This window comes from Pygocentrus nattereri, chromosome 5 (genome assembly GCF_015220715.1).
Source record: "Pygocentrus nattereri isolate fPygNat1 chromosome 5, fPygNat1.pri, whole genome shotgun sequence".
In the NCBI taxonomy this organism is placed as follows: Eukaryota; Metazoa; Chordata; class Actinopteri; order Characiformes; family Serrasalmidae; genus Pygocentrus; species Pygocentrus nattereri.
In genome coordinates this window covers 30,156,036-30,428,419 of record NC_051215.1, presented here as the reverse complement: position 1 = coordinate 30,428,419, position 272,384 = coordinate 30,156,036, and the positions used below count along the sequence as shown (strand labels likewise).

General features: G+C 39.5%; 3 protein-coding genes across 4 annotated transcripts; 1 reads left to right on the top strand and 2 right to left on the bottom strand.

Moving 5' to 3' along the window:
* Positions 1-28,884: 28,884 nt before the first annotated feature.
* On the bottom strand, positions 28,885-89,137 carry epas1b (endothelial PAS domain protein 1b). The gene is made up of 16 exons (XM_017690592.2): positions 88,818-89,137; positions 65,266-65,456; positions 57,358-57,503; positions 55,963-56,047; positions 52,234-52,346; positions 50,789-50,991; positions 42,955-43,061; positions 37,833-37,980; positions 36,714-36,922; positions 36,314-36,489; positions 36,083-36,196; positions 34,978-35,447; positions 34,756-34,858; positions 34,327-34,432; positions 33,290-33,439; positions 28,885-33,059 (listed from the first exon to the last, which is right to left on the bottom strand). Exons 1-16 carry the CDS (start codon positions 88,841-88,843, stop codon positions 32,908-32,910), a joined length of 2,499 nt encoding a protein of 832 aa, XP_017546081.1. The 5' UTR covers positions 88,844-89,137; the 3' UTR covers positions 28,885-32,907.
* A 2,499-nt stretch (positions 89,138-91,636) lies between these two features.
* prkceb (protein kinase C, epsilon b) lies at positions 91,637-240,393 on the bottom strand. Of its 2 annotated transcripts, none has more exons than XM_017690593.2 (15): positions 240,046-240,393; positions 197,356-197,419; positions 159,278-159,440; positions 153,731-153,765; positions 152,946-153,034; positions 152,399-152,528; positions 152,109-152,251; positions 149,756-149,849; positions 149,274-149,488; positions 146,688-146,861; positions 123,817-123,971; positions 112,678-112,816; positions 107,334-107,522; positions 102,043-102,189; positions 91,637-96,905 (listed from the first exon to the last, which is right to left on the bottom strand). In XM_017690593.2, exons 1-15 carry the CDS (start codon positions 240,391-240,393, stop codon positions 96,759-96,761), a joined length of 2,232 nt encoding a protein of 743 aa, XP_017546082.1. In that variant the 3' UTR covers positions 91,637-96,758. The 2 variants fall into 2 exon arrangements, with proteins under 2 accessions (XP_017546082.1, XP_017546083.1); XM_017690594.2 differs by having other exon boundaries at positions 96,759-96,905; positions 159,278-159,437.
* Positions 240,394-245,799: 5,406 nt separating this feature from the next.
* socs5b (suppressor of cytokine signaling 5b) lies at positions 245,800-265,593 on the top strand. The gene is made up of 2 exons (XM_017690598.2): positions 245,800-246,093; positions 259,195-265,593. The coding sequence occupies exon 2, from the start codon at positions 259,212-259,214 to the stop codon at positions 260,889-260,891; it is 1,680 nt and encodes a 559-aa protein (XP_017546087.1). The 5' UTR covers positions 245,800-246,093; positions 259,195-259,211; the 3' UTR covers positions 260,892-265,593.
* Positions 265,594-272,384: the final 6,791 nt, after the last annotated feature.

The window sequence follows — 272,384 nt, the reverse complement described above, 5'->3', positions numbered from 1 at the left end:
AGAGCTGGGGGGCATTCCGGAAACATGGGAAAAAGGGATTGTGCACAGTGATGAGCTTGGAAAAATCTAAAAAGGTCTGTTCTAGGAAGCCTAAATGTAGAGACTACTGAAGAGAAACTACGAAATGTTTCATCAAAGAGATCCTTAAAGGTGGTAATACCTCTCCTCTCCCAGCTTATAAATCCAGGGTTGCAGGCTTAAATAAATGACTTTTACATATTGGACTTAAAACAGACGCCTCAGTAAAATGAAACATTCTGCGAAACTGAGTCCAGATCTTTAGCGTAGACACAACTAACAGGTTAGAGGAGAAATGAGAGGAATAATGGGAAGAGAGGAATAAACCAAGGCGCGAATAGAAGACGAGTGACAGGAAAGGGATTCCATAATACACCATGCAGCCTCTGGGTTTTTAAACCAAAATGCCATTTTTTGTATGTTGGCTACAAAGTAGTAATGCATAAAATTAGGGAGGGCCAAGCCTCCAGAAGAACGGGGACACTGAAGAATTCCTTTCCTGATACGGTACGGGGGACACGACCACCCCCATTTAAACCCAGTGACAGCCTTATCTATAGAAGCAAAAAAGGATTTGGGGAGAAAAATAGGAAGACATTGAAATAAAAAAAGAGAATTTAGGAAGGACATTCATCTTAATACACTGTACCCTACCCGCTAAAGAGATGGGAAGGCTACTCCACCTCTGCAGGTCACTGCATATTTTAGTAAGTAGAGGGGAGAAATTAGCGTCCTGAATAAGTGATATTTTACGAGTAATATTAACACCTAGATATTTAAATCCGTCAGGTGCCAGCCTAAAGGGGATTTCCGTTTGTGTAATTGTACAGGCAGCAGCATTAATTGAGTAAAACGCGCTTTTGGAGAAATTTAGCTTATAGCCTGAATATAAACCAAATTCTACTAAAATGGAATGGCAGACAGGGGGTGAGTTATTTATATAAAGAGATCATCCGCATAGAGGGAAATTGGCAATTGGTTCTATGGCAATAGCAAAAAGTAAGGGCGATAAGGGACATCCTTGGCGTGTACCTCTATGTAAAGAAAAGCAATCAGAATATACAGAGTTTGTATGGACACAAGCTAATGGTGCAGTATAGAGCGGCTTAATCCAGGAAATCAATATATTTCCAAACCCAAATTTATTAAGAACAAAAAATAAATAGTCCCATTCTATACGGTCAAAGGCCTTCTCTGCGTCTAGCGAAACAACAGCTTCTGGAATTTGCGAATTATCTGATGTATATATTTAGAAGTTTACGAATGTTAGGATCAAGAACCGGGAGTGCTAGTTTGTCTATAAATGAGTGCATAGCAATAGTATCAGTCGGGCCATCCAAGGTATATAATGAAGAGTAGTCATTTTTAAAAGCCTTGTTGATGTCTTTAGGATAAGCCAATAAATTTCCATGAGTGTCCCTAACTTGGTGTATTAGTCTGGACGCAGCCTGTCTCCTTAACTGATGCGCTAGTAGATGCCCACTTTTTTCACCATATTCATTAAAAAAACCTTGAGAACGTAAAATAAAGGCTTCAGCATATTTTGTGGAAAACAAATTGAATTCTGCTTGTAGGTCAAGCCGTTTTTTAATTAATTCTGGAGTTGGACAAGAAGAAATCTGACTGTCTAAAGATAATATAGAACTAGAGAGCTCGTCGCGTGGGTCAACACTGCCATTTTCATCAATAAAGCAGGACAACGATGATGCCATTTTTGAGGTTACTGTTGACGTCAGTTTTGATCGATCTAGTGTGGGGTTCATAACACTATTAATGTCACCTCCGAGTACTAATTTGTGCGAATTTCGATCAGGAATGATGCACAGCAACCTATCCATAAAATCAACATCATCCCATTTTGGTGCATATATATTAACTAACACCACTGGAGTTTGAAAAAGTGAGCCTACTACAATAATATATCTACCATACTGGTCAGATATGATATTGGAAGGCGTGCAATGTATTCCTTTATTAATCAATATTGCTACTCCCCTAGATCTACTACTATAGTTATAGTGAAATACTTGGTTAAGCCAGGGCTTACGCAGTTTGGTATGCTCAAATCTGGAGAGGTGGGTTTCTTGGAGAAATACTATATCTGCCTTCATGGATCTAATATGATTAAAAACCTTTATAGCTTTAATTCGAGACTGCAGGCCCCTGATATTCCAGGAAATAAATCTAACCGGATTTATTTATACTGGATGCTATTGTTTAACTGAGAAGAAGAGACAAATAGATGATGCAGTAGAGAGCACAGGTGTATAATGCAGACAAAGGCTGAAAGCATAGCGACCTGGAGAAGGAAGAGAAAGTGACTTTGGGGAGGGAACACAAAAAAAAAAAAAAGAAAGAAAACCATCCACAGCACCACACAAACACAACAACACACCCCAACCCAAAGAGGGAACTACAGCCCTCTGAACAATCAAACCCACAGTGAAAGTACTTCCAGTGAACACCATTCAAACACACTAGCCTAAAACATGTCCAGCACATGTACTTATTAAATGCGCCATGACCCCCGCAAACGCTACCACATTCCTATACAATGTGAAAGTGTACCCAGCAACAACAGAAAATGACTGGGGAAAAAATTTTAAAAATAAAATAAAATCCAGTACCCACATGTTTACTGACTGCACAAACTAAGTATTTATGTGCGTTAACCTTTATATTTGTGCATTTTCTATTGCTCCCTTGATACCAAGTTATCAGCTAGGCAGAGCCTGTATACTATATACATAGAATATGTAAGAAGAAACCACAACAAGTGGAGATTATAACTTAGAAGGATCTGTATGTGCATAATCAATCTGAAAATAACGGTAATTGCAAAAACTTAAGAAGTGTACGTTAATCATATCTACACTGCAGCTTGTGCATTGAGAGAACTTTTATCACAGTCAAGTGTAAGTGAACTCTTACTGGTTAACAGAGCATAAAATCTGGAAAGTAAATTGAGTCACTGGTGTTAAGCAACATAAAGTTACTTTACTCCTCAAGACATCCGAGTGGCTCAGCGATTATAGTGATTTTTCAGAATGTGGCGCTGTGCCGCCTTTCAAAAAACTTGAAACCATGTTTGGAAACAACACGTAGTCGGGCCGGGAAGAGCAAACTGAACCGGACCCCTTCTTTATATGGCTCTCAAATTGGAGCGACGGGAGCGGTTCTCCAGGTCATCTAGCTTGTCGAGCAGTGCGGAGTTTTCCGTAGTGCGAGAGCTGCATTGATTTTCCAGTTGATTTTCCTATCGCTGTGATCTGAAGTAGAGGCTTCCAGGGCTTTGAGGCTCCCCGAATGAGATTCGAGCGTTTGCTTGATTGAGTCCAGAGTGTCAGCAGTGGGCTGTAGAGCACTGGACAGAGCCACCGTCCTCTCTAAAGGGGAACGAACTTTCCAAGTTTTCGAGCAACCAAGAACCAAAGCGGAGCGTCAGCCGAGTCGGCCATGATGTTAGCTGCCGGGGAGCTAGGCCTCTCTGAGGGTGCCGCTGTGTCGTGGGAGGGGCTGCCCGCTGCGTGGGCTCGAGAGCCGGTAGAGTCCTTAGCATGTCGCCCCGAGCTAGCTCCCGCATTCAGCGACTGCTCCAGAGGTGACTGTGAGCGAGTCACGGTGGGTGCAGTTTTGAGCACTTCTGCTTCTCTCTCTCAAATTGCGCGACATCAGACTAACCCGGGTCCAGGTAAGAAAGGCGTCAGGGAGTTTTCAACAAGGTAGTAACTCTGTTGTCGCAAAAGCAACCAGTATATTAGTGTGTAGCTACGGGAGCTGCTAACGCGCGTCTATTCGGAACGCATTCCTAACCGGAAGGTCTTTTTGAAATTTTAATGCATATATATATATATATATATATATATATATATATATATATATATATATATATATTATGCATAGGTTGGAAAGCTCATGTGGTTCGATCAACACAGAATTGTATCAAATTATTATTTTCTTTGCATGGCTTTACCAGATTTTCAGCCATTTTACATAGTTGTAGTTTTGTCTACTATAATTAACACTAGCAGGACTGAGATTTCAGGATCCTCAGGACAGCACCCCTTCTTTTTGCCAGCCATTTATTAATTAAATAACTGAACTGGTCGAAGAGACTGAACTTGACTTTCCTACCTGCATTTTCATTGACTAGTGGAACTCTACTAGTGGAGCTCTGACTGGCCAGTAAAATTTGACCTCCTAAAAAGTTTCCTTCTTGTGCTCTTACATGTGGATTTTTTACTTATGCAATCTGATTGGCTAGTGCAGGAGTGCTCAGTTATGGTCCTGGAGGTCTGCAACCCTGGAGAGCTCAGATCCAACATACCTGGCTCTAACATTCAGATGTTCCTGAAGGCTTTTATTACGTGTATCAGGTGTGTCTTATATGGGGTTGTAGCTAAACCCTGCAGTGTTTTCGAACATCAGTACAAAATACCCCCTGGTATTTGGGCGATTCCATTGTTGGTTGTGGGGTGTCTCATGTTGGCTGGCTGCTAACTCACTGCCATAGCGGCGCTGATGCTAGCTTCAGTGGCAGCAAAATGTTCAGTTCTTTTTTTGGAAAGGCTCTTTTCTAGTTTGGTAATGCAGCCTGCCACACATCTATTTGAGATCTTATCCATCTCTTCTTTTGCCTTTGGTTTGAGAAATGAGTAACAGTTTGCTCTTTCCACCAGTCCCTTGGCAAATTGGACAAGTTTTCAGATCTACACATGGCATATTGTAAAGTTTTTCATAGGGTAGGCCTATACTGGGCATAGTTACAGTTGCTAGACTATGAAGTGAACCAAATTGCTACAGCGCCACCCTGGGGCAGACTAAAGCTGCATCTACTTAGTTAAGAAAGCTCACTCTTTCACGGGTGAAGCAGCAAAACAGTGAACTTTCCCAAGGTGAACTTTCCTAGTGAGTGGCCAAGACACCTTCCTTCTCCAGTTTGACTAGCTAATGGAATTTTCCTTTCTGCACTCTTATTGGCTAAAGTTCTCTTAAGAGATTTGATTGGCTGGTGGAATTTTCCCTCCTGTGCCTTTATTGACAAGCCAGATTTTCCTTCCTGGCTCAGTTTAGGAGCTCTCTGCCTGCCAGTTCCTGGCTTCAGTCAGACAGTGTAAGAAATGTAATGACGGTGGGACAGAGAACATGCAGAAACAAAAGCTGTGTGCCACGTTTGCCATTGCCTGCGCAAGTAAATATTTCTAGTGTCTTGATTGTCTGATTGTCAAACTGTTCATAAACTAATACACCAGTATCAGTAGCCTATTTAGGGCCAAGATGTATGTGTATATAGGTACATGTATACACTCTTCTTCTTCTTTCGGCTGCTCCCTTTAGGGGTCGCCACAGCGGATCATCTGCCTCCATCTTGCCCTATCCATTACCTCCTCTACTTTCACACCAACCATCTCCAACATTCTTTGCCCAATATATCCACTATTCCTCCTCAACACATGTCCAAACCATCTCAACCTGGCCTCTCTGGCTTTATCTCCAAACTGCTCCACCTTCACTGTCCCTCTGATCTGCTCATTTCTAATCTTGTCCATCCTTGTCACTCCCAACGAAAATCTCAGCATCTTCATCTCCTCCCCCTCCATCTCAGCCTCCTGTCTTTTAGACAGAGCCACAGTCTCCAAACCATACATCATAGCAGGACGCACTACTGTCTTGTAAACCTTCCCTTTCACTCTTGCTGCTATCCTTCTGTCACACATCAGCCCTGACATCCGTCTCCACCCACTCCATCCTGCCTGCACCCTCTTCTTCACCTCTTTTCTACACTGTCCATTGCTCAGGATGGTTGACCCAAGATATTTGAAGTCATCCACCTTTACGACCTCTACTCCTTGCATCTTCACGGTACATGTATACACATATTGTGATAAATATCACTATGTATTATCGCCATTGTACTAACATCATAATTAAGAACAGAAGCAGAGCGTCCAGAAGGAACAATAGTCTACTAAAATCTGTTGCTTAATTAGTTTTCATTTTTAAGGACCTAGATTTTGTAGACTTTGATGAAATAAGCTCAGTAGCATTACTGGTTGCTTTAGAAATGTAAAGTACAAGTCTATTAATCTATGAAATTCAATATTTCAGTTAGCTTTCTATTTTGCCCCAATCAAGACAAGCAAAACATTGTTATTCATTTCAGCTTTAGGTGATAAACTATCTGTAGATAATTTGACAGGCTTTAAATGGAACGCTTATGGTGTTCCCTTCTCACTTGCCTGTACTTCTGTGTTTTGCTCACAGGTATGTTACACAGCCTGTGTTTTGATGTGCTTGACACTCAACATTGTCCCTGAACAGAGATACAGAGAGATAGATTTCACAGGTCTACTCAGATGTGGAATAAGTGCTGATCACATTGTTAGATGTGACATCAAGAACGGCTTCCCTGAAGGCACAAATGAAGGATTCTTTCACATGAGGAAATATAGCTGTTAAACAAATTTTCCAGTTTAATTATTAAGAAAATATTGGTATAACAAATTATGCTTCATGTGGTGCAGTCAATGGTGTTAAAACCACAAGCCTTAGAATATTTTTCCATTTTTCCATCATAGATGGAACTGACAGAGAGTTGTTACTATGATGTAGTTGTTTAGAGCACTGAACACAATAAACCTCCTTTTTCAAAGTAAGAAAATGTGTAGGTGTATGATGAAAAACACTGTTAGTCCACTGTAAGCAAAATATAGGCCTGGGAAAAGCCATACAATTTGAATAGAGTGTTCCTATTGAAGTCATCTGTTTTTTGGTCTTAGGAAGGAATATCTCTTATTGTGTATGATTGTTACTTTTGCAACATTTTTACCATAGTTTTCCCATTTATAAATCTGGCGTGCTTCCTCGCTTTAATTGAAAGGTAATGTGAACCATTTAGGAAGGAAGATCACAGGTAAATAAGAGGGTTTTCTGAGTGAAAGGAACATTACAGTTAAATTTTTTAATGAACTAAAATGTGTAACCACTGCTGCTCTGTGTTGGAAACCTACACTCTTTCCATTAATGTGCTGTGGGGTTTAAGCAGCCAGTACATCATGTCAGAAGATACACTACAGCAGTCTAACTGGGCCATGTTCTAACAAGGAGGTGCTAGTGGAAAGCTCCACCACACTCCAAGTTAAACGCACCACCAGCTGTGGGGCAGCTGCTGTCTAAGAACCTTAGTGCTCGTCCAAAGCCTGCCCTCAGTGGCCATCCTGGCTATACTGACTGCAGGACTCATCACAAAAATACTTTTTTAAACTAGTTTTTGGCCTTGAATTTCATACATGCTGTTAAGTCACTGTGACTAGGCCTGATGTAGCTTCCCACTTTGAGAAATTCAGGACTTTCTGCTTTGTGCTGTAAATGACAAAGGCTGTAAAAATGTCTTTGGGGACAGTATTAGCTGGTACACGTTTGGAGTACAGCAAAGTATCATGTGGATATGTTAAAAAAAAAAAAGGCTGTGTTATACACTTCATCAGTTGATCTTTTTGTTGGATATTGGAGTATAGTAGTAACCAAACATAACAACATCAAATTAGACCATTTTAAACACTGCATTGCCTAGAAAAACAATGCAAGGAGTAGTCGGATGATGTATGTGTGAAGATGAAATGTACAGAGCCCTAATGATGACATCCTGTATAAATAAAAAGTAATGTGTGGCCACGCCTTATTAACATGTTGGAACGAGATCCTAAGGCATGGGAATGAGATGATTAAGTTGTGGGCATGACTCGGTAAGGCATGGGAACAAGATCACGGCTTACTAAGTCATGGCCATGATTTAATCATTTCATTCCAACACCTTACTAAGTCGTGGCCACGCATTATTTTTATTTAGACAGGATATCACCTGTGGAACTCTGTAGAAATGTCTACGTACTCACACACTGCAGTGGTGCATTGGCTATTCTGAAAGAAGGAGGCATTTTTTATTAAAACAATATTTTGTTAGGCAGACAAGCTTAAAGGGAGCTGACACAATTTTTCCAAATTTGCCCTTACATGCTGTCACTCCAGGTGTCATGGATAGTGTAGGGCCTGGTTCACTGCTGGACTTGTCAGCCAGACAGGTGATGAACAGTGATTTGAGTGGGAGTTTGGCTGCTTCCAACAAGAATCCGATATAAGATGTCTTTTATCACGTCCCCCATTTCCAGCATTGTGTTTTTGTATATGTGTTTTTTTTAAGTAACTGTCTTTGATTTATTTCACGTATTTTTATATTTTTTATATTTTCTATAATAAAGTATAGAAACTCTATCTACTTCAACAAATGGAAAGCATTTAGAGTGAGACACAACATTTTACAACAGTTTTACAACAGACAACAGGGCCCAAAACTAGACTGTCTGTTCGGAAACCGAAACCTTGGCAACCCTAGACACATCACTTGGAAAAAGATGGATATAAGGAGACATGGATTTAATCAAGAATCTATCTAAACCTTTTTTGGACAACTGGCAAATCAACGTGGTCTATGAAGATCTCAGAGAAAGATTTGCCAACAGCTCAGCAAAATATGTATAATTGCGAAAGTCAGAATCAAAAGGATAAGAAATCAAAGTGGTTGTTTGACAGAAAATCAGGATGTCAAAGAATTTTCAGTTTAGGTCAAATTCCAAAACCTTTCCCAGGACAATCATTAAAGCCTCTCTTTGAGCACATCGGTTTTGGATGTGGGATGCCAAAAACACACAATTTCTTCCTTTTAAAGAGCAAAAATCCTTCACAAGAACCCAAAGAATACAGCAGGGCCTGACTGAGCAGAATTGGATGCTGACCAGAGAAGGATGGGTAACATTTTATTCATCAAATCCTTTTTCATCTTATCATCTCATCATTTTTTTCCTCACTGCTGTTGTTCTGAGCTTATTCATTAGAGATGGGAGCCAGTATTTCTATTAAGCTGCTTTGTGACAGTGCCCAGTATAAAAAGCACAGTGCACATAGAAATGAGTTGGACACATAATGATGTGTGTCTTCCCTTACAGCAAAGTCACACATATGTCACAAGTGAAATGTGTGAAAATATGTGGTGATACATTTTTTTCACATGGGTTTTTCAGCTGAGTGAGAGAAACATGCTTTTCTACCACCTTTAAACTGGAGATCATGTACTTATCAATGACTGCCACTAGATGCTGCTCAAACTCACTCTGGTTAACACTCTGCACACAAAAACGCAGAATCCTGACTTTGTGGGTTTTTGGATTACCAGACTAAGCAAAAGCCGACATGTACACTAAAGGATTTGTCTTTAGCTGACCAGAAAGATCAGCAGCTGCCCAGATTTCACACTGAAGTACATATAAAAGGAAAGAAAATAAACCATCAAAATTGCGCTGTCATTATCTGGAAATGGATTATACTGAGATTGGCACTGAAGCTGTTAGTAATCATGGGAAAGGAGGCCTTTCATATCCTGACATGATGAGTGTGGTCACTACTGTCTGTCTGGCTTGGACTTTTATACCATGAACCATGAGTGTGGTAAGAAATAACTACATTAATATAAGGAAATAAATAACTAACAGGGATTAAAGGGAAATTGAAAATACATTGTCTGGCTATTTTTACTTGAGAGGCTGCGGTGAGCTGCAGCTTTTTAATAGGAGAACACATAGTTGAGGCCTGGTTGATACAGCATATTCCCAATGCCTCAATCTTTGTGCAACTACAGCATCTTTCCTGCTCCAAATCTCTACACTATTTGCCTCTACTATTTAGAGATTAATCCAAGTTTTGTTCTAAAATAAGTGCCAACTTATCATGACAGGTGTTCAGTCATACACCCCAGAATAGCTCAGTTATCTCTAATGAGTGCAGCTGTTTATTAGTTTATTAATTAGCTAATTTAGACAATATTAATAAAGAAGTAGAGCAAAACATCAATAGTAATACAATATGAAAATATGAGACTTATGTCAAAAATATTGTTGTCTCCTGTAGTTTTCCTGCAGTACTGTCTTATAGTACACACATAAAAAGATGGTGCTTCAAGGGTTCTTTAGTAAAGAAAATGGTTCTACATATAACCTTGTACACTCAAAGATCCCTTTACATGATTAAAGAGTTCTTTACATCATGAAAAGGGTCTTCAGATTAATGGAAAATGTGCATGAATGCACTATAGGTGGTTATATATAGAACCTTTCTGAAGGGTTCTTCTATTGTTACAAGCTTGACATTGAGAACCCTTTTGGGTGCTTTATAGAACCACTTTCAAAAAGGTTCTATATAAAGCCATCTACAGAACATTCTCAGTCTGAAGAACCCTTTCAGTGTTTCTACATATATAGAACCATTTTGTTTACTAAAGAACCCTTAAAGCCCCATCGTTTATAAAAGTGTACTCTATAGCACCAGTTTTTACCAGAACCTTGTACATGTTGCAACCTTTTCACAGCTGTAACTGGCCTGGTGTGGTGCTGTTCTATGACGATACAGATAAGCCCATTTGGATGACTATGAACTGTGATTGGTTGGCACACTGATTAAATTTCAGCAATGTTTGATAACATCTAGCATTTTTTAGCCATAAAGCAGCTTTAATAAACTGATAAAAGTATTGCACTTCTGTCTTCTGTAATTAACTATAGCAATGTCCTAATTTACTGTCTGTAACAGCGGTTCTCTATCCTGATTCTGGAGCCCTCCATATGGTAGAGCAGGGATTTCCAATGCAAGTCATGGTGACCTCTTGGCTCGTATACATGGTGAGTCAAAAGACACAGGACACAGTTTTATCTCATTTAATTATTTATGCTGTCAAAAGCCTCCATGATGCGGTGCTGAGGGTCGTGTTTGAGAGATAAAAGTCAATAAAAATAAATAAATATATATATATATAAAATGGTTTCCTGTGACTTTTGACTCACCCTGTATTTCTGTGTTTTTTTTCCCACACTACACATCTGACCCAGACCACAAGGAGCTTGTTAATTAGGCAATGAGTTGAATCTGATGTGCTTGACTAGACAAAGCCCAAAACGTTATACACAACACACCCAATGACTTGTTCATCAGTGTGAATCAGCTCATCAGGTGTATCAGATTTGCTGGGAATAGGGGAAAGAGAAACTGCAGAGCAGTGGTTGTGCAGGACCAGAATTGTGAAGCAGTGATGTATAGTAATACATTTCATTTCAAATATCATCCCAAATGCTTTCCATTTAGTGTGACTCTAATATGAACCACATTTACTTATATTAAGTAACTTTAAAATCTCAGGCTTATTACATACTAAGGTCAAGTTTATATATATTGTGCTTTTTACAACAAGTGTTGTCACAAAGCAGATTTACAGAAAATCCGGGTCCGAGCCCCCATGAGTTTCGCCAGTGGTTACAGTGGCAAGGACAAACTCCCTAGGAGCAAGAGGAAGAAACATTGACTTAAAAGGGGAACCCATCCTCCTCTGGATGACAGTGGATAGGAAACAGCATTAATATAAAATATTATACTACAAATAGGGAAAACAGGCGGAGCAATGGTTAATTAGAATAGTTTTAGATTATGAGGCAGCAGCAGGATCAGGAGGGTCAGATCATGATGGTGAGGTTTGCATAATGTGTAGTGTATAGTGCATGAAGCTCCAAGGTGGTCAAACCAGTCCAGAAGGTTGGCGAGCAGTGGGCACCTGATCAAGGCAGAAGAAGCAACAGAAGCAGCAGCATCAGACGCACAGGATGGGGAGTTATTCAACTAGGCAAAGAAAAGGAAAACGCACAGAGTCAGTTCTGTAAAGAGTGGCTGATTTTTCAGGAACTACGATGGAATCAATGCAAAGTAGTTGAGCTGTGCTTAGGTCATAGAAGGTTGTAATAAAATTTTGGGCCTGCCTGCAGACCCTGGCCTTTTAAGGGGTTATTCATTATTAAAGGCCAATCCCATTTGTTCTTTTCACCCCTAGTTGAAATCTTCCTTCACGGAATGGGACAACCCTCAAAAACAAAAAACAAACAAACAACAAAAATAAAAAACACCACTTCATTAACTTCCCGTCTTCAGTGATAGCAGAGAAGGGAAAGGTTCAGCTTCTCACTGCTGGGCTTTAGTTACATTTAGGGCATCACATGCTTTCAAAGAGGAGGTATAATCAGGCATCAGTACTGCTGGACTATTTAAGGTGGACTGGAGAAAGTTAGCTAGCTAGCTACCAAGGTATAAGCATGCTATTAGTGATTTTATATGCTTGGTATGAAGAAAACAACCATAGTACATTGAAATGGCATGAAACTAAGATAATACTATGGTTATTGTCATTTTTTAATGGAGAAAATCTCTGGTTGCTCGCACAGCCATCTTTTTTTTCCATAACACTCCGTTTGAAGTGTCCCTCTGAAAAAGCTCCATTTGGAGGGCCATGTAGCACTAACACTTCACCCTACCCCTCCATCTCAACAAAAATTAGAACACCCTAACCCTCGACGTGAATGCCCAAGACAGAGGACTAAGTGGTAGAGGTAAGGGTTGAAATGGGATTGGGCCTAAGTAAGTGATCTATAAGACTTACTAAAATAACTATGGATGGTTGACATTAATGTACATTCACTAATAGGAACATGCAAGCATTCAATATGAATGTGGTACTTATCTTACTTCTATCAAAATATTACATAAAATTACAGTAATCAGCAAAAATACAATCTCTGATATGTCACTGTGTATTTTTAGTGAGTATGCACAAATGTTAGAAACAAAGGTTTTGTACAGGTACATTTTTCATTCCTCAAGGTACAAATAATGGAAACGTACCCTTAAAGGTACAACAGTGGTTTTAAGGTCCAGTTGTGAAGCTTAAATAAGTTTTTCCAGGTGAAAATGTCGTATTTGTACCTTTTAGAAACAAATGTTTTCAAACAGAACACTAAGATAAAAAGCCTGGAATTGAGAAGGGGTGTGGAGTCAGTACAACTTAAAAAATATAATTTCAGTGGATTGTGGTACCATTATGTATCCTGACTAAAGGTGCTGAGATGTACCCTTGAAGGTCCCACTCCAGGGATAACAGGGGTACTGTCCCCTCTTTTTTCAGAGAGTGTATGGTTTCCTGGAGAGCACATGGCGTACACCTGCATGTAAAGCAGATTAGACCTCTGTGTTTTACTGTGAATACAAAGAAAAATCTGAAATTAAAAGAACTTTTTCCTCAGTTTAACTGCTTTGGGCAAAACACAGCTTGCACATGTGCTTGAAAAGAGTAATAGATGGTAACCATTTTCTCACACATTTAGACAAAATGCTGCTGCTTACTTTATCTCCGACTATTCATTTCAAGTAATCTGTGGCCTTTAAAAAAGCCAGATTTGCACTATTTGCACCCAGATTTCCTCCCTCTTAGCAGTGTGTTTCTGTTTGTGTAGTAATAGAGCATAACCTCATGCTGTCCGTCACCTATATTTGGCCTCTTCCTGACGAAGGCCTGAGTGCTGGCGAGGGGAGGCAGAGGGAGTAGGTGGGGGTTATATAATTTCTTTGTGTTGCTTCCAGGGAGAACAATTAGTGGATACACAATTATGCCTTGAATGTATTTTGTTAATCTTTGCGTCCAGAATACAGGCCTGAGAGGGGAAGAGTGATAGCAAACTGAAAGCACTGACTAAACTCTCCCAATAAAACAGCTCCAAAAATAACAGTGAATCAACACTTGATTGAAGTCTTCAATGAGTTGATAAATGTTTCATTATTAGAGGCACTTTCATGTAAAAAAAAATTGGTGCTTTATTATGGTAAAAGATTTGTTGCTTGTAATAAAAGACTTGAAAATAATCCAGTTTTAGCTTATTTTGATGTTCAGCTTCTAAAATGAAAGGCTGGATCTAGAGATGGCATATTGTCACCTATACTGAAACCTCATAGGCCAATGCAGACACATTCTTTAAAACCACCCAGACTTTAAAACGATCTATTTTAATTGAAGCATTTCAGAAGGCCATCTAAAAGTACCATGTTCAAAAGCTACCGACCTATAGGTAAAAATACACAGCCAGCAACACAAGTTATACAAAACCGCTTTTTAAAATAAGTTTTTCTGTGAAAGAGCAGGGTGGCATGGTGGCCATCGCTGACCTGTGTCCTATCTGTGTGAAGTTTGCATGTTCTCCCCATGTCTGTGTGGGTTTCATCTGGGTACTCAGTGGTCAAGACATGCAGTCAGGCTGATTAGACACGCTGAATTGTCTCTAGGTGCAAATGTTTATGTCTGTATGTCAATGGACTTGCAACCTGTCCAGGGTGTTTCCTACCTTCCACCCAATGACAGGGATAGGCTCCTGTAACCCAGGAGGATAAGCAGAGTAGAAAATGTGTGTGAAAGAACAGAAATATAACTTATAGAGAATATGTGTGCAAAATTTTAATATGAAAAAGCAATAATTAGAGAAGAACCAAATGCTAATATCCAGTATTTTTAGTCTAGATGTTTGCTGATACATTTATCAACATTCATCAAATGCAAAAACTGGGACTAGATCCACCGTTACAGGAAAAAAATGAAGTAAAATTCTCATTAACCATCACACGCACAGAGAGATCAAATTATTCACATATGTTTACTCGGTACTTCTGATGTGTTAAACTCATTTCAAAGTCTAGATGATTTTACAGACAGTAATGTTGGATTTGTGTCTTTATTGGCTGTAAAGGTTTCAGGTTTTCACACGTCACATGGAATATCTTGACCTTTTTTTAAGGGGCAAAGCAAGGAAGACAATTTTAAGTATTTTCTGAAGTAAAATGGACTATTAAGATCTACTGGAGCTGTTATAGAAAGATGCTGTAAGGACTGTGGTCACAAAATAGAAATGATATGATGGAGCTGTCTAAACAAAATCTCATCATACTGCAAATTAACTCAAATTTGAGTTTTTAACTCATTACTCAGTAGTGCAGCAAATATGCTGTTTCGTGTTAAAAGGTATTTTTCTCGACCACTGAAATGCAGAAGTTAAACTGGTCTTTCAGCCTGGATAAACTTTCACCTTTCAGCCTTTCACAAAATGAAACTAGAATATCACCATTATCCAACCACTTGGTCTCTATTCATGATTTATAGCTGAACAAACAAGTTTGTTTGTGGAATTTTAGTGGCTGGTGGATAATATATCTGTATTATACTAGTCATAACAGTTCTTTGACAATAGAGATGCATTGCTTTTGAGAAGCATTACATCATTTTGGCTAATCGTATACAGTATATTGATATGAATGTTGTGACAAGTTCTGTCAAGAAAATGTGGTGACCCATGAGATCTGAGTATAAAGTTTTAAGGAAGCTCTATTCCTACTGAAACCCTTGCATAAATGTTATAAAATGAATACATTTTAGTCCTGCATCAGCTAAATGTTCTTCTATTCAGAAGTGCAAAAATTCATCATCAAATATCTGTTTAAAGATGTATTATCAAACCTGACACATCATTTTATTTTGAGCAAAATAATCTGCTGATACCAATATGATTGCAATATCATCTGATATCTTCAGTCCTAGGAATAATTTGTTTGCCGAATCCAATATCAAAAACATATACATATAGATAGAGAGAAACGTTTTAATTTTCACAGTTGCGATCCTGTGAGTGTTATTAGCGCAGACATGTTGCTTGTGCTATTTTGTGCCAGGCTGTGGGGCAGTTGGTGTGGTTGTTGTAGTCACCATATATGGACATTGTATGGTGAGAGATGACTTGTCCCACTGTCTCCACTGTTTAGACACTGTTGAGCAGTGGGTCTCGCCTGCTGCTATATTCAATAAAAGAACATAGACTTCCACACTGGTGTCAGAAAAGGGATCAACCCCTATCAAACTGGAGGAGAATGGCAAACTTAATGATCAAGGACAGCGTGACGAAGCTCGACAGTGGAGCCCAGTGAGAGGAGGCCTGACAGCAAGGCCAGCGTTGCAAAGCTGGATGCCAGTGCTGGTGCGGTAAGGTACCAACAACAGGACTGGGCAAGGAAGCTCAATGGTGAGGAGAGCATAGCAGAGGGCCAGAGGTGGTACGGTGAGGTATGATGGCAGCATGTTGGTCAAAGTTGAGCATCAGAGCTCAAGCAATTTTGTAGCCATCTATAGTGTAGCAGGTGGCAGAAAAAGTGCAGAGCAGTTGATGGAGCATTATTGCTTTTGCCACTGTGGTAGGCAAAGCAGAGAACGGTCAAAGAAGAGCCGCTGCTGGCATCCTGAGCAGTATGAGTAAACTTTCTGCTTAGACTTGAAGCTATGTGACTGTCATAGTCAGTAATGTTAGAAAGGGTGCTTGTGACAGGATGTTAACATTAATTAAAAGCCTCATGCTCCAGCAGCAAACTGCCCCCAGATTACATTGTTAAATCACGATTGGATTACTGACGGTCCGCTCACTCCGAACTGGGGAAATTCTCAGCGGACACACAGGATCTCATTGAGAACGAGGACAGGCCAGCCTACACATGCTGGTGTTATCCAGGACACTGAGCACTCTAGGACGGACAGTGAGGCCCCTGTGGAGGCGGGTGGAGAAGAGAGGACACAAGGGGAGCCCACATGCCCTCTGAGCTGTGGCGAAGGTGGACATGATGGGTTACATGCGGCTTCATGCTGAGTTCAGGCATTCACACTGTCAGGTGTTAAACAGCCCATTAACCACAGACAGCAATGAGTGTCCTCTGTGCTCGATTAGCTTTCAGAATATCGTCACATTGACGTCCCATCAGTGTGTGCCCCTTACATCAGCTCACTTCACCAACTAGCCAAAATTTACTGGGTTGGCAAAAGATTAGGTACTCTCTCCTCTCCCTTGGCTAGGAATATAGAGAGACTCCAAATTACCTATTTTATACATCTGAGGCAGTGGTTACAACTACTCTACAGACACATTATACTTTTCTCAAGAACTCATGCATAATTGACGCTAGTGGTGTAGTGGAATTTCAAGTAATGTCATTTCCTTTTATATGTCTGCTAGGACAGATCTAAGATAATTTTCTCAGGAACAGTGCAAATTATACACTAAATTGTTAAGAGTGGACATCAGCTTCCAGAGAAGTCCTGACAAAATTCAATAACATACTGTAATATATATACAGTATCTCACAAAAGTGAGTACACCCCTCACATTTCTGCAAATATTTTATTATATATTTTCATGGGACAACACTATAGAAATGAAACTTGTATGTAACTTAAAGTAGTCAGTATACAGTATATCTATAGCAGTGTAGATTTACTGTCCTCTGAAAATAACTCAACACACAGCCATTAATATCTAAATAGCTGGCAACACAAGTGAGCACAGCTCACAGTGAACATGTCCAAATTGTGCTCAAAGTGAATATTTTATGTGACCACCATTATTACTAACACTGTCTTAACCCTCTTGGGCATGGAGTTCATCAGAGCTGCATAGGGTGCCACTGGAATCCTCTTCAACTCCTCCATGATGAAATCAGAGCTGGTGAAAGTTAGATACCCTGCACTCCTCCTCCTTCTGCTTGAGGATGTCCCACAGGTGCTCAATTGTGTTTAGGTCAGGAGACATACTTGACCAGTCCATCACCTTTACCTTTAGCAAGGCAGTTGTCATCTTGGAGGTGTGTTTGGAGTCGTTATCATGTTGGAAAACCGCCATGCAGTTTCCGAAGGGAGGGGATCATGCTCTGCTTCAGAATGTCACAGAACATGTTGGATTTCATGTTTCCCTCAATGAACCGCAGCTCCCAAATGCCGGCAGCACTCATGCAGCCCCAGAACATGATGCTACCACCACCATGCTTGACTGTAGGCAAGAGACAGTTGTCTTGGTACTCCACACCAGGGCGCCATCACACATGCTGGACACCATCTGAGCCAAACAAGTTTATCTTGGTCTTGTCAGACCACAGGTCATGGTTCCAGTAATCCATATTATTGGATTGCTTGTCTTCAGCAAACTGTTTGCGGGCTTTCATGTGCATTAGCTTCAAAAGAGGCTTCCTTCCGGGACGACGGCCATGGAGACCGAGTTGATGCATTGTGCGGCATGTGGTCTGAGCATCTATTTTTTTGAAGCCGACCTCTGGATATGATGCTGAACACGTGGATTCAACTTCTTTGGTCGACCCTGGCAAGGCCTGTTCCAAGTGGAACCTGTCCTGGAAAAGCGCTGTATGAGCTTGGCCACCATGCTGTTGCTCAGTTTCAGGGTGTTAGCAATCTTCTTATACTCTAGGCCGTCTTTGTGGAGAGCAACAATTCTATTTCTCACATCCTCAGAGAGCTCTTTGCCATGAGGTGCCATGTTGAATATCAAGTGGCCAGATTGAGCGAATTGCACCCAAAATGAGTCACATGACACCAGGGAGGGACAACGACACAATTGGGCACAATTTGGACATGTTCACTGTGAGGTGTGCTCACTTGTGTTGCCAGCTATTTAGACATTAATGTGTAATTACATGCAACGTAAAGAGGATGATGATTGCGAATGAGCTTAAAGAGTAGTGAAAGAAAACACAGTCAAAACCTGATGCAGGAAGTTTCTTCTGAGGATGGAGGTGAATCTACTATTGTCATCATATCTTTATCAGTATGATGTTGCTTTTGCATTTGAGACCTAACCATTGAGTCAACCCTTCTTTGCAAGTCTGTGCAAAGTGACATTAATTAGTAAACACATCATTTTGACATAATTTTGAAGAACTCCAGCAAAATCCCAACACTGACTTTTAAATGACTTTTTCAGGCTTTACAGGTCGACTTATAGCAGTACACACACGCTCTATTTAAGCATGTTTTTCTGGCTCAGCATGTGTTTCAATTTTAATAATGATCCATTAGATCAACCAACAGGTTTTTTAAAAACATATAGAACAGTAGGTTTCAACCTGTGGGCTCATGCCCCCAGTGGGCTGTGGCAGTAGTGCAGTGTTTCTAAACGCAAAAATTTGTTACAATACATGAGAACTGAAAACAAATAGCTGCATACATGCTTTTTGCTCAGCTTTTTTAAAATTAAACTTTGAAATTCAACAATTTATAGCATCACTTGGAAACTAACAACAGTAAATATGAATCTAAATCTTTTGAACTGTGCGAACTCCTCAGCCTCATTCAGCACACAGTAGCTGACAAATCAGCCTTGTCATTAGCTGAGTCAGAAAAAACACTCGTTAAATCTGCAGAAGCTTTTGAGGTTGTTTATGTGGACTGCAAGTTATAGAAGTTTGGGAACCCCTGATGCAAAGAAAGCACTCAATTCTATGTATTCTGGTTTTGTTGATATTCAATAATAATTTAGTTTCTGGTTACCTCAGATGAGGCAACATGTTCGTCTGATCTGGACAACAGTTTCTCAGTCCACCTTATGTAGAGACTGAGACAAGACCGAGTCCAAACAAGAATGAACAGTGAGTTTTCCTCAGAACTCATTAGTCAGCTGAATGAATGCGAGCAGGGCTGCTAATGAGAGTGGTCATAATAGGGCTTCCAATAAATCAGCCTTTTCTGACGAGGATGAGTTGGCCAATAGACATATGACTTATTAACCTATCAGTACAAAAACTCTCAATCAGTTCATGCTTTAGAAATAAAGGATTTAAACATAGTTCATGTTTTGAGGGGTTTGTTTGTGGTTCTTTGTCTGTGGTTCAGAACTTTTTAAAGCATGAAAATAATGCTAATAATGAACTGAAAATGCAGCAAAATATGTTTCATTTGAACATGTTATTTTCTGTTATTTCCCTTACAGTGGTGATACATAACTATTAGTCCTAGACCTTCAGTTAGGGCCATACATGTCAAAACTCAAAAAAACAAGGAAAACAAGGGAAAAAAACATTTCTATGATAATGCTGGTTTCTGCTAGCACCCCATAGGACTATAACAGAATGTTAGTGCTAAGCTAAATATGCTGGATATACAAACATTTTTGGTCATTCTTGATTAAACTATTGGATATACATGTCTTAAGCCCTATTTGAGCTGGATTAGTTTTATCAGAGGAGGTCCGCTAATGTAATTTGTACGTGATTTGACTGGTCAATTTGTACAGGATAAGAGATCTGTGTAACTTTCCCAATTTAGCCCAAATAGCCCAGATCAAAACATCACTGTGCAGATATTTATTATGCATCAGGTATTATGCATCAGGAGCCAAGCTTTCGAATTACTACTGTACATGTTGTGCAGCTAAATGGAATCTAGACTAGCATAAGACTAGTAAAGTGGGTTTATTCTGTTCACAAAACAAGTCCCAACAAGACATAAAATGCCCTGCTCTGCAAAAGGTTTGTCTGAGCTATTTCATTCCCGTTCTCCTTGTAATTTGGCCACTACCAAAAATGTTGTGGACTTTAGTAATCTACTGAGGGAGTTCTGAGTTTGGTAAATCAAAGTACTTCTTACTTGGCAGACTTTGCAGATTTGTACTTGATTAAAATCACAGATCTTGTCAGTAATCACTCAAATTGTAGCACTAATCCAGCTTGAATAGTATAGGACATTTCCTAGGACATTTCAGTACGTAAGAGCTGCTCCATTTCGTACATCTGAAAAAATGCCATAAATGTAGCCAGTGGCTTCCAGAAGGCCCATAGTGACACTTTTCTCAAAACATGATTCACTGGGATTCATTAGGACTTCTTTGAAGGCACTGAGGGTCCCCCAAAAGGAATAATACTACACCCCACACAGCTTATATCATTGTTGTGATGTTAGTACTAAAAACTTTCTTGTGTTTGAACAACTTTTAGACCAAAATACTTTTGCATTTCACTACTGTCAGAACAAAACCTTGTATCTCCAAAATGATAACTTTGCAGAAGGAAAAACATGCTTACTTTTAATGTAAGTCAGTGGAACCAGATGTTTTTCAAAGTAACTTTGGGCCATTTCTTTTGGTCCATTCATCATTAACTTCACCCATAATGTAAAGGATAACAAGCATTTTCAAATTATGTCAAAAAACTTAAAAATGGTGCACTGACAAAAATTTACATTTACATTTATGGCATTTAGCAGACACTCTTATCCAGAGCGACTTACAAAAGTGCTTGTCATTACTTCAGAATATCTCATGTTAATAAAGGTCGACATAATTTTAAAGAGCTTTGCTCTAAATTGCTACCTGAAGTTATCTATGCATTGAGACCTAAAACAAATACAACAAGTAGAAAAAATACCTACAACTCAACACAGAGTCTACACAACACTAAACCTGAACAGAGGTGAACAAAAAGAGGTGAAGATCTTTAATAGACAGTGTTAGTGATTAGATAAGTGTAGTGTAAAGAGATGGGTCTTCAGACGTCGTTTAAAGACAGCAAGTGATTCTGCTGTTCGGACACTTAGGGGAAGTTCATTCCACCACCTTGGTGCCAGGACAGAGAACAGTCTGGAGGCATGTTTTCCTTGTGATCTGCAAGATGGTGGGTCAAGTCGAGCCGTACTTGAAGCACGAAGGTCTCTGGGTACGGATCTAGCTTTCACCATTGATCTCAAGTAGGAAGGAGCTGGACCATTTTTGGCTTTGAATGCCAACATCAGGGTTTTATATCACTTTCAACAGGGTGTTGGAAACATTCCTCAGAGATTCTGGTTGGTTGTTTGAGTTACTGTTGCCTTTCCATCATCTCGAACCAGTCTGCCCATTCTCCTCTGACCTCTCACATCAACAAGGCATTTTTGTCCACACAACTGCCTCTCACTGGATATTTTCTCTTTTTTGGACCATTCTCTGTAAACCCTAGAGATGGTTGTGTATGAAAATCCCAGTAGATCAGCAGTTTCTGAAATACTCGTCTGGCACCAACAACCATGCCATGTTCAAAGTCACTTAAATCACCTTTCTTCCCCATTCTGATGCTCGGTCTGCACTTCAGCAAGTTGTCTTGACCACCTCTACAAGCCTAAATGCATTGAGTTGTGGCCGTGTGATTGGCTGATTAGATATTTGTGTTAACAAGCAATTGAACCTAACAATTATTGTACCTAATAAAGTGGCCAGTGAGTGTATATTTGAAAACACCATGATTGTGTTTTTGCCTCTGTTTAGAAGTCAGTTTTTAAGGATGTAACAAAGCAACTTATAAGTTACTGCAATCTTTGTAAATGCTGGCATAAGAGAATCTGAGCTTGTGATCATTATAGTACACATACAGAATCAAATAAGCATAATGCAAAATGAATTGGTATGGAAATCAATTAAATATAACAGAAACTTTGTACGTCAGGGAAAGCTTATATGAGGAGGGCAACAAATCTGTATAGTACAAGTTTATAGTGATGGCACGTTGTAGTTATAGCTATAGTTTGAGTGAAAACTATGCTTTGTCTGCTTTTCCTCAAACGGTTTGAGTAAACATATGAGGGCTTACACTGAAGACTTGAAAGTACACTTAAAATATGGCCCTACAGAGAATGAGTGCAACAATACGTTATACAAGTTTGACAGAACTACTATAAACATCTAATTTGTTCAGTTAATGCTCACTTTAATGGGGGCCATAAGTACACAGCTGTGCACTGTGATTGTGAGAAGATATTTTGTTTGAATATTGAAGTGAAGAAGGCAATATAATAAAGTTAAATGAAGAAACAGGCCTTTAGTATAATGGTAGAACTGTTCATCTATAACTAAACCTTAGCAAAGCACGTGATCTCAAAAGAATATAAACCACTTCACTGCTATGGTGGCAATGGTCAAAACTCAAACTGAACCATGAGCCCTTCGAGTACAGCTTGGCTTGATCCACCATCCTTCAAGATGCGTGGGATACAAGCATCAAGACTCTTCTCTGTGCTGGCTTCCAGATGGTGGAACGAACTCCCACTGGCTGTCCGAACTGCAGAGTCTCTCGTGGTCTTCAAACGCAGACTGAAGACACATCTCTTTATACAGCACTTAAAATAGCACTGAGTTAAGTAAGTAATTGGAATGTATTGTACTGCACTTATTGAAATGTGTTGTATTGCACTTATTGAAATGTATTGTACTGCACTGCACTGTGTTTAACTCCTTTTTCTCTTGGTATCAACATGGACTGTTTCTAGCAGTATCTGAGCCTACTGGTATCTAGCAAAGATACTATCTCTAGATAGACAAAGCACTTTTTGTAAGTCACTCTGGATAAGAACATCTGCTAAATGCTGTAAATGTAAATGCTTAGGGTCTGTATGTGGGCCCACTCACAGTTCCTGACTCTCAGAACTACATGACTTACACCCCATTTTCAATATGGCTGTTGAACATTAGCTCTTAAAATGAACAAGTGAATAATAAGCAAGCAAGCTAAATTTATTTATATAGCGCTTTTTACAACAGGTGTTGTCACAAAGCAGCTTTACAGAACAATCAGTATTACAGAGAGAAGAGAAAAGAAGAAAGAAAATCCGGGTCCGAGCCCCCATGAGCAAGCCAGCGGCGACGGTGGCAAGGAAAAACTCCCTAAAAGAGGAAGAAACCTTTAGAGGAACCAAGACTCAGAAGGGGAATCCATCCTCCTATGGTCGACACCGGATAGCAAACATTATTAGTATGAAGTATTATAGTAAAGTGGGAAAAGAAAGATCTGAGGTGAGGACTGCACAGCACTGTACAGCAAGAAGCTCAGTGGTGGTCAAACCGGTCCAGAAGGCTGGTGAGCAGCAGCACCAATCAAGGCAGAAGAGGCAACAGCATCAGACGCACAGGATGGGCAGCTGATCAGCTCGGCAGAGAAAGGAAAGAAAAACACAGTCAGCTCTGTAAAGAGTGGCTGACCACAGATTACAGTAAAACAGAGCAGAAGAGACTCCAGCAGGTCTAGACCTGACAGGGAAGACTAGTCACCAAATGCTTGACTGTAGTAAGTTTTTAGCCTAGACTTAAAGATTGAGGCTGCAGCTGAAAGAGTTAAAGATTCACACCTAAAAGAACACAGTTGTACCCAAGGAGACTAAATGTTGAACCTGTTCATATGAATCAGCATCAATAATTACATAACTTACATAGTAGTTTACAGCACATCCTGAAGAACAATTTCAATAACTGTAAGATAAGCCTCAGATTCAGAGGGTTAATCTTAGAGTCAAAACTATATGGAGTGGACACCTATACATAGATAAACCAGACAAACCAAATGGCCTTCAGACTGCGAACAAAGAATCTGTTCTGTTTATCTGTTGCTATTATCAGTTTCTTCCATAGTCACAGAGACTAGCGCTGCTTTTTTAATGAATAATAAACATTTTGGCAGGCCGACTGGCCGAACAATATGGGGCTTGTGCAGGGTCTATTAAAGCAATTATCCACTAGGCCAGTGCAGCAATTGCAGTCTCTTTTTATCCCTGCGCTTCATTCACTGTAATCTTTCGTTATGGTCAGAATAGCAGTAAAGCTAGGCGGACAGCAAAGATGAGAGGACATTGGGACGGTGCTCTAAAAAAATCCAAACTAATTATATTAAATTACAAATGAACTGAGGGAGTTCAGGCTGCTCATGGCGCTTGTTATCAGCGTCCAAGAGGCTTGCAAGCAGCTTTTACGCAGCCATAGTTTGTCCTATTATAGTCCAATTAGATAAGACAGACAGCTTAGTGAATGCACTGTCTTGGTGGAAAGGTTGTTGGGTGCACTAAGCCAAATTTTGCTCTCCGACATGTCGAGTCAAGAGAATGCCTGAGTTTTGGGCTAGAGGAATCATTATAAAGAGTTTTGTTCCCACAAGACAGGTTCCACTTCACTGCTCCATTATCTATTTAGCTCCTGACTCAGTGTTTCAGAGCACATACTCATTTCCTTGCTTCTGCAGACGTTCACTCCGGGCATAATGAATGTTATGACACTGCTGTTGAACTGTGCACCATATTTGAAGAGTGCTCGCATGCATGTGTATGAGTGGTAAATATTGTCTTTGTTCTTTTGTGCGATAGAACTGATGGCCACTGTTTTGGAGACTCGAACTAAAAGGAAGTCGGCAGCTCTGAATTGGCAGTTCCTTCCATTTTCCCCCCGCTCGCTTTGTTTTCTCCCTTCACTGTACAGATCCGAAATCTCTGAATCAGCCGATCCAAAAATGAAGATCTTTGTAGTTGGGGAAAGAATGGGAAGTCTGCCTCTTTCGTTTGCAGTCTGCTTCTGCGACTATGGGAAGGAAGAGGCTCACAAAGCCTGTAGGAGGGGTTGTTATGGTTAAGATGTGCGCTTTTTGCCCCGGAGCAGTCCAACGTTTGGGCTTGTAGCAGCGCTCCAAACAGTGGCATCACTGAAGCGGCCAGCTAAGAAAATACCCAGGGGAAAACTTGCAGGAAGAGAAGTCTCTCGACATTAAACTGTTTTGCTTATTTTCAATAATTCCTCTTGCAACGTTGTCCTTTTCAGCTTGTGTTTAGATCCAGGATAAATAAGAATTAGGCAGAGGCTTGTTCTCACTGGTCCAAGTTTGGACTTTCTCCCAAAGCAAACCCTGGGATCAGAGGAAGAGAGAGAGAGAGAGAGAGAGAGAGAGAGAGAGAGAGAGAGAGAGAGAGTGGCAGAGACAGATAGAGAGAGAGACAAAGAGGCAGACAGAAAGAGAAGAGAGACAAGACAGAGAGGGAAAGTTTTTCATGGCTCTGGTATTATCAGAACTGGTCAAATATCTCAGGCCTTGAAGCTGAGAAAACCTGCAATTTCCTTTTGGGATCAATAAAGGTTTATCTATCTATCTATGTAGGAACAATAGGCTATTTTAGCATTTCTATTTCTCCAGTATCAACAGATTTCATATTAAGAAATATCAGAGAACTGTGAACCTACTGCTCATTATTAATGCCAACATTTTGTCAGCCAGCCTTGGTGTAAATGCCTCAGATTGGCTGTTTGATGTGTCATTCCATGTCATTTGACTCAACATCTCTGCCGCAGTACCTGTGTAAAGAAAAAGGAAGCTGCTGGAGGTGGTCTCCATCCCCGTCTGTGTGTGTGTGAGCACGTGTGGGTACAAGAGACAGAGGGGAAATGCGTCACGCTTCAAACAAAAAGCAAATTGGGACAATAACAAAAAGGGAGAGAAGTGGTTTGGCTAGGCCAAAGTCCAACGGACATCACAGTTATTGGTGACCTTACAGACAACATAAGAAGGGGCATGTTTGAGTGCACATTCATTCCAGGTTCGCTGGGGACATAGACGCACTGACCTTTGGTATAGACAGGCAGTCGTCACCATGTTTATAATAACTTTGTCCAAACACCTAATTCTCATGCTCATATTTTCCACACAGACACCTAGTCGGTGTGGTCAGAGTGAGTGAGGCTGCTGGACAGTGTGTGGAACAGCAGGCTGCCCATGACATGGCTGGAGTAAATGAAGAGGGACATGGAGGAGTTCACCTGAGGAATGTTCCTTCAATTAATTAATTGGCTTCGGCTCTTCAGAAAGCTCTGCAGCAGCAGCCGTCACTGGGGAATGTTAAATAAGACGACCAGGGCCCTCTCATCTCTGAGATTCCTGCTAGGGGATGGTGCTCCTTCACCGAAGAAGAAGTTATTCAGTGAATTTAACCAGTTTAAACAGAAAACAAAAAGGTTCTGAATGCAGTATTTAAATATTTAAATATGACTCTTTTGGCTTGGCCAAAAATCTAATGGACATCGGTTATACTACGTGTAGTAGATTAGATGACGCATGTTTGGGATAGACTTGCCTCGTCTGGGTGTTTCCATGAGTACTTTTGGCTGTACATTTATTTATTTATTTATTTTTAAATGGACCTCACACAAAATGAATTTTACATTTTAATATGAATTGCATTTGTCTTCACCACAACATAAGGGCAACACTGTTAGCTCTCGTGTTTTTGGGTGCCGTTGGCCTCTTATGTTAGCTGTGGCAGACAACCTCCAAAATATTTGAATTCAACATGAATAATAGATGATTTAAAATGAAAAGTTGTCCAGTATCGACATGCAGAAGATACTAAATATGAAATAATGTTATTTATTTTGCTCTTCTGTGAATTCAGAGACACCTAGATTAGGCTTCCTATGTTTTTGTCCAATTTCAACAGTCACTGCAGTGCAAGACCCGCACCACATCATACCACTAACATGCCAATGTCGCTGCTGTGCTGAGAACGGTTCACCATCCTAATGATATATGCTCAGTCATCGCTAAAACCGTGGTGACGCCTGCATTTTGTCTGTACTTTTACTCATTTTCATAGGTAACAATATATCGTCATACAGTAGGTCTGTTGAGACAAGCGTGATGATTGGTTTGATTTACTTTGATGGCCTGCAATTTCCACAGTACTAGTAAGTAGCTATAAGCTTCCAATACATGTTAGCTACATTAGCCTTATAGCTTCAGCTCAAAACTAGAGAAACAATCTTCAGACAACAAACATGTTTTGGCTGATCAACTACATTTAGGGGAAGGGGAAAATGTGTATATTTAATTTACATTCTGTACTAAACTGTCCCTTTAACCTCTTGAAAGGTCCAACTCACCCAGTTTAACCAGCTATCTAATTATCAAGCCCTTGATACTGTGCAGTGTTGAGTCAAAGGCTTATTGACGTACTGTGTATGTTGGAAACATGGATGAAAGGCACATTGGCTCAATCTAGTGGCAATTCACAGTGGAATATTGGCTGCACTTAGAAGTCAGCAGGATCTTCCAGTCCATTTACAGTGCCAGCTGTACACATCCTGTCATTTTTCTTTCATCAAAGACTTTTTTTGTTTCCAAGAGTTATGGTGATGAACATATTCAGGTAGTAACAGAAAACAAACACACCTTTAAACACAATATATTGGCAGAGGTTGATGTTATAACCATACTTCATATGAAAGTAGAAGTACTGTTAGCTAATAAGTCAAATAAAAATAAATAAAAAATATTAAACAACATAGAAGCTCGAAAGTAAAGCTCAAAACTACTTAACTAGAGTACTGGGTGACTTACAGAACTGCAGTGGACATCCTATTATATATACCTGTTATATTATTATATGTTTGTTGATTAACATTATGATATATATATATATAGCTGCTGTCAGAGCAAAACCTCATATCTCCAGAATGGTAACTTTACAGGAGAAGAAAAAAACCTAATTTACTTTTAATGTAAGTCAATGGAACTAGACATATTTCCATGTCATTTTGGGCCATTTCTTTTCGTCTCTTCATCATGAAATTTACACACAATGTAAAGGCCAACAGGTGTTTCCAAATATTTGGAATATATATGTGTGTGTGTGTGTGGCTGCTGTTGAAACAAAGCCTCATATCTCTGTTTAATATATATATATATATATATATATATATATATAGTCAGTCTGATCTGAGTGAATGAGAATCCACCACCCAAATCCCAAATAGCTGCTCTGTAAGGGTCTATGGGGGACCTGACCATTGAAGAACAGGGTAAAAGGGGGCTACAGTCTGTAATTGTAGAACTACAATGTACACCTATACAGTAAGTGGAGCTGATAGTAAATCAACCAAATGGGTGTCCAGTGTTTTACACACAACCATATCAGCAGAGGAGCTAAAGTTTATTTGGCTCTATTATTTCTTATTTAGGTTCTTATTTAGTTCAAAATAAAATAACAAACCTCAAAATTCAGAGAAGTGTAACCAATCACAAAGCAGTACAGATGCTGTCACTAGCGTTAATGAAGTTAGAATATTAGTTATAATCCTTTATAGTTAATGAAATTACACACAAACATTTGTAACTAAATGTTAATGAAGAAAGCATGAAAAGTGGATTACTTTTTCCAGAAATACACAGGAGAACTACTTTACCATCTGAACTATTATTAATCCTTTTATCTGAATATCTCACGTAGCTGAGTAAATGTAACCGGTTACCACCCATCTCTGAATATCGGCCACTGATGAACAGAATAAAAGAAGAAAGGCAGACAGCGAGTGAAGATCAATATGCTTTAATAAGATATCAGTGCAGAGATACAACTTCTTATTGGGTAAAATTTCCCATACAGTATTGTCAACAATAATAATATATCATAATAATGTCAATTTTAATATAGCATATGAAAATACAGGATTGAGTAACCTATCCAAAACTTTAATTGGATAAAGGCAGACTGTCCAAAGGAACTGACTTAATCAAAGGTTTGCTGATATTGTCTTTAAAGTTGAAACAGGTCAGGTATGTTAATACAGATGACAAAGGTTAAAATGTAATGTACAGGTTATTTTTGCCCTTCGTGCCTCAGAGTATCTAGAGTTACTGGTGAGTAGCCTCCGTAGTTGAATGACTGGACTTACCGCTGCTCTCTTCACATGCAAATACACGACTCTCAAATCAACTTGGGGCTCAAAAGTATCGGAAAGGTTTGTTTTACTGTTACACTTTGGCCACACTTGGATTTACAGATCACCTAATGCTATGTAGAATGAAGTGTTTCTGATTCTGATTATTTCTTTCGGAACTGCTTTGTGTTACAGCAGACTATACATGATCAGGTGAGTAGTCACACCTTAAACTCTCGAGGTACCACTAATGTCTAATATCTGCTGAAACACTGATGCTGGTGTTTTTCAGCCCTTCTGCTCTATTCTCTCCTAATTCTGTTGGAGCACTTCATAAATAGGAAAGAGATCGAGCAAGAAATTTGAAGACAAATCTGCTTCAGTGGGCAGACTGAGCAGCTCTCTCTCTACCACTCACTATAGGGAAATTATTTCTCTCTCCATCTATCTCCCATTGGCCTGATACTGTGTCTTTTCAGCAAATACACTGTATCAGATAGGAAGGAAGAATCTTTAAAGGGCCCATATAATGGAAAACCAAATTTTTCCTTGCAGTTTTTAAATACATGAATTATGAAAACATCAAAACATGTCACTGCCCAGTCCATACAGTCCATATATGAAAACTAAGCTAAAAACAGCTGGTTTTAAAATAATTGATTTTGTAATGTGACAAATAAAAACAGTGCGTTTACATATATCATCATATTCGGCCTACAACCCCACCCTTTCACACTGCAACTATAAAATGTATGTATTTTTGACATGTTACTGAGTGTTTGTTTCATCTAAACAGGAACACTTGAAATGAAGTGTGACCAGATAAATGTAGGATGTGGGCCCTTTAAAAGAACACTCCAGCATTTTTCAACCTAATCTCGATTGAACCATCGATTACTGCAGACAACACCTTCCTTTAACTGAGTAAATGAACAGAAAAACCCATTAACTTGAAGCTCAACTCAGCACCTGCCCATTGGCTTCTAATATAAGTGAGTTTCATGTTAACAGATTTTCTGCTCTTTTACTAAATACAGGGAAAATTGTTTATGGTAACTGATTATTAGCTAAAGACGGAACAGATGGACAGTATATTTTATAAGGATGTTAGGATTTGCAGCCTTCAGGTAAAAAGGTTATTTACCACTGCCACTCAGCCAGTATCAATCTGGCAACCCTCCACTGGTAATCAGCACCTTCGCATCACTTCTTTCAGCGTGCAGCTGACTCATGTTACCAGCTGCAGCCTTCCGTAATGTTCCTTTTGAACAAATTACAATCCATAAATGGCAGATAATGGCAGAATTACCTGAGCAAAAAGGGACCACTTTCCATTAAGTTGGTTTTGCTCACCCTTGTGTGCCCACACTGTCTGACAAGCGCATTTCAGATACTTAAGCCATCACAAAGCAGCACATCTCCAGTTCAATGTCAGGCTGGGACTGGACTGTGCATAAAAAAGCCAAACTTCACCCTTTCAGATCCTGACTGCATCTCAGCCATTTCATCTCCATGGGGTTAGCATCAGACAAGTAAAGGATTAGCAACAAGGATACAGTTGCATTAGTTAGTGTGTGTGTGTGTGTGTGTGTGTGTGTGTGTGTGTGTGTGTGTGTGTGTGTGTGTGTGTGTGTGAAGAGCAGATTAGATAGCCGACAACTACATCTGTGCATATGAAGGGCATGGCTTGGTTACATTAGTGATGAATTTACCATTTAGACATTAAATGGAATTCCACTGATGTTTTAATATTTCTCTATAATTCAGTGGGTGTGATGCAAACAGTTATTCAGATTGGTTTGATGTGAAATGGCTAATCATAAAGAGACTTACCAATTCAGTTCTCTTCATGGTGGGAACCAGGCGTTGCCTTGTCTACAACGCAATTATAGCTAATTTATTTACTAGTTTACTATTTCCTAGAGGGTTTTTAATGTATTGTTAATAATAAATACAACCAGAAGGTTGCCAGTTCAATACCCTGAGCTGACAGCATGTTACTGGGGTGCCCTTGAGAAAGGCACCTAACCCCCTGCACCCAGGGCGCTGTGGATAGGGCTGCCCAACTCTCCGGGCAAGTATGCTCACTGCCCCCTAGTGTGTGTGTTCACTAGTGTGTATGTGGGGTTTCACTGCAAAGATGGGTTAAATTTCCCAGTTGTAGGACTAATAAGGGTCACTTAATTTTAATCTTAATGTGAATGTGCCAGATTTAGCCAAATGGCTAATTGTCATCTGCTGTCCCTGAGCATGTTAATATTAATAATAGGGAAATGGTGCTTTCAGGAACTCTTTTGCCTTAAAATCCTGTGCATATATGGTACCACTCTGTATTTTAAAATATGTTTTAGGCCAAAAACTTCACAAAACATGCATAAAAAAATTAAAGTTTAAAACGCTTTAGACGTCTGGTTTCTATCACCACCACTGTGAACAATTCTGACTCAGCAAGTTTCTCTAGAATGGAGGATTTAACATCAAACCACCCTAAATTACTTATTTCACATTGTAACCATTTAATTACAAAGACATTTTAGAAACTAGTGGAATTCCCCTTTAAGTCATCAGTGATTCAACTTTATAGACAATCTCAGTTGGTATACTAAGTATAGAAATACTGTTAAAACTGGATACATTGAAAGCAGTTTCTTTGAACACAATCTTTTAATAAATGATAAAAGTGATTATTTTGATTATAATATTTTACTCTCAAAAATAACTAATTTGCTACATCTCAATAGCAGAACCATTTTTATTCTACATATCTTTTTTTCTCTTATTAGAGCAAGAATAAAACTGTACTGGCCTGCCAACAAAATATAATATGCCTTTGCATATTACAGGGGGAAAAAATGCCACTAGAAGGGAACGAACAGATACCAGCACTACAGACCACTTAAAATCAGCACTCCGATCCACATCTACTAAGTAGATAAGACAAAGTACCCAGGTATTTGAGCGCTACAACTCTAACTTTATAGAGAAATTTATAGTAGAAACTTTAGAGCCTCTTAGAGCCTCGTGTTTACAGCTACAATGACAAAAAAATATATATATAGAGTGGTCACCACACAAAAGACAATGGCTAGAGAAAGAGAGAGAGAAAGAAAGAGAGAGTGAGAGAAAGAAAGAGAAAGAAACTGACGAAAAGAGGAGACAGGTGCAACACTGGTGCAAACGGAAAAGAGAAGGCACTAAAACATGCATACATATGACAGGTAAAAGGCTTAAGGTGTCAGAGGTAGGAAATTTAGAGGAGAACAAAAAACAAAAGCGGGAGAACAAATAACATTCTTACAGTAGATCATCTTTCCTCAAGACAGTAGACTGCTGCTTTTAATGCCTGACAGGCAGACGAGAGAGAAACACGCTGAAAACGAGCTTACAAGTAAAGAAGAAACAGATATGCCAATGACAGTACAACTCTGCAACAGAACATCAACTAATACAAAAAAATTCAACTCATTATGAAAGAGCTTTTTGTTACTAAAAATAATATATTATACTGTATATATAGCACTGTGTATAATTTATAAAGATGAAGACCATACAAATAGAATCAAAGCTACGTTGTTGTTGTATACGGTGGGGTATAGTGTGTACATTAGCCAATGGGTATACTGTAGAGTGAGTGATATAGCTGGGTTAATGGCACTGTAGGGGGGAGGTGGCAAATCTAGGTGGCCTGATCCAAAGCCCGCAGTAGGTCACTACCCTGCAGCAGGTGCAGGTTGCCTTGCAGAGGGACGTTGACCTCACAGTCGTAACGCGTCAGCTCGGGCAGACAGTACGTCTCAAAGGAGGGCCCGAGGAGACGGCTCGCTACACCTGCCAACGCAAGCACAAACCAAATCATTATTTACCCTACACGCATATGAGCCCTTCACTTATCCATAATTGATGTCATCCTGCATAAAAATAGTCATTATACACAGTTGGGTCCACACAAGCAGTCCAATTCGTACTTCTTCCAACTGATTATTCCTAAAACAGCAGATACTCTTTTTCTATGCTACTGAATCAGAAACACTCGACTGAGTTCAACAGTATGAGCTCACCTTCCATTTTTGTGTTGGGTAGCATGTTGTATTCTCTGTAGTTGCAGCATTGTTCTGGATAGAGCTTTTCTGCCAGTCCTATTTGATTACGTGGATACAGGGTTTTCCTGTGCTGGTGGTCCATGCCAGCTAGTGGGACCATGCCTTTATCTGCATAGGAAAGATATAATGCATTTTAAATTGATTTAGTAACAAAATCAAAACAGAAATGTAGACATTTTCCACTGTACAAAATAAGAGGACACAGGCAACAAACTCTATGAAAAAGTTATGGACTACCATACTGTGATACCAAAGTGGTCAATGTTTAGTAGTCAAGTTGGCAAATTCTCTCTTTCAAGTCTAACCCATTAAAAGGCTTATTATTAAATGATTAAACTTGGCTTATTCAGTAACTACTACGAATTACTTAATGACTTATCTGACATACTCAATAACTACTATGAAACTATTCTGTAGATCTTCACCATTCTAACAAAGCCATATGACATGATTCTAAACTTTACAGAAGGTGGAACAAAGTTAATGTAAAGAGATGTTATTCCAGATGACTTTGGACAAGTTCTATTGGCCCAATCATTATGAAATTGTGTGAAAATAAAAAAAATGAAAATAGACGTATATGGTTTTCATATGACAGTGGTGGAATTACATAGATACAGGAGTTCTGGATCCTTGCCAGGAGTAATATGAGCTGTGTGCTTGGTGGAGGTAATAACCCTGGCTGCTGAGTTTTGGATGCACTGAAGGCGATTGATTAGTTTAACTAGAAGGCCATTAAAAAATTTACTTTTAATGTAAGTCAATGGGAACAGACATTTTTCCAAGCAATTTTGAGTCATTCCTGTAAAGAACATTATGTAAATGGCAATGGGTCCGTTCAAATTATGTCAAAAACTGAAAAATGACTTTAAAAAAATGGACATACCAGGTTTTGTTCTGACAGCAGCAATATGCTGCTTCAACATTATTCACTGCTGTGTTGTGGGCTGGCGTCTTTGTAAGTATTTCTCATAGTCATATGAAGGTCTTTTTACCTGATAAGGCACTGGTGCTGTGAGACTTTCTGTCCAAGACCGCACAGCTTTCATTCCTCATCCTCTTCCATATCATCTCTGGTGGCTTAGCAGCAGACGCTTCGCCCTGCAGAATACACAAATAATCCATACTGACTTAAACAGGCCACTAGAACAATATTCTCCAAACCAATTGCAGAGACTCCCAGGTGCTCCATGTTCTTGATATATACAAGATATACATGCAGCATTGCAGAGTTGTATACATAATTATATATTAAGATACGTTTCTAAAGTAACTTATAAGTTCTTGTCAAATTTGGGGGCGTATTTTGCTAAACTCTGTTAGAATACCATCCAAAATAAAACCACACAACTGTGTGAGGTCTATGATGGTTAGAAACTGGCTCAAAGCAAATTTACAGGGTCAAGGCATCTAAAAGCACTCACCATGGTCATCTGTGAGAATGAGCGCTTCATGCTGTTTGCTATTGCGAGCCGAGCTGGGCTCAAGTCTCTGTAGGCCTCACTGGGCCCAAATTTCTCCACAGACCTGCCAAACAACACAGTCATTACTTTCACTAACTGCAAAGATAGCATCACTGCAAACACAATTCTGACACACGGCCAAGAGAAATATGTTCAGAATCAGCCCAAAGAGCTCTGCTTCACCTTTGCTTGTGAAGGGGCATCCGACTCACTGGCACAGCCTGGCAGGACCGGTTTGAAGCCAAAGAGTCTATCAAGCTAGCCTTGGCGTTTGGATAATTTAATGGAGGGTCAGGCGGCCATTGCAGATTCTGACGCCCACCCATAGAAGAAAGAGGTGTACTCGCTGGGTCGTGGTAGGGAGGGAGTTGTATGGGGTTGCCGTACGCTATGGCTGGCCAGGGGTCCACAGAGCCACCACTGGGCCTTTGTTTTTTCTCTGCAGAGCGTAGGTTAGGCTGGAAGCGGCCTGGTGTAGGAGGGTTTAGGGGCTGGAAGAGACTGGCAATGTTGCTGAAACTCTGCTGAAAGGCCACCAGACCAGCAGCCTCTGATGGAGTGTCCTCCGGGCAGATGGGGTTCAGCTGGAAGTCTTCACCATCCATTGGGATGTAAGGGGCCAGCGTCTCCAGATCCAGATCACTTAGGTCAGTCTGAAAGACACAGAAGAGGTCAGAGTTCAGCTGGGAATGTACAAACAGATGAGACAACATTTAATATTCATACTTATCACTCTTATACTTAATTATTCACTATTATGTAGAGAAACAAGTGGAGATAAATGACATTAATGACACTATAGACCTCAAAGGGTGAGCCTTCAAACAGTAGCCAAAAATAAATGACTTGACCCTTAAATGCAGGGGTGATTCTCCAGTCTTCTCTTACACACAGTGGGGTCCAACAGTGTGAGTTTTTATTATAAAATAAATAATCAGCATAATAATTTGATTAAAAAGGATCATTAAAATATTTACATTTAAATTCTAAGACTTTGTTGTTTATTTCCAGGTTTAAAAAATAAAATCCCAGGTTTTCAATGGGGTATCAGACTTTTGGACCATGTTGTACTTCAGGTCATTAATTATATTATATCTACCCCAAATTGATCTACAAACTGCCATTCTCATGCAAAACTGTCGAGGAAAACTGGAAAAGGAAATGAGGTCACAGGCTGTTAGCACCCGACATATCCCTTTAAGCACAGGGTTATAAAAGGTGTGAAAAAATCTAATGATCAAGTCAACATGTTATAACTCCTAAATCTAACAGGATTATATGTTCCTACCTCTTGGCTGCAGGAGTTCTTTGTCTCCTGTGTGTCCAGAGCAAACAGTTTCTCAGTGAGCTCCACCTTCAGGTCATTGTCCACTGAGCTGTAGTAATCTCCTGGGCTGCTTGGCTGTGGAACATGATAAAACCACTAAGAATCAGAATGAAAAGGGTTGATTTATCAAGCTTAACACTCTAATAATCTAGATAATTGAAGAGCCCATTTAAAGGCTTGTGGGAGGCTTACTGTGGAGCAGCTGCTCAGGCTGGGAGTGGCGCTGCTGGGAGGTGGAGCCTGAGGTACAGAGTAGGTGGTGGCCATGTTTGGCCTGTCTCTGGCAAAGCTTGGTTTGTGGCCCTCATCAACTAAGTGAGCGGCAGACACTTCTTTGCACACTGGGTAATCTTCATATGGAGGACGACCTGCAATGTAAAAGACTTTGATATCACTGTAATGTGGACGAAGCCTCCACTCAAATAATACCTGCATTGTGGTGGTCCTTCATCAATTACCACTTAAAACATTCCAAAAGGCTTAAAAATGGAATAAAACATCTAAAACATATTTCATTGTTTATATTAAACTGCAGTGGTTCCAGTCTTGTACTGCAGGATGTCCTGCATGGACAAGCTCATCCTGGCCTTACCAAAGTCAAGGGCAATAACGGTATCTCCAGGTGTGGGTGCCAGGTGGGTTAGATCCTCAGGCTCCTCTTTGAGTGTGGTGAAGAGAGCTCCGCCGGTGTCCTTGGCCCTGGCAGATCCAGCCTGGATGAAGAAACTGCTCATGTGGTGAGTCTTGAAACAAGGCTTGTTCTGGTCTATGGAGAAGACCATGGACTTCTCCTCAATGTCACTGTGAAATGAGAAAGGGAGGCAAGAAGAATGAAAACATCCTCTGTGATAGTTTTTCGCAACCTCTCAAACTGGACCTGTGGTCCACACTTTCATTCCTTACCCTCATAACTACTGAATTTATCTTAGAATATTTTAGTCTCATAGTACTTACAGAATGACTCATACCACTTACTGGATGATCAGACACACAAGTGAATATTACGTTTGTTTAAAGGGCCCATATTCTGTCACTCTTGTAGTTTGTTTTATTTGCTGAGGTCCATTTATGAGGTTTATGTGGTCATAATTTATTTTTACTCAATCATTTACAGACCTCTCTTAATCCCTCAGAATTAGATGTCTTTGTTACTGTGCCCATATATATATATATATATATATATATATATATATATATATATATATATATATATATATATATATATATATATATATATATATATATGTATGTATATATATGTATATATATGATTTATATACGTAAATGAGTTTGTTCTGATTGGCCATCCTGTACTAAAAAAGTCCAGGCTGAAACACTCTTTAGAACTTCACTGTGAATGGGTGGGGCTTAAGTGATGTTGGCTGAATAGATGGACACAGGTAAATGTGCTTATTTTTGTGACATCACAAAAACACTATTTTCAACAGCCTGTTTTTGAAGCTTAGTACCCAGATATGGCCTGTATAAACTGAAGAGTGAACAGTACATTTTGAAAGAATGCTTACACACTGCAATAAACTTTTTTTTAAAAAAGGGAGGAAAATTAGCCATTTTGAGATATTTAAATTAAAATGTTAAAGGGCCCTTTAAGGGGTTGAAGTTTAAATGACTTTCAAGTTGACTACCACAGCAGCTAGGTAAGAATATAAAGAGAAGTAGGTGCTTTTACAGGATTTGGCCTTCTACCCACCTCAGCACATAATTGACGCACACAATGCACTGTGGCTGCGAGTTGCGGCTGTTGTAGATGACCGTGCCCTGCGTCTCCATCCAAACGTAACCCCCATGCTTGGCCAACATCCGATACTGACCACTCACTGCCTGCCCTTTTGTGCATACTGCAAAGAGGAAGAGACAAAGAGATGAGAGAGTGGAGAAAAAAGAAGAGTTCAGCAGACATTCGCAATAATAGTAATGTGCTAATAAACGTTTCTCAACTGAATATTAAAATACTCTCATAACTTACATCTAAGTTTTATAGCAGTTTTAAAGGATCCATATTCCATTTTGAGTATTTGTTTTTGCCCTGACACCTGCTTACGACATTTGTGGTGTTTTATTCACCAAAGACAAGACCTCTTTATCCCTTAAAATTAAATAGCGTGTTTGAGACTTTTATGACTTTTATTTGTAAGCAAGCTCTGTTGTGATTGAGCCTCGTTCAAAAAGCAGTCCAAGCTGAACCACTCCTTCAGCATGAATAGCCAGAACTAAATTGCTATAGGCTGAATAGGCAGATATATGTAAATAAGATATTGTGACATCACAAAAACAACAAATCCAAAACCGGCTGTTTTTGCAGCTTCATTTCCACAAATAGTCTGGGGAGTTATTGGGATACATTTGGAAATCTACCAAATTACGTTAAAGAATTTTATTTTAAAAAGTGAGGACAATATGTTGTTTCATATGAGCCCTTTAATAAGTGAATACTAAGGCTATAGTTTAATGGCCTAACTATTAAAATGCCTTGTTGCATGTACACATATTGCAGTCTAAAACAAGTCACCCCCTCTGGTGAGGCAGTAGCAGAGCTGACTCACACACAGGCAGGCCAACATACAGACTGACAGGAAAGTAGGGCTGAGAGCGAGACAGCCGCAGAGCCACAGATCAGTACGAAGCGTCTGATAGAAGTTTTGACAGGCTGTCTCTGTGGCTCTTCTGGCCTGAACTTGGTCCAAGTCTGGCGTGGGAAAGCAGTGGGCCTGGGGTTGCAGGGTTCACTCCGGGCAGGATTAACCCAGACCAGTGCATGTGCTTCTCTGCAGCCCAGTCACGTTGGCCCAACCACTCAGCTGTCTGTGTCCACACAGCCGGAAAGCTAGCCGCATAGAGGGCCCTTTCTCTAAGGAGTCTGTGTCCTTGGTCCTGCCTCCATGACACGATGTACGACATGTTACCGAGCGTGTGTGTTTGTCTGTGTGTTCTCCGATAAGCGCAATAAGCTTAAAGCTAGCGGCATTGATGCATGGGCACAGTTCGTGGTCCAATGCCGAAGGGGCGACTAAATGAGTTGTTTATTCATAAGGTTTCATCCAGTGTACAAGACACATATGCATGCACAAAAGGCAAGCCTTTCTCTCCTTCCTTTTCAACAAATCCAATCCAGATCAACACTTGCTTTGCTGGTCTCTCTTCCTCTCCTCAACACACAATGAAAGGGCCCTAATTGCACGTTAACGTCACCGTGGATAGAAGCCACCCCACCTCCAGCATCTGATTAGGGGCAATCTGGGACACCTGGCCGAAACGAGGGAGCGCCAGCCATGGTCAACTCGATGCTCTTATCTCTCCTGTCACAAGTCACCCATAATGGGATTCAAGACATCCTAATGCCCGCTGCAGTCGCCCCTAATAGAGCCAATCCAATAAGGCTCTTTTGAATCACGCTCATAACTCATACGCGCATGCGAAATGCAATTTGACTGCCTCCAGGGCCTGCTGGCCTCAGCGCCTGTCCCCACCCGCACTGCGCGGACAAGTCAGGGTCTGTAAACCTCACCAGATATTGAGTTTCACCTCTACATGTTTGGATAAAGTGAGATAAACAAATTATAGTGAGAGGGTGTTGATGGGAAGACACTGAGGAGCTGTAATGCCCAAATGTGCCTTTTTTCAGATAGGACGACCTAGTCGAAGACTGTAGAAGAACACAAACACATTAAAAGCATATAGCATACAAAACGGCACAGGAAAATAAATTCTGTAATTTCTGAACATACATAAATGCACTGGGCCTCCAAGTGGCCAGCCCTCTAAGCCTTGGGCCCATTATCAGGAGAGCGCGAGTTTGATGCCTGGTGTTGCTACAGCCATCTATGGCCAGGAGTCCAAGAGCGCACAACTGGCCTCGCTCTCTCCAGGTAGGTAGAACGGCCCTCCTTCTCCCCACAACATTCAACATGATTCTAGTCAGTGCAGGTATCTGTTAGCTGGTGGTTAGAGATCTCCTTGCATGATTAGTAGTCCAAAAACACTGCATCAGTGGTAGTTTGAAAACATATCGTGGCTGGATTCACATGACTCGGAGAAAGAAACAACAAGAATATAAAAAAAAGTACTAGTAAAACATTTTAACATGCAAAAATAATCTGAAGTATGAAGTTGAATTTATTACTAATGTACAGAAGAACTTTTACTTAATGTATAAAAATGAAACTAAAAGTAAAGTACAAGCAAGCCAGTTAAAATGAATCTTATCATAGAGAGAGAGATAGAGAGACTATCCCATTCTATCAGCAGTGCTTTTCTATGAAGATTGTACAAGCTGTGTGTGCACAGTTTAAGCTCTGTGTCAATAATGTGCACATCCACAGTAGCTGAAGTCAGTAGTCTCTGTTCTGACCTGTTAAGTTTAGATTTGTTGTGAATGACATGAATATCACCTTATGAATTTGAAAAATGTACAGACTGTAAAGTGAAAAAAACTTTTCAAACATATGTATATATTTTCCTTTTGAAGTAAGTGCAGTAACTAAAAGATAAATCTCCAGTACAGACACTTGAAAACAATGTGCAATAGCAGTGTTATTATTGGACCATCTTAGGGCAGAGTGTGAATGCTTCCACAACACTTTAGCATGACAAATAGGCAAGCTGAAAGATCAAGGTCAAAGAGAAAAGGGACAGAGATGGAAAGAAGAATGAGAGGTAGAAGGAGAGAGGCGTGGAAAAGAGAGCAGCTGAAAGAAAAGAGAGTCGCCGGGGTGTTTGTTTTAGGCAGACGGGTGTACAGTGCTGTCCAAAAGTCCACCGCATTGTGATGTGGGCTTATCGCAGCTTTGTGGTGAGGGTTAATTAAGCAAAGCACAATAGATGGGGATTCAGGGTCATTGTGAAAGCAAAAGAGAAAAGAGGTCAGTGGCTGCATGCGCTTGTGTGTTATGAGAGGGGCAGTGAAAGAATACGTGCAGCTGAATGGGTGTGTACGTATACGTGTGTGTTTCAGTCTGCATTCATGTCTGCATCCGTGGCTGTCTGTCTGGGCATTTGCCTGTATGTCTGTGTGCTGGGATGAGTACGGAAAACTAGATGCATGTAAATCTTGGACTTTTATACTTAATGCATTGGTTACTTTGAGGCACAAGTGCTTTTAATGCAGACTGCAGTACATGAAAAGATAGCATTTTAATATGAGGATGCCTGTGAGCAAATCATGTAAGAGACATGCTTCAAAAAGAGCAGCATATTATGGCATTCCTGAGAATGTCCCCATTTACTGTTAATGTATAGCCATTTGTGGAAAAACACTATCCAGGTCATCTGGACTCTAAACTGATTTGATGACATTATAAACCTCATATCCCTGCTGGAAATTTTTGGTTCTAAATACGTTCTGAGAATATTTCACAAATGTTCTAGTAAAATTTTGAGTGGAAAGTGTTTTTTTTGTCCCAGAATGGGTCTTCTGAGAATGTTTCCTAAAAACATCATCACGTAACATAATCTGTGGCCCTGACAACCTCCTTAAAACATCCTCCAAATGTTGCGTTAACACATTGTCTTGGTTAACATGTAACTTTATAGGAACATTATTTGAAATGCTCCTTAAACATCCTCAAAATGTTCTTTGAACTTTATATTAAAAGGTTTTATTTAAACATTACTGGAACTTGTAGCCAAAGTTAATGGTAGCCAGTTATGGCAACTTTCCCTACTAGCTGGCAAGTCAAACCCAAGACCTGCAACATTTTTTTGATTTTGTATTAATATCAGCCCTTTTTACAATGTGCTGTACTACAACCCCCAGCATGCAATGTGCAATGTACAATGTGCTCCCCTCCCCCAACAACAATCTATGACACAACAGTTACACTACAATTCTACACCAGTCAAATCACCAAACACAATAGTTGTGTTTAGGCTGGAGTTCAACCAATATAAACACTAAATATAAACTGTTTATATTGCTTGAACTGCGTGTGTATATATATATATATATATATATATATATATATATATATATATATATATATATATATATATATATATATATATATATATATTTAGCTTACTACAGGTGCTGATAATGTTCTGTTGATGGTTTGGCATGTCTTGAGTAAACAATGGCCAGTTTGGGTTATAGCAAAATGTTAGGAACCTATTAATGGTTGAGTTTGACACCCAGTTCTAAACACTACACACATTTTAAATTAGCTGAAGAATGAAAACATACTGTATTGCATGTCATTATAATAGATAATATTATTATGCATTTATAGATTATCATCTATGATTCTAAAATCAATACATCAGCATCACCTTCAGATTTATTGGCACATTGGGACACATGCCTACAGATTAAAGAGATGATCACGGCTCCACGCAGGGCACACCTGAATGGCAGCGCTGCTGTAAATGTGTGTTGGTCTGTGATCCTCCACCCAGAGATGAGTGTTCGGCCTTGTTCTGTTTGACAGGGCTGAAACCGTAAACCTTGGGAACACGGCTGGCAGCACCTGAGCTGACCTGTTCTGCAGCGCTTTCTCAGAAGCAGGTCGCCAAACTCTGTTTTCTAATCACATCACGCACTGTCTCACTTTACCCCCGGCTCCTCCTCTCTCACACACACAGCCTTTCAGCTCTGCTCACGTGGGTACAGTGTGTGTTTTGTAAAACTGTCATGTGATTTTGCAGGCTAGCGAATTATTTGTTTTTGCCCAGAAATTCTGCTCTGGGCCTGCGTGAGCGAGATAGACAGAGTCAGAGAATCAGAGAGAAAGAGAGAGTGAGAGAGAGACAGAGAGACAGAGAAAGGCTCTCAGTCAGCATGACACTTTTGTACCGAGGAAAACAGAGGAGGAGCTTACAGTTCTGGTGGCTTTTGGTGACGCTTTCCGAGTCGAGAGCGTGGTAGAACTCGTACACGGAGCGACCAAGGAGATCTTCAGGACTGTAGCCCATCAACTCAGTCACTCTGAAAGGAGGAACAAACAAACACATGAGCACTTGCTTAATACCTTGTCAGGGTCAAGAATGAGCAGGATGTGAAAAATGATTTAATGTCAAAGGGGAATTCCTTTCAGTTCCCTAAAGAACGTTCTTCAGAACCCATAGATGGTTCTTTAAAGAATAATTTATGAGATTTGAGCAAAGATCCTTGTTGAAGTCTAAAGAATCTCCACATAAAGTTAATGTTCTACACTCACTGGCCACTTTATTAGGTACATTAGGTGCTAGTAAAAGATTGGACCCCTTTTGCCTTCAGAAGTGCCTTAATTCTTCATCGCATACTTTCAAAAAGGTGTTGGAAACATTCCTCAGAGATTTTGGTAGGTTATTTGAGTTACTGTTGCATTTCTATCATCTCTTATATCATCTATCATATCATCTGCCCATTCTCCTCTGACCTCTCACATCAACAAGGCATTTTCGTCCACACAACTGCCGCTCACTGGATATTTTCTCTTTTTTGGACCATTCTCTGTAAACCCTAGGGATGGTTGTGCATGAAAATCCCAGTAGATCAGGAGTTTCTGAAATACTCAGATCAGCCCATCTGGCACCAACAACCATGCCATGTTCAAAGTCACTTAAATCACCTTTCTTCCCCGTTCTGATGCTCGGTCTGCACTTCAGCAAGTTGTCTTGACCACCTCTACGTGCCTAAATGCATTGAGTTGCAGCCATGTGATTGGCTGATTAGCTATTTGTGTTAACAAGCAGTTGAACAGTACCTGTACCTAATAAAGTGGCCAGTGAGTATTTATCAATCAAAGGTTCTCCCTAGAACCAAGCCAAAAATCTTTTGGTGTATTCAGCACTGTGCAAAAGTCAAAGACCACCATGCATTTATTATATTTCCAAACAAAGTGACCACTAAGTAAAAGGTCATTTTCAAATTTCAAGCTATATGCTTTAAATTTCAATTTTCAGGAGATTTTAGGATCAGGATGATATTATATATACATAATGATACATGATATATTATATCTATTCACTTAAAAAAAAGAAAGTCAAAGGAAAATGAGAGATAAAAATGGGAATTTGAAAAAAATGTAGAGAATATGGAAATTCTAACATGCAAGGCCTGGTAGACCACTAAAACTGCCCCCGTAGAAGAACAGAATTTGCTGTTGTTGGAACAAAATCTCCAAAAAAAAAAAAAAAAACTCAACCTGTAATGGAAGTAAATTAAGAAAGGGAACTGCCTTTTTCATGATGTCAAAATGGTTTTGTCCCAATGTGGTTTTGTCCCAAAAAATGGAGATGTGGAGAAAAAATGGAGAAAAATGGTTTTGTCCCAATAGCAGCTTTTGTCTTTGTGACATCTGAAAAAAGTTATTTCGGTCTATCCTTCCACTGTGAGAAGAAAACTCAACACTAAGTCTGAACAATGAACTATCCACTTCAATGTCCAGACCTCAGTTTCACTGAATGTGTTTGGATTAATTGGATCAGGAGAAACACAAAATGCAACCAACTTCTAAGACTGAACTTTGGAGGTGTGGAAAAGTATCCTTGTACATTTCTTTGAAAAACTCAAAGTAAGGCCCCTGAAAAGAATGGAAGCTGTAATAAAGAGTAAAGAGTTGACACATTAATTTCATGACACTACAAAACTTTGCACTTATAGGCCTTTTCTCCTGCAAATTAAATAAATGGATGGTGGTCTTTGGTTTTGTTCAATACTGTATATATGCTCCATATGTATTTTGCATATGTCCCTGTACATAATAACCATGTAGGTTAGCCCAGTCTCTCTGTTTTTTCTACAAAATTTTCCCCAAAAATGTATAAAAACATGCACAAACACATGCCTGCGATTTGAAAATGCAAGTCTTCTTCATTCGTTCTCTTTGAACTTGCTGAGATAAGTCAATTTAATCATGATCTATTTCATATGGTCTGGTCAGGAGAGGATAAGAACTTAATGACCTTGATTTTCAGAGGATTTTCGGCGGGTTTGTGTGGTTCTGAGAAAGATTAATGCCACTTTCCCGTCGCGAGGTCAGTGCACTAAGACAGATAACACTCTCCATTTCCAGTCTTACCTCCTCTTCTTCACTTCAGCTGATTGCAGTAAATGAGAGAAGTCTTCATTTAACTCTGACAGTGCTGGAATCAACTACTGATCATGATTTGATGGACACTGCCAGACTGGATGAAATCTGAATGATTAGCTGGACAGCACACCAGCAGTGAAATGTGTTTACTAACTGATGATAATCCCATATGAAATCAGTTGTACTGCTCTTTTCAGCGTTGAGAAAATCTAACTAAGCATGTTTACGAGCTTCTGAACCACAGCTTGTTTGTTCTCTTGTAACACAAGGTACTAAAGGTCGATACTGGAGTGAAAATCCAGAGACAAACAGAGACAAAGAGAGAAGCTGAGACAGAAAGAGAAACAAAAAGAGAGAGAGAGGAAAATAGAGACAGAGAGTGAGAAAGAGAGAGAGGGAGAGGGTGAGAGAGGGAGACAGAAAGTGAGAGACAGAAACAGATACAGAAAGTCAAAGTGAGAAACAAAGACAGGAAAAAGAAACAGAGAGAGAGACAAAGACAGAAAGAGAAAAACAGAAATAGAGAGAGAGAGACAGACAGAAAGTCAGAGACAGAAAGAGAGAGAACATATACAAAGAGAAATGAGTAGCTACGAGATATATTCTGTTTACCTGCTAGGAATTTATTATTATTATTGTTGTTGTTGTTGTTGTTGTTGTTGTTGTTGTTCTGATAGGGAGAGAAGGAAATATAGAGATACAAGGAGAAAGAGAGAGCGGACTAGAGAGAGAAACAGAAAAAGAGAGAATGAGAGAGGGAGAAGAAGAATGTGAAAAGGGTGAGAGAGAAACAGAAGAGAAGAAAGAGACAGAGAGAGAAAAAAAGAGTCTAAAACTCTCTCATAATAAAGTGCTCTATATTCTCCAGCTACGTGTCAAATCACTGATGATTAAGGACAGTGACTGCCACCCACAGCATCAGGGACACACACTGAGGGGGTCTGACTGAGTGGGATTAAAAGACGCCGACACCTGGGTTAAAGCAGATTTTAATACATAAAGGAAATAACTCTAGCTGAGTGGATGGTAAGAGCGAATGACGAACACTTAACGTGGTCACCTAGTCAAAAACACTGCAGCCTTAAAGTTAAGTTCTCCAAGTTCTCTAAGCCAATTTTCTGACCAATTTCCACAGAATTGTGCTGCAGTTCTGGGAACATAATAATGATAATATTGACCGTTGGACAGCGATGTGGAAAAGCGAAATAACCAAGCTCCTCTCATACACAACCCAGACACAGATCCCTTTAAACGGTGTGGAACTTTTCAGCAAGTTAACGCACAAATAAAAGTCTCTAATTCTGTTTGCTTATTCCTGATGTCCTTTGTCCTCAGTCCTGCTCTCTAAAGCTCAGTCTTTCATCCTGTCAGTCAGGAGCGCGACTGCCCTGCTGCATGATTCATTGCATGACAGACTGCATTAAGAACTACTAAACTACAAAGCTCCACTATTATTTACTAATTTATTATTTACTATTGATGACTGGAGAAGGTGTCAAAGTTTTGTTAATTATTTACTGGCGTTTAAAGAGGCTCTTAGGTTCACTTATAAAGAGAGAAACTTTTGATTTAAAATCAATTGATTCCTTAATCATCCTGCCTGCTATATATGGAGAGATTTTGATTTCCCACAGTAACTGCTATGCATGCATGTTCACACTGGGCACAGTAACATGCATCAGGAAGTGGAGCTGGAAGTTCCTGTGTTTTCTGTTACTATATGAAACAAACGTGATGCTGCTTTTATTGTTGGATGCACTGTAATAGCTGTGTGTAAATGGCTTATTGCTGATTTATTTCATCAGAGCATTAATAAATGGAGGCTGAACTGTGACCTATGTTTCTTTTCAGTGTTTGCTTGTTCAAAATGGCAGACTGTAACAAAAAAAATAAATAAATAAATAAAAATTAATAAAACAAATCTGAAGCTTTGTCAGACCGTGTTCTTAAGAGGCCCACGTCATCATATCACTATGCCATATATTTTTCTCACTTTCTTGAAATAAAAGTGCTTTTAATTTTAAAATGTACTGGTCACTAGTAATTTCATACAGTCCGTATACAGAAGCTGCAAGAGGAGACTGTTCGGAATTGACTGTTTCTGCGATGTCACAAAAAAGAACACGTAAATATATTTGCCTGTGCAGCCTCGTCCATTCACAATGAAGTTATAAGGATTTTTTTGGCCTGGGCTGCTTTTTGAAGGAGATACAAAACCAAAAATGGCCAATCAGAACAAAACTAATTTACATACATCAGTCTTAAATGCTGTTATAAAATAATGTTTAACTGTAAGGGATAAAGAGAGGTTGGACAATGGTCATGTTAAATATTATTATAACTGTTTTTGATACAAAAACCCACATAAAAGTTCTTAATGGACTTTAGGGTAATAATAAAATAGAAGAATATGGCCTTTAAAAGTAAATGAGAGCAATGAGAAACCATAATATTAAGAGGGAGGGACACTAAGCAAAATGCTCACATGTCATCTGAATAAAATCTTACATCAGCAATTGCTGTCTTTCATTTTACACTTCATTGGGCAAGAACTGTGTTGATGTACTGTGCTTTATTCTTGACCAACCAATTGACACCTTTGAGTTGTGTAATTTCTCTATGAATTTCAGTGTACAGTGTAGAAACAGCTTCTTTATTTGGGTCCTGTTTTTTTCCTGCCAAATTAAATTGTTAGGACATAAACAAAGTCATTCAGTGTGGGTTGATCTGAAATGCTTCATTCTAGAGAACTTTAGAAACCTGTTACACAAACAAATTGTTCACACTGGTGGTGATAGGAACCAGACGTATGAAGAGTTTAATACCTCTAAAAGCTTCATTTCAAAAGATTATTACATGAAAAAATTTCATTTATCACAACAAATTTTCACATAAAAACTCAGGAGACACGTGTAGGTTCACTGGTGGTTTTGCATTATAAATAAAATCACTATATTTGCATTGCAAATATTGTGACCCCTGTTCCTATCACAACCACTGTAAAGAAATCAGAGCTTGTCCCTTTCTATACAATGCACCATTTCACAACAAACCACTCTGAATGACTTTACATCTCAACCATTTCATTAGTAATTTATTGAAAACTCTGGAGTTCCCCTTTAACGTTTGGGCTTATTGTTCAGTTTTTAATCTTAAAGGAATCCTCTGGCATTTGTCAAGATAAACTCTTATGTGCTGCATCTGTAGTGTAATTTATATTTCCACGATAACAATTGTGATCATTTTTCTCAAACCCAGCAGAAGAACAGAAAATGTTATACTTGAACCACATTTACAGTAGAAGCCGACAGACAGGTGCATACAGTCAGTGGGTACTGACCATAGAGATGAGGCTGAAAAGCAGGTTTATAATTCAGTAAATAATATGCAGTGGCCCATAAAACTCAGGCTGCTCGCATGATAACCCTTTAATGCTTAGCCATGTTGTCACGAATGTATTGCATAAGCATATAATCACATTAGATCTCTGAGCCTCGAGGACTCAGCATTTTTCTGCAGGAGGAACAGGCTTGGCACTGCTGTGTGATGTTGACGCTTCTGTGCACATGGAGCGGTGAGAAACACGGCAGCAGCCTCTCTGAACAGCGTGATTGGAGAAACAAGCTGCTTTTTGTGAGGGAAGTGGAGAGAAAATGTTGTGGTGTAACTGACAGTGGGGTTGAAAGCTTTGAAAGTTACAAGCTATTTCCACTTCATTATCCCCAGTCTGACGCAGACAGAGCTACAGTCCTGCTGTGTTTGTGCATGTGTGTGTGTGTGTGTGTGTGTGTGTGTGTGTTGGGGTGTTAATGTGACTTGTGGTCTGGGTTTATTGTTTGATGTGAGTAATTATAAATAGAATTTATGATAGTTTAAGTCTTCTGTGCATGTCTGTGTGCACACTGTATACATGTTTGCATGTGTATTTACAAATTCGGATTGCGCCCTCAATGTACAGTGGAAGTCTGAGGGGAGACTGTGTGAGGAAAGCAAGTGAACTCTGAGAGCTTGGGTGGTTTCTATTTACAGCTAGAAGTCTGGACCCCTGGTAGGACAGAAGGATAGACCTGAGGGTCAGGGATGAGACAGGGTGGTCATCAGGGCTGCCAAAACTTCTTTACGCGGAACAGAAGGTTGAGAGGGGACTTTATAGGGCATTAGTTTGGAAAGATGAGAATGTTCAGGCATGGTCCTCCCCCAAACTTCAGCTGTTTCATAGCTCCATTATGTACTCCCTTTATACCGATCAAAGCTACACTTTCTCTGTCATTTCCTTAGCAGTGCATCCTTGACAGCGTGCTCACATTAAGGCACTCATGTTTTAGAATAGCAAAGCATAGTACAGCTTTCTATCAAATAGCAAAACTTTCCCATTTTATACTTCTGTTTAAACATAATATCTGTGTTTCTGAATAGCTGGGTTTTTTTTTTCTCCATTTTTCCTGGATGAAATGGAATGAGTACCCCAAAGGCGATTTCATTATTGGAACGCTGGCAACCCGAACAGTTGAGCACTCCAGTATGCGGGTGAGCAAACCCCCAATATATATGCAAGTGTGGATGTATTAAAGCTGGATGATATGCACAAAAGACATACTGCAATATTTACTTCAGTAAAGGATGAATATTACATTTTTTGACATCCCTACTGTCAAAAATTGAGCAATTAAACTTGAAGTACAGTACATAAATGCTGAAATCAACTTGAGTGTTGCTAAGGGTCGTAGCATGAATGTATCTTTTCATTTCTGCTTAGCATGTCTGGCCATACACCCTCAAAATCCTATACATTTTATCCTATACATTTTTAAAGGGCCTGTTAAAGGGCACCGTATTGTACATTTTTTGTATTTTATTCTTCACCCTGTTGTCCACGTGTGTTTATTTTAGGTTTATTTTAGCAAAACAAGCATGAAATTGTGTTTAATTTCAAGCATGAAATTGTGTTTAATTTCAAATCTTTATTCACACAACAGGGAAAGGGAAATTATGGTTCCATGATGGGGCCTTTCATACCACTTTGTGGAAATGGTCGTCAATCCAGATCTGCACTCATCGTCAGTCTACCAGCTTTAACACCAAAGTGGCCAAATTATGGACCCACCACCTTTCTTGGTTGTAATTGTTTTCCACTTTTTGTTCCACTTAAATTCTTATTGTCACCTGTTTTTAGATACTGTTGTCCAATTCAAATAGGTTACCTACTGATTAGAGCTATTTAAAGTCAAATTATACTCCATAAAAAGGCTTGCTTTGGTTGGCGGTTGGCAGAGAGAGAGAGAATACTGTAACCAACTAAGAGCTAGACTAAACTATTGATGATAATAAAATGAAAAAAAAATGACATCAATACAATAAATGAACTGCCAATATTGACTATTACCCAGCTGTACCTCACAGTAACCACAAAAAAGTGATGCCCTCAATTTACTCGATTCAAGTGCGCACATAATTCCCACATATAATGTATTTTTGGAAATATGTCATAAAAATATTGCATTAACATCATTTTGCATTTCAGTGTACTTACATTTGGTTCTGATAAAATAGATTTTATTTATGTGGAAATTATCACATTTAAATTCATCATAAAAAAATTGATGCATTACTGTTTTGACTGCATGTGTGTACATCTTACCTGTCATCGCAGTAGGTGAACTTCATGTCCATACTGTGTCGGCTGAGGAAGGTTTTGCAGTCGAGTGGTGTGTCAATGTTGGAGGGGTGAGGGATGGGTTCACACATCATCACCACACAGGTGAGGGGTGGCTCTTTAAAGCCACATAGCACACGTGGTGGGCAGCTGTTATACACCTTCAGATGGCCCGTACAGTGCAGGACCTGAGGGGACAAAGACTGAGTCAGACAAGCAGCTCACTCCAAGCTTGACATGTGACATATACTACTATCATAGGTTGAGGTTCCAGTGGGAACTTTTCAAATTCCAGTTTTTAATGAGATACAAGTCAAAACAAGTTTCTAGCTAGTGTTATCTGCCATTAATTGTTAGCATCTGTCATACAGTGCTTGTCTTTGCTGCTGCAGTATTAAACTAGCTCATAGCTAAAGTTAGTTATGGAGTCCACATCATGAAAAACAGAATTTTTCCTCACTTTTTAAAATGTAAAAGTTGGTCACAGTGTTAAACACGGTTAAAGCTTTAAAATGCTCACTCCTCAGTCCATATCCATACTGCAAAAAACAGCTCATTCTGAATTCACTGTTTTTGTGATGTCTTGAAAATAAAAGGACATAAATTCGCCAATTCAGCCTACAGCAGGTAAGCCCCGCCCATTCACAATGAAGTTATATGGAGTGTTTCAACCCAGACTGCTTTGTTGAAAGAGGGACAATACTGGGAGGACAGTCATACCAGAGCTCATTTACATATATCAGTCTTAGGCACAGTAACAAATACAGCCTGTTTAATACTAAGGGACAAAGAGAAGTTGGAAAATTATCAGGTAAAAAATCATTATGACTCACATAATGATTTGCATAAAAAGTAGCAGATCTCAGGGGAAAAAAGAAAAAATATACAGAATGATATGAACCTCCTCCAACAAACTTCTGAATACAAACTTATAACCTGGATTCTTACTGTCTAAATTACAAAAACATTTAGGGACACATGGGGACCTGTTTTAAATACTTTAAAAGAGACCAAAATCCGTTACACTGTCCAGACATCCGAGCCCATAATAACTCTCTTCTTTCGTCCCGTATTCCTGGAATATTTAATTGTCTGTAATTGTCTGACAGTTCTCTTTCCTCTCTTTTTTTTCTAGGAAAAAGTTAAGGGATAGGGGGAAAATGTTCTGTGTTTCATTATTTTATGCCCCCCCCACCTTTCTCTTTTCTTTGTACAAAGAGAAACACTTTGAACTTGTACAATTTAAATGGGTGAAGTAAAGAGAAAGTGGTGATGTAATATTTTATTGATGCCGACTGACTGAAACATGTCAATCACGCATATATAAAGCGCTATTTTTTCAGTATATTTAAAGTTTGGATATTTGCAAATCATCGAAGATGAGATATTCCAAATCAGTTCAGGATCACTACAGCAGAAACACCACATACCTTCCAGCTGGCTGATTTGAGGTTGACGGTGCGCCCTCGATTCGTCACTGTGCATTTCATTCTCATGAAGAAGTCTCTTTCTGTGCTCAGCTCTTTGCCTTTCTTGCCAACACCTGCACAAAAAAAAAACACAACCAACATTTCATTTAATTTCACTGAGCTACTTTATATGCTAGGAACTGTCCAAGCTAAATAACTACTAAATGATTAAAAAAATGCTGTTTAATGTTTAGTTTAAGGTGCTGCATTCTGTAGTTGCATGCAGTATGTGTAAACATTCCTAGAGCAACAGCGAAGTTGGGAATGAAATACAAATTTGTACTCAGGAAATACAAATTTATAGTCAGGAAAGTGCTGTAAGTGCTCTTCCTCCTGAGCGTAAAGTTTGTCTTTTACCTTTTCCTCTAGAGTAAGGAATGTTAAAACATCAGCTGTATGAGAGATGACATCACTCGCAACGGTTTGGGCTACTTAAAATCATTCTGTGTTCTTAAACACAGCAGTAGGGACACAAACTCCATCCACCTCCAGTCCAGGGTGAAGGTTCAACTGCTGGGCTCCACTGGTCCTTAAGTGGCATGCAGATTAGTAACATAGTGCTACTGGGATGGTTTGGGGTTGGTGGTGGTTAGCCAGGCCTGCACGAGGGCACACACACATCACCAATGCCAGCATAAACAGCTACCCAGCTCCAATCTATCAACAGCTTAAGGAAGAAGGGCAGCCGGCTGGACGCTGCAGGGTCGCACTGTGGCTGGCCCGGCGAAGCACCCTAAATAGCAACAGAGAGACCCGACCATACTAAAACACAGGAGACAGAACACGGGAGCCTCAGAGAGAGGGACAGGAGAAAGCAGAGAGGGGCAGCAGAGGTCAAAAATGGGGGGCGAAGGGATGAAAGAGTGGGGTCAAACAGACAGGGTGGCCTATTATTTCAAACAGCCAGGCTGTTTTCTCTTGACATAACAGATCTACTCCTTTGAAGCTATATATTTTCACTGCTTTAGCTCATCAGACATGCATGGATAGAAAACCCTACACCAACCCACCAAAGCTCCTTTGATCCATTTCTAAAACACAGGTAATTCAAACAGTCATTGTGAGTTGCCAGTTTGTTAGGCAGAGATTGTACGATTGGCCAGCTGTACCTATAATATACAGTGGCATCCATATGTTTTTGCTTTTCTAAGTGAAAATGAGTACAGATCCTCTACAGAGAACACACTTCTGCATATTTTAATACACAATTACTGTTCATTTGCTCAATTTAACATATTGGACAAAAATACAAGAAAATATGGGCTGTGCAAAAGTTGTTCCACACTTAATATTTTATGTTTTTTTCAATATGTTAAAGCTGCACTGTATATGTTTTATCTGTTACAATTGAAAGGAGTCTCTTTACTGAAATATATGGTGTATGCACTGCTGAATCACCTGTAAATGCCTGAAATAGTCATTTAAAAGTCAGAGGTGTCAAGTCAGACTTTGCGGGATTTTTTCAGACACGTCATATGTCTTTGTCAGAACAAAACCTTGCATCACCATTTTTGTTTAATTTCAGTGTTTGACATCATTTGAAAATACCTATTCTCCTTTATACTATGTGTGATGTTCACAATGAATGGACCAACAGAAATGACCCAAAATGATCTGGAACCAAGTCTGGTTCCATTCACTTGCACTATAAATAGAGTAAATTTTTTTCACCTCCTGTAAAGTTGTCATTTTGGAGATAAAAGCTTTCATCAATATACTGTTGATAACAATGGTACATAATTAAGTTGCACTCTCAGAAGACACGTCCTTCACCAAGTTCTGACTGAGCTCTCTAATACTCATTCATCAGATTCATCCACTCAGGGAAGGATGCTATAAAATGTTCTTCCATAGCCACAAAACGTATACAGTGTACCTTTCAGAAATTGTGCACTAAAAGTTGCAGGGAAATGCCATTTCTAAGTTTCTTATACAGAAAGTCTTATTTTCACAAGACTGAATTTGACTGCGGGTGCTCAAAATTTTGTATACATGGATATAGGTGCAATCCATCAATGCACAAGGACCTCTGCAGGACAATATCTGGGTGGTGGACCATTCTCAGCATGGTCGATCTATGGTAGCATTTGATGTGCACGTGTCACTGCTATAGTGCACTGATTAAACACTTCCAGCCAACAGTGCTCCTGTAGCTAGAAACTATGTTGACTCTTTGCTCTTAATAACATTGGATAGATTGCTTATCAGTTCCAATGGACATGCAATAGCACTAAAAGATTTCAAATAACTCCACTAACTTTGGCTAATATGGGCAAATCCTCCACAGATACCAGAGACTTCTGAGTTTTGTAGGTGCCATTGTGTCCCAGAACGATTATTTTTCCTCCCTCTATCATTAATTTGATACTACTCAGTATCAACTTCAGTCTTTCCATGTCTTAGGCATGGTCTTTGTCAGTGCGATGATGCTGCATCTTCACCATTAGCTTGAGTCCAGTTTTCCATTTTTCCATGTCTGGCAGATTAGAAGTACTCCTGCTGCATGCAGTGACTATGATCTTGGAGCTCTCTAATGTCCCTGCACTATGCAACTCGACTGACATTCAAGGAGCTCACTGGCAAACAAGTCAGCCTGCACTGCTTTATTCATGCCTGCTTTTGGCAACATGATTAATGAAAAATGTGTATTTTTTAATTCTGCTTTGCCAGTTTTCCATTCTTACATTCATGCATACTTTGGTCCTGTTGTAATAGAACCCTCACCTGCTATATAATATCATAGAATTCTTCAAATGTGCAAAGTCTGTTAGCATCCTTTTAACAAATCCTCAATTCTCATACCAAGAACTCTATCTATAGGACTTTATGTGGTCAAGGAGCCATTAACAGGCAGAACAGTCTGTGCATCATGTCTAGAGGAGAAGGCACCTTGATTCCTTTGCATCTCAAGAGAGTATGGCCAAGTGTAGTTTTGGCCTCTTGTCTACATGAAAACATTGTACTGAAGATGGAACATTGGGAAAACGCTGTTAAGATCGAAAACTTTTCAAATCTTTAAGCCAAATGCCTCCTTTTGAAAACACTTGTGTATGGTCAGTGTTGTTTTCTCAGATCTTGAGCATACTTCAAGACTGTCTGATACACCTGATGACCAGCATGTATCTGTGTAGTCAATCAGTTTCGTAAACAGATTACATGTTTACTTAATTTAGCTTAACTTCATCATTACACTGTCATTCCACACATACCCCTTGTTTTTATTTCTCTGCAACAAAGCATGCCATCTCTACTCCATGCTATATATCCCGCATACAGATCATCCTCTTTCGTTCTCTTGTGGACAGAAACTTGTTAGAAAACACTTTTGGTGTTGACGCGATTTGGTATTTAAGAAATATCCAGAAAGGCCTACACTTGGATGAGATCTGAATAAGACTGAATAAGCAAGGCTCACCTTTGTACTGCAGAAGCAATGGTTCAGCCAAAAATCTAATTTACAAAGTCTTCCCTTTGTTAGAAAAGCAGTACATCACCAAAATTTGTTTGGCTTCCTCCTTTTGCTTTGTACTGGAGCTACAAAGGTAAAGTAGCTAATAAGTAATGAAAGCTTATAGCACAGATCGAATTCCGGTACCGGTGCGCCATAGAATGTCTGCACTGGTGAGAGCTCCAGGTAAACTTGATCATCACAAACTCATGATGTACTATTATGTATAAACTGGGACATACCGGTTTTGAGGGTGAGGTTCTCTCGGATTTCGTCGTGGTCACAGGGATGAGTGAAGTCAAAAATACTGTGTCCTATCAGTTCAACCTAAAAGGAAATTAATAAACAATAGAATCATATAATGCAATTCATCCTGACAAGCCTTACAGTCTAATCACCTACTAAGTTGCAAAAATCTAAATGTAACTGTCAGATACTGAGCATGTATGTGCATACTGAAGAGAATGCATCCTCCCTGTCATGTTGAACTAGCAGTGTAGAAACCAGTGGATTTGTGTGTGTGTGTGTGTGTGTGTGTGTGTGTGTGTGTGTGTGTGTGTGTGTGTGTGTGTGTGTGTGTGTGTGTGTCAAAGAGGAGCTCCAGATATTCTGTATGAACAGCACTAGTTCAACAGATGAGTTCTAGAGTAAAGCTGTTTGTTTGATAGAATACACATGAAAACCCTGAATTTTTTTAGATGGGTCTTGTTGCAGGTTGTGAAGACCAGCTAGTAAGAAATATGTCCCAGTGTGAGGTCAACAACCAACAACTAACTAACTAGCCTTCTTCACTGTAGTTACCATAACCAGAGAGAAAAATGTGAACGCAACACACAACTGCTGATCTTGTATTTAACTGCCTAGCTAGTTAGTACAACAGCTGGCAGAATAGCAAGGCTAATTAACCAGATTTCTACATTTACAGAACTAAGAGTAGGCGCCTAAGGCTAATGGTTAAAGACAGGAATATGCTTTTTTCCACAATACTGAACACTTCACTATTGCTTACTACAATTACTACTACTCACCTAACTTGCTATAGCTAGGCTATACTCTATGCAAGGAACAAGCACAGCTCAGCTAAAGTCCCATAATCTGCAAAAAGAGTTGAGGAGGGTGATGCTGTACTTACATATTAGAGTGAAAAAATGGTTTAATACCTTAAAATCCCAGACTTATTACACAGTAAGGCTTATTATTCATTAACTTCAGTGTAAACTAATGGAGCTTTTCTTAGGTTTTAGAAGTGAAATAAAACTGGCCCATGGCTTGGTAAGAACTTAAGGCTTTGACAATGGAAATTTGAGATGTAAAGAGCGCTTTGGTGGAACTTTTATTTGGTAGAAAAAAGGTACATGCAGGCACATGTCATTTGTAACATTTTCATTGTCATAGTAGGATTTTTTTTGAGCAGTCAGAAATCTGGGAGGCCTGGCTTCCAAGTACGAAGGCCTAGGCCCCTCCTGCCCCCCTCACTTATAACACTTTTATGGTGTAAACACCCAGACACATTGAGCCACTGATACATCTTAATAACCCATATTTATTAACAAAGACAAAAAGCCCTAATTAGCCATTTTTAATCTATTGCATCTGTGTGTGTGTACATGTGTGTGTGTGTGTGTGTGCATGCTAACCTGTGTAAGACCCATGAATTTGTTGATATTCTCCGATAGGAAGATCATGTCTCCGTCTGATGTTACCACAGAGACAAAGCCTTCCAGTGACTTCAGGTAAAGACTGTCCATCTGTCTGTCTGCTTCTCTTTCACTGACACTGCAGGCTGAAAAGCAAGACACACATACACAAGATGTTAAGTGTTAAGAATAGTGTGTGGGCGAATATGTGTGTGTGTGTGTGTGTGTGTGTGTGTGTGGCTATGTGCACACTCATTCATCTTGTTTTGGTTCTTAAGGCCATGGCTCACAGCCAAAACAAACCAGAGCAACTTCATCCTGCTACTCTGAACCCACCCCAGAAAACAGTGACCTCCCCATTGTCACTTCCCCTGGGTCTGTCCACCCACAGAAACACACACACACACACACACACACACACATACGGAGTCTTACACAAACACACTTATAGCCATTATAAATCATGATATCTCACAACTCTAATGAGGGCAAAATTCAGTGCGCAGTGTACCAGCCGAAAAAAGGGAAGTGATTTCTTTTACGAATCCCAGCTGAGGGTCTGTCAGGAACAAGCATTTAGCACTAAAACATGAGGAAGTATGCTGCACCACAAGTGAGATGTGTTTATGCATTTCTTGATAAAGTTGTGTGCAAGCACACATATACACTACTGTGTACTGTAGCAAAGGTCCCCAGTGACACAAAAAACAAACACAAGGTAATGGATTGTTTTTCTAATCTGATAACTCTTGAATAAACTCATCTACCTCTCGAGCCCAAAAGAAACAGACTGACCATAAAATGTATTAACATTGTTGCTGCCCATGTCCTTAAAGAAAGCCAAACAGTTCAGTAAGGAGCATGAACGTGATTCAGTGGCCATGAGGAGCCAGCGAGGCAGCGAATGCGGTGCTGGATCTGGCATGGGTTCAGAGAGGAGGTGCAAAAGGAGAACACTGTGCGGCTCCATGCTGGGGGGTCGGAAGCATGTGATTGCTCCAGTGTGCTTCCTTCAGATAAGAGGCTTTCTCAAGGCCTACTGAGGCCTGGGGCTGGAGTTGAGCCCAGCCTGGAGAACTGCAGCCCCAGAAAATTCCACCTATGAAGGGCTTAAGGAGAGCTAAGACATTAACTTTTATTTTCATAATAAAACCAATCTTCCATTTAGTTTGAGATTTTTTTCAAGAGAACTTCTTTCACCGGCTGTGTCCATCTATGCAGCCTACATGCAAAAGTATGAACACTCCTAGTCAAATTCTAAGTGAGAATATGTCGTGCACAGGGAATGAACTTAAATATGCCATTTTTTACAAATATTTTCTGCAACTTTTCTGCAAATTTTAATGCATATCTTAATTTGTTTGACACGTAGAGAAAAAATGTGCAACAACTTGTTTTATTTTTTTACTAATCTATTCAATTTATCAAATAAACAGTAACTGAGCATTAAACTGTGCAGAAGTGTCTTCTCTGTGGAGGACGTGTTGACTTATTTTCACTTAGAAAATCAGCAAAACTTTTTGCATGCATCTGCATGAACATGAAAATAAGAAAGACTGTCTAAAGGAAGAAAAAACAGTTCCGTCCACCACTTCAGCACATTCTTGAATCTTGATGGAGGGACAACACAAGCCTCTTGGTCAAACGCTGACATTATGTTTGTTCAGCAACATCTGGAACAAGTTGTGCCCAACAGGATTACACTCAAGAAAGAATTTTAAACTGCCATAATGGCAGCTGTCTTACGCAACCCAAAGCCAGATTTTCATGTTTGTGAAAATGCTAAAACAAACAAGCATCCCAATAGCTTGCAGAGGGCTAATAATATGTCTCTTCCTTCCAATCATAGAGTTTGACCTCTGGACCCAGGGACTGGACACAGGAAACAAACTCACAGCTCATGCAGCTCCTTTATCAGAAACAGTGAGAATGCAGAGTTAAGGGAAATGTGTGCAAAAGGTTCTGATACTGTACAACAGAAACTGACCTCAGTTCTGGGAAAAATTGTTGAGTAATGCAGTAAATTGAAGCATTTTGTAACCGACTGAGGTAGTTATTGTTAGAAGAGATAGTTTTAATATATAAATGATAATAGAACATAATTTGATATAATATATCATAGGAATTTGTTTTGGAGTCTAGTAACCAATACAAACCATATTCTGACCATTTATTGAAATATATGCAAATAAGAAAATACAGAAAGAAATAACAAGAGTTTCTTTAAAATAAAAAGCCAAACCAGGTGTCGATAAGTACAGTTGGTTGCAATTTGTAAAAATAATAATCATAATAGTAGCCATTATATATGTGTGTGTTCCAACAACAGTGAGTTTGAAAATACCAGTTGCCCTTTACACTGTGTGTAAATTTAATGCTGAATGGACGAACAGAAAATGACCGAAAATGACTTGGAAAAACATTCTGGTTCCACTGACTTACATTAAAAGTAAAGCAAGTTTTTTCCTCTGACAACAATGATATATATATGTATGTATGTGTGTGTGTGTGTGTGTGTGTGTGTGTGTGTGTGTGTGTGTGTGTGTGTGTGTGTGTATATATATATATATATATATATATATATATATATATATATATAAATGATATAAATAATAAATAGTGATTTTATGGATGTTAGTTTCCAAGCCTCTCCTCGAGGAAGCCCAGTATTATATGTAGTTAAAAAGCAGCTCCTGGTTTGACCAATCAGTGTTTCAGTAAATTGTGCTCATGATGTAATTGATGATATTAACAAGTCTCTGTGGCGGCTGTGAAGGTGTCAAGGAAAAATATGGACCCAAGAAATTCTTGTTACTTTTTATTGTTTTTATGTTTATTTCAATTATGAATATGACTTTATTCTAATGTATATTGTGATAAACTCACTGAGGTAAACTGTTTAAAAATTTGCTTAGATGCCTAAATCCTTTGCACAGTACTGTATGTATATATCTATATAGCTGTGCAACAGTTTTAATAATAATAATTATAATAATGCCTATATTATTACTATTATTATTATTATTATTATTATTATTAGTAGTAGTAGTAGTAGTAGTAGTAATAGTAGTAGTGATAGCAGCAGCAGTAGTAGTAGTAGTATTGTTGTTATTATTATTACTATTATTATTTTAATTATTAAGTTGTCCATGAGTCACTAAATCTCAGACTGCTGTATAAAGGCATATCAATGACATTTTAATCCAAATCATTTGCATAAACAAAAATTTGAAGGTTACTTTTCTCCATTTAGACAATCCACTTTGCAAATGATTTCAATTCAATTGCACAAGAAGCATAAGCTCAACCTGTTTCCAGTAAAACATTCCGTTTTCATCTGGTTCACTGCACATAAAAGACACTATGAATATAAAGAAAATTCTCCTGGGAGCTGACTTTCCTGGGTAGCTTAATAATAACACAGTGCTACAGATAAAGTTTTATGCTCCCACCTCAGTGTTTCGGAAGTTTCGGTCTTACCCAGTAAATCCCCCAGTGCTCCAACCAGAGTGGGATTTCACATCTGCTGACTCACCTGAGAAAACATCTAACTAAACGCACCTGACGTATTACTTTAATTAGCCTCTGTGAGTCATCTCTATACATCAGCGCATGTGAATGTGTGTGCGCCTCTTGCTCTTATGTAAGAGGTGTTTCCCCGGCACCCTCAGTGTGGGTAGGGTGGTATGGTGAGAGGAGGGGAGGGTGCGTGTGGCGCCATGGAAGGCCCGTGTTTTGGCTGGCCTGAAAACTCTAAGCGCCAGCTTCTGAGAAAGCACCAATCACGCACTGATCTGCTTCTTCCAGCACAGCACACAGCATCTGATAACACTATCTGATGTGCCATCTCACAGCCACAGAGCTGCCTTTCTCTAGCTCTCTCAGATCATGTCTTTCCATTTCTGTTCATACGTGTATGTTTGATTTTAGCTCTCGTGGTTCAGTGCAACTTGACAGCGACTTTACCTTTTTTAAAAACAAGAAACAAAAAAAAAAAAACAAAAACAAAAACAAAGGAAGACACTGCGGTTATCTAAGAAAAAACACATCAGAAATTATCGAAGAGAATTAGAAACAGTTCTGCTCCCACCTCACGGTTGTATCTGACTAAACATAGGATGGAATGCAAGAGCCCTGAAGCTATTCTTTTGTCTGGCTTCCGGAGATTCTAATTTTACAATCAAGACGTCCAAACAATACAGACATACACACACGCATGAACATCCTACACCCATTCCGCCACTGTCCAAGAAACTTCCAGAAAGCTTGCACCGGCCGCCTGCCTTACATCAAACCAACATGCACATTGGCCCACATAATACCTTGTACAGCTGTATGTCTCTTTGCTTGAACATTATTGAAAGTCTGTGGGCAGATCTTAACCATGATATGCATGCATGAAATGCTCTGAGTGGATGAAAATCCTGAAAATAAAAATATAAAGCCTCCTGGCTGGCCACAAAAAGCAGTTACAAGCTGTGATATCTGCCAAAAGGACTGTTACCATGTACGTTTTATTTTTAGATTAATCAAAACTAAACAAAGTTTGCCTTAATCTTTGAAGAAAAGCACTATATTATTTAAAACAGAGAGTAGCAGAGGTTGTGCCAAAATGTTTGCGCACAACTGTACATTTGCATACAACTGTACTTAGCTTTGATGTATGCAATAAAATTGTAATTTTTGACTTCTCTTTCAGTCTATTTATCATAAAGTAAAGCACATCTGCCATTTAAAATGTTACAAAAAAAAACGTGCCTTTTGGGAAATGGAAAAATAAATGTCATAAATTTTGCATTAAACTTTATTTAATACAATCATCATGCATGCTAAATTTAAATTGCTATTTCATTGACAAGGCTTGGTTGCAAACAAAAGGGCTACATTTTTTAAACATCTGACTGGGAAATTATCCAATCAGGAATTTTTTTCTCCGTTGTATCTGCGCAGATTTAGCCAAGCTCTCTTATTGGTTAGGACTTCAGGAGCTGAACTGAAGGCCTAATGTGTATGATAGTGCATAATTAGATCTGGCAGTGGAATCAGCCAAACGTAGTTTGATTTCCAGTGGGTGGGACTAATTTGGTGAGAAAAAAAAACCCTCCAGGCTTTCTAGAAGTCCTAGATATGTCACTGACCATAAGTACAAGCGAAAGCCTAATCAAGTTTGTCAGTTGTTAGAAGTGTAAAACAGCGGCAGTTCCCATGTTTTTTTTCTTGAACTTGTCATTGCAAAACTGCCACAAGATAATAATTCATCCATCCATCCATCCATCCATCCATTTTCTAATCCGCTTCTCCGTCAGGGTCGCGGGGGGTGCTGGAGCCTATCCCAGGAGTCTTCGGGCGGAAGGCAGGATACACCCTGGACAGGTCGCCAGTCCATCGCAGGGCAGACAGACACAGACAGTCACTCACACACTCACACCTAGGGGCAATTTAGCATGTCCAATTGGCCTGACTGCATGTCTTTGGACTGTGGGAGGAAACCGGAGAACCCGGAGGAAACCCACGCAGACACGGGGAGAACATGCAAACTCCACACAGAGAGGACCCCGGTCACCCAGTCGGGGAATCGAACCCAGGCCCTCTTTTGCTGTGAGGCGACAGCGCTACCCACCATGCCACCGTGCCGCCATAATAATTCATATTATTATTAATATTATTATTATTCAAATGAAACATGGAATGGAATGTTTCGTTTAATCTAGAATGGGTGGAAAATGTTTGTTAATCATTGTTAGCTTAACATACTACTTGAATCCCATAGAGATGCAAGAAATTAAAATTAGCATTATAATTGAGACACTTTTTAACAGAGTTTTGATGTTTGAGTTCCAAACTGAAGGCCAAGCTCTAACAGTCACCATTCACTACTGCTAAAATATGACAGCAATGATATATTCACATTTTAGGAGAAGCAAATATATCCAAGCATTTGCAAGCACCTTTTCAAATGCCTTCATTTTCATTGTTTTTTTATTGCATTGCCTTATTCATTAAACTGCTTGGCCTTATTCGTAATAAACTTAACAAACCCTGACATGTTTGCGGCAGTAGCTAAAACAGGCCTAATAACCGCTAACACAATCAAAGCTTTGGATAAAGCTTGCTCCTATAATGCATCTGCAACATTAACACACCCTGACAGCAAAAAAAAACTAAACCATTTGCTCTAAACAGCCCTACTGTCAACGTCAGTGAACCAGATGCTTGTATTGTTGTTTGTATAAGACTATTTTCACTTTAAACCAGAAAAGCCTGCATGCTTTATTTGTCACATGATACTGTGCCACTAACTAAAGACACTAGTTGGCACCCTTTCATGCTTTTTATGTGCTGAACTCAAGAATGTTGGAAGTCTTCACTGACACAAAAATCTTAGAAAGGAATTTATAAGAGATGTAGAAATAAACCCTTAACCCCCTTAAACATATAACTCATAATTTCCACACTACAGTCCCTCACTCACATAACTTTCTTACTAGTTTTACAGTAATTGCTAAATAATTAGTAGCAGTTACTTAACAATAAGCCTATTGATTAATAACTGAACAGTAAACCTGTAGGTGTAGACATGTATTCATATAAATTGAAAAGTTTCCAGTACTATGCAAAAGTCAGAGACCCTTCAATTATTTAATTTTCAGTCAAAATGGCAATTAAGTACAAGTCGTTTATTTTTCTAGAGATATGTCAGAGGAGATTCTGTACAAGATAACCTATTTGCATCAGGAATGAGGAAGCAAAAGTAAAACAAATGAAAAAGTAGTTTCTAAAAGTGGAGTTTTAAAAAAAATATTAAAAGATACAGAGAAAATGGGACCCATAACAACCGCGCCAGACCTGGGAGACCACCGAAACTAACAGCTGAACAGCACTGCCACTGAAATGCTGCCATTTAAATGAAGCTCCACTTTTTTCTTCAGATCTGAAAAAATCCACGTGTTTCCGTCCATCCTTCCACTGTGAGAAGACAACAACACTATGAGTCTGAAAGGATGTGTAGCTGTCAAGAAGCCCTTACTGAGTAAAAAGGAAATCAAGAAGAATTCCAAACAAATAAGCTGCTGGTGACTGAGCACCTAAGAGTCCAGATCTCAGCATCACTAAAGGTGTTTGGGATCACTTGGGTTGTGAGAAGCGGAAAATGCAACCAATTTCTAAGACTGAACTTTGGAGGTATGGAAAAATATCCCTGCAGATTATTTTGAAAAATGAAAGTGACTCTCCTGCAAAGAATGGAAGCTGTAATAAAGGCAAAGAGTGGACACACTAAATACTGACAAGCTGATATTGCATTTAGTTGTTGGGTCTTCTAGTAGTTTTCTGTTAAATATATTTTTCCATTTTTTTCTGACACTGAAAATGAAAAGCAATACTATAATAGTCATTTTAACTAGGAATTAAACGGATGAAGGACGGTCTCTGACTTTTAATCAGTACTGTTAATCACTGTCGCTACCTTGGCCTTGGCGCTGTTGCTATGCTATAAGAAACAAATACGCCCTTTAACTCAGGGTGTTAATTTGGGCTCCTTCCAGGTCATAGCACTGCAGATTCGGCCTTCATGAGCTAAATACGGAGTGTGAGGAGACGGAAAACACTAATGTCTGCAGAGGTGTGGCTGGAAGGAACTCAGTTTGTGACTTCTGGTCCAACTCATCGCTTTTTATATTGTGCTGAGCAATCTAAAATGTTCCTATAGGATTTTTGAAAATTCATATGGTCTGATATACTTAAATTACATGAACGAAAAAATAAAGCAGGCAGATTGTTAGCCAAGTCACATCACAGGCCCAACCATGTGTTCTAAATTGGGCACATTGCAATCATAATATACCACATTGTCCATGTTGTGTTGCACAAGCACGCATATTTGTTTGTGATCTGCAGTAAAGCCCTTACTTGATGCGAGGAGTTTGCGTGTGCGTAGGAAGCTGATGGTTAGCCTCATGATAGAGGCCTTGTCCAGGTGAGAGCTGATGCTGTGGGGCAAGGGCAGCTGGTGGGCCAGTTCATAAAACACCTCCGTCTCCTTACTGCGTCTGCAGCGTGCAGCATCTCGAGACTTCTCCTTCCGCCGCTCTGAAGTGCTCCTGCACACAGGAGGCAGGGAAAAAAGTGAGGCTAGTGCTCATGCACAAGATCCACGATACTTTATTGCTTTCTGAACAAAGTTAGTGGGAATTCACCTTAGTGTGCTCATTTGAAGGTAAAGACAGAAGGGCAACGCTTTACTTAGGGCTACCTACTTAAGGACTTCATAACACATACATAAACATCAAATAAACTGTATAAAAAGCCATGCTTGAATATTTATGAACAACTTATGTCACCAGTCATAAGATGACAAAACATTTAAAGAAATAAATGATACAGCATTGATATAAGGGCTCATAAACTGTAAGGTACGGACATTTGATCCATTTATAACACTGTTATAAGTATCCAAGAACGCCTTAAGCTGTTTTAAAATGTTATCCCGTGCTTCTGTATGTGTTATGAAGTTTGTAAGTACGCAGCCGTAAAATAAAGTGTTACCAACAGAAGACATTACAACAAGTGAACTCGCCCCATAATGCACACAAATAAAAATAAAGTAACAACTGCATTAAAGATACAGTGCTTTGTCATTATATGAGATGGTGCAGCTGCAGAGAGGCATTCAGAGTCACTAACCCTGCTCTCGGAGATTGAACTTCTTGCAGGATTCAGCTCCATCTCTAATCTCACTTACCTAATCCAAGTAGTTAAGTGGACTGACGATTTGCATCAGATGTGTTCAATCAGGGTCGGAAAATAAGTAGATCTCCAGAAGCAAGGTTGGTGACCACAGCGCTAGGCAATATTGTAGAATTTAAGTGATACTACATTTGTGGTCATAAGTAGAGATGGACAATGGGCTGTTACGACTGTTTACAGCGGTTACATTTTCAGCATTTTAAAAATGTTATTAAAAAAGGAAAGTTTATTCATTTATTTTTAAAAGACTCCGTCAATATAGTATGTATATCAGATGTAAATGTGATAATTATAACCTTATCCTCTGTAGTTAGAGTATTTTGGAGTATGTCTAGTATGAGAGAGCAAAGGGCAGTGGAAACAATACAGGGGGTAAGGCAAAGCTTCAGTGAGCCCAATTTGAACCCACTTCCTTTGTTGCATGCATTTCCACCCTGAAAGCAGGTCAGTGGCCAGCAGTTGACACTTCTGGTGAACACCAAGATCCCTCCCCTCCACACACACCATAGAGATAAGGCAGCACACAGAGAGAGCTGTCCATGCCATTTCTTTCCTTCTGATATCAATTACAAAACAAATGCAGGCTCTTTCATATTCATATGATGATGATGATGAAGAACCTAATATAAACAGGGCCTTACACACACACCTGAATGCACGCACTTAATCAAACAGTGTTTGTTTATTCGACTTCGGAACATAGCGGCCTCTTTGAGCATCTGATAGCCAGATGGCAGGATAATCGCTCCTATTTCACATTCAACTCAGATACTGTCTCAGTGCCAAACCAGGCCAAGCCCAAAACCTCAGCCAGAGGAGAGAGAGCCAGTGTCCTGCAGGTGGTCAACACACACTCACAAGAGCAGAGATATACACCAATAAATGCCCTTTAACCTCAAATAACTATGTGTCCATCAGAGAACCCTCAGCCAATGAAAACAGCCTCAAATACCAGTCTCATTCCTTTGAACACGACAATGCAATCTTTTTATTTATCGTTTATAATTTTCCAAATTCAGCTTTTAAACTGTAGCTTTTTTCTGTGCTTCAGCAGGAAGTGAGCCACTTCAACTTGCAGAACGATCCTGACAAGATGCACTCACAGGCATAATGATATACTTTGGTTAGTAAAGGGCCAATATATGCTGATGCTCTACCAGCCCTTAAAAGGCTCAACGTAGCTGAGAAACTATTTTAGGATATAAATAAGCTAAATAAGTTACAGTGTACGAAGTGATATTCTGACATGTGAATCTAGTCAATATATCTAACATTTAAGATTTAAAACTTCAAGAAAATTATAAATTTACTAAACCTATTTCTATGCTTTTTACTTACATGATTTTACTAATTTCTTAATTTTATCTAGTGAAATATTTTGCTGCATTGGCAGATAACGATTTTTGTTTGAAGCATTTTTTCTTAAAACAAACAAAATTCTGCCAATGGAACAATTTCATTAGATAAAATCACAAACCAAGTAAAAAGAACATGTGGAAATAAGTTAAATAACCTTATGATATTCTTACCACAGTCTCAGAATGAGAAATAACTACATTTAACATGATTTCACTTGCCAACATTATTTCTTCTGCTCTACATAAGATATACAGATATACAGAATCAAGAAAAGATTTCATTATGGATAAGAAAAAAGCTAAAAAGACGTAATTTTGCTTGCCAAGAGCTGTGGTTTGTGGTCACCTGATAGGGTGAGAAGCATGGCAAGTGCTGACGGATATCTTTAAATGCCCTGTAACTGTGGCATGCCACAGCCTCTTATAACACCTACTCCCTTACACACATGCACATACAGAGTGTACACACAGGCAGAAGAATGGGCACGCACATGCAGAAGCTTAACCAAAACGGGTTTTCACTCTCAGCAACTACTAATGAAAACAATCACCTGTTGCCAAGAAGCACCACAAGCCGACCTCCACTTACACCCTTCACAGTGCAAAAACAGCCACCAAAAACACTTAACTCCTTTTAGCTTCGCTCAGAGTAAAGGACCATGTTTACTTTTAGCAAATCAGCAGGCTTGTGTGTGTGTGTGAACATGGCATATTTCAGGTTACATATCAAACAGCCTGCGAAGAAGTTCACTTAAAGCAGCTAATGCAAGGTTAATTGCAGCATCCCAACCACTGAGTAAAGGAAAAACATGGTGAGGGACTCAAGCTCTCCTTGACATCTCTTTTACAACGCAAAACCAGTGGCAGATTATCAGTGGTGGCCTAACATTTTGGTCTTCAGCCAGGTCACAAGCAATGACATCCAATTTACCCCCCACAATAGAGTCCCTGATTTGCCAGCATTAACAGAAACACCACCCACATCCCGCCTTCCTCTTGTCCTATTTACAAGCAAATAAAAAGGTGCTGATCTGGTTTCCACGGAGACCGTCTGAGTTGGAACCACGTCAAGGAGGCTGTGTTCTAAAAGGAGCCGTTGCCGCCTTTCTCTTTTCCTGCCCTTGGTCCAAAAAACCTGCAGGAGAGGAAGGAACAAGGCCCAAAAGTTGCATCACCACACAAAAAAGGTTGTAGCGCCACAAACAACAGGACTGGAGTAACTGAGTAGGACCAGTACTGGAGTAAATGAGATGTTAGATTTGTCTCCTCAGATTAAAGTCCACTCCTCAGCCTAACACCTAATATACCTAACATTGTCTTCACTGGTCCATCATAAGCTGTGGTTTTATGTGTAACAGGAAAGAGGAAACAAGTGAAACAAGGCCTGAGTTTACCCATGGAGAACTGAACACCCTTAAGATATAGCAGATTTCCTCTGTAAAATCCTTCAGGAAAACACTCTGGGTTTCATAAATAATGTCATTTTCTTCACTTTCTTTTCATATTTTTCTCCTCTCACTCTTTGTCTAGATTAACCCAATTTCTTTGGAAACATGTGGGGGTGGTTGCATTGTCGGTGATGACAAGAAGCACCATTGCATCAACTTGAGAACAAATAATTAATGAGCATTTTGTTCTGTGCTCATTGACAGTATCAGTATGGTCTATTGGTCTGAGACAATGAAGGGTCATCCTGAAACTGAAAGAAACAAAATGAGTTTGTGAAATACAGGATGGCTTCATGAAGCTATGTAGCAGCTATTTATAAGCTTGTTCGTCTAGTGAAAAACAACTTAGCAGCCAGTTCTCCCTAGAGGAAAACTCACTTGTAGCCTGTACTCCCTAGTAAAAAGTCCTTAGCAGTCTGCTCACCCTAGTGAAAAAGTAGTTAGCAATCGGTTTTACTAGTGAAATGCACTTAGCAGCCTGCTATCACTGGTGAAAAGTCCTTAGCAGCCTGCTTTCCCTAGTGAAAAAATAGTTTGCGATCCGTTTCACTAGTGAAATGCACTTAGCAGCCTGTTCTAACTGGTGAAAAAGTCCTTAACAGCTTGTTCTCACTAATTAAAAAGTAGTTAGCAATTAGTTTCACTAGTAAATTGCCCTTAGCAGCCTGTTCTAACTGGTAAAAAGTCCTTAGCAGCTTGTTTTCCCTAGTGAAAAAGTAGTTTGTAATCAGTTCCACTAGTGAAATGCCATGAGTAGCCTGTTCTTAGTGGGGAAAAGTCCTTAGCAGCCTCTTCTCACTACCAAAACAAGTAGTTAGCAATCAGTTTCAGTAGTGAAATACCCTTAGCAGCCTATTCTCACTAGTGAAAAGTCCTTAGCAGCCTGTTCTCAGTAGTGAAAATGTTTTTGACAATCACATCTCACTAGTGAAAAACGTCTTAGCAGTCTGCCTCCAAGTAAAAAAGTCAGATCTCACCAGGGAAATGTTTCTTACAGCCTGTTCTCACTAGTGAAAGCCATATGTAGCTTGTTCCCCCTAGTGAAAACATCCTTATCAATCTGTTATTATTGGTGAAAAGGTCCTTAGCAACCTATTCTGAACAGTGGAAAAGTTCTTGTCATCCGGCTCTACATATTACTCCTTCACTCCTTAAGCCCTCTTTCTGCTCAGTGAATGAAGCTTGTACTACTTTTGCCACTGGTGGGACCGTCTGCCCTATTGTCCCAGTACAGTCCCTGTGGAGACAGCAGGATATGAAACAATAGAGGTTCAGCACACGCTTAGGGCATCAACCCTTTGATGCACTCCCTAAACCCGCTCATGCAGACACGGATGTCTACTGGGTCTGTGAAGCCGCTCAACGAGACCACAGAGCAGACAACAAACTAGGAAGAAGCTGAAACAAAGCTTGTGGTACTGCACTTTTGATATCACAGCAATGTTAGCTTGATTGTCTGTCACAAGCTTGTTACCACAACCAGTCAAACCAAACCACTCATGTCTACTCACCATAAGAGCTATCAGTCTGCTCACCTTAAGAGATCACGACTAATCTAGAAGTAGATAAAGTAGAAAAAAGTTAATAGCTTCTTTCTGTGCTCGATGACATTATTCATGGAGCTTTAGCGCTATATGATCTTTACCCAAAAGACTTTCAGTCTTGCAGATAATACATATTAAAAACCCTGAATCAACAATAGCATCTGAGCCTATTAACATCTATTATCACTCAGGTGTCTATACAACACTAGAATAAAGTTAAGTAGTAAAAAAACAAAGGAGAAAAAGTTCAGCAATGGTCTCCATCACATTCCACTCATTCATCAGCAAAGGCAAAGTTTCTGTAGTGATCTTTTTCAAGTCATTTTGTGTCATTTCTTTCATCTGTTCATCATGAAATTTACCTACAACATAAAGGATAATGATGTCAAAAACTGAAAAACGTCAAAAATGGAGATTCAAGGTGTTTTTCAGACAACAGCAATATATATTTATACATTGCGTTTTATTATTTGTGACTGTAAATTATTTAATCAAAATATATATTTTTTTCTACTTTGGAAGACTCTCCTGTGTACAGGAAGATGGTATTACCCACTATGCTCTTGAACCACAACTGGTAAAAACTCCCTGGCTGCATCTTGTGGTCTATCAGCGGAGTTTATATGCATTAAATCTTAGTGATTAGATATAACATGTTGATATTCTTTTATTTCATGCAAAATATTGAGATATTATAGCTTGATTTTCCTATTGCTAACATACAGATTACAAGAAAAAATTGTATGTAATTGTATGACTGCTGGAATACTATAAACCACAGAGATATGATTATTTTCTACAGCACAGAAAACAACTGTACTCTGCTCAGGACGTCTTCCATAAAATAGTACACGATACATATATTAATTGACCTGCTGAACAGCTACAACAGTGATAGCACTCATCTTTGTCATCAGCAGATCAATTAAACTATTCATTCTAAAGCCACACGCTCAAGTTGCAAAACATTTTATTCTGTATTAAGTCATTGAGACTAAAGTCAAAGTCATTCAGAGTAGTCTAACATGAAATGGCCCATGGCAGAGAAACATACCAACTCAGATTTCTTTCCAGTGGTGGTGATGGGAGCCAGGGGTCATGATGAACCTACACGTCATCTGAGCTTTAATGATGTTACCATGTTAATGATACCATGTTAATGATGGTAAAATATTGTTAAATCTGAACACCATATGCCTCTCTGGTACTAATAATAATGACTTTTTAAAAATGCATTTTATACAAAAGTTTACCTTAAAACTACTGTAAAACAACGCAGCATCAACAAGGCATCAGGCAGCATATTCATAACCATGTGAGGTAACTTGTTCACAGTGGTGGGAATAGGAACCAGACATCTCTAGAGCTTAAAAGAAAGTTAACACAAAGTGAAAATGTACCTAAAGAAAATGTATTTATTCCTAAAATATCATTAACAACATTACAAAAAAAACATGAACGTAGGTTCCCTGTTTGTTTTGGATAGTAAATAAAATGGCTATATTTGTGTTGTAGACATTGTGACCCCTGGTTCCTATCACCACCGCTGTAAAAAAAATCTGAGCCTGTAAGTTTCTCTACAATGAACCATTTCACATCTACCCACTCTGAATGACTTTGTTTATGTCGCAGCCATTTAACTATGCACAAATTTTGAAATCTATGCTGAAAAACTGAATTCCTCTTTTAAAGAAAGCTGCTTTCCTAAAGGAACCGTGTTTAGAAAAAAGAGATATGTGAGTGTGAAGAACCTTTTAAAGATCCAAAGAACCATCACATAATATAAAGGGTTTATTTGAATCTAAGGGTTATTTCTAGAACCTTTACATTATATGGAGGTTGTTCAAACTTCCTCTGTACACATTTACTAAAATAATTCTTCATCCACTAAGGAACTAATAGTGGTACTTCTGTGGCATCGTGCAAAGAACCTTGTTTGCACCATTCTTTTTCAGACCAAAGATCAAAGTATGTTTACTACCTACAGAAATCACAGAAAGGCCACTGAATAACAATAAAAGCACAAAATGTAGCATGAAATATTTCAGAGGATTTTTTTTTTCAACTGACACATCATCCCTTAAGATATTCTGTTGAGAAGAACCAGAAAAGTGAGTGTGAGGGAGTGAAAGTGAGGCCTACAATCAGCCAAAACTCATATGAGTGTTTGTTATTCATCCTAATGGATTATCTTAATGTATCAATGTAAACTGTATTGCTCAAGAGACTATTTGGCTGATTATTTTTCAGGAACAAAATTAAGCAGGTTAATCCCTTTTTCCATTTCTCTCATGAGTCAAACACTCGTTGAGGTAATAATGAATCACAAAAGTGCAAAAGGTAGTTCGCACCTTGACCAGCAATGACTCACATTTATCACACTGCTCAAGTTCACTTCATTCTAATAACCTTTATCCTGAGTTACATTATCAGCAGACCTTGATTCTCAGTGTTTCCTTGCTGCCCCATCAAATGGAGCTCCAAAATGGTGACTTTACAGGAGAAGAAAAAGATGTTCTTAACATTTAATCCAAGTTAATGTAACCAGATTTTCTTCCTGGCTACTCTGGAGCATTTCTGTTTGTCTGTTCAGTACAATGTTCTCACACAATGTAAAGGGCCGCTTGTTTGTTCAAATGAAATAGATAAAAAAATATTTAAAAAAAAATATAAAAAAGTTTTTTTTTTCCCCGACATGCAATAATATTAAAGGAAAGGTCATGCAGCAACACAACAACCCTAAAAGGGACACAGTGCACTCCTTTCATAGAGTTGTTTTGAAGTATTAACCCATCATCTCTGCCAACTCCATCAACATTCTTTGACAGCACTCTTTGTGCATAGATGACACAGCAGAGGGTGCAGCACAGCCATAATTACAGGCAGCTACATTGAAAACAGTGATGCATCGAATTTACTTGATTCAGATGTGCTTCTTTTTTCAGCATCCAGAAAAAACACATGAGCGTCTCCTCACTATCAGTGGCTGAAAGATTGCAAGCATATCAGAGCTATCTGTGGAACACATCTGGTGCCTTGGTGATAGAACACATGAGTAGATGCCAGTGGAGATGACTGAAACTAAGAGCTGTTTTCTAGAGAGCAACTGTTTCCACACCAATCACTATCGCCACATCACACATCAATCAAATGTCTTTTGAATTACATTGAGCAACACAACCCTGGGAAGCGATGCCAGCTGAACTTGAACAGGGCCGTGTATTTGCATTGTGTTGTAATCTTGTAAATACTATACTTTTGTTATGACCATTGTTAAACTGTAACCTGAACTTTACTAGATGTCAGCCAGGCCATGTGCCAAAAGTATTATCCTAAGTCACAGTCATCCTTTCTGGCCTGTTTTTAGACTTCAGTTCAGCACCAATTGAACCATTTCTGAGAATTTAAGCTATTTTGCAGGTGAGTGAAAGATGTCAGCATGTCATGGCAAAATGCAAGCTATGTCAGTTTCAAGAATGAGATATGGGCCTCTTGATGCCACGCTGTTTAAGCTGAAGAGGAAAGAGCTAGATAACATCAGCTGACCTTTGACCCGGTGACTGAGTTTGAACACTGTTTAGCAGGTGGAGGGAACAGGTGGTTCAGCAGCTTTGCACGCAAGGCACTGGCACAATACATTTGCATAGATTGGCATAAACTGAAAGTACAAACGAAGACAAACAGACTAAGCAGTCCTGGCGTATTCAGGCACACGGAGATGGGCATGTGGCCTCATGACTGTGCAGCAGGTCAGTTTCTCTGCACGAAGCCGACTAAATTAAGCCCATGTCCCCTCTGCCATGTTAGTCCTGAGCTGGCTGGAGTACTCCAGGAACTCTCAACTGACCTTCAGCGTACACAACATCAACACACTGCCTCTGACCGCATTCAGTGCTTAGCGCTGTGGAAGTGCTACATGAAACCACAGCTTACTAGAAACAATCTTTCAGTGCTGTAAGAGGACACTGTCATACAGAAACCTTGATTACAATGGATTCCTTCATCCAAGTTTCTGTTTAAGCATGTGCATCAATACAGTGGACAATACCAATTTTAGTTGAGGCCATTAATTTATGCAAACTCTTGTACAACTGCTTCTAAGCTGAAAAACATTTACTGTACCTGGGTAATTTGTAGGGATTCATGCTTGGATTTATGGATAGTTTTATGATGATCATATAGGTACATATGTTTTTTTTTCTGATTTTCTAAGTGAAAATAAGAACATGATGCAGACTTTAACATTTTTTTAAAAGCAACAAAAAACATAAAATATTGCAAAAATTATATCAAATTTCTGGACATAAGTGTATATGCATAAAAAATGCAAATAAGCCAGAAATTGAGACTTATCATATAAAGGTCCACACTAACTGCCATGAGGGCAAACAAACATTAACTAGTGAATGTTTCTTTGTTTTGGGGATTAATATGTGCCTGACAAAGGTAACATCCCTACACAATGGGTGTATTAAAGTAAAGCCATGTAAAAATAACGTAAGGGAAAAAAAAAAGCTTTAGCCAAGCCTTTAACCAAGCCATGATGTAAACACAGAACAGTGGGATTACCTGTAGTATCAAGGCTATCATCAGAGCATTATTTACCCCATTTAGACTGTTTCCACTGACACTCCTTTCAATAGCCTACTGTCACAGAGAAATAAGAACACTGGGCAGCTTTAGACTTGCTTGGTAATCCTTCACGGCCAATATCGGTGTACAAAGCCCAATACATATAAGCTCTTCTCTCACTAGCATTAAGTGTGTCATGAAACCTTCACCTGAACCCTATCTTATGAAACCAAACCAGACCCGGGAACGCACATTTTCAAGCCATTTACTAATGGCGCAGAACCAGAGGAAAGGTTGCTTTTTAAATGGGCCATACAGATTGCATACCTCACATACCGTTCCATACTTTAAAGGAACAATAACTACAATCTTTGCCTAATATTCATTATTTATGATGAGAGCGGTGTGAAGAAACTCAATGCAATCCAAAATTAATAATAAGCCTTACTCAACAGCAGTGTTTCCACGGTGGTCCACTACTTAAAGTGCACTCCACATTGCCCAGAAACTGAAAGCTAACGCAGAGTCACAGAAGCATGTTTCGCATCAAGTATAATCAGGGGTGGGAAAAGTACAGAGAAACTGTACTTTAGTGAACGTATGAGTAATGTGTCTAAATCTTTTTTTCATCAAAAGTAGAAGCATGGAAGAAAAAATAGACTTGAGTGAAAGTCAGCAGAAATGATCTACATTTAAATATACTTACGTACATAAAAGTAAAAAGTACATATCAAGAAATTAATGTTTCATTAGCGTCAGTTCAACCTAAAAATATACTTCATGTGGTAATAACTACGTTTTTTTATACAATCATATAAAAGGAATGAACCAATGTTTTAATCAAAGTATTTGTTTAAGTTGAATAAAACTAGTTCAACTGCTTGTTATTACATGAAATTAAGCCGACAAACCATTTTTTTTCAGTGTGATGCAGTAAATAATGAGCAATACCGGTCCTTACACAAGATTAATGAACAGTTTCATTTCATCTAGCTGTAAAATGAATTTTGATGTTTTTATTTAAAATGATCAATTCAAATGCACTAGAACACAAAACGTCTTAGAATTGTCCTTAATTATTATTATTATTATTATTATTATTATTATTAGTAGTAGTAGTAGTAGTATTATTTATTTATTTATTTATTTTTAGAAAAAGCACATTGAAGATTGGACAAAAATGTAAGTAAACTTTTATCTTACTTTTTTATCATTACTTCAATGATATTGAAGTAATTTCAATGAATACTTAAGTTTCAAATCTTCTAAAATAATACTTAAGCACATTAATGAAGGGCAATGATTACTTTTCACCCTTGGCTGTAATAAAGGAAATTAAGAACTGAGAAATCATAGGAAGAAATCCAAAGTGTGGCAGAACTCTGGGATTGTAGCTTGTACACATTCTTTCTAATTGGAACTCCTCATGTAATAAATCAAGATTTATAAAAATGGTGCACATCTCACTGAATCTTATACAAATATTATCAGCGGATAACACCAGCAAAAATGTGGCTTTGCACTACCAACTGAGAGAGGCAGCATTTATCTATCAAGTCGCTCTTAAATGGACCCAGTTGACAGAGAGCATTACCAGAGCCCTGACGCTGGACACTTTGAAATCTGGGCTGAAATGTTCCTATTTGAGCAGCTTTCAGCTCAGTTTAGAACGCTGATAGCTCTACTGCACTTCTCTCTTTTAATGGCAACGTAACTCTATTATCTTCATTTCATTTTTAACATGATTTTTAATTTAAAGTTCAATTTCTTCTCTTTTTGATCTATACATCCTACACTTTATTACCTTTAATTTGAATGATCTTTTTTATTTTTTCATTTGTAAAGTAACGTGAATGACGGCAGTATATTAAAGGTGCTATATAAATAAACTTGTTTTGCCTCACCTCACCTATCAAAATGTACATCTTAAACTGACCAGCATATTTCATATGCCTTACAAACAGTATACCAAAAAAAACTTGACAAACATTGACAAAGCTGGCATACTCCAGAAACATTTCCAAACCTGAGCTGTTAACATTGCTGAAGTTCTGGGACATTTCGTCCTCTGTCACGGGCTGATAACATCCTGTCAGTCTGAAACTGTTTCGTTGAAAAGAAAGTCTTTGCTTTCTCTGCTTTTGAAAGGCTCATGCATGCAAACATGTCACACAAATATTAAAGGTTATATGGTTGAATGAACAACGTGCTGAGTAAGATGAGCTATAAGAGAAACACAAAGGAGCTGTACTAGAAACACAGGTTCAACAACGAGTGCCCAGATCCATGTCTCAGAGTTAGTCAATCCTGCGTTGCTATCACTAAATTTAGGTGTCAACTTGATACTTTTAAATCTTCTGCACAAATAAAATATAAAGTACAGCTTAATATTTGGAAGATTCTAATCAGTTATTGTTGCTGAATTCAGTTGGTCTGTACATAATTCAGGCCAAATATTTCTGGGTCTTCTCATCTTGTACCTGAAGGGGAATACTTCTTCTTGCAAAAACATAGTTTCAGGGTACGTATGCATGAAAGAACTACCAGTGAAGGGTTCTACCTCCTACTAAAGGACTCTTTCAAGTCTCATGCACAGAAAAATCCCATTGCATCATCTTTTCACTTTGGGAATTCATATCTTAATCAAGACCACAATGGCTAAAGCGCAGTTTAAGATAAAGGCTGATAGAACATGCAGATCTCTGACACTTTGCTAATTTTAACTTCACACAGCATTTTGAACCCACAACCTTATGGTTATAGCTACATGACATCATTGCTAACAACATTTCACAAATTAGCATGGCCTCTTATGGTACATGGTTTTCCCTAAAGGAGTAATTTAAACGATGCACAGCCTACCGCTGCTGTTGTGAGCACGGTGGTATTTGAGATAATAGCTAAATGCAGATTTTGAGGAGAGTGCAGCAGGTGAGTGCTAGAGATGCACCAATCCCAGTTTTTCTCTTCTGATACCGATTCTGACACCTAAACTCTGTGTATCAGTTGATACTGAGTACCAATTCAATGTCAGTGCTTTTTAAATTTTATTTAAATGTATTTAAAAATTATGTATGTCATAGTGTGACATGAGGCTATAAGTAGAGCAAAGGAGTAACAAAACGCTAATAAATAAGAATGAAAAACAATAATTAAGTATTACAAAAAATTGTCATTATTAATATGCTTCTGGATAATGTAACGGTAAAATAAATGGTAATTATAAGTTATAAGCTCTAAACATTCAAAGAAAATGCGAGTTTAACCCTTGCAGATGCCGTGCTACCAGCAGCTGTGTCAAGCATAAAATACCTCCAAATTGCAGTCATGTTTGTTATTAGTCAGCATGAGTCATGTTACTTGTCTTGTTAGCTGACAATTACATTTTTTAGATTTTTAAAATGAAGCAATTTTGCTATTTAACCACATTATTCAATTTTTTCCAGCCTACATGAAATTGATAAAAATGCAAACATATGAAATCATTTTTCTCTGGTGAAACTGATACAGTAAGGAGAAAAGTTGCATCGGGCTTTTGTTCTGACACACAGCAGCATTGAGAAACAATCACAGATTTCAGGCTAATTTGATTTCCTTACACTACTAAGTTGGCCTGTAATGTGATCATTCATGTCATTCATATTACATGTATTACACTGTTCCGTTAATAAAAACATAGTGTTTTTATATTCATCACAATTGGGAATACTGCCTTTCAGGTGAGGAGCAACTGCGGCTCAAATGTGTATGGGACACGTCTGGCTGATGTCCAGTTTGTTTAGAAAGGTCAACATTGGTGCCGATCCGATCCAAAGTATCGTATCGGTGCAGTGCTAGCTAGTAAGTGCTCTCTGATAACAACTTATTAAGACTAATGCAACTATTCAGCACAATGTGGGCTCAGTTCCTGTGTTATATTTGGAAATAACACCATGAATTATGTTATATATTGCATTTACAAAAGCTATTGCTAGCTAGTTAGCTGTGATGCAGTGATGAAGCATAAAACATTTAGCATGAACACCTATCATGAGCACCTAGCATGAGGTCTGGAATTATTTTTTAAAACTCCTGACCTAAAACGAGACAAGGACTTTCTTAGGAGGCAAGGCCACGTACAGACCTTGCACAAACACATAATATCATAAAGGCCCCACTTAATGCAGCCTATTCCCCACACGGTCTGCCTCAGTGACAGATCACAATATTGCTAACCTCCCCGTCTCCACTGTGTGTGGCTTTTTAATCAAGGTGTCAGTGCAGAGCTGATGTCTCTGCATAGCCTCAGGTACAGTCCAGCATGACCACAGCCATCTGCTTTTATGCCACACAACTATTTTCATAACAAGCAGTGCCGTGCTTTGGGTTACACAGCAGCCAGACGCAACAAGCCCCCTCAGGCCCCCGGTGTTTGTGAACAAAGCCAGCAGTTGTGTCAAGAGGTGCCACGCTACCAGCCGGACCTATGCGGCAGCATGACAACATCAGTTAAGGGATTGTGTTCAAAATCCGCAAAACTGAATCAATCGACCAGTCATGTGCACAGGCTGGGAGGGTTCGGCGAAACACCAAGTCCATTCTTGTCTAAATTCACTGTTGCCTCCCCCCGTGATGAAAATGTAAAGGATTTTTTTTCTTTCCACAACATATGACTTTATGCACAACAATAACTTGTCACCAAATTCAAAGGAATATTTAAATGTTTCATTTTGTACTTGCAAGCAGACGTACGTTTAGTATTAGCACTTCCAATGCAAATTCTCTGCATGTTTCAGGGGGATATGATTGAGAAATAAATAAATTGATTATGTTTCAAGGTGTATAGATCATGCGCAAGATATTATATATATATATATATATATATATATATATATATACATACATACATACATACACACACACACTACACACACACACACATACATATATACATACACATACATATACATATGTGTGTGTGTGTGTGTGTGTGTGTGTGTGTGTGTGTGTGTGTGTGTGTGTGTGAGATATATATATATATATATCAAATATATATATCAAAAGTCACACAACACCGTTTTATTTGATTTTACTTTTTATGCTGTCACAAGCCTCTATGATACGGTGCTAATGGTGGTGTTTGTTGCAGATTTTCTCAGCATACATAATTTGTTTAAGATGGTCCCAGAGATAAAAGTCGATAATAAAATAAAAAATAAAATAAAGTAAAACGGTGTCCTGTGACTTTTGACTCACCCTGTGTGTACATATATATATATATATATATTTCTCAATTGCAGTTGCCTCACCTTGTGAAACAGACTGGTAATCCAGCACTCTGGTTTGGTTTTTGCCCAAAACTCTTTACCGCTCCACCCCTGAGCAGCGACAGGCAACAAGAACCACACAATGCCTAACCAAATCCTCCCCAGCTCCTCCACCTTGCTTGCTTATAGGGTGTTTTCCTGACATTTTGGCATCTCGCTAAACACAAACAGTGAACAATGCGTCCCGGGATAATCTCTGATCTCCTGGAACAGCATGTTCCCTCACATGGCCAGCGCCGGCGCAACCTGGCTCAATCATGGGAAGAAAGATTTTAGAGATGGTTTCCATACACCACTCTGAGTAGAGTGTGACCATCAATGGGCATTCACCTGTGGACACTGGGAGGACTGTCCAGCTACTCACGCTTATATATGCTGCACATATGCCATACATTCCACCATTTAGTGGCAAACAGGTTATCTGGTAGATCTGGAATGAGGCAGCACTGCAACGCTGCAAACAGAGGAAGCAGGGGGCTGGCGGACAGGAAAGACCAGGAGACAGGTTTCTGAGAGAGGCGAAGGAAAGTTCTGGTCAAGAGTGACCAACGCACCTTATGAGGGCCGAAAAGAAAGCGGGATAAGAAAAAGAGAATAAGGTCTGGAACTGAAAGCTCTGCCTTGTGCCCCCGCTGTTAGCCGAGGGTGGGGATTTAGAGGCCTAGATTCAGGCCCTCTCCAGAGATCATGTCACAATAAACTGCACATTTTTGTTTAGACAAGTCCGACAGCTGGGAGAGGCTCAGGAGTTCTTTGCGCTAAGCTCTCATATCAGTCCCCTATAGAACATCAACCCACATCAACACAAGGCCCCCGAGTGTCCATCAGAAATTCCTCTAAATGACAGTAAGAAGGAAAGAAAAAGCGCAGACCCAGCTCGCTGTTTAGCAGCAATGATCACTCCATAGGACAACCTGTTCTCTAATTACCCATTAAAACTTTGATAGAGGGAACAGAAAGTATAACTGTTCTCAGCACAGCTGAGGTTTTAGGTGAGCATTTAGATGAATTTATTTATTGCCAGTTTATATGTGTGACGAGATTCATTTTGAGAGTGTATACACTGTTAGAAATAAAGGTTCAGTGCAGTTACATTTCTTGTTCATCAAGGTACAGACAACACAAATTTACCCTCAAAGGTACAACAGTGGTTTTAAGGTCCAGTTGTGAACTTTAAGTTTTTCAGGTGAAAAGTTCGTATTTGCATCATTTCATAATCTAATGTTTTAAAACAGAACAATAAAAAAAAGCCTGGAATCGAGATGGGGTGTGGAGTCACTACAACGTAGAAAATATCATATGTTCCCTGACTAAAGGTACCCCTTGAGGGTACCACCCAAGTGACATTTTACTACATTTTTGTTTTGAGTGTACATTTTCCCAGAATAATAACAAAGGCCAAATTAAATAAATAAACAAATAACAATAAACACAAAAATGGAGCATCACCATCTGTCATATCCAAACCATGTAACTTATTTTTTCACCATTTATTTATTTATGTCTTTCATGTTGAGTATACCAACCGAAATGGTCCACCATTGTAAACTAAATGTTACAATGTTTTTCCCTTTTCCTTTTGCAGGAAAGTAATCTTCAGAGGTTTTCTTACAATAGCTACACAATAGCAACTACAATACTTTTTATAATACAGACAAAGACATGATACCACACGCTTCCAGTGGTGCAAAAAAAAAGTATCAGTGTCAGCAGCATCTTCGATACTCTTATTAACATATTACAATATAGATGTGATATGTATTGTTATGTCCTTCACGGGGAACAAACTTAAATATGCTAACTTTCAAATTGTAGGATAGGCTCCAGCACCCCCCCGCGACCCTGACGGAGAAGCGGCTTGGAAAATGGATGGATGGATGGATGGAATAGCATTTGTATTCATTTGTCAAGTTTAACATATGGGAAAAAATAAAACATAAAATATAAGATGTAACAAAATTCATGCACAGGCCACATTTTATGTTTCCCCCTGCATGCTAAACTCATGAAATAACATTTATGCATTAAAATGTGAATTAAAAATGAATTTAAAATGATTTCTTAGAAAATGAACAGAGCATGTAATTTGACTAGAGGTGTTCAAACAAATCCAGCAGAAAAGGCCCATAATCGCTGGTCAATGCGAATCTGAATATGTCATTGTCAAACAGAGGGTTGCATCATACTGCAAACAACTGATTTTTACAACTGATGTCAATGTGAAGTTCAGGATTATTCAAACTTCATGCTGCAGTGATAAACTCTGATACTTGTGATGGCCATAATGATAACATAACACTGTGAACCACAATAAGTCTTAAAGATTATTATTCAGTGAAAATTTTGGCCAGTAAAAGTGCAGAGCCTGTGGGCCAAGTGGCCACTTTTTGCGTACTTCTTCCTTTTTAACAAACCCTATTTTTGTTCAGACACAGAACTAAGCTGTTCCGATGCCTAAAGTTTTCTAACATCCTCTAAAGGGAACAAACTTAAATATGCCATTTGTCTGCAAATTTTACAGCACCATTTCTGTTTATTTGTCGATTACTTCACGTACAAACAAGTAAATTAACTAGTTTAATTCAACTTAAATCAATTTTAATGATGATTCTTTGAATCAACGTAATCTTCGAGTAAAACTAATTGAATTGCTTGTTATTGCCTGAAGTAATTTTTAGGCTGATCTGACGAGCTGTGTTTTACAATACATATTGGAACAGAATAAAACATAAAACATAAAATGTGGCAAAACTTTTGTACACATTTTACATGTTCCCCCCAAATTAAATTCACAAAATAGCACCAATGTGCTTTCAAACATGTAGAAGTGTTCTCTGTAGAAAAATAAGATGTTCACTTATTTTCACTTAGAAAAACATCAAAAATGTCATTTGACCAGGGGCGCCTAAACTTTTGCACACAACTATAGTTGCACACTTTTTTTTACATTTACGTACACTCTTAAAAATCAACATGCTAAGCAATGTTATTTGCATGACACCACAGAAGAACCACTTTTGGTTTTGTTTCCCTAAAGAACCCATATATATATATACATATATATGGTGTGTGTGTGTGTGTGTGTGTGTGTGTGTGTGTGTATTGTGCATTGGTGCACAATCCCATCAAGACAACGCATTCCTAGTACTCATAAGTACTATAGGCTCTGGTTCGGTGATTCTATGTGTGGGTTGAGAGACTGTAGGGTGGCGTGGGTGGAATTTGGACAGGACACTGGCAAGGTTGGCACTGGTAGCCCTGGGCAGTGAGTCAATTTTTGCCCAGTGGACTGGACAGCTCAGTTTAACAGAGCTATTCCAGTTTAACTGGGCCCCTCTCTCTCTCTTCTTCTCTTTCTCTAATTCAGGGGCTCCAATGGGCCTGTGTATGTAGAGATGAGGGCTGACGTAATTGTTCGGGAGCACCAAAACAAATCCAGCAGAAAAGGCCCATAATCGCTGGTCAATGCGAATCTGAATATGTCATTGTCAAACAGAGGGTTGCATCATACTGTAAACAACTGATTTTTACAACTGACGTCAATGTGAAGTTCAGGATTATTCAAACTTTATGCTGCGGCGATAAACTCTGATACTTGTGATGGCCATAATGATAACATAACACTGTGAACCACAATAAGTCTTAAAGATTATTATTCAGTGAAAATTTTGGCCAGTAAAAGTGCAGAGCCTGTGGGCCAAGGGGCCACTTTTTGCGTACTTCTTCCTTTTTAACAAACCCTATTTTTGTTCAGACACAGAACTAAGCTGTTCCGATGCCTAAAGTTTTCTAACATCCTCTAAAGGGAACAAACTTAAATATGCCATTTGTCTGCAAATTTTACAGCACCATTTCTGTTTATTTGTCGATTACTTCACATACAAACAAGTAAATTAACTAGTTTAATTCAACTTAAATCAATTTTAATGATGATTCTTTGAATCAACGTAATCTTCGAGTAAAACTAATTGAATTGCTTGTTATTGCCTGAAGTAATTTTTAGGCTGATCTGACGAGCTGTGTTTTACAATACATATTGGAACAGAATAAAACATAAAACGTGGCAAAACTTTTGTACACATTTTACATTTAATACATTTACATCTAATGAAATAACCCAAATCAGATGATGTCAGGGCAGACAAGCTTGGCAGTGAAGACCACCATGGTCACCACATCAGCAGTGTTATTATTTACGCAAGTTTTTAATATTTAATATATTTAATATTTTCTTCTTCAAAGCAACACCTGACTGACTTTTGGTTGCTTGTTATTTGTAAATACACTGTATATAGAATAAACTCTGTTTCTATTAATCTGGCCACAGATTTTTAATTCTGGCCACATGATTCACTGCCTCAGTGAATCACACATTTTTTATCTGTCTATCTGTGCTTTTAACAGTTAAAGAAGATGAGATGTGTGAGTGTGATTAATCTCGTTTAAGTCTAAAGAGCCTTAACATCATGCAAAGGCTCTCTACCCATCAATGTTTTTTTTTCCGAGAACTATGTCTAAGCCCAGAACCATTTTAGTCACCTCCACTTTTAAGAGTCTCTACAGAGACCCAACTTAGAGGAGTCTTCTATCAAAGTTTTTGCACAATTAAATGGTTGCGATGTGAGTGAAATCATTCAGTGGTTTTCTGTGAAATGCTCAACTGTATAGATTGTTCACTGTATAGAATGTTCACTATAGCAGGAACCAGACTTCTGAAGAGTTGAAAGCTGCCTCACAAAAACGTATTACATGAAACATTACAAATGCACTGTCTAATGCCTATAATATTGTTTTACAATAGATTCACCTAAAAGCTACGTACAGGGTATTAGAAGGTAAAACATTCTGCAAAGAAACCCCCCCGATTTATCACTATTTTACCATCATCAACATCACATATAAAAACTCAGAAGACACGTGTGAGATCACCGTTGGTTTTGGATAGTACATTTTTCCAGGACAGTACCCTTTTTCCTGGCAATGTATGTCCACATTTCTGCATAATTACATTGTTAATATGTAAACAAAGTCACTCAGAGTGGTTTGTTCTGTTATGTGCCACACTTTAGAAAAATAAAGTCAGAACTAGCCACAGTGGTGGTGATAGGAACCAGATATCAGAAGAGTTTAACGCCTCTAGCATTATAAGCAAAAATCATAGAAATCTATGATGCGTGATAGTTGGTTCCTTTATAATTTAAATAAAGGTTCGTCTTAAAATGTATATTGTTTACTCAATCATTGATGTCAGCGAGGTACATGCAGGGTGTTTAAGGCAAAATAGTTCCAAAGAAAAACTTTCTTTTCAGGTGTATGATTATTCTGCTTATCACTAATATCACTTAGCAATGTGATCAAAATTCCATATAAAAACCAGAAGACACATGTAGGTTCACAACTGCTGGAATGAAGTCAGTCAGCAAGTTTCTCTAAACCACTCTGAACAACTTTGTTTGCATGTCAACCACTAATTTTGCAGAAGTTTTGAAAAAAATCAGCAGAATTCACCTTTAAATATGACATTTTAATGCAAATTGTAGTAGACAATTTCGATGTAACTTTGTTGCACAGGCTATATTTTTATGCCTTTTCCCCCAGTATGTTGTATTCAGTAAATAAACAATGCATTAAAATGTACAGACGTGTGCTCTCTGTAGAGGATGCGTACTTATGTTTACTGTTTCATGTCACTTGACCTGGGCCACCCTTGGGGGTTACTTATAGACTAGAGCATAGTCTCACAGATTTCAGTGTTAAAAAATGCATAGAAATGCATAAAGGCTAAGAGAAAGCCTTAAAATCTCTGTCTTGTAATTGATATAAAACCTGACGTGTTTTGTAGTGACTTAATGACTGTGCAGCCTCCAGCAGAGAACGGACACTGACACGGTGATTAAGAAACATGGCCTTTGGTGAGAGCATGTGTGACAAAGTGAGCTCGGTATAGGCTCAGCCTTCTTCTATTGACAGTAAACAATAGCTGAGAGATAGAATCTCATAATAATTCAAATGCAGGCAAACTTTACAGGACACCCTGCACAGTCTCACACAGGTCTGAGCTCACGCTCAAGACCAGACGGCCTCTCTGGAGTTCCAGGATGGCTGTCATGTGAGTTGTATAAGCTCGCACTGAGCCCAATGCAGCCTCCGTCCCTCGAGGAAGTGTCGAACAGTGTGTCTGCATTCCCCCCTGAATTGCAATATCCTGATACTAAAGATACTTGGTCTTCATTTGACAGTTATGCCAATGTTTGTTTGTATTCAGCTTCTCTCTGATTGGTCAGATAATACACACAGAGCTGCTAGGGAAGAAGAGGCCGAAGCAGACTTTTAGGCGCTCAGTCTAAACCACACACACACGCATATGCATAAGTATGCAAGGAAACAATACAACACTGAGTCTGAAACTTTCAGTCATTCCTTTAAGAGCTGGAGACAGGTTTACACACGACCTGGTAAGTATAGCCTTCACAAACCAATTTGTTGTCATCAAGATTTACAGTGCTTCCACACTCAACAGGCCCAGGGCAAAAAAAAAAGAAATTACTACCTAATACTCAGAACACATGTTCAATCAATCTTACATGTCAATGGGCGTAAAATCAAAAGCCATTAGTAGTAGAGTCAGAGGTGAAATATGAGCTGGAAGTGCATCTTTCCTTTTGATTAATTAAATCAAATTGACTCATTTTATGTTAGAAATTGCTTGACTGCATGGGTTTTCAGGCAAACCTGTAGCATTGAGCTTTAGTGTGAGATGTGCTGTCTGTCTGTTCAGAAACTCTCACTAAGAGGAAAGCTCCGTTAATGAGCTACTAAAGAGCAATAGACTACTACCTGCCTGTACTCATACTTCATACTCATTTTAAAGGAATGATTCTAGTTTTAATTCATCATTTTTCAATCTCCAAATAACAGCAAAAACAACAATCACAAATCATAACAATATTGATCCACCACCACCACCACCAACACCACACCACCAACAACAACTATAATAATAATAATAATAATAATAATAATAATTAGAAGTAGAAGAAGAAGACTGAAAATGTGAATATGTGGACTTGATTCACAGAATTGATTAATTTACACATTATGTTATGTTTAAACAGTTTACTGACATTTTATTAAAGTAGAAATGTAGACATCAAGACATGTTTATAATAACAATAATAATAATAATAATAAAGTAAATACTTATATATATATATATATATATATATATATATATATATATATATATATATATATATATATGTGTGTGTGTGTGTGTGTGTGTGTGTGTGTGTGTGTATAATTCTTGTTGTTATGCATTTATTCAAGACATTAATTTCACACTTTATTATATTATTATTATTATTATTATTATTAATATTATTGTTATTATTATTATTATTATCAAAGCAGAGCCAATTCAGAACTCCTATAAATACTTCTAAACCCATGAGTATTGCTGCAAAAGCCAGATGTTACCCCAGGGGCACATTCCCCCTCCGCAGGCCAAACCTGATCTACTTAAGTCTTCGAAATAAACTCTCTCCAGCTCTCCAGCATTCCCACAGGCCTCCCAACAGCAGCACTCCCAACTACAACCATCTGACACTGGAGCACTGCAATGTTCTCACAGCCCAGCACTACAGTAATTCACAAAAACAACAGAAACTCTGATGACACCACTTTCGGTTTTCTGTTTCATTACTGTGTGAAATGAAACAGAACAAACATTACACTTACACAAAAAGCAGAGAACAGACATTAAAAGAGAATTAAAAACTTCAAACTATTTAAAATTCATGCTAAGATGAAGACATTAAATATATAGAGTGGAGAAAATGACAAATCCCTCAAATAAAGTTGGAAAAGTCATGATTGGTAACTTCCACTCGTGTCACCTGAGACGGACGCTGTCAGAGCATCTCAGAACAGGTTATTATAGCCAATGAAGGAAGACTAAACCTATATATTTGGGGGTTAATAGGCTGTAGAAGCAGTGTAGTTTGTTTTACAGTAACCTGAGAGTGCTTGCAAAACCTGACTTGGACTCTGGCCCCTGATCAACCAGGGCCCTCAGCAGCTCGGTTAAAATGGGATAAATACATGAAAAGATGAAACAAGATATTATATGTCTGTTAAACTCTATATTAAGAGATGTGTATTATTCCTATACAGTGATACCATAATATGCCTTTAATGAAACATGTATCACTTCTATAACATCCCAGCAGAAAACGTGATGAATCATTTAATGTGATAAAGTGGTGCTCGCTTGTTTGCCTGTGATATGACAGACAGGTCCAGGTCCAGGTCCAGGTCGAGGTCAGTCCCAGCAGAGCAGCTGAGATACTAAAGGGCAGAATAAGATTGCAGGTGCTGCCGCAGCCGAATCGCTCAAAAGTAGATAAAAGCTCTCCAGCTGCTAAACGCGCTGCTCTAAACACGGTCCACAAGCAGGCCAGAGCGGTTAAAGCCCCTAAAGCAGCCCACCTTTTCTTGTCTTTCTCCGCCGTCATCTCTGCGTAGCTCCGCTCGGTCGTGGCTGGAGTTCCTCGGCGGGATCAACAGGTTTAAAGGCACCGCTTGGAATCAGTATAAAGGATCTGACGCCTCGACTTCGGCGCTCGAAGAAGAATAAAGTCCGACTGAGGGGCGAAAACCAGATAAAGCTCCGGCTATACAGTCTCAGAAACACTGCCGAGGATCGTACAGCCGCTTACGCCAACCTCCAGCGAGCTTGCAGGCGCGCGCAGTCCAGAAGGCAGCGCGCTCGCACTTTCCCCGCTCGCGCTGAAAGTCTGGAAGAACTTTGTACCTCGCTCGCACGCACGGACGCACGCGCGCACGCGGTCTCGAGCGCCGCGCTCAGCTGGCCGAGGGCCAACAGCGCAATCAATCAGGAGCATCGTGATTGGATGGCGGACCTATAGACCCCGCCCACTACCCCGCCCACCGCAGCTCTCAGCTTTCTCGCCCTGGTCGCGTAACCTTGAGCGCGACTGAAGCCCACTGAGGGTGGACGGAAGAATCGCATACCTACACCCCCCACCCACCCCCCACCACCCCCCAACGCCTCCGACCACACCAGACAGATACACCTCACGACCTTGTCTCCGTCTTATGACCAAAGGCAAACTTACAGGCGCTTTGACAAGGCGGGACGTTGACCACAGGTCAGGAGGGCCCAGTTATGGTCCTGAGGGTCTCAGTCCAGCACTGATGGGTGATTTCTCTTCTCGAGAAAACCAGATTCACCAGGTTCACAGCACTCTGTCGTGAAGGATTCTCTGAAGAATCTCTTTTGGCTGCATGGAGAAACCTTTGATCGATGACCTATATTTTGTAAATGAGTTGTGCTGGTGTAGAGAACCCTTGTAACAGTGTACAGAACCTTCCCATGATGTAAGAGTTCTGTATCAATCAGTCAGGTTTTCCCCCACTCACGCTTCAAAAACATGTTTCTTTGGAATGATACCATAGAAGAGCCACTTTTGGCTCCCTAAAGAGCTGTTCGCTGGATTAAAGAGCCATTTATAGAAGCATATCTGAATGTGAGGAAGCTATATGATGTAAATGTTATATGCCAAGTAAAGCAGGAACCTTTATTTTAATGAATGTATGTTCAACCAAGAGCAGTTAAAAAAGCTTTATTTTTAAGAGTGTAGAACTGTATGTTCAGTCAAGAACCTCTTAGGGATCTTTAGTTTTAGGAGTGTAGGAGAGAACTTTATGTTCAACCAAGAACCACTTGAGAACCTTTGAATGTAGCACTGTAATTTTAACCAGGACCAATTAAAGAACCTCTATTTTTAAGAGGGTAGAACTGTATGTTCAGTCAAGAACCTCTTAAGAACCTTTATTATTAGGAGTGTAGAATTTTATGTTCAAGCAAGAACCACTTGAGAACTTTTGAGTGTAGTACCATGTGTTCAGCCAAGGTCCATTAAGGAATCTTCATTTTTAGGAGAATAGAACCTCATGTTCAACCAAGAGCCATTTTGGAACCTCTGTTTTTAGAAGTAATCACCAAACTGATGGCCTCCTGCTCTCCAGGACTAGAGGACGGCCTTTTCAGTGGTCACTCCAGAACCCTGCAGCGAAGGTGCTGTGCTGTTGTGCTCACACCGTGAGTGAGATGCACCTTTGGCCACAAAAAAATGACGAACAGCTACAATAGACACAGGTGACGTCTGAGCTCGCAATGCACTGATACTGATCTCAGACATAAAGAAGAACCTCCCTGCACAGGTCAGGCAGCTCTGATACAAACAGTTATCTCACATATTTCACATTCATGCCACATTTCAGTGCTGAAGCCCTGCAATAGAGACAATAGAGCAGCTTGTCATGTGAGTTTTTTGTTCACACTCAGGTCAGCTCTTTGTAGCCCTCTGCTCACCATGAACCAGCTGTGGTCAGATTATCTGATTCACAATGAGATATGAAGCCTCAGCTCTTATTAGCCCTGAATCTGCTTTCGAGTTGAGTCTGCGCTGACATTTCACAAAGTAATTCCGATTATTCAACTCAAGGGTGTTAAAGGGTGACCAAATGAGGATGGTGTGACATTTCTGACGCCTCGGGACGTTTGAGACCTCTGTTGAAAGGGTTACACTTGACAAGCACAATTCTTTACACTGCTGGCTTTCGGTCACCGTGACCCATGAAGCTGAAGGAGCGCTGTAAGACTTCCTCTTCTTCTGTGTCTGTATTGCATAATATTTATCAGTTATTCAAGACCTCTTGACATTTGAAAACAAGCCCACAATGAATGTTTTTCATGATCTCATACAGTAGAGTACATTTGTTGCAGATGGATAAACTTTTGATTCTTATTTTGACATATTTTTAAAGGCTTGAAAGGGAAAAAATGACCCTACTGGTCATTACTAAACAGCACCTGTTCACAGTTGTGTGCAGTCATATGCAAAAGTTTGAACACCTCTGGTCCAATTGCATTTTTTGTTGATTTTCTAAGTGAATGAAAGTTAACACATACTCAGAGAACACACTTATGTTTTGTTTTCTGCTAATTTTAGTGGACAATTTCTATTTATTTGGCCAGTTTAACATATAGGGACAAACTGAAGCATGCAATATAAAATGTGCTATAACTTTTGCCACATATTAATCCCCGCCAATATGTTTAATTCAGCAAATAAACACTAATTGTGCATTAAAATGTCCTCTTATAGAGGATGTGCTTCACAACAAAACATGATTTGACCAGTGGTGCCTAAACTTGCATACAACACTGTGTTCGTCTGCGATCGCGTCAAGATCCCACTTACTAGTCTTTACAACTGGAATGACCTTTTGACACCATCTTTTTTAATAGGCTCCAAAACAAACAATCCACATTCACATCCTTGAGTACAGTACATTTGGCACACAGTAAAACACATACAATGACATGATGGTGAGGAATGGGCAGAAACAAACAGACAAACATACAAACAAAAGACGCACAACAAACGAAGCTTCACGACACAAAAACAAAAGAAAATACTTACACATGTATATGATACTTACAGTGATATAATACACATAACTTACATTAATTTGCACTGTACCTCAGTATGTACATACATAATACTCAGCCAGACTCAGATAGAATAGCATGTTTCTAAAAGGTACGTCTTCAGACAAGTGTTTATTTTTGCTTGAACAGATGAATGTTTATAACAGCCCCAATGGGTTTCCTATGTAGAGTCATCTCTTGATTTAAACATCCTAAGAGCTGGGCAGAAGTTCTGGTGAGGAAGAAGTGAGATGAAGTCCGTTCTGCTTGTGTCAAGAGGACAACAGCCTAGTACTTTTTGACAGGAGCGCAGTCCAAGCAGCAAAAAACAAGGCAAAGACACAAACTGATGAACCATGTAGTGACAAAATGTGAAAAGAATCCAAGTAAAAAAAAAAAAAAAAAAAGAAGTGAGCAGATGGCAAAGCCAGTCTGGGTAGCAGTGGTAGATTAAGCCATGGCCATAACAGTGAGGTCTTGTTGTGGCTTTTTGGTCTTAGTGATCTTGATCTTGGGATAAGAGCTTCAGCAATGCTGCTCGTACCAGCACACCACTGCCACGTCAGTGTCACTGCGGAGAACGATCCTCCGGTTAAACAATATCTGCTCAGTGGCGGTCCTATGGTGCTCCCTGTCCACTGATGTACGGTGGAGAGGGTGGCTGAAAAATTGCACGGCAACAGATGAGCAGTCAGTAAATGCAAACCTGCCAACTTCTTAAAAAAGGTGCCACGAACAGTTCTTGAGTGATTTCCTAAAAGAACCACTTACATCTCTCTCAAGAACCATGTCTGAAAAAGAGATCCAAGCATGAGGAACGTTCCAAATAGGACAAGTTAGAGGTTGAACCATTTAAGGGTTCGGACTGGAACATTTTGTTACATTACATGGAGGTTCACTTACACATCTGATCTCCAATGGTGGTTCTCCAAAGAACCATCGACTGAAACGTTCCATAGTAAACCACAACTGGTTTTTCTATGACATCATACAACCTTTTTTGAACCTTACACTCTGAAAAAATGATGCTTTGAACAATGCCACCAAAGACGTTTTGCTTCCTTAAAGAATCATGTGTTAAAATAACAAAGGTTCTATGTATTCAGTCTAGAACCTCTGCTTCATGTGGAAGTTCAATAAACTGCAAAATGGTTCTTCACACTTGCACATCTCCTTTACAAGTATGGTTCTACAAAAAACATCCACTGAAAACCCACAAGTGGTTCTTCCACTGCATTATGCAAGGAATCTATTTTGGCACCTGTCTTTTTAAGGTAAGTGCTCCTGAATGGCCAGTGCATGCAGGTGCAAGTGTGTCAAACAACAAACTGCTTACAGTGTAAATAACACGTTACTTAATGTCCTGCTCCCATTTCTGAAGTCTCCACCTTGGTGGCCAAATTAGTTGTGACCTGTTAAAAGGGAATTCCACCAATTTTCCCAACATTGGGCATAATTTAAACACTGAAATGTAAACAAAGTCAAACAGAGTGGTTTAATATGAAATGGTTCATTGTAGAGAAACTCTACAGTGGCAGTGATAGGAAACAGGATCTACAACACAAATATAAGCATTTTATATACTATCCATCATGACCAGTGAACCTACACATCTTCTGAATTAGTATATGTAATAGTGATGATGGCAAAATAGCTTAACAATGCCTTAAACGGGTCCTACAGAAACATTTTAAGCTAAAAGCTTATTGTAAAAAACAATGCCTTATGTATCAGATAACCACTTGTAACCATTTCATATGACAGCTTGAGACGTCTGGTTCCTATCACCACTGCTGTGAACAATTCTGACAGCTCTAGAATGAAGCATTACACCTCAAACCATTCAAAACACTTCATTTGCTTACACCTTACAAGTTGAATTATGCAGTGGAATTCCTCTCTAATACATAAAATCAATAACCTTTTCAAACCTCAAACAGCTTTAACTTTATCTTTAAAAAAAATCTCATATGGGCTCAATCCAAACAGAGCTCTGTCACTCGTCCATTTGTCACAAAGTCACAGACTTCCAGTAGGGTATGTTAGGCATGTGAGAATGTGAAAACATGTAGTATGTTCAAAAACAACCCAGCTGGGGGTTTATCAAGAAGTGACGGGGCCGAAACACCACTAAAATAAAGGACCTGGAGTGTGTTCACAAAACATAGTAACTCAAAAAGCCATAAGAAGGTGAATATTGGCTTGTCAGCAAAGCCAGCAAAGGGATTCACAGAGAAAAAGCAAAGGAGACACTCATACACAGCATATTGCACATGGGACACTGTAACTTTTTCCTCATCGTCTAGTAAATACACAATATTATTGTTTGCATGACCATGCAATGGATGAGAGCTCTATTACCAAAAGAGTTCACAGGCTAATATACAGGACATGTTCTATACATTGAGACAGACGTGAACAGGTGCTGCTGTATCTTTCCGCACTCTGTCCTCCGAAAAGTTCAGCAGCTCAGCAACGAGACAATCCAGTAATAATAATAATAATAATAATAATAATAATAATAAAAATAGATTTAACATAGTAAAGAGACACTGATGAGCACTTCGCAAACATCAACCCCCCCACTCTCTCTCACGCACACATTCGCACACATTTGGGTCGAAGACAACACTGATGTTTCTAAGGGGAAGAGACGTGGTCATCCAGATCAAAGGCAGTTTGTCCAACATCACTCCGCTGACAGGTTCCGACTGATGTTCCTGTCAGAGAGTCAGACTCCAGCGGCCGCTCTCCTTTGTATTCCTCAGCTCAGGCTTAAAGCACAGTAACAAGCTGCACCCTTTCAGTACAATCATTGGTTGTTTACATTTGGTTTTCGCTTTCCAAAAGAGAGGGAACGAGGTGGGGGGGCTACAAGTTTGGTTATAGTTACAGCCTCAGATTCTACAGCAGTGGAGAAGGAGCTGGAGTCCGTGCTGAATTATGCACTTGAAAGCACCTCCTGTAGGACCTGTTGGTGTGTAGTGTGTGCATGTGTGCGCAGTGATGGAAAGTAACAGACTGCATGCAGTTTCATCAGTCAGTGTACTTAGAGATTCCTCATTCAGGATCTGTATATATCTTTTATAAATAACGGTATTTTAACTAGGCAATGGATTCAATGATGACTCTCAATAGTTCATTCAGACTTTTTTACTGGCCATGTGCTGGGCCAGTGTAGGGAAACACAATACAAAGTAATATGGTACAACAACAGGGCTGCAACTATCAGTTATTCAAATTTTATCTTGAACAGACATTATCTTGAATATTCAAGTATTCGGTAAGAATGTTTCACTTGAATGATTAAATGAAAAATGTTTTTGTTTTTATCTTATCAGTATTTATTATCTGCCCCACGATGGACTGGTGACCTGTCCAGGGTGTTTGCTGCTCGATGACCGCTAGGACAGTCTGCAGCACCCCCTGTGACCCAGAGGGATAAGTGGCATATATAATGTGTGTGTGTGTGTTTATTATTATTGTCATTATTATTATTATTATTATTGGAAGGTAATGAAACACTACAAGGTAATGAAAAACATCAATGATAAACAGTTATGGTTATAGCAAGTAGCACACAATGCTATTCTGGGGAATCCTGGCCAATCCTGACTGGATGGGGTGCTCATGTTTTAAATTTCATATAACCATGTTTATTTTTTAAAGATATTGCTTCATATCTGAGCATGGGTTAAACTCTTAATGCACTGTGCAGTTTTAAGTTTTACACAGTAATATGATTGCTCTTACTCTACTGAAATAATGTAATGCATTAAATTATTATAACTTAATATGAGTTACACTACTTGTGTTACTCATATGTCTTTAACACAGCAATATTTATTCACTATATACTGTATATATATATATATAATCAGAACAAGAATATGTCTTTTGTTCTGTCAACTTATTGTTATATAATTGCTGATTGTTTGAACAAACATCTTTACAGTATTACATGTGATGCATTTAAGTTGGAAATTTCCTCTATACAGATTATGCATGTAGCTGACTGTGTGAATGTAAGCAGCATGACCGTGGGAAATGCTGTAAATTCAAGACCCTCAACACTCTCTCATGTAATCAAGCTGATGCTCCTTCAGGAACAGCCCTAAAATCTTTAAAGTTTATTCAGATTTTATTTCGAGGCGGCTGTTTATAAACACAGTATAATTTCTGGGTTTTCAAACAGCAATAGGTGTTCAAAGGCAGGGATGACTGACAGGCCCCTCAAATGACATTTAACTGTGATTTCTTTCTAAACAAATGACTTTCTAAAATTCTGGGTTTCCATTTGTACAGTCAGTACAGGTATGTGGGGGTTTTATGGAGTAATGTAGAAGTAATAATTAATAAAGACTCATTTTTGAAACAGTTTAAACTGTGTAACAGTTACAGATTAGTCATTTGTAATGGATTCCTTTTCTGTGCAACCCCAACACCTTTGTTGGCCAGTAAAAAAGTAGCACACAGAGTAGCTTCAAGCAAATATGCTTTATACACAGTGCTTATCTAAGAATCAGCTTGAGTAATAATAACAAAGAAGGATATTATTCTCATTACTATTCAAGATTCTTGGATAAGCACTTTGACCTCTTTGCAAACAGATTTTTTCTCTTAACAAGGTTCCTGTTTGGATATATACTTCCATCACTATGTGTTTATTTATGTGTGCGTATGTGCGTGTGTGTGTGTGTGTGTGTGTGTGTGTGTGAGAATGTTGAGCTGAAAGACTTTCCATTCTGTTTTTTAAAACAAAAAGCTTAGAATCAGTGAATAAAATAAACAGACTGCACGGACAGTCTTTAATTAGATATTCAGACCCTCACTGTAAACGCTCAGTCTCTTTTAATAGTGAAGGGCCACAGGTGTGTAGCAGTGGGAGTGGAGCACAGGAGATGGAAGTTCTAGGACAGAGTTTCTTCACCGAAGTAGGAGAAGCCTTTAAACTCGTCCTGGTTGATCTGCTTGATGATGGCCTCATCCACAGGAGTTAGCACGGGCTCCTCACGGGTGAAGTCCTGGTCAAAGTTATTGACGTCCCGCTTGGTTTTCTGTGGGCAAAGAGCAAGAAAACAGAAGCTGAATTCACTCTTAGGTAGTGCTACATGTTATGAACAAACAACTTTTGCACATTACAGAGGCTATTTAAGATTTCAAGAGGTTCTTTATATTAGTTCTTTATATATATAATAGTGATTCACAACTCTGAACACATATGTAGTGAATGGCTAAGCCAAAGCTAATAGTTATCTTAGGAAATACTATTAATATAAAGTGTTACCACTACAATTACATCGTTAAATTTCTACCCATTTTCTAAGCCACCTATCCGTCTGGGTTGTCGGGGGAGCTGGAGTCTATCCGCCACATTGGGCGAAAGGCATATTGTTAATATTCTTTTAAAAATAAAAGTTCCTAAGTGGTTTGCATGGTTCTAGAACAAACCATTCATTGACATTAGGCTGTCTAAACTTCAAAAATGTTCTTTCTTTACACATTTTACATGTTTACAAAGATGGCTTTTTAAAGAATTCTCCATTTATTAGGGAGCATAAAGTGGGTCTCCATTGGCCAATGTTTGAGGTGACATCAGAAGAGGAATGAAGATGATATTTGATTCATCCAAACACCTAAAGACCATCCGTGCAATTAAGCAATTGGTTCAAGGCTCCTTTGCACACTGCAGTCTCCTGCAATATAAATAGTACTGCAAATTACCATATTGCAATAATGATTAATTAAACAATAGAACACAGGAGGGAGTTTGTCATCACAAATAACATCATAGCTGTGATTTGGTTGCAGGCATGAGCCGAAAGCAAGTGTTAATTTCAATATTGCATTACTTTGAGTGTTCTATTGCTTTAATACAACAGTTCTGCAAAACAAAGAAAAGAGCCAAACAAAAAAAGCCCCAAATACTGTATCAAAAGAGCTTTAATATTTGAATTTTCCTCTGCCAAAATTGTAGCACTATTTTGTATTATGGATAGTACTACAAAACTGTCTCAATATCAGGTTCAGCTCAGCTTTTTTAATTTTGCAATATCAACCTGAATGTTGTGTTATTTCAGTCAGTCTGTAAAGCATGTCTCATCCTATCTTGTTTGCTGAAATGTTTTCTATTTGTTTCTGAAAAGTTCTGTCATCAAAACTACTGATTTAAAAGCACGCTTAGAAGCAGGAACAGGGGCCTTCAGGACCAACACTGAGCAAACACAATTGCTCTAAAGCACTCAGATTTTCACCCAAAATAGGCTGAACAATAAGTTTCACTGGAAGCTAACTACTTTTGACCAGTTCAAACAGCATTAGAAGAGGACAAATTTTCAGGCTTTTGTGGAATAACTTTTATCCAGAATATGCTGAGGATTCAGTTGGGTGTCATGGTTGCCAGGGGTCAGGTGTAATACATTCAGCAGAAGTAATTGGAAAAAAGAGTAGATATGGCTTCATTGCTTTCCCCGAGTACAAAACAGAAAGGTATTAAGGACATCACTTGTTTTGCTTAGTGTGGTCACTTAATGTGAAAAAAGAAGTGAAGATGAACTGAAATCACTAATGCACTCTAATGGTCATGGAGGAAAACCTTTTATAAAGCCTTATTTTCAGTTAGGCTACAGAAACACAGGCTGATTGTAATGGGCTTGAGTTCAAAAATAAGACAGAAACCAGCACCTGGTTATTATGTAAAATGGTGAATATTGAATAATATATACTTCCCTTAAGAATTAAGAATGTTTTTTTGGCCTTCCAGCTAAAATAAAGGTTCACTAAAGTTCATATCTCAGTAATGCAGTTTTCCATGTGTGATCAAGGTCTGACTAAAGAGCAATTGATCGTGCTTGCCTTGCATTAGTTAGGAAGGCTGGCAAAGTTTCTCAGTTCCTTTCTTTCCTCAGATACAGCAAGGTGCAAGCCAGTCTGGGTAACTGCTGGGTCAGAGCTGAGCAGGTCAGCTGTGAGGTCAGTTTTTAGAACAGATGTGATAATTGGCTTTATGTGCTAGTGCGTCAGCCTTCACTCTTCTTGAACAGGTGGTATAAAAGGAGGGCAAAAATATTATACCATGATACTTCAAAACTCATAGCTCATACTGTTCTCACAGTGAAGAATGGACAGAAACACCTGGGGACTTTTTCAGCTCTGAATCAAGAGTGGAGCTTGAGTCTCTCCTCCCTCTCAAAGATAAAAGCTCTAAGTTCTGTTTATCTGATGGGGACACTTTTGGTGTTCTCCCACGACTTGCATGATTCATATGAGTCTCATTTTCTCTATATATTTTTAATCCTTTTTGAAGTCCAGTTTTGGAAACTCCTGCTTCTCTGAAATATGTCCAAAAATGTATAACTTGTATTTAACAGCAGTCTTGACTGCAAATTAAATTAAAAAGGGTGGTCTCTGACTTTTGCCTAACACTTGTGCCAAAATATACAGTTTTTCGGAGATTTGCAAATACCTCACCAGTCAAAACAGAAATGCCAGATTTAAAGAGTATATGGAAACTGAGTACAAGGCATTTGCTTGTAAAAGTGGTCAAAAAATAAAGAAATTACATTAATACAATAAAAGATAATGGCAAAATAGCTGACAGTCAATTAGCTTCTTGTTATTCTATAGTTTATGCAGAGACTATACAGGCTACTACTGTTTACAGGTTCCTTATAATCTGTCTTTTATGCAGTTGTTAAGAACTAAAAGATGATTATATATTTAGAAAAGCATACAATAAAGTAATTTATCACAATGTAAATAATAGACTGTTCTACTGTTTTTTATTACCATTTTTAGGTACTACCCACCCTATTGCATAACCAGAAGGAAATGAAAAAAACACTCTTGACCCCTTCATACATTCTGTATAGTACATGCCAAAAGTTCCCTGCCTTGGTCCTGAAGTATTTCGGCTCTGTGTATTATTGTGTTTTCCTTGCTCTAATCCTCCAACTAATCAACCAACTAATGAGCTAATTAATCTTTTAAATGGTCAGAACTGCACACTTCTAGAACTTAATAACTCTGGTTTGCACTGCAGTCATTTTTGTTACTGAATAATAAGACCAGGATGTGATAAGCCTTAAGTTTTTAGGGATTAACAAGCTCTGTTTTAGTCAAAGTGGGTGCGTGAGAGCAGGAAAAAAAATGTGTCCAAGACAGGGTGCTCCAGCACCGGGAAACACTGTTGTAAACTTATTTCTAGCTCCTCTCGTTCTTTCTTTCGTCTAACCTCCTTCCCCTCGCTCATGGCTTCAGAGGCCATCCTAAGGCCATTCGATCTGGTGTGAGAGTTGAACTGCGGGACAAGAACCTTTTCACACACTGCTACAAGCATTCCTAGCAGCTAGTCTGGGTGTCCATGTTGTGCTGCAAGCGCCGCTGTGCTAAAAAGTGGACAGCATCTCAGCTATTCCATCTGCCTGGCTGCCAAGAGCCTGAGGGATACACTAACACATAAGAAGCACTTGGCCTGAAAGTCCGGCTACTGCAAACTCCCAGATGACCGTGTTTTAGCTGCCAGAGCTCGCATCTGTGGCGAGACTGTCAATAGAGTGGGAACACACACATTGGACAAGCACCCATACTCAGGATTAAAAGATCAAAATTGGAGCCAATCGAGGCGTATTTGAACAAATCCACATCAGCCAAGCCCGATTCGCTTCTGTTTCTTTGGTAAGGCTAATTTAGCCCCCTGTGCTCTATTTGTGCCACTGTTGTAGAGCAAATATGGACAGACAACTACTACTTGTTTCAGTGAGGCACATTTTCATTGTGGAATTATTCTAAAATTGAAAAACAATACAAACACCACTTGCAGTATTTGCAATGCCAGCGTCTTTGACTGTAGATAAGTTCTCCTGATTTTTTCTTAGTCTGATTAGTTAGTTAACTAATGTAGGTTCATTTCAAACTACTTGAAATACAAAATTAGTCTATTAAACATCTCATAATTAAAGAAAAAGTATAAAACTACAAAATCTATCTCTTTACAGCATGCCTCAGTATTTATACAGTACAATTAAGTGTTTTTACAGTCGGAAAGTAATTGGAGAGTTAAGCTATAACCCTCAGTATAACCCTATACACCCTCAGTTTCACAAATCAGAAATAAGCTGCAGGGGGGGTAACATTACTGTTCACACCTATCACCCTCTTGAGCTGTGTGAAATAGTTACTTTCATGTACAGTCAAGTTTGAATATCTTGGCCAAACGACATGTTTTCTCGATTTTTGAAGTGAAAATATGTTAACACATCCTGTACAGGAAATAAAGTTTAATTAAATGCATTTTTTGCGAATTTGCAAGCACAATGTCTTTTCAATTGAGTTAAACTTATTGGATGAAAAAATAAAACATAAAACATAAAATGTGCCATCTGTATGAATTTTCCTGTTTTCATTAAAAGTTAATCTCTTTGCACCTGCGTGCATCCGAACTAGCCTGATTCCTATCACGTAACCTTAGCACAGGCCATATTTTTTAATATTTCTCCAATATGTTAAATGTAGGAAACAAACAGTAATTGTTCAGTCAAATATGTTCCCTGTAGAGGACGTTCCCTTATTCTCACTTAGAAATTCAACAAAATATGTCATTTGACCAGGGGCACCTAAATGTCATGACTGACCAGGATCAGGTGGCTTGTAACACCTAATGCAACCTAGAAAGACTGACCAAAGAAAAACAGCCTCACTCACATTTCTTACATGAACACAGTGCAGTAAAATAAACTGCTAAAGAAAATTGGACTTTTCTCCTGTTTTTCTCCTGTTTTCTCCTTCTCTCTTGCTCTGAATCCTTTTATACCCCATCTGCTTGTTTTGTGAGTAAACAGTACATTTCTGCACTATTGTTATATGTAACCGACAAATATGAGTGACTCATATCACAGTTAGAAAAGTATAGCACAAATAAACAGTTACAGAAGTCAGAAGGTGTTACCTATCCTCCCTGGTCACCTCTACCATTATAAAGTAATTGTCATGTGTTAACTAAATTTGATTTGTGCAGCCGTATTATTTACAGATATTCAATATTAAATGATTGGACTGGGGGCAGAATTCTTGTTCAGGTGCCCCTAACACCTACACAGTTATGGAGTTATGGAAGGTCACAGGCAGCCTTATTTATATACACAAGCACAGACACACACACACAAGCATGGAGTAACACAACCCCTGAGTACTCACAATGCGAGGTTTGAAAGGTGGCTTGATTTTCTTCTGCTCCAGCAGCACCCAATCGATCTCTTTAAAGAATGGATGCACCTTAATGGCCTCCTCCAGGCCCTGGGACACCACACAGCCGAGCCGCTTATTGGGACTCTTCGTCATGAACTAGACGAGAAGAGGGAGAAAAGAGAAAAGGTTAGAGAAGGAGTGAATGACAGGAAAGAGGCAATGCAGCCCCCATCTGCTTTACATAGAGTACTGTGCAAAAAAAAAAAAGAGAGACCACACTTTCTATTTCACTTCCAGTCAAAGCAGCTATTTAGCTTTTTAAATTTTTCATGTTTTCAGTAGAAAACAGTGTTACACAGAAACATCAACAAACTAAAAAAATAACAAAACTTCAGTTTTTAGTGCACCTATCTTTTGCCTTTATTCAATTCTTTTCAGGAGACTTGCTTTCAGTTTGTCAAAGAAAAAAATTCAGTCTTAGAAGATGGTCGCACAATCAAAGTAAGGCCCTTTACAAATTTAGACTCATCAGTCAAACCTTATTTCACATCTGAGATCCAGTGTGGTTGGTCTGTTTCCTTATCTCAGTAACAGCTCTTTGGCAGCTACACATCCTTTCAGACCCATAGCGCTGAGTTGTCTTCTCACAATGGAAGGATGGACAGAGAGATCTTCAGATTTCAGATTTTTTTCATATCTGAAGCAACAGTGGAGCCTATTTTTTCCCTCTCTCAAAGATGAAGGATTTAAGTGCTGTTTATCTGATGGTTGTTAGGAGCCCAGTTTTCTTTCTCTCTCTCTCTCTCTCTCTCTCTCTCTCTCTATATATATATATATATATATATATATATATATATATATATATATATTTTAACCCTTTAACATTCCAGGTCTGTTAAATCCAAAGGCTTATTATTCTATAGGGAGCTTTTCGTAAGTTATAGAAGGGTGTGAGTGTGGTTTTGACTGAAAGTGAAATAAATGAAACATACTGTAGCTGGATAGTTGGTAATAATCTGACTACTATGAGTCATTATCACCAGTAATACAACCCCAATTCCAATGAAGTTGGGACGTTGTGTAAAACATAAATGAAAACAAGTGCTTTGCAAGTGCTTTTCAACCTATATTCAATTGAATACACTACAAAGACAAGATATTTAATGTTCAAAAGGATAAACTTTATAGTTTTTTTACAAATATTCACTCATTTTGAATTTGATGCCTGCAACACGTTCCAAAGAAGTTGGGACAGGGGCGTGTTTACCACTGTGTTACATCACCTTTCCTTTTAACAACACTCAATAAGCGTTTGGGAACTGAGGACACTAATTGTTGAAGCTTTGTAGGTGGAATTCTTTCCCATGTCGTGTTTTGCGCTTCATAATGTGCCACACATTTTCAGTGGGAGACAGGTCCGGACTGCAGACAGGCCAGTCTAGTACCCGCACTCTTTTACTACGAAGCCACGCTGTTATAACACATGCAGAATGTGGCTTGGCATTGTCTTGCTGAAATAAGCAGGACGTCCCTGAAAAAGACGTTGCTTGGATGGCAGCATATGTTGCTCCAAAACCTGTATGTACCTTTCAGCATTAATGGTGCCTTCACAGATAAGCAAGTCCCCCTGCCATGGGCACTAACACACCCCCACACCATCAGAGATGCTGGCTTTTGAACTTTGCGCTGATAACAATCTGGACAGTCCTTTTCCTCTTTGGCCCAGAGGACACGACGTCCATGATTTCCAAAAACAATTTGAAATGTGGACTCGTCAGACCACAGGACACTTTTCCACTTTGCGTCAGTCCATCTCAGATGAGCTCGGGCCCAGAGAAGCCGGCGGTGTTTCTGGGTGTTGTTGATATATGGCTTTCACTTTGCATGGCAGAGTTTTAACTTGCACTTGTAGATGGAGCGACGAACTGTGTTCACTGACAATGGTTTTCTGAAGTGTTCCTGAGCCCATGTGGTAATATCCGTTACAGAATGATGTCGGATTTTAATGCAGTGCCGCCTGAGGGATCGAAGGTCACGGTCATTCAATGCTGGTTTTCTGCCTTGCCGCTTACTTGCAGAGATTTCTCCAGATTCTCTGAATCTTTTGATGATATTATGGACTGGAGATGATGAAATCCCTAAATTCCTTGCAATTGCACATTGAGAAACGTTGTTCTTAAACTCTTGGACTATTTGCTCACGCAGTTGCTCACAAAGTGGATGCTCCCTTTCAGGGATGCTCACTTTATACCCAATCATGACACCCACCTCTTTCTAATTAACCTGTTCACCTGTGGAATGTTCCAAACAGGTGTTTTTTTGAGCATTTCTAAACTTTTCCAGTCTTTTGTTGCCAGTGTCCCAACTTCTTTGGAACGTGTTGCAGGCATCAAATTCAAAATGTGTGAATATTTGCAAAAAACAATAAAGTTTATCCATTTGAATATTAAATATCTTGTCTTTGTAGTGTATTCAATTTAATTTAGGTTAAAAAGGATTTGCAAATCATCGTATTCTGTTTTTATTTATGTTTTACACAACGTCCCAACTTCATTGGAATTGGGGTTGTACATTGTTTTAAATATATAGAAGCCAATGGCTGGGTCAGAGGATGTGCGAGGTATTCAGCGCTGCTATCCACCATCCGCGCGTGATGTAACATCGGGTCTGGCGGAAGGATGACCCAGAGTGACTATAGGTCATGTGACCAAAGTGCCAGTGAGACATATCACAGTGTGACATGGTTCGGTCCAAGACAAACACACCGTCGTTCCCACAAACAGGCCAAAGTAAAACTGGGACATGTGATGGGAAAAAGCAACACACACACTCACACCGATGGACTGCACACAAAGCATGCAAACACATACACACACACATATACAGTGACAAGCACAAACAAACACTAATATGAGCTATGGCTTTAGGGATAACGGTCACACATGAACTAAATTGGTTCTTAAAACACAAACACAAGCAGGCACACATACACTACACTGGACCGTCTTCCCCGAAATCAGCTCTTCAAGATTACACAAGTCAAACCTCAGGAGGGAACACACACTGTTCTTTTCCCACAAGAAGTGTCACTTCACCCAGCCCCTCTCTCGCTCTGTTTTCCACTTTTCCCTCTCTCGCTTTTACTACGGCATTCTGAACTCTAGCCAAACTCCCCACTGAACTAATCAGCACAGAGAGTGAGTAAATTAGGCAGAGACAAAGAAAAAGGCACAGATGCAAGCAGAGACTGAAGAAGAGAGAGAGGACATGATGTGATCTGAGGTCAAAATTATAACCGACAATGACAAAAGCACAGTGTCATTTTACATGAACTATTCATCAGTCATAGAACACTGAAACAAATAGAGACAGTAAGAGACATTTATGTCTGTGTTGTTATATGCAAGACTATGAACACCACTGGACTGCAAATTATGTTTTGTTGACACGTTAAAATAAGGCATTTTAATGCAGATTGAAGTGTTCACATTCTATGTATTTGTTGAGTTATAAAATGTGCAACAACATTTGCACAGGTCACATGTTATGCTTTATTATTTATCCAATGTGTTCAATTAAGCAACTAAACAGTAACTGTGCATTAAAATCTGCAGAAGAATGTTCTCTGAAAAGGACGTCTAACTTATTTCCACTTAGAAAATCAGCAAAATGTCAACTGACTTTGCTTTTGCACTTGGTTGTATTTTGTTTTGATTTGAATTAGATGAAAAGTTATTGTTGTGTGTTGTTTTGTGGAAATTAAAAAAAACTCTTTTACATTTCTGCCCTGTTTTTGACATTTCCTTTTGCAGATTCTTTTCAATACCGAATACACTGTGCTAATGTCTTCAGTATTCAGCGTTCAGAATACATTTAGAATACGTTCAGTATACACACTAATAATTTACACTGGAAAAAAAAATTCAGCTCCTCGTTGTTACTGGTTACTAGTTTTCTTACTGTAATTCTTGTGTTAATGTGTTTCATCAAAAAAATCACTTGTCATTTAAATTAAGCTAAAAAGCTTAAGCAATGATGCTCACAAACATTACAAATATATCACTCACAAACACATTAGTTTATCATCCCTTAGAAGTTCTCCGTAATGCTCAGATTAATAACTGGCTCATCACACTAATTTATCCGTCTACTCAGGCTTTAGTGTGTTGATACTAAAATAGTTAATAAACAAAGTATTATTTTAAAATGTAAGTAAACGTATTCTGAATACTGCCTTTACATAATGTAAAGGACTTGGACCAAATTCAGATACTTCATTTCTCTATTCTCTATTCCCAAAACATCTGTATTCTGTTACATTTCAGTCCTGCGTATGAGATTATAGCACTATGCAAAAAAATTTAAACCACCTTTCATTTATTTATTTTCCAGTCAAAACGGCCACAGAGCACAAGTCATTCATTTCAGATCTGAAAAAATCCACAGGTGTTTATGTTCATACTGTGAGAAGACAGCTCAACATTATGGATATCAGAGAGTTTGTTGTCAGCAGAGAAAAGGAAACAGACAAGAAAGAAAAAAACAGCAAATTAAATAATGAAGCTGCTGGTTTGTCAGAGCAATGGACCGACCACCCCAGAGCCCAGACATGAACATCACTGAATGTGGAGAAAACTTTAGAGAAAAAATGTGGAACCTTGGAAAAAAATATCCCTGCAGTTTCTTTGGAAAACAATGGAAGCTGTAATAAAGGCGAAGAGTGGACACACTAAATACTGAAAAAATGATATTATTCTCAGCTGTTGAGGCTTCATATGTTCTTCATATGTTCTTTGCTTTTTTCCTGACACTAAACAAAAGGGCGGTCTGTGACTTTGCAGGGTGAGGAAAAGGAAGTGTGAATCACATAGGGGTCCTCGCAGTTAACTGTATGTAATGGAATTTGTAATTATGTAGTTATATTTAAATAATATAGCAAAGTAGAAGTAATAACTCGACCCCTATGTGGGTTAAAGTAATGGTTCACTGAGAAATCAAAAGCACACAGTTTACCTCTTACCACAAATAATCAATCAGTCAATACATGTTGAATGTCTGAAGTGTCCTTCCCTAGTTTTGAGGTTAATATAAGAATCGTCATCAAAAATGATTTCACTTCTTAGCTACATTATCCTCTCAGACATCAGACGGCAAACATGTCTTGGCTGATCAACCTCATTTGGGGTAACTACTCTTTTAAGGCATACAAGGGTAGTGATCAAAGGGTAAAAGAGGTAGAAGAGAGATGAAAGATGAAAGGTAAGCGTGTAAACAACAGGAGAGGCTAATCAGCAGCTCACCGCTTTGAGGATACTGACAGCCTCTTTGCTGAGCCACACTGGATAAAGTACATCATCATGGAGGATAGACTCAAACAGATCGTCCTCATTATCAGCCTCAAATGGTGGTTGGCCTGCCATCATCTCGTACATTAACACACCCAGAGCCCACCAATCCACAGATGGGCCGTACTCCAGCTCCTGCAGGATCTGTGTGAGCCAAAAAAACAAAAAAACAAACTTTGTCATGTGCACAGAGTATAACTGATATGGTAACTTCATAAGAGAAAGAACATCTATTAATCCCCTAAAGATTTTGGCAATGTGTATTGGTCAACATCTCATCTTGTCAATGTCATAAACACATAACTGTCATGATTGGCCCCTCCCAGTCTGTCCATGTGTTTGTGTTGTGTTTTGGTTTAGTCCAGCCCCCTTGTTTAGTGACTCCGCCCCTGATTGTTCCCACCTGTTTTTCTGCCTGTCCCTCGTTTACCCTCATGCATTTAAGCCCTGTGTTTTCCCCTGTGTGGTTGCAGGTCTTCGTTTGGATGTATGTTTGACACATGTTGGATGTGCTGTTTGTTCTGTTGGAACTGTTAGTCTGTTTCGCAGTTTCATTATGTCTGACTCTCGTGCTCTTCGTGTTGGATATATGAACCTGGACTGTCATGAACACGACCCTGGATTTGCCCTCAATAAACGTGGCTTATCTCAGTGTATGCATCCACTTTCTCACTCCCCAATGTTACAATAACTTGCTATATTTATAATACTATACATATTAGTTGTTGTTTTTGTTGTTGAATAATTCTTAGTACTTACAGAATAGTACTTAGGTGTAATGTCTAAACATAAAGCCTGCAATTTAAGGTGTCAAAGTAAGACATTTTACAGAAATGTTTTAATTTTTAGCCCATTTATTCATGAAGAATTCTTCACACAAATTAAAAGCAGCTGATATTTTCGAACAACAGGAAAAAAAACAAGGTTTTTTTATTACAGCAACAACAACATTAAACTCTTATTCACCTGCCATTTCTCTCAGATATCAACAGCAAATATGATATGATAATAACAGCATACAGTCATATGCAAATATTTGAGCACCCCAGTAAAATGACATGCTATTTTTGATTTTTGACGTGAAAATAAATTTACATATCCTCTACAGGGAACACACTCCAGTACATTTTACTGCTGATTTAAAGCAGAAATAGGAAATGTGGCCTGTTATGTTACAATGTATATTTTTGTTTCAGTTTGTTACACACACACACACACACACACACACACACACATTTTCTAAGTGGCTTCTCCCTCAAGGTTTCGGGGGGGGAGGGTGGGGGGGGGGGGGGGGGGGGGGTGCTGGAGTTTATCCCAGCTGTCATCGGGCTGAAGGCAGGATAGCAAATGAATAAAAAAAAGAGTGCAGTAGCATTTGCAGAAACATATTTAAGTTCCCAGTAGAGGATGTGTTAACTTACTGTCACATAGCAAATCAAAAAACTTTTGTAATTTGACTGGAAGTGTTCAAAATTGATGACAATACAGGAAGCATCACAAAACACAAAAGTATTTCTTACCATCGCAGTAGTCATGGTTGCACAATAATGTTTCAACAAGCCAGTAAAGTGACTAAACATGTATGGACACCGAAGTATGAGTAACTCCAAGAGGTCCTGACCGCTGCAACCATCTAAGTGTTCATGAGTTTGAACCACTGCGGTGCCCCAGCCATCCGTAACTGGGAGCCCAAGAGGAAGAAAAAAACCTGGAGGGACTGTGTGAAGGAAAGAGCCCTATCTTATGGGGAAGCTGAGGAAAAAAATAATCTTGTATTGTTTATTTAGTTCAGATGTAGAATAAAAATGTCAGAAGAACTTTTGTCATGTAAGAAAGCTTGAACTGGGAATTCTAGTGGCCTCCAACTTAAGAACACTGCACAGTAAATAACTTTCTAATTTATTTAGTGCTGACGTCATTTTTTACAGTACAGTTTACAATCCCAATTCCAATGAAGTTTGGAAGGTCCATTGTGTAAAACATAAATAAATAAATCAATGCAAGATTATACAAGCCGGCGGCGTTTCTGGGTGTTGTTGATATATGGCTTTCACTTTGCATGGCAGAGTTTTAACTTGCACTTGTAGATGGAGCGACAAACTGTGTTCACTGACAGTGGTTTTCTGAAGTGTTCCTGAGCCCATGTGGTAATATCCGTTACAGAATCATGTCAGATTTTAATGCAGTGCCGCCTGAGGGATCGAAGGTCACGGACATGCAATGTTAGTTTCTGCCTTGCCGCTTACTTGCAGAGATTTCTCCAGATTCGCTGAATCTTTTGATGATATTATGGACTGTAGATGATGAAATCCCTAAATTCCTTGCAATTGTATGTTGAGAAACGTTTTTCTTAAACTGTTGGACTATTTGCTCACGCAGTTGTTCACAAAGTGGTGAACCTCGCTCCATCCTTGCTTGTGAATGACTTTCAGGGATGCTCCCTTTATACCCAATCATGACACTCACCTGTTTCCAATTAACCTCTTCACCTGTGGAATGTTCCAAACAGGTGTTTTTTGAGCATTCCTCAACTTTCCCAGTAATTTGTTGCCCCTGTCCCAACTTCTTTAGAACGTGTTGCAGGCATCAAATTCAAATTGAGTGAATATTTGTAAAAAACAAAAAAGTTTGAACATTAAATATCTTGTCTTTGTATATTCAATTGAATATAGGTTGAAAAGGATTTGAAAATCATCGTATTCTGTTTTCATTTATGTTTTACACAACGTCCCAACTTCATTGGAATATGGTTGTAGTTTAACATTGTACACACTATGTCAAACTTCCTGTGTTGTCATAATATACTGTTACAGTCATGCCTAATACACTGTGTCCAGTATAGGAGTTCATATGTTTAGCACAGTGTGCAATGATAGAAATCAAACATGGTATGAAACCTGAAGAGTTGCTCGGCCAATTTCTGAACCTATTCTAAGCACTGGATTTGATTTAGGCTGCATGATCATGATAAAAATGATGATGGTGATTATTTTGACTGATATTCTGTTTATGATGGACCAGCTGTGATTACCAAAAATTGCATGTTTTTAGTGCATGTTCCATCGAGACAGCCTGTGATCTGGCAGACCTTGTGAACCGTGACTCATCAGAATGCTCAGAGAAAACTCATTGGGAAAATCTGAGGTTGGTCCATTCCTTCAGCACATGTTTCTGGGATTCAGTGGAAGCTTATATGCTAGGAAGTGCTGTTTATGACTACTGGTAGAAGGCTTGAAATTTATTTTACAGTGACGCTGCTTAAAGGTGTGAATTAAATGTACCGCTGTCCCCAATGGAGATACTAACCTTCCTGTTATGTTGCGAGTCAAAATCGTTGAATCGAGTTTAAAAACACAGAAAAATATTTTTCATCATTTCTGGAACACAAAACGTTTTCAGCCTGGCTTAATCAGTGTACATGTAAATGGAAAAAGTTACACACATTGAACCCACTCCCATTTCACGCTTTGCCCCTAGCACTTAGCCCTTAGCCCTCCGTTTTGCACGATTACGTGTAGGGGTAGGGTATCCTGACTTTTGTTGAGATAGAGGGATATGGCGAAGGCTACATGGCCATCCAAGGTTTTTCAGAGACACACTCCAAATGGAATGTTATGAGAGAAAAAAGAAAAATGGGCAAGATGGCTACACAAGCAACCAAAAAACCCCACAAATGTGAGTAATTTAAGTTAAAAAAATTATGATAACCATTGTATTATCTTAATTTAATGTTGTTTCAATGTATTATGGTAATTTTCTTCATCACCAACATAAAAATCACTGGTAGCACGCTGATGTCTAGGTAGCTAGCTAGCTAAATTTCCTGTTCCACTTTAAATGGTGCATGAGTTTCATTCTGGCGTCATTTGAACAAGAAACAAATATCTGACCTCAGCTTCATATCACTGAAGAATCAGGTGTGGGTGATATGATATAATGCCTTAAATGTAACTAAAGCAGTAGCGGGTGCTGAACTTTACCATCCTCTGCTATCACTGCAGACTTACAGGGTCACCTACAGAGCAACAATGGTAGCCTGTAGCTATGTTTTTTTTAAGATTTCAACCTCTACCCCTTTTAACTCAGTTCCAAGGGGTAAGATGACACCCATAAACAAGGGGTATGGGTGAAAATAGGAAATGGAATTGGGCCATAATGTTCTATATAGTCCTACAGTCCTACCAACAATATGTATCCCTACTCTCTCAGAGTTTGACACGATGAGCAGCATGAGCAGAAAAATGGCATGACAGGAAGCTCTGGTTGAAGTAAAGGAGGAACTGTCTGAGATAAATTCTGATAATGATGATGAGGGTATTGTACAACAGCCATCAACTCCCAAGAGAGATATTCATATCCAAAAAGTAGCATTAAAACATGCATCAGGTCAATCTGACCCAGGAACATTGTTGAACACTGACATAATAAGAATAAACATTGAACATATTTACAGCACTAAACATATTTAAAACACTATACATAACTATTTATGTCAGCATTCTTAAGATGACATTGTACTGATATCAGGTTAAATATGCCTGGAAACCACACCCTCTTCGCTCCATGGCATGGATAAGATGATTGATTCAATTATGTATAGTGTTTTAAATGTTTAGTGCTGTAAATATGTTCAACGTTTATTCTTATTATGTCAGTACAATGTCATTTATTTCATAAAACATCTTATGTCAGGTTGCGAGAACCGACATAAGCACTTAATAAATATTTAAGTAGTGCTTCATAAACACATTATTCAGTGCTTATGAATGCGTCATAAAGCCCTTATGTAGCCTTCAAATAAAGTGTTACCACTGAACCCCAGTCTACACTGTAGAAGGCAGAGGTGTTAAACACTACACTACACCAACCAATTACAATAAGTACAATACAATACAATTGTTACAGTAAGATTTGTTACTGTGCTTTTACACAACACTAGACTTAGGCAGTATGAAGATATGTTACTGTTTCTGTGATATATTGTGCAACAATGGACTTTGCTGAGTATATCATAGATATCAGCAGAACTTAACCAGCTGACCGGACATCAGTTCACTGCACCATTTTTCATAACCATTTTGATAGCTCTGCTGGTGCAACCTGTTTGCAAATCTCATAAAAAGAAAATATTGTGATGCATATTCTGTGTTGTGAAAATGTCTTCAAGCATTGCGATTTTTTTTCTATTATATTTTTGCTGTTGTCCACCATCAGCATTTAGCACATACTTTAAACAGGCCACATCACTAAGAGCGTGCATATACAAATTCTCATGTACTCTCATTCAGAAACACTGTACCTCAGGCGCAATGTAGTCAGGAGTGCCACAGAAAGTGGTGGTAGTAATGCCGTCCAGAATGCCCTCTTTGCACATGCCGAAGTCAGCCAGCTTGCAGTGGCCTTCAGCGTCTAACAGGATGTTGTCCAGTTTGAGGTCTCTGCATATACAGAAAAAGACAAGGAGAGCATGAGGCAGCCATTAGTGACACAGAAGCTCATCCTGACCCAAGAACACTGCAAAAAGCAGTTCCTGTGCTTTACATCCTTAAAGAACAGAGCCTAGCGCAAACTGTACACAGCAGGAAGAACGCTGGGTCAGGCTCTGCCTCGGGGGTCAAGAAGCACCAGTGTGGGCTGAAAGCTACTGTCTGATGGTGTCAGCGGTGTAGATTCATTCAACATTACAACTCTTGTACACTCTGTGGCAGGAAAAACCCATGCTGGCATCAATGATGTGGCACTTTTTCCACCGATGATCTGAGTAATGCAAATAAATAGCACGTATATGTCCTTCACCAACTGATATTAATTTATATTAATTGTTCATCATTAAAGTGTGACTCAATGTAAAGGACACCTGCTTTGTTGAAATAATGTACAACCCCAATTCCAATGAAGTTGAGGCGTTGTGTAAAACATAAATAAAAACAGAATACGATGATTTGCAGATCCTTTTCAACCTATATTCAGTTGAATACACTACAAAGACAAGATATTTAATGTTCAAACAGATAAAATTTATTGTTTTTTGCAAAAATTCACTCATTTTGAATTTGATGCCTGCAACACCTTCCAAAGAAGTTGGAACCTTTGCTTTTAACGACACTCAATAAGTGTTTGGGAACTGAGGACACTAATTGCTGAAGCTTTGTAGGTGGAATTCTTTCCCATTCTTGCTTGATGTACAACCTCAGTTGCTCAACAGTCCGGGGTCTCCGTTGTCAATAATATAAAATGTGTTGCAGGCATCAAATTCAAAATGAGTGAATATTTGCAAAAAAAAAAAAAAAAAGGTTTATCCATTTGAACATTAAATATCTTGTCTTTGTAGTGTATTCAATTGAATATAAGTTGAAAAGTATTTGTAAATCATCGTTTTCTGTTTTTATTTATGTATTATGTGTTACACAACGTCTCAACTTCATTGGAATTGGGGTTGTAGAAAAATGAGAGTGGACAACAATAAAGACATGGAGACTTCTTTTACAGTGAAGTTACTGTGTAAATAGACAACACACTGTTAATAAATACTACAAAAGACAAATATAAAGTTTGGAACAGTTAGAATAATTACATATTTTGTTGATTTTCTATGTGAAAATAAGTGAACACATCCTCACACTTTAATTTAATAATTTTAGTGCATAACTTTTTATACAGCAAATATTTCCTGGGTTTAGCTTTTTTTTTTTTTTAAATAAAACATTATTTTTGCACAGGCCACATTTTAGGTTTTATTTTTTCCCAATATACTAAGTTCAGCAAAGAAACAATGACTGTAACAGTAACTGTTTTCTCTGTAGAGGATGTGTAACTTATTTTCACTTAGAAAATCAATAACATGGTTTAATCAGGGGCATCCAAACTGGTCTCTCTCACAGTAAAAAAAACAATAGTGTTCATGGCTTGTTACTGTTCATTTTTATTGTTTGGCCTTTCACTTCAGTGACTGAAAATATATCTAAATAGATTAGATAGAGTGACAACTCTAATGAAACTGTATATCATGCATATACAGAGTCATATACATATCTCTACAGAGAACACAGTTCTGCACATAGTAATGTGCAATAACTGGTTATTTGCTATTTAATATAATGGAAGAAAATAAATAAAACAAAATGTTAAAATATTAAAGCTGCACTATGTAACTTTTGGGGACTTGTAGACCTCTCTGGTGAAAATGTTTAATTGGATGTAACGTGTTGAGGAACATTTTATAACGTGAGCTGTAGAAGATCATTGAAAGAATATTCAAAGAGAACTTAGTCAAAACTTTCAAATCTATTCTGAGCATGTAAGTGAATGTCATCATATCTTCAAAAGCATTATGTAGATTTTGTATTTGAAACCTAAACATTGAAACGGACCTTCTTTTTGAACTCAACCATTCTGATTTTTAAAACAATCATTTCAGGTTCAACTAGCAGCAGTGCATAGACACCATATTTCAGAACGTATTTTTTCCACCTGATGTTCCATCTTTTCATTTCAACAACAAAAAATTACATACTGCAGCTTTAAACTATGAAAATAAATAGAACTAAATATAGCAAACTAAAATTTGCTGAAAAATGCCACATAGAAGTGAGTTCCCTTTAGAGGATTTGTTAACTTAGTTTCATTTAGAAAATAAAAAATAAATAAACCAACAAAATGTATAATTTGGCTAAGGTGTTCAAACGTTTGCACACGACTGTAAGTCTGCATGTAACAGACTGTATCTTATGAATTATTACTGTTAATTAACTGCAGTGTATGACAGCGATGAGGGATCAGGCCAGTTCTGTCTTTGCATCTTATCGGTCTTTGTCAGCGATGTGAAACCAGTGGAAGCTTCATGTGTAAAACACGATTTTAACCACAACTCTAGACCACAGCCCTAACCACAGTTCTGTACAAAAATAGAGGCTCCACAAACACACACACCAAGTCATCTTTCACTACCTTTGAAAGTGTGTGTGCTGTTGAGGGTGCAGGGTGACTGGAATGAGGGAGGGAGAGTGAGTGAGTGAGAGAGGGAGAGAGAAGGAGGCCAGGGCGATAAGGTGCCTCTGATGAAAGAAGACGAGAGCAGGGACGAAACTAGTTGGGTTAGAGCTTGATGGTTGATTGCAAGAAGAATGTCAACATCACAGGATGTCATTCAGTCAAAGGTGTTTTTCACAAACTCAACCTACTGAAAAGAGGGGGGTGCAGGAGTGGGTGTCAGAACCCCTTATGCAACTGTTCCATTTTGGCTACACTAAAAAAAGGCACCTTGATGAACTGCATGTTCAGGATGAAGCTTGTTCCCCAGTGTGGCTCCTTTCCGTCCATCTGCTTCATTCATCCAGTCCAGTAAAGAGAACAAGGCCCTCTTAAAAAGATGCCAATGAAGGTCCTCTTTTGGTTCCCTAAAGAAACCTTCAATGCGTGGTTCTTTGAGAACCATTCCTATAAATCAGACCAACCTCTGCATATTGTAAAGGTTTTAGGCAAAGCTTTAAATTGCTAAGGAACCTCAATGTAATGTAAGGCCTTTAAAGTGTTCTTCATACTCACAAATCCCTTTTCAAACATGGTTCTTTCAGGAAACAAAAGTGAGTATTGCTTAAAGAAGCATTGGTAGCACCATTTTAAAAGTGACTGGTTCTATAATAGTATCAAAGGAGCATCCCTTACTGAGCCTTTATTGCAGGTTCTACATACACCTTTAAGAAGGGGGTTCTTTGAGGGTTCTTTTAGTACCTAGTGTCTACATTGTTACCTAAAAAGACTCTTTTTGAGTGCTAAGCTGGACACTTTTTGGTCAAGTGTGGAGTGTTGTCAAAAATGTGCTAGATAGTACTATAAAAGGTTGTATGACCCATTTTGTTGGTATACAGAACCATTTAAAAAGGTTCTTGGAGAAACATATACCATGTAGGTTTTCCATCAAAGAAAAGAACCACTGAACCTTGTAAAGAAATATTTGTACATGAACAGTTGAACATACAACCACTCTCTTTACTAAAGAACACCTTTTTTAAAGGTGAATGAAGCCGAATGGAGCAGAAACAAGTGTGTGAATAAACACAGGACAGTTTGGGCTTAGCTTGAGTGGGAATGTTAAGATTAACAGACTGGAAAGAAACAGACCCGTAAAAGCCGCCTGAAAACTGGCACACAAACAGACGGATGCACGGACGCACACCAGCCCTAAAAATTCTGAAGACGTGACCCAGCGCTCCGCATTGTATTCAGCCCTTATGTTCTACTGCCATGCAGGATGTTCCTCAAATTCTCCATATCAAAATCTCTCTCTCTCTCTCTCTCTCTCTCTCTCTCTCTCTCTCACTCCCCCATCCCGGTCTATATCTCCTCGCTTGCCCCCTCCAACCCCTCCTAGTCACGTTGCTCAAGCATTCTTTCCTTTACGGAAGAGTTTTTAATTTTTACTGCTTAGCACAAATTGTTGATTTGGGTTAATCCACAGTGGACACACGGAAATGTGTGAGCGGTTAGCACTTTCTTTCTATACTGTGGTAATGTGATGTGCTAGTAAATATCACAAACTTCATAAAGTTTGTAAGCTTAGATAACAGCAATGAAATTAAGTGTAAAGTGCTTTGCTTTGCAGCTCTTCAAGTCTTTCACTCTTCACCATTTAGCAAACATTCAGAAAACACCTGGAGAATATGAAGAAAAAACAAAGGCTTTGCTTATTAAGAAATTAAAGAAACAGTTAAGAGAGCGAGCAAGAGACAGAGAGAGAAAGAGACAGAGAGAGAGAGAGAGAGAGAGAGAGAGAGAAAGAGAGAGAGAGAGAGAAAATAAGGCACAAGAGAGAGCATTTCCTGTGTTTCATGTCTTGAGGGGTCTTTTTTCCATTACGTCCCCAGAAACCTCTAACAGCTCATTCTCCTTCTGCAGGAACAACATGGACACTGACTTAGGACACTCACCCTGTCTATCTGTCTGTCTCTCTGCTTCTCTCTCTTTTCTGCTTTCATTCAAACACATACCCATCATTTAAAACAGCGGAGTTTACACTACAGAGGCTGATTAAAATGTTGCTTTCACTGGAACATCCCAATAGAAAATTCAGTATCCTTGGCAAATCTTGGTAAATTTACATTACTAAAGTTAATGCACTCATTTTTCCTGAGCCTTGATTCTCTAAATGAAAAGTAAACATGTAAATGTTTTTTCTACCAAAAAGAAGCTTAGATAAGATTGTAAGAATTAAACAGAAATCATGTGTCCAGAAAGGAAACGTATTATTTAATTAGCATTGTATTTTAAATTGTTCTTTCTTAACAGTCTGAAGGACGTAGCAAAAAAGCCACATTCCAGCATAGTTTATATATCACCAGCATTAAATCCAGAATTTTTACAGACTCAAATCTCTGTTTGTGTTATGTTTTATGTTATGTATTGCTTATGTTTTACTTTTTCTGGTATATTAAACTGAGCATCAGTGTGAAACTGTGCAATAAAACTAGCAGGAAAACGTCATATTTAAGTGTATTCTCTGTAGGGGACTTGTTAACATATTTTAACATAAATAATAAACAGAACATGTGATTTGACAAGAGATCCTCAAACTTCTACATACATTTGTACATATGTACATTTGAGTGTATGTACATTCATGTGTTATAAGAAGATGCGGCAAACAGGAGCGTGTCACCCTGCTCCTGCAGAACTAGCAGATCTTTTGCTATATTTAGATTTGATGGAAAGTTATTTTTGTGTGCAGTTACTTCCATTTTTTAAACATGTCATTTTTTAACATGGAAATGATCAGAAAAAGTCAGAAGCAGTATCATAGTAACCAAACCAGTCAAAATGCAGTGTCAAATGAATGTACTTGTAATTAATTACAAAACTATCTAAAACATAAAATGAAAAGTCAGTGTAGTTTAAAAAGATGAGGCAGTGAGGCAACTCATAGTTCTTATTTGATTCAGCTTGAGGAGTCTTCATAACTCAAGTTTCATATTTTTGTCAAAAACTCTCCTTAGATAAAGTAAATGTAACATTTTTCAAATTCTTTGTTCAGATTAAAAAAAAAATGTAGGCCAATAAAAACTATTACTAAAACACACTAGCAAAACTGCAAAAACTGCCAGTTTTAAATTCACTGTTTTTGTGATGTCTCAAAAACCAACACATTTACACGTGTCCACCTTATCATCTCACAGTTTAGCCCCACCCATTCACACTGATGTTATAAGGAGTGTTGATACCAGACCGCTTTCTGAACAAGAAAAACAGAAAAGACATTACTTGCATACTTCATCCTTAAAGGTACAGTAACAAAAACAGCCTGATTATTCTAAGGAATGAAGAGAGGCTTGAAAAAGGTCACGTGAAAAATCTACTCCAATGGTTTTTAGTACATAACATATGTTATAAATTTATCTCAGGGGACGAAACCGAATTCAAGAAAAACTGCAGGGGATGGGCCCTTTAATGTTAATGTCACATGACACATCCTAGTGGTTGTGAATACAAGAAGAGCTGCAAAAATGAGTCACATTTACTTCTGGATCACTGTTGTTTTGTGTAAATGTATACAAATCGATGTACATGTTAAAATGAATGCACCTGTATCAGTTCAGGGACGAGTGGCATGTGTGAGAATGTAAAGCTGTGATAACTGTCACAAGAAGAGCCTGCAGCTAACATCTTGACAATTTTGATTTATTTTTAAACGTTCTGTGAATTTCACAGCTATGGAAGGCCAAACAGTCAAATGAGGACCTCTACATCTGATGACAGAAAAACACATTTTTTTGATCCCCCAAAACGATGTTGTTTTGGAAATACACAGTTTTATCATGATGGAGACAATGAAAGTGTTTGCTACTGTATAACAAACACTGGCACTGCACACTTGCTGACCTGTGTCTACAGGATGTCCTGCCAAGTGCAACTCTTGCAAGCCACAATAGCATGAAAGATGATTCAGTGGATAGAGAGGGATGGTGGGATCAAAAGGAAAGAAGGTGTGTCTGTGTCCCTGTGTCTGTGTCCTTGTTTGCCCTCACTCTTTCTTCTTCCTTCTCTTGCTTTAGAGATTCTGAATGCCCTGGAATACAGGCCACTGCCAAATCTCCGGACCTGCGAGCTCAGACATGCTTTAAGGAAACACTTCAGGCTGCCACTGTCCTTGACATACAACTTGCCCCGTCTGACTCTGAGGGGGAGGCGCATGTTACATTGCGACATTTCAGACTGTTTTGTCAATCTTTTTTTTTTTTTATCTCTTAAGGTGTATTGTGTCAAGGAGGTCATAGCAAGGTAGGATGAGTTAATATGAGGCAAACATGTTGCTCCACCACACTTTCACTTCAACTCACACGCAAGATGCTCTCTGGTTTCGTTGGCCTTTTCCTTCAGCTGCAGCAAAACAAATGCAAGTTGCATTAAGATTAAGTGACCCTTATTAGTCCCACAACACGGAAAAGAAGTGAAGTGAAACACCACACACACATTAGTGAGCCATTAACACACTTGCCCAGAGCAGTGGGCAGCCCTATCTGCAGCGCCCAGGGAGAAGAGTATAAACTCTCCTGTAAAGTTATCTCCAAAATGATGGAGTGAATGGAACCAGATATATTTCAAGTAATTCTGGGTGATGTCTTTTGGTCCATTCATGATAAAGATTCTGGACAATGTAAAGGGCAACAGGCATTTTCAAATTATGCCAAAAATTTAAAAACAACAGAAACTGGAGATACAACGTTTTATATATATTTATACATAAAAACTCCAGTGAAAGTTTAATCTTTCTCTCTGTCCCGCACCCCTCAGCGATTCTGAGCTTAGGAAAGCCGAGGCCGATTAGACGAGGCCCTCTAATTACCCGACCTCCCAGCATGCTTTGCTCTTAAGGTGTGTTACATTCCCACAGAGAGGGGATCAGTCCTGGAACCACATTACAGCAGTGGGGTATGAATAGATGTGTTTGTATTTATGTGTGTTATTCTCATAACACACAATGAGCCATTCATACTGGTTGCAGCACATCCTGTCCAGTTTCCATTCACTGGTCAAGCATTAAGGCAATGACCCTTACAGTAAATGAAGGCTCATAAGGTCATGAGGTGTGTACATCCAGCCAGATGGCTAATTTCCAACCTGCAAGTCTCTAGAATAGAACTCGTATCGTCCGTCTGGGGAAAATTTGCTTAGATCTTGGGTCAATCAACGTTACTAAGTCACATCATTGTCAAACTTAGTTCAACATAAAAAATGGTGTGATAAGCTTGATGTGATGCAGTGGAGTTAGCTGAAGGGTCTTGGTGTGTGGTTACATGTTCTGCACAAAATGAATCAGATCTCTCACTGCTCCAGACTAAACAGCACACACTATCTGTATGTTCAGAGTGGATACTGTCTGAATAAGCGTTCTGAATCAGGCAATCACAGTGTTGTCAGGATCACCATCATCTGACCCTCGCTTATCCAACTGAAACGGATTATTCTTGCAACAGAAAAAACAAGACTATGGTTCATTTTCAAGCAAAAAAGTTGTCTGCAATCATAGATAAATAAAAACATTCTTACATCACAGTTGTACTTGTCAAGTGCTTAATAAATTAAGCTTTAATTCTTTGATTTGCTATGTGAAGTTACACTATTCCTAAAAAAGGGGAATTCTTTTTCATATTTTTCATATTTTTTTGCTTCTTTCAGAGCGATTTGATGTGAAATGGTTAATTGAAATTGACTGACTCAGATTTCTTTACAGGGGTTTATATAGGAGCCAGGCGTTATAATGTCTGCAACCCAAATACAGTAATTTTTTTATTCACTATCCAAAACCACCAATGAACCTCCATGTCCATGTCACAGTTTTTACATAGAATGTTGATGATGGTAACTAGTGGTAAATATAAAAGGAAAGAAACTATTCTGCCTTACAATCCCCTGCATGTGTTTCTCCACCATAAATGGATTTAAATAAATACATTCTAGGCCAAAATATTATCTCAGTACTATTGTAAGACAACGTCTCAGGTATCAGGCAGCATATTTGTAAACATTTTGTGTAACAACATTTTGTAAGGGAGCCTTTAGAGTCACGGGGCAGTAATGGGCTGGAGGTTAGAACTCCAGCCCTGCGACTGGAGGGTCGCCAGTTCGATCCCCTGAACTGACAGTATGTGACTGAAGTTACCAAGGTACCTAACCCCCAACTGCTCCCAGGCACTGCAGATAGTGCTAGCCACCACGCAAATGTGCTCACTGCCCCTTGTGTGTTTGTGCTCACTAGTGTGTATGTGGTGTTTCACTGGATGGATGGGTTAAATGCGGAGGTAAAATTTCCCCATTGTGGGACTAATAAGGGTCTCTAAATATTAATTAAATGTTTCAGACGTCTGGCTCCCATCACCACCACTGTAAACAATTCTGACTTGGTTTCTCCAGAATGGCATGTCAATCCACTCTGAATGGCTTTTAAGATGTTTATGTCCTAACAATGTAATTCTGCAGAAATATTGAGAAATCTTTGGGATTTCCCTGTACGATTTCAGTTATTTTTAGTGCCTCAGAATATTTAGGTCTTGTACTGAGCAAATCTCGAGGTCTTCATTTAAAAACACTCACAGGCACAAATATATTCATCCATTACACAGCAGTCCTAGTCAATCATGGCTGCCTACTTCTGAAAGTGAATAGAGGAGCAGAGCAGAATGTACCAAACCCTAAACGGAGCAGCCAGAGTTACGTAGGCGCAGGATGAGACAATGAGACAAGTGTAATTCTATTCTCTCTAATATTTCACCAAAACCAATAAACACGGCAATTATAAACATTAAACTTTCTGACCTTTTCATCTGCAGTGCCCCAGTTTCTTAAGAACCCCCATTAGCCTTCCCTCTCTGCAAGGCCTGCATTCAGGAAAACCAGGGAGGAGGTGGTTTTAATTCAATAGAACAACATTCAGCTCCAAATGAGATTCTTCCTGTTCAGGCCCCAAAAGAGCGTTAAGAGCAGGCAGAGAATGGCTGGGCGGGAGAGGTTACTGGGGTCATTAGAGCCCACAGGGTTGGGATCTTGACCTGTCCCCTGCATTTTAACAGATATGGATCTAATGGGGTGATCAGTGATGTGATGGTTTAGATAACGGTTGCATCAATATGGTGATAAATCTTAATCACGATACACCACAACAAGCTTTATAGTGCATATTATGGATATTATCAGTCCTTTAACAACACTGATCAGCCGCATGTTTCAAAAGAGGTTTAGAAAAGGTTGCAAAGAGGGATAACTGTCTAAGGTTGTGGGACATTATGAGACAGAATCCCAGTGATGAGTGCAAAAGAGCATAATTGGCCCTGCATAATTAAATGTAGTAGTGTGCATTGTGTGAAATGTAAAACTCTACTTAGAATTTGGTGGAACATTGTGACAGTTCCTTATCAAAGCTTATCAAACACTGTATCTACTGAATATGTACTCTGAAACTGTATTTTTATTTCATGATATTTCTGCCATGTTGCTCATCCCTAAACCTTCTGCTAGCAGTCAGCACTTGGGGTATAAGTAAATTTGAATATGAGCGTTTAAAGAACTTTGGTGCACTTGATTAGATTAATTTGACCTGCATAGTCAAGGCTCATCTATTATCCACTTCAAGGCAATGCACTAATTTACTGGTGTTGTAGACCAAGTACTTGAATTTATATATAAAAACCTCAGGTTATGTAAGTATACGTACATGGGACATGGCCTTGGGATCTAAAATCTAAAAAAAATATATTTTTGGAGATCACACACACTGATCTTTACACTACAGAGATTGTACCTCCCAGATTTAACTAAAGTGTGGAGCAAAAATTGGAAAGGAATGCCAACTTCATGTCCCAAAGCACGGTCTGTTGTGTGAGCTTAATGACACTCAAACCAGTGCATAAACAAACTGTCCTGGAACGAATAAATCATCTGATGGACATGGCTCCTCCAAGTAAACAACCTGAGGTAAACAAGGCTCATAAATGCCCCCAACTCCAGCCTAAATAGCCACCCAACATACACAGCTCCATCTCTGACCTAGTTCACGAGAAGTGAACCCCACTCGAGTTACGCTGGATTTCGGCTATATAAGATTGCGTGACAACACACTGCTTTCACGTAATTCCACCAAATCTGGAAGGTGCTTTCAATTGAGGAAAAAATTTTTCTCATCTTCGTGTCCAAAACATTATTAACTAAAATTACAACATGTTTGTTATAGAATACAATGGTGTTTTGGTTGAAAAGGCTGGGTGGTTCTCGCACTTTGTCCACTTGACACTGCTGCACAATGATGCTATGTCTCTGGATGGCATAAAAAGAACGAAAACATGAAACATATTTTTTCTTTTAGAGACGCACTGCAGCTGTACAGTACAAGACAATGCAGTGTTTGGGTCTATTTTATTTCACCCATTTGCCATTTGGCCGCATGGTACGTTACCTATAAATGACCCCATTCCGGTGGAGGAACATGAGTGCAGAGGTGACCTCAGCGGCGTAAAAACGGGAGCGGGCTTCATCAAATTTGCGTGAGCGCTGGATCTGGAACATCAGGTCCCCTCCATTTACGTACTCCATCACAAAGAACAGACGATCCTGGGGGTGAAAGACAAGGAAGAAGCTGTAAGCCAACACCAAGGGGATCTAAGCCAATGCGCAGTGTAATGGCTCAAACAATGCGGATTGAACTCAAACGCCTTTTAAATAAGTCAGACAAGGATCGCCGTAATTTGGGTGAACTCACAGACTACACAGACACAAAAAGGAGGCTGACATGAGCAAGAATATGCTGGAAATGAACCTCACCCAGAACAATCAATTTTGTGAAAAAAGAAAACACAGAAAGCACAGGCAGAAGTGGATAACCTGGTACATTAAGGCCTTAGAATTGCATTAAAGGCCTTATTTGGCCTTAAAATGGATGCAGCTTGTAGGATCATAAATAAAGCAATCAAGCAGCGTTTCTAGTCTCAGATTTATATACTTTTCCTCATAAGAAACAGGTTTCTTAATTCTGTCCTGAGAAATGGAGACCTTTCCAGAGAAGCAGGAACCAGACTCATCACCTGCCACAGCACACTTCTTTCTAATAGCTGTTCTTTTTAGTTCCACTAAAAATCCATCTACATTCTTAAAAATAAAGGTTCTTGCCTTGGGTGCACGGTTCTAGAAAACACTGAATGTGTTTACCTAATGTAAGGTGTAATGTAATGTTGAGGTTATTTCAAATTTAAAAAGTTTTTTTAAAAAAAAAAAAGTTTTTTTTTAGTAAACTATTCATAAAAAGGGAACTGAAAGTGGCTCTGCACTTTTTAACCAGGGTGCCACAAAGGTTTTTCCAATGATGCCATGGAAGAACCACTTTTAATTCCCTAAAGAACCGTATTTAAAAAGATATCTGTGAATGTGAAAAACTGCTTTGGCTTAGAAAAAACCTTCACATACTGTAAAAGTTCTTTAAACATTCAAAAGATTCTTCACTCTTTCATCTCATTGAGAAAAAATGGTTCTTTATGGAACCATCCATTCTTTAAATGATGCCATACAGAATCACTTTTGGTGAGGAACCATGTGTGAAACAGATATTTGTGAGTGTAAGAAATCTTTAAAAGGCTTAAAAATATCCATGTAGTGTAATGTATCTATACCTATTTAAGGCCTAGAACCTTCACATTATGTTTACTTTAGAATGGTTTTTCACACCATCCATTGAAAGGTTCTTTATGGAATCAAAAGTGGTCCTACACCCATAAAAAAGATGCCACACAGGGTTCTCTAAACAATGTCATTCAGAATCACTTGGTTATGTAAAGATACATGTTTCAAAAAGATATTTGTGACAGTAAGAAACCTTCTAAAGGCTATAAAATCCTTCACATAATGGTTCTATACCTTAAGGTTTAAGGCCTAGAACCTTTCCATTATGTTTACTCTAGAATGCTTCTTCACACTCATCTCATTTAAAAAAAAGGTTAATTAAAGAAACCATTCATTGAAAAGTTTCTTTATGGAACCAAAAGTGGTCCTACACCTTTAAAAATGGTGCCACAAGGTCCTTTACACACTGCCATACAGAATCAATTTGTTCTGTAAAGAACCGTGTTTGAAACAGATATTTGTGAGAGTAAGAAACCTTTTAAAGGCTTAAAAAACCTTCACGTAATGTAATGGTTTTATACCTATTTAAGGGCTTTATACATATCTAGGGCTGGAACCTTTACGTTACATTCTTCACACTCATCTCATTTACAATGTACATTTACAATTACTAATTTACAATGGGTTCTTCAAAGAAAAATCCATTGAAAGGTTCTTCAGGGGTCCAAAACGTGGTTCTTCTATGACACTGAGCACTCCTTCATGCACCTGTAGGACATAATAAGTCCAATATCATCATTCCAATCATCTGAGCCCCATCTGAGCAGAAGACAACACATTCTATCTTCAATTTGTAATAACAAACATCATGAATGTAAGCCAGATGATATGAAACATTTTCGATCTACCACACACGAATTGTTCATATGACCAATGTTTGGAACATGGCGTTAAGATATTGGCATTAGGTCAGAGCCATCAACACATTCCATCATGTCTTAGAATCATAAAGATATGCATGGAAGAAGATGCAAGGCTACGAATCGCAACGCCTAATCACACAATTGAGACTTTCGACAACAAGGCAGAATGCACGCTTTCAGTATTACTGACATGGGACTTCTGTGACATGCTGATGAGTGACGGCCTGTCTCCTAAGGCTGAAAAGCTCAGGTGACTGACATTCTGTACAAAAAAGGAAAAGCTGTGGGTTCCAGCAGGTGAATCTGGCCCCAATCCATCCCCTATGCATTTCCCATAACTCCATCACAAAGTCCACAGTAGCACCTGTTAATGCCCCTCATCTAATATAGCATAACCGCAATAAACATGGCTTAGCACAAGATCAACTCAGCATGTCATAAGACGGCGTTAAGATGAGATGATCTCCTCCTGCACAGTGAGATAAACTCCACCCCAACAAACTTTGGCTCTGCGGTTCAGCTAATCCACCACAGATCCACATCTTGCGCTGCTGTGATGTCAGCTTACACCTGCAGTACATTTTCTTGCTGATTGTCCTCCTTGCAACACATCTCTGTTTGATTTCAAATAAAATGCCCCATTCCTTTGTGTTTTTTCCACTTTTAGTGATGGATCCAAGTTATGAATAGTGTTCTCAGACTTCAAATATCTGCAAATGCTGGCTGCAATTGGTATTAATCATGGCCAATCGGCCACCTCTGAAATCAGTTGCTCTTCAGCTGGGCAACCAAGAATCAGCCCGTATTAATTACTGGATAAAATGTAAAAACACCTGTGCATTTCAGTCTGAAGCCCAAGTCTTGTAGGACCTGTTGGGCGGTTTCCTGCTGAAACTTGTCAACCCAACGGATATAATGGAATGGAAAAGATTCCTCAGAACGAGGATAGATTCTCATATGTTTTATAGATTGCAACACGTTTTGAGTGATTTGGCAACATTTCAAGTATACAAAAATGAACACTGTAAATTCTGAAGAAAAGTAGCTTCTAGGAACAATATACCCTTAATAAGTTAGCACTTTCATGAAGGGCACCATTCATAAGGCTAGATTTAACAACAACATAAACCTAACCTACATAAACATTTACAAAGCCTAATTCCATCAAGCATCACTCACAAAAGGTGTCAACATTAATAATAAATAAATATATATATACATATATATATATATATGTATAGAGAGAGAGAGAGAGAGAGAGAGAGCACCATTCATACATTAAAAATGCATGTAATGCTTCACAATACAAAAGTAAAAACACCAGAGGAAGAAGAGACAAAAGAAAACAAAAATAAATAAAAACAAAAAACAACAAACAAATAGTAAACAGCAGAAAGGGATATATTAGTAATTACAATCAAAAAGCAGAAGATAAAAGTACAAATAAAAAAGGCAACAATTACAATAAAAATGCAACTGACAAGAAAATAAAAGTAATAGTAATATTTCACAAAAAAACAAAGGAAATAATAAAAAAAGCTAGTTAAACGCTAAAATAAATATGTTTTTAACTGTTTTTTAAAAACATTGTCAGAAGATGCCTGATGGACGTTTATTAATGTGATATTAATTTCATCCCTGAAAGACAAATGCTGCAATTTGGAATAAGCTGTTATAAATTACTATAGGGGTTTGGATCAGTTGTTGTGAATTAGTAACTGATACTGCAACTTTCAGCTTATGTAGAGGTTCTTCATTTCATTTACAAAAAAACATTATTTAACCCCTTACATGGCCGGGGTCCACCAGCAGGCCCAGAGTTTTATTACACTGTTCTATAGGAATAGCTCAACCAGTTTGCACTGATGTCCCTGTAATAATTGAATGATAAGCCTGTGATTTTAAGGGGTTTAAGAACCATCCATTGAAAGGTTCTGCAGGGAACCCGAAAGTGTGAAAACCTTTTTAAAGGCTTAAAAACTTCCTCACATCTCATTTGTACCTTAAAAAACAATTCACTGAATGGTTCTTTAGGGAACCAAAAGTGGTTCTTCCATGGCTTTGCTTCTGAGAACCCTTTTTGGTGCTTTCAGTGGTAGTGAAACACACAGCAAAGCTGCCTGGGAGAGAGCTGGAAATAATCTGGGACTGGGCCCTAGATGGAAATCTCCAAGTAAATGTGTTTGATTATTTAATTGTCTTTATGATTGGCGGTGCTTTAGTGCCCACCATCGCCCTCTTTTTGTGGCGTACTGGTGCTTATTCATTATGCTGAAATAAACGCCCCGCTCTTCCCACTCTCTTTGTCTGATTTCCCTCTTTTCTTCCTGGTCAGTGGCAGGTCCTCGCCAGGCCTCGGCGTATTATGTAGGGTGTTACATACTTTACACAACTGTGGTCACTTGAACAATCCCTTTCTTTCTTGCGTGGCCAGATAGCACGATTGGTCTTGATAAAACAACTAGAATTTTTTGATGTAAAATCAGAATCAGAGGCTTCTTTCCAGGCTGAGCGAGCGTATCTTACATAAGTGCAAGGCCCGCCTCGCCTTGTTCTCCCTCTCTGTAAGCGAATTTAAACAGGATGCTGAAATAGTTTGTTTAAACTGTTCCCAGAGACGCAGCAAAGGCCCACCCAATCAAATGCGAATAAACATTTCCTGCCTCCAATTAGAAATGTAGAGATACTGGCGTCCCTGCGCCGTACAAGAGAAAAGACCCGATCTCCAGATAAACCACCAAGACCCAACAAGCTGGGGCATAGTGTGTGGCAGGTCGGGATTTTGATGGATCACATTAGCTGTGTGTGTGTGTGTGTGTTTTTGAAGAAAAACATTCTTCAGAATATTAATAACGAAATACTGAAAGTACTGTCTAGGAAAACTACTTCCACCAGGAAAAAATATATTTTTTTTCTTGAACAAACAAGAAAGGTAAAACCACCTTGAGGAGCGCAGGGAGAAAACAGATTAAGACGTCTCCTGCTGGGCCGCTAGATTCACCTTAAACTGTGGCCCATTTTTCTTCACGGTTTAAGTAATTGCTGCTCCCCATTGCGAGATTAAAAGACTGTGCTGGCTTGAAAAATGGAGAGCTCTGTGATGCTGATAGGAACAGGAATCCGTGAAAAAAATTCTGAACAGTGTGCATTATGTGTGGTGCTGGACAATGGTCAAGAATGTTTATCCTTAAGTCCAGAACTAGGCACTAAACAGCACATTGCTAATACGCAGTGGGGAACCCTCAGGGCATGCTAGGCCTTCAGAGAAGGCTTAATGATTTCTGTGAAATAAAAGATGCATCTGTATTACATTGTAATTAATTTATTTTTATTAATAACTGAATCATAATGCGTGTTGTATTTGATCTCTGCAAGCACTGAAGTAATACTCCTATTGTTTTTGCTTTAGTTGTTAAGTTTTACTGATGGCAACATGATTAAATTCTTGAAATGTCCCACAGAAAACTGTCCATCCAGGATGTTTTTCTCTGTGGCTCAGCCATTGGTTAAGACTTCAGGAGATGGATGGAAGGCCTAATATTTCAGATTAACCACTGAGGCAAATAGTAATAGACAACGGAATCAACCATTTAGGACAAAATAGACCTTACGGGAGTCCTAGATACGTCACAAATTATGAGTACGAGTACTTAACCAATGCGTTTCAGTCAGACTCTACGTCTCGTGACTGTAGGGGTCACTACAAGGTAATATCTATGTTAACATGTCTGTTATAAGCGTCAAATAAAACATAAATGTCCTTTACAAACTTCAGATGTCTGCGTTTAATCAGGAACAGCCGAAAAATGTTCAAGTACTAGTTCATAGTACTACAATCTCACAGGGGCGCTAGCAGAAATTGGCATTAGAGTTTATTTATTTAGTTTGTTTTGGCATTTGTGTCACAAACTGAAGGCTTTAACAGTCACAGTTCGCCACTACTAATACAAACGCAGCCTGTGCACACAGACAAGGAGTTTATTCAACACTGTAGGTGTGGCTTATGTACATATACATACACGCACATCCATACACAAAGAAGCACTCATAAACTGCATCGGCATTTAACCAGAAAGCACAGTGTTTTCAATTTAGCTTAAGCCTTTTCGCTTTGGTTCTGCACACAGACTCAGGTGCCTATGTCCGCCACTCAAAGACATGCATCTCATAGCATAACCACTCAACTTTTGAGTGAACCAGATGTTTTCTGTCCAAGTAGGACATAACACATTCCCTCTCTTCCTGTAGGGAGTGTAAATGCCAGGTTATGCATGTCTCATTATGGATGGACAGGATGTCATGGTGGAGGCAGTAAATAAACCTAGACTCTCTACATTGAGACAAATCTATTTCACATAAAATCAATCATCATTTGCTCTTCCACAGCAAAAGAGTCTGCACTGTAAATGCCTTACAGCAATTACAGAACACAGACAGCCAAAGGAAAAACTGTGTGTCTCAGTAAAGTGTTGCGTCATCCTTGACCCATCAAAAAAGCTTCAATCCATCTTGGCATACATGCTACACTTCTCTGAAACTGTACTGGATGGATGGAATACTGTTCTTACCAAAGACATTCCCTCATCTGGCGTTTTGATGATGTCTAACATGTGTGTCCAAAACTCAAACTGGGTTGAGATCTGGTGACTGGTGCCTTAGCATATGGTTAACACCATTTTCATGCTCATCAAACCATTGGGTGACCCCTCATGCCCTGTGCATGGGGGCACTGTCATCCTGGAAGAGTCCCTTCACTGCAGGAGTCAAGCACTCAGGCTTGTACTGTTCTCTTGGTGTACCAACCTGCAGTGGCCTGCACTTGTAAAAATGAGGATGACCTGTCTGACCCTATGACTTTTTATCAATATCTCAATTCTGGGAGTATCTGCACCACTTAGGTCTAAAATGTTCAATCGTCTTTGTAATGAGAAGCTTATGCACTGCAGCCCTGCTCTTCTTGCTGACTCAGTCTGATCACATCCTGCATTGACATGCTCAGTAGGGCTGCATGGCACAGACACAAAATGTGACGCTCAATGAAGTTGTTGGATATCACACGGATGATATGAGAAGTTACAGGTTATTATTAAAATAGGATGACTGAATGTGCTACAAGTACAGACACCTAACCACCTTTTTTTAAGCAAAACAAAAACACATTTCTAAGCATCATTCACTGATGTGCAAAATAAGAATAATGAAATACTAATAGCTACTTACATCAGAAATTCAGGAGCACTTTTGCGCACTGTAAGGCTGAATACGGACACACTGTGTCACTGATGAGAAGCACTGCTCTTATGAAGCATCAAAAGCATTTTGACTGCAAAATGGCACCACCTTGTGGAGCATTTGTAGCCTGTGAAATATGAGTGAGTTCCAAGAGATGCCTGCAACAATTAACAAATATCTATTTAATTCCTTTAAAAAGCTCCTTACGACGATGTAGATTTGTTGTGACAACAGCCACTGCTTCACACATTTTGCCATACAGTCTATGCATTTTACATACAACAGAGCGAAAATAATCATCATGTTTTAAGCATTTTTATAGGCTTGTAGTTCAGGATACAGTAGTTTTTGAGCTGTGCATGTATGTGTGTTGTAATTTGCTGTTTGTAGAAGAGTAGGGTTTAAGCCCAGCACAAGGAAGAACTAGCTGCACTTCTTAAAATACATTCCCACCAATCTAGTTATGTCACTTAAAGATGCCAAAGAATGATAAGCTGTATTTACATTGGCATAATTGAATAAGAAGAGCTCTGTGTGTAGAACTGACATACCGTCAACCTAAAACACTGTTTACAGTACAGTAAGATAGCAGTCTTGCATTTGCAAAAGTGAGTAGTAAAACTGGCCGATTCCAAAATTCGAAACTGTTATGTAGCGTCCCCGACTCATATTTATGCCAACATAATTTACATGCCACAACAAAGCAACGCCAAGAAAACGGTGGACTGTGGGCACAGATGTATCTTTTCAGGCTGTCAGGGGGATGAGGACACTTTTTATATCCTTCCCAAGCTACTTTCTTTCTGAAGGCTCAACCATGGTCAACAGGCATGGCTGATGCTCATCTTTAAACGAGGCTGAGGTTGGCTCCCTCTTCGCCAGCTTCTTAATGTAATCTAATTCCACCTTACATGCTACATACTTGTACAGGTGCCAGAATGAAGCTGCTGCACAGAAAATGTACAAAACAAGCTGTTGACAGGCTTTACTCAGTGGTTGACACTGAAGACATGGGCAGCTCCACCCTTATCAGCATCCAACCCCAACTGCAACCTGTAAGTAGTTAGCTATGCTTTGTGATTATTTAAGGATGAAACCAGGTCATGTTAAGTTTTTAGGGTTTCTTAGTGAGCTAACAGCTTCATGTTGTCGATATCGAAACGCAAGTCCTGTAGCTACTACAGGTAACGTTAGCTACTAGTAAGCTACGAGTAACTAGCACAGCTAACTAAACACCATGATGAAGTAGCTTATTTAAAAGGAGGTCCATTTTATTTTCCTGCTGTTTCTATTTTGACATGTTGCTTCTGTGTAAGCCATTGCGGAGCAGAGCTCATCACATTATTCATGAGCCACCCAAAAAAGGGACACAACTTGTTTCATTCTAGGGCTAAATCATAAGGTTGTAAATAGGTGTGTACAACTGCAGCTGGGCATTTTTCAACGCATCCAAAGTCGTCTACCTTCTATGTAGACATTCATGAACAGTTAAAAATGCTGAATAAATGCACTCTGTGACACCTTTAAGTGTCACACATGTGAGGTAATTTGATCTGTTTTGTCATCACAGCCCATATTGATAAGCATATCACAATAACAACAAAAACATCCATCCACCCAGCCATCCATCCATTTCCTAAGCCGCTTCTCCCTCAGGGTCGCGGGGGGTGCCGGAGCCTATCCCAGCGGTCATTGAGCGGAAGGCAGGATACACCCTGGACAGGTCGCCAGTCCATCGCAGGGCACAACAAAAACATGAAGTCCTAATTCTCAGTCACCTGAGGAACAGTTCGTCTACTGTGTTTCCTGTCATACTGCACTAATGCACGAGTGAATGTGCACTTTTCAAACCTGCTCACTTATTTATCTAAATGTAGTGTCACTTTGGTCACTATTCCTATTAAAATAAGTCAAGTTAAGTCAAGTGGTCTAAATTGTCATTCCTCAATATAACCTGTATACATTGGAATATAATTGCATTCTTCAAGCCCCGGTGTAACACAATAGCAGCACGTTACACAGAACTACATGAAGTGCAGATACATGACATTGTGAAATGAGTGTGTAAAATACAATAAATACATCAGACAATAAACATACAGGCCAACAGCTGATGCCATTCATGCCTCATTAATGAACCCTCCTTCAAAATCATTTCAGTTTGTTTCGTTTGCCATCCTAATCAAGGCCAACTGGGCCTGCTCAGCAGGTTTATACACTCGCAGAAATAAAGGTACTAAACTGTCACTGGGGTGGTCCCCTCAAGGGTACATCTCAGTACCTTTAGTCAGGGAACATAACTGTGCCATAATCCACTGAAATGATATTTTCAGAGTTGTATTGACTCCACACCCCATCTCGTCTCCAGGCTTTTTATCTTAGTGTTCCGTTTTAAATCATTAGGTTATAAAAATATATAAATACTAATATAAGCATGCTCATGTCTTAATTGTGTCATGCAGCATTGTCTTGAAGCATCTACACTTGTTATGTTTCTCCACTCACTTCTTCAGGTTTTTCCCTCCATTTGTCCCCCATCTCTACATCGTGTTAGCCACAAGGTTGAGAAATACATGCTCTAGGTTGCTTGGGAATGTAGTGCTTTGAGAAATCTCAAAGCAACGATATAGATGATGACCCTGGACAAGTGTTAGACGTAAGAGGAGTAATATAATACTCGCATGCACAAACACACAGGCCCCACTTCAACACCTACCACTGACTCTTAAGCACTTTGCACAGAAAAACACACCAGCATTTCCCTGTTTGCCAAGAAGCTGTCACGCGTCACCCACTGAGAGGGTGCTTTATGGAACTCGTCACTGCAGAAGAAATTTCACCCACTTTCCAAAGAGAGAACAACAAACACTGGCCTGATGGATCTCTCTTTACACAAGTCCCACAAACTACACTTTCTCTCCCGCTCTCCTTCTCGTTCTCTCTCTCTCTCCCTCTCTCCCTCTCTCACCCTCTCTGATGACAAAGCTCTTAATTGAGTTGTTCAAACTGTTTCAGGCCTTAACATGCTGATGCGAAACATATAACTCTGTTTGGGAACAGCCTGTTCTGGGAGGAATGCTTGGAGGGGAAAAAAAAGCTTTTTGAGCTAAATGTAGCATGGCAAGAGATGGACAGACAGATGTTCAGACAGTACCTGATGGCTGGGTGCTGTCCTGGATGCAAATTTAGAAACCCAGCAACGTTATAACTCACTTAAAACAGCTCAGCACTATGTAAACATGATAATAACTGAGATTATGTAACAAATGATATGCTATGCTACATGGCTCATTATAATGGAGAGTGTTAAAGAAAAACACTTAGTATTTTGGATAAAGCTCTGGTCCAAGAAGGCTTCTACTGCTGTTATTTCATAACAATAATCTAACAGCTAAAACCGCTAAAGCATACTGTATGTACAGTCGTATGCAAAAAAAAAAAAAAAAACACTCCAGTCAAACTACATATTTTGCAGAAAATAACTGATCTGCTCATTTTAGTGTGCCTAACATTTAGTATTTATTTGTTTAACACATTGAAAAAAAATAAATACATCTTAACTTTGTGTACAGGCCATACTTTACTTTACAATACATTCATTTCAGCAAATAATCAGTCATTGTGCATTAAAATGTGCAGAAGTGTGTTCACTATAGAGGATGTGTTACTTATTTTCACTTAGAAAATTAACAAAGCATCATTTGACCAGAGGCACTCAAACTGCATATGACTGCATCCTTGCTCTGTTTTCATTAGGTTGGTTGTGGCGCTGACAGGGACTTTAAATAACAGGTTTGGACTCCACGCTGCAATGCCTGCAGAGTGTAATGAGACATTTTACAGCATCTATGTCATATACTTGGAACTGAATAGCAGCTTTTGTCAGTTCTGGTGAAGGTGAGATACTTAATGACGTAGATAAATGCACACAGTCATGCTGCGGCACTGTCTGTCATACAGAGAGAGGGGCATTTTAATGATGGCATAGACACTAATACACAGACATGAGTGTAAGCTTGCATATGCAACTGTTGTGATATTTGGGAACTTCATAGGAAGCCTAAGCAACACGAAACAGCTCTCCTACAAAATTAATACTAATAATAAATTAATGTGCAAAACCTTGTTTCTTTTTTTTTTTATTTTTTTTGCAGTCAGTTCCTCTCCTTGTTGAACACGCTAAATGTATGATGATGTATTCCAAAATTATTCGGAAAAGAGATAATGAAAGAGGACAGAAAATTTTGTCACGACATGTTTTAACATCCCCTGGTCAAATAACATGCTTTGTTGATGTTCTAAGTGAAAATAACGCACCCTTTTACAGGAAACAAGGTTAAATACAGCTTTTCTCTGCAAATGTTTGTGCACAAATTTGATTCATTTACTGGATGTTCAGTTCAGCAAATAAACAGTACCTGTACCTGACAATGTACAAAAGCATGTTTCCTGTATCAGATATATACTTTCATTTTTTTAACTTAGAAAATCAACTAAACATATCATGTAATCAGTGGTGTGCAACCTTTTGCATCTGTTTGATGTTAAAAAATAATTTTCTCTCAAAAGGTTTTCCCCACACTCTGCACAGATTCTCTTTTCCAAAAAAACAAGCCAGCATGAGTGTCAGGAGTAAAGCAACATTCCTTAGAAGCAAATTCCACCCCATTACTACAAAAACAACCACCCAGGAAAACACAGAGAGAACGAAATCAAACCCCACAGGACATGGAAGGGCCAAATTTCTCCTTTGAGCTGTTTGGCGCGTTTGAAAGGCAAACACACGTCGCATTTTATCTGCTAATGTTCGCAATTCATCACTACAGCTTTGATTAATGGGTGCTTAAACTGGGCTTCTAATTCTGGATATGCATTCCACTGTGTTTTGGTTCGCATTTTGCTTTCTGATGGTGGTTTGCAGGTCTGGCCATGTGCACAGTTGTTGAAGAGCTCCTTTCCAACTTGCCAATGAATGGAGTAACAACAGAAAATCAAGCATCGGGCACACAGCCAAACCACCTGGTAGAGATCCAAAGTGCCGTCAAGCTCCACGGACAAGCCAGAGAAAGAGAGAAATAACAATCCATCACCTGCACTGTGAAGTACAGATTAGGAGTCGACAGAAAACAAACAGGAATAAGTGGAGCCTTCATTATGGCATTATATACACAACTGGTCGAAAGTTTGGAATTGGTGTTCAAAAGTTTGGAATCAATGTTTTTAATTCAAACAAAAAGAACGTGGTTGCAGATAAGCGTATTGATTATAATATGTGAGTCCTGTAGACCTCATGGAGTTCACATAAGTGGTTGATGTGTTCAGAATGATGAACGGAGCTGTAGAAGATTTGAAAATGACTGAAAAAGTTGCACAACACCATCAATGAAGTGATAATAAAAATAATGTCTAGAATTCATCACATCACAGTTGTGGAGATCAAATCTGAAGACAGATAATTTGACAAAAAAATGAATGTAAACAGAAAATGACAGTTTATTATTTCTCATTTACCCCTGGGATAGGCTCCAGCACGCCCCCCCATGACCCAGTAGGATATGCGGTTTAGAAAATACGTGTGTGTCTGTTTGTCATTTAACAACTTTCTGTTTATAAAAGTAAATATAGAATAAAACAACAGAAATATCCTTTGCTGAAGAGGTTATAATACTTAAATCCACACTGTATAAATTCTGGTAATCACTGTATTAAAAACTGGTAATGATCCCAAGCCTTTGAATGATGTACACCTAGTTGACCATAAGAATCTTCACATGATCATGTTTATTTGTAGTGACCTTTGACCAACTAGACTATAAAAAACAATTCTGTTTTTACACATACTGACTCAGACATTGACAGCTATGCTCTTTGCACTTGCCTCTAACAAGCCTCTGCAAGAGAAGTTGCTGTGATTTGCTTGTTGTCACTTTCTCAGTCTAATGGAGTCAGATGTCATCATCCTGAGAACTTGGGTAAACTTTCATATTTATTTCTCAGCAAAACTGGAAAAGCAGCCTGGACAACTCTGGACCAAGTCGGCATGGTAATAAGGGCTGTAATAATCAATGGCCGTGCCAGCTTTGCTTCAGCTGAAACAGTTACATTCACACATGTCAAACATGGTTATCATCAGCCAAATAGATTTGCCTCCACTAAATTTTCAAAATTTCTGCATAATTAAATCACAAAGATGTAAGTCACTCAGAGCGGTTTGGTGTGAAATGCTCAGATTTAGAGAATTTTACAGTCTGAACTGTTCACAATGGTGGTGACAGGAACCAGATGTCTGAAGAGTTTAATGCCTCTAAAAGCTCCTCAAAGAAAACAATTTCACCAAATGTTTGAGAATATGCTGCCTGATGCCTGACACATGTTTTAGAATAGTTTTGAGCTCAAAATGATTTTAGCCTAAAGTCTATTTTTAAGACACGTTTATGATGTTGAGGTACAGTCGTATGCAAAAGTTTAAACACCCTCAGCCAAATGGCCTTTTGTTGATTTTCTAAAGTGAAAATAAGTTCATTCCACACATTTTTTTGCACAAATTGTCTTGCACAATTTATATCCATTTGTCAAGTTTGGTATATTGGGAAAAAAATAAAACATAAATTATTAAATCCGCCATAACCTCTATGTTTTTTTTCTCCAGTATGTTAAATTCAGACGTTTGTTCTCTGTTTAATGTATTTTCACTTTGATCAACAAAACGTCAAATTTACCAGGGGCGCCTAAATGTACGCACATGACTGTATATGCAGTGTTGTAAGGCAATATAGTACCCAAAGAGAACTATTTTGTCAGGGTTATCTTTACTATTCCCAGGCTTCCATATACAAACTCTTAAGACACGTGTAGGTTCAGTGGGCATTTTAGACACTTATTACAATGGATATATATGTATATATATATATATATATATATATATATATATATATTATGGATATAGTTACAGACATTGCGACCTGCTGTCATCACCACCACTGCAAACTAAATCGATGAAAAATTGATGGAATTTCCCTTTAAAGCTTCACTACTAGATACAACTGATATTAACAGACAGACTTCATTGTTCACTGGTTTTCCCCATGAAGCATTTGCCACAGCTCAACAATTAGATCTTTGCTTTCCTGTTGTACATCCACTGCGAGGACCCTGTACTGACCCCACATTGTTGCCTGCAGCTATATTTATATATCTGAAGTGTATTTTGAGTATTTGTCGTTTCCTCACGTCCTCTAGAAAAAAGGCTTCTTTATCTAGCATGCTTGCCTCCCTCACTGTTTCTGACGGAACTTTAAAAAATGTTCCTTAAACCGTTAAATACTATTTAGCTCCTTAAATTCACAGACACACTACATCCTAAGACTTGTATGAAACTATGTAAACTGACCGAGTAGCTCATAAGTTAAATAATTGAGGAATTGAAGGCTGGGCCCACTGGAGGTTCCTGACCGTTTAAGAGGTTTCCTTCTTTATCTCTCTCCTTAATCTATCTAGAACCTCATTTACAAAAAAAGCTGGGACACTGTGCAAAATGTAAATAAAACAATAAAATGATGTACAAATCAGTTAAACCATATATCTAATAGCTCAAAGATGACATATTAGAGGCCAATTAATTCTGTTCAGCAATTTTATATCAGATGTCTCTGATCTCATATAGGCAACAAACGGAACCTTTTCTCAGTCAACTGGTATTTAATGAAACTATTTCCTTTCTTTTCCTTCCTTGCTTCTTTTTCTTATTTCCTTCTTTGTGTCTTTCATTCATTCCTCCTTTTCTTCTTTCTTTCTTCCTTTCTTGCTTTCTTTTTGTTTCTAATTTTGCTTCTTTGTTTTATTTCTTTTGTTCTTTGCTTTCTTTCTAATTTTGTTTCTTTCTTCCTTTTTTCTTTCTTTGTTCTTTGCTTTTTCTTTCCATTTCCCTTCTTGTTTCCTTTTTTGCTTCTTTCTTTCTTTTTCACTTTTTTGTTTCATTCTTTCATCCTTCATTTCTTTCCTTCTTTCTTTGCTTTTTCCTTCCTTCTTTTCTATTTATTTGCAATTTTTGCCTCTTTCTTAATTTCTAATATTGCTTCTTTCTTTCTTTCCTCCTTTTCTCCTTTATGTTTTTATTTGCTTTTCTTTTTTCACTTTTTTGTTTCTTTTTTATTCCTTCATTTCTTTCCTTCTTTCTTTGATTTTTTCTTCCTTCTTTCAGATTTATTTGCATTTTTTTGCTTCTTTCTTTCTAATAGTGCTTTTTTCTTTCCTCCTTTTCTTCTTTCTATTTGCTTCTTTGTTTTTTCACTTTTTGTTTGTTTCTTTCTTCCTGCATTTCTTTCCTTTTATCTTTGCTTTTTTCTATCTTTATTCTTTCCATTTTTCTTTTTTCTCTTTCATTTTTGCTTTTTTGATTATTTTTCTTTTCAGCTTGCTTCTTTATTTTTCCTTCCTTCTTTCCTTCTTTGCTCTAAGCTTTTTCTTTAATTTTTCCTTCTTTACTGCTTTCTTTTTTCTTATTTTCACTTTATTATTTTACTATTATTTTACTACTTTACTATATCATTTCTTGCCTTTTTCCTTTACTATTTTTATTCCTTCATTTTTTCTATTTTTCTTTTGTCTTTCTTTCTTTCTTTCTAATATTGTTTTTTTTTTTTTTACTTACTTACTTACTCACTTTCTTTGCACCAAACCAAGTCCAATCACATTCTCCATATGGCTTATAAACAGGGTCTGGCACAGAGAGAACAGGTCATTACTCCTGCAGTGAGCACAGTGTGAGAGTGGCTCAGTTGCTGATGGTGCCTCTGCAGGATGAGAGAACAGAGAGGTTGTGCACTTTGGCTGTGGGGAGCAAGTCCAGACAGCGGAGTCCTTGGCAGTGCCTGATGGCAAATTAGACATAGAAGGAACATGAAATGGAGCGAGGGAAGGAGGGATGTCAACAAGAGGTCACCCTGGCATGCTACGTGTGGGGTGACAAAGAGCTGATGAGAGAGAGGGGGGAGAGCGAAGGAACAAAACAGAGAAGGAAACACATGTCAGCTCACCTGCATTCATTCAATGAGATCTGATTAGAATAGAGGGTGATGGAGGGAGTCCAGCACATTTTGGTGGGAAAGGTACAAGAACACGACTGGACAGTCAGTGCCCAGGAACACATCTCATGCCCAGCACACTAATGCCTTAGTACATAATCTCTCTCCATCTCCTGCGTTTTGTATGCAACAGCTCTTTTGGAGTTTTTGTGTGGAGGGCTGGGTAATGCAGGCTTGGCTGCACTGCCTACATCTATCATTACATTCAAATAAAGTACATGGAACCAGTCCAGTATAAACTGCCTGAGCAAATGCAATTAATAACCCTGAGTATGTGTGGTGTGTATGTGTGTGTGTGTATGTGTGTGTGTGTGTGTGTGTGTTAGCCCTGTGTCCAGTGACAGTTTACCAAATTACCGCAGTAACAGCCCTGAGTGATGGTAGACTCCAAATTGGATGCTGGGTTATTTATTTATATCCAAACCATAGTTAGCCAATAGTATTCCTACATATTAATATAATTGACATTTTAAATATGTTTTAGCATTAATTTATGTCCTAGCTTAAAGCTACACTACGTATGAATTTGGAGAAATGTGTAATTGCATCTGACAACAATGCCGGTTGTGATTCAGACCCCTCCCCCGAGGGGATGCATCTGACGATTACAAGTTAAAACTTTTGAAAAATGTGCCTTAATGTAAATGTTGTCTACTATTGTCAGCATATCTAAATTAGTATAATATAGATTTTTATGTTTTAGAGCTAAACATCAAGCCGTGTGTTACACATTAACACATAAAGACATGTAATGTTTCAGGCTTTACAGGGTGACTCGCACAAGCACATCATTTTTTTTTTTTGTCCTCAGTAGTGCTATTTCTTTCAACTTTAACTGCATCAATCTTACATAGTGAAGCCGTAACATCACGTTTCTTTTACCTAACAGATGTTCTGTAAACACATTTGTGCTCAGTGCTGCCAGCAGAGATGATGCCTGTTCAAAAAGCTGCGCATATATCATGATGTGCATTTTAGGACATGCTCAGGACACAGTGTCAGGTTTTAAACATCAGATAAAACAGCTACAGGTCTCGTGGAAACACGCGTAAAAACCTGTCTCAGGTCTTGTACATCAGGCAAAACAGGTCATTTCAAACGGCTTTATGTCAAATGGCTTTAGAGATTAAGGCTTCAAGCTCAGCTAAGTGGCCTCAGACAGCTTTTTTGTTTGACATTCGCAATTCTGTTCTTTATTACGAGAACTAAAACAGTTTTATGGGAAAATTATGTTTATGTTCTTTTATTTCACAGATTTTAACCTTCAATTCATACACTATCACTGTTTTCTCTCTTGTACCCACTTCAGTGTTGCTAGCTCCTACTCAGGTGCCCGAAAAAGAGGTTTCTCTTACTGGCACAGGCCTCATCTTTGTGTATTAATGTGTGGTAGTGAAAGGGAGAATGAAAGACAGAAAGAAAGTGAGACAGAGGAAATTGTGCAGAATAAAAAAAATACAAAATAGCAGCACCGAAGTGACAAAGAGATGCTGCATGGAACATCTGTTCCAAGTGGGCTAATGCAATGTGTGTGTGTGTGTGTGTGTGCAAGGGTGTGTTGTGGGGAAAAGAAAACAAACAGCATATGGAATACACATCAGGGCTGATAAGGATCAGCCCCCTGTGATGTAAGGTCTACAACAATCGCCAGTTTTAGCACTGAGCAAAGACATGGCTAATGTGCCCATTAGAACAGATCGAGAACAATGAATGCAATGGGTGTTAGATGAGAGAGAGAGTGAGATAGAGAGAGAGAGAGAGTGAGATAGAGAGAGAGAGAGAGTGAGATAGAGAGAGAGAGAGAGAGAGAGAGAGAGAGAGAGAGAGAGAGAGGTGAAGCCGTAATTGCAATGGTAATGTCAGTTTAGACATATCTAAACATGAAGGATGAGTTTGGCAAAAATTTATTTTGCACAAGTTACTTAAAGCCAAGAAATGTTTGGGGTCCACATTTTGCTTTTTTAGTTTATCGCTGGACCTATGAACCTAACATGGCTAACAAACAAACTCACGTCACTTAAACAGCTCAATCTGTTTCTGTAAAAATACATTCCCAAAACTTCTTTCACACCACATCCAGCTCTTAACCCTTGTGTAGTTTTCAGGTCTGTGGGACCTGTTTTCAATGTTTACCAAAAAGAAAAAACAATGTGATTTATTATTATTTAAACCTCAGATTTCTTGTCCTTGAAGAACATATAAAAGAACATATAAAATAACGCATTTTCAGTGTCTTCACACTGTTCACCCCCCACACATTTATATTACAGGCGTGGTGTTGGGGTGAACCCGCGGGGAATAAATGTGTGGAGCTGCTGTGTCCCTTCACTCTGTTCTCCTCCTACACGGCCTGCTGTTAGTGTTTGTATATGTTTGTGTGTGTGTGTGTGTGTGTGTGTGTGAGGGTGGGTTAAATCCACCAGACCACTGATTAACAAAAACATCAACACCATACATGGGTTAAGTAAGGCCACACTGTCTTATTGTGTTGCAAACCACATCAACTAATCTGCGTGACCTTAATTAAGATCTCAATTAAAGCAGGTTGAGAAAAAAATTCTTGATGGATTATTTTATAGAAATCATTTGGGGTATTTGAGTGACTATTGAGAACTAAAAACTGTTCTTATAGTTTTATGTTCCTGCTATTTTTCTGATGCCTCTAATTACCAGCAGCTTAAAGCAACAGTTTAAAGCAGCGTTTCTCAGCCCTGATCCTGGAGGCCCACTGCCCTGCCCTTTTCAGTGTTTTCCCTGCTCTCACCTCACTTGATCCAACTAATCAGCTCATTAACAGCCCCTTACTGAGTTAAAGTGGGTGCATTAAAGCAAGGAAAATGCTAAATTCTGCAGGGCAGTGGGCCTCCAGGACCAGGGTTTAGAAACACTGGTTTAATTCTAATTTAAACAAGTTTCCCTTGAATGTCTGACACAATTCAACACGTTTTTAACTATAAAATGGACAAATGTAGATATAACTCAAGCCATACAACGTAGTTACAATGTCAGTATGTTTAAGATTGTAATCTGACAAGGTTTAAAGCAAGTATGTAATGTTTTAAGCACTCAGATGGCTAAATGCTAACTGGTGGTAATATGCTTACATTACTTGAAGCTACATTAGCCTCGTGTAAAACTAAAAAGACTTCATTTTTGCTAAATAATCACTTTCAGATAAAGTCTGACTCTAGGTCAAACCTGTGGACACAATATTTAGATCCAGGATGGCCTAAAAACACGTCCAACACCACTGTCCAGCATTATGGCCCTCAGGAGCACTGCTGTCCTCCTCTTGACCAACCTCATAGGACCCATTACCTTTCTTCCATCTTCAAACGTGCTCTTTCCACTTCCTCCAGCCTGTAGCCACAGCTCCTTTCCCTTCCTCTTGCTCCTCCTCAGCTGGCCCCACCTACTCACCCCCATTCTCTCCCCTCCCTCTGCTCTCGACCGCCAGAACACAATGTTCTCGGGCTTGTTTGGGGAAACGGTAGAAATAAATAAATTAGAGGGAGTAGGACGCCATCATTATGACCAACTGCAGGTTCGAGCCGGGGGAAAATAAACAAAAAGGCCGGGCGAGGTGAAGGCTCCCTAAACCCGCCTCTATTCATCACGTATGAGTATGAGTCAAACATACAGACCACAAAGCAGATAAATAAAGAAAGCTGTGTACCTACACCGAAAGACACAAGGATGCTCTAGTTTCTCTCTTGCACAGCGTCCACTAAAGCCTGGGTTACGTTATACAACTTCTACTTCGATTATAGCCTCGAGTCTGTGCTGTCCGAATCTAATCTGCAGATTTTGAGGCAGTGGGAATCAATGGCCGGGAACAGAACATGCTTTTTGACTAGGAACTAGATATAATCTGCACTTCTAGGATGTTAGCTCGTTTGCTAAAGTCCAAGCCAGAGTTTGTGCTATAGTATCTTTTTCAATCAGTTTGGTTGGTTTCACACTGCACTGGCTAAAGTGCACCAAATTACACATTGTGGGTGTTTGTCAAGTGCGCTGTTACTCTCACATTTGCCATCCTAAAATACAGAAAATACAAAACAGGGTTGCCTAACATCTTTTTCTACCACAATCAAAGCAATTAATAAACCCTACATAATAATCCTTACTTGCTACCTGTGTTTTTTTGATTGGTTTGTCAATGTGAATCGAACCAATCTGGTCACTGATGCTGGGCCCAAATATGCTCCACGATCCATGTGCTAAAATAAAAGGCATTTTATGGCTGCTCTGCTGTTATTAGCAACAGCCCCTGCTGTAGGAGTAATATGGGTGTTTGTGAAGACTCAATGTTAATTAATGTTAAATGTATTTAAGCAGTGAGGAGCTGAACTTTCCCCTGCTCTGCTGTCGCTGCAGACTGGCAGGACCTACAGTGCAGCACTAGTAGCTGTTAATGAAGTGATGTAGTTTTTTGTTTGTGCTCTTTTTTATACTGTGACTCATTTGATTGACTGATGTGTAAAACTGAAGTTATGAATGAATCGCGAGCGCCCGTGCTTTTCGGTCTCCTTCGGATAAAAGGCAAATGTCAGTGTGATATACCATTATAGCTATAGTATGGAGACAAAGCAGGAAAACACGTCCTGATTATTTTTTCAGGCTATTTTAAATATGATTCACCTGTCCTGTCATACAAAAACATCAACACCATACATACACACTGTCTTATTGTGTTGCAAACCACATCAACTAATTTGCGTGACCTTAATTAAGATCTCAATTAAAGCAGGTTGAGAAAAGATTTCTTGATGGATTATTTTATAGAAATCATTTGGGGTATTTGAGTGACTATTGAGAACTAAAAACTGTTCTTATAGTTTTATGTTCCTGCTATTTTTCTGATGCCTCTAATTACCAGCAGCTTAAAGCAACAGTTTAAAGCAGCGTTTCTCAGCCCTGATCCTGGAGGCCCACTGCCCTGCCCTTTTCAGTGTTTTCCCTGCTCTCACCTCACTTGATCCAACTAATCAGCTCATTAACAGCCCCTTACTGAGTTAAAGTGGGTGCATTAAAGCAAGGAAAATGCTAAATTCTGCAGGGCAGTGGGCCTCCAGGACCAGGGTTTAGAAACACTGGTTTAATTCTAATTTAAACAAGTTTCCCTTGAATGTCTGACACAATTCAACACGTTTTTAACTATAAAATGGACAAATGTAGATATAACTCAAGCCATACAACGTAGTTGTCCTCAAAGTCCTCAAAGCAGGAAAACACGTCCTGATTATTTTTTCAGGCTATTTTAAATATGATTCACCTGTCCTGTCATGTGACATACAAGTGAGATCACCACAGCTGGAGGCAGCATTTTGGAAATGGCCGTAAAACCTTAAAAAGTAAAAAGTTGCTGACGACAACTGATGATGTATCCGGTTCTTGAAGAGTTGTCCCATTTCATAGGGGGAGGATTTCAACTACTACCCCTAGTAACTCGTTTCAAAAACAAGGGGTAGGGGTAAAAATAAGAAATGGGATCGGGCCTTAATGTTCACCCTGCATTCACATGATTTTAGCATTCAGTTCATATCAATTCTGTATTTACACATAGAAAAAAATGCTACTGAATTACTGAACGTAATAACTACATTCTGATGAAACTTATTTTCCACTCATACAGCTATAACAACATGCACTGCTTTTTAAGTGGAAAAAATTCTTAGGGTCTTGCGATTGTGATTAATGGCAATTCACTAAACAAGGTAATGGGATTAATCAAGATTCATTATTTAAACTGTCTGACAACCATAATCTGAACACATACATATATCTATCTAAACATGTTTGGTGCTAAGATGAAAATTCAAAACTGAGTTCAATGCAAAACATGAAAAAAGATCCTGTAACCAGATGCACCCCTTTTACGATACATGCAAATGAAATATAACACTGGAAATGAAAGGCCTAAACCCAAAAAAAGCACTGAAACCATCAACATCAAGCATTTGGATACAATAATAGAACAAGGGTGCCCAATTCCACACTTTGGTGATTTTCCTTCTCAGCACATGACCTGCAGGGAGGTAGATCTCCAGCATGAGGGTTGGTGGGAACTGTTGTAGAGGTCATATGGTGTGAGGTTAGATCTCCACCTAGTGGTGAATTATGGCAACCGGCACCATGCTTTGTAAACAGGAATTAAATGAGTACCACAAGCCAGAGTGAAACAGGCTGTGCTAAGAGAGTATGCTTAATACTTTTAGGGCGTTAAATTTAGAAATGAAATTAAAACGCAGCCCAAAAACATTCTGGTTGAGTCTGACCTGACCCACAGCACCAAGCTCAGAATCCGACCCTGGCTGTAGCCCAACAAACGTCTGACAAAACCTGACAATCGCTCATGCACACGCATTTCATGGCATATTTAAACCGTTTAACATTGCATACATGTGTGGTTCAGGTCTTATCAGGTTTGGACAAATATTTCATGCTCTAAATCGGAGTGTGGACAAGGTGTGTACCTTTGTCTGGAAGCAGCAGAAGAGCTGGGTCAGGTAAGGGTGCTTTCTGGCCAGAGCGAGGATGCGTTTTTCTGTTAGAGTGCAGTCCACATCATCATCCTGCAGTATCACATCTTTTTTCAGCACCTTCACTGCATACACCTCGTCTGTGCCTTTCAGCTCAGCCAACATCACCTGCACACACACACAGATACAAACACATCACTAATGCCACCAGCAGGAAGGGAGCTCTTCTTGATATATATGAAATTCCATAAGATCAGGGAAAATGAGGGCAATGATTTAGAGGAGCATTACAGAGAGTAATGGAGTCCTTTTACAGTTACTTTTGGCTATGGAAGCAATTCACAAATTAAGCCTTTTTGTGAATAAGACCGGTTTGTGCCACCCATTTGAGTCAACCTAAGAAAGGCTTTGAATCAAAAAAGCTAACCTAAAGGGCATGACTTAGGCAAATTCTCAGCCACAAGTCCATCTACAGAAAATGTGCAGTTATATATCATTGTCACGATTGGCCCCTCTTAGTCCTGTCCATGTGTTCGTGTTTTGGTGTAGTCCACGTGTTTTCTTTGTTTTGGTATTTAGTCATGCCCCCTTGTTTAGTGACTCCGCCCCTATTGTTCCCACCTGTTTTTCAACTGTCCCTCATTATCCTTGTTTATATTTAAGCCCTGTGTTTGCCCCTTGTGTTTGCTGGTCTTTGTTGTTTGATCGTGTCTGACGTATTGGATGTATTGTATTGTATTCTCGTGGTGTTTGGTTCTTGTTTGAGGTTTTGTGTTCATTTTGTCATGTCTGTCCCTCCTGCTCTCCGTATTGACTGTTTGAACCTGGACCGTTTTGACCATGACCCTGGATAAAAGTCGCTTATCTCTGCATATGTATCCGCCTCCTCGTTACAATCATCAAGAGTAGCAGTAGCTGAGAGAAAAGATGAGGCACACATTTCTGACACTTAAAAACATGATAACATTTCATGCTGTTTCATCATCATCATCATCATCATCATTATTAACCGCTCAGTCCAGACTGGGTCGCGGTAGCAGCTGAGAGAGCAGAGAATCCCAGACGATCCTGTTCCCCGCAACTGCCTCCAGCTCATTCCTGGAGACCCCAAGCTGCTCCCAGGCCAACTTGGAGACATAATCCCTCCAGCGGGTACTAGGACGACCCCGGGGTCAGCTGGCTCCTCTCAATGCAGAGGAGTAGCAGTTCTAGTCTGAGCTCCTCCCGGATGACAGAGCTTCTCACTCTGTCAAATAGAGTGTAGCCCCCCACCATATGAAGAACGCCTTTTGGCTCAGCTCCGTCTTCACCACTACAGTCCGGTACAGTGACCGCATTACTGCTGCCGCCTGTCCCAGCCTGCAGCCGATCTCACGATCCCTCTTCCCATCAATTGTGAACAAGACCCCAAGATACTTAAACTCCTCCACCTGGGGCAGGTCCTTTCCCCTTACCTGGAGTGGGCATGCCATCCTTTTCCAGGCTAAGACCATGGACTCAGACTTGGAGGTGCTGACCCGCATACCTATCCATGTGATTCAGCCCAAAGAACAACATCATCTGCAAATAGCAGATGCCACCCTCCGGCCTCCACACATAATGCCCTCCCGGCCACGGCTACGCCCTGACACTCTGTCCATGAATATCATGAACAGGAGTGGAGACAGGCCACAACTCTGGCAGAATCCAACGCTAACACTGAAAGAATCTGACTTCATGCAGAGTATATGAACACAGCTCTCACTCTGAGAGTACAAAGATTGGATAGGCCGGAGTAGTAGCCCTGGCACCCCATAGGAGGACCTCCCACAAGATATCTTGGGGAACAAAGTCATAAACCTTCTCCAAGTCCACAAAACACATGTAGATTGGGTTGGCAAACTCCCATGCCCCCTCAACAATCCGCGAGAGGGTGAAAAGCTGGTACATTGTTCCTCACCTGGGACGGAATCCGAATTGTTCTTCCTCAATTTGAGGTTCAACTATCGGTCGGAGTCTCCTTTCCAGCACCTTGGCATAGACTTTCCCAGGGAGGCTGAGCAGTGTGAGCAGTTGGCACACACCCTCTGGTCCCCCTTTTTAAAAAATGCTCTTTCACTTCCAGTAAAATTTCTGCATAAATCTGTTGGAATTATTATGTCATTATTTCTTAAATTATTGGCCATATGACTCTAAGCATCAGTAGTTACTGAGAAAAAAACATATTGACTTTATAAATGCTGACATAAGTACTACGTTATATTAATTTTTATATATTATTTTGCAGTCTTTTTTTAACACCATTAACACTTCAAGTGGAGTCTGAGATCCAGAACTAATCATCCAACATCAATACCTGACCTCGCTAATGCTCTTGCGGCTGAATGCAATAAAACATTCCGATAGGGGGACAAACTCCCTTTTAATATTCTTGATTTCAGAAGAAAAGTGGAAAAGGTAGATAAGCAGGTGTCTAAACTTTTGGAAATACAGTGAACCATCAGGTAAAGTAAAAAAATTGTTTCACAGATAAAAGATTTTGTTATAAAGAAACAATGTCAATATGTCAGTAAGTGAATTGTGAATTATAGAGTGGGTCACCTTCCCAAAGCTGCCTTTGCCAAGCACTTTGATGAAGGAGAAGTCTTCTAGATTCATTCTTTTCGACTGTAGCGTCTTCACTTCCCCGTTTTCTCTGCCTTCCCCCGTCTCCTCTGCCCCGGCCTCGTTTGGAGATGAAGGCGTTTCAGGTTTCGTCTCTTCTCCACGGTGGTCAAACGAAAGAGCCTTCCTGATGTTCTCCAGCTCCTTTATGTCTGAATGAAGAGAGTCAGGATGAGGCAATTTTCAAATATTAATGAAATCATTATAAAGTGTTTGCTGTAAGTTTTCATTTGAACAACACAGCTTGAAGTGTATGCATCAATGGGTGTGCACTGTCCCTGCTATACAGTAACACTTAATTTAGCCTTCAAATGGCCTTGGTATTTGACTAAGTATTATCTACAGGTTCAGACCTTAAAATGGTTCAGTTTAGGTTATAACCATGTATTGATGCTGACAGGTGGTGAGTGTGTGCATACCCTGATCACATGGTGAAGTAGGGGCAGATTTGGAGCGATCCTCCTCTGTTTGTTGAGATATCGGTAGAGGCTGTGGGTCCGGACCTTGACTAATCTGTGTAGAATACAGTACCATCAGAATCAATCCATGCCAGATTATACACTCACCGGCCACTTTATTAGGTACAATAATTGTTAGGTTCAATTGCTTGTTAACACAAATAGCTAATCAGCCAATCACATGGCCGCTACTCAATGCATTTAGGCTTGTAGAGGTGGTCAAGACAACTTGCTGAAGTGCAGACTGAGCATCAGAATGGGGAAGAAAGGTGATTTAAGTGACTTTGAACGTGGCATGGTTGTTGGTGCCAGACGGGCTGGTCTGAGTATTTCAGAAACTCCTGATCTACTGGGATTTTCACGCACAACCATCTCTAGGGTTTACAGAGAACGGTCCAAAAAAGAGAAAATATCCAGTGAGCGGCAGTTGTGTGGACTAAAATGCCTTGTTGATGTGAGAGGTCAGAGGAGAATGGACAGTTCGAGATGATAGAAAGGAAACAGTAACTCAAATAACCAACCAAAATCTCTGAGGAGGTGTTTCCAACACCTTATTGAAAGTATGCCATGAAGAATTAAGGCAGTTCTGAAGGCAAAAGGCAACCTTTCGCTAGCACTTAATAAAGTGTACTTAATAAAGTGGCCGGTGAGTGTATGTGATAGAATACACTGTATGTGCATCATTCTACCATCCCAACAAGCCAGCAGCAATACAGAACCCTGCTTATGTAGAAATGCAGACAAACTTGAAAGTTTTTAAGCAAGACTTGACCTGATTTGACTGGTCCATGATGTGTTGGATAAAGCATTTTTGTAATTTCCTCCAAATTATCAGACAGCCAAGACTAAAATGTCATAGCCTGGATGTATACATCAGTGTTACCCAATGGTAATGCACTCAATAACAATAAATCACAGCACACAGAAAGCATGGAAAAAAATAAACAGGAAACAAAAACTGTAGCTTACAGTAGATCTAAAATGAAGATAAACTGTAACTACATATTTTCTGTCATTTTAGAGGTATAAGCTAAAAACAGGTGTTGTTGTCTATTATCATCTTTTACAATAACATTGCCATGAGGTCACTTTGAATGCTGAGGAAATTCCAGGTTCAGTTTACAAAAGGTACTTCACTCTAGAAGTATTACTTATTGTTGCAGACAGTAGATTCATACTGCTATAAAGCCGTAGCTCTCATCTGTAATCACTACAATTACAGTAGCACAGCAGGTAAAACTAATCCAGCTGAAATAGGGCTTCAGCCAGCACTCGTGCTAGTGACCGATTGAGTCTCATCTGCAGAAACATCACTTTTGTACTGAGGCAGGAAATGTGCCCTGCTTTTACGTCTAGCCTCTATATTTATGCAAGAGCCCACAAAATGTACAAGTTGCAGATGAAGGATCTCTTATGAATAAATTTCTTGTTGATTATACTAAATAGCTCAACCATAGTGGGAGATTTGAATAATATATTTGTTTGAATTTTATGAATACAGGACAATTTCAAGCAGTTTATATATCATTTCATCCAGTTTCCTGTGACAGACAAGTTGAATAATTGGCCATTGGCCAATTCATTTGAAACAGAGCTTTTCTTACAGAAAGACTGACTTTCTCTGGACAGAAGGTCAACTGTATAGCCTCTGTCTTTGAGTACTAGCACTGACTTATGGATTAATAAATTATTTTCAAAACTCATAATTGAAATTTGTCATCCAGAAATTTTTGCGACTTATCCCAACATTACAAATAAACTTGTTTTTTGAACTATTTTCTGTTGTGGTATAAATAAGCATATTAAATTCCAACAGTCAAAATGACCTCTACAGTTATGGAATTTTGGCCTTTCTAGTGTTAAAAGATGCAGTTATCACCATGCTTTATTTAGACTCAGAAATCTTGTCTGTAAATTGATGATAAAATATCTGATTATGATTTATACTCTATGAAAGGTTACTATGGTGTGTACAGCCTTGTTTGGGGGGGCATTCTTCACATTGTAGGCATATTTTTGTAATTGGCAACAAAACAACCAGAAAAAAGTCAGAATTCTTGTCTATGTAAAATATAAGTAGAATATAACTGTGATTTATAGTGTAACCACCTATGAAAATAAATATCTAATTACATAATTATGCTTAGATAACATAGCAATGGAAATAATACAGACTTCTAAGGGTTAAGGGAGCCAGTTCTGCCAGTAGAGTTAGCATGTTGAAACATTTAGGGTAATTAAGCAAGTAAGTAATTTCCTAGCTTCAGTTGTGCCCATTCTGAGCCCAAAATAGTCCTCTGATCCCCCCACTTGCCTTTTTCCTCCTCTGTACACTGCTGGAGATTTTATCAGGTGTCACCCCCAGGTCAGACAGCACTTTGGCAATACCCCGTGCGTCCACCCCACAGTTAGGGGCCACATTACTTTCACAGCGTCTGTGTACATTCATCTTACAAACTGGAGAGAGAGGTAGAGAAAAACAGAGATGGCCAAAGATGTTAAGATCATTTCAATACACTTGAGTAGATGTGTTTGCGTGCGCAGCCTCACTCGTGGCTCTTAACTTGCTTAGTTCTACCATCTCTAACAAACTGCTTCACTCACCTTTGCACTGCAGCCCTTGCCGCATCAGCCCCCACAATAATGAGCCACAGTGGTCACAGAAAGTGGGGACTTTGTAGTTGTGAATACTGAATTTGTGAGGCATATTCACGCTGAAGCGCTGAGAGCCCACCTGCAGGGGGCGACCAAGAACACACAACCAGGAGGGATTGTCAGCATGGAATTTGCTGTCATCAAGACCTTTGAGTACGTTAAGACTCTTTGAGAAAGTACACTTACACAGCATCTTTATAAACTAGCACTACCTCCATTTGTAACAACTATCCAAAATCAACACTTTTCTTAACATCTGGCAAATCTGCTATGCTATTTCTAATTAGGCAAACTATTTGGATTTATGAAGTATTCTCATTTCTGCCATCAAATGTTTCTTCTATTTACCAGCATCTACATTCTGATAAGGTGAATCTGTATCACCACAGAAGTCAACAGGGTAGCTATACATGTGAAGTGATTACATACTGTTTTTTGTTATTTTTGGGGTCAGTCATGTCAGTAAGACTCTTAACCAGTTTTCTAAGTTTCTCACCTCCTCGGCCATGTCTTCCTGTTTCTTCAGGCCTGCACACTTAGTTATGATGAGCTCATGGCAGCGTTTATGGACCACACATGTGCACACTAGGTATGAAAAACAAAGAATAAAGTGTATATTTTTACTTTTTTCATTAACAGAAGATGTAATTTAACCAAAGGGTGCCCACACTTTTGCATAAAACTGTATATCAGTGCTGTCCAATGAAAAACAAGTACCTCCAAAATAGTAACTTTACAGGAGAGGGCAAAAACCTTCTTTACTTTCAATGCAAGTTAATAGAAAAAAAATTTAATTTTAAGCAATTTTGGACCTTTTTTATTGGTTCAATCATCAAATTTTCACATAATGTAAGGGACGGCTGCTGAGCTCAAACGATGGAGAAAAATAAATCGCAAAAAATGGATACACATGTTTTTGGATAACGATCATACACGATACATAATAATCCTTAAAAATAATCTGCCTACAATGTTGTAACCAAACCTTTTATCTCTAGAATGATAACTTTATAGTCCAGGGAAAAAACATTCGCAACTTTGAGCTATGTTATTGCAAAAGACTATTTTGTGATTTTGGGCCATTTCTATTGGTCCATTCATCACAACATATTCAAAAAGGTTCAATGGCAGGTGGTATTTTTGAATGTTGTACCAAACTAAAGGCAAAAAATGAGTTATATGGGTTTTGAAATGTAATTATGATGTGTTTATTTCTGTTATGTTTCAGATGAAGTGAGTGCAGATATAAATGGGTAGTTGATGGGATATAACTGGCTTTACCTTGACACTGATAGCCCTGCTTTCCTAGAACACCCCTGTGTGGAAAGAAAGAGAAACGTCTTGATTTATTTTATGACTGAGCTTGTTGTCACCACAGACATACACTCACCATCCACTTTATTAGTTTAGACCTTTGAGAAGGTGGAACTACTTTGAGGTTCACCCACATTAGAAGTAAAAATACATAGGCTTACAATCACAGACTGTAGTCTTGACATCCTCTACTCCTCAATTCCTTAAAATCCCAGGCTTGTTACATACTAAGGCATACTATTCAGTACCTACAGGGACTCTACTGCAAACTGGCTGAGTCATTCTTAGGTTATAGAAGTGTGTCATAAAACGTTGGGCCTACCGATGGGCCCTGGCCATTTCATGGGATTAAACATCGGTCAGATTCTGACCGCTGTTGACCAGATATTATTTATATGATACACCGATCAGGCATAACATTATGTCCTTGTTTCTGCGCTCATTGTCCATTTTGTCAGCTCCACTTACTCTGTAGGTGCACATTGTAGTTCTACAATTACAGACTGTAGTCCATCTGTTACTCTGCATACTTTGCTACTAGCCCCCTTTTACCGTGTTTTTAGTGGTCAAGACCCCCATGGACCCCCACAGAACAGGTATTTTTTGGGTGATGGATCATTCTCAGCACTGCAGTAACACTGACCTGGTTGTGGTGTGTTGTGCTGGAATGAGTGGATCAGACAGCTGGAGTTTTTAAACACCTCAGTGTCACTGCTGGACTGAGAACCGTCCACCAACCAAAAAATATCCAGCCAACAGCGTCTTGTGGGCAGTGTCCTGTGACCACTGATGAAGGGCTAGAGGATGACCAACACAAACTATGCAGCAGCAAATGAGCCATTGTCTCATCTTGACTTTACATCTATAAGCTGGACTGACAAGGTAGGAGTGTCTAATAGAGTGGACAGTGAGTGGACACAGTGTTTAAAATCTCCAGCAGCACTGCTGTGTCTGATTCACTCAGACCAGCGCAACACACACTAACACACCACCATCACATCAGTGTAGTCGTCTTAATGTAATGACTGATCAATGTATGTAAGGCTGGATTTTTATTAATAGTTATGCATGTGTATAGTTACCATGGTGCTATATTATAGTGATGCCTCTGTGTGATGTGATGTAAAGAAGCTTGCAGTCATTCAAACCAAAAAGAGCACATCATTCCTTTTAGGCTCACAGGTTTTAATTATAAAGCTATTGTTTGTGATCATGTTAGACACAGAGGAGATTCAACAGAAGTCTAACATTTGATCTGTATCTGTATATGTATTTTAAACAGTTTTTTCCAATAACATACATTTCTTGCACCTAAGGTTCTGGAGCCGTATTACAGAAAATCTTTTTGTCTTAACTTAAGATATGACAGGTAACGTCTGATAAGATGTTTTACAAATGATTATAACACAAGCTAAACTTATCTTAATCTTGAGACTACACTAAATTCCCAAACTGTCATCACCACTCAGCAGCTTTTCAGTCGGCAGCTGTGACAGAAGAACAGCTAAACAACCTGCAATTAGCCAGAAATGAACTGAATACCATTCGCCAAACGCATAGTCTTGCCTTCAGAGTCTGACCAAATCAGACTGAGCCATAAAACTGCCGCAATAAAGAACAAAAACTTTTAATGAAGTTTTACACTGAATTTAGTGTGAGGAGCTGGAGAACGAAGTGCCGGCTGTGCAGCGAGCGGGCGGAGCTCGTTACTGTGACGTAGCAACAAGCTGCTTGTTAAGGAACTAGTATTTGGCAGAACTGCGAACATTAAAACTCATTAAACGCTGCATTCACAGACCAGCTTATTAATTTCTTACTTTATTTATTTACTGTTGTATAAAAGCTCTAGAACACTCGAGCTGGTGTGTTATCGCTATAACGTCACGACTGTGATTTAGTTGCAGTAGATCATCACAGCCTTGATGTTATAGCGATAACACATGACCTCGAGTGTTCTATTGCTTAATTAGGAAATCTTAACTTACTCGATTGAAGTTGACAATCAACTGTTGTGTCTGTTACCTAGCAACCGACCATGCATGCACAGCTGAAACATAAACACACGATAGACTGAAAGTTACGAATACTGTGTCAGTGCTTTGTATTGTTAATCAGAGTGTTGTTCTCTGGTTAAGTCTCATTTCCCAAACACGTTAGCCGAGCACACTAACGTTATTCTTCCTAATAAACAAACACACGATCAGCTCTGTCTCATTATTCACCACCTTTGTTGTCATATTTCATCTGATGAGTTTTCATCAGGAATAACATGCAAAGGTAACAAGAGGGGACAGTGGAGATCATGTCTGTGGCGTCTGCAGCTTTTAAACACTGTTAGAAAAACAAAACTCAAGTCAAAGCATCGTTTTCAGTGTAGAAAAATGTAACGTCATTATGCTACTTATAGTGAACTGTGCTGCCTGTCTGCATAAAACAATAGAAACAGACTATTAAAACAGAAGTTAAGATGCTCTGGGTTTTATCTTAAAGTGAAGGAAATATTTAAGATGCTTTGACAACTTATTGCCAAATGGCCTAATGGCTTCTGTCCTAACTTCAGTCTTAACTGAAGTTGCCATGACAACAAAGCAGATCTCAGACTTAAGAATTTTCTGTAATACAGCTCCTGGGCACCATGTGCAAAGCGCACAAAATACAATTAAAACAATAAAAACTGCTTAACAACAGGGTCACTACTTTTATATGGAAGAGAAAGCTATCACAGATGTAAAGCTTCTTATCAACCAATGGCACTAAAACTGAAAATCAATATAAAGTACTGCAAAACAAGCCAGCAGCTTCTCTTTTTTTCTCCAGAGAACAGTTGGTCCACCAGAAATGCATGGAGGTGCACTTGGCAGTGCGAATACACTGAATATTATGGAGCTCTAATACACACAAGAGGAAGCTTCAGCATGGAGAGTGTGCCTAATGTACTTAGTAACTTCATACTCTATGCTCCTCCCCTGGCCTGAGGGCTTTTCCCACTGTCGCCATGGGAACACAGTCCTCTAACCGTAAGCCAGCCTTGAAGATTCTGGCTTGGGAGGACAATGCTGACTGAGGCTTCAGCCGGACTGCACACAGATGGCAGTGTACAATACAGACACACAGGAAACACACTGGCACTGTGCAAAGAGTGTCAGAGTTTAGAAAACTCTGTAAGCAGGAGTTCAGTTTAATGTGAATGTTTTAATGAATTAATTAATGTGAATTCTTCAACCTGCTCTCTCTACCTCTCTCTCTCTCTCTCTCTCTCTCTCTCTCTCTCTCTCACACACACTCACACACACACACACACACACACACACACACACACACACACACACACACACACACACATATCGCTGTTGTCAGAAGAAAACCAAGTGAATGGAACCAGACTTTTTTTCCCAAGTTATTTTGGGCTGTTACTTTTGGTGCATTCATCATGAAATTTACACACAATATACAGAACAGCAAGTATTTTCAAATTATGTCAAAAACAGAAAAAGGATAAAAATGGAGATACAAGGTTTTCGTCTGACAACAGAGATCCTGCTATTTCTCTGTATAATACAAGCGCTAAATAATAATTAGAAATGCAGCTTTAAAGTTATAAAGACTTTGCTAGAGACCAGACATTTCCTACTGGGTCTGGATCAATGTAGTTTAACTCTACAGAGTTCAGAGCAAGAATTTTTGGAAAATAATGTATTGCTATGGACTGAAAAAAAAATGTAAACAGGCCACACACATGCCAACAGGTAAAGGACGTGTCCTTAACTCTGCTAATGGAAAAAACTATACTGTATTTCATTACATGGAACTGTTCTGGACATGCAAATTAGATGTTTCATTGTGTCAGAGAAGCTGTAAACAGCTGAACCTGTACATTATCTGTGGCCTCATATCTTATAAAAATACCTCAGTGTTACCTCTGCAGTTCAATAGCTTCACAATTACCCCATCATACATTCCGGGAACATGCAAAAAATATGATTACATTATCTGATGATGAAGCCTTGTTTGAGAAGCAATTTGCTGCTGTATTCTTTAAACCATAGGTTATTAAAAGGTTCTTAGCTTGGACATACAGAAACTATTATAGAACCTTTACATCCTGTGGACGTTCTTTAATTCCAAAAGGAGTCTTTACATTCACATCTACTATTAAGCAAATATTCTTTAAAGAATCATCAAGTGAGTCTTTTTGGAACCAAAAGCTGTTCCTCTATAGCAGGGCTCAGCAAAATGCAGCTCTGAAACCACATATGGCTCTTTTACTGCCATGTTGCAGCTCCAGAGAGGAGCTAGATATTTAGGCAAAAATAAAATAATCCTATAGGCTCCAGCTCCCCTCTCAACCAACAAGGATAAACGGCTTAGAAAATGTGTGTGTGTGTGTGTGTGTGTGTGGGTGGGTGGGTAAAATATTCCTTCTTTACAGTAAGTAAGTTCTACATATACAGTAAGTTCTGCTGATCGCTCGAAAACAGTTTTAACAAAAAATGGTTTTAAACGTTGGAATTAATGTATAACTGCTAATTCACCTTTTAAGTTTGGCATGCAAACTGTTGGTCACCAGAACAACGCAGACAAAAATCTCACCTAGCTAGTAATTAACAAAAAGGCAAAGAGAAAGATTTAAGATGAACATCGATAATTTGGAGACATATTTGCATTTATAACCTTTAAATATCCAGCTGGTTTCCTGATATGTTTATCCTGCAATAAGAAACTGTCAAACACTAAAAAGTCAGCTACATGTTTGCCAGCTTCTAATTCAAACTTTCCCGTCTCATCTTAAATGGTGCAGTAGTTACATTCTGGAGTGTCAGATGCTGCAAACATGAAGCTGATTTTAGCCTTGTAAAAAAAGTAATATTGAGAGACATTTTTACAAGTAACTATTCTACTTCTGAGGAAACATTTCCTGCCGGAGATGCAAGAACAACGTCTACAGCTGAGCTAAAGCTTAAAGCAGAGCAAAGTAAGTCTGTATTTTCGTTCATATGGCATTTCTTTATAGAATCGTTCTTAGTACACTCAAAAAAGTGCTTTCCAGATATGTTAGGTGGACAACTCAATTCAACTCTTATTAAAAGAAGAGTTGACAGACAGTTAATTGTGCTGATATATTGTATTCATTATTCAAACTGTTTTTGCAACATTTGAACCACAAATAATTTTTTAGGTGCATCTTTACTTTTTAAGAGAGCATGTTTCATGATAAATGTGTCTCTCCTGTTGATTCTCTCTGAATACAAGGCTTTTTTGTGGTATAAGGATACATTAGCCCTCCATTGTCTCCAGATGCCCCACCCATAATGTAGCTGTGGCCATGAAGGAGGCCTACCTAGCAGGCAGATCGGTCACGACTAAACTGGGGAGAGTACTTGGGCAGAAATAGCAATGAATAATAATAATAATAATAATAATAATCATTTGAAAAAGAGGTTTACAAATATACACCCATCATTCATGGTGACAGTCTGCATTGTCCTTGAATGACCCAGGAAGCCGTGCACTCACCAGATGAACTCGCGGCAATGTGAGCAGTAGGTGGGCTGTCTCAGGTAGGTGGCCATGAACTTGTGTCCATTGACCTGATGCACTCTCCTCCGCACCGCGCCCTGCCTCTTCCTGGGCCGCATGCGCTCCCGGAACACGCGCTCCTCATTCTCACAGCCGCCTGCTGAAAAACACACAAACACACACACCCAACATGACAAACTGCATTTGTGCAGACTCCACAATGTACACATTTACAGAGGCCTCATAATAACTCCTACAACAGTCTAAGGTACAAATAAGTTGGGCCTAAGTAACGAGAGCAATAAAAGCTGACAGTAATCTCTGTGGGAGCACAACTAGCACAGCTCAGCTTTGAAGCCACTTGTGCTAAAATTTGCTGTCATAACATCATATTCAGAAAACATAACTATTTCACTCAGTGAACAGATCCCTGTCACAGATCAGACCGGACGACATCACTCTAAGTCTTTTACTGTGTATAATGAGAAAAGCATAAGGCCGGACACACAATCAAAATTTAGATTTTATTGCTTACTACAATTCTTATCGCCACCATCAGGTGGTGCTACAGAAGCAGTCAATAAAAAGCACAATTCTCAGACACACACAGCAGCATGAAACAGCCACACTGCACACTCCAACTGTCTCATCCCGAGGTTCAAAAGCTGCATGTTGCAAGTCCTCACAATAACCTCTTACCAAAATAACAGAAAAGGAATTTACTTGTCGAAACTGACAATATTTATCTGGACAGCTACAGCCTCCCTGTAAAGCAGACATAACATGCTGCAGATAGACTGTAATTTCGGTTATGGGATGGTGCAATTGGGTCTTACTGAAAGTTTGGGAGCTTGATTTTTTTTTACATCAAATTTGGAAACCCCTGCTCCAAGCCAGTAAAACGCTGTGACCCTGTTTCGTAAATGAAACCAACATGGCAGGAAATAACAAGCTTAAAAAGTCAAGGGAACTTGCCATTTAAGCGGCCCCAAAATAAAACTGTCCTCACTTTTTTTTAAATAAAAGCATTTGAATGTAGTGTGTAAGCATTCATCCTCAGTCCACAAAGTCCATACATCATTTTTGGTTTCTATAATGTCACACAAACAATGTATTGACATATATCGCCGCTGTCGAAACAAAACTTCGTATCGCCAAAATGTTCATTTTACAGGAGAAAGAAAAAAACATTCTCAACTTTGAATGGAGGTTTATGGAACTAGATGTTTTCCAAGCACTTTTGGAGCATTTCTGTTGCTCTGGTCATCATGAAATTTTGGAACACTGTAAAATAATATCATAAACAGCTAAGAAAGAGACAACAAGTTGGATATAAATTCTGCAGGCCTCTACACACTATATGTTGTATTGCGCTGCTTGTACCAGCACAAAATGCAGAAATTTCTCAGTGTCTTTGTACATTATATTTTTAGCACTTTGAGAGTTGCTTCAAATGGTGTTTTACAAAGAAAATGTATAATTATTATTATTATTATTATTATTATATTCAGGCAATGAAACATCTGCAAAAATATTACACTGATATAATTATTATCAAAAGTAAGTAAACTAAAAGAAAACACTGTGCTGCTGTAATTTACATATGTGTCCAGATACCCCTTCTAAGTGAAGTCTGCTCCTTTAAGGTGCGCCGACTGCTGATACAGAAGTTCGGTAGTGCAAAAAAAGCTTGTATAATCTTCATAGAAAGTGCTGCCAGTACAAGAGGACACTCTGGAGCAGCCACACATGAGCCTAAGGTGACCGAGCCCAATGTCAAGTGTCGGCTAGAGAGGTATAAAGCCCCCCAGCAATGGAATTGTGAAGTGATGGAACTCCATCCAAGACCTTTGAGATGAGTTGGAATGATACAGAACTCAAGAAAATTCAGTGATTCAATGCATCAATTTTTTTGCCATACACACTCCTTTTCTGTGCCCTTCTCTATAGATTTTTCTCACCCCCCCACCACTCTCTTTCTCTCTCCCACTTTCCTTCTCTCTTTACCCTCCCTCCCTCTCTCTCTCTCTCAATACTGTGCTAAACATTCCACAGCTTAAAATTGCACAAACTGTGTTCTGTAGGCAACTCTTGTGCTGAGTGTGTGTGTGTGTGTGTGTGGGTGTGTGGGTGTGTTTCTAGAGGCATGCAGAGGTAGTGATCGATGGATTGATGGAGCACAGCTGTGACAAAAGCACCACACTGGAGAGCCGTCACACAGTCACCTGACAACCAAACAGCAGAGAAAACACCCACAGGAGACTTAATGTTGATTCTCCTATAAGTTCTTGATGACGTATCATTAGACAAATAGGAAATATCAGGCTTCTGCTAATAATAGTTATTCATAGCTTCAAAACTGAGAAGGACATTGCATACCACGCACACTTCTTCTCAGTGTCCAAAAATTCAAAATCACTGTTTTTAATGAAGGTGTACACACTGGTACTGATGCTGATGCATGGCAGCTAGGGCTTGAGGGCCACTGTATGGAACCAAGTACAAAGCTTTAGAGCTGACTCTCAATTCCTGAATGTCTGAAATCTTTTCGGGATCATCTCCAGCCCTTGTGCCGGAGCTCGGCGACTCCCAGCACTGTTCAATTTCTCAGTGCATCACAGCTGAGATTTTAAATTGAAAAATTATGAACTTATAGGAGTAGAATGTAAAAGTCAACTTAAACTTGGTGTTATTGGTGCTCTCACTGCAAAGCATTCTATGTGATTCAGCTGCACTCTGTGCTGTATCTGCTAGATTCTGAACAGTTTCTGAAGATTTTTGTGTGGAATCAACTCTTGGAATCAGCTCCACTGGTTCCCGTCACTTGAAATTGGAACCATTTCTGATGCCAAATCCAAGTTATGTGAATCAGTAGAGGGTTTGATTCCACACAACAATCTTGATTCCAAGAACCAAGACATCGAGAAGGATAGCTGGCAAAAATAAAGAGTTAAAAGATAATTAAATTTGACTAGTGACAATTTTCATAATGTACTTCTTTTCCACCTTGTCTAAAGTAAAGTACAGCAGGACTATCAATGTGTGAGGTGTGGAAGGATATGGTTTTCAGACAGGCTGCCTAGACAGCAACACATGTCTCACACTTTCTGTGTGCTTGCACATGAGTGCAAACTTGAGGGTCACTAGAGTCCAAAGCTTTAGAGCTGACTCAGTTTCTGAACAGAATCGAAGAATTGATTCCTGTTGGGGTTTGAAATCTCAGCGTCTCACTGTTGAGGATTTAAATTTAAGTGATAAATTACAATATTTATTTATACATTTATAGGAGCAGGGCGTAAAAATCAACACAAATAGCTAATCAGCCAATCACATGGCCACAACTCAATGCACTTAGGCTTGTAGAGGTGGTCAAGACACCTTGCTGAAGTGCAGACCGAGCATCAGAATGGGGAAGAAAGGTGATTTAAGTGACTTTGAACGTGGCGTGGTTGTTGGTGCCAGACGGGCTGGTCTGAGTATTTCAGAAACTGCTGATCTACTGGGATTTTCATACACAACCATCTCCAGGGTTTACAGAGAACGGTCCGAAAAAGAGAAAAGATCCAGTGAGCGGCAGTTGTGTGGACAACAATGCCTTGTTGATGTGAGAGGTCAGAGGAGAATGGGCAGACTGGTTCGAGATGATAGGAAGGCAACAGTAACTCAAATAACCAACCAAAATCTCTGAGGAATGTTTCCAACACCCTGTTGAAAGTATGCCATGAAGAATTAAGGCAGTTCTGAAGGCAAAAGGGGGTCCAACCTTTTACTAGCAAATATAAAGTCATCTGCCCTTATATGCATAAGAACTTGAGTGACATCCCATTCTTAATCTATAAGGTTTAATATGATGTTGGGCCACCCTCTGCAGCTATAACAGCTTCATTTCTTCTAGGAAGGCTTTCTACAAGGGTTACGAGTGTGTTTACGGGAAATTTTGACCATTCTTCTAGAAGCGCATTTGTGAGGTGGTCAGATACTGATGTTAGACGAGAAGGCTTGGCTCGCAGTCTCCACTCTAATTCATCCCAAAGGAGCTCTATCAAGTTGCAGGCCAGTCAAGTTCTTCAAACTCACTCATCCATGTCTATATGGACCTTGCTTTGTGCACTAGTGCACAGTCATGTTGGAATGGAAGGAGACATCCCTAAACTGTTCCCACCAAGTTGGGAGCATGAAACTGTCCAAAATCTCATGGTCTGCTGAAGCATCAAGAGTTTCCTTTCACTGGAACTCATGAAAAACAACCCCACACCATAATCCCATCTCCACCAAACTTTACACTTGGCACAATGCAGTCAGAAAAGTACCATTCTCCTGGGAACTGCCAAAACCAGACTGGTTCATCGGATTGCCAGCAGAGTCTCCATTGCTCTAGAGTCCAGTGGCGGCACTTTACACCACTACATTCAACACTTTGTATTGCGCTTGGTGATGTAAGGCTTGGATGCAGTTGCTTGGCCATGGAAACCCATTCCATGAAGCTCTCTATGCTGTTCCTGAACTAATCTGAAGGTCTGTAGCGACAGTTGACTGTGGAATATTTAGTAGCAAGGAAATTTCACGACTTGTTGTTCATAACTTGTTGCACAGGTGGCATTCTATCACGGTACCATGCTGGAATTCACTGAGCTCCAGAGAGCGACCCATTCTTTCACAAATCTGTGTAGAAATTCAATGATTTGGATGAGTGAGTGAATACTTTTGGAAAATATGGACCCAAGAAATTCTTGTTACTTTTTATTGTTTTTATGTTTATTTGAATTATGAATATGACTTTATTCTAATGTATATTGTGATAAACTCACTGCTGAGGTAAACTGTTTAAAAATTTGCTTAGACACCTAAAACATTCGCACAGTACTGTATATCAATATTCTTTCCCTCATGTATCTACCTCAGGCTCACATATTTCATATATGTATTTTTTTCATAACTTACATTACTGTAAAAACCTGTACATTGGAGTGGTGTAATAGTGGTATACACTATATACACCAACCTTTTTTTGGTATATTTAAGTAGTACTGGGGGCTACGCTACTAAGATTTTCACTCACCTTCACACCTGTGCAAATGTGATATGACAATAAAAGTGACTTGATTTGATTTGTGGAAATGCATTTTCTTTCAGAATGGCCTTTTGTCTGGGAAAAGAAGCAGCTGAGTTACTGTCTTAAGCCCAGCAGCAAATAAAGGTGATTGCTGCTATTTTGGCAAATTTCAGCACACTGTGTGACTTTATTGAGATCTTTACTAAAAATAAAGAGGAGACACGTAAGATTACTTGGCAATTTTTCACTGGACAAATGTCTGAACAGCAGGAGAGACTTAAGCAAAAGTCTCAGCTGTCTTTCCATCTGATCTCGTTGTCCAGGGGGAACTACAGAGACATTAAGAGATTATTAACAAAGATCTGTTTTTAGATTTCTCTTTCACATACACACACACACACACACACACACACACACACACACACACACACACACACACACACACATGTACTGAACCTCTCTCTCTCACACACTCTCTGTGGAAAACAGCAGAACAGTGATCACTCCTGAGAACTCTCTCATGTGACTGTATCAGTCTGCCCCTCTGTCACCCCAGAACGAGAGAGAGAGAGAGAGAGAGAGAGAGAGAGTGAAAGAGAGAAATAGAACAAGCTGTGCCACTCTGGCAAGAAAGCTATTATATACTGTTATTAATGAAGGAATGTAAGGCACGCAGGTACCAGTTCGTCTGGGCAGGCTTGGAGCACACAATGCCGTACACTTACCTGCACTGAAGGAAAAAGCACATGCACTCTATGCAATCCGTAGGAAATTTTACAATATTGACATTTCCGGCTCAATCTAGTGAGCCCATTGCACTTTATGGGAGTAAGGTATGGGGTCCACTCAGTGAGCACAGCTACACTAGACAGGATAAGCATACAAAATTCTGCAAAATGATCCTTATAATCCAAAGAAATACACCAACCAATGCATGCAGGGAGAAATTAGACAGATTTCTTTTGCTAATAAACAATCAAGAAAGATCACTACATTTCTGGATGCAACTGAAGACAAGTCTCCAAGAAACGCTGCATTTTAAGGTGCTACAGAACCAAGACCTGAAGCTGATTCAGAGACTAATTAACCCTCTAACAGCTCCTAACAAACAGCAGGAACACTGGGAAAATTAAAACACAGAGTAAACTAGAATGCTCTTAGGCCCCAAAAACAGAGTATGAACTGGAACAGTATCTCCTGAATGCCTGAGATACAAAGCAGAGACAGATCCTGACCAAGTACAGTCTCAGTGACCGCAGACCACAGTGGCCACAGAAAAGGGCAGGTATAAAAAGTTCTGGCTGCCCAGAGAGGAGATACTGTGTGGTCATGGTATGACAGGTGAGGTCGAGACAGAGATGCACTTTCTTCTTAAAAATTAATGCTAAATGAATCAGACGAAGACGGGCATGCAGCTCCTCTCGCTGCTAAACTACATGTCTGACAGACTGAGAGATGAGAGAGAAATAGAAGAGAGAGAGAAAAATGGGAGCGAGCGAGAGAGAAAGGAGACAGAGAAAGAGAGATAGAGAAAGCGAAAAGATTGAGAGAGAAACAGCAAAGAGACAGAAATGGGACAGAAAGAGAGATGGAGAGAGAGAGAAAGCAGAAAGGGAGACAAAGAAAAACAGGGAGAGTAGATAGATAGATAGATAGATAGATAGATAGATAGATAGATAGATAAGACAGAGAGAAAAGAGTGACAGAAAAAGAGAGGGAGAAAAGAGAACAGACCCCCTCCCAACGCACACACACACACAGAGACACACACACACACACACACACACACACACACACACAGACACACAGAGACACACACACACACACACACACACACATAGAGGGAGAGAGAGAGAGACTAATAGCACACGTCGTACCAATTTGGCAAGCGAGTTACCATATACTGTTATTAATAAAGTCACTGTATATAGTTCCTGAAAGGTCCTGCAGGTTTGCCAAGGCAAAAAGCAGCACAGCCAGGCAGCCAGGCAGCGCTGCAGACGACAACTGAAGAGTTGAGATGTGAAAATGAAAATCATACATATTGAAAATGACCAATAACATTTGATAAAAATCAGCCACCTGTCTGCCATCTCTCATCACAGGCAGCAGTCTTTTACAGAGACAGGGTATGATCAGGATTATTTCTCATGGGTTCAGTTAATGAATTTTTAAAATCCCAGTTCAGCTGAGCTGCACTTTTTATAATGAAATGCACTTAACGCACTTTTTGTAATGAAATTAGAAATTAGATCGGTTTCAGAAGTTAATCATTTCTATAGGTCTCTTTAATAACAATAAATGCTTTTTGAAGAGACAGTGGACAGAACACACAATTATATGTACTGCAGGTCCTGAAAGGGTGGGGTGATGTCAGGGTTGATCTCAATTCTAACCTCAGTGAGGAGAAACAAGGAGCAAGGAGAAAAATCTACATGTTCGAGTGACAAAACAACCTCGACAAGAGGCCACAAGTGAGGCAACAATGTTTTTTGACAGTTAGCAGTGTGGTTTCTGGTATGAATATGGTTTTGTTTTCAAGAACACCAAAATGTCATGTTAAATGGTTTATGTCCTACTTATCTATTTTCCTTGTGTGGGGAACTGACACAGTGCATTGGTCCTCATCATATTTCAGGTGACCATACATCTTCTTTTTCCAGTGCATGTCTTCTTTTTGGGGCCCAAAAATGCATCCAGCCAGAATTTCTCAATTGCCTAAAATGTCCAGGATTTGGCTTTGCTTTCTTGTTGACATTAACTTTTTACAGTGTGTCCCATGTCAAACTCCTGCCACCAATGTCATCTATTTTGGAAAGCAAACTATGGACACCCTAGCCATATTAGACCGTTTTAAGGGTAAAATATTACTCCAAAAGTCCTCCCTCCCTAGAGTAAAAGCACAAAGTATTATCTTGCTTCATTAACTCAGTTTAGGTGAAAATACTCTAGTGTCACTCTTGGTAAACCAATTTTTTAATAGAATAGACACTGATGTCTATTTAAATCATCATAAGGACAAAACACTAGTAGAACTGAGTGGCTCTGAAATAACTTTTTGTAGTTTCAGTTTAAGATTTATTTGTAACTTTGTTTAAGTTTAATAAAAACGTTATAAACACAGGTCCACAAATGAGTTTTCCTTTATTATATTGCATCTGTAGGTCTCTGTTCATAAACATAATTAGCAAAGAACAATTTACAATAAAAGGAAATGTGTTTGTATGAATTCAGAAAAAAGACACATCAGTAACAACTGCATAATAGCTTCAAGGAATGAGTTTCCATGGCCGAGCAGCTGCATCCAAGCCTCAAGTTACCAAGTGCAATGCAAAGCGTCGAACGCAGTTATGTAAAGCACCACCACTGGATTCTGGAGCTGTGTTTTCTGGAATAACGAATCACTACTATTTTTTTTTTATTTGGCCCTAAAACGCTATCATACAATATGGTGATCAAAGTGATCAAAGCAGTAAGAGTTAAATTGATAACTGCAAATAATTTCCATTATTTATCAGTTAAGGACCTGATGTTCACTAAAAATCTTGAAAAGTTTAATACAACCTTTTGATGTCCAGCTTTTCAGTCTACACTGTGTAAATTGCTATTAAATAAAATAACAGAAATCATTAATCTCTTTTCCAAAGCAATAACACATACTGCTAATATATTCATCATGACACCAGCACCTGCAGAGTGAAGAATAACACCACCCCCCCCAACCACTACAATCTCCAGGGGTGGGCTTAGGCATGTCTACTATAAAGCAGTATTAAGCTGATACTGACATTGTAGCAATAACATTGCAGGTGTTGGCTGCTTTGCTCACCTCTAGCCTGAGTGGCCTATTTATAAAAAAAGCCCAAATAAATAAAATAAAAATAACACTGCCAAAGCTTTCAAAAAGGCTGAGGATGGAGGCAGGAGGTAAGCAAATGAACACAGAATAAAAAATAACAGCAGAAAATCAGTTCAGCTGCATAGTGGAGTACAACGTGATTCACTGTAATTGTCCCTGTTTTGCATTATTGATAGTGATGCTGTAAAACTAGCATGCAGAGGTCTCGGCTGTGTTTGTATCTTGCTGTCCGTAAGGGCTGAGATTAAATATAAGGTGCAGATAATCCTACGTCTGCTTTTAGCTCCATCTATGGGCACAGGGCAAGTGGCATCTGTCTAGTCTCACACTGATGCCACTGAAAAGAGAGTGTCTCATTTGATTATTATACACGAATCGCCCACATCCTCCTCTCAACCTCTGCTGGCAAGCTGCCTCAAACAGAGAAAGACAGACACAGAGAGACAGAGGAGAGAGAGACAGAGAGAGAGAGAGAGAGAGAGAGAGAGATTAGCAATTTAGAATGCTACTCAGCCCAAAAAACAGAAAGTACCTCTTCACTGTTTACGATACCGCACATTGACAGATTTTTTACCAATAACTCAATGACCACAGTTTAGCTGGCAAAGCGACCACAACAGATCAATAGATCACCCATGACATTTGCCAAAATACCAAACATCTATACTACCAGTCAAATGTGTAGACACACCTCCTTATTTCCCCTGTTGTAGCCTATTATTTCACTCATTTTACAGTATTTATGTGATTACAAATTCACATTCTTAAAAGTAGCCCATTTCCTTAACCCTGTGTGGTGTTGATTGTTTTTGTTATTCAGTGGTCCGGTGGACCCACCGCAGTAGTTTTTTTTTTTAATCAATACAGCCATAACAATTTATGCAAAAAATACCAAGGCCAAGGAATCTTGAGGTTAAAATAATAATAATTGCCTGAGTTTTTTTTTGGTAAACATTAAAATGGGTCCCACACATCCCACACAAGGGTTAAAATCAGCTTTACACACTTTTTGGAATTCTCTCTCAAACAGCTTTGAAGCTGCTAACTACATTTTGGGATGATCTCCTCAAGGCATGAACTGCACTACTTATATTTGTTCAAGCAACATCCTTTCAAGCTTTTAAGCATAAAATTGTAGATAAAAATGTCTTTAAGATTATGAAATATATTCAATCAGATGTTTTGACTTTTGACTGGTAGATTACATCAAATAATTCTAAACTATACAGTCTTTATTGGGCCTATTAAACATAGCATGAATATGAACCTGTTTTTATTTGACATTTATTATTATTACTATGTTATTATATTATTATTTATTTTTTTAACCAACATATAATCACTACTGCCCTGTGATGGACTGGTGACCTGTTCAAGGTATTTCCTGCCTTCCACCCAATGAGCACTGGGATAGGCTCCAGCTCCCCCCACAACCCAGGAGGTTAAGTAGCTTAGAAAATGTGTGTGTGTGAGTGTGTGTGAGTGTGTGTGTGTGTGTGTGTGTGTGTGTGTGTGTACATGTGTGAGTATGTGTGTGTGCGTGTGTGTCTGTAGTTATAGATATGTTATAGATATAAGTAGGTAGTTATAGATATGTTATAGCATTTCCAGCCTTTTTAAATATCACACAACTGCCCTTAACCTTTTTCACTGATTTCTGAGCCTTGTTTCATTTCAAACCCTATTCTGGCTTTAGAGGAACCTTTCAGAGCCAAATATAAGCCATGTTTCTATGAGCATCAACCTAATCTTCTGAAAGTCTGGGGTAAGTGGAGTAGAGCAAGAGAGACATAATCTAATTTGTATGATCTTACAACAATAAAGCTTCTTTGTACTGAACTGAAAAAGAGTGCGGGAGTCAGAGGCACACAAGCTACATTTCCACCCAAAGGATTTTTAACACTTCAAAACGTTTGTTGCTGTAAACTTTGGAAACTTTATGAATGTAGATAAAACTTTTTTTCTGTTTGACTTTAGCACATAAATTGTTTGTCAGTACCTAAAATGTTGCAAAAGGCTTAACTGGATTACACAAATTTTTTGAGGTGAAATAATCAGTATTAAATCAGTAGTATCAGGATTAAATCTGGATAATGCACCCACAGAAAAATGCAAATATAAATTACTTTTTTGACGAATATGGCCCCCTTTTTTTTCTTTTTTTGGACAAGACCACAATATCGACCTTTAATAACTTGAGGCTTGACCCCCTCATGCACTGTGCCAGACTGCCTGTAAGTTGTGGTTGTGATGTCACAAAACCTGGAGCTTTGGTACCCTCTGATTTCTCTACCTTATCTACAGACAGTTCTCAAATTCTGTGTTATTTGGTTTTGTTTTCCCTCTTACAACCTTTCTTAAAATGTAGGCATTTTTTTTAATTGCAGCTCTTGTGGTTTGAAAACTGCAGTCCCTTAAATTTTGATTTCGATATACAAACGATTAATCTTTCAGCCCTATGTAAGTGCATCCAAGATGCAAATAAAACAAATCGCTCAAACCACTTCAGGAGGTGATCTGAAACCCATTTGAGCCACGTTACAGCAGTGTAAACGCGTCATTCTGTCCAAGAAACAATCGACAACCAAACCCCTCCCCCCAGCACAACCGAAACTCCTCCCCATGTAGTAAATAGCTAGGCACATGATCTGTCATGGAAGACAAATATTCCAAGTCAGGATACAGCTTTGGCACAGCACAGGAAGAGGCTGAGTGAAAAAACAGTTGGTAATTGGTGGTATTTGCATATTTAGTCCCACACAGAGTCAGTTCTCTGTTCATAGTGTCGTGACAGATTTCCATCATGTGCCTCTTACAACAAAACATAAACAAACACAAGTAGTATTGTGGAGAGGTAGAGCAGGAGAAGAGACGTGATATGTAAAGCATGTTTATCGCTAAACGTTATTTGGATGAAAAGAAGATGCTGGGAAGCAAAAAAAATTTTTAATCCATTTGAATTTTTATCACTTTTTGACACGAAATGGTCAGACAGACACCAATCTCGCACCCTCGCACAGTATGACCCAGTAGGCAGGTCATTACCACGTCTCACTCATTAACACGCTCAGTGAGGGTGAGAATATCCTCGCTCTGTTTTCTGCCACGTAGAACCATCACACACACAAGCATCCAGTTACTGCCACACTCACAGGCAAAGTGGGCAGCACCAGTGGACACGGTCACCTTCCATACGTACTTCCATATAACAGGGCTATACAGCTTCAAGCTGGAGTTTAATATGTTATTTGTCGTGTTGTGCTGTATTCTGTTGCTCAGCCCACAGCGAGTTTGACAGAATTAATGATTTTATATCAATTTTTTCTCATTACAATACCCAGAGTGCAATACACAAACATCAGACAACCACTGAAAATCCCTTTGGTTTCAGTTAGCCTAGCCACTGAGCTATAGGCTGATAAAACAACCATGCTAGCATTAACTCTTACCTCAATTGTTGCACAAAACCATACAGAAAACATCTTTATTTAACATTAAATGTACGTCAAAGTAATGTTTTTTACCCTTTTAGCTGGAGAAAAGAGGCCAAACAGAGGTAAGCTACCAAGATAGCCAGGTAGCTACATTCCTAACTTTAGCTTTTAGCTTGTTGTCATCATCTTCGTCATTTCTGTTGTTTCAGTAATCCAGTCTCTCCACTGTAATGATTTGAAGCCAGTTATATGACTGCAATACGATATTCACATAGCAGTAACATTAGCTATCTGGCTTCTGCATTCACCAACTATCGCAGTATAGGTTGCATATTTTTATGCACAGTTTGCATGCATAAGACACTTCACCCCATGTTCAATTTTGACACTCTTACCTCCTGCTAAGAACTATTACTACTACTAATATCGGAGTGCAGTAATAATAATACATGTACAGATAATCATTGCTGCTGAGGCCTAAGATTTGTTTTATCCCCCCATCATTTTGTTCACTGTTTATTGATCGGTCTCTATTGTCCTGTTCTTAATAGTCGTATAGTTTATTGTATGGTGCTCTGTGTGTTTATTGTCTGTATTTATTACCTGTTTGTATTGCTGACCACTGCTGTTTTATGTTAAACATAGCAGTGCGTTCCAGAGGAACTATATTTCGTGCTTCGGTCAACACACAGCTGTGGAGAGGAGGAAGAACAATAAAGCTGACTGTGATGCAGCAGAGATTAGATTAGAACTGCTTGTGTTCAGTGCAATAATAAGACTCCATCACACAACAAAACAGATATAAAAAAGCAGTATTTGTACTCAAAGTAGTGATCAACCAATATGGCTCATGATACAGCTCATAAAGTATGGCCTAATAGCAGTCAATGTATTGCTTGACCAGTAGTTCAAATGGCAGCTTTGATTCAGCTGCAAGCGCATGTCCACTGACTTGTAGTCCCACAAGTGTAGGCCATAAGGGGTGTTTCTTCTATATGCAATCCATGTCCTCACTCTTACCCCTCCGGCCTATCCAAGCAACCATCGCCTAGCAACAGCCAGCGGCTGCCTGGCAACAGCCACAGCCATGCCCCTGGAGCCGGGGTGCTCTCTGCTCGTCAGTAGAAGGCAACATGCATTAATTACATCGTCAGTCACCCTAATGTCCTTCGCCTGTCAACACACCAGAACTTTTCTCATGTTTCCCAAATGCTTGCATCTCAGCACATATGCTCGGCTCCCTCTTGTGACCATTTATCTTAAAAGAATAGAAAAAGAAAGACAAAATTCAGACTTTGCAGTGTTATGAAATTTCCTTTTATCCATTATGGATAATTGTATGTCACATAGTATCAGAAACCACACAGGTAAGTCTAACTGATATTATTAAAAACTTAACACAGTTTGAGGCCAGCATGCGATGATCTAGGCATGCAGTTAGCACAATGCTAATTGCTTATCAGTTCTCATTAATAACTTAGCCTCATACCTCCATTTGCAAAACTAAAGGCAAATTCAGACACAAAACATCAGATTTTTTGGGCACTGTTGCCTTAAATATGCCCACCAATTCCACACACTGAAGCTCATTAGCAGCAAATGATGCAGGCTCACACCTGCAACACGGGTCAAGTGTGGAGGGCTCCTCACTGACGAGCAGCCTGGCTTCCCGTCTGTGAAGAACAAGAGGTCCCGTGGGCTTCACATACTCCAGCCTACCTCTCCACACCACTCAGACACAGGGTAGCCTTTTGAAAAACACATTTATTAACCAACAACACTCTCCAGCGATTATAGCAGACAGGCTCCAACTGCAAACACTAATGAACCAGCCTCACATACTAATTCAAATGTGTACAAATGTCTGCACCATCTTAAATCTTAAATGTCTATCATATATTGTTAATGACATGTTAACTTAATTTGACCCTTCTATATTCCCCCCTCTTCAATAAAGGACAAATAAAATATCAAAATATATCTCATTTGTTGGTTAGTCTGGGTTAGATGTGAACGTGAATTCATAAAAAAAATTTTTTACATGAACACTTTCCAATTTGCTGTTAACCCTGCTATACATACATAAGCTCTGTTCTGACTGCCGGCCCTTCTAATTTAGGCTGACATGTCCAAATACTTAACACAATGCAAACTAACAAAGCAGTGCTGACAAGTACAAAAGTGCATGTCTTCTGTTGCATCACTCACTACAAATTGCATCTGGAAGGAACATCAGCAACTGTGCACCAGGAGCTTCATGAAATAGGTTTCCAGGGCCGAGCTGCCCTGAGACCTAAGATCACTCTGTGCAATGCCATGTGTTGGCTGGAGTGGTGCAAAGCACGCCACCACTGGACTTTGGAGTAGTGGAAGCATTCTCTGGAGTGACAGATCATGCTATCTGGCAGTCTGATGGACATCTTGGTTTGGCAGATGTCAGGAGAACGCTACCTACTGGAATGCATAGTGTCAACTAGTGGTGGGCAATATGGCAAAAATATTTTAAATATTTCAAGACATTTTCACGATCACAATATTTCGTTTTTCTGAAATTTGAAAAATTGGAACAGACATAATAGAACCCATATTGTCACATATAAAAATACAAATCTAACACTAAATCAAATTAAACATGTTTTTAAGTACTGATGATATCCACATTATGCTCAGAAAAGCATACTGTACCATGATTTATCACAGTAACAACAAGATTTTGTCATATTGCTCACCCTACTGCCAACAGTCAAGTCTGGTGAAGGAGGGAAAATGGCCTGAGGTGGTTTGTCAGGGTTTAGGCCAGGTCCCTGAGTTCCAGTGAAGAGTAATAAGATATTTTAGACAATTATCTGTCTCCAACTTTGTGGTAACAGTTTATGGAAGGCTCTTTTCTGTTCCAGTATGACTGTGCCTTAGTCCACAAAGTGAGGTCCATAAATACCTAGCCTGACAAGTTTGATGTGGAGGAAATCCAGTGGTCTGCAGTCTGTACCTCAACCTTAGTTAACACCTAACGGATGAACTGGAACACTGATTAGGAGACTGCAATCTCAGTGTCTGGCCTCAAATGCTCTTGCGACTGAATGGGCACAAATCCCCACAGACACATTCCAAAATTGTGTGGAAACCTTCCCAGAAGAAAGGGGTTCAACTCCTTATTAATGGTTTTGGAATGGGATGTCCAACAAGCTCATATAGGCATGATGGTCATTTGTCCACATACACAGAGTCATACAGTGTACACTTGTTTCTGTGAGGGAGCGCACAACATTTGACTGTTTTTCACAATGTTCCTGATCAATAACTCTGCAATAACGCCTTAAATTGAATTGGCAGGTTAAACTGCTTTAGTTTAAGTGGGTAGTTAATGTATTCATATATTAATATCATATACCATATATTAACGTATTCATGCTTGTGACACAACCATGATGAATTTAAAATGCTGTGTTTGCAGCTTAGTCTCAACCAAAGATCAAGACATAGATATTGAGTGAATGGTACTTCTTAAGCTTTAACAATGTTTACATAGTACATCAAAGTCTTTAATGAAAAAAGGAACAGACAATGTGTTTTTCATGATGTGGGCCCTTTGAGGAGTAAGATAATGGCAACAAGTTCTTCACTGATGTAAAATGGTGAGGACAGAGAGAAGGTGAGTGTGACAGAGCTGATGAAGACCAGCCCTGAAGAGCGCATAACTCTTTTTGAGGTCTTTGGACCAGCTCTGAAAAAGTGAAACCACTGAACAGCATAAAGACAGCATGCCTGTAGACAACAAGCACTGGTAAAGGACACCTCATTATGCAGCAGAACCGAATGCTCCAGACACTTGATAACTTGCTTGTTTTGAAAGGAGCAGTGAACTCTGAAAGGACAGTCAGCATGCAGCGGACTGCTGGAGTCCAGCAGCTGACCCCCAGCAGTGTGAAGCACGGGGAGAGACGCAGAGAGAGCCACCACAGACATAACAAGGATCATTTTCAACATATTCAAATGCACCAGCAGGCCGACCCGCTTATCTAACTAGCCATCTGGCATGGAGCTATTAGGGCCACGCTGTGCGGTCACTGAACACTAGACACACAGACATATGAGGAGTATGAGAGAGAAACTCAGAGAGCCAAACATGTTGGAACTAAGACAGTAACTAAAGTGCTGAGCGAGGTCTTGTTTTCAGTCTAACTTGCATAGAACACAAGAAATCTTGGCAAGTTTTATGGACAAAGTTTCATATCCAATAACATTTTAGCAACAAAATCAAAAAAAGCACTGGCGCCACATCATACCATAATGTATCAGAAAGTCAAGAGACTTCCCACCTTTCATTTCCAGTCAAATGGTCAGTAAGTTGCAGTGCAAGTTATTACTCAGGAGATATTTCTAAGGATATAAAGGGGAAAAAATTAAATAAAGAGAAGTTTCCAAAACTGGAGCTAAAAAAACTAATACATGTCTTGTTTGCAGGAAAGTGGGACTCCTAACAACCGTGCAAGACCTGGTAGACCACCAAAACAGTCCCCATCAGATAAACAGCACTTAGCACTTATATCTTTGAGAGAGAGGAGAAAATCGAGCTGCTTCAGATCCAAAAAAATCCACAGCTATTTCTGTCCATCCGAGCTGTCCATCACTGTGACAAAATAACTCAGTGATATGGGTCTGAAAGGATGTGTAGCTGTCAAGAAGCCTCACAGAGAAAAGAAAATAATGCAGGAATTTCTGCAAATCAAATGAAGCTGCTGGTGTTCATCGGAAACTTGCCCAAGAGTTCACACTTCAATATCATTTAATGTGTTGGGATTATTTGGATTATGATAAACAGAAAATGCTACCAACTTCTAAGACTGAACTTTGGAGGTGTGAAAAAATATAGCTACAGATTACACTGTAAAACTGAAGCAAGTCAGCTGAAAAGAATGGAAGCTATAATAAATGCAGAGTGGACACATTGAATTATGAAATAGTCACATAATATTTAGCTGTTGAGGGATGTTGTCTGTTTTTTTTCTTGATGCTAAAAATGGCCATTTTGACTGGACAGGAAATAAATGAAAGGTGGTCTCTGGCTTTTGCACAGTATTGTATATTGTAAATAACACACAGAATTACATGGCTTCTCAAACCCTGCACTTATGTACATACTACCACAATCATCTCTTTTTGTTCATATCTATTTTCAATCTACTATTTTCTGTTTTATTAATATGTAATATTTAATATTTATTTTATGTCTTATTTTCTCTTAACTATTTGTTGATAATCTCACATATTTTGTTATACTTGATGTCATTTATGTTATGTCATTCATGTGTGCACTCACCAAAACTAATTACTCAAATTCCTTGGAGAAATATATCTAACTTTAATTTTGATTTTGAAAACTAAAATGAATGTACACCATTAGCACCATTAGCACCAGTTAGAGTGAAAAATTATATGTAGCGTGAGTACAAATGATAAACTATTACATAACAATTAATGGCCTTTATCTAAATCAGTAGTTACAGTCCATTATGGTATGAAGTGGTTAGAGCCCAATATTAGACGCATAACTCTATTATTATGTAACAATTACATAATAATACATTAAGCATTCTGAAGCCATTGCCCAGAACGGGTGTGATAAATAATGGCTGCAAGTATTAAATGTGTCTCACTGAAGCTCCAAATCGCAGCGTGTTTGCAGAGCCGGTGGATCACGCTGCACTGAATGAAACAAGCAGCACTGCCTGGCAGCCACGTTCAAGCCCCTCTCCCCAGCTGATCAGCTAACCACTGCTGACTGGCCAGAACAGGCCAGCGGGTCACATGACCCCTGCTGAACACCAACAAAGTGTGCCGTCATTTTAGATCAAGCAGCAGTGCTTTCCTTTGTATGTATGTACATGTGTATGTATGAGTGCAGTCATCTGGGACAGAGAGAGAGACAGAGAGAGAGAGAGAGAGAGAGAGAGAGAGAGAGAGAGAGAGAGAAAGAGAGAGAGAGAGACACTAATGATTAATAGACCACAGGTAACTTCAAAGCCATTTCAAAGACATAGAGATAAAGATTTGAAGAAACAGGCACCAAAAAAAAAACAACTTCAGAGCAAAAGAAAGAAGAGAGAAAAACACCCCTCACACACACATACACACACACACACACACACACACACACACACATACACAAACTGACCCACACACACAAACACACTCAGAAGGAAAGCACGTGAGTGAGCATGTGTTTAGTGAGGCTGACCCTGGGGCTGGCAGGCACACGCTGGTTTACATAAATACAAGTGAAGTGTGTGTGTGCTTTTGTGTGCATGTGCGTGTGTTAGGCCTGTTCCCGTTGACGGTTAACTGAGTTACTGATGTAACAGCCCCCAGTGACAGAAAAACTCATTTACTGCTGGTTTACCATCATTCTTCTATTGAGTCATTTCATGCAACCCACAGCAAGACCCAAAGATTCCCACAAAAGAGCATAACTGCATGCAAACAGATGTGACAGCCTACATTTACAATTACATTGAATGTAACTGCTGAGCTGCACTGGTTTAGCGTGCTCAGTGCTGCAGGCCAATATCATGCCTGCAAAAAGCTGACCTGTATAAATTAAAATAATACCTGGCCATGACTTAGTAAGGCATAGGGATGAGATAATTAAGTCATGTCCACAACTAAGTAAGGCATGGGGATGAGATAATTAAGTCATGTCCACGACTTAGTAAGGCATGGTAATGAGATAATTAAGTTGTGTCCATGACTTAGTAAGGCATGGGAACGAATTCATGCCTTGCCAAGTTATGCCCACACAATAGAATCCCATTCCCATGCCTTAATAAGTTGTGGCCACACATTAGGATCTCATTCCCACACTTTACTAAGTCATGGCTACAACTTAATTATCTTGTTCCCACTCCTTACTAAGTCATTGCCAAGCAACCTAAGTCCAGCTCAAGAGCAAACTAAGAGCAACCTAAGAGCGAAGAGAGAAGTCCAGCTCCAGCGACCATCTCCATCTCAAAGATGACTCTGCAGGTCGACCTGGAAGCGTTCGTGGAGCTCTTCGAGAGAACGGTGGGAGACTGGGGGTGGTCGAAATAGGACTGGGCCACCTGACTGCTGCCGCTGCTCACAGGGGAAAGCCAGCTGGCCACCTAACAGCTATCTGCTCAGTCGCAGCTGGAGTATGACGAGCTGATAAGGGCCATCCTGGGGTGGGTTGAACTCCAGAGCAACACTGGCAGCAATTCTGCTTGCTGTCATTCCGCGAGTTCGACCCTTTGTGCTGGTACAACAACACCGGGATTCCTGCAGAAGGTGGCTCTTGTCAGAAGAGCGTGATTCCGAGGAGATTCTCGACCTGGTGGTCCTAGAGCAGTTCATCACTTGCTTACCTGAGGAGACAGCAGCTTGGGTCCAGTGCCACCAACTGGAATCACTGGACGAGGCTACAAAGCTGGCAGAGGTGCACATGGCGGCATATTCGGGGGCAGGAGCCCCTATCCAGCAAACCTCTCTTTCTCTTTCTCTCTCTTCCTATTCCTACTCCCCGAAAAAAGGGAGCTCTGGTCCCCAAACCCTTTCCTCGCTCTCGCCCTCCCCGCACCCCACCCCCCTTTCTACCTCCCGTTACACCCCTGTAGCAACTCATGGTCTCCCTTCTCTCTTGGCACAGGGGCCAGCAGCTGAACCCGCAAGAGCTGGGGCGAAGCCTGGGCAGGTGTGTTAGCGATGTGGGGAACCCGGACACTTGCAGGACCAGTGCCACCACATGAAGGTCTGGACTTTGGTCCGGGTCCCCACATAGCCACCCACCTCCCCTGATCGGGCTGGAATGTACTGCATACCAGTGAGTATTCAAGGGGATACACATCAAGCCTTGGTGTATTTGGGATATAATCAAACCACGATTCACCAATGCTTGATTCAAGACTCGGCATTGGGGAGGGCATATAGGGTGAAGGTGCAGTGCGTCCACAGGGATGTCCATAATTATCCCGTCTTGCCCATAATAATCGAGTTTTGGGGAAAAAGGCATAGCGTGAAGGCGGCGATTAGTTCTCGCCTTACCCATCCTCTAATTTTGGGGACAAATTAGCTGCAGTTTGGGGGGGTTAGTGAAAGCTCTGGTAGAGGATGGGTCCTGCAGTACTACAAGGAAGGGGGCATATGCCGCATTCGGGCGTGTCCTGACATGGGGGTAATCGAGGAGTCCCACAGTGATTGGAGCAGCCCCGTGGTGCTTGTTCCCAAGCCCGATGGGACTGTTCGTTTCTGTGTGTAAATCTAAATTCAACGCCTACCCAAAGTCGTGTATTGATGAACTGCTCGATCAGTTAAGTGCTGCTCGTTTGTACTTGACACTGGATTTAACCAAGGGCTACTGGCAGATCCCCTTGACTCCAGAATTCCGAGACAAAATGGCTTTCTCCACTCCTTTTGGGTTACACCAATTCGTCACCCTCCCATTCTGGTTATTTGGAGCACTAGCTACGTTCCAGCGACTCATGGATAGAATTCTCAGACCCCACGGAGCTTATGCCACTGCCTATTTAGATGATATTATCATATACAGCAATGATTGGCAGCAGCATGTGCAGCATCTGAGGGCAGTCATGAGATCGCTGAGATGGGGTGGGCTTACGGCTAACCCAAAGAAGTGTGCAATTGGATGGGTGGAGGTACGGTATCTAGGCTTTCACCTGGGTCACAGACAGGTGCATCCCCAAATTGATAAGACAGCAGCGATTGCCTGTGCCTCAAGACCAAAAAAGGAGGTGAGGCGGTTCCTGGGGCTGGCTGGCTATTATCGTAGGTTTATCCTTAATTATTCGGACGTCACCAGCCTGCTGACTGATCTCACTAAACGGGTGCCCCAGACCCTTTCCAGTGGATGGAGCAGTGCCAACCTGTGAACTGTGAACCGCGTCAAGGCAGCTCTTTGTGGAGGCCCACTGCTGCATTCACCGGACTTTGCTCTCCTTTTGTCTTGCAGACTGATGCGTTGGACAGAGGGCTGGGGGCCGTTTTGTCCTAGGTGGTGAAGGGGGAGGACCGCCCGGTGCTGTACATTAGCCAGAAATTGGCACCTCGGGAGGCCAAGCACAGCACCATTGAGGAATGTCTGGCCATCAAGTGGGCGGTCCTCACGCTCTGCTATTACCTCTTGGGGTGTCCTTTCACCCTCTGTTCCAACTACGCCCCCCTCCAGTGGCTCCACCACATGAAGGATTCGAACTACAGGATCACTTGTTGGTATCTGGCTCTCCAACCCATTAGGTTCGAGGTGGTTCACAGGCTGGGGCATCGAATATGGGCATCGAAGCATCGAATATGGGACAGAGAACTCAGTCCGGCTGAACCAAGCTAAGTAGCTGATGATGCTCACCTGTGCCTTTTTTCTGCCAGCCTACTTATATTCATCTCTTCCTTCAGTAGGCGGCAGAGCCCAGAGAGAGAACAAAACCCTGTGAAGGCATGAGAGCAGAAGCTAGCTGAACCGAACTGACTGAGTGGAGCAAAGAGGAAGACGACTGAAAAGTGCCCCGCGAGTCTGGCCTTATTTTTGCAGGCTGAAAAGCCGTGCTATTTTGTTTGAAAATAAAAAGAAAGCTTTCTGCCTTCACTCCCTGCCCCCGGCGACCACCCCCCCCCCAACCCCCACCACCACATTTCATACACAAAGCAATTCAATGTACTTTACATAAAAATACATTTTTTACATAAAAAGTGAATTACATAAAAAATGAAAAGAACATCAAAACTAAAGTAGTAAAAAACAATAAAAGACAAAAATCTTAAAAACGCATAATTAAAGGACAATACAAAGTACATAAAGTAGAATAAAGACATGGAAGGTTAATTAAAACAAAATAATAGTCATTTTAATGGTGAAGTACAGTAAGAATACACTGCAATTTTAGAGCTCAACCACAGGCTCACGAAAAGAGAAACATTTTCAACCTGGATTTAAAAACTGCCACATTTGGGCAATTTCACTATGTATATTTTCTCTATCTTCCTGCACTGAAATGAAACAAATATAAACCTTAAACAGTTAACTGAGTACTCGAGTAGTCCACATCCCCATTCAGGACATCCTCCATCCACAGTGTCAGCTTTCAGACAGACAAAACGGCTTCAGCTCTCGGGGAAAAACAGTGTCATGTCTCAGCTGTCGCGTTAAGTGGTTAAGATAAATGGTTACAGACACAGAGCGGGATGGTAAACTTACATTTGCAAATCTTTTATTTCTTTACTAGATTAACTGCACATCTGTGGGCAGTTTGAAGATGACAACATACTACAACTACGTCTTTAACTGGACGCGTTTATTATGTTATTTACTTTGACAAAGATTTAACTCACACACTGTATCAGTGTATTAGCTCCCATGTCTAAAATTTATGAGAAAAAAATACTACTTTTTTAAAGTAGAATATTTAGAATTAAATATTTAATTTATTAATAGTTTTAGTAGTATTTCTCAGCATTTTTCATGTAATATCGTAATATCGTAATATTTTGACAGTGCAAGATTTCAATAACTCTCGGCATAGAGATTTTTATTCAATATAATAATAATAATAATAATAATACATTAATCTTATGTAGTGTTTTTCAAGAACACAAAGACACTCAAAATTGTAATAAAACACAGAGCGCCAGAAGATAAACAGGAAAACACAGAACTATTTCACATGCTGTAGAATACTGTGCTGTCTTTTTAAGAAAACATGAAGGTGGTGTTCTTTAAGTAGAGATAATGTTGATGATCTGCTCACAAAAGCATCTTATTAACCACAATAACTAAATTTTACATTGATGAACATAAAATGTCATATTGCCCACCTCTAGTATCTCTGTAAGTACTTCTGCTTCTGGACACATCATCAGTGAGGTTCGTGGAAGCAAGAGGCCTAATGTGTGTGTGTGTGTGTGTGCAGGACTCTGAAAGTACAGCATAACCGGCATCGCCATCACAGATAACAATTGAAAACTGAAGTCTGGGGGTCTGTAGTGCATCACAATTGTCAATGATCTGTGGTTATGTGGTTTGTTTGTTTGTTTGTTTGTTTGATCATTAAGTTTGTTTTCAGGGATATGAGTTATTTGAACACGTTTCGTGATCATTTTTACTATGCCTGACTTTAATTGGGTCCAATCCCATTTCACCCTTTGCCCCCATCACTTAGCCCTACCCCTCTGTTTTGCTCGTTCACACTTAGAGATAGGGGGTCCAAATTCTTGTTGGGATAGAGGGCAAGAGTGATGTGCTAGGGGCCTTCATGGCCCTTCAAACTGATTTCAAACATACCTGAGTGGTATGAGAAGTCAACTCACGATCAATACAGTTTGTGTGTATCACAAACAGGTTTATCAAATGTTAACAGAAATCAATGTAACTAATGTTAAACTAACGTTATACATGCTAGCCAGCATGTTGTGTAGCTAGGCTAACTACAACAAAACTTGTCTGCAGTCTATCCAACATACCACAAACCCATCCACCAGCATTCCCAGGCATTCAAAACATCTTTATTTTCCGATTTGCTGCAGACAACTGCAAAAGCATGCCTATTGCCATTTTGGAAATATCTGGCAAAACTCATCCTGTCTGTTTATGTAAAAGTCATCAACAACTACTGATGACATGTCAGGCTCTTGAAGGGATGTCCCACTTCGCAGGGGAAGATTTCAGGCATTAACCCTTTGTAAATCAGTTCCAAGGGGCAATGTGACACTCGAAAACAAGGGGTAGGGGTAAAAATAAGCAACAGGCCTTGGAGTGCACCCAAAATCTTTCCTCCATTAGTGAATAAAGTGGACAGCAGGTGACACAGCTGACAGCCTATCTAAACAAATGCAATAGCACATCCAGCAGTGTCCTCAGTGCAGGCTATGTGGAACGTGAGAAATCAGCACTACGGAAGCATCTTCAAATCTAACTAGCTTAACTAGCTGAACAATAATTTTAGACATTTTGGGAGGAAAGAGTGTGCAACTACAGCTCTGGTTTCCAATTCCATCAAAAATGTCCAGCTACTGCCATGGGAAATGCCTGCTTAATATAAAGTCCATCAAATGTGTGAAGTATCATTAACAAGCAAAACACACCACTGATGCCTGCAACACCATTAACATCAGTAACATTAACACCAGAGGGTGCTGGATGCTGGACAGTGGTCTAGGGGAAAAATGTGGGCAAATCAGCAAACTAACTAATTTAAATTCAAAGTGAGTCAGGAAAGCTCAAAACAAGGCACAATGTGGCGGAATAAGCAGAGATACTCACAAATAGTCACAAGAAATTCTAATAACTTATAACTGTTTTTGTTTTTCAGTTTATTATTTTTGTTTGTATCTATTTCAGCATCATTTGGAATGCTGCTTTACAATGTGCTTTATGAGGAACTGGTAAAGCACATATGTTATGCTTTTTAAAATGACTGGAGGTTATGAGGTTTTCAATGTATGGCCTACTACAATACTGCAATAATAATGAATGAATACAGTACAGCCTTTGTCTGACTTGAGAAGGAAAGCTAGTATTCCTTTTTTATTGCTAACTAGGAAGATTTCTATCCAGAATTAGCAAAATCAGTATTTTTGAGTCAGTTATTTCTTTAATCTGGTCCATTGGTTCAGCAGCTCAGTATTAGTAATCTGTCTTAGCTGATACACAGGCTGAGGTTGTATATCATGTACAATGTCTGAGCACTTAGCGAGCAGCAGAGGACGCATGAAATAAAACATGTCAGGGTGAGGAACCGTGAAGGCCACCATGATATGGTCAGCTGTTCATGCCAAGCCAGAGAGAAGAATATTAGTTGAGCAGCAGAGCATTGGGCGACAGCAGCCTTGAGACAGAAGCTACTGCCACAGTAACAGCCCTCAGAGATGAACAGCTCTTAATGATGAATGAGTGAAGTATCTCACTGAAAAAGTCAGTGAAAGCATTTGTTTTCTAGCTCAAGCTATCATCATCAGAGAGCAGTGTTATATTACCATGGCATTAACCCTTGTGTGGTGTTGATGTGTTTGTTACTCAGCGGCCTGGTGGACCCACCGCATTACTGTTTTTATGTAAAAAATACCAGATTAAAATATCACAAGTGGCCAGCATAGGGCTCTCCTTTAGCAGCTGTAGCCATTCAGCAGCCTGTCCCTGTTGTCCACCCTCACACACACACACACACACACACACACACACACACACATACACACGCTAACGGCAGGGCAGGTAGGAGAACCTATAGGTAGGTTCACCCCAACAAAGGGCCCATATCATGGAAAACTCAATTTTCCTTGCTTTTTTTATATAAAGTATGACGTTTGACATAGTATGTAAACAATACAGGACAACCAGTGAGAACAGAGCTCATTTACATATATCACACTTAAAGACACAGTAAAAACAGCCTGTGTAATTGTAAGGGATAAAGAGATGCTGCAAAATGAATGATCTCTATCATAAATGTGTTTTCAGTGGACACGTTTTCTGTTTATTTCTATGTCTAGAGAAACTGTAGTAATCATATGTATGACATAAATATTACAAACAGATCAGGAGCATTCCTTTAAGTCAATCATTGATATCTCAATCAATGATATTTGTTTATTACAGTTTGTGTTGGATTTGCCTGATACAATTTTATTTGTACATCTTACATAATCTACTGTCACATTACCACTTTGAAGTTCTGCTTTTCTTTTGTAATCTGAGCTCACTTATCAAAACAGCCTCAGATAAACGCTAAAATCACTTCATAGTAGGCATGCCACTGGAATAGGCCGAGGTCAGAATCAACAGATTTCTGCTGAGAACATGAAGCTGGCCACTTTATTGTTTTCATTTCGGCAGGTATGTGTTGTGTTTTTATAAGGTAAGTAATGTGAGGCAGGTAAGTGTAGTGTTGCTGTGAACGCTGCACTGCAACAAAATGTTCCATGACTCATTGGGCTAAATAGCCAGTTTCTTTTGCAAGTTTATTTTGAATGTAGCACTTTTTGATTCATGTTATTTAAATAGGCAACTTATTTAAAATGGCTGTTTGGTCCATTAATGAGCAAATAATATTTATATTACAAGTTTGGCTTGTGGAAAGTAGACTAATAAAGAGTGCTGGAAAGATTTGATAAAAATCATCAAAAAATCAGCCATCAGTCAATCTGGTCATAAATAAATCAGATTTAGCAACAAAAATGCATCCTTCCATTTCAGGTAAAGCTACGCTTAAAACATGGCAAATCTTTTCATTTCAGAGAAAAGTGGTATAAATTCTATGCGTAGATTGTATGTCATTCTAATTATGGCTCAAAACAAAACTGTGAATCTTTTTTTCACACTGTTTCAGGAGAGTGTAAGAAGGAAGGCGTCGCTTATGTGTGACTGTGAACACTTTGTGATGAAGTCTGTCGGAAATCACTTTTCGCTGCCTCTGTCTTTCTGTCTGAAAGCAATGACACAGTTCCGTAGGAGCAGATCCAGTTTCAAGAGGATTCAGCTGCAGCTCTCTTTCTGCCACGAATCCACACACACATCCACAAGGCAGCCAGCTCCATATGGTCATCCAAATGGGGAGAGGGAGAGAAAAGCTCATGGATTGATGACTCAGCGCTTCTGAGTCTGAAAGTGATCCATTAGAAATGAAATGGAATGAAATGCAATGCCTGTTCAAGGCATTCTGCCACGTTTTATAAGCTGCTGTGGAATGAAAGGCAGTTCAATAAAGAAAGTTTTGTCTTTGTAGGGTTTTACTGTGTAACGTGTCTTGGAAACAGCGCTAATATTCTAGCTAGTCTACTGATGACAGTGATGGGCGTGCTCAAAACAGTGCCTTGACAAGCATATCAAAGAGGCAGGTCACGTCATTTCGGCAACAAAGGATTCAGTACCTCTTACTGTCTTGTGGGGGTGCAGCAATCCCTGATCTGAGTGTAATTTAGCTCAAATTACCAAAATAATTTAAATATAAAAGAACTAAACTTTAGAATACATAGAGTGTAGCAAATACATCCATGTGCTTGATATAGAGTGTGTATTTGTATGTTTTACTGCTATATTTTCAGGATCTGCTATGCACTGTTTAATTTAACACTGAACTTTCATTACACCAAGCCAAATTATGACCCTCACAAACTGTTGGATTTTTGTTGAATTTATAAACTTTCTAATATCCCTTGTTGTGAATATGAATTATTTATCAGCGATTATTAACCGTTTGAGTGTTTAAAGTTAGATATGAAGAAATAACCTTCAGTTTTACCAGAAAAATATTAATGAACATATTTGTTCATCATATTATTCGCCAGATGTAATGACGATGATGTAAAAAACACTGAACAGATCTGGGAACTGATATGGTTAGCATACGTTGGAAGCCTGATTAGGCAAGCCACTTGTAATGGAGAGGTTTCTCAGTCGAGTACGATGGACAAAGTTTGTTAGACTGAACAGTGACAGAGCGATGACATTGCTCAACATGAGGATCAGATAACTGTGCTAGTACCTAAAATATGCCTAAAATAAATATACTTAAAATTACTCATTTGAAAGGACTTCAGACAACTGTCTGTTACCAAAGCAAGGAGAAAAGAGAAGCTAAAGTGAGAGCGCATATAACAAATAACTTGTTTCTTTGAGATGTATAGACATCACTTTGAACCTTTATTCCTTTTTTGAGTCCACCTCTATTTTGTTGTGGAGTCCATCTCTGTTGGGTTTTAGAGTCCACCTCTATTCACTTGTAAAGTACACCACTTTTTGATTGTAGAATTCACCTCTATTCAGTTGTAGAAGGCACCTCTTTTTGGTTGTAGAGTGCACCTCTATTAGGTTGTAGAATTCACCTCTAATCCATATCATATCATGAAATTTGTGTAGACTATATGAGTGAAGATTCCACTCATACGGTTCCACTGAGTTTAAGAAGTTACACAAAATATATAAACAAATGTTATAACATGACCATGCCTATATATATATATATATATATATATATATATATATATATATATATATAGGCATGGTTATAACATTTGTTACAATCAGGATCACTGCAGTTTTCAGCTCACATGCTTCATGATGTATGTGTCTGCATCTTGTTTGGTAGAAAGTGTTGTTTTCTTGTGTCTCCAACTCGTCGCAGTCACATCTCTCATCATTCTGTCTGCATCTTGCCTGTCTGTGTATGTGTGTGTGTGTGTGTGTGTGTGTGTGCGTGTGTGTGAGAGGCCTGGTGATGCTGAGCAGAACTGATGCAAGGCAAGCAGCCAGCAGCCCTCTGCAGACACATGACTTCCAATGTATTTTGCACAAAACAAAGATCAATCGGACATACAGCACTGTTTTAAAGTCAGAGACCATATTTATTCAGCTTCCAGTTCCAATTTTTCAGCATTTGGAAACGCAAGGATATTTTTATCTCCAAGTTCAGCCTTAGGAGTTGATTGAATTTTCTGCTTCTCACCATCCAAGTAATCCCAGATGTCCAGTTTTCCTATTTGCTGTTTTGTTTTCTCAATAGAAGTGTGACAGCCACACTTCTCCATATTTTTCTCTTATTTTCCTCTGTCCTCCTCCTTCCCTATACAAGAGGATGATCTTACATCTAATCTCCTCAGAAGTATCTCCTGGAAATGAGTAACTTGTATTTAAAGGCTGTTTTGACTGTTTTATTTGTGCCATGATCTCAACATCTTCTTTACTACCTACTCTGAATGTATCTACCAGTGTGTATGATCATTTGTGTGTGTGTGTGTGTGTGTGTGTGTGTGTGTGTGTGTGTGTGTCTGAGAGACTGATCCTGCTCTGTGATCTCCCAAAGACTCTACATCACCACGGATTAGTCTGAAAACCAAGCTTTGCTCCCTGTATTGACTCATGTAGCTATTGATTTTTCAGCATGTACGCTCCTCCTGTTCTTCCTGCAGGTTTACGAGCGAATCTAAGATAAGCTTACACAGCCAACCAGTGACTATGCACAGGTTTAGACAGTTTGTACGGGTTTTGGTAGCGATGCCAGAGAAAAAAAATGATATAAAATGATAAACATACATTTAGCTGCCCTCACACTCGCCTCCTTTTACACCCAGCTCTTTAATCTTCTTAAAATACACACACATTCACTACCTTATTCAACCAAACAGCCAACAAGACAAAAAACAAATCCTATAAAACACACACCAATCCATTTTATAACAACCGGCCTACAGTGTTACATTTAGAAAGAGGCAGCTACAAAGTAGCTCACACAGCTGGGATCATCAAACACAGACTTAATCAAATCAACATAAACGAGCATTTACAAAGTTTCCTTCAGAAACAGACCCAACGCCCCTCTGTGTGAGAGAGAACCTTCTGGTGATTAATATAGAAAAGAAACAAGAAAGGACATATGGCCACAGAGCAATATACGATTCTATACAAAGAAGCATGATGAGTGCAGTTAAGCCTCGGCAATGAATCCACTGGTAAGCTACAAATAAAGGTGGATAACATGACGTACAATCAGTGCAAACCACTCTAACGTTATGCCTTTTAGTCACATTTCAAAAGAAAAGAAAAAATGAAAATGCAGCTGACCCATGATCATCTCCCTTAGTCTACTTAAGACATGAAAGAACTATTGGCCATTTAGTGCTGGCCTTAGTCTGACATGGACACCAAACCAATAAGACCTGGCTGAGGAGCCACATTTCTCAGTCAACTGCTTTAGACAGCGTTGAGGTCTCCTGGCCTTGTCTACACAACAAGCCATTGCCCATATGAAATATATGACTTGAGATAAATGCTAAAGCTTTCTTTTCTTTAAGGTGGCATTAATTTGTCCTTCCATCCAATTATGTGATATCTTCAGAAAAAATATGATTCTCTTCTGTTGCTTGTCCTTGAATCTTGAACAATTACTTTGAGCAACGGCGATGTGTGTCTTTCACTCGCTAGGCTGAGAGAGAGAAGACATCTTGCCACTCACTGACAGCAGCAGAAATCAAACAGATATAAAGCAGAGTTAGCCAGGCCGCTATTTTCAGGGTTAAAATTATGAAGAGTCAAAAAGGTGATGAGTTTAAGGGAAATATATCAGGATTAGAGAGAAAGGTGTGGCAACATGTCCTCAGCAGCGTGAAATGGGTTTTCATAAATTAAATCTAATACACACCAAAATGAGCTTCTTGTTTTCCTCAGGGTTCAGACCTAAGGAGGGGCGGGGGGGTTCCAGAGAAACCTGCTGAGCCAGAATCATTCACACCAGCAGTGATGCAATCCAGATGGCCGAAGCGTTTCATATCTCTAAAAGCTACCTCACAGAAAGTTACAACATGTAACAGTATGAATACGCTGCCTGATGTGTGAGACACTGTTTTATTACAGTTCTGATTATATGATTATATTTTTGCCCTATATATTTTTTATTAGTATATTACCATAAATATTACACATAAAAACACTTGGAAGGCAAATAAAAATTGCTATATTTGCCTTATAGACATCATGATCTCATCATGATCTCTTGAATAGTGCATCTCACATCAAAGCACTGAATAACTATGTTTACATCATAGCGACTGAATTCTAATAATAATAATAATAATAATAATAATAATGTTATAATAACAAATAATAAACAAATAATAAATATATTATTGAACCATATCGTTAAGCTCTATACACAAAACATTTCACATTACCAAAGGTAAAAGTAAGCATGTTGATGCTCAAAGCAAGACACACCCAACAGAAAGCTCACATATGAATACAGCACAGAAATGTCAGGTTATGAAGAGTGGTGAGTGGCATATGCAGCCATTTTTTGTTTGCAAGCAGCACACACACACACACACACACACACACACACACACACACACACACACACACACACACACACACACACACACACACACACAAAGAACTAGATTGGATTACATTTCACTGCAACTGCTACCTTCAGACTTACGACACGTTCTCCAGGCACTATGATGTATGAACTTGGCACAACAGCTTTCCATCATTACATACTCTCTCTCTCTCTCTCTCTCTCTCTCTCTCTCTCTCTCTCTTCTGTGTTAACAGGACAATTAAGCTCTAAATAATCAGTCATCTGCTGCCCGCTGGTGACAGCATCATGTCTACATTGCAGCCACTTAGCTGTCTACTCTAGTAGAAGCTCCTGTCACTCAATCTTTAGCCTCTAATGAACTGAAACAAGGGTTTGCTAAAGAAAACGTTTGGCAAAAACTCAAATTTAAATATTTTTTCCTTTCCTTTTAGTTAGTCAAAGCATGTTTGGTGTCTGAAGTTTGCTACGTTAGTTTTACACAAGAGCCATGAGGTCTGAGAGCTATTACATGAAATGGTTGCGAATACGTTTGCTGATGCATGAGACATGTTAACATGATAGCTTCTGAAATAAGGTTTTGGGCGTAAAATGTCGTTTTAAAAATCAATTCATGGCAGAGAGATACATGCAAAATAGTCCCCAAAGAAAGCTTTTTGTCAGATTTAGCACAATTTTATCATTATCAGCATTACAAATAAAACTCAGAAGATACATATAGGTTCACTGATGGTTTTGGACAGTAAGTAAAATGGTTATATCTGTGTTGACATTGCAACCACTGGTTCCTGTCACTACCACTGTACAGAAATCCGACTCCATTTCTCTCTCTCAGCAACTCAGCATGACTTTGTTTACATCCAAATGAGTGAAATATGCAATATATATATATATATATATATATATATATATAGGCAGTATTCTCCTACTACAGGGTTATTTTGATACACAACTCGTGTTTAAAGTAGCATGTTCCTGCACTTTTACCCAGCATACTTTACACAAATAAAAGTCCTGAACAAATCCTGATGAGCCACTGATTTACATAGCAAGCAGTAGTGATACTGCAATGATTTCGAATAGCCACCAAACTTTGTTAAAGGAACAATTCAGATTTACTTCCACCTTCGAGATACTTCATCAGAATGGGGTCTCCTGGTCTTTAGACCAGGAAGTCATGCTTTAGAGACCACTGTGGTGCCACTGGGAGAGACAAGTAGCTATGCGTTGATATAATGAGGGCTACATTTTTTTATTTGGCAGTGTTCTGTTAAGTCTTAAACAGACTTGCTTATGTGACATAAAGGAATGGCTGGCATTTTGGGCTTAGCCTTATCCTAACATAGACACCAAAACAACTACCTCACTTTTGTTTCCTTCCATACCGTCTCAGAGCTCCGTCAGCTGCAATGGAAAACACTGCAGTTGGGGGCCTGTGCGTGAACAAGCTGTGGACCAGCATGAATGACTGTAATATTTTCCAAATTCCAACAGTGTCTAGAGGTTGAAGGCACGAGTGTGCTGGACAGATGAGATGAATGACTTGAGAAATTTAACAAAGATGAATTTGGCTTCTTAATCGATCTTCCTACACCACCTTAAATGGCACAGTGTTTACATTTAAGCACCTCCATTTAAGGTGGAATGGAAAACTATTACAAAAAGCCAACTTTAGATTTTAGACTAAAACTTAGACATGAAACAAAGGTTAACAACTTTTTTTGCTAGGCCTTAGGGCAGGGGTGTCAAACTCAATCACTAAAAAAAAGGGAGTGGTTGTTGAAGCCTATCCCAGCTGTCATCGGGCGGAAAGCTATTTATTAAAAAATAATTCAAAATAAAAATACATTATTTTAGGTAGTTTTTAAAACTGCCTGATTGCTTGAACTAGACACCAGGCATGTTTCCCCCTAGATTGTTGCTGGGTGAAGGGGGTCATATTGCAGTGCATGTTGGGGACTGTACTGCATCTCATGGTGAAACAGGCTAATAAGAATTGAAAATTAAAACAATGTTGTGGGCCAAATAGGACTATGTCATGGGCCTGACCACGGGCCTAGTGTTTGACATACAGGCCTTAGGGGCTATTGATAAAAAGCAATACTGAAAAAAGTAAATAAGTTTGTCTATGTATTGTTCGGATTTGTTTTTAACATTTTACACAAAAAAATATTGAAGATTTACTTTAATGAAAATGAAATGAAAATGAAATGAAAAAATGAAATGAAATGAAATGAACCTTTATTGTCATTACACATTGTACTTGTACATTTGCGCAACGAAATTGGTCTACAGCCCCCCCTCCCCTCTTGGTGCAATAGAAATAGAAAGTTTAAATATAAAATAGAAAAGTTTTAAAATATAAACAAATTAAATAACAGATTAGAGCTACGGTTAACTATACAGGCGTAAGCATAAATTAACTAAGCTCTCCTATTTACATACTAAGCTTTCCTATATACACAAGTGAGGAAATTGACATTTGCAGCATCAATTATTGCACATTATATTTTGTTTTTAGCAGCATGGGTCATTGCACTTATCCCTGTAGGCAGACAGAAACATCTGCCCACCGGTGAACTGTATAGTTTTTGTTTAACAGGGATATGGCCCTGTTATAAAAACTGTCCATCAAACGGTTTGTCCTTGTTGTGAGGTGTCGGTAACGTCTGCCTGAGGGCAGCAGTTCAAACATCCTATGTCCTGGGTGTGTACTGTCCTTGATGATTGTGTAAGCCCTCCTGAGACAGCGAGTTCTGTAGAGGTCTTCCAGCGAGGGGAGGGAGTGTCCAATAACCTTCTGAACTTTAGCTGTTAAACATGTTATTATACATATATCTATATCTATCTACATCTCATTGAATTCAGGTGTTCCAATCACTTCCATATCCACAGGCATATAAAACCAAGCACCTAGGCTTGCAGACTGCGTCTACAAACATTAGTGAAAGAATGGGTCGTTCTTAGGAGCTCAGTGAATTCCAGCATGGTACTGTGATCAGACGCCACCTGTGCAACAAGTCCAGTCGTGCAATTTCCTCACTACTAAACATTCCACAGTCAGTGGTATTATAACAAAGTGGAAGTGATTGGGAATGACAGCAACTTAGGCCACGTAAAAATGACCGAATGGATGCTGAGGAGCATAGTGCGTAGAGGTAGCCAACTTTCTGCACAGTCAATTGCTACAGATCTCCAAACTTCATGTGGCCTTCAGATTAGCTCAAGAACAGTGTAGAGAGCTTCATGGAATTAGTTTCCAAGGCCAAGTAGCTGTATCCAAGCCTAACATCACCAAGCACAATGCAAAGCATCAAATGCAGTGGTGTAAAGCGCTGCCACTGGACTCTAGAGCAGTGGAGACGTGTTATCTGGAGTGAAGAATCACAATTCTCTGTTTGGCAATCCGATGGATGAGTCTGAGTTTGGCCTGCACAGAGTCCTGACCTCAACACAATAGAACACCTTTGGGATGAATTAGAGCAGAGATTGCAAGCCAGGCCATCCAACATCAGTGTCTGACCTCACAAATGATCTTCTGGAAGAATGGTCAAACATTCCTAAACCTCGTGGAAAGCCTTCCCAGAAGATTTGAAGCTGTTATAGCTGCAAAGGGTGGGCCAACATTATATAAAACCCTATAGATTAAGAATGGGATGTCACTCAAGTTCATACGCGTGTGAAGGCAGATGAGCAAATATTTTTGACAATATAGTATACAGTACACATATATATATATATATATATATATGTGTGTGTGTGTGTGTGTGTGTGTGTGTGTGTGTGGCTCCAGACAACAACAATAACTACATTTAAAATTATGGAAAATCCAGTACAATTTTGTTTTTGTTTTTTTTTCACTGACGTTTAAAAGCAAATCCAAGATCACAGCAAGGTCTGCTGGGTCAGTCCCCAGGAAATATACACAGCTGAAGCACTGATGCATGCTGGGCTCGAATTAACACTTCAAAGCTGTCAAGCAAATCTCCACCTCTATCCAGTAAAGCCTCTGATCACTCAGACGTTTTCTGAAATGTACACAGCTAGACCCACGTTCTGTGAGAGCAGCAGGCCACAGTCGTTTAGCACGTCAGTTTGCTCACTGCTCACTGCTCACTGTTGGTCTACCACATCAGATCTGTCTGACAACTAAATGAAAACTGGACAACAACCCGACGACTGAGGGGAGCTTTTTCTCTGCCATTCTTTGATGAGTCATCAAAATTTCAGGCACAGGAACTACTAAGAGTTCATTTCCTGATGCAGTAACCTATCAAAGCATCAAAACACCAGATGAGTCACAGACACTTTCTTTCACTGTGTCACTGAGATCTGAATAAGCGATAAGGACGAAGGACGTTTAGTCGTAAGTCTTTATGCTTCTCTCTGGTGAGAACTTGTTACCAATGGCTCAGAAATGACCAGTTGTACATAAAGCCATCTCACATGGTAACCAGCCATCTGTTCCAGGATTTATAGCAATGACTTATTTACCTGCTGTCCAAGCTGTTTTCCAGTTTGCTCCACACAAGGCCATGTGATATAATACAGTGGATAGATGAGCACTTTCTGAAAGTAAGCGAGCATCTTTGGCTATGTTCACACTGCAAAACACATTTTTCTCGTCTGTCATATACTGTCTTTAACTTCTGCATTTTTTTAGACAGCATTTGTGTGTTGTATAAGCTTCTGTGCTCAGCTACAAGAGTTCTGCTTCCATCCAGAAGTACGTTTGTTTGGGCTGCAAACATAACAACACAGCGCAATTTTAATGCATCTGTACAACACAGACAACAGAGCAGGCTCTGATAAAAAATTTACGCAGCATCACAGTCCATCAGTTCCAGACTTGGCGTGAACGACTGCATTAATATATGTGCATCTTTAATCCCATAGTCAAGTGGTTGGCAACATGTGGCCCCAGAGCCGCATGAGGCTCTTTTACTGCCCTGTTGTGGCTTGACAGCAGAATTAGATTTTTTGGGTAAAAGTAAAATAATCATCCTCTGCAGTAAAATAAAGCTCTGCTGATGGTTCTAACACAGTTATAACACAATAAATGGCCTTAAACACTGGAGTTAATGTAGCATATAACTGCTAATTCATCCACTTTTGAACCTGAAGGTTGGTGCACAGACTGCTGGTCAGATAGCAACACAGACAACAATCTCGCCTAGCTAGTAGCTAACAAAAAATCAAAGAGAAATATTTAAGATGGTCAACGATAATTTGGAGATGAATGGACATTCGCATTTATACGCACTCTAGCCGGTTTCCTGACATGTTTAATCTGCAACGAGAAACTGTTAAACACTAAAAAGTCACAAAGCTGAAGTCAAATTCCCATTCAACTTCTCCTGTTTCACCTTAAATGGTGCAGCAGTTACATTCTGGTGCCTCAGGCACTGTTTAACGTGGAACAGGAAAATTCAAACAAGAAGCTTGCGAATGAGAAGCTGACTTCAGCCTTGCAAAAAGCTGAACATTACGAGACATTTCACAAGAAATTATTCTACTTTTGTGGAGTTTTCTGCCAGAGATGTGAGAAAAGCGGAGCTAAAGCTTAAAACTGGGCAAAGTAAGTCTGTAATTCGCACATACTGAGACACACTTACAGCCAGGATAAAATAGGTAAAACAGACATAAAATGTTGTGGCTCTCTAGGTGGTTAGATTTTGTTGAATGGACAAAATGGCTCTATTTTAAATGATTATTTACAGGATTACACACCTCATTCAAAATGGTATTTCGAATGGCCTGAATTGAACTAGTCAATTCCGACTGAGGCGCATAGATGGACGGATTCTATTCAGATTGAGCTATTAGACAGATTTTTAATAGATTATTAGGCTGCACGCAAAATGTGGATAGTGCTGTGCTAAATCGATTCAAATTTGTACATAATTTCCAAATTAATGAAATATATTCCATTAAGCTTTTTTGGCTTATTTTTGTCTTTTTTTGACTTACTTTTGTGAATAAACATTTTTATATTACAAGAGTTATATACATTATACTCATGTGGAAATGACACATGAATCAACCAAATAAATGCATCAATTTCTTCAGTTTGCCAGGCTGTCAAAGAATTAGTGTTTTTTTTTAATAGGATGTTTTACTGCATACATCAGCATTGAAAATTACCTGAAGGTGTTCCTGACTGACTACTTTAAGTTTAACTAAGTTTATTAACAACAGGATTAGTAGTGAGCCTAATGACATACTAGTCAACAAAACACACAGAGGCTGGTGCTATGGGACCTATATGTCTACTCTGGTGCAATAGTCCATAAGTACAACAAGAATGATTAATAAGTGACGTTCAATTTTCACTTTCATGTTCTAATGGAAATTACTGTAGGTGGAATGTAGTATTTCACATAGCTAAGATGAGCTTTTGAGAGACAGGCATGCAAAGACTTCTCCTTCAGGGCAGAAGAGTGCAGGGAGGAATGAGTGAGCTTTTTAACTGTGCTCTCTCTGATCACCATCCAGGAATGCCATGAGTTGATAGGAAAGAGCCACTGGGAATGGCCATAAGGGGAGCACATCTAGCAGTTTTTTGGTGGAATTAGGCCATACTCTATCTGGTCTGTATCTGGTCTGTGTCATGCGACACAGTTCTCCCCACAGCAACACAGAAACACATGATTGAGGTTAGGACTTTTCTTAACCCTTAACACTCAACATCATACATATATAAAGACTGAGAAAGATTCACTGAACAGCAAGCTGGACATCTCATACTTCCTGGACCAGTAACTAAAAAAGCTGCGTTGCTGAGGTGCTTCAAGTCAATGCATCCAGGAGCTTTTCAAACCAATCCTTGAACTAGTGCTAATGACTATAGAACAGTATGGTATAATCAGTCCATGCAATGTGACCAGAAGAATTTACGTTACCTTCGCTGGAAGATCCAGATAAGTCAATAATTACGTACACCTTCCCCTCCGGCTCCAAGTCTATCTGTAAAGTGAATTGAAAAAAGAATGAGCATTTTAATAATCACGACCACTGTTGCTTATATAGAACCACAAGCACATTTCAATAAAGTTGCAAAAGTTTGGGCACCCCTGGTCAAATGACGTGTTCTGTTAATTTTTTAACCCTTCTGTGGTGTTCGTGTGTTTGTTACTCAACGGTCTGATGGATCCGCCACATCATTGTTTTTTTTAATCAACACAGCCATAGCAATTTATGTAAAAATGCCAAATATGTTAAATATCACAAGTGGCCAGCGTAGGGTTCTCCTTTAGCAGCTGTAGCCAGTCAGCAGCCTCTCACAAACACACACACACACACACACACACACACACACAAACACTAACATGTTTCATTTGCATTCATCCATCCATCCATCCATTTTCTAAGCCGCTTCTCATTCAATATTTTAAAAATGTGCTTTTAATTGCACACTAAAAAAGACACATTAACTTATTTTCACTTTAAAAAAAAATTATCGTGGGGTTTTCAAACCTTTGCATACAACTGCACACACACATTCTTGCAAATGCTGTTATAAAATCATCCCCCTTTTTATGTAACATTCATTGGCAATGTAAATGTTACGTAAAGAGGGGATGCTTTGTAACAAGCCAGGTTTTTACACAAATCCATTTTTTTTCACAATAGTGTAAATCAGTTGGACTAGGATTATCCTCTGTTACATCTGTCCACTCTTTCTTTATGCAACATCTGTCTCTGGCCCTGAAGGAAAGTTGACCTGCGCATGACAGGATGTTCTAGTGCACTCTACTTCAACTCTACAACCCAGTCAATCAGCTTCAAGAGGCAACTAGCCAGCATTTTATCCTCTCTGAGAGGAGCATGCAGCAATTCACTGTTTATGGTCTGGTTTAAAGGAGGTGGTCTTTTAGGTAGAGAAGACAATGCTGTGGTAAACTACACACTCATGAGCACTGTCGACTGTTTAACGGTGGTTGAATGTTTACAACCACATACAAGAGGAAAGTTAAAGGGCCCATATTCTAGAATTTTCTTATCTTTTAACTTTTTCTCTTGGGTCTATTTATGCCATTTTTGGTATTTTATGTAGCAAAAACAGTCACAATACATTTTTACACAGAAATACCCTGGATTTGCACTGTTTTTAGGAATCACAATTGTTTTTGCAGCTTAGTTTCCATATATGGATGTAAACATTTTTTCAGATACTTTAACAATGTTAAGACACTACACTACTTTTTTTTTTTTTTTAAACTAAAGGAAAATTGAGTTTTCCGTGATATGTGCCCTTTAAAGCTACGCAGTGATGTGATGTAATGTGAAGGATTCACTGGATAAGGACGTTTGCTCTTCAAAATAATGCTCTGTATTCATCATTGGAAATTGGTTTACTCTTTCATATCAGTATATAGAAAGTTCTGACTGCAATATTAGCGGCACGGTGGCGTGGTGGGTAGCGCTTTTGCCTCACAGCAAGGAGGGCCTGGGTTCGAGCCCCTGACAGGGCAAACATGGTCCTCTCTGTGTGGAGTTTGCATGTTCTCCCTGTGTCTGCATGGGTTTCCTGGCAGTCAGGCCGTTCGGACATACTAAACTGGCCCTTGGTGTGAATGTGTCTGTCTGCCCTGCGATGAACTGGTGACCTGTCCAGAGTGTATCCTGCCTTTCTCCCAATGACAGCTGGCATAGGTTCCAGCACCCCCGTGACCCAGAAGGAGAAGCGGCTTGGAAGGTGTGTGTGTGAGATTCCATTATTTACAAAAAGTGGTATTTCTATGAATGTAAGCAAAGTAATCTAAGAATATTAACTTTCTTCAGCTTCATAACAACTTAACTGGCATTGAATAAACGAAAATGAAAGCTATATCAGCTAACTAAGAAGTCACAGTCTCTATGTGTGTGGTACTCTATAGCAATGAAGCTAATTTTAATTTCTCTTCATACTAACACTATACAATTGGCTTCACATTGTGGAGTCTCAAACTCTGCTTTGAATTGAGGAATATTTGCCAACTCAGTGCTCTTGATTGTAAAGATGAATATGATGCTCACTACTCAATTATACACTATTTATAAAAATGTATTCATATGTTTTTCTCTGAATACAAGCTCCTCTGTTTTTGTTGTAATGGTAGTTAGATGTAGAGTCATTGTGTCTCTGGCCCAGCATCTCTGGTAAAGGTGTCTCATCACTTATTCAACACATAAAAATGGGCGACAGACAGACAGACCCGCAGGAGAACACTGTCTTTCTCAGACACGAAAACAACTCAAACTCAAGCTACAGCACTGTATTTGTTCCTCCTGCTTTATGTGAGTCACCTCACAGCCTCCTTTCTGCTCATGAACTCACATTGATCAGCCAGATGGCCAAACGACTTCTGGTCTACCTTGATGAAAATGATAAACGATAGCAGAGGAAAAGAAACAAATAAGGTCAATGAAACATTAATCCGTACAGCACACATGATGTCGATCATAAGATGATTGTCTCCTGGCTGCCCTTAATTGGGTTTCATTTATTAATGGATCTTAAATCTCTTATATGTGATTAATGTCTGATGGTTGCCTCTTTGTGAGGAGTCTAGAATGTCAGATGTGCTGCATGTTGTAAAGCTTTAACATCTACACTGATTTGCCATTTTATTTGATACACTTATCATAAAGGTGCAGGTTTACAATTACAGACTGTAACCAATGCTATATGATTTACAACCCCCCCCCACACACACACTTTTATTTGGGTGGTAGATCATTCTCAGTGCTCCATGGCTCAATGGTGGGGGGTTCTTCTAATTGGCACCTGTTGTTGGGCATGATGACATGATCCTAAGGTCATTGTGCTCAACACCAAGTGTCGGCTAGAAATGTGAGAGTGCCGGATTCTATTGGTTAATGCTTTTCTACAGAGATGCAATCTGGCACTGACCCTCTTAGAATGTGATTTCCTATTAACTTTATTAGGCCTACAACAAAATGTCAAAATCTGAGACTTTACAAATCATTTTAATGATAATGAAATTAGAAAACAGAGATTTAAATACTGTTTTTTTTTTTCTTTTGTTTTCCATAAAGAGTGTAACTAAAACATCATTTAAGTTGGAATGGAAAATTCAGAAGCTGGTGAGAAAGATTCTAACTCTGCTTGTTCACTTTCCTGTGCTGGACTTCACAGACACGTTCAAACAGCGTGAGCAGCAGCAGGACAACAAAATGAACTCTGTTCTGATTGGCTGCTATGTATTAGGCCTCTTTCAAAAAGCAATGGACTGGGGAGTGATTATGTTACAAAACCTAACAATGCTTATATGCTACTTTAAATTTTTCTTTCATAAAAAGAAGAAAAATTTGGTTTTCCATGACATGGATACTTTGAAAACATACAAAATTACTAATGCATAGGGATGGGTGTATTATAATAATTCAGTTGACTGCCAATTTATAAAGAAGGTCAATTTTATTCATTTTTGTAATTAATTAATGTCCAATTAGAAAACATTCTCTTCAGATTTTGTAACACATCTACAACATACAGTGGACAGTCTTCAGGCAAAGATTTCAAACATGTATAAATGGCTTTCAAAATTCAGAAGCTGGTGAGAAAGATTCTAACTTGGCTTGTTCACTTTCCTGTGCTGGACTTCACAGACATGTTCAAACAGTGTGAGCAGCAGCAGGACAACACTGAAAATGCAGTGTGAAACTATTTCATAGTCTCTATGGGGCACATCAGACAAGAGTTTTGTAATTATTGTTCACATTGGGTACAACACTTAGGAAATTCTCCACTACAGGTTTGATCCATCTACTGAAAAACACAAAATCCTGCTAGATATGCAGAATTTGGCAAAACAACAGGCAGAAAAGTCACACTATGGCTAACACCATTTATAATGTAGCCCCTTAAACTCCTTGGAACCACCGGTGATTCCAAAATGCACTTCATCATAGGCTTCATAACGTTCATATTTCATAAGCTACATTCAAAAGGTGGGTGTCATATGAGGCTGTAACTGTCTTCTTTCCAGTTCAATAGACGGGTGATGTCATTTTAAACCCTTATAATAAAAGAAGATGAACTTACCATTTTTGTTTGCTACTGAAAGTCAAGTAATTTTTCTACAAATCTGAGCTATAAACTGCAGCCAGATGGCGTCTCTTCAGTGATCTGCTCTGTAAAAATTACTTTTACAAAATAATACAAAGAACATCTAAGATTTTTGGCTCTTAGCAGTAAATTGTAAGCACATAGCCATATTCATTCATTCCTTCATCGCGGGGGGGTGCTGGAGCCTATCCCAGCAGTCATTGGGCAAAAGGCAGGATACACCCTGGACAGGTCGCCAGTCCATCGCAATATGTGATCATAAAACACATTTTCTGTTAATTTGAGGGGAACTTTTAAAAAAATAAATGCATAAATAAAATAAAAATTTGCATTTATTTCATGCAGTTACTGAATAATTTGGCTTACGATTTGGTCATGTAAATTCAGATGGACAAACCAAAATATACCCACGAGCATAAGTGATTAACAAATAATTGCCTTAAATGTCCAGCTGTTCTCTGTTGTTTTTGTTGTACTGTAACGATTGTTTGTTCAACATCAACTTTTTCAGTTGGTTTACAACAACTGGAAATGAACACCTCTGTCAGCAAAACACATGTACAGTGTAACCCCCTAACACAACTCAGAGGTCACTAATCAGAAAGGGTGTCTGAACTTTTGGGCATACAGTGTAGGTGCAGCTAATAAACCCGTGACCCGGTGTAGTAGGCGAAAGGACTCTGGAGGACACACACAGATCCCCTCATCTGTATGTTTTTGTACTGGGGTCTCAGTTGCAGAAGGAGTTCTGCCGTGTGTCATCCCTCATGCATACACACGCTAAACAGACAACTGTACACACTGTCATCGCGGAGATAAAACATAATGTGTTCTGTGTTCCTCCTCTCTATCTCTCCCCACTTCTCTCTCTCTCTCTCTCTCTCTCTCTCTCTCTCTTTGCTGCAGTCTCCTTACTTGCCAAAAGTCTACTCTATGACCATACATCATTTTTTTTTGTTTGAATCTTTTATGCTATACAGACTCTTCAAATACACTACTGGGCAAAAGTCAGAGAACGCCCTTCACTTATTTAATCTGTAGTCAAAATGGCCAATATGTTCAAGTTTTTCACTTCTCTGATGAGACTAGATTTAAGTTAACTGAGATACTGAAATCACACAAGTATCCAAGACCTCGGCGACCACCAAAACTGTCACCATCAGATAAGCAGCATTTTAAGTTTTCAATTTTTGGAGAGAGGAGAAAATCAAGCTCCACTCTTGCTTCAAAGGATGTGTAGCTGCCAAGAAGCTGTTATGCTGAGAAAATGAATAGATAAAAAAAATTGAGGTACATTCTGTTGGTGGCTTCAGGACAATAGTCCACATCTGTCCACTCCAGAGACAAGACTTCAACATCACTGAACATATTTGGGATTACTTGGATTGTGAGATGCAGAAAATGCAACCAACTTCTGAGACTGAACTTTGGAGTTGTGAAAAACATCCCTGCAGAATTTTTGATAAACTGAAATCAAGTCTCCTAAAAGAATGTAAGACATAATAAAGTCAAAGAGTGGACAGACTAAATACTGAGAATGTGATAATATACCTAGTTAATAAGACCTGATGTTTGACTATGCATGGTATTGTACACTACAAGGTACATATACCTATATAAGGGACACAGCTTTAATTTACCCACTTACATGTACACATCACACAGCTTTATTATAAGCTTCTAACTTAATTTGCCTCCCTCACCATATACACAAATACACACATGCTACTACACACCACACACACACACACACGCATGCACGCACACACGGGCACACACTTCATCATGCATGATGGCTCCATTAGAAAGATGGACTTTGTCACTTGTACCTGAATAGATGGGGACACTGAAACAAGCAAAAGCGCCTGAATTGAATTAAACCAAGCAATTAAATTTGCCATTGTTTGTGTCCACACACACACACACACACACGTTCAGTCATTCTATAAGTCTATTCACATGGGTTCAATGAGTAGAGGTTTACCATATGCACATGTAAGGTAGCTATAGTACTAGACGAACTATAAGAAAGGTTTATATCACTCATTGTAGCATCGCATTCACCTCCCCCTGTTGCTTCATTCATTCCGCCGCCTTTTCCATTTGTAATTGTTACCCACTTCAAACATTGAGCTTCTCCATTGTATTCAGTTATTCCAGCAATACACATCGCTCACCACATCTCTGGATGCCACTTTTAGAGTCCCATAATGGCCACTGAAAAGATATTACAGTCATGGCTGTCCCTATCGATTATATGAGGAATTGAGTGATCTATTGATTATTTTGAGAATTACTTGAGTCAACAGGTTTTAAAAAGGCCACATCAATGTTTTACTTCACTGAGCAACAACAAACCTAAAGGAGCCTTCCAATGATAAGCTATGAAGCCTTAAAAAAAGAGCCTTTAAAAACAGAAAAGATCCATATCTTATTTATCTTTACTATTCCACTTTTTTCCCCCTGAGATTCAGTAATGATGTTAGGAAACTCACTTTATCCTTTGTTTTTACTACTATGCCTTTAAGAATGACACATGTAAATGCGCTCTGTTCTAATTGGCTGTTATGTATTGGGCCTCTTTCGAAGAGCAGTCAAGGTATACACACTCTTTCTGACCTCAGTGTGAACGGGCGGGGCTAAACTGCTGTAGGCTAATGAGGTGGATACAGGTAAATGGGTCAATTTTTGTGACATCATATAAACAATGAATTGAAAACGTTTTTGCAGTTAAGTTGTCGTATACATGTACTGTATGGACTGGGGAATGAATGTTGTAAACCTTTAACAATGTTTATGTGCTACTTCAAACTTTTATTTCATAAAACACAAGGAAATGTGTTTTTCCGTGATATGGATGCTTTAAAAAATATACAAAAACAATAATGCATATAGATAGGTGTATTACAATGATGCAAATGAATGGCAATTTATAAAGGTACATTTTATTCATTTTTGTAATTAATCATGATTAGAATTTGTCGCACATCAGAAGAACATTGTGAGCCTCTGTCTAATGGACTGTTTTCAGGCAAAGATTTCAAACATTTAAATATGACTTGTTGCTCTATGTGTTCCACAGCATGTGGCCATGTGAAAGGACAGAGTGCTTGGCTGCGTCCAGTCAGTGAAAGACACAGTGCTAATGCTCCAAGCTACACCAATCCCAGCCATTGTCTTGATCCCAAATGTGCACTAGCTACATGGTGGAGGCTTTGTGCTTTGCTGTGGGAGGCTGCAGCAACCTGCACAATCCCGATAGTTAAACATCTGCATAATGCCACAGCTTTATTTTTGGGGTCTATGTAGAAATAAACAATTAATATACAGTTTTAATGCCCCAGGTCAAATGATGTTTGGTTGATTTTCTATGTGAATATAAGCACATCCTCTACAGAGAATACAAATGAATACACAATTATTACTGTTTATACCCTAAATTTAACATATTGGGGAAAACATCTAAAATAAAGTGTGGCCTGTACAAAAGTTAAGGCACATTTTGTTTAATTTAAAGTTTTGTTTTTTCTCAATATGTTAAACAAAATTGAATTTGAGCACTACAATTTTCAGAAAAAAAGCCCATATGTAAGTGTTTAGAGGATGCAGAGGATGTGTTAACTTATTTCAACATGTAATTTTATCATGGGTGTTCAAACTTTTGCATATGCAGTATTTGTTTGCTTTTGTAGGGTTTTCCTAACACCTTTATCAAAAATCACATTTTATGTCCATATCATACATACATCATTGTTGCTGTGAGAAAAACCTTGTATCTTCAAAATAGCAACTTTAACACAAGGTGAGGAGCAGCAGGCATTTCCATTTTAAAAAAAGGCCTTTTTTTATTAGCCTGCAAAATATAACCTTTTAATTTGTTGTTTTATGGGCCAAACCGGTATTTCAAATTCTGAAAAAATTCTATCATATGTCTATTTACATAACATGAATAAAATAAATTTCTACATTGAATGTACAAAACATTTGGATATTTAAAACAATGAGTCGAGGGTAATTATACTACATCATTTTGGTATTATAGATGTAGCAGCAGCATTCAAGTACTGAAATGTTCAGCCAAAATAAAAGCACAAAGTTGCTGATAAAATGTTTGACTGTGCATCTAATCCACAAAGCTGGACAGCTAATCAGCCAATTTGGTCACTTTAATCTTGTACTAAAAAAGTTGCATACAGTGAATAAAAAAAAATTATACTGTTAATTGCAATCATTTATATGGCAATTAATATTTAGCTAAAATTGCTTGATCATGACAGGACTAGATGATAACCCATCACTTAAAAAAACACTGTGGTGTAATTTATCACAATAAGTTATATTGCCTACCTCTAGCCTCCTTATTTAGGATAATATTTTCTAATGTGATTATGTGTAGAAAAAGCGTTCATGGCTCAGAACTACAAGCTCTGCTCTCTGATTGCCTTTTCATGCTGCACTGAGACATTAGTGTGTGCCTGGCTGCATGATACTGAAATGAGAGTCGTAGTTTATTTGCAACAAGCGCGGCTCAGGTGTGGGAGTGTGAATCTGCGTTTGTCACACAGTGTAAGTGTGGCCGAGCATATCCTTTACAATAGGACATGTAATGCATCCTGTGTAAACCTGCGCTGAGTATGTGGTTACATGATAGACTATTGCGCGCCTCTAACCTAACACCCACACATATCCTCTCGCTCTCGCGCTCTCTCTGTGTCTCTCTCACATACTTTTCCTCTCTGTCCCACTCACATTCCCTTTCATGTGAGCTATTTCTCTTCTGCTCCCTCCATTCCTCTCATACGTACATCCTCCCTCCATTTCCTCCTTTAATCTGGTTTTGATGGAGCCACCGTTATGGCTTCATTACCCAGCGCAAACTGTGCCTAACATTGGCTGTTATTTCGGCTTCCTCCCCCTTTGCTTTCCCAATCAATAGCCCCTGCTATAGTTATGTTGTGTTAGTGTGAGCTCACTGTAGACAAAGCTGGTGCCATCGTTCAGTGTAATGCTTAGTACTTTCACAAAGAGGCCGTGGCTTTTGTGGCTTCTGCTGTGCAACTGGTTATCATACTGGGAAATAATGCATAGCTGTGTACTGCAAAACAAACAGCACAGCCCTGTTTCAAGTTTTAAGTTTTTGAAAACGTTTTTTCAGTGTTTATTTTCTTCTCTTTTTTGTAAAATGCATGCTAGGAGCATAGAAACGCATACAGTCTCAATTTTCGAATAATCTTGCAAATGTATGTAATGTAATGTAACTGATGTATGCACTGGACTGTTTGTTCAAGATTTCATCCAGCTCCCACCCACTCCAATAGAAAATCAGAATCGTTTGTCCCACCCCCAACCGCAACCAAAACATTTTGGCCCGCTCCCACCCACACAGTTCCATCAAGGTTAATTGACATACAATCATTCAGTATCTGACATAGTCTATTCACAAATAGATTACCCTCAGTTGGAATAACATGGCAGTCATGGTCATCAGGACAACTGTGAGTAACTTCACCAAAACACCATTTATTCCCAGTAAACACAAAGCAAGAATTAAACCACAGAACATTTATTTTTGGTGTTTTGCTGGGCAGCTGTGGTCGTCAGACTAAAGCTACGAGAATTTACGTGTTGTTTACGTGATTGGTTGCTTTGCAACTATTTAGACTTCATTTTATTTAATTATTTTAACTGTTTTACAGTTATCATTTTATGTTGTTTATATATATATATATATATATATATATATATATATAGTTTTAACAAAGGTTACAGATATAAGTAAAAATACTCGTTTGCTGTAAGAAACTCACATAAAATGTATTTAAGTACACAAAATATCAAATCATCCAACTGCATTTTCACAGTGCAGTAATACCTACAATATTTGATTTTGCCATAATAAAGATGCAGTAGCTAATATTTAAAACTAAGGTACTGGAATACAAATTCATTTTAAAAGGTATTCAAGTGCATTTGTAACGGGGAGCGAGAAGGCGGACGCATGTGCTGAGATAAGCGAGATTTATTAGGGGCAAATCCAGGGTCATGGTCAAAACAGTTCAGGTTCATATAGCCAACACGGACAGATCGGGGGACAGACATGACAAAAACCAGAATCAACACAACAAACGGAGACCGAGACATCAAACAAAGACCAGCAAACACAGGGCTTAAGTATACAGGGAAAACGAGGGACAGGTGAAAACAATCAGGGGCGGAGGTACAAAACTAGGGGCAGGACTACAGATACCAAAACAAACGCACATGGACTAAACCAAAACACGAACACATGGACAGGACTGGGAGGGGCCAATCGTGACAGCATTAGACAGTGTTTTGGCTATATTTAGACATTTGCAAATGTATTTGATAAATAAATGTATTTCTGTGTGGTACATTTCTAGGTGTAATATTTCCCACAGATTTCAAAATACATGTATAATAAAAAATAATACTCTAAAATACATTTTAATGTTTGGAATGTATTACAGCATGAACAGCAATGTATTTGGCATGTCCAAAAATGTATGCCCATATATGTTTTCCAAATGGGTATTTTTACGATTCATGTTGACAAGTGGCACTTGACACTAATTTAACGAAATATATCAAAGCAGTTTCAAAAGATGTATGCAAGCTCTAAACTAACCTTCCAATTTCAAGAACCAGAAGGAACAGTGCATTTACATGCTCAGACAACAGAGATGCAGGGTGTGAAGCCTCTCGGTGTTGAAGTGTCAGGCAAATGAAATGCATTTTCTGACTGCAAATTAGGGAAGGGCAATATGTTAAAATATGCTTTCATGAGAATATCACAGGTTTTGCCAGTATGACTGCAACATAGAAAAAACAGACTTATTGTAGAGATCCTGTAAACAACAACAGGATATAGTATTTCAATGTACTCAGTAATTCAGGGCCTTTTAAAGCTGCTGTACACTGTCCAACTCTGCAAAACGAAGGATTATGACACAGTATGCATCACATACGGCTGAAAGATTAATTGTTTTTACACCAAAGTTGCAATTTAACATAGTGAAATCACAAGAGTTGCACATTTTATAATCAAATATAGCCTACATTATTATCAAAAACACTGTCTTAAGTTTTAAATAAGGAAAGCCTTATAACACAGAGCCTGTGAACTGCCAATCAGTTTCAACCAAACCTCCTTGTGACATCACAACCACAACTTACTGTAAGTCTCACACATTACATTCAGGGGTCAAGCTTCAAGCTAGTAAAGGTGGTCTTCTTGGCCAAAAGGAAGTAGTCCTGAGCCTTAATAAATAAATAAAATTGAAAATAATCTCAAATTAAATTGCAGTCGCAATATCAGACAAATAACGCTTTTGCCAAATTGTTCAGCCCTAATATCACATATCGTGAAAATTTCTCCAAAATTGCAATGTTATATTTTTGCCATTTCATCCACCCTCACTGCAGCTACAACCTTAAGCTTCTCCACCTGGCAGGTGGGCACTGGTGCTTTCATAGTACTGTCTCCACCCAGAGTCAGATCATTTAAGTGGCCTGAACCTGGAAAAGAGAAATGCATTGAAACCAGGTCCAGTGCATGTACAGTCATTAGATCCTATTCATTTTCTTGCATGCACTTTTTTTGAGAAAAATGCCCAAGAGTAGGCTATAAGGTCAGCTGCTTCTTCTTACTCATCTCTTTACATTTGGCCCCAAACAGGACTCTTTTGCATCATGGCACATTATTTCCAGGGTCACAATTCAAATTCAGAATCCACTGATCCCATTTTCAGTCGGTGTTGGCCTGAATACCTCGTCTTTTCTGATCAACCTAACTACAAATTTCATAAGCACAGATGTTCTACATCAACCAATCTATGCATAAAGCACTTCTACAGCAAAATCCTCACCGGTTAACACATTGGTCCAACAGTTACACACCCAAATCTTTATGCCACAGTCAAAAAAGACACTTTAATGCAACTAAATGTCCTCCTCCTTTAAAGGAAATGATCAACATTATAATCAGTGAACCTTTACATAAAAAAACACAACAGGCTTCCACTACACCGTAGCGATTTGTTTACTTAATCCTACACAGTTAAAGTCTTTGTTTCAGATCCTGTTAGCCCTGTTAAATGTGTGAGTTGCACTTTATTGGATGCTAAGCACCCAGTCAGACATATGGCTTGTCAAGATATCGGAAGCAAATGGACACTGCTGGCCACTTCACAAAACAAAGACGTTTCCAGCTCACGGACTAATTAAATTACGTAAGATCCTTTATTAATAATAATTCTTCAACTTCAGCTACACTTTGCTGTCCTCAACCAGTGATGGAAACCAAAATCCAGGTTGTCTACATAGCAGGAGCAGGAACATTATTACAATAACAATGAGCCACACAATGGAAATGCAATCAAAGTGACCATTTATACAGTGGTGAGGGTTAGCAACAAGGACGTTGGTGATATGTGGCAGCACAGAGAATAACTGCATTCACTGACAGCATTGACTAGTTTACCTACAAGGAGGAGGCACAAGATAATTAAGTTTGGCTTATTATGTTTTCAGTCCTGTTTACACTGAACTGTGTCTCTCTCTGTGTCCATCTGTCACACCACACTCTGCCCCTCCCTGACCTCTTTTAGTTTCAGATGATAACACCAAAACCTTCCGAATAAGTAAATCTCTCTCTCTCTCTCTCTCTCTCTCTCTCTCTCTCTCTCTCTCTCTCTCTCTCTGTCCCCGTCTCTGCCCCCCATACACACAGATGGACAATAACTTTCCCTTCCCATTAGTTCCGTACCCCAGAGCCAACATCTCACAGTCTCCATAAAACCATAAACTAACATTTCTGAAACTCTCCACTCCAAGCCCAGGGCCAAATCCACTGATCCAATGGAGTGCAATGAACTACTTCAGGTAGACAATATGGAAATATATATACATGATAAATTTTCACTATATATTTAATAATAATTTTGTTTTTCTTGAGGGTTGATAAGGTACAGCATGAAAAAAACACATAATTTGACATTAAAATCCAACTAAAAACTATAGGACTGCAAAGATAAACAGTACTGTGTACAGTAAAAGTCTTAGGCACCTAAGCACATTGTTTAAAACCAGTTTTCTCAGCAATAAGTGTGTTTTACTTGTAACAACACATTTATCATTAGAATAGACATAAATATACATTAAACATAAAAACACAAAAATATCTTTTGAAACAACATAGTTCTTCTTCTGAGCTAGTCGGACAAACAAAGTCTGGTTCCTGCTTTCACCTGGACGCCTCAAGCCATCACACAGATTCACAAGTCCATCACCAGTACTCCTAAATTAAACTAATGAAGTACTGGGTAGCTAAACCAGGTGTTGGATTAAAACAAGTCATACAAGGCTGCCACAAGGAGAGATTTGGAAAACTGACACATGTAACTCTAACCTTTCTAATTCTAACTTTCTCATGTGCCTGTACTGTATATTGTATGTATTCAACCTTTCAGCATTTCATCTAATTAAGCAGAGTAAGTTACATCTTGTCCAAACACCAAAAAAGCATCAATGATAAAATCAAAACACTCCCATTGTAATCAGCGAAATTGTAAACCAACTGCGAGAATTAGACCGTGATGTGCAGCCATGCGACAGGCCATTTTTGACAGACGCCCTGTTTCTATTTTTTACATGTCACATCTCATCGCACTTACGTTCCACCTCAACAAAAATACTACAGTTAAGCCAGTGACCTTTCTTCAAAACAAAGTTAAACTTGCCAAAAACAGGTGAGGAAAGACTAATCCAAGCAACTCGAGGCAACAACAGCTCAGCCACAAAGTGGAAGACCACGCAAACCCAAGAGGCTGTGAAGTGCTGAAGAGCATAGCAGATAAAAATCATCTACCCTCTGCTGCATCACTTGATATGGAGATCCAAACTGCCTCTGGAAACAAGAGCAGCACAAGAACGTTTTGAGCTTCTAGAAAAGGGCTTCCGTGGCCGAGCAGCTCCATTCAAGCTTAACATCACTATGTGCAAGCGTAGCCCATCACTGCAATATAGAGCAATGAAAACATGTTTTCTGGAGTGAGTCACTATCTGGCAGTCTAAAAGAGGGATCTTGGTTTACTGGATGTCTGGAGAACACTACCTACTGGAATGCATACCATCAATAGTAAAGTTTGGTGGAGGAAGGATAATGGTTTGGGGCTGTTTTCAGGCTTTGGGCCTCTTAGTTCCAGTGAAGGACAGTGTCAAAGCTACACAGACATTTTACACAATTATATACTTCCAATTTTGAGGTAACAGTTTGGGCAAGACAACTTCATGTTCCAAGAGGACTGCATCTAATGCTTTGACAAGTTTGGTGTGGAGGAACTCCAATGGCCTTGACAGAGCCCTCACCTCTGAACACCTTTGGAGTGAACTGCAACTTCAACTTCAAACCAGGCCTTCTCATCCAACATCAGTGCCTGACCTCACAAGTGTTCTTATGACTAAACGGGCACAAATTCCCCAAACTCTTCTGCAAAGCCTTCCCAGAAGAGTGGATGCTGTTGGGTGTGTGGGGAGGCACTCTATTCATGCTTACGGTTTTGGAATGGGATATCAAACAAGCTTATACAGGCGTAATGTCCACATACTTGTGTAGTTAGGCAGTTTGTTTACTTTTTACACATTTTCATTTGATGTGCAAACTTGACATTTCCAGTGTAGAACTCTGGAAGGCTTTGCAGCACATGTGATGTTGAACTCCCAGCATCATCAAGATCTGATCTTGCAATCTCCTGACAATACAGCAAACTGTGTGACTTCTAAACCTGGTTGGTGAAGCATAAAGCACATGAGCATGATACGCTCAGAAAAGCTTACTGTGATGTCATTTAGCATTATAATGATATCGTTTTATACATGAGACACAAAATGTTAATTTTGAGATTTCTGAGTTTCTGGTGTGACACTTCGATCAGCACCACTCATTACTTCCAGCTTACAACTTATACTGTTGCCAAAGCAGTAAATACTTGCTCTTTCTCAAGTTCAGTGCTGAAGAAGAGCAAATATGAACAGCCACACCAGCACACATTTCTCTGTATTTATACTGTACCCTCTACAAAGACTTTGCAAAGTTAAAAGGAATGCGTGCAAAAGAGTAAAAGTGCTGAGATCACATGAGCCTAAATTCAAGTCATGCTCCCAGTGGCCACCACAAGATCATCCTCAGCCCAAGTGAATTCAGTGTTCCACTGCCCCGGTCCTGAAGTGCGTCGTCATTTATTTATAGAGACACAATCACACTGTACACGTACATGCACTCCTACACGGCGCTTGTCGTCTCTTGTGCTTTGCTCTTTTGCTGATTTGCATGCTTTGGGGATTTTCGCCTGTTATATCGTTATTTGAGGAATGTGAACTTGAGAAAACAGGCTTCCTCCCTCTACTCACGTCTCACTCACGCTAGACTAACGGTTCTGCATGTCTGTGTGCAGCTTGAAAAAGACTGGGGACCTTTCAGACACCTGCATACAGAAGCACAGAGAAAGAGAGAGGAGTCAGAAGAAAGATAACATCTACTGCATGGTGTTCAGGTGTGTTCACAAGTAATATCTGCAGCATGCCACAGCTTGATGGTGGTCCTTACTGCATGCTGTAACTTAACTGTAACCACAGTGAGGCCTTCTACACATGGTAGCTAGTAAAGCAACAGCTTACAAAGCAAATATACTAACAACGCTGAATTTGCATCAGTTTTACAAACAGCTCTCCCTCAACGTCTACAACAAGGCTGTCTGGCCTTGTTGTCAGCACTAAAGGTTTGAAGAGCTTGATTAAGCCTCCGCATAGTCGCCTGTTCTTGCTATTTGTGCCATATCAACATCCTGCTGGTGCAGCTGGGGAAAGTCATGCCCTGCACACACAGCTGTAGCATGTGCCAACCCCCAAGCTGAAACCCACACAACGTTTCCCTGCCCCTTTACTATTGCCTAACACATTGTCACCTTACCTTCTCTCTGAAACCGATTAATAAATGTTTCAACAAATGTTTGTTTCAAGCAGTACTTGCTGATAGGAAGCACACAAAAATGCATTTAGCATTTCCCAGCAATTACATTTCCCCATTGCCCATTCTCCCAAAAAAAAAGAGACAATAATTGATTAAGTGAAGTGTAGTTCATGCAGGAAATGACTGTGGAGATGAAAGGGCTAAGAGCATTACTAGCATTACTAGTGGATCATGGTGGCCCAAAATGAATGAAAGTGAATATCCTCTCTTGTCCATCTGGATGCTTTGTTTGCGGAGGAGGGGTTCTCTTCATTCACGACCTGAGAGCAGACGCCTGGCCCCTCGGTCATAAGCTTTTCAGACTGCAGCCAATTAGCTAATTAGCTTAGCATCTCCTCATGGGAAGCGAGAGAAAGAAAGAAGTGGCCAGCACAGCTTGGCTGTGTCAAAAGACTTGGCTCTCAAGAGCCACCTATTATCCTTTAACCATCAGAAGTGAAGAGGTATAACAAAATGCATTATGTTTACATTTGATTTACATTCGGTCTGCACTTCTGACTTTTTTCACCCTTTTTTCCACATCAACAAATGACATTTACAAGGCAAAAACGTGAAAGATGTTTTTCCTCCTTTTTTTAACCAAACGAGGACATTAGCACAACAATAGCTTTGCAAGCTTGTGAAGACAAATGCAGTATCTATTTAAAGCTACACTATATAAGTTTTGGGGATTTGGCAACCTCTCTTTTCGAAATGTGTAACCATATACAACGCATGGAAGAACATTCTGTAACATGAGCCGTGTTTCGGACCCCTTCACTGTGTGGATGAATCATAATTGCAAGTGTGTTAAAGAAGCATTCAAAGAGAACTCAGACAAAACTTGGTGAAGGATGTGCCTTCTGAGGATGTGAGTGAATTATCTTCTATTGTCATCATATCTTCATCAGTATAATCTTAACCTTGCTTTTGAGACCTAAACACCAAGCCACACCTTTTGAGCTTGTGACTGCAAGGCTAATATGTAAAAACGCATCGCATCTGAAAAACCCTCGCAAACTCCAACCCAGCACCTCTGAGTTTGAAATTATGTACTAGCACAGAATTTTTAGCATATTTTTTCTTTTGACTCAGTAATGCTACCTCTTTCAATTTTAACAACAACTCTAACACAGCAGTTTCAAAGCTTCCAATCTGCAATTTCAGAATTCCTCCACTTGTTGCAATGAGCTAAGAATGAGAAATTATCCATATCAAATTATACCACACTCCTAAAAAAACAGTTCAGTACAACATTTATGATGTTATTTTTACGCAATATGACACAAAATGTGTTGTCAATTAGCTCTGGGCTGATATTGAATGATAATATTATATATATGATATATTATATTTTAACTACTTTAATATGCAAATTATTGGTCTTTTGTTGTCTTTCACAAGCCACATTTTTAAATTTAAATTGCTTTATTTTTATTGAACCATTCCCTATGTATGTTAATATTTCTATTCTATGGTTAGTTCAAAATACACACAGTAGAAAAAACACTTAATCATAGGCTGTATCAGTGGTCGGCAACATGCGGTTCTTTTACTGCTCCACAGGTAAAAATAAAATAATCGGCCTTTGCAGTTACCCTTTAACCCTGAAAATCTGCAAAATTGCTGGTTTTCTTCTATATTTAATATGCAATGCGAAACGGTCAAACACTAAAAATCTGCAAAGCTGAAATCAGCTTGTTCAAATTTTCCAGTTCCCATTCAGACACCATTTAAGGTGGAACGAGAAAATTCGTACATGAAGCTGCCTAATGAGAAGTTGACTTCAGCCTCATAAAATGGTGAACATTGAGCAATATTTTACAAGAAAGCAGAGCAAACTAAGTCTGTGTTTTCATTTATATTATATATTTTTAGCCTTTACTAGTGCATCAGCACATACTGAGACATAGCCAAGATGGTAAAATGGACATGAAATGTGGCTCCGAAGGTGGTTAGATTTTTACTGAAGGGACAAAATGTCTCTTCTTAACATTTGGGTTACCGACCTCTGGTCTATACAAAAAGGGCATTACCATCTAATTAACCACACACCTACACACTTTCAATATCACTTGGAAAGACTATAACATAGATTTTCAGTCCAGCAAACAAATGCAACAAAAGTTGTTTGAGCTGATGCACTCTTTATAACTTCAGCAAAATTGAATTTGGATCATATTAACATAATTTACTGTAATAATTCTGCAGACAACAATGGTTTGTCGACATTTACATTACAGTCTAAGCTTATTGTTAATTTCAAAATTATTTTAGAGAAGCTTTTGTTACCGATAACTGTGTCATCTAAATTAAGCTATGCTAATGGGTCATGGGGTCATGGATGAGGGTGTGGAATGAAGAGGACTGTGCTTTCGATCAGTCTGCCTCATTGTCTGCTGCTCTCTGTCTACTCTCTGATGGGAAGTAACACTGATGAGTAAGCATGTATCCCTCTCTATCACCACAGGCATCAGGTTACTCTCTTTCTCTCTCCTCATCTCTCACTATCTCTCTGGGAAGTCAACGTGGGAGAGTGAAAACAGGAAGCCGAGGCTACCGTGTGACTCAAACATGCCGCGGGTATTTATAGCCCCAACACGCCAGCCCCCCGGCCCCTGCTTCCTTCGGGCCACCGGGAGGACACCACTGTCCGCTCCTTTATGCAGCCCCACTGGGGAAAGGAGGTCAAGCCAAGAAAGGGTCCTATCGCTCTGGAAGCTTTATATCGGGCCTTTCTGTCAACAGCAGGCCATGCACCATGGCATCTGGAGGGCAGAAATTCCAGCACAGCACTGCGTGATCCACACACAGCACCTGCACCAGAGGACAGCCAGGGACACAATGCTGGCTCACTGCAGCAGGGGAAAAGCACACTGTTCACATTTAAGGCACATTCAAAGCTGCACAATGCACAGCAGGATAATGGCCTTTTATACTACAATAAAAAAAGTCCTGATCTCAGCATGCCATAAATATTACAAGGGGTGTAACGATACAAGTATTTTGAGGTTCAATACAATTTCCAATTCTGAGGTCAAGATTCTATTTGACAGTTTTAAGTCTTAATGCATCAGGAGTCTTGCACAGCGACTTTTATTGGTATAGCTTGGCGTCCATGACATATGGAAGGCAGAGCTGCTATACAAGATCAATTAAAATTGCTTCTATTCCAAGAGCTCGCAACTAGAAAATGTACGTTTCTTCTAAAAGATCTTAATCTCTAGATTTTTTTGTCCGTTTTCATACCTAATCATTTCCCAAACCAGAGTTTGAGCTTTTGTGACACTGTCTTTCACTTGGATCGGTTGGTTTTGGCTAAATTGCACAAAACTGTACCGATCATTGCTGGTTTATTGGTAGGAAATTTAGCAGAGAAACATGCTGTACGTTACTTTCACATTTGCCACCATTTGATTAAAACATACTCAATACAAAAAACAATGATAATAAAACTTCATATTAGCTTCTTTGTGAGTGGTTTGCCAATCTGAATGTAACCAATCGTCACTCATTCAGTTCCATGTGAGCAAATTAAAGGCTTCCCTTATTATTTTATTGCTCCTCTGTTGTGTGTACAATGAACAGCCATTCCACAGCTAATGACAAGGGTAATACTACTTTTTATCCCTTACAACTCATCAATTTACAAGTCCTAACAAATGTTCACCAGTTATACAAAAAAAGCATATTGTAATTTGTAATATTATTGTTGTTGTATTCTAACAAATTAATGACTACTCACTCACAGCTCATTAGATGAAAGGCTTTGCTGTCCTGTCCTGTTCCTTTACTCTTTTCCATGCTTACAACAAAGCTCATTGAAAAAATTTTAGTATCTAGTATAGACTCAAATCTGTAATTTATGTAATTCATGTAAGTGACCATGTAATTAACGCTTTAATTATGTAAATACATTTAAATATTACAGCAACATTACTTTTTTTTATTCTTCTGACATTTAAGGTTTAACCAATGAGCAACTTCTAAGCTCTGAGTTTTAACTGATTTGGACTTGCTTTAAGTGACCTTATATCTTAAATATGTTAACTTTGTTTAAATGACTGAACATTTAGTCAAAACACCAAAACAATTACAACTCTATTTGATACCCAATATTTTGATGTTTCAGTAGTGACACTTTTTTGATGTTTTAGAATAACTCAAAAATGCTTGCCAGTACACTTTACAGCTTTAAGCAGCTGTACACACACAAAGTCATATTTTTAACTAAAACATAAACCTTAGCTGTAAAAAATGTGTTTCGGTAGTGACAGTTCTTAATGCCACACACTGATTTTCAGATTTTACTTCAAGACTTAGTTTTAAAAGAAATAAAAAAAAACATATAAAAAAAATTTTAAACAAAATAATGTTCATTATTATTTTCAAAATTTAAAATTTAGTTTAGGACAGACACCTCCCAACAGGTATTTTGCTCCCACTTTATATTAAGTGTCCCTAATAACTGTGTAGTTATATGTCAACAACTTATGCTACTAATGTTTTAGTCACGGTTACAGATGGATTACAGCAGTTCAGTTGTTATATAGGTACAGTGTAATTACAGAATGTGATGTGATTAGTTACCTTGTTACAACACAGCTATTCTACAGTAATTATGTAAACCAAATGTAATATGTAAAAAAACCTTCTGATCTCGTGTATCAAAAAGATATGCTTGTGTAATTACAAAGGTAGTAGTGCTGTAATCCATCTGTAACACCGATTAAATCATCAGTAGTTACAGTGTTGTTAAATAAGGTTATTGATGTGTAACAACACAGCTATTAGAGACACTTAATATAAAGTGGGACCGGTATTTTCAATACATTTAGAATATTCCTATTTCTATTACTGCTTTTGGTTTAAATAGATCATAACATAGTCTTAGCAAATATCTAGGATCTGAATAGTTCATTGTTTTTTTACTGTGGGACTGCAGTCTGAACTAATGCAGCAGAATGGCCCATATATAAAACATATCAAATCATGACAGGTGACATAAATATAGCTGTATCTCTGCTAGTCGTGACTCATGAGATAAGGTTTTATTTCTGGAGCACTATCAGAGAAGCGCTATCATGAAGCTGCTTTTTTTCTGCGTGAGAGGAGCCACTGGCAGAGGCGGAGAGAGGAGAGGCCAGAGGCACAGGGCAAGGTCAGTGTCTGGGTGGGTGAGTTTAGTCTGGCAGTAAGAGGGGCTTTGTAAGTCTGCCATGCCATGCTTAGATGTCGCCCTATTGTTTCTGCAGACGGTTGACCTGCGTCAGAACGGCGCGGTGAAGCGCTGGCAGTGACGCCACGTGCCATGATGCTGCCTGCTCACATCCACCCCACCCACAGCAGCTTGTCATTCCAGTGTCACCCGCCAAAACACACAAACACACACACATAAATACACACAGTCAAATGTGCATCCTGTGATGGGCTGCCTCAACCACACTGAGCATATTCAGTCCTAGATTCAAACCATAAACACAGCACAAATGTAAAGCAGTCAAATATGTGCCAAAGGTGCGGCACAAATTCAAATAAAACGCTGAATATAGTGAGTGGGGCTACATCAGTGGGGAAACATTAATATTGCCAGTTTGTAGCCACACACTGAAAAGTGATGTATTTAACGGACTCTTCAAATAAGTAAGTCATTTCACCATGAATTAAATATATTACATCAGCAAAATGTATTTAATTTTACATACGTTTACATTTGGCAATAAATGTGATGATTAGTGTGGAATTTACACATTTGAATCAAGTACATTTAATGCATCATTTTTGGTAATTGCAACTTTCAACATTTCCAGTCAAATTATAGGTTTTAAATTTAATTTTTTTTTTGGATTGATTTCAGTTTTTGACATTCAGTTCTTTACATTTTAAATTAATTTTTTTTTTTGATTGATTTCAGTTTTTGACATTCAGTTCTTTAAATTTTCTGTAAATTTAATGAAGAAAGGAACAATAGAAAAGGCCAAAAATGACTTGGCAAAAAGTCTGGCTCCATTGACTTACAATTAAAAGTAAAGCAGTTTTTTTCCTTCTCCTGTAAATTTACCACTTTGGAGATACAAGGTTTTCTTCCGAGAACAGTGATATTCTCTAACAAACTAAGTTATCTGTGTTTAATATAATGATTGCAATGCATATTTCAGTTGAATCTCGCAAACAACTCATTTGATTTAGTAATAACAACAATGTTTTGGAAAACATGAAAGAATAATTAATGATCACTCAACAATTTAATTAAAATCAAATCTCCAGTTTCTAGTGTGCAATTTAGTGCATAATTTCTATTTATTTGTTGAGTTTAGCGTGCTACAAAAAATAAAACACAAAATATCAAATGTCCCATAACATTTTACTTATTTTTTTCCCAATATGTTAAATTCAGCAAACCAGTAACCATGCCTTAAAATTTACACATAAACCATATATTTATGCTTAAATTCCATATCATGAAAATTCTCCTCACTGTTTTAGAACAAAAGACTTTGATTGATGTATTTTGGAAACACTGTTAACGTTTCAAGAAAGAAACTACACTGCAAAACACTTCGTTTTGAACATTTTGTTTTTGTAATGTCGTCAGGACCAAGGGCTATCCCCTTCACCCCCAGGCCTCCAACATAATACTATGAATAAAAAGAAATCTTTTAATACTGGCTAAACACTTTCAGTAACAACTGTTTTAAGTCTTAGTTCTCAAAAGATGTCAAACAGGAAAGAGTCTTCTGACACTGAGTTTGTGGAAGAGAGAAAAAAGGCTTCTTTATTTCAGCATCAGGTGGCACAGAGTCTCGAGAGACCCCAACTGCGCAAGTGCAGTGTTCCGAAAAACAGTTTGCATACAATTTATCTGGAGTAGTTTGATATCCCCCACCTTACTTTTCAAATTTTGATATTAGCTCCTTCTATAATAGGTGCATCTCTGCATCCATCAATTTGGCCATCGCATGATGAGCTCACTCCTAAATACTGGTTTCAGCTGGTTTTTACCGGTCTGCTCTACCTTTCAAGGTCAACTTGCCCCTCTCTTTGCTGGGTCAGTAAATACACACAGGCCTGCCAGGGCTTTCCTGTGTCTAGAATCTCCTATGCAGACAAACTTAGGCCCAACCTTTGTGAGAGAAGTAATATTCTCTGGCAATACTACCTATTTGGTTATTGATTACAATATCTAACTTATTTGATTACTGATTAAGGGAATATTTATTCAAAATCTCCATTAATGTAATGAAAAAATGAATCATTTACATACAAATGGCCGCAAATTCAGCCTACAGCAGTTTAGCCCAGCCCATTCATGCTGACATCAGAAGGGGTGTTTCAGCCCTTAATGCTTTTTGAATGAGGCTCAACGCAGGGCAATCAGAACAGCTGTCATTTACTCAGTCTTAAAGGCACAGAAACAAAAATAGCCTGTTTAACTGTAAAGTATAACAAAGGGCTGTTGAACAGTCACATAAAAATGATTTAAGAGTTTTTGTTGAATTATGTGAATAAACTGTAAAAAAATGCTTTGTTGTTTTAACTTAAATCAATTCAGCAACCTTTGAACTTGTAATAGCAAGGTGCTCCACCCACAGACGCACACAGAGTGTCTGAGTGTCAACACGTTAGGTCTGCTATCAGGCTAACAGCTATCAGGATTCTGACACGTTCATTTTGATTGTTTATGCACATGACTAATGTTTATGATATACTGGTTTTAATCTGTAAACCACCATGACAAGTCCTGCAAAGCATGCTGTAGCAGCTGGACTGAAAAAAATTTGTGTTGAGCATCACAGCATCGCAGTTTTATAACTAAAGGGTTTTGTGTAGAAGGTAGTAAGTGAGATATCCTCACATTTGCGCAGTGCATACCGCTTTGTTAACAGTGAGTGCCCCTTCATATCACACAAAAACAAGAATCTATCAGTCAAACGGCCCTGTCCTGTCAAAAAAGGCCGTTCTTGACCACAATAATCAATAAAATGCACACGAAAGTCTGGTTTGCGAGATTAACAGCAAGTTAACAGAACAGCATTCTGTAAACTTCAATGACTGAATCTTTACTTACATTCTACCCTCATTACAGTCATATACACACCAATCTCATGTGTTTCCAGCAAAAGCGCACTGTGATTCGTTAGAAGACTTATTTGCATCTCACAGCCTTCTCTGCAATTTTAATATTGCAATGGTAACATCGCAACATGTTAGTAATACACTCTGCAGCCCTAAAACGATGGAGATGGAGGTCAGTCAGTGGCTAACCCTTCAGCAAGGTCAGTGCAGTGTCAGTGTCTGTCAGTGCATTATTTACTGTTTCTCTCTGTGTCTGAGGAACTTTACACCAGTTTTACACACTGCTCTCAAGACAGAAACTACCTGAATGGAGGAAGGAAGGGACGAATGAATGAACCATTTAGGGTTGCGCAATTGGACTGACCCAATCAGCAGATTTATGCTCAAAACACAACATCAGCAACCAAACAATTTATTAATTGGTTTTCGGAAGACCTACGTTGCAATTTTATGATAGAAATCTAAATTCTAAATAGACAAATGCTTTAAAAGTGAAAAACTTTAAACACCAGTTTGTCCCATCAAAGAGCAATTAATGCTGTTTATCTTGCAAGTTTGATTAACAAGAAGTACAGAAAATGTGCCAGTGTGTTTCACATATTCATTCGGCCTACACAGAGTAAACTTTGAAAAGAAAGGCTACTGAAAATCGTCCATCAGCCAGTTTGGCTGGAAAGAATTCAGAATTGAAATTGGTCCCAAAGAATCATGATTGGGTCATGCCTAGAATGAATGAAGGCAAGGCTGGATGGATGCATGACGAGCGTAAAAATGCATCCACATATCTGATTGGTGATTCAACAGCTCTGATTCTGGAATGTTGAGATTGAATATAAATGATTCTAAACATTCTTTAAAAGTGTGGATTTCTGAAGTTCAATAAATAGTAGAAAAGTAGCTGTTCTATTAAGATTTTCATTTGAAAAAATGTTCCTCTCTTTTCTTGACATCAAAATAAAATAGGAAAAAGTGCCGAAAAAACTGGTTTGGTTGAAAATCAAATGTAAAATTTTCCCACTTTCATTAGTTAATCAACCAAGACATGTTTGGAGTCCACACTTTGCTTCTTTAGTTTAAAAGCTACGAATCTAACCTTGCTAACAAACACTGGAAGTCAAAAGTCACTCAAATCTTTTCTGTACACAGTTTCTCTCAACCAGCTTGACTGCATCTTCATTAGGGTCACATAGTCTTCTCAATGTGTTTAAGGACACAGTAACTCTAACTGTGAACTAGGGGTGCGGGAAAAAATCCATTCTTAGATGCAACGCAATGCGGATGTGAACGATTCTGAATCAATTCACAGAAGTCAAAAATCTATTTTCTAAATTTATAACAATGTTGAATGCATAAGGCGGAACTTGGTGGGTAAGTGCAGCACCCGGACAGTCTGTGGCGGCACATAACAAAAACACAACTGGATAAGCGAGAAATCTGACCAGCTCTGCATTTGCCAGGTTAGATCAGGAGTCACAACCCAAATGTTCAGAAAAGCCATTTTGTCCTTTCAACAAAGATCAAACCACTGTGGGAGCCAGAACATTTAATGTCCAGTATGTCTCAGAAGAAGAGCAGCTTATAGTAAAATGTCTCTAATTATTCGACTGTTTTATGAGACTGAAGTCGCTTCTTACTCTCCAGCTTCTTGTTCGAATTTTTCCATTCCTCCTTAAATTCTGACTGAGGCACTGAATGTAAATGCTGCACCATTTAAGGTGGAACAAGAGAATTTGAAAGAGAAGCGACTTGAGCTTCACAACTTTTTAGCGTTTGACAGCCTCTCGTTGCAGATTTAACGTTCCAAGAAACCAACTGCGCTGCTTATTAATGCGAGTAAGTCCATTCGTCTGAGCTAAATGTCTCTCTGCCTTTTTGTAGCTACTAGCCAGGAAAGACTGTGTTGCTAATTGACCTGCAGTATCGTTGAGAAACGGGGCTTTTGCGCTGTGCTGCGTGCGTCCTATTTTACTGACACAGTGACCCCTGACTCTCTACAATATGACCAAATCCGGAGTTATAAAATCACTAAAGAAAGTGGGCAGGACGGCTGCAACATGTGCTGCGTGGACATCCACTACCACTGGATCTTATTTCTCCTTAATAGCGCATTTTATCGCAGATGAGTGGCAGCAGCGTCTCATGTGCTCCAAACAAAAGCAGTGAATGAGAGTCTTCCAGTTCACTTACCACATCACTTCCATTTGTTTTATTAATAAAAGATATTGGAAATTCATTAAAGATCTTTACAAATACTTGGCCAAGTTGTCACACAGTGAGAAAAAAAGAGATCCTGTATAGAAAAAAAGATGCATCAAGATGCATCAGTAATCGTTTCATAATCACATCGCAGCCCTCTGAATCATAATCGAATCGAATCGTGAGGTACCAAGAGATTCCCACCCCTACTGTGAACTATAAAAATGAACAAAACATCATCGGGTAAGTCAGTGTTTCAAGTAGGCAGCCACTTAAGACATGTGCCTGACTTCTGAATACGGACTCCTCGTTGCGTCCTGCAGGCATATGGATGATACAGTTTATTATTTCAAATTTCTGTTGTTTCTTTTTTAAAAATCTTTTAAAACAGAGCCAACAAAAACTGCAAATATGACCTAGAGTTCATATGGCCGTGTGAACATGAAGGAGACCGTAATTCTGTGGTCCCCTATGTGGTGAAGTTTTGTGCATTCTTAAAGTTGACAGTAAATCATATTGAGTCATAAGCCACAAAAGTCTACACGATTTTAATAAAGGGCTGGATGCAGTTTGATCACAATGGGGGAGGTTTCGTTGATGTATTTACAAAGATGACTTGGGTGACTATTGACTTCTAGTGCTTATTAGCAATGTTAGCATCGTAGCTCCAGTGCTGCAAGTAAAATATGGGCACTAAATGTGGTCTACCTCTCTAACTGACCTGATCTGGGGTAACTGGAGAAAGATGTAGAGTTGATTTTTTGCCAAACCATTCCTTTAATATTGACAGTAAAAATGATATCAGTGATGATGATGATGATGTTGATGATGTCGATGATGATAATGAAAGAAATAACATTCACACCACAATGTAAAGTCAGATGTTATGTTTTTAAACTGTTTCCAGTGACCATTACATGCATCACAGGTCAGGCTTTCCCTAGTTTGCTCTCTAATGACGACTAAACACTGTGACGTATTTCAAATGTTACAGGACAGTGTTTTGAACCTAACAATTTGGATTTACAATCCAGCTGTACAGTACATCCTGATCACCGTGATTATTAACTGGAGATTTACTGACTCTAGATTAAGCATCAGAACTGACTGATTGCCAATGAGGTTTAATGGAAAGTGAAAGTGTATTGGCAGAATAAACGATGAGAGAGGAGTGAGAGAAATGGACGTAATGAGGGAGCGAGGGCAGAACAAACAAGCACAGTCAGTCTTAAAAAACAAGTGGAGAAAGGGGATTAGCAAAAGCAAGATTATTTAGGGAACCGGGAAGAGACGGAGAGATAATTGGAGGAAGAGGCAGACAGACTGCGAAGATTGCGTGAGCGGGGAACTGGATTTCACTGCAGCGTTATTTGGGCCACAGCCTGTTAGTTAATGACACCACAATACACAGAGGTGAAATTGAGCATGAATAGGCCGCTGTTTGTTTGGAGGTGGTCGTTTTCTTTGGTTAAGAGTTAATGGTCATCTGTTAATTGTTAACAACAGGTTGTGCCCTCGGCTAGCTACATCCGCCCTCTACACTGTACGCTGGGACTTCATGTTCCAAACACTACACACAGTACATGTTGGGAGGCCAATGATTTTGACATTTTGGTCCAAAATACTTGCGTAAAACATGAGCAAAAACATTAAAACCTGTAGTAGCTTTCTACTTACAACTAAGCCACAGGATTGTGAGTTTATTCTGCTCTTCGTTGCTTCGTTGCATCTTAAGAAATTATAACATGCATTTCTCATTTCAAGCTACAGAGTGTTCTGAGTAAACAACTGACAAGAAATTACAGCACAGTTTGCCTTCTGGATCAATGATTTCGGACATCAATATCATTAAATAAGACCTGAAACAAACATTTTTAAAAGTTATCATTAAAGTAATGATGGTTTGTTAGCTCAGTCATTCCCTCCACCAGTATTAACCAGTCCAACTCATAAGTTAAAGTGCATTGTTTAGCTTATGGGTTAGGCCATATTAAAAAATCTCAGCAAATCTATGGGCCAATTGTGTTTTTATTTATTTTTACTCAACATTTTGCCAGGACACAAAAAATGCCCATTGTTTACTGAAAATATACAAAGGCTGCTTCTTCTTCTTCTTTCGGCTGCTCCCTTTAGGGGTCGCCATAGCGGACCATCTGCCTCCATCTTGCCCTATCCACTGCCTCCTCTACTTTTACACCAACCATCTCCATGTCCACCTTCACTACATCCATAAACCTTCTCTGAGGTCTACCTCTTCTCCTTCTACCCGGCAGCTCCATCTCCAACATTCTTTGACCAATATATCCACCATTCCTCCTCAACACATGTCCAAACCATCTCAACCTGGCCTCTCTGGCTTTATCTCCAAACTGCTCCACCTTCACTGTCCCTCTGATCTGCTCATTTCTAATCTTGTCCATCCTTGTCACTCCCAACGAAAATCTCAGCATCTTTATCTCCGCCACCTCCAGCTCAGCCTCCTGTCTTTTAGACAGAGCCACAGTCTCCAAACCATACATCATAGCAGGACGCACTACTGTCTTGTAAACCTTCCCTTCACATCAGCCCTGACATCCGTCTCCACCCACTCCATCCTGCCTGCACCCTCTTCTTCACCTCTTTTCTACAGTGTCCATTGCTCTGGATGGTTGACCCAAGATATTTGAAGTCCTCCACCTTTACGACCTCTACTCCTTGCATCTTCACCTTTCCACCTGCCTCCCTCTCATTCACACACATGTATTCCGTCTTGTCTCTACTGACCTTCATTCCTCTCCTCTCCAGTGCAAACCTGTTTTTCATTGCACTGTGTTTCTTTTTTTTTTTTTGCTTCATTACAACTGATGAAAGCAAGATTACAAGCTACTGCATGCAAATAATATATGCAGTCAGCTAAAATAATTTCTCTTTAACTGTGATCTAATAAATGGCTGTAATAATAAACTGTTTTTTATTTATTTGCTTCAACCAGACTGATGACATCACCAGTTCACATATGCTACTGTGTGTACCTAATACCAGCGGTCAGCTAAAATAATGGCTCTAATAATTATAACCAGATGATTACATAATAACTGTGAAAGCCCTACTTTCTGTTGTAAAACTGCCTGTATCTTATAGGAACCAAAAACTTCCCAAAGCTTTTCCTTCCTAAAAACAGTTTCACAAAAAAGTTTCATTTACCACTTGTGCTGTCCAGTGATTTCTGATGATTAGAATACCATGTACACAGTAATTGGCTCCCAGCATCACGCTTAAGCCATATTGTTGTGCACAAGGTGTGGAACCGGAGGGTGAAGTGGTGACATGTTTCATAGTTTAACACTGAAGACAAACAACACATACAGCAGACAGCAGGCATCTCCACACACCCCTCTCCACATGATCACACCACACACCCATCTCTATTCTGTGCACTGCATCTGAATATGACTTTTTGCGGAAGGAAATTGGAGTCTTTCAAGCTTTAGAAATTAATGAACGTCAGAAATTATTAAAGATTGACTTAGAGAAGTTTTTATGGTTAAACTTTAATCGCAACATCGGCTCTGCTAGTGTTCACACCCACAGTCCATCACAATATTATGCGCACCCATCCTGCACTATACACCAACTGGAGACAGACTGCAAGGAAAGCAGACAACAAAGCCATGAGAGAACACTTTCAGCCGAAACTGCTCGCTAAAACTGGCATTGCAGTGATGCACATGTAACGACTTGTAAAGGGTGAGCTGGGAAAGGCATGAATGAGAACGCACACACGTTTCTCTCAAAGGCATTGGCTCAAACTAAATGTTTTGCACTGAGTCAGTAGTATGGAGGAGGCAGCAAGTGTGGGCTTGTGTCATAGCTATTTAGACTGGTTTTTCTGCTACTACTCACCACGCCAGGAACAATTTGCTTTCATCATGTCTCAAAGGATAGACCAGCCCTTCTGTCTGTTTTTATCCACTTCTTGTTTCGTTGTTCCTGGAGCCTTGGAGAGCAAAAGCAAGTTGCTACCTGACCAAGCCGCCCACTGCATCTTGAGGGTCTGGTGATAACTCTTCGCAATCTGAAATCTAGCTGCTCTCCCTCTAACCCTCCACGCACCCTGAAACTCCTTCTCTGAGTAAGGCTGATGTATTTAAGGCTGCAAAGTCTGGTTTAAATGCCAAGAATTCAACCTGAGTCATGGATTTTGCGTTCCCGTAGAAGATAATCTCTAGAGTAGAAGAACCTTATGGAGAAATTTAAAGTTTCACTATGACCAATTAAGAGTACAAAAGAGAACTAGGCATGATAGCAAACCAACACAGCTTGTGTTAGGAGAACTAGCAGGCAGGGTGAGTTTGCAATTACAATTCAGCCACGAAGCCCTCTCACCACATTGGCTGTCTGACTGTTATCTACTTATGTAGGCTGCATTTTTACATGTACAAGGTTACACAATTTCTCCAACACACCAAAATGACAAGCACTTGCTATCAACCACTGGGATGCACTCAGTGATTACTATCAACATTGCACAACCTCTACATATTCAATTAAATCACATCATCTGACCTAGATGGCCCTACGCTTCACCAATGACACTAGCCTTTAAAAACGCAATAGTCAGTTGTTTCTTGGACAGATATCACTTGGCATGTGTAGCACGGTGTCATATTCAAATCTGAGGAGGTCAACAAACTCTGTCTAGAGCGTGGGTGTCAAACTCAACTACTAAAAGTGCCGTATTAAAAAATCTCTCCAAATCCTTGGACCAGCTGTGTTTTTATTTCATTTTTATTATGCCATGACCCGAATGGGCCATTGTTTATTCAAAATATGACAAAACTGCAGCAGCAAAATAGGCACTGAATACATATTCAAAAATAATTCTAAATAAAAAACAATTGTTTTAGGTAGTTTTTTCAAAACTGCCCATTTGCTTAAATTAGACACAGGCATCTTTTCTTTCATGTAACTGCTAGACCCATAGATTGTTGTTGGGGGAAGGGGGTCAGAGTGCACACTACATTGCAGTGCATGCTGGGGACTGTAGTGCATCTCAGGGTGAAATGGGATAATTAGAATAAAACATTTAAAGAATTTTGCGGGCGGAAAATCACAGCCTTGTGATAGGCCTTGTGTTGGACACATGGGATCTGGAGTGACCTTGAAAAAGTACAGCATGCTTGTAAAAGATGTAACGCTGCAGATTTGCTATAACCTCTTAGATGGTCAGGTTACTACACAATTCCAAAAACTTATGAATAACCAGTTTGCATGGCTTTCTATGTTGTTGTGAATAATAAGCCTTGCAATGTAACAAGTGTGATCCTATACAATGAACTCAAAGCTTCATCCATACATTTCTCCCTTATACATTAAGTCTACCTAAAGAAAATCTCAGGTTTGCGTTATAAATAATAAATATGTGCTACAAGATGACAGAGACCCCTCCTCGTTTATATAATTTCCAGTCAAAAAGTCCATTAAGCTATTCATTTTTTCAGCGGATCATCTGCCTCCATCTTGCCCTATCCACTGCCTCCTCTACCTTTACACCAACCATCTCCATGTCCACCTTTACTACATCCATAAACCTTCTCTGAGGTCTACCTCTTCTCCTCCTACCCGGCAGCTCCATCTCCAACATTCTTTGACCAATATATCCACTATTTCTCCTCAACACATGTCCAAACCATCTCAACCTGGCTTCTCTGGCTTTATCTCCAAACTGCTCCACCTTCACTCTCCCTCTGATCTGCTCATTTCTAATCTTGTCCATCCTTGTCACTCCCAACGAAAATCTCAGTATCTTCATCTCCGCCACCTCCAGCTCAGCCTCCTGTCTTTTAGACAGAGCCACAGTCTCCAAACCAGACATCATAGCAGGATGCACTACTGTCTTGTAAACCTTCCCTTCACATCAGCCCTGACACCCATCTCCACCCACTCCATCCTGCCTGCACCCTCTTCTTCACCTCTTTTCTACACTGTCCATTGCTCTGGATGGTTGACCCAAGATATTTGAAGTCCTCCACCTTTACGACCTCTACTCCTTGCATCTTCACCTTTCCACCTGCCTCATTCACACACATGTATTCCGTCTTGTCTCTACTGACCTTCATTCCTCTCCTCTCCAGTGCAAACCTCCACCTCTCCAGATTCTCTTCCACCTGCTCTCTACTCTCACCACAGATTACAATGTCATCTGCAAACATCATGGTCCATGGAGCCTCCTGCCTGACCTCATCTGTCAACCTGTCCATCACCATTGCAAACAAGAAGGGGCTCAAAGCTGATCCCTGATGTAACCCTACCTTCACCTTGAAACCATTTGTCACTCCAACTGCACACCTCACCACTGTCTCACTATCCTCATACATGTCCTGCACCACCCTAACATACTTTTCAGCTACACCTGACTTCCTCATACAGTACCACAGTTCTTCTCTTGGCACCCTATCATATGCCTTCTCTAGATCCATAAAGACACAATGTAGCTCCTTCTGACCTTCTCTGTACTTCTCTGTACTTCCAACACTCTCAACGCAAAAATTGCATCTGTGGTACTCTTTCTGGGCATGAAACCAAACTGATTAATAAAGTTTAACTTAAAATAAAAAATAAATAAATAAATACCATTAATGTTTTTCTTTCAGCCACTTTTCATAAGACATCTTAAGAAATTATCTGTTGCATACACAATCGCAAATAGTTCAGAAACTGCACTTTCCACATAACTGTACAATAATTACAATATTCTACTAAAACTGTACAACAATAACTTTGACTTCTTTAATTTTCAAGATCGAAAGGGTTAAGTAGAGCGCTCCAAGGGTTAAACTTCATCGTTATGAGGTAATAACAGTATGTAGTAAGCTGTGGTGATGGGGCCACAGACACACGGTGAAGACAGAGGAAAAAGGCCTGAAGGGGACTAAGTAGAGTTGTCTCACTCTAACCCCACCAGCTCGCTTTGTTTACACAGCCGGCCAATCTCACGCTTCACACCTCCAACAGGTCCCACTATAGTGTGCTAACTCGAAGCAAGCGGAGATGAGATGACTAACATTTGCAGAGCTGTCCATGATGTTCAACGATGCACCGACATGCCCTTAAAATAAACAAGAGTCCACGCACAAGTGCAGAGTAGATGAAGGAGGGCTATTGTCAGAGGAGCAGAGTGCTGGTTTTGTTTAGGTCTAAGTGAGCATGTGGATTTGAGAACTTGAGAAAATGTGTGCATAAGAAATTCCCAGCTCAGGTCTAAATCAGCAGTAACTATCCAAAACTCATCATCAATTACTCACATGCACATTTTCACAGACTCTGCTCCCAAGTTACGCAAGATCCGTGTGTAAAGTGATGAATCATGCCAAAGCCTAATTCTACACACATCTGTCTTACATACAGATTCCGTCTGTCACTCTGCTTATTCTCTCTTTCTCTCTTTCTCTTTCTATCTACCCCCTTTCTCTCTGACTCTCGATCTATCTAGCTCTCTTTCTTTCTGTCTTTCTATCTCTCTCTTTCTGTCTTTCTATCTATCTAGCTCTCTCTCTGTCTTTCTATCTACTTCTCTTTCTCTGTCTTTCTATCTACTTCTCTTTCTCTCTGTCTTTCTATCTACATCTCTTTCTGTCTTTCTGTCCATCTACCTCTCTTTCTCTCTGACTCTCGATCTATTTACTTCTCTCTTTCTCTTTGACTCTCAATCTATCTACCTCTCTGTCTATCTCTCTTTCTCTGTCTTTCTATCTATCTCTCTCTTTCTTTCTATCTACCTCTTTCACTCTGACTCTCAATCTATCCACCTCTCTTTCTGTCATTATATCTACCCCTCTTTCTCTGTCTTTCTATCCATCTACCTTTCTCTCTGTCTTTCTATCTATCTCTCTCTTTCTCTCTGACCCTTGATCTATTTGCTTCTCTTTCTCTTTGACTCTCAATCTATCCTCCTCTCTCTTTCTATCTGTGTTTCTCTCTGTGTTTCTATCTCTCTCTGACTCTCAATCTATCTACCTCTCTCTTTCTGTCTTTCTATCTACCTCTTTCTCTCTGACTCTAAATCTATTTACCTCTCTATCTCTCTATCTGTCTCTCTCTTTCTCTCTCTTTCTATCTACCTCTCTCTTTCTCAATTTTTATCTATCTACCTCTCTTTCTCTCTGTCTTTCTATCTATCTACCTCTCTTTCTTGCCTCAAAATTTTAGGTGAGAAATTAGTGCAGTAACTATCTACAGGCCTTAGTGACAATATGTAATATGAACACACAAATAATCACCCATCTATTCTTTGTTAATCAGTGAGTCAATCTTTAATCTTTTTTTAATAAAGTAATTGATTTTGAAGGCGAACTCCATTTTTCCAAAATCTCTGCGTAATTAAATGGGTAGGATGTAAAAAAAAATCATTCAGAGTGGTTTGATGTGAAAGGCACTGTTTTGGTTAGAAGTCAGAATTGTTCACAGTGGTGGTGATAGGAACCAAACGTCCAAAATTTTCAATGCCTCCACAAGCTCCTTCACAGAAAATGATTACATGAAATGGTCATGAATATGCTCCATGGTGGCTGATACATTGATTTGCAATATTTTTTGAGACCACTGCTTTGGCCTAAACCCATTTTTAAATTCATTTATTGCAGCGAGGGAGCTAAATCACCAAGCCACCAGGCATTTGTATGATAATGACTGCTTATTAGAATGATTTTCCTTAAAAACTTAATTCAAGTCAAAAGAGAGAGGGACAGGGCCTTAACCAGGATCAAAATTTTAGTGTGGTCCAATTCTGCAAAAAACTGATCTACATCTCATCTTGAAAAAATGTGGAAAATGAGTAGCATCAATTTCGTCATCCATAACTGCCTTTTCCTTTCATCATTCCTTTCATCCAAAAGTCTGTCCTTACCAAACTGCTAACGTGAAGGTATGATACTCATACAGTTAATGACATAAAATACAGTCAAATTATTTCTTAATTATCTCATATGATGAACTGGCATCAATATGCTAGTTTTCAGTGAAGGCTTGTTGCAGTATGTTATGAATGCAATGCAAAAACATCTACTTGCTAAATTCTCATCTACTTGGTTATATTGCCAGCTAGAGAACCTGTAGCCTAAACTGACCAGCTCTTGGAGCAGATAATTAAATGAAGACTTGAGGCAATGGTGGAGAGTGCCATTGCTGATGCTAAGCAGTGATTGGAGGGGTGAGGAAAGTATGTCAGGGCTCAGCAGATTTACTTTACTTTAGATTTAGATTTACTCAGTGAAAGCACTTGCGGATTTACTAACTGACCAACCATTATACAGTGACAGTGCTCACAGAAAACAATCAAATTCCAATATCTTAAAAAATATGACAATCAATTTTCTATCCACATTTGATTGGGTAGGTCTGTGGAACCTGTGGTCACATCAAAGAGTAGGCCACCATGTTAGCAAAACAGAGCTACTTTCACATTAAATCTCATGAATGCAGATACATGAAAACACCCTTCTGAAACTACCGTGATCTAGACCTTGGTGCTTTCACAGCTAGTTACAGCCATGCAAGGGGTTCTGCTAAGTACCTGCATCCACAAAGCAAGTAATCTCTCTTCAGCCTCCAGGCTGAATCTTAGTTTCACTATGAAATTCCTCTCCAGAGCACATCTGTACCATTCTGCATGTAGGTCATTGATGTATAAGGATTTTCAGTAGGCCAATTTTAAAATACAAAAAATAAGTATATCAAATGCAATTGTTCAAACACTGAGAATGTTGTGAACCCATAAGTTCACTGTTAAATTATAGATTAAGTTATTTTAGCATTTCCTCATCTAGATGAAATGGCTGCGGCCTTTAAAATAAGTCATGTGGTGTGACCATGATTTATGTCAAAATGAATTCATTTCCTTGAGGTTTTCCTTCAAGTTCTCAGTAGCATAAAGTGTTTAGAAACAATGCATTTGCATTGCTTTTGAGTTTTATAAATAATGATCTCATGTTTTTGTTTTCTAAAAAAGTTTTTTAAAAGCCATTAACTCAAACATACTGCATCAGTGATTAACATTTCAGCCACAAAAATGTGATATTTTATTTTAAATTTAATACAATTATTGCTATTATGTGCTGCACCACATGATGAGGAGTCACTCCAAATTGCATGAATATCTTTAAAAATCTATTTAAAAAGATCAATAAATGGTAAATCCCATACAAAAAAAGATATGAATCAGTTTTTTATCATTTAAAAGGTTTGTCAAATGTTTCATAAACTTTTTGTTATTAAAAATCTTATCATAAATCATTACAAGTGCAGCACATTCATGGCTTTGTTTAGAACCAACATTTATTTGACTCAACAGTGGAATAAACTAACTTTAATTTTCAAGTCATTTTGATCAGAACCAAAAATCCCTCATTTGTAAAAGCAGGTGACAAAACAGGACAAATTCTATTTCTGAATTTCTTTTCTACTTCAAATTCTATTTTTATATAGAAACCTTTCCTTGCCGTTTTTTCTCTGGTACACAATAAAAGGATTCACAGTAAACAAATTAATTACTTAATGTGGTATCAAGTAAATTAACAATTTCTTTACTAATTAAACAATTACTTTGAATAAATGTTTTTTTTTAATCAAAGTAAACTGTAAAGTTGAGTACAGCTAATTCATTTGTTACCACAAAGTAATTTTTAGGTAGAACTGAAGAAACTTTTTTACAGTGTAGCTAAAACAGTAATGCAATACAGCATCATGCCATAAATCTGTGTTGTATAATTCATTTTCATTTTGGACTAATGATAGATGATAGTAGATGCAATGTTAACAAAAACATGCATTTCCTCTCGGTAATGAAAAAATACACAAAAGCAAATGTTATTTTTAAAAATTAAAAAAAAAATTATATTCATTCATTACATTCATTTATCTTCTCCTAGCAAGGTACTCTTGCTACAAAGTCAGAATTAACACACTGCCTATGGTGAGAGATATTTTATAATGGTATCTGGTAAAATAAATTAAAACAGTTTTATATATATATATATATATACTGCTCAAAAAAATAAAGGGAACACTTAAACAACACAATACAACTCCAAGTAAATCAAACTTCTGTGAAATCAAACTGTCCACTTAGGAAGCAACATTGATTGACAATCAATTTCACAGCTGTTGTGTAAATGGAACAGACAACAGGTGGAAATTATTGGCAATTAGCAAGACACACTCAATAAAGGAGTGGTTCTGCAGGTGGGGACCACAGACCACTTCTCAGTACCTTTCTGCTTTCTGGCTGATGTTTTGGTCACTTTTGAATGCTGGTGGTGCTTTCACACTCGTGGTAGCATGAGACGGACTCTACAACCCACACAAGTGGCTCAGGTAGTGCAGCTCATCCAGGATGGCACATCAATGCGAGCTGTGGCAAGAAGGTTTGCTGTGTCTGTCAGCGTAGTGTCCAGAGGCCGGAGGCGCTACCAGGAGACAGGTCAGGACAATGCTAGACCTCATGTGGCTGGAGTGTGTCAGCAGTTCCTGCAAGATGAAAGCATTGAAGCTATGGACTGGCCCGCCAGTTCCACAGACCTGAATCCGAGTGAGCACATCTGGGACATCATGTCTCGCTCCATCCAACGCCGCGTTGCACCACAGACCGTCCAGGAGTTGGCGGATGCTTTAGTCCAGGTCTGGGAGGAGATCCCTCAGGAGACCATCCGCCACCTCATCAGGAGCATGCCCAGGCGTTGTAGGGTGGTCATACAGGCACGTGGAGGCCACACACAATACTGAGCCTCATTTTGGCTTGTTTTAAGGACATTACATCAAAGTTGGATCAGCCTGTAGTGTGTTTTTCCACTTTAATTTTGTGTGTGACTCCAAATCCAGGCCTCCATTGGTTAATAAATTTGATTTCCATTGATTATTTTTGTGTGATTTTGTTGTCAGCACATTCAACTTTGTACAGAACAAAGTATTCAATGAGAATATTTCATTCATTCAGATCAGGGATGTGTTATTTGAGTGTTCCCTTTTTTTGAGCAGTGTATAAATAAAAGTATATATATATATATATATATATATATATATATAAAAATGTATGCCATCATTTGGATATAAAGCACAAAAACCGCCAGTCTATGACATATCTGTTATAGAAAACACTCTGCATCGGTTGCACCACATAATATTTGGTCGCATCGCATGATATTTTCAAGTTCCGCCAAAATTTACCAGCACAGCATTGGCCACCAAAAGAAAATAACCTAGCTTCCCACAAAAGGCAAATATGACATTTATAATGAAAGTATATATTTGTAGAAATCCATTCTTTTTTTGAGGTCATACCACATAATGCACAAAAGTGGCAACGACATGCCAGTCGTTAAAAGGTTATTTTTTCAGAAATTTCAAAGAGACTTCTGACAAAATCTGCTTGCTGTTTCCATGGGTCATTGCAATTTTGAACAGGACGACAAAACACTTTGGAAATCATAACAAATGGGATAAAACATAAAAATCAATAGAGAGTAATTTCAAAGAAGTTTTCAAAACACCAGTCATGGCCAGACGGTCACACCACATGATATTTTGATCCTTTAAGTAACAGGAAGACTACAATTAACTAATATTTTTTGAAAGGTTAAAGTGAGTAGATATGTGGGAGAAGTACTGCATTTATATAGTACCTTTTTATGCATTAAAACCTTTTTTAAACTGAAAAAAAAGTGGTCTGATAGAAAATTTAGGCGTCATGTCATTTACCCATGTATACGCAGGTATAGACGCGTAGTATAAGGATGGTCGCTTCAGGATGGCTTGGTCCACCACACAGAAGGAGCACCAAGGCTTTGTGCCAACATAATGGAGGCCAATCTTCTGCTTGTCCACTTTGGAATGGTAATGTGCGGGTTGCCAAGCGAGCGCAACACCTTTTTAGATCAGGATCTGATGGAGGTACATCAATAATTCAAATCGCCTTGGACAAGGGAACAAAGAACAGAGCAGCCTCCAGGCCCACAGTCTGGCCAAGCCCAATCACATACTGTACACCTGCCATAATATGACCCTTAAAGGGACAGAGACTGATGCTGCACTCCGGTATAAAGCAGAGATAGCGGTGATACTTCAACATAAAGACGTTAAGGCAGGACAAGCAGTCGTATTTCAAACATTACTGATATGAAAGCACCTCGCTTAAAACAATTCTCCTGATTATTTTTATCTCTAAAACCTTGTTGATAAAAGGCAGTAGTTTTTTTTTTGCCTCACCACTATATTGCTATCTGAACAAAGTTCTCAATCTCAATCTGAATGTTTTGTACAGCCAGTTACACTGAAAATAGTGATACATTAAAGTTATTCAAACACATACATAATTTCAACATTAATGAAGTACATTACAACAACGCAATGGCTGCCAAATGTGTGTAAATGAACGGCATTGTGTTCATGTACTGCATTAATGTGGATGTACACATTTAAATCAAGTGAATTCAATGCATTACTCTTTCCAGAGTACATTGTGAACCAAACAACAAGAAACCGTGAAGGTGCTGCATCCATATACTTTGTCCTAGGTGTCAAACTGATTAAAGGGGAATTCCACCAACTTCTCAAAATTCCTGCATAATTCAATCATTAAGTTGTAACTGAAGTTGATGTGAAGTGGTTCATTGCAGAGAAACTTTCCAACTCAGACTGATTTACAGTAGTGATGACAAGACAAAAAACAGGGGTCACTCTGTCTACAGTGCAAATATGGCCATTTGTATTACTATCCAAAATGACCAGCGAACGTATACATGAGTTTTTCATATGTTAATATGCTATGCTGATAATGGTAAAGTGTTGATAATCAATAAAAGCTTGTTTAGGTGCTATTTTGCTTCACAGCACCCTGCATGTGCCTCTCCGCCATTGACGGCTTTGAAAAAATGCAAGATTTTATCTCAAAATGACCATTAAACAGTGTGTCAGGCATCCGTATTCATAGCTATTTAACAGCTTTCTGTAATTACGTTTTTAGACGCAGTAAATGCTTCAGAAGCCTGCGTCCTATCGACACCACCTTGAACAATTTTAAATTGATGTGTCATTATAAAATAGAGCATTTCACATCAAAGCACACTGAATGAGTTTTTTTACATCCTAATGATTCAAATCTGCCAAAATGTTAAACAGTCAATGAAATTCCCATTTAATGCACTGCTGCACTGCCATAATGTTTGATTTACCAAATACTACATACAATATGTGGCCACAGCAGCAGTACAGTCTGTTCTCTAGCAGATATTTTGGCCTCTTTAGCATCCAACTGCTAACCTCATGAGAGTGACCAGCTGAACTTGGACCAGCGAGACACCTCACCTGCCTTGCTACTGAAACGAAAGTGCAATCTGATCTTATTTCGTCTGGCCATTTACCATCATGAGCGCAATATGGCTGTGTGCAGCTGCAGTCTATGACAAGCTGTGCACCCTATCTTGTCGTCTCTATGCAACCACCTAATCTGAACATTGATCAGAGGCCTATGCCGCTATACCTGACATCACTAGGGAAGAAAAGTGACACACATACACAGTCGTACACGGCAAAAACAATGGGTATTAGATGAAACTCAAGAAATACTGGGGGGACTTTTTTTTTGCTAGGGCTGGACAATATGACAATATATATTGTTATTGTGATACATCATGGTACAATACAATATCCTCATAGACATCGTCACACTTGTGGAACATTGACCAACTGCAAAATTAGTCCCATTTAACTGGACACAGGATGAAAAATATTCAATAAAAATCACTATCTTTGCAGTTTTTGATAGTATTTTTGAAATGTAGCACATACTGTCCACAGTTTTTGATACTATTTTTTAAATGTAGCACTACTGGTTCTTTTTAATTCATTCCAACCAATCAGATGTGAAATATTATGCATCATGAAAAAAAGTATTGCGATAATATACTTATGCCATATCGCCCACCTCTAATACTTTCTATAGAAAACAAAGCATCTAGGGTGCATAATGGACATCAGTCATAACACATTAAATGCAGTTATCTATCCTATACTTTCTCTCTGCATTTACCTTAAATATGCTATAGCATTCAATACAATCTTCATATGAATATGGTCCAAAACAATCAATGTTCCTAATCCATCAAAGCATATCCACTGAGTCTTTTGACATTCATTTTGAACCCATTATGATAATCAAAAGATGGGAGAGATGTTCTGTATCTGTATGTTTTTAGAGCTACAGAGTGCACCTCTGACATATGACACGGCTGTCTATGCATTTCTCCTCATTTCACTTCTCAATCATCTGACATTCATGAGAGAACAAAGATGTTTCCTGAGACCCACAATAATCAACGTTATGCAGAGAAGGATCACGCAAAAGCGCTTCACAGCACATTGGGTTAAACTAGAGCATCCATACTCTGGTCCTGGAGCACTCCTGGATCCTGCAATGTTTAGAGCAGGTGTTACCAGTCTTGTCCGCAAAGGGCCAGAGTGGCTGCGCAGGAGCATATCTAATTCCACTTGTGGTGTCAGTCTGCAGATGGTTGGTGAGTTAAATGAGGTGTAATTCTGCTTGGTTGGAATTAAAACCTGCAGCCTTACTGGCAGATTATGGATTAGACTGGTAACCCATTATCTCCATTAGGAGTGGACAACTCTGGTCCTGCAGGGCTGGTTTCCAGCACAGTGTGGTGATTTATCTGCCCAACCACACCTGAGTACATTCATTGGTTAACTGCCAGGACACCGGCCCTCCAGGACAGAAGATGTCCTTCCCCACCTGTATCTAAATATTAGAATATTAGAGGGTCGCTAGCTCTGGATGGGCTTGATATTTAGCCGATTAGGTGGACCAGGTGTTCTGAGAGCAGGAGGTCTCCAGGACCAAAGCTGGGCATCACTGAGTCTGAGGAGGACAACAGACACCAATACACACACTGTGAACATAAGTCAAGGGTGAATATGCGTGGGGTCTCAAACTCTTGCCCTGGGGGTCCAGCATCCAGAACAGTTTAGTGTTTGTTTGTTTTTTTTTTGGTTTTTTTTTGCTCAAACACACTAATCAGGTCTTTGAACAGGGGAATGACCAAACTCTGCTGGACCAGTCTCAGACCAGAACAGCACTGACCTCAAAGGTGGACATCATATACACATGACAATACAATTAATAGCCTGCTGCATATTTGAATCAAGTCGGCTGAATGAGTGAGGGGACCAAGCACGTACCCAGTCCTCGAAGTGCTTGCTCCCGTTCTGCAGCAGCTCCTCAAACTGGATGGTGCAGTTGGCCACGAAGTCGTCGTAGCCGATGGGCGCGTCGTGGAAGACGGACAGCTCAATCTTCTTGCCGCCGCGCACCTCTGTGACGAACTCGTCGTGCCACGCGGGGCTATTGGTCTTCTGCTTGGTGCTCGTCTGGCCCACGCGCGAGTCGTCCACGTTCAGCGCGATGTATGTGTCCAGCAGGAAGCCCTGCGTCTTGGGGCCCACGGCATGGCGCAGCGACCAGGCGGTGGGCTTCAGATCCAGCGCCTCGCAAATCTTTATCTTCAGCACGCCGTTGAAGACCACCATGGCGGCGGAGAGCGTGTCGCGTATATGTCCTTTCTTCTTCTTAGGCCAAAAGCTGGGGGCCTTAGTGGGGGCCCCCACTAGCCACCCTGCCACCGCGTATCCCGCTCAACAGGGGAAAAAGCTGTCCACCGGTGCCACGACCTCTAGGACGCACCCCCCACCACACACACACACACACACACCCTGCTGAAACTAACGGTGAAGCCCTGCTCCTCGCTGATCATGCAAAGTCTAGTCCCACAGGCGCTTCACAGGCTTTCACTCTCGCCTTGTTCTCCGCATGTGACCCCCACAGAAACCCCACTCACCATTCGCAAAGAGTGATCATCCGTTAAGAGGTGGAAGAGGAACGCAGCCACGCAGCGAGCCCTCAGCAAACCGACCAGCAGCAGCTGGAGCCCCTCTTTCCTCCTCAGGCATTTGGGGTTCGCCCTGGACTCGCCAAAGCTCAACGCCCAGTCCCTGGGATCGAAGGTTTCGGACGGAGGGATTGGTCACGGTTTTCTCAGCCCGGCTTGTTTTCTCTGTTTTCTCTCTTCGTCGCTGCTCGATTTCCTGCAGACCTGCTTCTCTCTCTCTCTCTCTCTCTCTCTGTCTCTCTCCCTCCTCTCCTCTCCTCTCCTCCTCCCTCCTCCCTTCCCCTCCCCTCCACCAGACTGTGTAAACGGCAGTGCAGGAAATGCGCAAAACGCGTCAGTTTCTGCAAAGCAGCCCTGCGCCAAAATGGGGGGAATGCAGCAGTCCAGGAACGAATCTGCATTTTTTCCCTTTTTTCCCCACTCTGCTTATTTGTGAACGGCTGGGAATTTCTGAAAGCCGTTACACTGAGAAATGCCGGCTGTCTGTCTGTACAGCTTGTACATCTCCCTCCCAATACGGGCCATGAGCTCATCAGGTGAGCTGCTGTTAAATGTCCCTGTTTTGGTACCTGCACCCAAGCAGCGCTCGTCGTGGGCTACTTGTCTCTAAACAGACACGGTGCTCACCAAGTCCACCTGGTTTGTTTTCTGTAAAAACGCCCCGCAGCGCCAGCAACTCGATTTTGAACGTGTCCTCGCGTAACTATCGCAACCTGCTTCTGCTGCCTTCAACCTCCTGTGTGTTACTGGCGGGGCTGATACCGTCCACTATGCCCAGGTTTAGTCCGCAGGGGCTCTAAGACTCGCAAGGTGCGCACAAACATTGTTAATAACGCATTAACTTCTCATTCACTTCTCATTCACTGTATATCTTGGATGGCATAGAGACCTGTTGTGTGGGTTACACGCTGTCCCTCATGTGTTCTGCTAAGGCGCCACCTGGTGGCTGGAATTCTCACTGTGATGTGGGAGCGGACCGGAGCTTTGTTTTGTGAGAGGAACTTCGGGTGGTGCTCTCACGAGGGCGTTGATGGGGATTTCAGTCTAAAAGCAAAAGGCGATGCATGTGGTTTAATATCTCTGTTTACAGCTGCTGTGAAAGGGCCCCTTTCACGGAAAATCGTTTTGAAATAACAGGGTCTGGTGTCATGTGCTATTTTAAATGTTATAAGTTATGTTAAAATGTCAAAACGTACCACTGACTCTCCAATCCAAACAGCCCTTATATGGAAATGAAACTGCAAAACAGCTCGTATTATATTCACTGTTTTCGTGAAGGCACGACGGCTGTCTACATGTCAGCCTCTCTACAGCAGCGTAGCTCCGCCCTTTCACACTGAAGTTACTCGGAGTGTTTCAGGCTTTAACTGCTTTTTCAATGAGGCACGGCACAGCCAATCAGAGCAGAGCTCATTTACATATCAGTTCAAATATCCCATGACTGTAACATCCTGTTGAATTCTAAGGGATAAGCCGAGTTTTACAGAGCCTGGCTGGTGTATAAATAGATATAGTGTATGGCCACGTCTTATTAACGCAAGGGAACGGGATCCTAAAGCGTGGCCACGACTTACTAAGAGGTGGGAATGAGGTCATTAAGCCTCGACCACAGCTTAATAAGGCATGATCTCGTTCCTTACTAAGTCGTGTCCAAGAGTGAGGATCTCGTTCCCATGCGTTAACTCGGCGTGGCACACACATTGTTGTTATTTGTACGAGATGTCACCAGCAATGCGAAAATGAAGGACAGTAAACAAAACCATAGTTCCATTAAAATGAGCCTCAGATGGTGGGGGTAGGGGGATATGCGCCGTTTTATTCGCAGTCATCTCATTTGCATATGCCAATATGCCTATATCAGCAAGGTTCTCTCAATTAAGTTACTTTAATTGAAGCTGTTGCGCATAAATTAATGAAAGTAACTTTCTAATTAATCTACTCGAAATTAGAACATGATATCCCAGAGCTTTACTAGGGAAAGGGTGCCTGTTTGTGGTGCCTGAGACCTTAACGCCACCAGGTGGCAGCATGCGCTCTTTAAACGCAGCCTTGCTTCAACGTGTTCCGTCAGTTTCGTCATCCGCAGCGGTTGCATGCATTGAATGCAACGGCCTGGTTTGGTGTTGTATCCTGATCCCAAACATGTCTTTGAAGTATGAAAATGTGATTCTGGTGACGAGAGAGGATTTTTTTTCTTGATTAATATCCTTGACTCAACATACACAAATCAAAATGTAATAAGAACAAGAGCTGCTTCATTTTCTGAATGACGTGAATTTAGATAAGCTATTAAATGGAAAAGATGGAAGAAAAGCTATTAAAGCTTTGAAATGCATATATATATATATATATATATATATATATATATATATATATATATATATATATATATATATATATATGCTGTCTGATTATATATATATATGCTGTCTGATTTCTGGCATATATATATATATATATATATATATATATATATATATATATAAATATATGCCCTCTGATGTCATGTTGGATGATTTTTTCCATAATATTAACAATATAATAATAAAATGTCAGTGGTCTGTTTAATTCCAGTAGATTTGTTTTCTACATTTGTTTTTAATATATCCTCCATCCCCACCCACACACGCACTTCTTGCCTTTCCTCTTTAATTAGAGGTGTCAGCACATGACTGACAGAAAGTGTTGTTCATGTGAATGCAAATCCTGTTGGAGCATGAATGGTTTACCTGGGAGTGAATGTTAACTTCATATAGATAAAAAAGAAGTTCATGAGGAGCAGATAAAGAGTCGTTTAGATCACACAGTTTAATGTCTGTTAAAAACAGAATTAATAAGGAAGAGAAAAGCAGATATAAAAATACACATAGCCTAAGGCCTGATGAAGTGAAACAAAGACAGATAATGGTCCTTTTTTAGAGCCAGCTCACACCACTGCATCAACAGTTTCTGAATTTTCTCTGTGATCTCTTTTAGCTCACATTTCCTCTGTCGCTGCCACAATAATTAGATGAGTGCTTTCTGCTGGAACTGAATGGAGATGTTGTTCAGGCAGCGGTGATTTCCCGAGGGCTTATTCTCAGCCTACAGCGACATTAGTCAAAAATATTCCCTTCACACTAGATGGTCTCACATGAGCCTAGTGTGCAGCTCGGCTCCAAACGATGACATCAGCAGTGGGCGAAAAATGAATGCTCCTTTGAGACATTGATAGTGTGCGGTTTTCTGGGTGTACGGGCCCCGAGCAGCCAGAATAGAGCAGGGCGCTCGACGGGTTTTCGCAGGGCCCTTGGGCGTCATTCGACCCACCCCAAGATGCCAGAGTCCATGTTCACAGCGGCTGCCAGAAATCAGTTTCCAGAAAACAGACAAATGTGGACAATGTCTCTCTTGTGCTGTGATAAAGGAGCAGGGCCTCTCCAAATAGACTTGCACTTTCATGAATTTTAAAACAACATACAATTGAGCAATTTATTCAGTGGCGTGTAAAGAGTCCAAAATCTCAAACATTAATCAGACCAAAGGCCTTCCAGATACAGATAGGCCTGGTGTAAAATTGGTAAGGGGGTGAGAGGGGGGGTTACCCTCCTTTTTGGGGGGGTTGAAAAAAGTCATTAGCTGAGTTGCAAGAGAGCTGCCAAATCCACTGTTAGAAATGAAGGTTCTGTGCAGTGAGAGCTTCTTTACAGTTTTCTATATTTCTGAGAGTGTACCAACATCAACACTTCTTTACAATATTATTATCGTTTGTTGGCTTAGGCCACAACTATTATTAGTCCTTCCCTTTTCTTCTCAATCATCATCATCATTATCATAATTTTTGCTAAAATATTTACACCAACGTGCAAATCAACTGAAAGAAAAACAACGCCATTGTAAACTTAATCTCTATGCTGAATATGCATGACATCACTCTACCTGTTATTAATGTGTTTCTCTGCTTTAATATTCAAATGTAAAGCAGGACAAATCAATATTTTAAGGGTAATTACAGCCGTACTTTGTCTACACCGTTTTACGTTTGAACTGCAGTATGTAGTCAGACCAGATCTGCTCTCCTGGTCATCCCGATGAAGCAGCTCTCGAAAGCAGTACAGATCGGCCCTCTCCGGCTAACAGATGGCCACTCTGAGCCGCTCTGCCTCGTCTAGGATCTCCACGTTTTCAGGATGGCAACCGAGGCGGTGACCCCGCCCCCTCTGTTTCTCATTGGCATACTATCCTGCCCGTCACGTCGTCCTCCACCAATCGCGTGTCTCCGTCTATATCCACAGTCGGAAGTGCGCCCCCATCGCTGCTTTACCGGAGTCCCCAGCCCGCCCGCGCTCTCCCGAGCCTCGCCACTCGCCCGCTCAGCTGCGTGTAACGGCCAGTGATGGTTCGGTTCACCAAGCCGATTCTTTTCAACTGCACGACTCATTAAATCGAAAGCCCGCTTGACAAACACACAGAGCAAACTAGCCACAGCCCAAAGAGAGCAGATGTGGGCGAATTAGGAAAAGTTGTCATTGATATGCTAATCTGTCATATTTGCGGTAATATTATTCAATTATATTGTGAAAGGTTATTATTGGGATTTTATTAGTTTTAGCACCCTTTAAAGGAAATTCCACCGATTTTTTAAATGTCTGCACAATTCAGAGTTTGAGATGTAAACAAAGTCATTCGGAGTGGTTTGATGTGAAATATTTCATTTGTAGGAAAACTTGCCGGCTCAGATTTCTTCACTGCGGTAGTGATAGGAACCAGGCATCGCGATGTCTACAGCACAATCTAGCCATTTTAAATTGAAAAAAAAAACAAAGAAGAGTTTTCTTTGGAGACTTTTTTGGGACTCCTGTAAACAATTCCGAGTCGGCAAGTTTCCATCCTGACCAGTTTTTCCATCCTCACCAGTTACTTACGCAGGAATTTCGAAGAATATGTGTCGTTCCCCTTTAACACAGACGTAACCGTTACGTAGCATCACGAAAGAAAAGTTCGATTCATTTGAACCTATGAATCGACTCGTCCGATTTCAAAAGAACCGATTCGCTGACGAGTCGGACATCGCCACTAGCGACCGTCATATTGGCTGTCAAGAAGAAGGAAGACACGGGCGAGAGAGAGGAGGCTCTCAAAAGAGCTGGCCCCGGATCAAATGGGCATTCCAGAGCAGCGGAATTATATCAAAATCGCAATTTTCCCTCATGCATGTGTGAAAAACGGACCCCGGGAATGAGCAGCGTAGATCTCGCCTCGGGAACGCTTGTGTGGGATAGCTACGAGTCTGACATCTTTTCATAGCCATCTTTTTTACAGACAAAAGAAGGCTACGAAGTGGTAGACCCGCATAGTGGAGGTAAGCGCACTCGTTTAGATCCTCTAGTCAACAGTTCGTTGGCTAAACGTGTCCGTTTTTACCCGTTTCGCCTTTGTGTGAGACGGTTTGCTGGGCTTTGTTAACGTTAGCCTGTTAGCGAACTCTCTGGACTGAATGTAACGGAACGCGAGCGATGGGTCGCCGGATTTCCAGCGGTTCTCCTGCGGGCTGCACCTCCTCCCTGCCTGTCTGGAGGAATCTCCTCAAACCGATGGCAGAAGTTGGTTTAGCTCGTCAAAAATAACAAAATGTGCAGCTTTATTTCTCATTATTCAGGCTTAACTGTGGAACATAGACGTTTCGGCACCGTACAGACTACAGGCACGTTGAATAAGACCAGCTACTTGTGCTGCCTGGCTTGGGCCAAGTTTATCCTATTAAAACGTAGCAAATTGACTAAAAATGAGTTTTTCAAACCTCTTTGAAAAACAGGCCATGTTTAATCTGAGCCTATTTCTAAGATGGTACTCATGTTTCTTTAAAATAAGACATTTAAGTCATCTAAATGTTCCCTATTTTATTTTGCATTAATAGCAGTGTACATATTAGCTTGTTGAGGAGAGTTCTCCATCAGTCATTCTTAAGCCTAAAACAGTGAAAATTAGATTTCTTTGTTTAATACATAATACAGAAATACGCTTCAAGCCGTGGGCCAGTGGTCTTCGGATTTTGGTCTCTGCCTGTGAGCACAGGGTCAGCTTTCTTCCAGCCCAGCTGTTCTCACTGACAGCTTTTTGTGTCTCAGTAACACGATTTTTGTGTTTTTCATCCTCTGCCACCGGGGCTGATCTCATAATAAACTTCACAATTACCTGATATCACGAGTCACATTTGTTAAAGCCGGGATTCCCAGACCTGGGTAGTATCTCACAATGCAGGATGTTTCAATTGGCCAGATAGTTTAAGCCCAATGTTGAGGACTGTCCCAATGGCCAGTCTTGAGACTGCCTGGAAATACCAGGTGCTGTAAACTTTCCTTCTCTTCTTCTATTTTTTGTGCTCTCTTTTACTTAGTACTGAGTACTTGTATAGTTGTAGTAGCCTGTCGTCTGAGAAGTAGTGACAAGTCACAACACAGTGTAATTGTCTGTTTTTCTGTGTATATGGCAGTAAACTCTTGAATCTTGAATAGGAATGACCCTCAGCTCTTTTCCTTTGGACTTCAGACTTAACTTGGGTTATCTGGCTGAACTGAGAAATCGTGTTTTGTTGAAAAAAACGAGTCTCCCTTCTTTCAGTTTTTGCAAAATACAGGGCTTGAGCTGCGCCTTATTCTGAAATATGACTTAGATTATAATTAAGGCCCTTATTTGTATTTTTATTGTTAGAATTTGTCCTAATAACATGTATAAATGTGTAATAAATGGATTGGAGATTGCCCATAGCAGCTAAATACAGTTCATTAGTGGCCTGTAGAGCACAGCATCTACCACAGTAGCTGTTCGTTCACTATTGCATTGAAGTCAGTTTGGGAAAAATAGGATGCAGAGTTAATTCAGGAACAATGGCAGGGGGGATGTAGCCTATTCTGAACTGTAAAAAGTTTTTTTAAAACAGAAAAAGAAAATCATGATGACTTTATAACAGAATAAACTGACTCAACATATTCACATGTGGTGCTTTTACGTATGGCACATAAAATGAGAAGAGTGCAAGTGCCCTCTGACCTTCCTTGCATCTGATACCACAGTTTTTTGGCCATGCAGAAGACTTTATCCTATCACAAAAATCAAAAATCATCCCAAATTTTCATGGTATGTACATTTCTTGTACATTTGTTCTTGTGATTCTTTGCATCTTTGCCTAAAGATAAAACTGTCTTTAGTACTGCTGGCTCTGAGGGGTCTTCCCAACACAGTGTTCCTGCTACAGGTGCTATGCTTGTAGTTTAATCTTCATGCAAAACGTTCTACTGTTGCTGTAGCACCACCAGAACAGCCTGAACTCAGACATCCTTTTACAGCAGTTCTCCATACGTGAGTGAAGTTACCACAAACATCTCATTTATCCTCCTTGGGAAAAAAAAGTGATTACTCCCTTAATGTTGTCCAAAAGCCAGGCCACTCATCAGGACCCCATGAGGGTAGGCGTGCCGATCTGAGAGAAACAGCAGAGGATCTTTTTTGGGTTTAATATGGTGCAGCGTTGCAGCAATCTTCCTGCGCTCCTCCATTTGGTCTTGCGGAGGTGAATCACCACAGCTACGTCCTTGGTGAGGTCCATTTTTTTGCCATATGTGGGCTTTTTGATGTAATTGTTCATCCTGCGGAAATGAGTCATCTTTCATCTCCGTTTTGTTCGTGACGTTTCCATTGTTGTAGTTTAGAGAGTTGCTTGCCATGAACAGTAGTGGCTTGAATAGACACTGCTAGCCATTGCTTGAAGGCAGTTTTTTTCCCACTCAGTATTTGTCAGATGTTTTATGAGACAACGTAAAGCTTTTGATTATTGTGTAGAATTATATCACTGCTTACTGGGAAGAAACAGTCACAAGTTGCTGTTAACAATGTTTCTCCAGATGGGAAATGACAGCAGCAGCTCTTCCATTGAATCACATTCACATTTTCCTTTGTTCCGTGTGCTGATTTCTGCAGTTCTCTTATTCATTCCTGTACATATCCACACAACACCAAAAGCCTCTCTTCATACTCTTCCATAATTCAGACACCATTTGCCCTTAAGGGCTCTTCAGTACAGATTTAAGATTAAGATTAAGATGAAGAGACCCTTATTAGTCCCACAATGGGGAAATTTCACCTCTATATTTAACCTATCCATGCAGTGAAACACCACATGCATACTATTGAACGTAGACACGCTAGGGGCAGTGAGCACACTTGCCCAGAGCAGTGGGCAGACCTATCCGCAGTGCCTGGGGAGCAGTTGGGGGTCAGGTGTCCTGCTCAACGACACCTCAGTCATGTACTGTTGGTTCTGGGGATCGATTCAGCGACCTTCCGGTCAAAGGGCCAGTTCCCCAACCTCCAGCCCATGACTGCCCCAGATTTGGCACCAGGTGTATAATTTTCACCCGTTTTTCTATAATACGCAGTCTTTGATGCTTATTTAGTACAGTGCCAAGCAAATTAGGAACACAGGATATTTGAATGAACATAGATTAGCAAGCTAACGTCATTTAAATTGACTGCATTTCCAGTAAGCAACAGTTCCTATTTGAATAGGTGGGTTTGTTGAATAGGTGGCATTGTTAAATTGTACACATGAGGGCATGTTAGGCGGTTGGTTCTCACAGATCAGCATACAAAAAATTAAGCACGCAGTTGAAAATAGTGGTGTTCGGTTCAGGGCCACTTTTCAAAAATCTGCGAATGATAAGATGGACAACTGTTTTGTCCATATTCTCAGAGAAACAGTGATGCACAACAGAGGAAATCAAACATGGCTGTGCAGGAGTCTAGAGACTGTAGCATCACCAGCGACTGAATTTGCGATCTCCTGATGGAACACATTTTAATATCTTGGTGCATTAGATCAGAATTCTGCTGATGTATGCGCTCATAAGTGCACATATGTGTGTGTGTGTGTGTGTGTGTGTGTGTGTGTGTGTTTAAGCAATAGAACACGAGAGGGAGTGTGTTATCGCAAAATAACATAATGGCTTTGTGCTATTTACAATAACACACGACCCCAAGTGTTCTATTGCTTTTATATAATAGCAATAAGGAAAGTAAGAAATTAATAAATTGGGCTGAGAACGTGTAATTTAATATGTTTTAAGGTCAGCAATTCCTTCCGCCAAATTATAGTTCCGGAGCTCAGAGTAACGGATTCCGTTCACTCCCTGCACAGTCAGCAGTTCGCTCTCCAGCTCCTTATACAGACCAACTGACAGTTTGGGAATTTAGTGTAGTCTCATCTTCTGAGTCTCATGAGTCTGACCAAATTGACTGTCCATCAAATGTTATCTTAAAAGTGTCCTTTTTTTGTTTGTGGCAAAGTATGAAGTAAAAACATTTGAATAGTTTCCTACAGCTGTCAAAGCCATTGCTTAGCAAATGCATCTCAGCAGAGTGATACAGTGTTTGTGAAAAACCCTGATGTTAAGGTGAAATATCAGCATGGTTAGAAGATTTCTCAATCAATCAGCTTAGATGTATATAAGTAATTTTACTGAAGCTTCAAATACAGCCAGTCAGAACCATCCAGAACGATCCATTTTATAATTGATATTTTGATGGGCCATGACTTTGGGCTTTGGGTTTAGGCTTGGCGGTTAATGATCACTAGTGACTGATGATGGTTGCTTATCAGTCAAAACAATTTGCCAAAATTTCCAATTACAGGCCTTTTTCAGTTTTATCCATATCGCTTTGCATGTGACTAAGTGTTCATTGTTTCCGGCGACTTCAACCACTGCAACCTGAGGACTTTCCTCCCCAATATCATCAGCACACGAGGTTTCCGAGGGAGAGCAACATACTCGACTAAGTCTACAGCAATGTGAGGGGGGCCTACAGGGCTGTGCCTTGGCCGCACTTCGGACAGTCCAACCACGTCTCCGTATTCTTCTACCCAGCATACAGACAACTCCTCAAGCAATCACTTCCAGTGAGTAAAACTATCAAAGTGTGGAATGAAGAAACTGACCTAGTGCTTCAGGACTGCTTTGACAGTACAAACTTGGATGTGTTCAGAACTGCTGCTGTGAGAGAGGACTGTACAGTTGATCTAGAGGAGTATGCTTCTGGGGTAACAGGCTACATCAGTAGCTGCATTGAAAGCATTGTTCCTACAGAAAATACCCCAGCCAGAAACCTTGGATAAACGGCGAAGTTTGGACCATGCTATGTACTCGCCATCCTGCATTTCTTTCAGGCAATGCTGAAGACTACAAAAGGTCCAGATATGATCTGCATAGATCTATCAGAGAGGCCAAGAGACAGTACAGGCTGAAGCTGGGGGGCTACTACACCATCAAGGACTGCAGCACATCACCAACTACAAACAGACAAGCAGGGTGGTTACAACCAGCCACACTACATTACCTGATAAGCTGAATGACTTCTATGCTCGCTTCAAGGCCCTCAACCCTGGCCGACTGAGAGACGCTATGGCCAAGGAGAGCACACAGAACACATCGCTCACTGTGACATCAGTGGATGTATGCAGGACGTTGAAGAGAATAAACTCATGGAGACCAGCCGGCCCAGACAACATCCCCGGGTGTGCACTCAGGGTTTGTTCATCAGAACTGGCTGACATGTTTGTGGACATACTCAATCTGTCCCTTGTGCAAGCTTTTGTGCCATTGTGGTTCAAGACCACCACCATCGTGCCCCACCCAAAGAAAAGCGTTGTGACCTGTCTAAATGACTATCGCCCTGATGCAGTCACCCCAAGTACTTTGAGAGAATAGTCACGACTCATATCCAGGAGACCATTCCAAACACTATAGATCCTCTCCAGTTTGCATACCGTCGGAACCAGTCCACAGATGACATAGTGAACACTGCCCTTCACACAACCCTCACACACCTGGAGGGAAAGGACACGTATGTCAGAATGCTCAGCATTTAACATGGTCAACCCATATAAACTATCAGAAGGGGCAGTCATGGGCTGGAGGTTAGGCAACCAGCCTTGTGACTGGAATGTCGCCAGTTCGATCCTCAGAGCCAACAGCACATAACTAAGGTGTCCTTGAGCAAGACACCTAACCCCCAACTGCTCCCCGGGTGCTGCGGATTGGGCTGGCCACTGCTCCGGGCAAGTGTGCTCACTGCCCCCTAGTGTGTGTGTGCTCACTAGAGTGTATGTGGTGTTTCACTTCACGGATGGGTTAAATGCAGAGGTGAAATTTCCCCATTGTGGGACTAATAAGGGTCACTTAATCTTAAAAGCTCCTCACCCTTGGACTGACACCTGCCCTCTGCAACTGGGTGCTGAACTTTTTAACAGACAGACCCCAGTCAGTCAGAGTCGGCAGCTGCACATCCAGCATAAGAAAAGTGAGCACAGGGGTCCCCCAGGGCTGTGTGCTGAGCCCCCTTCTGTACACGTTCTTCACATATGACTGCGTGGCCTCCCAGAACAACACCAGCGTCATCAAATTTGCCGATGATACTACAGTCATTGGGTTGATCACTGGTGGGGACGAGACAGCCTACAGGAAAGAGGTGGCTGAGCTGGTGGCCTGGTGTCATGACAACAATCTTTCCTTGAATGCAGACAAGACCAAGGAAATGATTGTTGATCCAAGGAGGAAGCAGGAGCTGCACACACCCCTGTACATAGGTGAGACAGAGGTGGAGATGGTGAAAACCTTCAGATTCCTTGGCTTCACATCAGTGAGGATCTCACCTGGTCTCACAGCACATACCTCATCATCAGGTAGTCCCAGCAGCGATTGTACTTTCTGAGTAGGCTGAGGAAATTTGGCATGCCAGCCAAAATTCTCAACACCTTCTACAGGAGTACAATCGAGAGTGTTCTTATCAGCTCCATCACGGTCTGATATGGAAACTGCACTGCTCAGGACAGAAAGGCTCTCCAGCATGTGATCAAAACTGCACAGTCCATCCCAGGAGCAGCCTTCCCCTCACTGCTTGACATTGATCACACCAGGGTCATCAGGAACACCCACAACATCATCAGGGACAGTACACACCTCGAGCACAGACTCTTCGCACTCCTACCTTCAGGCAGACACTACAGGAGTGTCAAGTCCAGGACTACAAGCCTGACGAACAGTTTCTATTCACAGGCCACCAGGCTTGTGAACACCACACTCACTACCTCTCCCCCACTCTGAACTGGTTTAACTTTTGGCCAACCTTGCACTCAATAACTTCACCTTACCTATGCTGTACCACTGCTGTCAGAACACTACTGTTTACATCTGTTACTTGCAACATGCACTTTATGAACCGCTGCTCTACATACTTGCACGTACACACATGTAACCTTAATTTTCTTTCAACTTTGCACATAAAACTGTACTTTTGGCTAATATTTTACTGTTGTTTTAGTGTTATGTTCTTTTTTAAATATGTTAATAATCTAAGATTATGCTAAGATTATATTAGGTGAACGGAGGAACCGCAAAGTAAGAATTTCAATGTACAGTGTAACTGCCTGTTTCTGCTGTGCACATGGCAATAAAACTCTTGAATTTTTAAAAATCTTTCATGGTGAGGTTATTCTCAGTCTCTTTTCTTCTAAATCGTATTCTAAAAATAAAACAAAAAATACACCTCCATTTTTATTATTAATGAAAAAAAAAAAGTAATAATAGCCACTGATCTGCCCTCGGGGTGTTTGAATTTTGGAACCAGTGAACATCAACAAACAGTTTACACCAGTAAAGCCCTCATGGAAAGGATGAATTAGATGGCAGCAAGGAAAAGGACTGTTTTATACTGGTTTGAACATATTGTCCATATTCAGTAATATGATCTTGAGAGCATTTTTGAGACACCTTAGTAGACAGAGTCAAAACGATGATACAAGAGCAAAACAATCAATTAACGGCCAAGACTTGAGTACTACAACACGAGTAATTGAGTTAAACTTCTGAAGAGCAGTTAACTTTGTTGGAACTGTAGCCTAGTCCAGGGGTCTGCAACATGTGGCTCTTTTACTGTCCTGTTGCAGCTAAACAGCAGAATTAGTTTAGGTAAATAAGTGTCCTCCTTTGCAGTAAAATAAAACTCTGTTGATCGTTCTAACACATACTAAATGATCTTAAATGCTGGAGTTAATTTATAACTGCTAATTCACCCTTTAACCCTGAAGGTTGGCACACAGACTGCTGGTCACCATAGCAACAACACAGGTGCCACGTTTGTAGTTTAATCTTCATGCAAAACCCTTGACAAAGCACCGTTGCTGTAGCACCACTGGAACAGCCTGAACTCAAATATCCTTTTACAGCAGCTCTCCAAATGTGAACGAAGTTACCACAAACATCTCATTTATCCTCCTTGGCATGCAGACTGCTGGTCACCATAGCAACAACAACAATCTAGACTAGCTAGCAAAAAGGCAAAGAGAAAGATCTAAGACAAACAATGATCGTTTGGATAAAGGGACTTATTTGCATTATTTCCTGGTACAGGAATCTGCAAAAAGAAACTGTCAAATGCAAAAAAAAGTCACAAAGTCACTGAAGTTAGTCTTGTAAAAATCGTTGAGAGATGAAGTTGGGACGTTGTGTAAAACACAAATAAAAACAATATGATTTGCAAATCCTTTTCAACCTACATTCAATTGAATACACAACAAATACAAGATATTTAATGTTCAAACGGATAAACTTCATTGTTTTTTGCAAATATTCATTCATTTTGAATTTGATGCCTGCAACATGTTCCAAAGAAGTTGGGACAGGGGCAACAAAAGACTGGGAAAGTTGAGGAATGCTCAAAAAACACCTGTTTGGAACATTCCAGAGGTGAACAGGTTAATTGGAAACAGGTGAGTGTCATGATTGGGTATAAAGGGAGCATCCCTGAAAGGTTCAGTCGTTCACAAGCAGGGATGGCATGAAGTTCACCACTTTGTGAGCAAATAGTCCAACAGTTTTAAGAACGACGTTTCTCAACGTGCAGTTGCAGGGAATTTAGGTATTTCATCGTCTACAGTCTATAATGTCATCAAAAGATTCAGAGAATCTGGAGAAATCTCTGCAAGTAAGCAGCAAGGCAGAAAACTAACATTGAATGCCTGTGACCTTTGATCCCTCAGGCGGCACTGCATTAAAAACCAACATCATCCTGTAACGGATTTTACCACATGGGCTCAGGAACACTTCAGAAAACCACTGTCAGTGAACACAGTTTGTTGCTCCATCTACAAGTGCAAGTTAAAACTCTGCCATGCAAAGCGAAAGCCATATATCAACAACACCCAGAAACGCCGCCGGCTTCTCTGGGCCCAAGCTCATCTGAGATGGACTGACGCAATGTGGAAAAGTGTCCTGTGGTCTGACGAGTCCACATTTCAAATTGTTTTTGGAAATCATGGACGTTGTGTCCTCCGAGCCAAAGAGGAAAAGGACTGTCTGGATTGTTATCAGCGCAAAGTTCAAAAGCCAGCATCTCTGATGGTGTGGGGGTGTGTTAGTACCCATGGCATGGGTAACTTGCACATCTGTGAAGGCACCATTAATGCTGAAAGGTACATACAGGTTTTGGAGCAACATATGCTGCCAACCAAGCAACATCTTTTTCACGGACCTGCTTATTTCAGCAAGACAATGCCAAGCCACATTCTGCACATGTTACAACAGTGTGGCTTTGTAGTAAAAGAGTGCGGGTACTAGACTGGCCAGCCTGCAGTCCAGACCTGTCTCCCACTGAAAATGTGTGGTGCATTATGAAGCACAAAATACAACAACGGAGACCCCGGACTGTTCAGCAACTGAAGTTGTACATCAAGCAAGAATGGGAAAGAATTCCACCTACAAAGCTTCAACAATTAGTGTCCTCAGTTCCCAAACGCTTATTGAGTGTCGTTAAATGGAAAGGTGATGTAACACAGTGGTAAACATGCCCCTGTCCCAACTTCTTTGGAACGTGTTGCAGGCATCAAATTCAAAATGAGTGAATATTTGCAAAAAACAATAAAGTTTTTCCTTTTGAACATTAAATATCTTGTCTTTGTAGTGTATTCCATTGAATATAGGTTGAAAAGGATTTGCAAATCATCGTATTCTGTTTTTATTTATGTTTACACAACGTCCCAACTTCATTGGAATTGGAGTTGTATTTTACAAGAAACATTTCAACTTTACTGGAAAAGTTTCCTGTTGGAGATGCGAGAAAAGTGTCTATAGCTGAGCTAAAGTTTAAGCTTTTAAGTCTAAATTTTTTTAAAGCCTATACTAACATATCAGCACATACTAAGACATAAGTACAGCCAAGATGGTAAAATGCACATAGAATTTTGTGGCTCCCAAGGTGATTTAATTTTTGTTGAAAGGACAAAATGGCTCTTCTTAAAATTTGGGTTGCCGAGCCCTGACCTAGCCTGTGTTACCCAGTCTAGTACTAATAATCTCGGATCTCTGGTACTCATTGTTGCCACTGAAGTGACTGAACAGGAGGTTTCTATCATGAGAGAAAGCAGACATTCTATACAAAGCCTTCAGCGCTGCTTTGCTTCTTCTGGTCATGTCACAGCTCCTATCACACGCTAAGGTTCCTTGTTCTTCCAGAGAAAACAGGAAAGATAAACTAGGTCAGTTTTGCCTTTCTGTGTACGAGCTGGGTGCTGCAGACATGAAGAGCAAATCACATATAATTTTATAATACGCTTAAGAAAACATGGTAAACCTGATGAGGGCAGTATTACAGATTAACGTCTATGCTTCTCCATAATCTTTACAGCATGAGGCCTGAGTTGGAGTGCATGGAAAGAACACTCACTCAGTCCCTCCCTTCTGGAAAACCAGAGCTGCGCTTTGTTTGTTTTTGGGACCATGATTAGCAAAGTCAAGGAAAAAAAAAATATGCTAACTCACATGGAAAAAGCACTGCCTCCGAAGATGCATCTGATATCCTGGCACATTAGGGATGCATCTTGAGGGAAGAACAACAGAGGGTGGAGGGGTCTGTGAAATAAAGGAGAAGGACAAACAGAACGTGTCCTTTCATGTGTGAAGCATTAAAAGAAAGTTTCTTTCTTTCGTTCTTTCTTTTTTTGTCAAGGCGTTTTATTTGAAATTGTTGTTGTGTATTGTAAGCAGTGTGTGTTCCAAATATCATCTTCGTTCAGGTTTAATTGTTGTAGACATTGTACACCATATTAGATTGTGTGTGTTTCTTCTCTTTTTTAATCATCTGCCAGTAAAATACTTCTCCATTTGCTCTTGCAAAAATGAGCCAAGTTTAGGTTTACTGAATAATGTGCTTTGTTTTGGTATATTACACGGAATGAATTTCTGAGTCATAACAAAACTGGAACTATGATTAATCAGACTCTGCACTGATTTCATGATACATTTGTCTGTTTAAGAAAAAGGCAGCACCGCTGTACTTTGGTAACGTTCAACCAAGAATATATAAATGCAGACTGCATTTTTACATAATGGATCCATTGTGTTATTACTGCTGTTAACAGGTGTGTATGATTTGCATATCTTCACAGCCTCTAATCCTTGGCTCAACTGAATCTTGGAAAGAGATTTCATATGAATAGAGGAAGTGGTGGCGTGAGTCAGAGGCAGACCTAAGAATATATATAGACAAGCTGTTGTCTACATGTATTCTTAATTTCAGCTTTAAAATGCTCATGAAAACTTAATTATCCTCACTTTTTTTGAACAAAAGAGTTTCATATTGTATGTTAACAGTGCTTCAAAAGTTGCCATTCACTCCTCAGTCCATACAGTTCATATATAGAAACTAATGGACTAGGAAAAATATACAGTTTGATGATGTCACCAAATCCAAATCCAGCACATTTTCATATTACCCACCTTTAGACCCCTGAAGTGTTGGCGTTATGCCCTCCGGGTCTGCGCTGGATATCTGTAAAACAGAGATAAATGCTGTTTTGGAAACGCAACACTTGCATTCTGTGTTAAACAAAAATGTTTAATAAGACTGAAAACCTCACTAGACTCCATGTAAACCAGCAGGCTTTGTAAATGTGGTAGCTGCTTTGGCAGTTTGAGTTAGCTGGTTTAGGTGTATAGTGTAAGTGTCAGGCTAGACTTATGCTCATGCAACACCATTTCAGTGCGCAGAAGCATTAGCTTGCTTGTAGTGACACTTGGGAGAAAAATGGACATATCAGACTTTTAGTTCATATCAGCGTTTTAGTTTATAGTTCAAAAACATCATACATTTCTGTCATTGAGAAATCCAGCTTAGATCCAGAGTTCCTACGTGGGCATGATGCACAACTTTAGAGGTCTATTCAGCAGTTTAGGCCCACCCATTCACACTGACCTTATGAGGGGAGTTTCAGCAAAGACTGCTTTGTAAGTGATGCACAATATAGAGCAATCAAAATAGAGCTCATTTACATATATCAGTCTCAAAGGCACAGTAACAAAAACAGCCAGAGACGTTGGAAAATAGTCATGCTTTGTCCTAATGAATTATGAATGTTTGCGTTATATATAAAACCACTCTAACATTATAAGTGAGCTTCAGGACTGAAAAATCTATATTTGTGTGTAGGTTGTATGGTCTTAGCAAGGAGTGATTTTCTTTAAGAAATGGCTATAACTGTTGATTTACTTTAGTTCTTGTTGATTGCTCTTACTTACCTGTGTTTACTGTGGTTCACTTTCATAAATGAATGTTTCATGTTGGTTGCAGTCAGAAAATGGACTTTTGTCTTTGAATTTGTCTCCTTAAAATCAATATAAGGAGAAGGACTGCATGACCACAGTGGTTCAAATAAATTCAGGTCAACCTCTTTGACAAAAAAGGAGAAGAGAAATTGTTTTTTTTTTTCTGACTGGAGGCTTGAACAGACCAGATGAAAGAACTGACTCTTATTCTTGCCTGTCTACATGTCTGTGTTCCCTTCTGTCTGTGCCCCCCCCCTCAATATTGCTCCATAGCGTGTATGTCTGCTACCATGACAGGGAAAGTTCTTAGTCAGGTCCAGACTGGCTCAGTAATACATTACATACCAGCAGATCAGCTGGGAGTAGATCCTCGGGTTCATTTATAGCTGTGGCCTTGTACCCCTGCATGTCTGCCTGGTAACTCCATGCTCACTGTGTGCCTGTACAAGCCACTGATCCTCAGTTTATTACACACGTGCACACCTCGTACTGCACACACACACACACTGTACTGCCGCACTCACCCTTACCGTGGGCACTCATGCCTAACATGCTTCACACACCCACCTTGTCCAGTTACTAGCCCCAAATTGCATGTGCAAGTTACAGCTAGAAATACCACCATGACACATTCTATTCGCAGTTAAGTGCCCTCACAATTATTTTGACACAGTTTACCACAGGACACAATTTAACCTACATACGCCTTCATGATTCACACAGTTAAGTTTAAATATAGACTAAATCAGCATCCCAGATTTGGTTAGCAGGCCGTATTTGTAACTGCTAATTCTTTGTTTCTGTTTATCCAACAGGTCTTCGTCTCCAGTGTATGGAGAAAGCAGGGAAAATGTGGAGCAACCTCAGGAACAGATGTCATACCCTTTTCCATGCCAGTGGCTCAGAGACCAACGTATGCAGCCTAGACATGGATCGTTTCCACTGTGTGGTGGACCTCAGCCAAGGACCACACACAGGTGAGTCCCAGGCTGCTCGGGGCTCTGCTTCTTCGCAGGTTCCTGTAGTAAGAGGGGGACGCAGAGGCCATAACTGCGTAGCTGATATTCCCCAGATTGTAGAGATCTCAGTTGACAAAGAGAACGAGGATGTACGGAGGGTCCCGCTCGTGCGGAGGGATTCCTACTCACGCCATGCTCCCTGGGGAGGGAAGAAGAAGCACTCCTGTTCCACTAAAACACAGAGTTCTCTAGAGGCAGACAGGCGCACAGGGCGTTCGAGAGGAGGGGTGAGCAGGCGAGAGCGCTGCTATGGGACCAGTTCCATCCAAGAAGTAAGTGATTCTGGAGGAGGGGGCAGCGGACGGAGCTTAAGTGTCCGCTCTGTGCGCCAGCGACTGAAGGACACAGTAGGCTTATGCCTGCCTCTGCCGACCCCCCGTCGCCCCCGGTCGGCCAAGAGCCAGGTTGCCTCCAAGCGCAAGATCCACCTAACAGAATTGATGCTGGAAACGTGCCCATTCCCACCAGGCTCCGATCTGGCCAACAAGTGGCACTTCATCAAGCAGCATACAGCACCAGTCAGCCCTCATTCCTCCACAGCATTACTGGATGCTATTGACCCAGTGCGTGCCTCCCCAGAGGATGAAGAGGAGAGGCTTCGTGAACGGCGTAGACTCAGTATAGAGGAAGGTGTTGACCCACCTCCAAATGCGCAGATCCATACACTGGAGGCCAGTGCACAGAGATCTGCCCTGTACAAACTGGGACCAAAGATGGCTCCTGGTTCTAGTGAAGGAGCTGGGGAAGTCAGGAGCTTTGGTGCTGGAACCTCTTTTTCAGGGGGGTTTTCTGGGATAGTGGCACAGGTTGGCGCGAGCATGGCAATGCCATCTCAGGCTGCTGACTGTGACTCTGAGGAGGACTCAACTACTCTTTGCTTACAGGCACGGAGGACTAAGCAGAGGCATGCCTCCGGGGATGGGCACTCCTCTAGGCAGTCAGGACCCTGGAAGGTTCACACGCAGATTGACTTTATTCATTGCTTGGTACCTGACATTCTGGCCATCACAGTGCTTCCCTGCTACTGGGGGGTGATGGACCGCTACCAGGCGGAGGCTCTGTTGGATGGCCGACCAGAGGGCACCTTCCTACTGCGTGACTCTGCCCAAGAGGACTACTTATTTTCCGTTAGCTTCCGCCGTTACAACCGCTCGTTGCATGCACGCATTGAACAGTGGAACCACAACTTCAGCTTTGATGCGCATGATCCCTGTGTCTTCCACTCCTCCACAGTCACAGGTTTGCTGGAGCACTACAAAGACCCAAGCGCCTGTATGTTCTTTGAGCCTCTGCTCACAGCTCCCCTGCATAGAACCTTCCCTTTTAGTCTGCAGCACCTGGCACGTGCTGCCATCTGCCATCAGACCACCTACGATGGCATCGGTGCTTTGCCATTGCCACCAGCCATGCAGGACTTCCTCAAGGAGTATCACTACAAACAGAAAGTGCGTGTTCGCTGGCTAGAGAGAGAGCTGCCGCTCAAGGTTAAGTGAGGCCTGAGTCAGTGTCTGAGAGAGGCAGGAGCTGTGGAGGCAATGGACTGTCAGCCAGTATGAATGTGCATGGATCACATCAACACTCATTCAACTGGCTTTTAGGCGTGTGGCAAAGGGGATGTTTTGAACTGCCAATATTCAGTTGTTTTAGTTAATACTTACTTCACATAGAATACGCATTGCTAATAACCAGTATATGCTTTCGGGCAAGCATGTGTTAAACAGGTTTGAATTGGAATGGTTTCTTCCTCTCTGCTCAGACCATATCTACCGGATCTGCTTCAGCCTGTCTGCTAAACTGCCTGCACTACCCTGCGTCCTCTCTGCAATTAAACTCATTTGGAGCAATGAAAGAGTCTTCTTATACTAATTAGTCCCAGATATTCACTCATAAAATGGCCAGCATCCATTTAACTTGGTGAACTTACTGAAAAAGTTTTAAAACGTTTAAAGCAAGCCACTCAAGGCTACATGCAACTTCCCTGGAAAACTAATATTTACATATGTATTATATGATTTATTTACTAAGTCACAGCTAATTTAACAGCACTAAGTTCAAATTACTATATCCGTCTCAGTATGAAGTTTCATGAGGCAGCGCTTAGATCTCTGAACACTGGGCAGGGTCACAGTTAGACATGCACCTTTTCAGCAAAGAGCTCTTTTTTAAGGGAGGCACAAATTAACTGCATGAGGAGGAGGAAATTGCCAGTTAGACACAGCGATCATTTCCTGTTACCTACCAGCTACACAGAGAGGAGTTAGATGTAGCTGAACATGTGCCATAAAATAGGTAGGTTAGTGTTCTAAAATTGGGTTCTAAAACAGTGTCATCTCTCAGCACAGTCACCGTTTTAGTCTGCTGTTACGTTCTGCTTTTTTGAGTGAGGATATCAGCTGAAAAACACAGGCACTTTGTCATTTGTTTAAAATATATGTGGACTAAACATATGCAGTATCAGATAATGATAGTATTATTGATTCTGTGTTACTTCATCCCTTTATAGGGCATAACTAAGAGTTCTCGTCTACAGTTCGCTGCCATCATCTACTCCTATTCAAGGCATGAATCAATGGTCTGAGTTTCATGCTCCTTTGAGATTTTGGGATATGAAGTTCTCTTCATTCAATCTGTGCAGGGGTTATATATTCTACATAACATGATGGTTTTGCTCTGTGTTTTTTGTTTTTGGGGAAGAAAAAAGTAATATTTAAAGTCAGCTTGAATTGGAAATCATAAAGCATTTTCCTTCAGTTGTTTCTGAGTGAAACATGGTATCAGGGAGGGTCTCTGAAGTAGTTCATTGTTTTCACCAGATGATAAATGAGGGTGGTTTGAAAGGGGAAAGTAAAACATGATATCTTAGACTTGGGCAAAAGTTTTGATGAAAGGTTATGCGGAAAAAATGTGTCTTTTTAAATAATGTGTTATGAATTGTACTTAGTATGACCGGGGACATGAACTAACAAGGTTTAAAAAAAGGTCACTTTTGAGTTCAGGTTGACTTTAAAGGAATAGTTTGGTGAAAAATCAAATATACTCAATTTTCCATGTGGTCGATAAGCCAAGACATGTTTGGAGTGCAAATTTTGCTTCTTTGGTTTAGAACTGGAGCTACAAGGCTAACAAACAAACTAACACTAGAATTTAGTAGTCACCCAAACAGCCTGTATCATTTCTGTAAAAATATAGCCCCAAAACATCTCTCAGACCACATCCAAGTCTTCATTAGAAGCAGACTCACTGATTTAGAGCACAGCATGACTGACTGTGAGCTATAAAAATGAACAAAACTACATCACTACAGGCAGCCATTTCATACAATTGTGGCTGGTATTCATAAGGGCAGGACTGATCTTGGATCATATTCCTTTATATTTGTGACAGTTATTGTCACAAATACTGATTCTGACTCCTGAGGTGGTTTGTCAGTACAGGCACTGTTGCCTGAAGTCACTGCCTTTAGTTTTGTTCTTTCATACTTATATATACTTATATATACTCATTTTGGTGATGTATTTGTGCAGGCTATTTGGGTGACAATTGACTTCCAGTGTTTGTTAGCAATGTTAGCTTCAGTTCAAAATTAAAGAAGCAAAATTTCGACTTGAAACACATCTCAGCTCTTGTAAGTGGAAAATTGGATAAATCAAATTTTTACTGAGCCATTCCTTTAAGGCCTGTACAGTTACCTCACTGTTACTGTCTTCACTGTAGACAAAGCATGAACACAGAGAAATGCCATTTGTGTACTTGTTTAAAGTATTGATGTCCTGTTTTCTTATCAAGTGTGGTTATTTCCACTTGCATTGCACTTTTAACCATTGTGAAGCAGATACATTATGCTTCATGTGTCATTTTTGTGTGCACTAAAGAATGAGACTCCTTTAACACTGTAAAAAAGCCAACTTAATCGTATAACCTAAGAGCATATGCTTAATTTGTTGGTGTGAGTGGTGAATATTTTTGATATGGGACAAATAAAGGCCAACCTAAAGTCAAGTCTTCAATTTAATGTCAAGTTGGAATATCATTTTAATATGGAAAGTTGCTCAGGTCCACTCACCTTTTGCATAACAGTACGTCACAGTGTTGTTCAGTGTTTGTGTTTTTTAGGATCACTGACCAAAGGTGTGTCTCTATGCTTAACCTATATTAGTGATACTTTCTGCCATGTCCTCCAAACCTTTTATCACAGTTTGTGTTGAATGAGCAAGAGCAAGTAAATGCATTGTCAGTAATATCGCTTCCGTTTCAGCTGAAGTCTGCAGAAACCTTGTTTACTGATCAGTTTCGAATGACCGAAGGACTGACTAGAGTGGCCCCACAGAAGAAAAGATCTGACGGTGATCTTTGCGCAGAACCTTTTAGGTTTAGCTGCGGATGTGACAGAAAGTTAGCACCAGTGTTCCCGGTGACAGCATGTGCCTTAATCCATCCATCCCTGCTTTCACACTCAGGTTCTGTATTTTAGTCTGCTGTGTCCTGCTCATGCATATACTTGGGCCTTTCTGTGCTACCACTCAGCAAATGAGTCGCTCCTGGCAGAGTTACGCCCTGCCCTGCCCTACAGGCGCTAATCACAGGCTAAATTTACTAAGCTAGCCTCTAAATTTACCACCTACTAAAAGGACCAGTCTGTGTTTCTTGATAGGTTTTATGAAAATATAGAGAAGAGGGGCCTTTTTTTTTCTTTGCCCTTCCGCCCCAGTCTGACCACATCCTCAGCATCACCCTCTTTTTCGGATACGTCGAGCTGAAAGCAGAAATTCTGTTGTTTGTGTAGTCTTCTTGGCCTCCACAGTGTTTGGGCACTATGCTAAAGTTAGCATTAGCAACTTAGGCTAACACAGGGCTCCATTGAGACATTTTGAGTGCTCTGGTGGCTCGCAGTGGGGAGTTGGGTTGAGGTAAAAAAGAGCAAAAAAAAAAGGCTGTCGGTCATTATTTGGTTAAGGCTTGAGAGAATATGTTTGCCTGCAGCCATTGTGGATTTCTGTGCACTCCCCCTGCCATTCAGACATTGTTAGCTGCTTTTGAAATAGTGAAAATCTGTCAGCCATGGCAACAGAGAAGAAAGGGGTCTTTTTCTTAAGACTCTTTTGAACTGCACCCCATAATTATGATCTAGAGCAGTGGGGTTTTCTGTATCAAACGGTTAGTATGATTCCCGTCCTCGCTGTACTGGGGAGTCTGAGGCTCTTCCTGCACTTTGTTCCCTATGGGAAATGGCATGTGTCAGGCTTTGCAGTACCACATGTTGCCCATATGAACTGTAAAACAGACCCTGTGCCATGAGTACAGAGGAGTAACGTAGGCTCTGTTTCTGTTCACTAGTGATAAAGTTTGAGATGCACACTCGAGGCTCCATTTTGACCTATAGAAAAAAGAGGCAAGGTGATAGTTAGATGTTTTATTTTAGTAAGAGATTTTAAGATTTATCAGAAATAATTATTGGATTAATTCTGAGCACCAGTACTGTACGTAGAGCAAGAACTGAACATTTTCAGTCAGCCTACCCTACTTTTGCCCTTCGATTAAACTTAGCTCTGTGCTAAGCTCTGACCTTGCAGACTTGGATTTCTACTTTTTAGAATTAGTGTCAAAGGGGGTTGTGTAATACTTTTATGCAAACATCTTAACAAAATCATTATTTTTTGCATAAATCTTATCCCTAATATGCAATGAGCGTGATATAACCATGGTTGCTATACTGTCACTTTAATGCTGTACGTGCACATTTGTTGCTATATGAAGGCAGGCGCCTTAGTGACAGGGCTTGACAATGATGGGGACTAATGGTTGTCATTCTGCATCCCACACGGCCTCACAAGACCAATCACAACATCCGCCCCACTGCTACAGGCTGACGAGCTCTCATCAGACAACCATAGCCTAACTCTAATTATGTTCCTCCTTTTCTTTTGTTCTTTTTCTCTTTCCATTAGCTGACGTCAGGCTAGAACTGGAGTGGCTGAATGGTGAACATGTTCACTTTTCAGTATGTGTGTTTAAACCCTGCCCTTGTTGTTTCTTTCTTTCATTTTCTTTCCACTTTCATTCTTTTGTCTTTGACTTTGTTTTCATTTTGAAAGCCAATGGATACGATGCTTGTAGTTGTCACTCTTGGTGCTTTGCGAATGCTTCATTGTCTTAATATTACAAATAAAATTGTTAAGTGTATTCCTTGCAGTGAAAGGACCCCGTATTTATTGACTGTCACTATCTGCACTGTGCTATGCGCTCATTATGTGGTAAAATGCTTTGTAAATGTTTGCAGATTTGGAGTTGTTGTTGCGTTTCATTTTTTTCTGACTCAGATCAAACATGAAGGGTTGACAGAAGTCATACACGCAGGAGTAACCAAAGACAGTTGTAAAAAGCAGTCATTGCAGTTATTAATTTAATTGGATCAATTCAAGTTTATTTGTATAGCACTTTTTACAATGATGTTGTCACGAAGCAGCTTTGCAGAAGTTTGAAAACATAGAGTTACAACATATATCCCCCAGTGAGCAAGCCAGAGGTGACGGTGGCATGGAAAAACTCCCTCAGTCTGGAAGAAGAAACCTTGGGAGGAACCAAGACTCACAAGGGGAGACCATCCTCCTCTGCTCAAACAGTGTTTACAATTTAATAAGCTAAATACCAAATAGAAGCTAAGATGATCTCTGTTTGAAGACTGGATGGTAAAGCTTTAGAAACTGCACTGGTAGAGGCAGTTTCTGACTGAGGCAGTCTCTGGCTGAGGCAGTCTCTGACTGAGTCTTTATGAAAAGTGGGAGTGAGCTGAAACAGTCCCATCCTATCTCAATGCTGGTACATCTGGATGGCACAGTGATATAATTGAGGGTGTTGCAGTTGGCACAAATGAACAGGAGAGCGGGTTGGTGATGGTGAGGAGGAGGCCCTGATGGTCAGTCTTCAGCAGCGTTCAGCAGGGTGGGAGGGCAGTCATCTCAGGAAGAATAAAGAGACTTTTATTAGTTCTGCTCAGGAGTATGACTAATAAATATGATTTCCCCCAGAGTGTGGCTGGTGACTCCAGCAGATCTAACTATAACAGCATAAACTAAAAGGAGAGAACCAGAAGGTAACACAGATATGAGAGTACCTGAGACACTGGGACCTGTGTGGGACCTGTGCGATCGCATGAAGTGGTGGGTCAACAGCACCAACATCTCAGTTTACCATAAGCCTCTATGTTCATGAACCCCTGGATCTCCTGCCTTTATCTAAAGGGGAAGGCTAATTATCAAAAGCTAAACTAAACAAATATGTTTTCAGTCTAGACGTAAAGGTTGAGACTGTGTCAGGGTCCTGAACATTAACTGGGAGATTATTCCACAATTTGGAGGCTTTGTAAGAAAAAGCTCTTCCCCCATTGAAGTCTTCTGAGTTTTATGAACCAGTAGAAAACCAGCATCCTGGGATCGGAGTAAGTGAGGCGGTTCATAATGGGAAATAAGATCTTGCAGGTACTCCGGTGAGAGACCATGCGGGGCTTTATATGTCAATAAGAGAATTTTATAGTGAATACGGAATTTGATAGGAAGCCAGTGTAATGCTGATAAAACTGGGCTGATGTGATCAAATTTCCTGGTTTTAGTGAGTACTCTAGCTGCAGCATTCTGAACTAATTGAAGTTTATTTAGGTTCCTATTGGAGCATCCTGACAACAATGTATTACAGTAGTCTAGTCTTGAAGTTATAAAGGCATGTACCAATTTTTCAGCGTCATGTAGGGATAACACATTTCTTAACTTTGAAATGTTTCGGAGGTGAAGAAACGCTGTCCTTGTAATATTACCTATGAGTTTATTAAATGTTAGATCCGAATCAATCGTCACACAAAGATTTTTAGCTACTGACCCAGGTATTACAGAGAGGTCAGCAAGATTTAACATTAAATCTGAGCATTTATTCAGAGCAGCCTTTGGACCAAGAAGGAGAACTTCTGTTTTATCTGGGTTTAAAAGAAGGAAATTCTGCAGCATCCAGTTTCTTATATCTTTTACACAATCTTCTGTTTTATTTAATCTGGATTTATCATCTTGTTTGGCTGATATGTACAGCTGTGTATCACCAGCATAGCAGTGGAAACTAATTCCATGTCTATTTATAACTAAGCCTAATGGTAACATGTATAACGTGAATAACAGAGGACCTAAAACAGAACCTTGTGGAACTCTGTATTTCACTTTTGTATAATTAGATGATACATTATTTAATTGTATGAACTGAAACCGGTCAGTGAGTTAGGACGTGAACCAGGATAACGCTATTCCTCTAATTCCAACCATGGTTTGTAGCCTTCTAAGAGAATAGAGTGATCTATAGTGTCAAAAGCTGCACTTAGATTGAGTAGTACCAGCAGAGCTACAAGGCCTTGATCAGAGGCAATAAGAAGATCATTTGTTATCTTAACTAGAGCCGTCTCTATGCTGTGATGGGGAAATTTTCATATATGTTGTTTTTATGTAGATAGGAACAGAGTTGCTGGGCTACAGCTTTTTCTAAAATCTTAGAAATAAATGATAAGTTGGAAATAGGTCTGTAGCTTGACAATTTGCTGGGGTCAAGATTTGGCTTTTTTATCAAAGGTTTAATCACTGTTAATTTGAATGATTTGGGTACATGACCTAGGCTAAGAGAATTCATTATTGTTAAAATGGGTTTAGTTATAGCTGGTAGTACTTGTTTAAATACGTTTGTTGGAATCATGTCAAGTGTGCATGTTGCAGAATTTGAGGAAGATATTATTTTTTCTAGTTCTGACTGCTGAAGTGGACAAAATGTTTCCAGTCTCTCTTCTATAACCACATTTTGTGTCAATTGGTTGTGCCAAACCAGATAATGGGTAGGTTACTGGTATCGGCTGAACTTTTTGTCTAATATTCTCGATTTTGTTATTGAAAAGGTCCATGAAATCATTGCTGCTATAGTTGTCGGGTATTTGAGTTCAGATCCTGCCTGGTTTTGGTAAGTTTTGCGATTGCGCTGAATAAAATTCTAGGATTGTTTTTGTTGATTTCAATAAGTGAGGACAGGTATGCTGAGTGTGTTTTGATAAGTGCCTTTCTGTACCTGCTAAGGCTGTCCTGCCAAGCAGAGTGAAATGCTTCCAGCTTGGTTAGTCGCCATTTGCGCTCTAATTTCCGTACCGTCTGTCTCAAGGTGCGTATTTCATTGTTGTACCATGGAGCGAGATTTTTCTGTTGCATTAGTTTAATTTTTATAGATGCAATGTTATCTAAGGTTGATCGGAACATATTTTCAAGGCAGTCTGTTAATCTGTCTAGCTCTGTTGGGTCTGATGAAGCTGTGTTGAGCTGTATCTGGTGTTATTGAACGTTTCATGTAATAACGGGGTGATGTATACACATTTTCACTAAGACCTAGTTCATATAAAATTAGGTAATGATCTGAAACTACTGAAGTTTGTCTAAGAACAGTTAGATTATGTATGTCAACACCTAGAGTCAAAACTAAATCTAAAGTGTGATTACAATATTGTGTAGGCCCTATTACATTTTGAGTAAGGCCTACAGAGTCTAAGACAGATGAGAGTGCCTTTTTTAATGGATCTACTGTGATCTCAAAGTGAATATTGAAATCTCCTGCAATTATTACTTTCTCTGCACTCACTGCTAGGTCTGCAACAAAGTCACTGAATTCTTTTAAGAATTCTGAATAAGGTCCTGGTGGCCTATGAATACTAATTAGGTTAAGTACGCTATTATTTGTGATTGGATTGGTTGTGTTTATGAAAAGAATTTCAAAAGAATTGAAAGTGAGACTGTGTTTCTGATTTATGTCTAATGAATTTTTATAAATGACACATATACCACCTCCTTTGCCAGATAGTCTAGTGCTGTGTACATAATTATAACCTACAGGGGTGGCTTCATTTAATGAGAAATATTCATCAGGTTTAATCCATATTTCTGTGAGACATAATACATCAATTTTATGATAAATTATTGTATCGTTTACAATGAGAGCCTTAGGGTTGAGTGATCTTATATTTAAAAAATCAAACCTTAGTTCAGAGATGCTGCAGTTAGACACTGGATCTGATATTTTTTATATTAACTAAGTTATTTAAACAATGGAGATTTTCTAAGTTTGGGTTTAATCCAGGGCAGTGAAACAGTCTCGATATAGTTATACCTAGGTGACGTATCAAGACAGCAAGCAGACGGTTGGTTTAGCCTGTTTGTCAGCTGCCTGGTCCCGGCTCTGGACGGTCAGCAACTATCTATCCTGCTCTGCCGACTAACTAACAGACTATAGGCTATGCTGCACAATAGCAGAGCGGCGCCCTCCCGCGTGGGGTGAACACTGTCACACCCTACGAGACCAGACTTCCCCTCAAACTTGGACCAATTATCTTTAAAGCCCACGTGATTTTCTGCACACCACTTGGACATCCAGCGGTGTAGTGCCCAAAGCCTGCTGTAAGCTTCAGCACCCCGTCGTCTTGGAATAGCACCAGAGAATATTACGGCATCGGACATCGTATGGGCTATGTTGACCACCTCTTGAATATTACTCTTAGTGACTTCAGACTGCCAAATACGAATATCATTGCCACCTAAATGAACCACTATCCTCGCATATCTATTCTTGCTAATAGCTTAAGGCTGCTGCTAATGTCCGGCGCCCTGGCTCCTGGTAAGCAGATAACTCTCGCTGCTGGTGCCAATAAAGGAGTAGCTAGTTTCACCTGTCGCACAATAGAGCTTCCTATAACCAGAGCACCTCTGACAGGCTCCTCGGTGGGTCTTTCACCGAGTGGAGAAACGTGAATACGTTTGACACGTGAATAGGTGGAGTGTGGTGCTCAGGTGGGCTAGCTTTAGCTTTAGTGTTAGCTTTAGCTTTGTTACTATGCCTCCGAGACGTCACCCATTCACCCTGCTGTGGGGGCTCTAATGCCGGAGTCAGTGGGGCACTAACTCTTCTTGAGGTACCCAGGGTAGATAACACTGAACTCTGCTCTCTATCCCTGATTAAGCCCCGGATGCGCACCTCTAACTGATTCACCTTCTCCACCAGAGCAGAAATTAACTGGCACTTCTTACAAACTGAACCACTACTGTTATCACTAGTGGTGGAGAGAGGATTATCACTATACATGCCACAATCCACACAAGTAAAGACAGCCATAGTAGAGGATAGAGGTACTTACTTCTTCAGTGGATTTAAATCTTACCACCAGCTTTTGTTGGAAAGCTAAACTGTAGTCTTCACTCTGTGTAGGAGGTAATCCTGTGAATATAGCCTGTAAGGGTCTACAGATAGTTAGTATATAATAAAAACAGAGAAAACAGATGAAGCAAACATTCAGAATGAATACTAGCAGATCACAGAGCCACAGATGTCAATTCAGGAGTGTAATTAAGACGGCTCTATACCAGGAAAGCATCTGGGTTGGCTCCAGAGAGCCTCTGGTTCAGAGACGAGCACAAACTGGCTTGAGAGGTGCGGTCTGGTTGCCAGCGCTTTATTATTTGTCCCTCTGATATGAAGTATAAATAGTATGTGGGTTATCAGTTTCTCATCAGCCACCCAAAGCTGATGAATAATTGAAGCTGTGCTTTTGACCTAGAGATATGAAAGAGTGAGAATCTCACTCCGTATTCGCTTACTTCATTTAACCCGTCAGGGTTTTAGGAATTCTTTCAGCACCTCCTTGTATGGAAATGGCGAGATTAAGACATTCTGGGCATTTTGTGTGCAACAGGGATACTGTATTAATATTGGATGTTCATGCTTAAACAGGGCAGTGTAGTATATTTTTTGAAAGGGTCCAGTTTATCGAAGAGAATCAATGACGAATGTCTTACACTTCAAAAAAGTTGTGTGAACTTAATTTAAAAATGTTAAGCCCCATTCGACTTAATTTAATGCCACACTGAAAAACATGGTGTTGTAAATTTGCATGATTCAAATGTGCCAAACAGTTGCACTTGAGCTCAACACAATTCTTGCCAAAAGAAGCAAACTGAATGACAGTGGTGTTGATCGAACATGTGGTATGCATAATTTTTTCAGTATAAAGAACTGTGGTTGGTTCCTCACCCTTCTAACTACGTAACCAGAATATCGCTGCTGCCGGAACAAAACCTTGTATCTCCAAAATGGCAACTTTATAGAAGAAGCAAAAAACATGCTGTATTTTTAATGTAAGTCAATGGAACCAGATTTTTTTCCAAGTCATTTTGGGCCGTTTCTTTTGGTCCATTCACCATGAAATTTACACACAACGTACAGGCCAACAGGAATCTTCAAACTGTGTCAAAAGCTGAAAAATGACCAAAATGGAGAAATGAGGTTTTGTTCCAACAGCAGAGACATGATATAATTTTCACAGTAGTTACTGAATAATCTATAGTGGTTACTGAATGACAAGATTGGAGATTAAGGTGTTAATTATTCTACACATTTCCATTCAATTCAAATAGAGAACAGTCAGCACGTCAGCTTTGATAGTTCAGCTTTGGTAATGAGGGCAAATAAATGTTCAGCCACCTTTTTGTTATTTAATATATTTCCATAGCATAAATCTGCTTCAAAGTTACACAAAAGGTATGTATTCTCAACAATGAACAAGGTTAGGATTTAAAAAATTCATTCTAGATAATATAAAAGGTAACATTTTAGTTGGAAAGTCCATTTTCAATGCTTCATAGATACTTAATTTACTTTCAAGTTACATTCAACTAAATATTTACTAAATTGAGTATAATTGAACTTTAAACTTGGCTCTAATCCTAACCTAAATCCAACCCTCACCCTGGTCCTATACCTAACCCTGGTCCAAATCCTAACCCTAACCACACCACTGTTTAGAACCAACTGAGTTTCAACAGAGAGTTTGTTAACAATTTAGACAAATTATCTGTAGATAATCTGTGGGGGCTATAGTGGACTATCCAAATAAAGTGAGATCAAAAGTTCTTCTGCAAATTGCAGCTGGTGTC

Coding starts and splice junctions, on each gene's coding strand:
- epas1b (XM_017690592.2), bottom strand. CDS start 88,843: ATGACGGCGGAGAAAGACAAGAAAAG. Junction 52,347..55,962: donor GAACCTCACCCTCAAAACCG/GTATGTCCCAGT, acceptor TTTTTTGTGCAG/GTGTTGGCAAGAAAGGCAAA. Junction 50,992..52,233: donor TCAAATCAGCCAGCTGGAAG/GTATGTGGTGTT, acceptor TTGTCCCCTCAG/GTCCTGCACTGTACGGGCCA.
- prkceb (XM_017690593.2), bottom strand. CDS start 240,393: ATGGTGGTCTTCAACGGCGTGCTGAAGATAAAGATTTGCGAGGCGCTG. Junction 153,766..159,277: donor CATTGCCGCGAGTTCATCTG/GTGAGTGCACGG, acceptor CTTTCCACACAG/GGGTGTTCTAGGAAAGCAGG. Junction 96,906..102,042: donor CACCTTTCAAACCTCGCATT/GTGAGTACTCAG, acceptor CTTTGCCCACAG/AAAACCAAGCGGGACGTCAA.
- socs5b (XM_017690598.2), top strand. CDS start 259,212: ATGGAGAAAGCAGGGAAAATGTGGAGCAACCTCAGGAACAGATGTCAT.